The sequence below is a fragment of the Cyanistes caeruleus genome, chromosome 4 (genome assembly GCF_971803275.1).
Source record: "Cyanistes caeruleus chromosome 4, bCyaCae1.hap1.1, whole genome shotgun sequence".
In the NCBI taxonomy this organism is placed as follows: Eukaryota; Metazoa; Chordata; class Aves; order Passeriformes; family Paridae; genus Cyanistes; species Cyanistes caeruleus.
In genome coordinates this window covers 33884995-34156337 of record NC_141704.1, presented here as the reverse complement: position 1 = coordinate 34156337, position 271343 = coordinate 33884995, and the positions used below count along the sequence as shown (strand labels likewise).

At 44.6% G+C, this 271343-nt stretch overlaps 8 protein-coding genes, 3 long non-coding RNA genes and 1 other non-coding gene across 53 annotated transcripts; 7 read left to right on the top strand and 5 right to left on the bottom strand.

Annotated features, from left to right (window-relative positions):
* Nucleotides 1-4376: 4376 nt before the first annotated feature.
* LOC111934231 (heat shock 70 kDa protein 12B-like) lies at nt 4377-10000 on the bottom strand. Its single transcript, XM_023934215.2, has 4 exons — nt 9545-10000; nt 8137-8361; nt 7612-7783; nt 4377-6717 (listed from the first exon to the last, which is right to left on the bottom strand). Exons 1-4 carry the CDS (start codon nt 9824-9826, stop codon nt 5657-5659), a joined length of 1740 nt encoding a protein of 579 aa, XP_023789983.2. The 5' UTR covers nt 9827-10000; the 3' UTR covers nt 4377-5656.
* Nucleotides 9994-16462, top strand: LOC111934246 (uncharacterized). Of its 2 annotated transcripts, none has more exons than XM_023934240.2 (8): nt 9994-10434; nt 11624-11860; nt 12308-12376; nt 12662-12751; nt 13232-13412; nt 14046-14141; nt 14651-14725; nt 15858-16462. In XM_023934240.2, the coding sequence occupies exons 1-8, from the start codon at nt 10169-10171 to the stop codon at nt 16008-16010; spliced, it is 1167 nt and encodes a 388-aa protein (XP_023790008.1). In that variant the 5' UTR covers nt 9994-10168; the 3' UTR covers nt 16011-16462. The 2 variants fall into 2 exon arrangements, with proteins under 2 accessions (XP_023790008.1, XP_023790001.1); XM_023934233.2 differs by having other exon boundaries at nt 15774-16462.
* Nucleotides 16463-20107: 3645 nt separating this feature from the next.
* On the bottom strand, nt 20108-20256 carry LOC147653552 (U12 minor spliceosomal RNA). The gene has a single exon (XR_015286511.1). It is a non-coding gene; the product is annotated as a U12 minor spliceosomal RNA (small nuclear RNA).
* A 226-nt stretch (nt 20257-20482) lies between these two features.
* POLDIP3 (DNA polymerase delta interacting protein 3) lies at nt 20483-36089 on the top strand. 12 transcript variants are annotated; one of them, XM_086887534.1, is made up of 9 exons: nt 20492-20678; nt 23964-24360; nt 27482-27580; nt 29157-29252; nt 31058-31240; nt 32091-32168; nt 32742-32871; nt 33733-33799; nt 34136-36089. In XM_086887534.1, exons 1-9 carry the CDS (start codon nt 20620-20622, stop codon nt 34308-34310), a joined length of 1284 nt encoding a protein of 427 aa, XP_086743660.1. In that variant the 5' UTR covers nt 20492-20619; the 3' UTR covers nt 34311-36089. The 12 variants fall into 12 exon arrangements, with proteins under 12 accessions (XP_086743662.1, XP_086743665.1, XP_086743666.1 ...); XM_086887535.1 differs by having other exon boundaries at nt 20545-20678; nt 23964-24351; XM_023934259.2 differs by lacking the exon at nt 20492-20678 and adding an exon at nt 20882-21412 and having other exon boundaries at nt 23964-24351.
* A 1431-nt stretch (nt 36090-37520) lies between these two features.
* Nucleotides 37521-41051, top strand: RRP7A (ribosomal RNA processing 7 homolog A). Of its 4 annotated transcripts, none has more exons than XM_086887546.1 (7): nt 37521-37729; nt 37941-38083; nt 38258-38383; nt 38663-38786; nt 39403-39500; nt 39905-40103; nt 40572-41051. In XM_086887546.1, the coding sequence occupies exons 1-7, from the start codon at nt 37678-37680 to the stop codon at nt 40655-40657; spliced, it is 828 nt and encodes a 275-aa protein (XP_086743672.1). In that variant the 5' UTR covers nt 37521-37677; the 3' UTR covers nt 40658-41051. The 4 variants fall into 4 exon arrangements, with proteins under 4 accessions (XP_086743672.1, XP_086743670.1, XP_086743671.1 ...); XM_086887544.1 differs by having other exon boundaries at nt 37661-37729; nt 37941-38152; XM_086887545.1 differs by having other exon boundaries at nt 37662-37777.
* An 879-nt stretch (nt 41052-41930) lies between these two features.
* Nucleotides 41931-61264, bottom strand: SERHL2 (serine hydrolase like 2). 3 transcript variants are annotated; one of them, XM_086887547.1, is made up of 12 exons: nt 61182-61264; nt 59543-59767; nt 59358-59471; nt 58269-58310; nt 57512-57531; nt 57246-57320; nt 46181-46290; nt 45826-45905; nt 45457-45491; nt 44628-44704; nt 43075-43168; nt 41931-42734 (listed from the first exon to the last, which is right to left on the bottom strand). In XM_086887547.1, exons 2-12 carry the CDS (start codon nt 59688-59690, stop codon nt 42618-42620), a joined length of 912 nt encoding a protein of 303 aa, XP_086743673.1. In that variant the 5' UTR covers nt 59691-59767; nt 61182-61264; the 3' UTR covers nt 41931-42617. The 3 variants fall into 3 exon arrangements, with proteins under 3 accessions (XP_086743673.1, XP_086743674.1, XP_023790053.1); XM_086887548.1 differs by having other exon boundaries at nt 61150-61249; XM_023934285.2 differs by lacking the exon at nt 61182-61264 and adding an exon at nt 60571-60980.
* LOC147653551 (uncharacterized) lies at nt 42333-58195 on the top strand. The gene is made up of 3 exons (XR_015286422.1): nt 42333-45239; nt 45638-46536; nt 56775-58195. It is a non-coding gene; the product is annotated as an uncharacterized LOC147653551 (long non-coding RNA).
* LOC111934292 (suppressor of cytokine signaling 1-like) lies at nt 60984-86166 on the top strand. 6 transcript variants are annotated; one of them, XM_086887550.1, is made up of 7 exons: nt 76258-76831; nt 77414-77456; nt 78093-78232; nt 80744-80806; nt 81020-81153; nt 81354-81478; nt 84557-86166. In XM_086887550.1, the coding sequence occupies exon 7, from the start codon at nt 84623-84625 to the stop codon at nt 85304-85306; it is 684 nt and encodes a 227-aa protein (XP_086743676.1). In that variant the 5' UTR covers nt 76258-76831; nt 77414-77456; nt 78093-78232; nt 80744-80806; nt 81020-81153; nt 81354-81478; nt 84557-84622; the 3' UTR covers nt 85307-86166. The 6 variants fall into 6 exon arrangements, with proteins under 6 accessions (XP_023790067.2, XP_086743677.1, XP_086743679.1 ...); XM_086887551.1 differs by lacking the exons at nt 76258-76831; nt 77414-77456; nt 78093-78232; nt 80744-80806 and adding an exon at nt 71042-71454; XM_086887552.1 differs by lacking the exons at nt 76258-76831; nt 77414-77456; nt 78093-78232; nt 80744-80806 and adding an exon at nt 71104-71454 and having other exon boundaries at nt 81079-81153.
* Nucleotides 86167-95144: 8978 nt separating this feature from the next.
* NFAM1 (NFAT activating protein with ITAM motif 1) lies at nt 95145-115127 on the top strand. 5 transcript variants are annotated; one of them, XM_086887531.1, is made up of 8 exons: nt 95761-96103; nt 96262-96368; nt 97651-99608; nt 101663-102001; nt 103090-103199; nt 105657-105755; nt 110277-110363; nt 112981-115127. In XM_086887531.1, exons 3-8 carry the CDS (start codon nt 99554-99556, stop codon nt 113038-113040), a joined length of 750 nt encoding a protein of 249 aa, XP_086743657.1. In that variant the 5' UTR covers nt 95761-96103; nt 96262-96368; nt 97651-99553; the 3' UTR covers nt 113041-115127. The 5 variants fall into 5 exon arrangements, with proteins under 5 accessions (XP_086743659.1, XP_086743658.1, XP_023804159.2 ...); XM_086887532.1 differs by lacking the exons at nt 96262-96368; nt 97651-99608 and adding an exon at nt 95602-95650 and having other exon boundaries at nt 95975-96103; XM_086887530.1 differs by lacking the exon at nt 96262-96368 and having other exon boundaries at nt 95810-96103; nt 97042-99608.
* A 9253-nt stretch (nt 115128-124380) lies between these two features.
* Nucleotides 124381-254602, top strand: TCF20 (transcription factor 20). 15 transcript variants are annotated; one of them, XM_086887515.1, is made up of 10 exons: nt 161937-162125; nt 162308-162390; nt 162803-162910; nt 167721-168316; nt 169296-172925; nt 207589-213210; nt 239619-239712; nt 246338-246387; nt 249342-249469; nt 253288-254602. In XM_086887515.1, exons 6-9 carry the CDS (start codon nt 207625-207627, stop codon nt 249423-249425), a joined length of 5814 nt encoding a protein of 1937 aa, XP_086743641.1. In that variant the 5' UTR covers nt 161937-162125; nt 162308-162390; nt 162803-162910; nt 167721-168316; nt 169296-172925; nt 207589-207624; the 3' UTR covers nt 249426-249469; nt 253288-254602. The 15 variants fall into 15 exon arrangements, with proteins under 15 accessions (XP_086743652.1, XP_086743638.1, XP_086743643.1 ...); XM_086887523.1 differs by lacking the exons at nt 162803-162910; nt 167721-168316; nt 169296-172925 and adding an exon at nt 204698-204748 and having other exon boundaries at nt 207589-207808; nt 208085-213210; nt 249375-249469; XM_086887522.1 differs by lacking the exons at nt 161937-162125; nt 162308-162390; nt 162803-162910; nt 167721-168316; nt 169296-172925 and adding exons at nt 178229-178414; nt 180845-180875; nt 180955-181030 and having other exon boundaries at nt 207589-207808; nt 208085-213210; nt 249375-249469.
* LOC111934326 (uncharacterized) lies at nt 159178-161873 on the bottom strand. 2 transcript variants are annotated; one of them, XR_002867158.2, is made up of 5 exons: nt 161753-161873; nt 161372-161621; nt 161178-161234; nt 160669-160753; nt 159178-159415 (listed from the first exon to the last, which is right to left on the bottom strand). It is a non-coding gene; the product is annotated as an uncharacterized LOC111934326 (long non-coding RNA). The 2 variants fall into 2 exon arrangements; XR_015286421.1 differs by lacking the exons at nt 161372-161621; nt 161753-161873 and having other exon boundaries at nt 159179-159415; nt 161178-161361.
* A 4143-nt stretch (nt 254603-258745) lies between the features above and the next one.
* Nucleotides 258746-264718, bottom strand: LOC147653550 (uncharacterized). Its single transcript, XR_015286420.1, has 2 exons — nt 264569-264718; nt 258746-264018 (listed from the first exon to the last, which is right to left on the bottom strand). It is a non-coding gene; the product is annotated as an uncharacterized LOC147653550 (long non-coding RNA).
* Between the last annotated feature and the right edge of the window lie 6625 nt (nt 264719-271343).

Here is a 271343-nt window from a genome sequence, read left to right as displayed (position 1 = left end):
TTGCCAGATGAAAATGACAGCATTGCAGGGATGGTGGTGGTGGCACAGCATCCCTGGCCACGGTGCTCTGCAAAGCCACTTCATTTTAGCACTGGAGATAAACGGTGCAGCACAGTCAGGCCAGGCCATTTCACTTTTCTAACCCTCTTGGCTTGCAGCTGCCATCTCTGTCCTATCTCTGAGCCCTGACTGCCTGGGAGAGAGATAAGGGGCCAAAGAAGGGCCAGGGTGGAGCTGCAGACAGCATCTCTGGACTTGTTATAGTCACAGTCACTTGGAACTGGAGGCAAAAAGTTTTTGTGGATTATCCATGCAATGCCTGGGCTTAACCTCTGGCAGGAATGTTCTGCTTAAGTCCAGGGCACACAGGCTAAATAAGGGCTAAGGGGCTTGAGAAACTGCAGCTGGATGCTGAGGGCAGACAAAACCTCATATTGTTTGGGATGGTTTAGAGGAGGGAAGGAACAGGTGTGAGGGGAAAATATGCAGCATGTGTGTAAAAACGCTCGCTCGCGGTGAGAGGCTTCTCCTGGGTCAAGCTGTTCAAATATAAGCAATTTATTATAAGGGTAAAAAGGGTGAAGACCCGTGTCCGCCACCAGCCTCGGCGTCCACGTGCTCCGGGGGAGGGGAGAGAGCCGGCAGGGCAGGAGAGGTGAGATTGGAAAAGGGGAGGGGTAGGAGCAACAGAGGGAAAGAGGGAAAAACCAGAGGGAGAGAGCAGGGAAGACGAGAGGGGTAGAAGCAGGGAGAGGGAGCTGAGAGTTAAGAGTGGGGGAGAGGGGTAAAGGGGTTCAGAGGTAAGGGAGAGGGGTTCAGAGGTAAGAGAGAAAATCTAAGAGCTAAGAGCTAAGAGAGCGAAGCTCTTGTTACAATCCAATATATCTTTTTCTATAGGGAACAGTCTAATTCTTAGTAACCAATCACCATGAGACACACCCACTAAAGAATTTACATACAACCTATGAGCTTCCCTATATTAACATACAGTGTTGCATTTTATACTCTACACAGCTTTACAAGTTCTTTCCTTGCTTCTTTACCTTTGGACTCTTCTTATCAGCAGAAGGACATTGTTTTATCAACAGGGATTCTCCTCTAGCTGGCTAGGCTATTGTTCTTTGGTTAACCAGTACTCAGTATCCTAGGACTGAAAGCAGGCTTTCATTTCTACTTTGATTCTAGCCTTCATATTTTCAGAATCTAGTGCCAAACAATCACATTCATAAGGTTTCCCTGTTTCACCCTCCCCAACACATGTGGAGAAAAAGCAGCCCGATACCCCAGGGCGGAAGCAAAGTGCTGGCTGCAAACTCACAGAGATAGACCGGTCTTGGTGGGGTTGTGTCCCACTGCTGCTGAGGGAGGCCTCAGATGACTTCACTAAATCTGTGCCCACTTGCCTCCCTCTCCCTTTTTACCACACAGCAAAGAAAGAGCAGTCTGATAGAAACCTGCAAAGCAGATGTGGGTATCCCATGCCTGGAAGAGTTCAAGGCCAGGCTGGATGGGGCTTTGAGCTACTTGGTCTAGTGGAAGGTGTCCCTGCCCATGGCAGAGGGGTTGGAACTAAATGATCTTTAAAGCCCCTTCCAATCCTAAACATTCTAGGATTCCCTAGGAGACTTCTCCTCTGCTCTCCCCCATGCTCCTCTGGGGCATTGCACTATGAACGTGCTCCATCCCTTGATATACAGACAGACATCCTGTCATTGGACAGAAAATACCTATTTTGAGTTGAGAAATTTCAATTGAATTAATTTATTGCCAAGGAACAAACCAACTAACCAACACTTCAATGCCTCACTTCTCCCTGTCCTGTTTCCCCACCCCATGCTGCAGGTAGACCCTTTGGTGAGACCATGGGGGGTGCACAAGCTGGGGTTGGTGTGTGGGTGTCCCTTGCTCTTGCTCCGCCTTGTGCTCAACTGCTCTTGCTGCAGTCCCCATCCTGTTGGATACTGTACCTGCCCGGACTTGTCTCCCCCCTTTTCAGTGTTCCCTGCCCTTTTTTAAACACATTTCCATGGAGGCACCCTAATCTTACTTGGTTGGTCCAGTTCTGGGGTGCAATTGGGTCAGTTTTGTCTAGGACCAAGCCAAGTGTCAGCAGCACAGTGCAATCCTTGACCAGAGAAAGCAATGATATCTTCCCTCAAGCATGTCACTACGCTCTCTCTGTGATATGCTTTTCTATTCTTCCATCCTCTGGTGTTACTTTTACTGTTTGGAAAATTATCTTCTATTTTCCCCTGGCATGATTTGTCAAGTCCTTTTATGATGAACACAATAATCCCACATAAAGTTTTGACATCTCTAATATGTATCATATTAGAGACAGATTAGAGCGACAGACAGACTGACAGACAGACAGATAGATAAAAAGATAGATAGATAGATAGATAGATAGATAGATAGATAGATAGATAGATAGATAGATAGATAGAGTGAGCTCATATCTAATATACCCCTCAGGGTATATGCTACACATCTATGCTACATCTCAGCAATCTCTAGAAACTGAAACCAAAAAGCTCCAGAAACCTGTTTATTTTGGCCTGGAAATGCAAGAGCTATGAAAAATGAGCTGTTTAATGATGAAGTCATTACATCCCCACATGTGGGCAAGAGGATGAGTGCTTGGTTTATTTATTTTTCCTCTCCCATGGTTTGTTTTATTATGCCAAAGGAAGTGAATCCTCTCAATCATAATTTCTATTGTATGAAGAGACCTATTTTCTAATATGGGGAAAAGTTCCTCAGCATGTTAGGTTGTTATCCCTAAAGAAGGGAATCCTGGTGTGCAAAAGCAAATCAATTGAGTTGAGACATAATTTTATTACAAATCTGAAGAATAGGCTGAAGGCTAGGCCAAGCCTTTTCCAACCTTTTGGAAAACAAGCAGAATCCTTTTTACAAAAAAGTAACCAAAAAAGAATCAGGAGATTGGCCACTCACACTTGTGTAACAAAAATTTTAATGTGCATGTGCTGATCTCAGTCCAGTTCATTATCCTATCATTTCCACATACGAATTCCCCTGGGAATGTGTTCTTTAACATTATAATCATCTCAGGTAACTTGAAATTGTCTTTACATCCTGTCACCTGTTGCTAAGTTATTGTTAAATTTTATTTTGTTAAACCTCTGTTGCCATTTCTGCTTGAATCTATTTGAATCATTACTTGTCAAGGGCATAAGGATTTATAGCATTCTCTTCCTGGGGTTTCTTCATGGTTCCTTTACTCCAGCATCCCACTGTCTTGGTTTCAAGGCTTAGAGTTACTGTGAACTTTTTGTGAATCTTTATTTTCCTCTGACATCAAGCAGGCAGGGTGAGGCCAGGGAGCCAGATGGTGCTGGGAAATCTGGAGCAGAAAGCACAGCCACGGTGTTTGGGCTGTGGCCAAGATGTTCCCATCTCCATCCCAGCCAGGGGAGAGAGGATGTGCCTCCCACTTCGCTGCCAGGAAACGGTGTCACTACTGCTTTCTCTCAGTTTCCAAGAAATCACGTGCTTTAGGCAGAAGGCAGTCAGCAAGATCCAGCCACAGAAGTGGGTGGCACCTTCTACTCACCCAGCCATTTAGGATCCAGCAGCCATCACAGCCCTAGAGCTTATCGATGTCCTGGTTACAGGCACTGCAAATCACACTGCCTTCTCTTATCCTTGAAACTTGGGGATCTGTGATTTTTACCATAAACAACCCACACTATTTATTGTTCAGTGGGGTTAATCCCCAGCTCAGCAGATGCACCTGTTCTGTGCTGTGACTGAGATCTGTGATTTTTACCATAAACAACCCACACTATTTATTGTTCAGTGGGGTTAATCCCCAGCTCAGCAGATGCACCTGTTCCAGAGGATGGCTGCCAGGGGCTCAGCAGCTGTAACGTATTTTCCCACACCCCTGGTAGTGTCAGGCTGAGGGTAGAGCCCCCCATATTGACAGGTTTCAGGGGTGCTTAGCCCGAGACCCTGACACTCAGTGCTGCTTTCACACAAAGGACAAACACCCACATCTGCCTATGCTCAGTGTCTGAGGTTATCAACAAAACCAGCTCATCAAAACCAGCAGAACGAGGAGCTGCACTCACGACTGTCAGTGGCGATGTTTGAATCCTAGAGCCCACCTAGCACATGGGAGGGAAAGGCTTTCCCCGCTGCCACTTTCCCAGACCCTACTTCTCTCTCCCATTCCAGAGCATTGGTGGGCTTGGGTGGAGCTGTATTGGGCTTTCCACTGGTGAAAATACCAAATGCAAAGGGTAAGAAAAAAGCAGGACTACTCAGCTTCTTAGGACCTAACCCCCAGAATGGCCCTTACAAAGCGTAAGGCCCTTCTACACCTGTCATGGTAGAAATGCACACAGGTGTCTGCTGTGAATATTTTTATTGCATACATAACATTTTAAATGTGAAAGCAAAGGTAGTAACTTCAAAATCCTACTTTTACATATCATAGGACATAGCATATATGCAGATTAGTCCTCTGAATGCTGCTCTAGTGATTAACAACATTCAGTACCTGGCCAGCAGTGACTAATGCAATCATTCAACTAATAAGGATGACAGTGCTGAGCTTTCTTGCATGGTATACAGCTAACCAAGAATTTGCATTGGTGGAGGCTGGTGTTCAGCAGAGAAAATTTACATCCTTAGTGGAGGGGAAGAAAGCCAACTCCACAAACCCCAGCCCACCCCTCACAACCCCTGAACAATCAGTGTGTTGTCAGCATCATTCTGGACCCAAACCACACACCAAGATAAGGGTCACTATGAAGAAAGTTAACTCCACCTCAGCCAGACCCAGCACACTGTAGGACTGCATCCTTTTCTTGGACAAATTTAGGCCCAGGAAGCCTACACTGTGCTGAACTTTTGCACAGATGATGCAAGCAGGAGGAGGTGATGTAGAAAATAATCATGCCCAAATCAGAGATGCAGAGAGCACCCAGAGCTGGACAGAGTCATCAGGCAGCAACATATGCACTATTCATATCTGTAAAGTTACAATCTGGCATTCATATCTGCCCAATTAATGAGATCAAACCACCCAATAATTTAATGGAAACAACAGAACCACAGGTTTTGGACACAAGCCCCTAGACTGGTTCATTCAGCTCTCTTGTCTGAGACCCTGGAGCTTTAATTACACAGAGTTTATATAAATGATATTCTGAAGAAAAGAGAAATCCACTGAATGTCACCCCCAGCAGAATTAAAACTGGACTTCAGATAAAGTGACCTGATGTCAGAGAAAGAGAAGATGTAGCTGCAAGAAGACACCAGGCTAAAATAAACAGCTATGGGCTGCTTTATGTGGAAGTTAGACCCCAGTCCAGAGGCTTTGCATCAAACACAGGTAGGTCACAGATGATTGTATTGGTGGTATGGACTATTGTGTACAGAGATGCAAGCTAAAAGGACATGAGATAAAGCAGCAGACAAACACGTTATCAGATACAAGAGAAAATGAGGTGTTGGACTGAAAGGGTGGCGGGTGAGGAATGGAAGGAACCAGAGAATCAGACTTGTAGTTATCCTGTGTAAATAGAAAATTGCATGATGGACTTATTGGTCCAATTGTCTCCTCTACTGTAGAAGTCATAGAATTGTTAGAATCATAATGGCTGGAAAGACATCTAAGATCTGTTCAATATGAGGAGTAATTATAAGATAAAAAATCCATTATAACTGTCTGACTTTCTTGGGAAGTAACATCAGTACATGTGGCTTCAAACTCAGTGAGCCCAAATTTAATCGCCACCTTCAGCTTGCGATCTCTCCCCAGCCTCGTGTCTGGCGATGGCACTACACAGAAGCCAAGCTGTTCCATCCCTTCCTCATCTACATACTGAGCATTCTGTTTTTTTGTACAGTAGAAAGCAAAGGCTACCTTTGTTTGATCTGGTTCTGTCGGATAGAAATCATAGTGGGCAACTTCCTGTATATTCACTGATTCCCCAATTTCCACCAGTTTTAAGAAGAGACCTGTGCAATAAATATAGTCACCAGTTTTTGAGACCCTCCGTTTACGGGCATCATGGATAGCATCATCAAATTTCTGACATATTTCTAAGCCATATGTCCTACAGCTGATTCTTGAGGTAATGATACGGGGATTAATTCCAAATAAAACAGCCCCTTTTGCAATGGCCACCTGGGCCTCCAGGGGACAAAGGATGTGATACTTGCTGCTAAAGGCCTGCCTCACTGCATCTCGCAGGATGATGCTGGATGCAAAGCCTCCCACAAGTAAAATGTACTGGACTTTGTCCATCTCAGGTTTGCAAAGAATTTCCCTCAAAGTACAAATGATATTGTTGATACTATAGTCAAACAAGCTTTTCATTTTCTCATATGTAATCTTGATTGTCCCATCACACCACACAGCTCCTGCTGCTTTTTCAAAGAACTGGGAGATGTCCTTCTTGGACTCTGCCACTTTGGTCAAGTTGTAGTAGCAATGCATGTAGACTGCCTCCCTTCTATCAGAGCATTTCTGTAGGCTGAAGTTGTATATCATACTTTGTAATTCAGTAGGGTGCTTCTTTACATATTCATCCCATACACCATCATTGAATATTTCCTTGAGGAAATTGATGAAGTTTTCATCCACTCTGTTGCCTCCCCATCCACCTCCAGCTGCCCTGTGTAGCTCCTTTAGGTAATGGTCTTCTTGGATCTCATGTACTGTGATGTCTACTGTGCCACCTACACACACACATTCACACAAAGAGACTCAAATTAATTGCACTGGTTGCTTTAAAGTACATTAGTTTCCACAGAATTCAATCATCTTCTGAACTCACAATTCACAGATGTGCTTTTCTGCTGCTTTTTTTTTCCTCATCCTCACTCTTCTCCTATTGCCTGTACTTCTCTAGATTTCTTCAATTTAAAAATTTAAACTTCAATTGAAAATTTAAACTTTCGTTTAAAAGCCTGGTCTCACAAGGCTCCTACAGTTATTTCTGATAAAAGCTGGAAGCTCTGACTTGCTCACTGAAGCCAATCTCCTGTCTGATTACATAGGTGGCTGGCTCCTGAGCAGTGGTGAGAAGACTCCCAAGAACTTGTGGTCCTCTTGATGCCTTTTTTCTATTTGTTCACAACCACCAGACTGCTCTTGGCAGAAAATTCACATCACACCAAAAAATCTCAGGAAACTAGAGAAATTATTGAGCAGTGCTTCATTAAATATTCTTAATGATTTACTCTCCAGTGCCTGCTAGCTCATCTCTTTGGTCACTTCACTGGGCACTAACTACAGTTGCTTCTGGAGAGGAGGCTGTGAGCTCAGGCTACACAGGAGCACGTGGTGCGTGCTGGTGGCTGATGCTGGGACATGGTGCCAGCTGATCTGGTGCGAGGGCAGGACCTCGTGTTGTGACCATCTGGCTGAAGAGCACTGCAGCGTCAGACACACTCCTGCTTTCCTCCTATTTTTCTGCCTGCTTACAGGATCTCATTAGGTGAGAAATAAACATAAAAACCCATGATAGGCACACCAGTGGAGTCCAAGCTCTGGGAGCTTTGGCCATATTTTGAAATAGCCATGCACCACAGCCAGCAAAGATGGTACCTGCTAAACGGGGAAAATTTTACCTCCACAGTCAACGACAATGTACTGGATCCCAGGGGAGTCGTCAAACTTCCTCTTGTCACTGCTGTCTGCCATAAACCCTTCCTGTGGAAGCTGCTTGCACCACAGTGATGCAGCTTCTGGCTCCAAGGCAATGATCAGGTTCTTAGAGAGCATGTCAGAGATAATTCCTGCCTAAAATCACAAGAGAGAAGAGTCAGTTCAAGGGTGTGAGATTTCCGCTGCATGAACACCACCTGCTAAGGAGACTGTTCTCACCCCAGCAGCTCGTGCAGGAGTGCTGGTTCTAGCACTGCTGATCTCTGTGGGGCTCATTTCTACATGGCAGTGGTGGGAGAGAGCAGAGCTGTTGTTACTGCCGTTTGGGGATATCCTCTCCCTCATCACCCTCAACAGGGAAGATTTCTCTGCCCAATGGACTGAAATTTGAAATGCAGGTTGTTTACATATTGAGGAGTTCCTTTGCCTCAATGGGCAAAGAAATCTCCAAAGGTTATTTGAGGAAATGGAGTAACCCCTGCTTTTACCTCTTTTGCTGCCAGACGCATGAACTGCTTGGCACCAGCACTCCATATGGCTGGGACAGTAAGGACCCAGGTGATCTCCTCTGGATCGTAGACAGTTTGGAAAGAGGCCTCCTTAATGGTATTCAAAGCATGGTTCTTCAGGTAGCGCAGGCTTTCGGAAAAGACTGTCAGAGCAGGAAGCGTCTTTCCATTGGTGGCTTTCAGCTGCATGCCAGCTGTGACACTCTACAAAAGAAAAGGCCCAGGGTCACATGAGACCTGTCCCCTTCACACCAAGCGCTGCACAACGTAAGGCACCCAGACACCCTTGTCTCCAAACCTGAGTAAAATCCCAGCACTGGCTTTACTACTGTGGCTAAATGAGTCCAAGTGGGACAGGTCAGCTACCAAACTGCTTACCCACTGTGCCTGTGATGCAGCAGGCAAAATGTCAATATGGTTGACAATTCCCCTGTTTCTCCTAGGCTGAATTTTGTAAAGACCCTGTAGATCCGGTGGATTCCTGAAGATACAGCAGGGAGTGATTCTGTAATGAAATTTTTCTTCACCATTTGCTCCTCAGATGCAGAGAAATAATTCTGATCTAAAACCTCTCTCCAGCCCCTGCTGAAAGCAAATGAGAACCAACTGCTCCAGAGGTGACATTGTGACAGACCACATCATTCCCAGCTGTCCTGGGGAGGAAAATCCTCAAAGAAGCCTCCCATCCACCAAAGAGAGGACCTGGTGCTTTTCCTGGGATTGGCCTTGTGCTCTGGTTTATTCTAGGCTTGAGAGGCCCTGGGGGACCCTGGAGCACAGACAGGAAGGCCCTAAGGCAGCCTGGTGTTTGGCTGAGCAAGCAAACACAGAAAAGCTGTGAACTGTTCTGATCCAGCACAGAGCCTTCAGAGAGAAATCTGATAGAAGCCACTGCAGGCTTCAAAGACACCCTTACATTAGCTGCAGAGTAACATTTCAAGGGAGGGAGAGCTAGGGGGAGCTGTGTAACACGGGATGAGATTTGAGATAATCCCAAGACTGCCCATCTCCTCTGAATTACAGGAAATTTCACTTGACCCCTGTTTCTTGTTGAGCACTAAGGTCAGGAGTCCCAAAGGGAGACCAGTTTCTCTGTCAAGCTCGGGAACAGCGCAGCTTTTTGTTAGGAACAGGTAGTTGCCTTCACCCAGGGTATGCAGTCAGGATGTTATTGTCTTTAGACAAATAAAAAATATCATAAAGGAAGGACCCGTGAAGCTTTCAGCAATTCAAAAAATAAATAATTTCTTCTTTCGTGCATCAAAATACTCTCTGACTGGTGTTCACTCATACTCATCAACCAGATTTACTCAGCCCTCTTCATGGATTCTCTAAGCCCCATCCCTCAAGAGCCCCAACCCCCATTAGTGGTAACTCTCCCACCTACCGTGTTGTACAGCTGCATCTTGAAGTTCTCAAAGAAGTACCAGCTGTCAGCTTGGCTGGAGGGCAGGCTCTTGTACCTCATCACAGCATCATAGCCAAAACATTTGAATTCCTGCTTCTGGTTGAACAAAATGCACGTAGGCGTCTTTGGGGTCTTGAGCCCATGCTCTATTCCCCAGCTAACCTGCCGGATTTGGTCTGTACCTGAAGCAAGAGAAAAACAGTACCCACTGTAGGATGTGCCAAAATCTATAGCAACAACAAAGACCGACTGGCTGGCCATGGCCACTGCAGTGCAGAGGAGAGCAGCTCTGGGAGCAGAGAAAGGGTGAACCGGGATGGGACCGGACTGAAACTGAAAGCACTGATATTGCACAGGGAAGGGCAACCTCCCCTGCTTTTATTGGCTAGAGAGAGATGTGACTCTAGACATACTGTAAACGGTAACTTTTCCTGTAAAGAGGCAGGGCTTCCTTCTTGTTTTTATTTAACAGCAAAGTGCCTTTGTTAGGGAACTTTCTTATCAGTAGCTTTCTGCACTCCCAGCAGCATCAACAGTCCTCAGAGCTGCCCACTCATTTCAGCAAACATTTTCGGCTTCTGCTGCTGCTGCTGCTGTAAAGGCATGAATACTCCAAATGTTTCTGACTCCGGCAACGGAAACATGTGGAATATAGGCAACGATTTTGGCTGCAAAAGAACAGAAATGTATGATACACCTGATATTTCTGGCTTCACTCAAGGAGCAATGTGGAGTACCTACAACATTTCTGGCTCCAGAGGAATAGAATCACAGCACGCACACAATGTTTCTGGCAACAGAGGAACAGAAGTATTGGAAGGTCAGCTTGAGGACACTGATTCCAGCAAGATGACTGCACAAAGCAGCAGGTAGGTTACACAGGGGGTGTCTCTGGGTAAACTTCTTTAATTTCCCTAGGTCTGAAAATTTCTAGAAAGCTTCCTGAAGGGTTGCATGAGTACTGAATTGCAAACATTTTCTGACTGTGAAATCTTCAGTAAGAGCTCTGTTTTCCACTTCCTAACCTTTCCAGCCATCACAGAGATGGCTACTGTCCCCAAATTCAGCTCAAGAACAACTCCAAAGTGTGAGGCAGATCTTAAAGTGGTGCTAGAGGAAGAGAAACTAGAAAGAACAGTATAAAGAGTGTGACAAGATCTGAGATTTCATGGCTCTGACTCTGAGCTCATCAATTTTGCAGGGAAAAGCAGACTAAAATGTAAATTTTTTACTGGACTGTTGAGTTTAAAGAAAAAGATGGTGTCTTCAGTGAAAGACTGAAACTGAAATTGTTTAACCGGAAAGGAACCAATCCAAGTAAACAAAACCAAAATGTACTTCAGTGGGAGGGAGTGATGCTGAGCTGGAGGGGCAGCACAGTCCCTTGCAGCAGCAGTGCAGCCTTCTGTTGGCATAAAACAAAGGTAAAGCCTCATGCTGAGGCTTTCTCTGACATCTGGTTGCAGGGACAAGCTTGGTCTCTGTTCCACCTGGATCCAAGCTGCAGGAGCACTTTAATTTGGGACTGTCTCTGTACAGTTAATAGTTGACATTTGGGATCCTCATGAGGAAACAGGACACAGAGCAGTTGTACAAATAAAAAATTACCTTGAGAACACAGAGCTTTGTACTCCTCAATTAAAAAAACCCCACACTTGTAAATTGCAAAGTTGGTTTTAGCAGAACAGTTAAAGAACAGTTACCTGCATTTGCTGTTCCCCACTCTCTGCAGGTCTGGGTTGAGTTTGTTTTTCAGAAGCTGTCCTTGTATCTTGCCCACTTTATCCAGAACTAATGATTAGTCAAACTCTCCTGGTTCCGGCATGCCCTGGCCCGTGGAGTCCTGTGAGCTGTATCAGGCATTATCTGGGAGAGTGCTAACTCACTTGTGCCAAGCCTGCGCCCCTGCGCACCCTTTGTCCTCTCTCTGATCTGCTTGCGGGCAGGATGTAGCCATGAAGGCCCTGCACACAGGACTGGCTATTATAAAGTGCTTCTTTTGAGGATGTGTTCTTACCACCCTTCATTATAAGAGTTCCCTTTTCTTTTTTCCCTCAGACATACATCTGACACCTCACAGAAGCCATCAGCCTATGGAGACCAGACTTCCAACATGAAGGAAATGCCTGAAATAATGGACGAGTTCATCAATAAATACAAAAAGGAAATGTTGCAAATGATGGAAGAGGTGAACAATAAACAAAAAGAAGAAATATTTGAAATGATGAAAGAAATGGACAAGAAGAACACAAAGGAAAGAGATGAATTTCTGCAAGCAATGGACAACAAAATAATGTGAGAGTCCAGTGACCAGAAATGACACTGTTTAGTGTGGCCTTTGACAGTGAACTGCAGCTGGTGCACACTAGGGTGGCTGGGACAGAAAATTACACATCAGCCAGACACAGGGAGGGCTCTGCATTAGCAACAAATTTTGCCCAGGCTGTACTGGGAAGACAGGGCCACTTTACAGAAGCTGTTGGATTTGCACCATGTAACGTGCAGATCTTATACTTTGGGAGTATTTTATTTGTACTGTTGGTATTGACTCACAGAATCACAAACCACCCCTCTGGCAAAGAACAGCCTTGACAAGTTTTGGTCTCTATATTTCTTTTCCCCATGGGCTGATCATAAATTGGAGGGAGGAAGTTTAGCTTGTGCATTTTTTAAAGACTTTATTGCATACTTGCCCACTGATTGCATTGTGGTTTATTATTTCTTTCTTTCTTCCCCTTATAGATGGATGCGCGATGAGAACAGAAATGCCTTTGAAACTATTTATAGTCACCTTCTGAATAGTCACAACAGGTGGTGTGATTCTTTATATTAATAATCATTGTGAGAGGGGGAAATCATGATGATCCTCACAACCATACCTCTGTTTCTTCTGTTGTAGATAACTTCCCACTTGATTTGAGCATAAATTCTGGGTGGGAGCTTTTAGGGGAGGTGTTCAGTTCCCGTGGAGTTTTTCCTGGATGCTCTTGCACTTTCCCACCTCAGAGTTTTTTCCTTGAATTCAGATTATTCAATGGAGGCACTGTTGTGCCAGTGTCCAAGTGCAAATAAAGAGATCTCACAAATCTGTTTCAGAGCACTTCCTGGAAGGGCAATCCAAATACAGCCTGAGGAGAAAGAGGAAAATAAGATGCTGAAAGAGAAGATCAAAAAGCTAGAGGCAAGGTAAAGTATTTATTCATATTTCAGACGTAGTGTGTGTTTCTACACTGAAAAGCCACATACTTCTTGCTTCCTCCAGTCCCTGGGGACTCTGCTTCTGACCAGACAGCCTAGACACCTGCTCTCCAGACTTTCAACCTGCCAGCATCTCTTTGTAGCTGACTTCTGGAAGATGGCTTGGGTTGTTCTGCAAAGGGAAGAAGACATTCTCAGGGTAACCAGTTAAATAAAGAGTAAAAGCAACCAGTCTACAATGACATCATCAACATGCCACTCTGGTCAGATTCTACTGTGATCATGCAAAACTGAGCTGAGAAAGCACTATTTTCCACAGAAAAGCTGCTTTCCAGCTATATAATATAAATGAGAAGTGCATTGTAGAAAACATGGGATTCATGAAACAGTTTCATAAGTAAAATATTTACATTCACTCATTATTTCATCTTGACTTGGATACATTTTTTAATATTCTTCTTGACCTAGAATCCAAGAGCTCTTGGCTAAAGCAATAGTCATGCACCAACACTCTGAGGACATCAATGACCCTTCACGTTTGTCTGCTGTGCTGGATAGATATGAGCTGCTCAGGCTACGGGAATGGGAAAAAGTCAAGAGCTCCATGCCCCACCGTTGGACATATAAAGAAGGCAGCCGTGCCATTAAGGTTTGTTCACATCCGTTTTCTCCATCTGATTCTTATCAGATCAATATGATGTAGCCATATAGCAGCCTTTGAGCATTTGTATTTTTGTATCAGACAGGGCTGGGGCCTAAGTTTAGGTCTCTGATTTTCCAGCCCATCTAGGCCTGTGGAATGCTGTAGGGATCAAAGTGACAGTGACCTTCTTCCTCCTGCCTTTCAGAAGGGCACACACACTCAAATACCAGTCCCATCTCTTACACCTGTTAAGCACAAGTGGGAAAACAATATGCTTTGCTTATGTTAGTGCTTGAACTGATAGTTGGGAGTCCTCATTTTGATGTCTTACTCACTGCTGTGATGCTGGAGAGATCTGAAAGAAAATACCAAAGTGGTATTACCTTAAAGGACGAGTCTGAGATGAGGCCATTATTAGCATTGATTGTGATGGTAAGGCCCCACAGATGCTGAAGGATGGGCTCCAAAATGCAAGCAGCTGGATGAAACAGTTTGTTTCCCAGCTATTAAAGACATATTTTAATCAGCAGCCCTACAATTTACTCTAAAGCAGATGTTTTCTCAGCACATGCTTTGCACACTGCACTTCTGTTTTCACTGTGATTGATGTTGTAATCAGTTGTTGTTTTTGCACTGCAGAAGCTGTTTGATGCCTGTGAGAAAGACATACAACAGAGAACAGATGCCATAATTAAAGGTTTTGACATTCCACTTGGGAATAATACTTTGACCAAGGTATTTTATGTTTCTGTGTAAAAGAGCCATCAGCATCTACCATTCATTTAGAGGTTTGCTTCTACTAAGGGCACTGCTCAAAATCTGTCAGCAATGACACTGGATAACTTCTGAGCTGAGAGGGCTGGGAGTGTAGAAAGCCAAGCTCTAGCAACCCTAGGTATGAGAGCAGCACTGGACAAAAACCAGGTCTTTCTAAGAGTTAAGCTATTCCACAAAGAAGCAGGGAGCTGGACTTGAGGATCCTTGTGGGAGCCTTCCAAAATTAAATGGTTCTGTATCCCATGATACACAGCCACACGCTGCATATCTGAATTGTCCAGCTGGATGAGACACACACGAGTGCAGAAAGCATTTTCAAGCCCTGTGTTGCTTTTATGGGACCTTCCTCCAAAGCCTGAAATGAGTGACTTCTCTGTTACTGATTGACCCAATATGAGAAATAAAACTTCCCAGTGCTTGCCTTACCACATGATAACAGTCTGCTTTGTGCTCTGATTGTTCTGTAGGTGATGATGCAAGACATAATGAAGCTGCTCAGGCAACATTATCGCGAAAATTCAGCACTTTACAAGATTGTTCAAGTGAGTAAAGATACAGCCCAGGAAATGGGGCAATGGTTCAATTGTCTGTGCAGCTTGTTGTTTAAAAAATGAGAGGTCTCCCTTCTGCTTGAGGCTGTTTTCTACTTGTGGCCAGGTCCTTCCAGCCCATATACTCCCAAAATATTTTCAAGTACATGTAACCTTGTAAGGGAAGTACAACAGGGCAGGCAGGGTTGTGCCCCTACAAACAAAGGCACAGCCCTACTGGACCCAAGCAAGGAGCAAAGAGCAAAGGGCCAGTGGTGGTGGTCAGGGTCAGCCACAAACCAGTGACCACTGGGCAAGGTCCCAGTGACCAGCCAGGTCAAGACCAAGCTGAAGCTGGTCTGTGGGTCAGGACCAGCAAGGCTGGGCACAGGCATCCCACCACCATAGCTCAGTCAAGCACCTAGCCACCACTCAGCTGCTGGGTCAATTGGTGGGTGAAGATGAGGCTTCTCATAACTTCTTCTCACACCACCCTTTCTGCCAGCGTGGCTGCAGTTGCAGGAGTTGAATACAAGGTCATATGCTCGTGCTTAATCTGAGCTGACCTTGAACACAAGCAGCCAAACCCCTGGGAAGGAAGAAGAAAGCATACAGAGGCGGTTGATGTGCACAGAGTCCTGACACCTGCTATCCACATGGACTAGTCTCTAGTGGGCTTTTTTTGTGAAGATATGACATATCTATAGCACAGATATATGAAACTTCCAAAGAGGAGCTTCCTCCTTTTGCAGCTTGCTGGGCTTTTCCAAGAGCTTCATCTTACCAAACTCCTTGCAGATCTCTCTAGGAGGAAATAGAGAAAGGTGCTGGACACTTGGCACAATCCAGAAGTCAGGACTTAGTAAATAAAAGAACCTTTAAAGTGACACTGGGACCCCTGCATGTCCCACTCAAACAGTACCGACAGCTTTGGCAAGTGAAATTCTTGAGTGCTCAGTTCCTGTGGAGCAGCTGCACTGAATGAGAGCAGGGAGGTGGCATAACAACACATCAACATAACATTACAAAGCTTTGAAAGCTGTTCTCATTTGATTTTCAGGAAGCTGCCATTCACATAGGAAGTGGAAATGAAACACAGTTCTTGCTGCAGTGCTGCCAAATTTATTGTTTGCTGTTTCTTCAGGACCCACCAGTTAAAGCAGACTGGAAGATGGACATACAGTATTTAGAGCACGTGGACAAGAAAGATGCTGCGTATTGGAAAAAACCATCACTTCTGTGGCCCATAATGAAATGTGGGGAACAAATTCTTGTGAGAGGTGTAGTCTGGGATTAAGGGAGAATGACTTGACAGTCAGGCTAATTACTTGCTTAGACATAAGAAGATGAAACTTTTGCTGTGCAATACTCAGCTTTTCTTTCTCTCATGAATTGCCTGCTTTTCAGAGCTAGTAAGTTAGACATCCCCCATATGGGACACATAGGATAAATCATCATTAACAAACCTGTATTAAAAATTTAAGCTATTCCAATTGTCTCCTCACCACTCCTCACCAGTGCCACCTGCCTGTTACCACTCAGCTGCTTTCCCACATCTGTGCAATTTACCTCTCCCAAAGTCCTTCAGCTACATGTGTGCCACAGCTCTGGGCCAAAGAGCTCTAAAAGTTGTATTCCATGGCATAAGACGGATGCAGTGAGGCAAGTGCATGTTTATGTGATTTTGTGTGACACGGTATTCTGTAAGCAACTTGAGAATGACCAAATAAAAAGAGATTTTAAATTCTACTGTGTGCCTGCCAAGTCCTTTTCTCCAGTTTTTCTTTCTAGTCCTTCAGTTTCCTTGGCTGCCCAAACTCCCTGTGATTTTCTCGATGGGCCTCCAGAAAGAAAGGCAGATTTCTGTGCAGCTCTCTGCAAGCAAATTGCTTTGCTTCTCTCAGGAATTCAGTATTCCCTAAGCATATTGCAGGTCACAGACAACATGAGCTGGGATCCAGGTGTGTGCAAGAAAATTGGCTTTTAGAAAACCAGACTATTCTGGGAAACTGACTGTAAAAGACCTTTATTAGAAATATACATTATGGAATAGAACACGTGAAGTAAAAGTTACATATGTACCGTATTTCCTACAACTTTCACAAAAAGAAAGAACTACTTTCTCTTTTTTCATATCTTTTTTAATGTTGCAGATTCAGATGAGCATTGCATTAATATTTCATTTTTCCAGGCTGTAGAAGATAAATGACAGAGGTGTTGTCCAATACATGTAAGCAGAAGTTTCAGCATGACCCTGAGCCAAATGCCATGTGATTATGCAGGTATAATACTACACATATGGCAAACTGCCATGCTCTATTTGTTACCTGCTTAGAAAAATTTTAGTCTAAGTTTATTTTGTAGGTCCCTGGGTCTGCTGGTCCTATGCTGTGCATCAGTTTTATCTCTGAAGCTCATCACTTCTGCATCTCCTCATGTGTGTCCTTTCCTTTATTTTTTCTCCCCTTAGTATCATTTTTGCTAGGCTAAAATACTCATGTTGCAAGACCTTATATTTCAAACACTGATTTTAAAGTCTTCAGAAAACTAAAAGACCTAGGGTGCAGTAGTCCTGAAACAGTGAACAAACTGCTATAATCAGAGGATTTTTAACCTCTCACTACAAACCAGATACTTTCTCCATTAGCAACAAAGATCCACTGACTGCCACTGTGCAGTGTCTCTGTGCATCAAATTCCCCTACTGCCAGACTCTCGCATCTCCTGGTGCAAAGGACAGCATCTTGCCCATGGTCCAACACAACTTCTTTTCCCAGTTCTTGATGTTTGAGGTTGAGGCAATATTTTAAAGCAGATACTGTATCACATACCATCCCAAGGCTAATATGATGTCCAGATGCCCTTTGCATAATTTCCTAAGAAATATTTTAACAGGAAATTGGTGTGAGATGGGGAAATGGTCTCTTCTCCTCCAGCTCCTTCAGACTTCCCTGTCGTGGGGTCTCAGCAGATGGAGGAGCCACGCTCAAGGAATCTGCCTCTGGAAAAGCAAGAGCAGGCCTGAAAGTTTTGCAGTACACTGGGACAAGGAGCCCTTTGTAGAGACCCCTACACAGGGAGATCTCTGCTGCTGCTTACACCCTTCCCCCTCTCCCAGCCACAAAGAGGGAAGCAAAGGCCCAGGCCCTTCCTGGAAGAAATATTTGTCTTCTCATCCACAGCTCAGAGAAGGAACCATGAAGAACCTGTGAAAATTAAGCTACAGCTTGTGTCTAAGAGGAAGAGCAAAACAATCAGAAACCCAGAAAGAGGTAGATCCTGAGTTTAAACCCTTCCTTTCCCACAACAGCATGACTCATGCCCCCTAATCAGCCTCCCACAAAGATTTAACATGGGAAGGTGGGAGCCTGTAGAGGGAAGGGAGCTTCACTAAAGGAATGTTTGAGTAGGCCTGGAATTCTTTGCCTTGACTGAAGAGGAATTCAGGGATCACAGGTGAAAGAGAGGACGGATGGCAGCTACACAGGCACTCTCCAGCTTCAGTTTGTTGTGAATTCATGTTGTAAATATTGGCTTTTCACAATTATTCTGATAAATATATTATATGCTTTCACTATATTCTTTTCTCTCTTAGCAAGTTATAGGCTTAGATAGGAATTCTGAATGGTAAGGATATGTCTCATCTGGAGAAGGCAAGATAACTCCAACAGGCAAGACAATGGGAGGATCAAGCTGTGGAAAACAGGCTATTATCAGCAGCAGAAAATGGAGAGCAAACTGTTACCAAAAAGCCGGTACCAGGACGTTGGCAAGGGGGAAAGATATGAAGCCCATCTGCTCTCTGAGGAAGGATAAGGGGCCTGGACCCTTATCAACAAGTGACCATCTGCAGCAGAAAGGAAACCAAAAACTCCGAAATAATGCTGACCAGCTAGACCAGCAAAAATATGCTGACCAACAGAAAATAAAATTAAAAAAAAACATGATCCAAGAAGGTGGAACCAGGGAGGGGATATGCTTGAATATGCATTAACCTCTCGAAGCAAGGATGGGATAAAAAGGACATTCCTGAAATACCAGGTGTGCTCTTGGCAGCGCGCCAAGGCACCCGGCCGTATCTCTTTGCTTTACTTTATGTCTCTTATTGTCTTTATTAAACATTTTTAAAATTTTACAGGAGTGAACTTCGTTTTTCACAAGTTGCAAGAACTAGGCTGATGGAAGCAAAATGAACAGCAGGATGTGGCTCACCATGAAGCAGAGAGTGGAGGTACTGCCTGAAGATACCGTGGCTGCACAAATAGCACTAAGGTTGGTGGGGTGTCTGTAAGTGACCTCCACAGGGGTCCCTGCAGGTTGGAAACAGAATACTGGCTAGGTGGCCCTCTAGTCTGGAACCACTTAGGCTGCTCTTAAAAGTCAAATGAATTTGCTCAAATGTTGCCTGTTGGTTTTGCAACAGCAAAACAAATGTCACACATTACCCACCCCATCGCCTCAGTTTGATCAAGCTCAGCAGCTGCAGAAAGGCCGCACAAAAAGGGCTGTATTTTGTGTACCTTCATTTATACACCTCAGACATGTGCCACCCTGGAGCTGGAGCAAGCACCAGTGCACAACCAAGCAGGAACCTGGCATCACCGCTGGTATGACTTCAGGCTCACAAAGGCTTCTTGAGAGGAAATCAGTGCTGTGGGAGACTGAGCCTGTGTGGCTGTGAGAAGCCACCTCAGCTGCACAAGTCTCCTCTGCGTTCCTCGCCCTGCCTGGCAGCTCCCAAGCTGTTGAAAGCCAGGAGCTTTCCCTTGCATCTCACATGGAATGTGCTTGGGCCGCCAGCTCCACAGCAGCACGATGGGTGCTGCAGCTCGCGCGGCAATGCCTCAGGGCTACTGCAGGTCAGGATGCCGTGCTGGGGACACGGCAGAAGGGGAACAGCGGGGGTGCAAAGGGGTCACAAACGGACCTCGTCACAGAGCTGCGGGAGGGAGCAGAACTGCATTTTGGAGGAACTGTGGCTGTGATATGCTGCCAAAAAGTTTTTTTTGAGGGAGGCCCAACAGCACCGCAGCCCGCAGTGAGGCCCAGAGCCACAGCCGTGCAGGTCATGCTGCTGCTCGAGCTGCACAAGGCACCATTTCCCTTTCATTCTTAGCTCGATTTTAAACGCTGTAATTGCTCCCTCAGAAGAACAGAAAAGGAATTGCTTCCTGCAGACACGTGAAGCATTATCTTAGGCAGGTTTGGTGATTTATTTCTAAGCGTCGTGAAGACCCTTACGGCCACTCAGAAACACAGGCCGAAATATTCCCGGCCTTTGGAACGGCCGGAATTGCGGCGCGCGGCGCTGTCCCGCCCCCCCGCGGCTCAGCGGAGCAGCGCGCGGCCTCCCGGCGCCGCCACTTCTGTCCTTGGCACTGGCGGCACGGAGGGACGGGCAGATCACGGCACCCGGGCATCCCGCGAAGTAAGCGGGGCACCCAGGGGCGACCTGTACCCGCGCAAAAATTCCTCTCACATTCGGAGTGAGGACCCGGGCGTCACCCCGGGTCGTTATTTTCCTTACTCATAAGTTTAAGGCATGACGTACGGCTCGCCGCGCCGCTGAGAGATTGCTCTGCACTGACTCCATAGGTCAGGGCGAGCAGCGCCTCACGCCGCCTGACGCCGCTTCCAGCTGGCCTGCAGTGTCCCCACCACTGCCCACTGGCCCTGTCGCCTTCCGCGCCGCGGAACCGCTGCCGCGGGCCGAACCGGGCCGCGACGTGCCGCGCAGTATGCAAATGAGAGGTCCGGGGGCCGCGGGGAATTGTGGGGCGTCCCGTCGCAGCGGGCGGAGCCGGAGGCGGGGCCCGCCGTTCCTCTGGGGCGGGGCGAGGAGCGGAAGTCGTACGGTGTCACCTCCGGGGCTCGCTCGCTGCGTCTCATCGTCGGGACCGCGACAAGATGGCGGACCTGTCTCTGGACGAGCTCATACGGAAGCGCGGTGTGACGGTGAAGGGAAGGTGAGCGGTTGGGACGGCGAAGCAGCGCCTCGAGCCCGGCGGGCCCCGGCCGTTCTTCGTGTGTCCCCTCGGGTGGCTCCGCTCCGCGGGCTGCGGGCCGCGGCTGCCTTGGCGCGGCCCGGCCCTGCTCCCGCCCTCGCGTTCCCATTGGCTGAGCCGCGGGGCTGCGGGGCCGCGCTGCGATGCGATTGGCGGCGGCGGCCGTCACTCAGGGCCGGGGCGGGGGTCGGGCCCCCATCTCGGCCCCAGTGCCTGGCGGTGCCCCGGTGGGGCAGGAACGCTCGCCGGCCCATCCCATCTCGGTCTTTTCGGGATTCCCGGCGCCGTCTCTTGTCTCACTGAATCCTCCGAGTTGCCCTGTCCCCGCTGCCTCGTGCTTGTCCCCGCCGATTAACCCAGCCCTGCTCCCTGTAATGGGGTCGGCGGCCCTGAAGCCCGTCGGTAGCCGGGCTGCAGCTGATCTCCCGGCAGTGCCCCGGGGGGCCCGGTGCCGCCGCGCTCCCGGGAGCGGCTCGGTGCATTGTGGGAGAGCCGCGGGAGCGCTGGTGCTGCTCGAGGAGCCGTAACCGACCGGGGCCGCCGGGCACCCGCGCGGGTGAGGCTGTCGGGGCTTCGGCTGCAGCGCTGCCCGGGCTTCGCAAGGTGTCGACCCTCTGGCGTAGTTAGTGGTGCTCTGACAGATTGTTTGAAGTAGTTGAGAAGAAACGGAGCATGTTGCAGATAAGAGCTGTGAGGTCAGATTATTTCTTTGCATGGCAGATGTTTCCAGTGTAGGCTGGGCCATTTACTGCCACAGTTGGCAGTTCTTACCTGGATTCTCCTTCGGTAGCTTTTCGTTTTCCCTTTTGCCATAGTCTCTTAATGTTTCTGAATATCTATCTTGTGAATATCATCTGTGTTAGCTCAGTGTGCTCTTGCTTTGTTGGGGATTTGATGTTGTTGTTGTTGCTGGTTTTTTATTAATTTATTGGTTTTTGTTTTTAACTCTGAATGTGTATACACTTACACGTCTAGAGTAATATTCTGAAAGTTACCTGCTAATACATACTACCAAACATTCAAACATATTTAAATCCTAGTCTAGACAAGGCCTTGGTTTTTGCTTTCATTCATGTTATCCTGCATATTTGGAAGAGTCTTAGGCTGCTTACTATGCCCTAAGTACCTCCTTTATCCCTTTTCAAATCTTTCCTTAACTCTCATTTCTTTCAGAAATTCTTTTTGCTCTTTTTTTTTGCTGAGTAAAATGAACTGAATCCTTCTGTAGCACTGTAAGAATTGTTGTGCCCTGCACTCCTCTTGTATGTCGTGTTTACTTCAGTTCATAAATTCCTGAGGTAGCAAACTTGGCTTTGTGAAGGCTGGATAAACTGAATAAACTTAAATCGTTATATTCATGTAGTTCAGTAGTCTAGATGAAATAACAGGAAAATTTTCACCTATGTACTAATGTACTAAAATGTACTGCATAACACATTCAAGCCAGAGCTTGGAATCCTGGAAAGTGAATTAGATGTTTGAGCTTTTATTTCAGGTGCTGTGGCACAAATACCTAAGCAGTTAATGCTCTTGTAGGGTAAGCAATTGTCTGTGAAAGAGAGTTGCTTATTAGAATAAAGACAACTCTTCAGAAATGGTGTAGTCTTCAGTACAGTTTCTTAACCTATTACATTGGGATTTGTCATCAAAAGCCTTAACTAATCATAGTTTAAATGCTGGTACGTACATTGCTGGTTTTACTTTGACCTCTCTCATGAGCCTCTCATCCAGCCCTTTGCAGTGCTTCAGCTAAATGCTTTCAACATGGCTAAATAAATGCTTTTTAAAATTGCAGGGAAGGTCTTGCTCTGTGTCTGTTGCTTTATAGGTACTGTTAATCTTCTGTATTCTGGGTATATTTTCATAGATGGTCTTAATAATCCTCCTGTTTCTTCTAGCTGGCTTGCTTTTGCTGTATGAGAGAGCAGCCATAGGACTCTTAGGTAATAAAATGGGACTCAAGTCCCAGCTTTCCTGACATCTGGACACAAGAGTGAAAGAGACAGAAACAGAGGCTAAGTCTTTCCTCTCTTGCTTGGGGTTTTTTTTTAAAGATCTTTCCACTGAAAATACATGACTGTAAATAATGTGAAGGTTGTGGAGTTAGATCAGGAGATATTAATGTAAAGGTGTATGAAGACATCCTCATTTGATACTGTGATACTAATCTTTTGAGTATTACAACAAATTCTAGTTATCTACTCTTAGACTTTATAAAACTGGGCAACACATTTCTGAAAGCAGATGAACACTGTAGCCCTCTATTCTGACTTTTAAAAAGTCAACAGCAAGAATATTTTTTCTCGCTCTTTCTACTTTTCTTTTTCTTTTTTTTTTTTCTTTTTAATGCAAAGAAACCCAATGGGAAAAAAAAAAACTTTAAAAATACTTATCAAAGGAACTCCATTAAAAAATAGATAAACTGGTGATGTTCTCAGGGCAGTTTTTGAAAGTGTATCAGACCTGTAATAAGAAGGTCGTTCTAGCTTTCACCCTATATTATGCTGCTTTTTAGGAATACTTGTCTACAAGTACAAATACTGTAGTTTTAGAGGGCTGTTGTCTTTCCGTGCTCAGTATTGTGATAATGATGTGCTTAGAAAATAAAGGCCGTCAAGTGCAGTGGTTCTTTTAGTAGATTAAAGAAGAGGCACTCATGTTAAAAAGTAATTTGACCAATGACTGTTCTTGAATCTAATCAACCTGGAAACTGGTGGCTTTGAACTTGTATTGTTACTGGTGCTTGTACATCCTAAAATTCAAGTTGCTGTGCTCCCACAAATCTGAACTTGCTGCCCAAAATTCTTGAAATCATGTGTAGTTCCATGTTTCTTTCGTGTGAGGATGTATTACTGTATTACAGAAGATGCTTTAGCAGACCTGTTCAGTTGTAAAGCTAGAAAGTCTGTTCCTGTTCCTCTTCGTCTTCAAAGGTTTCCCCAAAGTATCTGAGTTGTTAAATTTTGTTTAAATGTACTTAGCACAGCTGAAATCAGACCCTTTAGTTTGTAAATGTGAGCTTAAGGATGGAGTTTGTAAAGTTCCTTAGCTGTTTATACAGAAAGTAAAATCCAGCATAAAACAGCTTAGGAGCTCTACTGTTGTATTTAGACATCCAACCAGAGTGGATTTTTGCACAGTAATAATGAACTTTTGTTTGCAGGAACACAAATACTTTTATTGACACTGTATCACATCTTATAATGCCTGAAACTTTTTTTCTTTTTCTTTTTTTTTTTCCCCCAGACTTAACACAAGGCCGGTGTTTGGGGGTGTAAGATCTCGCATTGGGATCCAGCAAAATCTTCTGAATAGATCATCACCAGCTGTGAGCTTCCAGCGGACATTTGATGCCCGACAGAAGATAGGACTCACTGATGCCCGGCACAAACTGGGGGTTAAAGATGCTCGAGAAAAACTGGTTCAAAAGGACGCTCGGTTCAAAATCAAAGGGAAGGTGCAGGATGCTCGAGAGATGTTGAATTCCCGTAAGCAGCAAAGTGTTGCTGCTGAAAAGGTGACCAAAGTGGTGGATGCCAGAGAGAAGATCAGCTTAAAAAGGAGCACTCCAGCTGTTATCAGCCCAGCTATGGGGACAGTAAATCCAGCCATGAAAATCACCAAAACTATCCAAGTAGGTGAAGTGAGTCACCTCTGAGCTTCTCAGTTACTCAACAGCAGTTCAGTAGACATGATAAGACAGTTCATAATATGTTCATATGGTTACAATAGAAGCAACAATGATACAGTTAATTCCAGCCTGTGGGGTAGGATTCTGATTCTTTTGTGTGTCCTTGCAGCTCTTTGGGACTTTCTGTAGAATCACACCTTGCATTTAAATTTTCATTTCAATTTTGGGCTCAAAAAGACTAAGGCAGAGCTCCCATCAGCATTAAAGGAGACGTCTTGAATGGTTAAGTAGTCTCTTTCCTACCTGAATGCAAACAAAATGATGCAGATTTTTTTTTGCCGTACTGCCCCTCTTTGCAAGTCTGATGCAGTGGATTGTCCTGTATAGATAACTGGTTTATCCTAGTGGTGGGATAACAGTTTAGAATATGCAGCTGTGTTTGTATCTAAGAAAATTTAAAATTCAATGAGCCATTCTACAGTTTTCTCTTTTTATACTTGTCTGGTTTTCAGGAAAGCCCTGACTTCCAGGGAGTTGCCTGATCACATGAAGCATTCCTGCTGAGGCTCAAGATTTATTTCAATTGTGTTATAATCACCCTGACCTGCTGATTTCCTGGGCCAGTTTTCTGCTTTCACTTTGCAGCACAGCAACTTGATTCTTAGCTTCTCTGAGAAATAACTCCTGTTGAACTGTGTCTGTTAAGTACAAAGGGTAGAATCAGAAGAGAAGATTGTTGTTTGAGTGGTTTTGCTCCTTATGTCTACAACCACGTAACTGAGGTTCCTAACCTACCTCTTCCATTTTCATCCTCCCAAAAATGAGCATTGTGCTTACACATACCAGTGTTCTATTGTCATCAGATTGAGAGCCTAGATGAGTCTGCTTTCTGTTCAGCTGTGGGTTTTGCTGAAGAACATCAAACATGTTTCTTCTGCAGATTAGCCTAGGAAGTTTCCCACTACTCTGCAGGTTTACTGCCAGGCTGATGTAAGAAAGAGAAAGGACTCCTGCGGCAGTAAGAGGGGCTAATCACAGAGCAGTAGAGCAGTCTGTTCAGCAGCCATTAATTAGGAGGGTGATTAATACTCTTTGCTGTCCTTCTAAGCCAAATCACCAGCATCAGCCATGAGGAACAGCCCATTTTCTACAAAGTTTCTAGGAATTCAAGTAGTTTCCAGAGACTAGGTGCAGTAGCTGTTTGTTCTAACCTGGTGTTTTGGGGGTTTTTTGTTACTTGGTTTGATCAATAGTATTTTCTGTTTGTTAGACAACAAAGTGCAAGTGTCCTGGTTTAGGGCAAATTTGGGAGAAAACTTCAGAATGGGAATTTTTTAGAAAGTAAATTTAAACAGCTCTTTTTGCAACTGGTTTGGGAAAAGATTTTAGTGGAGAAAAGTGAAAAAACTGTTTGTTTAACAAGCAAAGTATCTACAAGCATAAAAAAAAATGTACAGTATTAAACAATGAAACAGCTTGCTGTTTGAAGAGATGGCAAATTTAGAAAAGTCTTTTTTGTGGGGTGTAGCTTGGCTCACTCCGTCTCTTATCAGTCTTTCTAGTGCTGGAAAGTGCCAAAACCCAGGCTTTGGTGGGCCACAGGTATGAGCTCTGGATTTTCAGTCGAGAGTAGGTTTGAACAGATTTAAGAAAAAAGAAACAAAACACAGTCCAGGGAATTTTTCTGCCTCAGCTAGCTAAAAACTGACTAGAAACAAAGGAAAACTCTGTCTTGCTGTCTGTCTGCTGCAGGCAGCACAGTCCGGAGAAGCACGCAGGGGAGTGGGTGCTGTTTCTGAAAACAAGCTGTGTGCTTCTTCTTTCCTCCCCTTTGCTCTCAAAACTAGTTTTAAAGGTGCAGAACTTAATATGTAGCGTAAACAGAACAGATGATTTGGGATACAAGCATCATAAAGTCCCCCCAGCACATTCCACCCCTTATCCCCATATCGTCAACTTATTACCAAAACTAATACATATTCTAACTCTACAAACACATGCATTATGCATACATATATATGTACATATACACACACAAGGACAGTGACATTTAGCAAACAGTGATATTTATACATGGAAACATATATATTTATATATAGGATATTATGGCAATTCAGACTGTAGACAGAACCTTGCACATGAGCAATTCTCTAAAAATGTTTTAAAATACTTGTACTGAAATTCCAGATTGCCCCTGACCCTCCTATCTTCCCAAATGTGGAAGTAGAATCAAACTAGTATATCTTGATCCAAGGTTCAGCACACAGCTCTAAATGTGCTGTCCTGAAGTCTTGTTTCTTATAGAGAAGGAAATACCTTTGGAACCAAAAAATGACTGTAGGTCTGCTGCTGTTCCTGTAAGATAGGTGTCCTTCTTTCTGAATTGATTAGCAAATTGAAACGTGAGGTGCTATGGTCTAAGCAGCAGTCTAGAGAACATGCAAATCTGAAAATTTTACTACCTGTGTACACTATTTTTGTAAGAATATCTATTCTTTAGTGGACAGCTTCCAGCTTTTTCAGAAAGCAGAAGGACAACCTTATTAAGGGTGTTGTTGCATGATTTCAGTTATCAATTAGTACAGCTGCATTCCCTAGCTACTTCTGTGGTGGCTTCCCTGTTTCATGGTATAATGGACTGCAGAAGAGGCAGCTACACTACCCTGTGCATTATTTTATTCCAGCTCTAGTGCTAAGGGGCAGTATACACTTCTCCTTTTGTTTGATGGAGATACGTACGTTTAGTTACCTGTAGCATGAAGGAAGAGATACTTACCCCATTTCTGACTTAGTCCATTCGTGGTTTTGTATTGGCAGGAATGTAGAGCTAGTCGGTCCTGCCAGGACTGAATTTATCTTCCTTTCCCAATAATCTTGGACTGAACCCTAAGTAATTTGATTCCTTTTCTTCCTGTGGCCTTAGATTTTAATTTAAGTGAAGCTGTCTCATGCTGACCATATCACAGGAAATACAGGTGTTACCTAAGAGCATATTGTGGTAATATATTTCAAAGCAGGAAGGTGAGTTTCATTTAAGTGATCTTAGGGTATTCAACTAAAGCTTTGATTTTCTGAAATGAGGACCTGATGGACTGTAGCACTTAATGCGTTGGTTCTTTATCTCTAACTGTAGCAGAAGGCCATTCCTGGACAGTCTCATCCAGCAGTTCCTGGACACTCTCATCCAGCAGGAATGAGGATTAATGTGGTGAACAATCATACACATAAACAGGTGTGTACCTGCTCTGTACTTTGTTTGTTACCTTTGTCAGGGAAGAAAATCTGTCCATAAACATTGGCAGCTGCAAAGAAGACTCTTAAGTAGATTAGGAGAGTGGATGTGATTGTACATAGTCAAATGTGCTGCAGTGAGGTGGGAGAGGGTGATTTCCTGTGAAATCCCAGCTGTGGGCCACTGCTGGAATCCTGATAGGGAATGATGTTAATTAGCATTCTGATGTACTTCCAAAGTTCCCTTGGGCCTTAACAAGCAGATTTTGAGAAAGACCCTAGAGTACTGTCTTTCTGGAATCAGTTTTAAAGACCTTTGTCATTGCCCGCATCCATTCAGCCACCTTACTACTTTGGGTGCTTTCAGGGAAAACTGTAGGTTTTTATTAAATTATTTTGTGCATATACGTGTAAAGTAATGCATGAAATACTGGAAAACTGGCCTTCACAATATCATGTCAGGTGACTTTTTTGCCATGATTATTGTAACTTTAGCTATTTGTGTGTGTTACCTTTGTGCTGGCCTGCTACTCTGCTACCCTTACTTATCCCAGATGCTGTTGTTTAAGGAAGTGTCTTCATTATTCTGACCTCATCACTGTAAACGTGGAATCCATTTCATTTTGTCTCAAACTCAACTCCATTGTCCTGATGCCTAGTGTTTTTCCCAGCTCTTTTATTTTCTCCACAATTCTCCTCTGTTCTCTGTCCATTTTTGGTTTGGTTTTTTTTTTTTCCCTTTATAGCATTTCTGTGACTGGAACAACTTCCCTGTTTGTAAACCAGAATCTTGCTGACTATGACAACCCCCTGATTTTGCAAGCTCTTACTGCTAATCCCTCCATTTTTCTTTACCTTTTTACTGAATCAATGGGAAGCTGTTTGCAGTTGTGATTTCTTATGTTCTGGGCACTGCTATATATGTCTAGACGTTTTCTTCACGTTATTTAGAGTCAATGAAAAAACTGCTTGTGTAGTTGAGCAATACATGCTCAGTATTTTAAGGCAAGGCTGTGAGTGTTAAGTTGAACTGGAAAATTAATTATTCATTCAGTAATGCTCTTAGTGCAGTGTTTTCTAGGGCCAGATGGATATGTTCTGTACTAAGGAAAACAGGCTATTCAAAAGGAATGTTCAGTTTAGGTGTACTCAGGAGGAATTTGTTTAATTAAAAATAAAACCAAAAAAAACCCCAAACAAAAACAAATCCACCACACACTCCCAAACTAATTTTAAAAATCACATGCACAGGCTTCAGCTGCAAAGGTAGGAGGGTGCTAGAAGACATTGAGGCTTTATTCCATTAATGTAGCTTCAGCAGTCCTAGTGAGGTCCAGGAGAAGAAGAATCTGTATGTAATTTCAGTATATCTAGGGAAACACTTTTACTGTGGTGTTTTTGGAAAGAATGCTAGTTTTCATAGTGATGTTTTGACATGGACTTGTATATCTAGAACTAAAATCCAGTGTAATCATGTTCATTAGCTGAAGATGGTTGAAGGCAGGAGAAAACTACCTGTTTTTGAAATGTCTCAATGAAATCTACCTGCATGTAAACTATTACCTTCTTCACTTCAGGGTCTGTATGACACAGAAGATGATGATGAAAGCGTCACTCCCCTTCCTAGCAAACAGATGAAAATCACCACCACAAACAGTTTCCTGCACAACTCAGTAAGAGATCATCTGAGCAGTCCCCACCATGCCATGCTCACATTGCATGGACACAGAGGCTGTGTCTTTACAGGGCTTATGTTCTTTTAAAATCTGTAAATTATGCTTTCTCCTCAAATATTTGCTCTTCACCCCACCCTTCCTTTGTGCCAATGTTTCTACTGTTATTTTTGGAACAGAGTTCTTTTAGGGTAACTGGTTTTATGGGCTCTTAGCAGCCAGAATGTGTGCTTTCTGCCCTGCTGGCAGATTGCTGCATCCTGGCTCTTGACTTTCTTCTTGTTGAGGAAGGGCACTGAACCTGTCTTGTTACTGTTTGAGTAAACCAGCAAGGGAAGCTTTCTGCTGCTTCTGGAGACTGGAAATCAAAGCAGGAAATCTCTTGATATGCAAAAATCTTAGTAGGCATCTTGTTGGGGAGGACTGTTGCCCTGGAGTAGATGGAATTTCAGTACAGACAAATGTAAGATCCTGCTTTTGGCACGTGATGACCCTCTGCAGCTTAAACTGAGAACTGACTGGCTAGAAAGCAGCGTTCTGGGAAGGAGCCTGGGGGTCCTCCTGTGTGATCTGCTAAGAATGAGTGAGTCGTGCATCCTTCCAGCAACAAAGGCCAGCTGTACATGTAGTGAAAGCATAGCCAGCAAATCATGGAAGATAATTATTCCACTTTGACATTTTGAGAATGCATCTGGAATTCTTTGCCTATCTCAAGGCTCTGCAATACAAGAAAGACATGGATGGAACCAGTAAACAGGGTGGTCAGGGGGCTGCACCATGTTATGCATGAGGAGTGGCTGAGAAGTCCATAGTGAGATCCATCCACATTCACTGCTTGGAAAGGGCAAAGAGAGTGGACAGGACTGCCTGGAAAAACCAAAGCCCAGATCATTTTCAGGATAGACCATGGAGAAGACAAACTAATAAAAGTGCTGCAGCAAAATAAATTCTCGTTGGTGAGATTATCACAGTATTGATCAGCATCTGGCATAGCGACCCAAAGAGGTTGTGCAGTCATCATTCTTGAATATTCAGTGCTTAGCTGGATAAGACCCTTGCCAACCTAATGTGTCTTTGAAGTTAGCCCTGGCATAGGTTTAGGCTAAGTTATTCTCTGGTTTCAGAAAAGCAAATTCATGTGGTTTTACCATCAAGCAGGCACTGTAGTGCAGTGATTACCCCAGGAATTTATTTCCTCATGTAGGTATTCAGAATAGAGCTTCAGGCTATTTGTGATTCTCAAACAATCTTATGAGGGTTTTTTGAGGGGTTTTTTTGAGGAGTAAATTTGTTCTTTGCAGTGTTCACAGCAGCTTCCAAGCACAAGTTTTAGTCTGGCTTTAAACTCAGGTATTTCAGCCTGTTCAGTTCCATGTCTTTGTGTGCCTAACTTGGTGATTGTGAGGAATTACTGCTTTTTGTTCTGGGGCTTCTCAATCTTACTGTTAATGAGCAATCTTTGTGAACACTTTGTAAAGTACTTGAAAATCTTCAGATGAAAGGAGCTTTTCAAATTCAGATTACATTGTTAAAGTTTATTTAAGAAAAGTATGAAACCAAAAAGTGCCTATGAGAGAAGTGCTCTTTCTGGATAAACATACCTTTTTATGTTTATGCCCAGAAACTTTTCGCTTTTTTTTTTTCTCAGAGACTTTTGAAAGTCTCCAACACTGTAGTGGTTTTGACACTGGGAAGGGCATGCAGTTCTTAGTGCATACTAGTAATACTCTGGTGGTGGTGCTTGAAGAAATGTGATGGCTTTTGTAGGCTGCAGCTCTGAGATACTTCCTTTTTTCTTCCTGTAGACTGGTCTGAGCAGCAATAAATTCTCTCTGTCCAAGACTGTTCCCCTGACTAAAGTGGTCCAGAACGATACATACACAGCTCCACCTGCACCTCCCCCTCCTATGCGGACAAAGGCCTTGACAAACATGTCCCGGACCTTAGTGACAAAGGAAGAGCCTCCGAAAGAGCCAGCACCTGTTGAGGTGAGCTCAGGAAGGGGAAAATGCAGTTTATAGAAGTCTCTGAAACATCTGAAACTTGCTGTTCATTGGACATTTGAGCAGCCTATTTCAGCCTGCCTTGCACCATTTTTTCTGGGACATCATCAAGGTTATTCTGGTTACTGCAGTCCACATTCCAAGAATTTGAAACTAGTCTAAACATCCTTTCCCTGCACATGGTCCTGGAGGAATCTATATTATGGGGAGATGGCAGTTGTTTGGATGCTTCTTGGTGCCCTTCATGTCCCCAGGAGTAGTGTTTTAACACTATTTGATATGTTGTATGTTGACTGCAGCTAGCAAGGAGAAAAAAGTGTTCTTCCAAATGTACACATTCTCATGTACACATGAGGCCTCGCAGGCAAATTGTAGACAGCCTGCCTGGAATTGCTTTGCCAAACTGCCTGATGTTGGGTACAAGTAGCCCACTATGTGTTCCTAGGTGTGTTGAGTTTAGCATGCTCCTGAGAGGCTGGAGCTGTATTTTGGGGTTTTCTCGCTGGTGTAGAGTACAACAGAGACAGGCTGTTAAAAGTGTGGGCATGACCAGAGTACTGGGTATGCAGATTAAGTTAGTGTTATTCTTGGGAATAAGAGTGGAAAAGTTCCTTCAGAGAGAAACTAGCATGGAAAAGGAGCTCTTTTTTGCCATCAGATGAACTGGGCTTTAGTAAACATTGATACTTCCCATTACTAGCTGTAGCTCTCTCCTTTGTGTGTTTGTACAGAAATTTCCAGACATACCCTTAGTGACTTTTTATTGCTTTCTCTGCTGTGCTATATTGTGTGCTGTATTTCTGACCTTTTCCATGTGATGTATTTGTGTTGGCAGCTGGCATTCAGTCCTTTGGAAGGCACAAAGATGACCGTAAACAATCTGCATCCTCGAGTTACAGAAGAAGATATTGTTGTGAGTATTGCTTGCTGCCAGACTGTGCATGAGTGACACTTCTTTCCTTATTCTTCCTCTTTTGATAAATCACTTGATCTCTGGTGAATGCAGTGAAGAGGGGTGTGATGTGGGTCTACTGACTGTGCAAAAACTTCCAGGGTTCCTGATTGATTTGGGTTTGTTTACACTTTTTTTTTCAAAAAAAACCCACATACTTAAGAACATGGGACAAAATCCCACAGAGTATATTGAGATACCTGACACCACTTAGAAGAAGAGTTCATGCCAAGTGATTCTTCTACCCAAACTTATGCCCCCGTCCAGATTATCTAGGGGCTTCCATTCTCACTGGGCTGAGCATGAATCTGGTCTTCCCGTGTGAAAAACATTATTGGGTACTGGCCCTAAACTTCCCTGCTTTGTGTAGTCTCTGCTAATGGTGCCAAGTACTTATACCATAACAAACGCAGTAAGAAAAGTGTCCAGATCCTATCAGGTATTTAATAAGCAGGATGGGTGGTGTGATGAAGTGAGTAAACCCTTCTCATGCAGTGCCTTTGGTGTGACCATGGACTGACTCTCTGCCCTCAGGAGTTATTCTGTGTGTGTGGCGCTCTGAAGCGAGCCAGGCTGGTGCACCCTGGAGTGGCTGAGGTAGTATTTGTGAAGAAAGAAGATGCTATCACGGCATATAAGAAATACAACAACAGGTGCTTAGATGGTAAGTTTGATGCCAGAGTTGCATGTAGGATAAATAAATCAAGAATGACTTGATCACCTGACTGGAAGGTTTAAAAGCATCTTAGATGCTAATATGCTGGCAAGAGAGAAATACCAGAAAATCATTTCAAGAGCTAGATGAGATACTAATTGCTGTGTAACTAGCTGAATATATGCACAGATTATTTAAATGCAATAAAAAGCCCACCCGCATTTTCCTAGAAAATGAAGGTTCAGAGCTGGAGGCAAGGTCCTGATCAGTCTGAGTCTGGTCTAACTTTCAAATGAAATTTCTTGTGTTTCTAATTTGGTATTAAGAGCTGGGTAGTCCTTAGGAAGGCTTTACCTGCTTACAGAGCTGCTTGCAAAGTACAAGTAAAACTAGTATTTGCAATAGTTCCAGGGTGTACTCAGAGACCTTTTGAGCTGGATTTGCAAAACAATATCAGATTCTCCATAAACTTTCAGTAATGCAATTTTAATTTTTTTGACCATGTTAAACTGAAATTATTGTTGAACTGTTAATTTTTAGCTGGAAATAGGTGGTTTTTTCTTTCTTTAGATAAGTGACATGTTATGGAAGTCAGATGAGGAGCAGACAGCTAAGACTGGGAGATCTTGTGTCTCTGCTAAGAGCTTTATACTTCAGTGTAACTTGTTAATTAGTATGATTCTTCATTCAGTACTGAGTGTTTCAGTGGCTCTTCTCTTGCTCTGATTCTGCAACAAGAGATTTATCAGCTGTTCTTTCTCACGTTTCCCCAGCTTGTAGAACACTGTTGCTTGCACTGTTGTGTGATGTTTCAAGGATCTTGCCTTATGCCAATTCTGATAGAACGTTTTGTATTTTGGTTTTATTTAGGTCAACCAATGAAATGCAATCTTCATATGAATGGGAATGTCATCACCTCAGACCAGCCTATATTGCTGTAAGTGTCCTTCAGTGGGGAAAAGGTCCAAACGCTTTTGCAGGTTCTATTTTGAGAATTGTCCCATGAATTTTCTTTCTCTCCCCTTCTGTGGTACAATATGATGAGTGGAGTGCAACGTAGCTTGTCTACCTAGTGTTCTCAGCCCTGAGGCGCAAAAATAGTCTGAAATGAGGACGTTTTCTTGTGAGAAAAGCATATTTAGAACCTTTATCTCTGATATTGTTAAGGGGGAAATACTGGTAACAATAAATGCAGACACAGTGTTAAAAGTTATTTATCATAAGGAGAGGTTAAATACTGCCTTTTGTAGTAATTTTTTTTTTAATTCTCCAGCCGACTGAGTGATACCCCTTCAGTGAAGAAGGAAGGGGAACCACGCCGGTCAAGTGCAAGCGCCTCCTCAAATCCCCCAGCTGAAGTGGACCCTGAAACTATCTTGAAGGCACTCTTTAAATCCTCAGGGGTCTCTGCCTCTGTGCAGCCCACAGAATTCAAAATTAAACTCTGAGAGGGGGGAGCAAGCAGTGGACTGGAAAACTCATAGAAGTTGGGGGATGAGGAAAGTGCAGGAGTGCAGATGTTATTTGCATTTGCCTATCCTGAAATTTTTTGTTTTCTATGATCGCTACCTTACTGTACAATAGTGTTTTCTCTTGTGTGTGTACTTTCTGTTTTCATAGTTGGAGTTTTCTTCCATGATTTTTTTTCCCAAGAAAATAACCTCCCCCTTCTGCCAGTAATGTATTACCAAGCATATACCATGTAACTCCATCCTTTACTCCAAAGCCCCCGGTGGCCATTAAAAGTGCACATAGACTTCGAGGGAAGGAGTGGTGATCTCCTTCTCTTTTCTTCTGACTGACCTTTAACTAAAAGGTGCATCCCCTTGATTGTCCACGGGCAAGAGCACCACGTTGTTTCTGAAGTTGCTGCGCTGGGTGCACAGGCAGGTTGGGCTCCATCCAGAAAGGACTTGTATGCATTTGGTGACATAACTCTTCCTTCTGGCTGTTGGACACTTTCCTGCTCAGCAGCTGGGACACTGAGACAAAGCAGGAAAAGCTGAGCTGCCAGCAGTGTGTGCCAACAGAGGCATCAGGCAGAAAGGACATATGCACAAGTGCACCAGACATTGTGCTATGGGCAGGGGTGTTTCAACTCTGGTAGTGCTGGAGGGTTTTTCTGGCACTTTTATAAGGAATATATTTACTCTGGAGGGTCAGGCTCAGTTGCTCTCCTCTTTCTGGACTGAAAAATTGAGGACCAGTCATGCTCAGAGGTAGAAGAAATCCAGGTGTTTGACTCCCATTAGACTAAATTGCCTCCTGCTGCTGATGCATGGACATGAGTTTCTTTCTTGCCTTCTAACTCAGCCAGTCTCCTATAAAATGAATGGAAGGACCTGGGACCCTTTTCAGATCCTAATATACACAAAGTTTTGTGTCTGAGAACTCGTTTCTTTGAGAGATGCTATTTGGGCATTGTTTGGCTGCTGTGCAGTTATGCTGCTGGCATGCCTGGATTTGGAGGATGATTCCTGCAGCGTGTGGCTTCAGGGAGAGGTTTAGGAGCAGAGGGCAGTTAGCGCTGTGTAAGGAGCACGGGAGAAGAGCGTCAAGTCCGGTGCAGGGCGGCGAGGACGTGGCGTGGGCCAGCGAGTGTGTGTGACAGGCCACTAGGTGGCACTTCCAGTACTTCTCATTGTTTGTCCTGCATTGGCGCCTTGGATGTTGAAAGTCCCAGTGGGTCCACTCGTTTGTGTTTGTTCAAATCGTATTGGAAGAGACAAAAGCTGAGAGCGACTTCCAGAATCTGGTTGGGGTTTGAACTTGATCCTACTAGGTGGGAGACTAACCTAATCCGTTTTGTTCAGCTCGGCTGAGTAGCTTCTGTAAGTTCAGACTCCGTTTCTTGGACAACCCCATGTTTCTTTTGCTTTCTTGTTCTGTAAGAACTCTTTCTTCTATCTGGCTTGTGCAGACCATTCCTCTATCTCACTGTATCCCTTTTAGCCATGGAAATAATAAGGACTTGGCAGGACTTGTTTTTCTGGAGTACTCTTTGGTTTGAAGGCCAGTGACACCATGATTGGTAGGGTGCTTCATGTGAACAGCAGATGTTTGTAGGGGAGGGGACCTAAGACAGCTATTGTTCTCCTTTTTTAGATTGCCCACCAAATACCTGTGTTTTAATAAAAAAAAAGGGGGGAGGGGAGGAGGAGGAAACATATTAGGGGCTGGAGAAGATAATGTATTACCTGTTTCTGAATAAACGTTTGTTATACAGAGTGGATTCTAAGCCTTTTTAGATGATGTGAAGCAACTAAAATTAAGTGGTAATATTCCAATATTGAGTCAATCGTGCTTTCTAGGTGAACATAGAAATTTCAAAACTGATGATGTGATGAAGAGCAAGAGGAGCTTATGGGTGAGAGAACTGTTACTCCTCCACCTTTTAATCTGGATCATAGAAATTAGCAGCTGACTCTTGCTATTAAATTGAAGCCATTTGTGTCCATGTAATTCAAATTCTCTTTTTACAGGAAAAAAAAAAAAGCGGCCTTTGTTACTGACAACCTAGTAATTTAAAAACTAATTTTATAGCAAAAACGGCTCTGAAATCAGGGTACCTGTTCTAAGTGAAGTGGGATACTTTCATTACCAGCTAGACAGAAAGCTGTGTAAATGTGAAGACATGTATTGTGAGTGCATCTCTTGCCTCTTCTGAAAGAATGGGGAGACTCAAGGATCTTGTAAATTAATAGATTCATGTCCTTTGGAAAAGCCAAATAGCAAGATGCATTTTAACTTACTGTTAAATTCTGCATTATGTTTAGGTTATCTCATAGTTTTGATGGCATTGATGTACTTCCTTGGAAAAACTACTTTCTGCTCTGTTCCATAGCTCTGTTATCTATGGCAGCATATTCTTACTTTTTACAAATTGGTGAATGAAGTGGTTGTCCAAACACCACTCCATGGCTTGTCTTAGAGCAGTGTCTTGGTGTACACTGGTATTCTGGTCTTGGTCAGCTCTTTAATGCACCATTGCATGGCTTCTTAATCAAAAGTAACTGTTTATTGCCAGTCCTTTTCAGGTAGTTCACCTTGGCTCTCCAGTTTCTCAAGGACATCCTGCAATTGTCATGCTAATCATGATTTCGAATCTACCACCTTCTGTCTACATTTATCCTCATGCAACATGGTTATATTTTTGTGTTTGGGTTTTGTTTTTTTTTTTTCCTTCTGGTCTGATAGAAATTATGAACTTCCATATGAAATACTAATTGTCTGCACTCTGAATTAATGTGCATTAATTTAGACATTAAATTGCCTGGCCGGGACAGGTGGTAGGTAATTTGTAACGGTGTTTCTTTTGTTTGTTTTGGGTTTCTTTTATTTCAAAAATGTGAGGACTTCTGAAATGCTGCCACAATGTGCAAGTTTGGTATATTTTCATGGCTTTTGCATGTACCTTCCAATAATGTTCATTAACTTGATATTTGGTTGGATCAACTCCCCATATCATGTCATATTTTGTCACCTCCTACATTAATCTCGCTTCAGTTTTTTTGAAATGGTCCTGTCTTCCATTACAAATTCCTCTGTAAAGGTTTTTTTGGTTGTTTTTTTTTTTTTTTTTTAATTAACAACAGTCTTTAAAAGCAATTGCCTTTGAATGTTTCTACATCTCTTCAAGATTTACTTGCCTCTCTCAGATTAAGGACAGTGCCTGAGTTTTACACTGTTTTTACAAAAATATAAACTCAACCCCGGGGCTGCGGTGAGTCCCCCTGCTGCCGCCATTATCAGGGCCGCGCGGCGCCCGGGGAACTACAGTTCCCGGCAGCCCCCGCGCCGCCGCGCGCAGAGAAGATGGCGGCCGCCACGGGGCGTGCGGCGGGCGCGGTGCCGGCGGGATACACGGGTGAGGGGCAGCGCGGGGTACCGGGAGCGGCGCCGGCGGGATACACGGGTGAGGGGCAGCGCGGGGTACCGGGAGCGGCGCCGGCGGGATACACGGGTGAGGGGCAGCGCGGGGTACCGGGAGCGGCGCCGGCGGGATACACGGGTGAGGGGCAGCGCGGGGAACGGGGCCGGAGCGGCAGCGGCGTCTCAGAGCGGTGCGTCCCTCGCAGCTCTGGCGGTGAAGTTCGCGGAGCGGCAGCGCTCGCCGCACTGCCTGTTGGTGAAGGAGCACCAGGTGCGGGAAGGGGCCGACACTGCGCACCCGCCTCGCCGCACGCTCTTCGTCCTCAACGTGCCCCCGTACTGCGGCCCGGTGAGTGGGGGCGGCTGGGGACCGAGGACAGGGCCTTGCGGGCCCGGGAGCCGGCGTGCCTCGGAGCTGGTACGGGCGGAGGGCCGGGCTAGGGCCCGGGGGGCTGCCCGGAGGGCTCTGCAGGCTGTTTGAGGGAGGCACCGCTCCTGCTTTACTGTGTGTTTTCGTGTTAAGGACGCTCTGTCTAGGCTGTTCTCTCGCTGCGGGCATGTGCAGTCTGTGGACATGTGTGACAAGCCAGGTCCAGGAGAGAAAAAAGATAAACTGACGTCCAAATTCTTCGATCACAAAACTCCGAAGGTAAAGCTTGGACAGGGGAGTAGAATACTGATGCTTTAGTGGGAAAAGATGGCAAATACTGAATGGTTCTCTTCAGAACATGAGGCATGGGAAACCGTATGGGACGTTGGGTGACATGATTACTTACTTAAATTGACATTGTCTTTTTTTTTGCTATCCTACTGGCACTTGTGGTTTGACTTTTATTTTATTTTTTTAAGTTATTTGTACTGCAGTTGCTTGTTCCATCACCAGTGTCTCTAACATATCTGACTCACCTGGGTGTTTCTTTACTTCTAGGGATTTCAAGTAGCATACGTGGTGTTCAGGAAAGCAGCAGCTGTCCAGGCAGCCAAGGCTCTATCAAAGGAAGGTCCCTTGCTAATATCAACAAAGAGCCACCCTGTGAAAACCGGCATTAGCAGTATGTCAGCTCTAGCTATCTTTCCATGGGCTAATGCCAGGGAAGAACTATACTCGTTGTTGGCTGAATTCTACTGTGCATGTCCCATTTTGTCCTACGCTGGGGAATGTTCAGTGTTTTGTGTGCTTTTATTATTTACATGGTAGCAATTTTATTGAACCAGGTATTGAAGTCTGGACTGGTGACCCTATGGGAGAGTGGGGACACTTGGAAGGGTCTTTTTTCCTGACATCTTTTCAGTATTTCATAGATTCAGAGATACTGTCTGCATCTTGTCCTCAAAATGGAGACCAGACTCATGCAGCAGGCACTGGATGTCTGTCAAGTTGACAGCACTTGACATATAGCCCCTTGACAGAAGCACAGCCCTGAATGTTGTACCCCTGGGCTTATAAGGCTAGCCCACTTCTGCCTGGGCAAGTTGCAAACTCTTCCCATCGCGTATTGGTTGTGCTTGCAGCCAAGTTGGTTTGAGCTGTGGTGGAGGGAAGCTGAATATAAATGGGAACAACGTATCCTTCTCCCGCTCTAGAGTTCACTCTAGAGCTGCCCAAAAGCACCACACTAGCCTGCTTCTAACAGCAGCTGCTGCTGACTTGTGCCCTCTCTCTCCCAGAGTGGATCGCCAGCTATGAGGCCTCCATCGTGAATCCGAAGGAGCTGAAGGCTGAGGTGGATGCCTACATGCAAGACTATGATAAAAAGATGGCAGAGGTGAGGCCAGGCTAGGGAGGGAACCATGCTAAGCAGTTTTCTTGGGGCAGAGGGAAAGAAGAGAAATTTCTCAGTGCTCTGGCCATATTGGGAAGGGCTGAGGATCCCTCTCTTTGGCAGAGGTTTTTTACTCACAGTTTCTGGTGGTTTGGTCTGCAACACCTGACCCTTCCCCTAGGGCTTACAATGGATATCCCCAAATAAATTGGTTTGTGGCTGACATGCAATGTGACTGAGAGTTATGGATGACTGAGAATGCCTGTAGTTCTGATCCCATGGCTTCCTTTAGATCTCGCTTGGAAGCAGGAGCTGTAACTTTGCCTGTGTTTAAAGGAGGGCTGTGGGGGAGTTGTGCATTGGGCTGTACATCTGCACTGGGCTGCCTCACCCTCCTGACATTACAGGAAGAAGCCAAAGCAGCCAAGGAGGAGGGTGTTCCAGATGAGGAGGGCTGGGTGAAGGTGACCCGGAAGGGCCGGAAGCCTGGCCTGCCCCGGACAGAGGCTGCCAACCTGCGCGTGCTGGAGAAGGAGAAACAGAAAAGGGCCCGCAAAGAGCTGCTCAATTTCTATGCCTGGCAGCACCGCGAGACCAAGAGAGAGCGTGAGTGTGCAAGTCTCCTCCTACCCCTGCCTGTGTCTCTTGTGTCACACTGTGGCCCGAAGAGCGTCCTTCTGCCTTCAGGGGAGGCTATGTCCAGCTGCCAGTAAGCAATTGGCTGGCTGGATCTGAACGGCCTCTTGCCACCACCTGTCCTAGCAAGGGCTGATGGAATATTTTATGGGAGGGTGTGTAGGTTGTGATTTTCCAAGAGGTGCTTATTCAGTCTCCACAAAGGCTGTGATTGAAGGGGGAAACTAGCCAATTCCTCCCCAAGAGGGAGCTGCAGCACCGCCAGAGATGAACAGCTGGAGCCCCAGCTTGGCACTCAGCCGAGGTGTAAAAGGACTCCCTCTGGAAAGTGTGTGTTTGTGGCTGTTGGGACTGAGCCCCTCCAGTGTGTGGAAGTGAAGCTCCCAGTAGAGGGAGGTCTGCTGCTCTCGTGTGACCTGTTCTTTCTTTGTGTTTTAGACATTGCCCAGTTAAGGAAGAAATTTGAGGAGGACAAGCAGAGGATCGCACTGATGCGAGCCCAGCGCAAGTTTCGGCCATACTAGGTTGTGCTGAGCTGTTCTTCAGGTGCCTGCGCTGGGTAGGAGAGATCCCTACTGACTCCACTTGCCAAAGGATTTTGGGGAATTGAGGCAGCTTTGGATTGCCTTTGCCTTTACCTTTGGATCTGAAATGGGAGATCCCAGCAAATGCTGCTGGAGGAGAGTTCCCTTTATTTGCACCGGTATCCTCCTGCTCTTCTGTCATTCAGCTCCATGGCACTTCTCAGGGTGCTCAGGTCAAGGGGCTGAGGCACATCCTGTGACAACCTGTATCTCCCTGCCACCCAAAAACACGCCTCCTAAAGCTTGGTGAGAACTGGGATTGACCTAATGCATCTCTGCAGGGGCAGGGAATGGCTGAAGAACTGTAAATAAACTGCTGCTACTGTTTTCAGAACGTGGGAATGCTTCTCTCTCCCCCTGGTCTCCTGTGGGAAACGGCTTCTTGTGTGCTGGGGTGGTGGTAAAAATTATGGCTTGTAACCTAATGCTCCTTTGCACATTTTATTGAAGGAACGAGGAGGAAAGCAACTTTAGGAAAAAACTAACTTTGACCCGTTGTCACAAGGAAAGACCAGTGGTTTGGTACAGAGCTCTACCCCTTACCTTGCTGATTCCCTCCCTGGCCAACTATTGTGGTGCCCAGTCATCCAGCTGTGTGCATAGAGTTTGCAGCTATGTCTAGGCCATGGGAAATTCCTGATACCCAGAACTGTTGCAAGAACAAATGCCACTTTGAGCAGCCTGGTTTGGAAAGAGAAACTAGACTCCCCACGCCCTGTGTTCCACTTAACCTGTCCCCAGCCCACAGAAGGCAGGTAAGGATGGCAGCAGGCATGTTTAGGTGTGGGACAGTGCTTTTGTACTGCTCCTATAGCATTTGTGCACCTTTGGAAGTAAGTGGTAGCTCTGTGGTCAAAGTAACCCACCCAGCCCCAGGCTTTTAAACTTTTATTTTACTACCTATAACTTCATTAGAGATGTGACCATAAATCTAAGGTGGAAGTGGTGGTAAATTCCAGAGAGCTGAGATAAAATGGATTTACCCTCTCCTAAAAAACCAACTGCACATACAGTTTGCACTGCTTGCAGAGGTGACAGGCCTGGCTGCTTCAGTGAGCTGTTTGCATCAATGTAACTGGGAGGCAGATCCTTGGTAGGGCTTACCTAAGGCACACAGTGTGTAAAAATTGCTGCCTCCCAAGATGCATTTTAGCTGCTTGGGTGAATGGCCTGAAAGGAGGTTTGTTCTTCTGTAGTGTCAAGAAGACAATACTTAACATTAGAACATTAATCTTTATTTAGGACAGAAATCATCTCTGCCAACGTTTCCATAATTTGTAGTTCTCCCAGCTGCTTCAGCTAGAGGATAAGGACATTCTCTAGCATTCATTAAAATGGCCTTCTCTGCACAGGTGAGCTCTTATTTAAGCTGATTCTTAAAAAAGACAGTAGCTCTCACAGTGGAACAGAGACACCGAGGCCCTCTGAGCGCATGCATCTATGGAAGTAAGAAGAGAAGCAGAACACTTTCCTTGTTTTTCAGCAGGTTAAATCCTAGGAGCAGCCTGTCTGCACCATCCGCAGGGAGGAGGCAAGATGAGTCACCTCTCTTGCAGTGCCAAAGCTGCTGCTGCTGTCACAGAGGATGCCTCTGCCTGTGTTTGCTCCATTTCAGGGTGCAAGTTTGGAGTAAGCCAAGGGGAAGGCAACTCCAGGCCTCCATCCCTGTACTCACAGAGCTGGAAGCAGAGCAAGGATTCCTTCTCCCTTTGGCAAATGAGGTACTTTGTTCAGCTCTCCTTCAGAGAACCCCTGGCACACCTGCTTCCACCCTGCAGTGAGCTAAGCATAGGAAAGATTATCACAATCCGATGTTGGATGCGAGGTAGGAATGGTGATAAATCTGGAGCTTGCTTGTTAGCTCCCAATCCTCCTGGACTGCTGCAGTTGTGAGGGCTTCCTAAAGTCTGGCCCTGGTGTTCTGTGATGTCAGGAAGTTGCTGATGATCCCAGATACCATCTTGGGCTCGTTCAGGTGCACAAAATGACTTCCAGGCACTTCTGCTAACTGGATGTGCTGGAGGGAAAGGACACAACATGTGGACCAGGAAAGTGTTCCCTCAGGTACACACTGCTTGCTTTATAACACTCATAGGAAGGGACAGGGCAAGTGAGGCAGGACAGAGATGGGAAAACCAGGGAAGAGCTGGGTCCAGAGGGCAGTACTTACTTGGGACTTAGGCAGCAAGGACAAAGTTGTCTTTCTCCCCCCATTTCACCCCTCTCCACCCCATGCAAGGGCTGTGCTGTTCTAGACAAATCACCTAGTGGATGGTGCCCACCAAGGTCAGTTGCTTCCCAGCTGCTGTTCCCAGGCTGGTGGCAAATCAAGATGCAAGGATGAAGTTTGCTCTCACCTCTTTGAGGGTAGACTCAAATGCCTCCTGCAGAGCTTTCACAAAGTGATTTCTGCTGGGTAGGTTGTGTGGTACCAAGAGTCCATCTTGTGATCTGAAAAACAACAGTGAGGCTCAGTACAGCACCCAGTGTTGCCTCCATTTGTCTTTGTGGCTGTCCTGGGCAGAAGTGGTGTCTGCAAGACAGTAGGGTGACAGACCCAACTGCTCTTTCCAGGCTGCTGCTAAAAGGTGGGTGGCAGGGTCATACGTGGTAGTTAGAATGCACCACACAGCTTGGCTAAGCAGCTATTTTCTATCAGACTCTGTAAAACCTTGGGTGACTGCCTAGTGGTATCAGAGTGGAGACTGGCTAAATATTGTCCTGCCTGGGCTGGCTTTGTAACTGGTCTGAGAGTATCATTCCCTTCCTGTTCCGCTTAGTGCTCTTTACTTTTTCCTTCCTTAGAGTTTCCATATCTCCCTTCAGTCCCTTCTGCCTCTCTTTGCTGCTTATTTAACCAGGTTATGTCCTGCTTGGAGAGGGAGCTACCAGGGCAGTTGCCCTGAAGTCAGCATTAGATCTCCCGCAGAGCTGATGATGCTGTCTCCTGTGCTGGTGATGGGACAAGGGGACATCCCAGGCTCAAAGGCATTTCTATGGCCCAGAGGACTTGAGCTCGTCATGATGTTACATTTCTGGACAAGCAGGAATAACCTGAACCTCTTATGATACTAAAACAGGTCAGGGAAGCCAAAACTGCACCTCTTTTCTCTCCTAGAAACTTCCTAGAACTCCTAGCACTTCCTCCTGTTTTCTAGACAATCTTTTAACAGCACCCCACCAGCCAAGGCAGCCAAGAGCCCTGCACATCTTGCCCTCCAAGTAGATGGGAAAAGGCAGAGGACAACTCACAGAACAAGCTGTGCACCCAGACAGCTTAACAGCTTGTCGGACTCTGTGCAAGGCACTGGCCGTGTCCCCAAAGCTGCTTGCTCCAGGTGCCACACAAAAAAGCTTGCAGGAGCTCAGTCAGACCAGGGACTTCAAGAGCAGTTGGAAGAGATGGAGACTGCTGTAGTTTCACCTGTTTGCTCAGGCAAGAGGTTTTTGGGCCTGGAGAAGGGGGCAGGCTGGGTTGCTGACTTGAATAGTCAGGTCAGGAGGATAGCAAGTATGGGTGGTGCTGTGGAGGGTCATGTAGTTGCCAGGATGGTCCCTTGCTGTAGTGCCAAGGAATGGGAAGTTGTGAGGTGGAATTGTGAAGCATAGGGAAGATGGGGCAGGACTGTATCCTCAGTCAGCCTTCTACCAGGGAGTCCCAGACTGAAAGCAGAGTGCCAGGCTGGGTGGATGTTCCAGTTGCTCTCTGCCTTCTCCAGGAGCCTGCCCAACTCAGGGCAGTGGTGAGGAACTGGCAAATACTTCTCACATTTGAAGTTGTACTGTTACCCTAGCTGGCCAAAAGTCTGGATGACTGGTGCAGAGGAAGGGGTAGTGGAGGACTCCTTCCTAGCCTTCATTCCTTCCACTGAGAGACATCAAGGGTTGGTGTGGTTTGTGCCTCACTCACACGATGATGAGAACACGGTCCTGGATCTTCTGCAGGAGTTTCACACACTGCTCCACTGTGAAGAACTCTCGACTCTGCTGCAGGTGCAAAGAGAGGGAAAGTTTCAAAGGTCAGGGACAGCAGTTGGGGGCAGGGGCCTCTCCAAGCCCTCCTGCACAAGTGGTTCTGAAGGTAGAAGTAGCTGAAGCTTCCATGCTGGGACATGACAAGCATCCAGGCTGCACAAAGAAGTAGCTGGCTCTGCAAAGGCTCCTTCTGTCCAGCTGTGTTTCAGGGCTGCCAACAACATTGCCTGCTGAGCTGCAGCACATATGGGAATGATCTCATGGAGAAAAGCTTTAAAAATCCTTTTACTAAAAAGGAGAGAGTACATTACCCTGGCTTCCATATCCTGGCAGTAGCACAGGTAGACGAAGCCCTGTTTGCTCAAAAGTGGCACAAAACTATCAAAATACCAAACCTAAGGACTTTGCTCCACTCCCCTTCTTATTCAGGTCACCTGACAAAGAAGCTGACAGAAAGCACCCATCCATCTGCTGCCTGAAGAGTTATAACAGCAGGAAAATGTGGCCAGGAGGCCCTGGGGCAGAGGAACTTCTAAAAAAACAAATGGTAACATTTTCCAGTGACTCTGTAAGCTGAATCCATGATCAAGTGCAGACTCTTTTAAAAGCATAATTTAAAGGACACATGGGAATTAAGAAAGCAGAAAGTAAGTGGCTGGGTGGAGGCAGGGCCTAGCTCAGTGAGCAGGCATCCTCTCTTTAGATGTTCTGTAGGCTCAGGGCTCCAAAGTAGCAAGGGGGCACATCAGAAGAGCAGTGCTCACCGTACGGGCTCTCATGTCTCTGTTATACACCAGCCCTGGAAAGAAAAAACAAAATGTTTTCATGTTTCATAGGAGCAGGAGTTGTTCTGTTTTAATTTGCTTCTGGGGTCTGCCCAAGACTTTGAGATGTGAGGAATAGGACTGATACAGATTTCTCCTTTTTTAAATTTCTTTTGTTTAGCAGTTCTAGGATTTGAACACCAAACCCACTTGCTGGGAATGGAGAACTCTGCCTCCAGACTTAATTGATCCCATTCAGGCTGCGTAAATCTGTAGCTAGGGCACCCTGTACCCTGCAGAAGACAATGGCTTGTTGGCATCAGTCCATTCCCACACCCAGCAGTGGCCCAGCATCACACAGCCCCTTACCAGCGGGTGTCTCAGTTGCTCCTCGCTGCAGCAGGATTGCCCCACCCTCTGCTGTCAGATGGCTGTTTGCTTCTAAAAGCCTGAGGGAGACATGGCAGAGAGATTGTGATGCTGGGAAAAGGGAGGATGTGAAGCAAAAATGGCATGACAAGGCGACAGTGAGCTCTCAAGCTGCTTCAGAAAGAAGCGGGAAGAAGCATCAGCTTCTGGCAGCAGAAGCAAAAGGTCTTGCTGGGATTCCAGAAGAGGACTTGAAAGGTGAAATGCAGGGACAATTTTCCTTTCTCATTTGTGCAGCTGTAACTCTGTTGAGATGAGGGCAGGCAGTAAATAAAGAGGATGGATGGGAACCCACCTCTGCAGTGCTGCTTCGGGGCTCCGTGCTTTGGGAGTTTGCTGCTTTGCTTCCAGACTCAGTAGTCTGTCAATCACCTTCCGTTTTGATTTCAGCCATTCCTCAGTGTCCTGAAACACAGAGAGGTAGGGAAGAGGAGTAACCCTTTCTTCTGAATGCTTTTTCCCCTTATTGGAGAGTACAAGAGGGAATTTCACCCTTCAACATCCCTCAGAAGTGGTACCAGTTATGGGTATCTTACTAAAAATGTCCATTTCTGGGAGAAAGGGAACATCAATACTGCTGTAATGAACTTAATAATTTTTTATCCTTGCTATCTTTTCTAACCCTTCCTACCTCACTTCCAAGTTGAGGATGTTATAAATGCAACGGCAAATTAAAGATTAACAAAGATTAATTTATTATAAATTAATAAAGCAACAAACAGTGAGGAAAAAAACCACAATAAATGGACAGCGCAGCGCTGGGTGGACAGGGTCTATACGCAAGGTATAGGTGCTCCCAAATCCACGTCTGAGGGTCCCATGGCCTGGGTTTTTATAGGGATTTTATGTCCCCAGGCTAGAATTCCAACCAGTTTCCATTCACCAAATGTCCCTGATTGTCGGGTGAATGGATTTCCTGGCCTAGAACATTGAGTCAGTAAGTATCCGGGCAGAGTCTCCTCAAATGTAAAGTGAGTCTGTATGTATTTTAACATATTTCATCACAGCGGGATTGAGAGATCCGGGCTGGTGTCGATGGATATCCCAGAGGAGTAGTCTCTTCTTTGTCTTTCTTGATTGAGTTTCTGTAGTATGGGTTTGGCAGGTGTGGTGTTCGATTCTGGCAACGACCATCTTCCTGGGGCTCGTCCCCTTTTGTCTTGCTTGATGGTCTCCGGCCGAAATCGGCCGGGCGTTGCCTTTCTCTGGAGGTAGACTTTTAGGCTGGTTCTTTTGTTTCTGTGATGGCCTGTGTCCTGTCTTTTCCTCCGAGTTGATGAGTCTGCTGAAACCTGTTATCTGGGGGGGGTTCTTTTGCAATTCGTGGTTTTTGGAAAAGGAATTCTATCTCGACCGGGAGGAGAATTCCTTATTCCATACTTACATTTAGTTATAATTATACATACTTTATTTAAACTTCTTATTCCGAATTTTTATTTACCCAATTCTTTATTACAGTCCCCCACCTAATAATTTGAACACATTAAAAATTCGTGTTTTCATACTTTTTCAGAGGAATATCAGGTTAAATAATGTCGTTTTCCCCTTGGTCTAATTCTTCTATATTTTCTGTGGACAACATATGTTTATTTTCAAATTCCCTCAATGCCTTAACCGCATTTCTATTCTCTTTTTCTTCCTCTAACTTCATGATTTTTGAAAGAAGGGTAGTGTTTCCCTGTGCCTTTTCTGGGTCTATTGGGAGAGAGGCAATCTGCATTCCTTGAACGACAGAATGTATCAGTCTGATCAGACAAGGAATCAGGCAGGGTAGGAAGATGACTCCGGCAATAGAACATCCTATAAAGAATACTAGCTTTTTCCACCATGCCCCTTGCCCAAAAATTTGATCCCACCAAGAGGCTTGGAGAATCGAATTCCACTTCTGGACGGGTACATGGGCTACTTTCTTTATTTCAGCGGCTAGACCCTTTATAGTTTCTCCGAAGTCATCTATCTCCATGCAACACTCTGACTCGTTATATCTGCCACACACTCCTCCCTCCTCAGCTAGCAAATAGTCGAGAGCGAGTCTGTTTTGGTAGACAAAAGCTCTCATCTGAGATTGTTGTTTTGCTAGGAGTTCCAGGGCTTCTGAAGTGTGATTTGAAACAACTTCTACCACAGCCTGTAACCGAATGAGCCGATTAAGGAGGTAGATTGGGGTCCTGTATCCCCAGCTGCCATCATTTGCCCATGTTGCCGGTCCATAATATTGTATGATCCTTTCGGCGGGCCATTCCTCCCCCTTCCACTGGTGGTTACCTCCGGCTATTGGTAGTTCTCGTTTCAATTCCCTCTTTTGTCGGGCTAGGGTTTCAAAGAGGGGAGCACCTAAAGACCTGCTTTCATCTTTAGGTAGTGTAAAGAAGAAAGGCCGAATTATTCCGAGTGTGCATGACCCTTTCCAATTTCTGGGCAATTCACTGTATGCTTTTTTCCCGCATATCCAGTAAATCCCATCCGGTGCCTTCCAATCTCTGTTAAGTTTTGCCGGGTCCTCCCAATATTCCCTCAGGCCAAGAAAGGCATGGAAGGGATTTGCCCCGTCCTGTTTGTTCCAACATAGACCAATTAGATCTATCCATTCGCAATTATTTTCCCGAGATTGGCTCCAATAGCCCTCGGGTGATTCCGGCTGCCAAATTTTTGTCTTTTTATCTGAATTTACCGAGAGAGTTTTTACACACGGGGTGTAACCAACTAGCTCGGTGAATTCCCTTCCTTCCCGACTGACACAAAAAGTTCCAATGATCCTCTTGTCAATTACCCACCCCTCTGGTCGCCGGGTTGTTTTGGATAATTTTAATCCTGTCCACTTAAGTAATTGTTCTGGGGTTAATCCTTCTCCCTTCCATGGCCATCTTTCGGCTGATTTCAGGCCACCACATATCCAACAGTTAGTCAATCCCAATTCGGTAGCTATTTCCTGCATCAGATCTATGAATAGATTCTGATTAGGGCTAGGTAGCTTCCAATTATCGTATTGTTTTTCTAGTTGTTCGTATTGTTCACTGAGAGAGTTTAACCTCTCCTGTTCGAGTCTTTTTTTCTTATTTTCCATTTCCTGCCTTTTTAGTTCAAGAGTTAATTGTTTTATTTTATTTTCGGGGTCTGAACCATCCTCGTCTTTTGCGAAACAGATCACCTGATCAAACTGCAGACACACTCTATCATCGTCATTTTTCAGTAAATCTAAAACTATCGGTTCATTACTGAATGACACTTTTGTTTCATGTTTCAGGTTCTTCCCTTCCCAGTACAATTTCCCCCCCATGGCACAATATTTTAAGTTTGCTTTATTGTAACACAAGGGGTTGACTCTGTGGTACGCAATGAACGTTGACTGTTTCTTTCCTCCAATCCAGACAGTTTTATTACACTGCCCGCAGACCGAGATTGGGGAAACCCCTCCTATGTCTCTCTTATTTCGTAGGTGGGTCGCTTGGACCTCTTTTTCTCCTGTGTTATGGGGTTGCCTTTTTCCAGTACCTATCCCCGGGGTGGAGCACCAAATTTTTCCTTCCAGCTTACACAGGTCCATTTGGGTACCGTTTGCCCAACATTCTCCTGCGTGCAACTCCGGAGGGCAGGCAATCCATGGCTCGGTTCGCGAGACAGTTGGGCACTGCTCACACTTCCCCAGGGAGGTTGTCCCCGGAGGCGCCTCGGGGCCCGTTCTCTCGGTCCAGCACATGGCTAGGTTCAGGATCGTCAGGATTCCCCACAATCGCATCCCTCTGCCATTCCCTCCGCCCGTATAGGAACATACGGCGGGGATAACCATCTTCTCGGCAGCAAGGACTGTCTTCAGGGGCCCTTGACGTTCTGATGGCAAACCTCCTTTTAAAGGTTGCCCACCGAGATGCCTTGATCGTGCCGCTCCTGCACGGTACTTTTACGTTCCGGCGGCACTCTATTATTAGAGGTTCCGCCTTACAGTCCAAATGGCCTCGTAATCCTTTTTGAAAAAATCGGAACCACTCAGGAGAGTCGAGTTCCAAGATACCCACCCGGGTAGCAAGTGCTAGAAAAAGGTTGGTCTGTTCTAATTCCTCTTTGTAACACGCGGCACACAACCCTTTCGGTTTTTGCCCTCCCAAACAATGAGTCACCCACGTTTGTTTACAATATGCACACTTAAAATGTACAAAAGGAAAACAATAACATTCAAAATTGGTGCAACTTATCCTGTCTTCGTTGCTCATTGGTTGTTCCGCTGAAGCCTGATTTTCAAATCTCCCGGAGGGGTTACAATTTTCCACTCGGGGGAGTCGCGAACCGAAACTTTCTTCACTCGGGAAGAGTGTGTCCAGCCCTTTTCAGCTGTGCGAACCGCGGTGTCTGTAGTCAGGAGGACGAGGAATGGTCCTTCCCAGTGGGGACTGAGGGGTTGCTCTTTCCACACTTTGATCAGTACCTTGTCCCCTGGTTGAATTTGGTGGATCGGAAATCCCAACGTGCTGCTTTGAGGAATCAATCCTCTTCTCCTTAACTCCTGTAAGTTTTTATTTATAGAAATGAGATAAGGTTGGAGTTGAACATCCTCTGTTTGAGGATGTTCAACCGGCATACCATGCTTGTACGGCATTCCATACAACATTTCAAAGGGGGATAGTCCTGTTTCTGAGTTCGGCATGGTTCTTATATTCAACAATGCCAAGGGGAGACATTTGACCCAGGACATTTTTGTTTCAATTGTCAATTTGGATATTTGTGACTTCAATGTCTGATTCATTCTTTCCACTTGCCCCGAGCTCTGAGGGTGCCAAGGAGTATGATATTGCCATCTGATCCCTAACGCATCGGACAACTGTTTGATAATTTTCGAGGTGAAATGTGTACCCTGATCCGAATCAATATGGTCTACAATACCATACCTAGGAATTATTTCCTCCAGTAGAATTTTAGACACTGTTTGAGCCGTGGCCTTAGCTCTGGGAAAGGCCTCTACCCAATGTGTCAATTTATCTACTATAACCAATAAATATTTATTTCTGCCAATTTTCGGTAATTCCGTGAAATCCACTTGGATTCTTTCGAATGGTCGATATGAGATTGGCCGACCTCCCCAATTGGTTTGCCGAAAATTCGCTCTGTTTACCTTTTGGCATATCACACATCCCTGTACCTCTTGTTTTGCAAGCTCGAAGATTCCCTTACACCCGAAGAATTTTAAAAATTGTTCAGCCAATGCCCTGGTTCCCCAATGGGTTTGTGCATGTAGTCTTTTGAGTATCCCTTTTGCTATTCCCTTCGGGACCAACTCCCTCCCGTCAGGTAACCACCATTTACCCTCTTTGAAATGTCCCCCTACCTTTTTGAAGTCTTCCTGCTCCTTTTCTGAAGGAAGCACTGAAACCTCTGGGGGTTCCCTTGGGACTAGCTCAGAAATACTTACGGTTAACAATGCCGCTCTTTTCGCCTCTTTATCTGCTAAATTGTTTCCCCTTGTATGGAATTGTCGTCCGGTCTGGTGTCCTTTTACATGAACCACAGATATCTCCAGTGGCTCCCTGACTGCTTCTAAAATTTGTCTAATTATTTCTTCATGTACCAATCCTTTTCCTTTAGTGTTGATCAGACCCCTTTCTTCCCAAATTTTCCCGAAGGTATGTACTATCCCAAATGCATATCTTGAATCGGTATAGATGGTTCCCCTTTTTCCCTTCAAGCCTTTGAGGGCTTTTAGGAGAGCAAAAAGTTCACAAGCCTGTGCTGACCAATTTGCTTTTAGGGGACCCGATTCTACAGTCTGTCCTGTTATACCATTTATGATGGCATAACCCGATTTACGTTTTCCCTCCATCATTCTCGAGGAACCATCGATAAACCATTTTTCTCCTCCTTCCAATTCCTGATCCTCCAGATCGGGTCTTACTCTAGTTTGTAATTCCACTGTTTCAATACAATTATGTAGTAGCTTTCCCGTTGGTTCCCCGTACAAAAATTGCGCAGGGTTTTGTGCAGAGGTTGTCCTTAATTCCAATCCTGGCGAACTGATTAACATGGCTTCATATTTCAGAAGCCTTGAATCGGTCAACCATTTCTCCGCTTTTTGTTGTAAGATATTTCTTACATCATGTGGAGTATAAACTATCAGGGGAGCTCCAAACGTTACCTTTTTGGCTTCCCCAACCAACAGTGCTACTGCCACAATTGCTTGCAGACACGTGGGCCAGCCCCGACTGACTGGATCTAGGATTTTGGACAAAAACCCTATAGGTTTCTTCTTTTCTGCCCATTCCTGGGTTAAAACTCCTTGTGCTGTTTGTCCACTTATGTCGACAAACAGTTGAAACTCTTTTCTGATGTCTGGTAATGTTAAAACTGGAGCAGTGACAAGGGCATTCTTTAGTTCTTGAAATTTAATTTCGTCTTGCCCTGTCCATTTTAATCGATCTGTATTTAACCTTTCATACAGAAATTTCACCTTTTCACTGTATCCCTCAATCCACTGTCTGCAATATCCCATGAGCCCTAAAACTTGCCTAATTTGTCTCTTGGTTTGTGGGGCAGGAAGTTCAAGGATTCCCATCACCCTCTCGGGATCTAATTTCTTTTTCCCTTGTGATATCCAATGTCCGAGATATTTTACTTCGGGCTCAGTGAATTGCAGCTTGGATTTAGACACTTTCAACCCCTTTTGTCCCAGAAAATTCAGCAGGGAAATGGTACATTTCTTCACCTGCTCTTCCGTGATCCCGGCGATTAGCAAATCGTCTACATATTGTAACAGTTTTGTCCCTTCCTCTGGAGTGAATTGGGTGAGTAGCTGCTCTAAGGCTTGTCCGAACAAGTTCGGAGATTCAACGAATCCTTGTGGAAGGACCGTCCACCGCAATTGCTGATTTCGATTGGTATCTGGGTCCTCCCACTGGAAAGCGAAAAAATCCCTACTCCCTTCATCTAGAGGACATGTCCAGAAAGCATCTTTTAAATCAATTACACTATACCATACATCCTCTGGTGAGAGTCTGTTTAGTAAAGTGTAAGGATTTGCTACTACCGGAAACCTGGTTCGGGTTCTAGCATTTACAGCTCTCAAGTCCTGAACCAATCGGAAGTTCTCATCGGCTTTCTTTACTGCCAGGATGGGGGTGTTATGTGGGGACATGCAGGGCTCGAGCGTGCCTCCTTTAAGCAGCTCGTCAATTATTAATTTCAAACCCTTCCTCCCTTCGGCGGGGATGGGGTATTGTCGGATCCTTATCGGATTCTCTGGATTCTCAATTTCAATTTTGATGGGAGCAATATCTAATTTTCCCACTTCCCCCTTTGAGTGCCATACTCGGGGGTCAATTTCTTTTTCATCTTTTGAAGTTAAATGCAACACCTTCACTACTAATTCTGAATTTTTCACAATGATATTTATTCCTAAAGCTATAATCATATCTCTTCCCAATAGGTTGTAGTCGGCTTCTTCTACAAGCAACAAATTTCCTAAACATATCTTATTTTCTGACTCGATTTCCACCTCCTTGATTACCGAGACTTTGAATGGATCTCCTTTTGCGCCAATTACAATTACTTTTTCTTTACTCGTTTCACACCCTATAGGCAATTTCTGCAGGGTGCTTCTCTCAGCCCCGGTATCAACCAGGAAACTCATTTCCTGGCGGTGGGGACCTACCTTCAATTTTATCAAGGGCTCCTTTGCTGTTACTGTCCCCATTTGGAAGAGCCCAAGACCCCCCTAATCTTCTTTAAATATTTGTTCATCTTTTATTCGTTTCCTGCAATCCTTTTTTATGTGTCCTACTTTCTTACAGTAGAAGCACTCAGGAGGATCCTTTCGAGGAGGAGTTTCCTCCTTTTGGGATCCTTTTTGTTTTTTAGGTATCGGCTTTCCCTGTTTCTGTTCGTGTTTTTGAACTTCTTTTACTGCAGCCACTAATATTTTGGCTTGAAGTTTCTGTTTTTCGTCTTCTCTCCTCATATAAACCTTCTGAGCTTCCCTTAGAAGCTCTTGGAGACTCTTCTCCTGCCATCCATCAATTTTCTCCAATTTCTTCCTAATGTCCTCCCATGATTTAGCCACAAACTGCGTTTTCAGCAGGACCTCCCCCACCGGAGAACTGGGATCAGTCCCGGAATAAATTTGCAGACTTCTCCGCAGCCTTTCTACCCATTCGGTAGGGGATTCCTCTTTTCTCTGACATTCCCCAAATACTTTGCTAATGTTCTGTCCTCTGGGGACCGCCTCTCTTATTCCTTGCACGATGATATTCCTCAAATCCATCATGCTTCTTCTCCCTTCTTCGGTCTGGGCACTCCAACTCGGGCTTACGCTCGGCCACTTTTGGTCACCGGGTGTTCCCTGCGGGTGCCGCCTTTCCCAATCCCTGATGCCCGCCTGTTTAATCATCTCTCTCTCTTCCTGGCTAAACAGGGATCTCAGGATGGCCATGAGATCTTCGTAGGTGTAAATACTACTCCCTAGAAAATCGTCTAATCTTTCGGCCACTCCAAATGGGTCATCTAGCAGTCGCCCCATTTCTTTTTTGAACGCTCGTACATCCCCTGAGTTAAGGGGCACGTTTACAAATCCAATTACTCCGGGGGCGGTTGGCACTTCCCTGAGAGGGAACATTCGATGCCCATTTTCTGTCTCTCCCCATTCTCCATTCCCTATTTTTGATTTCCACCGAGTCCTGCTTGCAGGAGGGGAACTGGAGTTTGCGGGAGGGTTTCCCCTCATTGCTGGCGGGATGTCTGCCGCAGCTAAGTGACTCAGAGGGTTCCCTTCGGATACTTTCGGTGGTCCCAGCTGTGGTGGCCGGACCGGGATTTGTGGAGGGGGTAAGCCCCATCCTTGCGTCAACACCGACTCCAAAGAGGGTGCGGTGGCTGGGTTTTCTGCAGGTGGGGGGGTAGTGAGGGTTTCTGGCACTACTCCCGGTGGTTGAGGGGAGCGTGCCTCTGCTAGTTGCCCCATGGAACCCTCGGGTGCTGATGGTACTACTTGGTCCATCACCGGAGGCTCTACTGGCCCGCGGTACGGAGGGGGTAAGTGATCCAGGGGTTCCCAGGTCTCTGTCTTATGTTCATTTTTCTGTTTCACTGGAAACAGCCGCACTCTGGTATTTAACCAGAGTTTGGCATACTCTTTCTCCTCGCCGTCTGGCGAGACCTTTTTCTCTACGTGTGCGAGTAATTCCCTGCACGTCTATTTATCAAATGTTCCCAATACTGGCCAAGTGAGACATTTTCTCAATTCTTGTCCTCCCCAGATCTCGGCACAGTAGTAAATCATTTTTGCCTTTGATTTTTCTCGTCTCTCGGGACAAATTTCCCAATTTCTCAACATCCACCCTAAAGGACTCTCTGGTGGGATGTCTAGCATTTGCTTTGATTCTTCTGATGGACTTTTCTCGTTATCTAGTTTCTGCGTTTTACTTTTTCTCTGTCCCATTTTCTTACGATTCTTACCTGCTCTGCGTTGTGTTCGTCTTTTTCTTCGTCTGAAAGTCCTAGATCGCACCAATACTTACCTCTCGGTTAGCTGTACCGGGGTTTTCTCGATGTTCCGACTTTCTAAATCTTTTGGCTGAGAGAGTTTACCAGTTCCAGAGCTCGACTGGACGTCCCTTCCTCTCTCAGCCCCCTTTGATCGGTCCCCTGAGACTCCCTTTAGCCTCAGGCTTTACGAGTAAGGAAAGAGAGACACTTTCACACAGAATCGCTTCCTTCGCGGCCGGCCAATTCCCTCGCGGGAGGATGGAAACGCGGCCTTGAAGTCCACACTCGCTTCGTGACCAGGTCACGTCTCTCACAAACTCGCCCGATCACCCGCTCAACCTCACAGTACTTACAGCAATTTTCCTGCGAGGGCGTCTTCGTGCACGTATGACTTTTTATGAGCTACCAAGCCGCGGCTTTCCCGAAGGCTCCTGCCTTCCCGAGCTCTCTGGATCCGTTCCTCTTTATTATGGTTTTTCCTCAGCCTAAATTTGGTTCGGCAATCGGAGCGAACTGCGGAGGGTCTCTGCTCCCCAGGCCGCTGAAATCAGCGGGGGTACCCCCCTGGACAGCGAGATTCTCCCACAGTTTCTTCCGATCCGAGTCACGGCACCAATCTGTTATAAATGCAACGGCAAATTAAAGATTAACAAAGATTAATTTATTATAAATTAATAAAGCAACAAACAGTGAGGAAAAAAACCACAATAAATGGACAGCGCAGCGCTGGGTGGACAGGGTCTATACGCAAGGTATAGGTGCTCCCAAATCCACGTCTGAGGGTCCCATGGCCTGGGTTTTTATAGGGATTTTATGTCCCCAGGCTAGAATTCCAACCAGTTTCCATTCACCAAATGTCCCTGATTGTCGGGTGAATGGATTTCCTGGCCTAGAACATTGAGTCAGTAAGTATCCGGGCAGAGTCTCCTCAAATGTAAAGTGAGTCTGTATGTATTTTAACATATTTCATCACAGCGGGATTGAGAGATCCGGGCTGGTGTCGATGGATATCCCAGAGGAGTAGTCTCTTCTTTGTCTTTCTTGATTGAGTTTCTGTAGTATGGGTTTGGCAGGTGTGGTGTTCGATTCTGGCAACGACCATCTTCCTGGGGCTCGTCCCCTTTTGTCTTGCTTGATGGTCTCCGGCCGAAATCGGCCGGGCGTTGCCTTTCTCTGGAGGTAGACTTTTAGGCTGGTTCTTTTGTTTCTGTGATGGCCTGTGTCCTGTCTTTTCCTCCGAGTTGATGAGTCTGCTGAAACCTGTTATCTGGGGGGGGTTCTTTTGCAATTCGTGGTTTTTGGAAAAGGAATTCTATCTCGACCGGGAGGAGAATTCCTTATTCCATACTTACATTTAGTTATAATTATACATACTTTATTTAAACTTCTTATTCCGAATTTTTATTTACCCAATTCTTTATTACAAGGACAACTCTCCTCTGGTATTTTTTGTCTCTAACCTATGGCTTCTGTCCCACTACTGCCAACAAAAGCTCCAGTACCTGGTAGCAATGATGGCAAGTTGGAAATGTAGCTTTATGAGCTGCCAGGAACAGAAAAAGAAATCCACCAATCTTGTACCCAGGTCATCCAACAAGCTGTTGGCAAAAAGATAACCTCAGCTGGCAGTTGCCTGGACAGAGGTTCCAGTTTCCTTTGTACAAGGGCTTGGCACAGACAAGCAAATTTCAGTGCTAAGGGACTACAAGATGTGGATCTCTACCAAGTGTGCCCCAAGGGCCACCCTAAGGACAGACTTCAGTCTGTGCAACAAGGGACTTGGGTGACCTACCAGGAAGTGGTCACATCAGTGATTTCTCTGAACAAGTGAGGGAAAGAAAAAAAGCATCTATTTTTGTATTTTTAAAAAGTGAAGGGAAGGACACATGAGATCTAACCTCTGGAGCTAGAAGAAAGCCAAGACTTTCCAGCAGGATCAGCTTGTCCACCATCTCAGGATAAAGGAAACAGAACTGAGGAGAGATGAAACAATAACAGAACGAAAAGCTGAGCACCGAGTGATGTCTTTATCCTACTCTATAGGAGAGAGGTCAGGGAAGAGCCTCTCCTCCCCTGAGATCCAGGTCTGTCCCTTCATTCCTATCCCATTTGTTGTTGCAGCTGCAGAAACCACAACCCCATGAAGAAATTATGCTTTACTCACCATTCCTGCCACAGCCCCACCTGCAAAGGAGAAAAGGGTGCTCAGTAATGCACAGAACAGCCCCTGGTAACAGAAATTCACCTTCCCCACAGCGGGAGGTGCCTCAGAAATAAAAATGTGCATTGTATCATGGGATAAAACCCCAGCATAGAGGAGAGCTCTCCCAGCCTGCAACAGGCAGAGAGAGACCAGGGCTGCTGACCTGCTGTATTCCCCAACTTGAGCCATTCCCACATCCCACAAGCAGCAAAGGCCAAGGAGGAGTTACTGTTTAAAATGCCTTGGTGTGCAGGTCCTGTTAGCTGTGACCAGAGCAGCCCTGGGGAGCAAACTCCAAATTGTGGCAAAATCAAATCATACTCCAGACCTCAAAGAGATGGATCCTAGAGTCCAGTTCCCCTCAGCCAGCTTTATAGCCCACCAAATGGGCTGTCTGTTTCCAGGCTTTGTAGGGACCAGGGAGGAAGGCCTGCTGTGAATTCTCCCGTGTAGACCACGCCTTTTTGCTAATCTCTGTTCCCTCCCGTGAGTGGGGGAAATGCTCACAGCAAGAGTTACTTACCACTGTCTATACTACAGGATCTTGAAAACAGGCATTTCAAACATGGGCACAGATTTTTGAATCACTCATGCAGGAAACTCGGACTTGGCATAATGTAATAAATATTCCAACCCAGCTCCTAACAGCATGTCTTGGAAGTTAATTATCTACTGATTTCTGTTAGTCTCACCACTTGCAAGGACTGGAGACACTTACCCATACTGTGACCCATGAGAGTGAACCGTCTCCACTGCAAGGCTAAATGGCAACAGAGAAAAGCAGATAGTGCTACATTAGAAACCAGAGCAGCAACATCTTGCTGCTACTCCATCGACAGGGGCCCTTTCTCCCAGGAGGGCTTTCACACTGCTACATTCTCTTCTTAATCCAGAAACTAAGCAGCTAAGTAGGCCGGTTTTGAAGAAAAAGAGCATTCACCACCTCATTTCCGTGGTAGTTAAGTCATTCAGGTCTCAAGCTCTCTCTGTATGTCAAACAAACTCCAGCAAAGTCCCATTCACTGCCAGACCTGAGACTGGCAAGAAGCAGAAGAGCCTGACTGGGTAGCATCTGGTGGAAGAGAGAAACCTTGACAGAGCATCCTGCTGCAGGGCATTCTGCAAGATGTGTGAAGACACAGAGCCAGGTCTGCTACACTGAGGGAAGTATGATTCCAAGTGAAAGCTTTCTGCACCATTTAGCACATCAGGCTCTTCAGTCCATTTTTAGGGCACTCTGGGAGGTTTACAGGCAAATACAGCTTTATCAGTGCTGCCCATCTGAAATATACCTCACTGAAAGATGGGAACATCTGAGAGCTTCTAGATGCTCTTTTGTGTACTGAAGGGGGGATGTAAAACCACACATGCCAAGTATACAAATGGACAGTTACATCAGGGGTTGTTACAAGACACTGACTTTCAGATTTCTCAGTATGATACTAAAGCAAGTAGCAAACTGCCATCAGGGAGAACCAGAAGTTTCCAACTTCGTCCTAACACTGGTTAGGGGGTCACTGACTGCTTACAAAAAGCCAGTCTGGCAAAACTATCTCCCACTCCCACTGTACCACTACTGCTTTTTTTTTTTTAGTATAGAAACACTACAGAAACACCCAGGGCTTACAGCTTCTTCCTTTCCCAAAACAGTGAGAAAGGGGGATGCTTATTCAGTCACAAAGCACTGGTTTACATCAAACTGAGAAGCAGGGGGAACCGATTCCTTTCCTGGCAGTAAGTGCTGCTTGCTTGTTGGAAGGAGCAGGACCAATACAGCACCCCCTCAAGGGTTCCTTCAACTACCCACCTGCTGCTACCCGGCGCACATCCGTCACATAATCTAGGAAATGGTAGGGGCAGCCTGCAGGTCGGTGGGATGACAAACCATGGCCAGAAAAATCCATTGCCACATAATAACAACCTGAAAGGGAAAGAGTATCAGATGTGCAGCCCGGCCGCACAACACAAGCCATCTGGATGAGCCAGACCTACCTCTGGGGAGCAATGGAATGAGCTTGTCAAAGGTGTTGGCATTGTCCAACCAGCCATGCAGACACAGCACAGGGTGCCCCTCCGAGGGTCCCCAGGCCTTGGCTGCCACATGTCCCCAGGGCACAGGGAACTTCAGCTCTGAGAACATGCCCAAAACAGGGTGATGTCCTTGGAGAGTCACGTAGTTGGAGCAGGTCCCAGGGGTCTTGTTAATGGTCTAGAGCTCTGAAAAGAGTAATACAGGTCTTTAGTAACTCACCAGTCTCCTGTGGTCTTAATTAGCAGCTTGCTGATTTATAGCTCCCCATTCAACATCCCAAGCTGCCTGTTTGGGGAATCCTCCTCCCAGCACGTACTAGCTATGCTCCTAGGAAGAAATAAGGTTTCCCTATGCAGGAGGAGAAAGCCTTCTTTCTGTCTCTGCAGCAGCTGCAACTCAACCAGAAGGCGCAGGAGATCTGGCAAGAGGGAACCATGTAGAATTCCCCTAGCTAGCTGCAGTCAACCATGCACCTGTCCTGTACCAAAAAGACAGTTTGGGGAATAAGGATGCTGCCTCCAGCATTAGACTGTTACCACCTTGTCCCCTTTTACCTTGGTGCTTCTCTTTTGCACAATTGGTTGGCACATTTGCGAGAGCAGCTGGCTCTGTCCTGCACAGCACCCACCTGTGCACCTGCCACCCGCCTGTGCACCCCTCAGGGCCAGGGGTCTTGGCATGGGATACGGAGCCACACCTACCAGGCACTTGCTCGACCTCAAACCATTTCATCCACCTGGCAATCAGAAACCCTTGCTCAAGCGCCAGCTCCTGAGTGAACCCAGCCTCTGGCAACCCTCCAACGGTGGTTTAAACATTTCCCTTTTATCCCCAAGCCACGGGAAACCTGACTATCCCTATCTCCAAGTCTCTCATGTCATATATCCCCTTCCAAGTGACTTACCCTGCATATCTGCTCCCTTAAATAGCCCTCTAAGACCACACAGCAATTAAATCACAATACAGCAAGTCCCTCCTGAGCCCGTACCTCTCTAGGGAGTGAGGACACAAGGGGTAGGCTGCTGTCAGGGCCCTGATGGTCCCAATCAGCCAAGCCTGGGGTTCCCCCGAGTGTGTTTAAGCTCGGCCCAGGACCAGCCGCAGCAGGGCTGCCGGAGTGCCGGTCTCCATCAGCAGCGCCGTCGCCCCAGGAACCGTGGCCCTGCCTGCTGATCACGGGGCTGTGCCTGATCCCAGCTGCCCTCGCTGGGCCAGATCTTGCCAAACAACCGTGGGCTGACTTTCCATGGTGTGACCATGGACCTGCCCTATCCTGAGGGCCTGGGCTCCTGACATAGCCTGATGGGCCTCCCCAGTCAGTCCTTCCTGGGCCCAGCGGGGCTCCGGCCCTGGGGTCCCCCGGGCCTGGGGTGAGGCCTCCCCGGGCGGGCAGGAAGCGCCGCTACACCCGGGCCTTCGCCTCGGGGCGCCCTGAAGCGCCTGCTCCCGGTCCTGCTCCCGGTCCTGCTCCCGGCTCCAGGGAAGGGCTGTCCGGGGACCGACCCCCGCCCGACGCCGAGAGCAGCCCCCGGAGCGCCACGGCCGACCCAGCCCCGTCTCCCCTCACCTCCCTCCCGTAGCGCCCCGGCCCCCTCCTACCGCTCCGTGCGGCCGGGCCGGCTGAGCAGAGGCGGTGGCAGGGCGGGCCGGGCCGGCTGCACCGCCCCGCTGCCCGCCTCCCTGGGGCGCCCGGCCTCCGCCCCCGCCTCTGTCTGCTTCGGGCTCAGTAAGAAGAACGGGAACTTAGCGATGGGTATGGGGTCTGGAGCTGCGAACAAGCTCCTGGGCATGATGGGAATCTCTGAGGGGTCGAAATCAAGGAGGTATGGCTGCATCCTTGACTACCTCCACAAGACACATTACTGATGATGGAAACTGCCTGTACTGTGGTGACACAGTGTGACATGTTTTAACTGTGACCCAGGAGCTTCATATTGACATCAAACAGGCCCAGTGCTTGACACTAACACTGCACTTCTGTCACTCTTTGATAGAGAGACTCTTCTGAACTCCTAACACTTGCTGAAATCATGTTGCTTCAGGGACAAGAGTCGCCCTCCCATACTGTGACCCATCGCAGTGAACTGACTCTACTACAGGGCCATGCTGCCACAGATACACAGCAGACAGCACTCCCTCAGCCACTCCACTCCTCTTCTGCGAAAACAAACCCCTCTCCGATGGAGAGGTTTCTATACAGTTTGCCTCATGAATTGCCCAAAAAGGTGATGTCCGCACAGACCAAGTTTCAAGGAAGCAAATACCCGAGTATGGCTGCTTGCTGGTACCTCTCATTCTGTCCAGCAGTCAGTCTGCTAGGCCTAATGCGGACCACAGCCATTCCTCTTCAGTCAAGGACTCTGCGGTCAAAGGAGGCAAAGTCAAATCACACTGTGAGCAGGGGGACCCCTTGCTGGAACAGTTGAAGGAAGCAGAATGAATGTATGTTCTTAGGGAATCATTTTTATATTGGTAACTGAAAGCCCTATGCTCAGTTCAGCACATCAGTCTCCTAAATTACACAATATATTTTCAGAACAGCCTAAAAAGCTTGGAAGAAACCAGTGTAGAAGCTTAGAGGTCTATTTCTCTTGCCTAGCTCTGCCTCATCCTGGCAAAATGGGCTCTGCACCACGGCAGTTGAAACGTAACCTTGGACACCCATCACTGAGAAGAAACAGGAGAGCTGTGTAGCTTGCAGCCTCCTCTCCATGTGAGCCATTAGAAAGGAAATCAGAACATGAATTTTTACAGGTTTGCAAAGTGTCCAGAGCCTTGTTTTTTCTTCGGCGTCCATACTGGAGGAGCAGGAAAACAGACTACAAGGACTGAGGAGCCTTGCAGAAGGAGAGAGGCCACAGTAACTTCTACAGCTTCTCTCTTAAACTGTCAGAGGTGGGTGGCTGATTACAAAAGTCAAAAAGCAAGAGACAGCTTGGCAGAACAGATTTGTAAAATGCACTCCATAATAATGATCAATAATCAAATAGCTGCTGCTTCTAACTGAAGGAAGGGCCCTCTTGTGAATTCCTGGAATTACTCCTCAACAAGCCACCAGACGGCACTGTAATTGTTAGGCAGCCTGGCTGCTGCTAGGCTTGTGGTTCTTCAGTCTATGGTATGACTTTTGAGGAAGAGGACCCTGTGCCATGAGAAGTTATGTGGTCTGTTGGCACACACTCCAGTGGTTGGTGGGACAACAGGTCATGGCCAGAAAAATCCATTGCCACTCATGAGCCAGACCCACTTCTATGGAGCAGTGAAATGAGCCCACTGAAGGTGGGCTCATTGTCCAGCCAGCCATGAAAGCCCACCACAGATTATCCCCAGGCCTTGGCTACCACCTGTGCTTGGGGCATGGGGGACTTCACCTCCAGGAATTTGTACCCACCAGCAACATCCTCTGAGAGCTACATGCTGCAGCTGGTTCCACAGAGCTTGTTGCAAGGCAGAAGCTCTGGACACCTTGAAGGTAGGTGGTAGTTACCCAAATTGTTTACCTGTCAGCCCTGACTTCTACCTAGTACCAGTTATTGGGCACAAACCTTGTTTGGGATAATTCTGGGATCTGTAATTAGTCTGTAAATGTTTGCCCTGGTGGTATATGCATCACCATCCCGAGGTCTTGGACACCATACTGGGCTCTCTCCCCTATTCCAGCAGCCAGTAGGATCTGGGCTCTCGTTGCTTTGGGTCACAGAGATTATTCGTGGACTCAGGTGGAAATAATGCGTTCTCTAATGATGTTGGACTCCTATGACCTGCATCCTAAATATCTTCTGGTAAGAGGCTCCATCAGCAGCTGCCTGAAGAGAACAGAAAATTTCCTCACAGAAATGATTTGGAATAGGTGATTTCAGATAGTCCAAGTGGAGAAGATTGCACTGGGATGTGCTCTGTACCCTCCCCTCAGTGGCAGGACTGTCACCCTGTTAGCCAAAGCCAGATTGTTGAGCTCCTCCAGGTCCCTCATACCTTCTCTAGCAATGCTACTCACCCCTCTAAAAGAGCAGCACAACACTTTATAAGACTGCATATCTCCTCCAGCACAGCTTGGAAAACCCCCCAAGGGGAGGGCCCTATGCAGGATTCACAGCAGAATTCGGATGGCTCACAGAATTTATTTGGCCGCATCTACTTCTAGTAAGTGCCACAGGCCACTGCAGTGGGATTGCTGCTCATGGAGGAACAAACTAGACTCTGCCTGGAAAGGTGCTGAGGCCTTGGCTGGGCTGCACTGGAACTGGTGGTAAGAAAGGCTGGTTTTGAATAAAGAACTGTGAGTTACTGTGATATATCCCATGTGCTTAGTAAAAGGTTAATTTAATCACTGTGTCCTTGCAAAGTAGCAGGAGACCTGCAAGGGTGAACACTGGGACATGCAAACTTGTTATGCTCCGCTGACTTGGAACAGCATTGATCAGTTTGTGCTAGCTGCAGATCTGGTGAGGAAACTTTAAGTACAGCAGATTGATTGCTACCAGGGGACAAATTCCCCATAGCTGGTTGGATTCAAGCACTGAAGTACTGACATATTGATCTATTTATGTTGATTTATTAGTAATAATCCTGTACCCCAATTTCTTTTCTGCGGTTATACAAATAAAAATAAAAATAAAAAAGCATGCTATTGCTAGCTTAACTGATTTCTTTCAGAGGATATATAGAGGACACACCTCTATATAAAGCCCCATATTGTGAGCATATGCTGCAATCTATAGTAGACAGGAAAAGCGATCACAGGCAAGCATGTTATCATGCAAGCAGCTCCAACATGCTGGCTCACAGCAGTTAGTTTGAGCTCCGTCTACAAATCTTTCTTGCCTTGGAGATGGTCCCAGGTAGTCTCAAGAGTTTAAATGAGCTCCCCAGGTGGGAAGAGTTGGGGTGGGATATTATCCCATTATCTCTGTGCTCTGCTTAACAGCAACAGACTCATTCAGGTACCTTGTTTGGTGCACTTCTTCTTTGGTTTTCCCTAATTACTTGCTGAATTTAATTTATGTGAATATCTGATTGAAAAAATTGCTTACTTGTTAAGTGCAAAAAAAAATGCTGTGATGGCTTAAATTGGTTTCTCCCCCTTGCTCCAGACCTGTTATGCCCCTCGTTTATTGGCATCATGCTGTAACCAACTGAGCTAAACTCAGTTGTTCCAGAGCTCTCCAGCTGTGCTGAAGGTGGGAGAGACAAAGAGATGCTGGCTCTTTACCCATCACCGTCTGAGGCCAATATGATAATTTAAATGGAAATCTTTGTTTTAAGCCAAGCAATGAGTGGTTGAAAAAGTGGAGTGCATCTACTTCAGGGATTAACCTGCAGCATAATTTGGATAGTGGGGCTGCTGGGGTGTTAAATCATTCCCACATGAGTCGCCACCATTCAGCTGGAAGCAGCCCCAGGCACACACCATGCATCAGGTCCAAGTGGTGCACATTTGTATCACTTTATTTGAAACTAATGAAATAGCTAGAAACATTTATTGCATATAAATTATATATGAGCACCCATCATACAAATAAACTCTTTCCAGTCTCAGCTTTCCATTTCCTCCTCAATCAGAAAGTCTGTTATATTTGGGACAGATTCAGGAGTCTCTGCTGGTTCTCATCCCCTGGGCCTGTTTAGATTAACTTGCGAGGTGAGCTACTCTCTATCTCTCTACAAAACCCATACCCACCTTTACAGCATGAACCTATTTTAATGTATGAAGTGGCAGGGGAAGAAGTTTCTCTCCAGCTCTTGTCCAGACTTAACCATCTTTCACTTGGAAAATCTGGCAGATTCCCTATAGGCTGAAATGAAACAAAATAATAGTGAAAACCATAAGTAATGTGACACTTGTAATTACAGGCCAACCAGTTCCTTGTTGACCTCAGACAGAATAAGGAAATAGCACATACTAGGATCATTTAAAAACAAGGGAAAAGTTCTAGTTAACACTAAGTCTCATGTGTTTATGGAAAAGAATCTATAAAACTACTTGGGAACTTTTGGAGATATAAGTTATAGATTTGGGTTATGGATTTGGCTGACAAACATAAAAGCTGCTGAAGTAATAGCTCTCCAGCAAGGAAACTGATACAGTCTTACACTGTGTTTTGATTTTTAAAATACTGGAATGATACCAAATTAATGCATTTGGTAGTAATCAGACTGAGAATTGATTATATAGCAAGTGACAAAATAGTAAAGTTGACACGAGTGTGTAAGGGGGGTTTTAGAAACAGTCCAGTGGTGAGTTACTCAACCCAACCTACACATTTGATCGGGCAGCACTGTTTGTGGAAGAAGTGACTCTGGTAGAGGACTGACTCACAGCGGAGCAGCAGTTGAGTGTGAGCTCCCAGTGCAGTCAGAAAGGCTAATTCCATTTTCTGATGTATAAGCAGGGAATGAGGAACAGGTGTAATGAGATTATATTGCAGGAGATTATATTGTGTCTGCTAATTCCATGGAGGTGATTACTGGTGTGAAAGAATTCCCAGTTTTGACAGCTATGATTCAATGAGGAAGGGAACAAGTTAGAAAGGCTTCCTGGCAGAGCTTTAAGGCCTGTTAAGGAGTTGGAAGACATTTTATGAGAGAGAAGCATTTAGGACCAACATGATCAAAGCTTTAGTATACCTATGTAGCCTCGCAATTTTGTTCCTCCAATTGTCACACTGCCTAACAATGGCACAAAAAACCCCCAAAAAACAGTCTAGAGATTATAATTTGATAATGGAGAAAGGAGTTAAATACTTCAGTGGTTTACTTAGGGTGCTGGCAGCTTTCCAACCATTGGTAGTTTTTAAATGAAGATGGGATGTTTAACAAAACAACAATGATTAATGTGACAGAGTTCTTTGTCCTGTGATCATCTGGAAAGCAGAGTGGTCTGGAAATTAGTCTACTGCAATAGACACTGCTATCAGATGGTACCAGCCTGTAATGCTTTTGCTACAACCGCTCCCAAAATTATGGTCTGTAGCTATACTCCTTGCATTTTACATTGTTTTACTTCATCTGGAGGCTTGGTTTCCTCAGCTGAGGAAGCCCCTGTTTCTAGGTCCAACAATGACTTAGGACCTTTCTGCTATGGGATCTCTGTCTTGGATTGCTCCTGGCAAACAGCCTCTCCCGGCTGTTTTTGTCTGCTTTGGAAAAATGCCTGAAGTGAGTGAACTCGGTGCCTGTGTCCTGTGAGTGGGGTTCAGCATCACCACCCATCCCAGTGTGGGGGGGACAAATCTGGGAAAGCATGGGCAGGGCTGAGGCTACATGTTCCAGTTGAAGGATTCTGAGCAGGAGGATTTGGGGAAGATTCACCCATTGCAGCCTCCAGTAACATGTCCTGAAAATGTGGGATAACAAGGAGAGGCAACAGACCTCAAGGATACAATGAAATCCTTAACTGAGCTTCCACCTCCATGTCTTTTGGGCAGTAATGGTGGGAGAAGTTACCTGGGGTGATCATGGATTTATGTGGCCAGAGAGCCTCAAGGAGCTCACACCTGAGTCCAGTAATGCAGAAGGCTGGTACCTCATTTCCCCTGTCCCGGATTGTCCTGTACTGCTCCAGGGTGTTTGATTCAGATGTAAGGGAGTGGTTTGCTTTACAGTTATAAAAGACTGCAGCTGCTTAAATCTGACCTAAATACCTTCCAGATTATGCAGCCTGATGCTTTGTTCGAAAACCTAGAAGGTCGCTTTCTGCTGGGTCTTCTTCCGTCAAGTGAAGCAGGGGCATGGGCTGGCAATAAGTGAGAACTCGTGCTGTGCGGCGGCCGTGGGGGAAAGCCGCGGCAGCAGAGGGTGTTGCGAGCTGGCATGAAGGCTCAAAGCCCGCGGTGCGCGGCTGGCTCCGGCTCCCCTCGCTCCATCCATCCCCCGGGACACGCAGCACCTCCGGGCACGGCAGCGCGGCCGCTCCGTGCCGGGGCTGGCAGCCCGCAAGGCGCGGCAGCCGGCTCCCCGCAGCCGCGCTGGGTCACGGCGCTCTGGGCAGCCCCTGTACCTTCGCTTTCCTGGAAAGCAGCTTCTCTTCGTTACTGAGAAGAGCCCCGCTCTGGTAGAGGAAGGAGGGGCCTTGCCACCGCTCCATGCGAAGGGGCCGCTACTTGTGCTAATTTTTCTCATAAGAGTGGAACTAAAGCAAACTGTGCTCGCTCTAAACCACACTGGAGGTGTTTGTTCGGTTTTGTTTGTTTTTGGGTTGGTTTTTTTTGTTGTTGGTTTTTGTTTTTGTTTTTCCTAGAGGGAGCAGAGGAACAGGGCTGGGGGGTTTTTGTGTCTTGGTTTAGTCCTCCTGGCTTTCTCTTTTTGTGGTGTTGGGTTTTTTATCTTCTTCTTAATGCTTTGCTGTTAGCACCTCCTAAAAGGAGACTTTTAGCAAGTTAAGAGAGACCATCTCAAAGGGGCAGGAAAGATCTAAAGGGAAAAACTACCTAAGACTGAATGCAGTCAAACTTTGTATTATTTGCAGTTTGGACTTGCACATCAGGAGATGGTGGCAGTCATTTCCTACTCACCCCACAAGCATCCTTCCATCTGTACAAAATCTCATGCACTACCTGCATTACCTCTCATCCCAGGGTACCCAGTACTCCCCCTTGCTTTCTTCTCTCCCTTTCCTAGCCACTTAACCACCTGGCAGGAATCCCCCAGCTTATGTCTGGGCCACTTGGCCAGCTACACTGTCAGGGCGGTTTCATATCCTACTCACATCCCATCCAGAAAGTCAGTGTCCACACCAGTGGGCACAGCAGGTTTGGGTCTGGCTGGGGGCCCAGTAAGGCACTGAGATCTTGAGCAATAGATCACCTGTGATCTGGAATGGGTGTTCCAGCCCCAGCTGAGCTTCCACACACAGATCTACTAAGCTGAAGGGCAAGTCAGTAGTGGGAAATCTACTGTGTTCACTTATCTTTCCTCCTCTCTGCCTTCCATGTTCTTCTCCTTTGTTTTTTGGGGTTTTTTTTTGGTATCTTTTTTCCTTTCTTCTGCAGATTTTCAGTGTTTCATTATCTCCAGTTCTTTTCCCTCATCATGTTATCCTCTCCCTTCCTCTGAGGCAATGTTTACCTTTTGCTTTCCCAGAAAACTGTCTTTATTCAGTAGTTTGCAATGACCTGCCCCAAAACACCATGCTTCTTCCCTCCCAAACTGACAGGAGTAAATAGGCAGATTGTGGCTCCTTCTACCTTATGCAAGCTGTAAGGAATCTGCATGCTGAGGAGGACTGAAGCTGTTAGGGTGTTACTGGTTCTTGGGCTGCTGGATATCAACATCTTGGGATTTACCAAAGACTTGGAGGTTGCTGAAGAACAAGCAGAGAAATGCCACAAAGTAGAACTATGATCCAAAGGCAGAATGAACTCAGACCCACAGTTCTCAGCAACAGGATTTCAGACAAAACTCTCTGGAAATGGTTCATTCTGTCAGCAGCTCTATCAATTGATGTTTCACATTTAATGTGGTTTAAAGTTTTAGTATCAGGGATAGTGAGGGTATAAAATGAGGGGTAGGATAAAACTTGTAAATCCTAATAACAAATCCTGGCACTTTCTTGGGAGCTATTCCTTGTTATGCTGTCATCAGCATCCTGGGCATCTCAAAAACTGTCTTTAGGATGGATCCAGCTTTCTTCAGAGATGCAGCAGTGGGAGGTGTTAAAATTAGCCTGCCTATATTTTCACTGTCATTACACAAAGCCTTTCTGGTGGGTATCCTTGCACTGAAAGCAGTTGGACAGGGAAAAAAACTCTTCAATCCAGTGGTGAGAGCATGGGAAGTCTCTTGGTTCTAGGGAATTTGCTTGTATTCTTTTTTCCTCAAGAAAACTCACCTAAAGACAGGATTTGTTTTTCATGTTAAACATATCCAGACTTGGTTTCAGGCTCACAGGAAAGAAATGCAGCACTAGCTAAGCCTGTGCATGATGTGGTTGCCTTCTCCTCCTTCATGTCACAGGACACAAGCTATTTCAGCATCCTTGTGTTTTCCACCTATAATGAAGGTACCTCAGAGGTACCTTGATCCTGAACACGTTTTGGACCCTGTGGGTCAAAGCTGAGCTTTGGAAAACTGTGGTCAGTAGTGCCATTGTGACATGTCTCACTGGCTTTTATGGCTGAAGAGGATTGCTGCAATATGCTTCAGCTGTAACTGCTGTCAGGTCACAGTTTCAAGTGGATGAGAGAAATATGAGCAAGACCCAAAGACAATCTTGGAGCAGTGAGGCTGGATGGTAACTTTTCACAGGCAAAGATGAAAAAGAAGCAAAGGTAGAATTAGACCAGGCCATTTAACATTAAGGCAAGGTGGCTGGAAGAGTCTATGAAGTCACCCAATAAATGTTATAAATATCCACAGAGGGAAACAGACTCCCTACTAGGCGACTGTAAAGCAAACCACAGGATATTTTTGAAGCTGCCATCCAAAAGTACAAAGAAAAGTGTGACAAGCCTACTTAAAAACCAAAAATGGAACAGATGAGCACTTCATCCCTGCTGTGATTTAGAGTTCCAGCGGCAGGTCCTCCCACTGAAGCCTCTCTGAAAAAGAATGAAGTGCTTTGCCCAGATTCTTATGAAAGTTCAGAAATTCTTCTGTGGTCAGCAACATCTTCATGCTTGGTTGAAAGAAAAAACAAGAACTGATGTCTCAACATTCAGTGGAGCTTCTGGCAAGGCTGAGGATCAGATTCAGTGGTGTGTTTCTGACTGCTTTATGCTCCCTAGCAATGCCAAGCAGCTGTAAAACTTTCAGTCTGCTGCTCAAGCTGGAATTACGGCTGCTTTGCACTGGTACAGAGCAGCCAGAGCATGTCTGCGTTTGGGGTTTGTATAGAGCTTTTTCAACAGGGCAATCCACCTGGTATGCACACACCAGGTAATGTTCAAAGCATCTAGAGAAAGTATATAGATGAGTGAGAGCTCTGATAACATGATCAAATCACAGCTTCATTACAGGCTAGGCCTTTAAACTGTGAGGTTTGTACTGAATTCCAAAGTTTATTTTTTCTTCTAATACATCTATTCTCTCTGAGCAGTAATATGCTTACAGTATGCACCATGCAGTGCGCTATTTATATTTCATATCATAACGTTTCTCTACATTTGTAATTTTTTACATGATTTCCAGTATTTCCAATATTCCACCAAGGCAAGAGCGTGCGTTTTGGGGTACGATCCTTAAATGCGTATTACCCTGCCACACACGCTGTGCTTCCAGGGTGCCCGGTGTCCTTCTGAGAGCTCCTGCAGTGCCCGAGAGAGAATTCTGGCAGGGAAGGTCGGGGCAGGCTCTCTGATTTCCGCTGGTGTAAAGAGCCCCCTACGTCCCCCCCGTCTCGGCCCTGGACATCGCCCCTTCCCCGGCGCTTGCGAACCCCGACGCCCCAGCCCCGAAGCAGCTGAGGGTGCCTGGGAGGAGGGGCAGAGCCCCGGACCGGCCGCCCCCTCCCCGGGCGACACGTGGCTCCGGCGGGTCCCGGGGCTGGCGGATGCTGCGGTGCCGTCCCGGTGGAGTTCCCTCTGCCACTCCGCGGCGGAGGGGCTTTCACAGCATCTTTTTTTTTTTTTCCCCTTTTTTCCTCTCTCTCCCCGCTATCCGTCCAAGTTTGCTTTTTAAAAAACCCAAACTTTTTCTTCTTCTTTACTTTTTTGTTCCCCTTGCAAGAGCCACGCCGTGGAAAGACGGAGTAGTGGAGGAGGGAGAAACCCCTCCCCTTCCCCTCCTCCGTGGCTCCTTCCTCGGAAAAGAAACATTTGGGGGGTTTCCTCCCCTCCTACCCTTCCCCTCCCTTCTGTGCCGCTCCGCTCCCCGGAGCCGAAGCCGCCGCCGCGGCGCCCGAGGAGGGCCCGGCGGGGCAGCCGCGCCGCCCCCGGTAAGCCGCGCACCGGCCCCTTGGTGAGCGGAGGGGCCGGGGGGGGATGCGGGGAGCGGGGCCGCCTCCGTTTGGCTTCGGGGCGGGAGAGCGGCGGGGGCCGGGCCGGGCAGCGCCGCCGTCTCTCCGGCACTGAGCGCTCGCTCGCACCGGAGGCAGCGCCGCCCGCCCGTGGCCCCGGAGGTGCCGAGAGTAAGTTGTGCTGCGTTAACTGGAAACGGCCTTTCTGGGGGGCGGGCTGCGAGGAGTCTGTCTGTCCGTCTGCCTGTCTGCTCCGATCCCCCCTGGGCTTGCAAGTCTCCGCTGATTTGGCTCCTGGAGGGGTTGGGACCGTCGTTGGGTGGGAAGAAGGAGGGTGTTGGGGCTTGGGGGGCTTTTCCGAGGAGTCGGGGGAGATTTGGGGTGCTGGCATCTCACTGCCGGCCTTGAAGGGAGCCATGTGCTGTAATGGGTTGGTGGCGAGGTGCTGGGAGTAGCCTGGGAGGCTCCATGGGGACTGTCCTGCTGTCAAGGTGTTCTTCACAGCGTCAGGGCAGGGGATGCTTCTTTTAAAGTGAAACCTGCAAATTATGTAATGTCTTAGATGCATCTGTAAGGAAGCAGCCACACAGGTCTGGGTAACTTGGTCTTCCCTTTCACATAAAGCCCTGGAGAAGCGGTGCTCAGGGTGTTACACTTAGCTGGAAAAGGGAGCTGCCTGCCAGAAGTGGAGTTACAGGAAAGTGGGGTGACTGAACCCGGGGTGTACATGCCCGTTTGGGGTTGCCTTGAAAGGCGGAGAAACTCGCCATCCTCCAGACCTGGCACAGTCAGAACGCAGCCTCGCACCTGTCGTTTCTCAGAAGATAAATGCTGCACGCCCATGAAAAGCCTCATCGCAAAGGTTATCGCTAAATCCTCCTTTATGCAATCTGAGTCATGGTGCTCACGCAGGATCCGCTACTCACTTTTTCCCACAAATACACGCGCTGTTACTGAGAATTTTGGAATGGTTACCATGTAAAACCTCAGCTCATGCTACTCTTAGGTTTCGTTTTTTCCCTTTTTTAAAACTTTAGTTTAAATGTCTATTACTTCTTGCTTAGTAGAAGCTTGGAAACAGGATCTGGATGAATCCCAGAGGTATCTGAGAGGAACTCAAGAATGTTAAGTTAATGTCCCTGGCTTTTTTCTTCTCCTGCATGGTGAAGAAGGGGGATGTGGCTTGACCATTGTTCTGGAAAGTTGAGGGTAAAGAGTATTGTTAGCAAGCTGCTATTTAGGACTATGTGGTCCAGACAGTGCCATTTACTAGTTCTAGTCCTTGCAGCTCTCAGAGAATTTAAATTAAAAACCCAGTCACATGTTGACCACACTCAACTCTGTAAAATGGGGTGGAATCAGAAATAACCAGTTTCCTGATGTTTCATTCTCTATTTACTGTGTCCTTAAGAAGGTATACAAGCATATCTTCTTTCTCCAAACAATTGCAACTGCAATTCAGATGCTGTGTGAATGTCAAATGGCCCATTCAGTCACAGCAGGGCAATGGTCATGTGCTTTAAAATCACGTATATGCACAGAAGTTTGTGAGACTGAGGCTGTATTATCACATAATGTTGTTCAAGTTATGGCGACTAAATGTGGCCAGTCGCTGCAGATGAAGCCAAGCTTTGTTTCTGTGTTCATGAGTGATTCTGCTGGGTATGTGATTTAAAACATAGTTGTTGAAGTAAGGATTCTTGTTCCTTCCAGAGGGGAAGGCTCTTGGGCGCAAGCCCGCAGGATTACTGGGATGCCAACCTCCCACACAGGTTCCCATCTTTTCCTGAGTTAAACTGGGATCTGGGCCTTTGTTATTTCTGTACTCCTTGTTAACGTTCTTTATGTTGTATGTCCTTTAATAACCTGCCTTGCTTATTAGTACTTACTTAAATGTACTTACTTATTAGTGGCAACACAGGGATTTTCTGTAAGATTGTGTTGGAAGGCACAGGTAAACTGTCTAGGGTCCCCAAAAATGGACATGGAGGAGCACTGGGAGAGGCTGAGTTTCTTCAGATCTTCCCAGGTGTGTGCCTCTGTCCCACTGTGCCTGCTCAGAGAGGGCCAAATTCAGTTTCCAGATGACAGCTTCAAACATGCAAACAGTGCCTCTTACCCTCCTCAGTCCAGCTGGGATTTCTGTGAAGTTGGTGGTCGGTTTGCGCAAGGATAGAGCTGGGGTTGGGTGGTGTAAATTCTTAATTGCTGTCACCAATACTGTGGTTGCATTGCTGAGAAACAAAGGAGAAAATGTGCCTTCAGAGCTGTATTTTTTCCCTTGTTTCTCTTTTACTCTGTCCCCACTGGAAATGTTTTGCTCTTTTCTCCTAGTGTTTCCCTGTAGCTCCTTGCCACCCATCTGTCCCCATGCCACCTACAGGCTTTTCTGTCCTGGTTTCTCCAGCCTTGGTTTGGTCAGCAGTAAAGAGATAGTGCCAATACTTAAATATGACATCATTTGGGTCGGGTTGATACTGTGGTTAGATTAATAAAAGCTGTGGGGAGGTGGTGTGTTCCTGAGCTGTTATTCCAGGCCACTGCAGACCTCAGCTAGTGATGCTTGCCAAAAGCTCCTAAGAATGGAGAGGAGGGCACATGCATCTCTGTAACTTAAAATGTGGATGGTGTAAGAGCTGAGTAAGCCATACAGGGATGATATCTTTTTAGAGAGTGAAGGTGTTAAGCATGTATGTCATAAGGAGGCATATTTATTTAAAATAATGCAACTAAATGTTACATTAATTAGATCCTTGATTAAGTAGAGGCAGAAGGCAGTTATGATAGCAACCCTTTTTATCCTGTCAGTCTGTTTCATTACAGCCTCCTCTTCTGGTTTGCCTTTGTGCATATCCTGCATCCTGCCTCAGTAAGGTATTTCTTAGCTCACCATTTTGCTGAAATCAGTCTCAACCTTTAAAAAAAAAAAAAAAAAGTGCAGTACTGTTTCATGTAGCAGGATTTGGTAATTTTGTGTTAATGACTGATCAAAATGACGACTTGAATTCTTCTTCCCCCTTGCCCCTCACCAAATGCAAGGTTTCAAGTTAAGATTTAGAAGTGAGAGGTGTAGAAAATCCTACTTTTTAAACTTCTGGAAATCAATGTTTCTGTTCAATAGGTATTTAATAGTGTAAAAATGTAAATTCAGTTTTAGTAGAATGGCAAAATGGTGGTTTGTGTTGTCTTTGGAGACTTCAGAGCTGCCCCTTATTTTCATCCTCTTCAGTGGAGAAATGAAAAGGCCTGTGTGCACTTCACAGGAAATGAATGTCTGATACAGGCTTGCAGGCTGCACATTTCCAAGAACCACTCTCAAGGTATTTTGATAATGCACATTCTCTCTGCCTTCTCCCTTCCTGCTCCTCCTGCACTTTGTATGCTTCTGCTTGTTTGCAAACACATGCAAAGCTGAGGGGAAGAATCGAACCGTGCCACTATTAAGTTTGCAGATGGGCTTCTTTGCTTATAGCTTTATACTGGAGCAGTGGCTGACAAAATTGGGTTAAACTGGCAGCATTCAGTTGCCTTTGTTGCAGAAGGCTTTTGTCCTTTCCCTCACTCCCTGCAAATGCTGAAGAAAAAATTTGACTTCGGATTGTGACTTGTGCAACAAGGGAGTTTTTTGTGTGTATGTGATTCTGCAGTTCAGAAACAGTTTGGATATACTTTCATACTTCCTCAGTAGCAAAGTTTATTTGGAAACTTAGGCTAAAGCTAAGAAAATTTCTATGACTTTTAGCAGTTGGAAAATGCGAGAGATCTGCAGTCTGAACTTTGTAGCTAGGCTTCTGCACATCCTGCTGAAGATGCCTTGCTGAAGCTAAGGGGGTTCAGTGTAAGTTTGCCTCAGTTGGCACACTAGTGGTGATGAGCACAGGTTTGATTGTGCAGGAGTGGTTTGTTTATGCTTTTTGACAGACCAGCAGCGTTGTTCTTTATCCATATTTTAGTTCTTCCTTGTTTTCTGGTGAGATTTTGTGGTGTGGAAGGAGGGAAGTCAGAGCTGTAGAAACATTTACTGCTTTAGTAGTAAACACTTGAAACCTGCAGTTTGTGTACAGTGCACACTGATATTCAAGTCAGCACATCCAAAGAAAAGGTGCTGTTCTTTTTAGTCATTAAAGAATGAGAAAAACCTGGACAGAGCTATTTTAACTCTGCAGCAGGTCCATAGCTGATTCCTCATATTGACTTCTTATACCCTTTTTTACTACTTCAGTTTTGCACAAAGGGCATTTATGCCTTGTGCTGGGCTTCTCTTAGTGTTATGTCAGGTTTAAATGGTTAAGAGGTGTCTTAAAAAAGTGTTGATAAAAACCCCAGCCCTTTGCTGCTGGATTCCTCTGCCTAAGGTCTGCTAAAGCATGACATGACAGAAACAAAGCAAAGACATTTGAGAGAGAAGAGAAATGAGATTCCTCAGATCAGTTCTCTCACTTTCCCCCACTCTATATGATTGGAGTTTTTCCTTTTATGAGTTTTAAAATTACTTACTTTTCAATCTTGGTCACCTTTGAACTTCCTCTCATCTGGTTTTCTGAAAAAATACAAAAAGAATGTCCTCATTGTACTGTATCTTTCTCTGGCATCCTCTTGTGTATATACCTGCTCTCTAAACTGAGCGTGAAATTTCTCCAGTCTCTCTCTGTACAGTGATGTGTTGCTTCTTCTTACCCATCTTTAGGCCTATCCTCTTAGTCTCAGCTCTATTATGTTTTTATTTCAGGTGACTGGAACAGACTGTATTCTCTCAGATAGTGACATTAGTGGTATGTTCCCACCCATCCATTTTGCACCCTCCCACTCCCACTTGCTTCTTGGTTTTTAAATGACTGCTTTTGCATTCGGAACTGGAGCTTTCCTTAATGAACCCTCAGCACTGTTACTCGGCTCATTGGTCAGCTGCACCACTTAATTTATTGCTCTTGAAAATACAGACCCAGCTGGTTTTCCTACAGGCCTGTGTGCATTTGCATGTGTCAGGACAGAGTCTTGCCTGACCTCCTGCTGCTTTCCTGCTGATGAATTTTGAATGACCTCTGACTTTTCTGTCCTGCAGAGTGATTTTGTCACTGTTTACCCTGGGAAGGCGATGGAGAGGCCTTGCTACGTTTTGAGTTGGCTGCCTAGATTTAAGTAACATGAGGCTGTAAGCTGCCTGCTCGGGGGGCAAGGTTAGGCCCTGGGGGTTTGAGGTGTTGTGAGTAGTGAGAGCTTGAAGACAGGGAGAGGCAGTTCTAGGAAGATGCCTGGGTCAACATGTGAGTTTGCACAGTGAGGGGGAGGAGCTGCTTGCATAAGAGATTGGGGAGCCTTTGGGCTGCTTGTACCCACCGGCCTGTTGAGGAGTGAGGTAGGATGCTCTGCAAAGTGGGCTCAGTCGAACAAGGGGGAAGATGCAGTGGGTGGGAGGGTGGCAGAGAGGTGACTAGATGTGCAGGGGCTGAAATGCCTTGGTTTCTTCCAGCCACCCCTCTTCTACGTCCCATTCACCCTGTGGCATGACTGCTCCACATCTTCTGCCCATCTGCTGTACAGGTCCTGGCGTGCTGCTGGCTCTTTAGCTTGTGTACTGTGTCTCACTTTTTGACTTGCTTTGGGAAGCACAAAATGTGTCCTGTCATCTGTTGCTTCTTCAGGTGCCGTCTGCCTGGTGGGGAACTCTGTCTGGGGGTTGGCTCTCCCCCACACCAGGTAGCCTTGTGCTGCTCCTGCCCCGGCAGCATATGTCAAAAAAAGTTCCTTCCAATGCTTGCAGGCCTCTGGCAATTGCTAGTGCAGCTGATTTGATTGAGAGAACACCTCTCTTTGTATCTTGACCACTCATTTCCAATTCAAAATCTTTGGGTACAGTCCACCATACCCAACTGTCTTTCTGCTTTAATGTCACTTTTCCCCATCTCTTCTGATCAAGCACCCTCTTTTCTCCTTTCAGGTTAATCAGCATTAAATACTGGGGAATCTCCTCAACATCCCGTGTAAGAAAAAAGTAGTACCTGCTTGCTTGTGTCTCTTTTCTGCAGTGTCCCTGTCCCCACTAGCTGGTATCCCGCTCAACTAAATGATTCCCCAGAGGGTTTCTGTTTCTGATAAACTGAAAATGCCATATGTTTTCTGGGTTTTGTTTAGTTTATCTTGGCCACCTACTGTCCCAGTTTCATGACAGGCATCCTCATATAAATTTGTTCCCTACTGTCAATAATTTATATTCCTTTGTATTGGCTCCTCCAGGATTATTTTTTCATCTTCTGAAGGATTATTGAGGTTACAGAGAGATTTGAGTAGGGACTGTGGTTTTGTAGTGTGTGTGTTTGATGTCTATGATCCACAACAGAAGCCCTTGCAAGCTGTTGCGCCTACAGATGTTACCTGCAGTGTGACCTGTGTTGTCCCCCAAGCCTGTCCTCTGTGCTGTCATTTGTGGGAGGTCTGCATGCTCTGTCACTTTAGATTTCCTAAATAACCTTGCATGACTAAATTTTTTTATTATTTTATTCTTTTTACTTTGGACTCTCAGGACTAGTTTCTTTATTTTGTGTGTTGGAAATCCCCCACTATAAAACTTAGTGTTGTGGTGTGTCTGTGCTTTCTGACCCTTGCCCTTTCCTCTGAAGGCACAGTAACTGGTGCTGCGTAATGGCCCCTCACATCGTTTGAAGCTGGTCCTTCTGAAGAGTCAAGGCAGGGTGTTTCCCTTGTTCCCCTGTGCTCATGTTGGTTAATCATCTGGGACTCCTCTAGCAGCGTAGTTCTGGTAAGGATACTGAACCAGTTTTAGCTGCAGACACTGCTCATTTCTCAGAGTTAGCTGCTTCTTTGAATTCTTTTCCTGCTTAATGTGATGGTTTTGATAAAAAGCCATGGTCCTCACAGGGACCACTGATGGCCTTTGTGTCTCAGGATTTCCTCATTTCCTCTAACAGAGTTGTGGAACAAAGTCAGTTTAGTAGAGAGAGGCAGAGGAAATGTACCTGTGCTGCTGGTCTGGGGGTGAGGGGAGCTGGTAATGCTGAGGAGCCAATATGGGTTAGAGGCAGCCCTGGGCATTGCTGCCCCCTTCCCACTGGTCCCCCTCTCTGCAGAGAGGTGGAACAGAGCATTTCATGTAGGAAGACATGAGGGACTGCTGTTATCTTGGCTTCTTTCTTCTTCCTCCTTGTGCCCTCTGCCTGTCTCCTTGTATCTGCCCCCAAACTGGGGAGAGCTCCAGCCACCTTTCCGGAGGGGCTGCTTCCTGAGCCGGAGTGTGGTGTGGAGGATCGGCAAGGCAGCAGCACAGACTCTGTGTTCCCTGGCCAAGCACAGGGCTGAAGTTTTGTGTAGCTGTGCAGCACTGACACTCACAGGAATGGCTGCTTGCTGTGAAACTGCAAAGGTCAGGAGCAACACAACTGGGCTTCCCTCACTTACCAAAAATGCTGTTGGCCAGAGGCAAGCAACAACTCTCTTTGCTTAAGCCATAGCAGGATAGGCTCAGCTGCAGCTTTGGAACTTAGTAGTAACTCCTCCTGATTTTATTTTTTTTTTTCCTTCTTGTTTCCCCAGTTACAGAAGAAGGCAGAAATAATTCAGTCTCCAGTAGAAGATGTCTTTGGCAGAAGTTAGATGATAGTTTTGGTAGTTTTACTTGCTATGGAGTAAGTTGTAGTTGCTTGTGGCTACTGCAGAGCAGCCGCTGAGTTCAGGGAAGTGATGAGGCTTTTCTGTTATTCTGAAATGGCAGGATTACAGTTTCACACTAGGCTCTTTTATTTGAAAGTATTTCTGAAAGTGCATAGTATTTCCAAGGTTTGGGGAGGGGACCCTAAAAATGTATGTCTTCCTTCTAGCTTCTTTAATTAGCCCAGCAAAGTTTTTCCTTTAAACTGCCACCTTGTTGGGTTTTTCTTAACATGTGTCGGGGGAAAAACCGAAGTGCTTGCAGACCTCCCTGCCTTGATGAGTATTTGGCACACATTACACTGTCTTGTTGATTTTCTTGGAGTAAAAACCTTTTTGCCCCTGTCAGCAAAATGCCATATTAATTCAGAAAACACGCGTCATAGAAAAATATGTTAAGAAGTACCAAACATTAATATCAAATTCATGCAAAGTTATTTGTGGGTTTTGAGGTATGTTCTCCAGACCCAAAATGTTGGGAGGTGTTTGATAAGACAAGTCTTCTTGCAAGGTGTCCAGCTGCTGATTCCCAGAGCCTGCATGCAGGATCTTCCTGCCCTGTGTCTCTACAGGGCAAAGTAGGAACTGCCAGTTCCAGTAGGAACACACACGGTGTGTGTGCTGCCTCAGCTTACTTTATTAAATATTGCATCCTTGGATGCTGGTTGTATAGGGAAATGCAGTTCTGGTCTGGGGTATGTATGTGTGGTGTGGTTTGGGTTTTTTCCCACATATTCTCTCAAGTATCAGACCTAATGGCAGCCTCACATCAAACTGCCATGGCATAAAAGATAGAGGGAACTGCAATGTTTCCGAGGCGTGCTTTGTGCTGGAGAAATTGGCTGTGGTCAACATTGGTCCTCTTGGCTGAGCTGGGCCACATTCCTCCTCTAACCACAGCTCCTTCTGTTCTCTTTGGCTCGTCTGTCTGTGCATCTCCTTTCCCTTCCCTCTCTGTGATCCCTTTCTGGATCAGCCCAAGTCACCTTGGCTGTGGCAGCGTGCTCATAGCAAGGGTCTTCGGTGTGACCACGCATCGTGGCGGTGACGGCGCGATTCAAATCTATGCCAGTGTGTGGCAGGCGGTGGCAGCCTGGGAACCAGGCTGTCCTACCATTAAACCCCAGTGCTGCATGCTTGGCTTTTACCAGGGAGGTTTCTTCCAGCCCTTTGCTCAAGCTTTCCTTTGAAACATCCTTCCCAGCCACAAATCAGTAGGCAGTGCATTTCTGTGGGATGCAGACGTGCAAACAAGAGATGTCTGCTCCAGCTCTGCTGCCTGGAGTAGGGATGCTGTGGTGAGGGCTTGCAGGGTGCCTTAGGGAGAGCTTTTCCTAATTATCCCAGTCTCCATCTAACTGCTCTGGGAACTGCAGAGTTGATATCTGGGAGATGTCAAAGCCAAGTGGAGTGGTAATGGGAAAGTGTAATCATGGGATTGACTGTGATTTTTTTGCTGTCTGCAAGTCAGTGTAGCTTGTGGGCTGTGTGCCCAGTATGGACTGGGCTGGGAAAGATGCAGAGAAGTCATGTTACATGGGTACCAGTGAAGCTGTGCAGGGACTGCCTCTGAAAGGCATGCAGAAAGCTGGGATTGTTTTTTCAGCTTGCTGGATGGATCCACTGACAGACATATGATTCCACATGTGGTGGTCTGCTGCTCCACCAGGTCAGTGGGCTTACTTTTCCATCTGTGAGGTGAGAAGGAAAAGTCTTGAGAGCTGGGGAAGCAGGGCAGAAGAGTGTGGGCCAGAATGTTTTGGGTCACAATTAGGATAACTCAGCAGTGAATGGATACCTCCGTGGTGTCAAATTTAAGATACTCTAAATGTTGTGTTTTCTATTAAGCACAAGTTAGGACTTTGCTGTTCTGAATCCTTAGGTTTATTCCTGTTGCCATTTTCTCTTAACATTTGGTTTTATGGTTCCGGATTCCGGAAGACGATGGCTTTATGGTCTTTACATTTGTCCTTGGGCCACCTGTGAGCTGCCTGGACCTAATCAGCTCATGGCTTTGTAAGTAGCAATAGTAATAACAGCAATAATCTGCTGTCTCTGTTGCTATCTGAAGTGCTGTATATGTGTTTCTACAGTAACACAGATCAAAGAGATAAAGACAAATAACCTGTCCCCAGATTTGTTGTATTTTAGATCCACATTACAGCAAAGTAATGGGCTTAGTCACCTGCTTGATGGACGTCTCTTTCTTTTCAAAGGATGGATTTTCTCTTAAGTAAAGTCGTGCAAAAACTGGGAAGTGCAGCATCAGAACTTTTCAATTTGGACCACTTCCAGTCCTGACATCCAGAAACTCATCCCTATGGGTGGCAAAGACAAAGAGGTAAGCTTTTTCAAGTATCCTGGGAGAACAGAGCGAGGATGCATCATAGCTGAGTACTTGAGGCTGATGTTGAACATGCCAGATTTGTCAAGCCCCAGGGTGCAGGGTTGGCTTGGCTGACACCACACGCTGTGTACAGTCCCCTGGTTCACTGGAATTGTCTCCTTATATAAAATACGCTGCCTTGCCTGGGCTGTGAGTGTGGAGGAAAGCAGAATGCCCTGTGTCAAGAACACTTACTTTGAAAAGCTCTTGAACTTGCACTAAATCAGAAAGTCTGAGGAAACTTATCCAGCCTTTTAATTAGCAGGATCCCAGCTTTTTAGGGTATGTTGCTTTGGCTGCAAGCATTGTTCTGACTTGCAGTAGGGAGGTATTAACTTGTTCAGGCGTTGGGGTTTTTTGGGTTTTTTTGGAGGGGAGAAGAGGGAAAGCAAATCGTAGTGTGACAAGTCAGCAGAACTAATTATGCATGTGTGTTTTATTACACCCCTGGCTTGGTTTATTCCTAATCCTGGTTCTGCATGTCCTCCTTGATGTGGGAGGCCATGTATGCCTAGGACCTGTTGACCCATTAAAAGTGAACCTTAAAGGTGGTATTAAGAAGCACTTCTAGGGCTAATATTACTGTAACTAATGCTGTGCTGTAGGCCAGGCACTTATCTCTTGGAAATGGGTCACTGAAGCTAAACAAATTCCCCCCATCTGAGGTTCTGACCTACATGTAGATTTCAAACCAAGTGAACAAATTGTCAAGGTGCTATTTTTGCATTTACTTTGAATTTGAAATGACAGTCTCAGTTCTTAGTCAGTCAGATTTCTAGTAGCAGTGGATTTTTCTTAAAGGACTTGGGTGAGTGACTCAAGGTTGAAAACTGGGACAAACCGGTTTGGGGTTTTTTTTCTGTCAAATAGTATCTGCAGCCTTAAAGAAATTATATATTTGTTGTTATTTTTAAAACCAGCTTGGAAATGAAAGACAGCTGTCTGCTTCTGTTTTCATGCTTGAATTAAATTTCCAACCTTGACCTGTGAAATTGGCAAAGTTTCCATTTGGACCCAAGAGAAGTTGCTGTTTAGGAAAGTTATTTATCACTCCTTTTGAAGCTGTAGCCACAGCCCTGGAGGCACCTGGCATATAACCTTTGTTTCCTATAAGAGCTAATGTCAGAGTGCGTTATAGCCTCCTCACCCAGCAAAGAGGAGAGGGACAGAGATGCTGCAACTCCTTGTGGTGCCTTCTATGCTGAGTTTTTGGTGGTGATAGATGACCCTTGTTGCTGTAGTGGTAACTGTGTTTGTTTGCATCCTACTCATTAAATCACCCTCACCTAAGATTTCTTCTGACTTGCTGAATGGTCTGAGCAGCTTTCAAGTGCTGCCTTTTCTTTTTTTTTTCTTTTTCTTTTTTCTTTAATGGAAAAGAGAAAAACCCATCTTGATTAACTCCTTCCTACCCCTCCCACCTTTCTCTAAGCATGGAATTTCCCTCCTACTATGAAACTACCTAGAGGGCAGGATCAACAGCATTCAGAACTGTACCAGGGACATTAGCGACTTGTGGACTGCAAATCACAGGTCTATAAGCTGGATAAGCTTCCCAGGCTGCTCTTGGAAAGGATGCTTATGGCTCCATATATGGAACGTGCCTGGCAGCTACATGATTGGTATTACTGTTGTATATTGAGAGAGATGTTAGACTAGAAAATATGTCTGCAGTAAGGCATTGCCAGGCGCATGCCTGCTCTCCCTAACTACTGTGCCCGTGTGAAGGAAAGTTGTTTGTCCTCTCCCAGGGTGCAGAGTGTGCATGGCCACCCAGCTGGCACCAGCACCAAAAGGAATGTGAGGCTTTTGAATTGCTGGCAAAGGGTGTGAGATAGAGGACCTTTGCAAGGAGCTATGCTTAACATAAAGTTCTCCCTGCAGTGCAAGCCCAGCGCAGGTCCCTGCGCATTCCCTGTGGGGCTGTCTGCCTGATAAAAGCCCTGATGCTCTGGCAAGTCTGTGGTGGGGGGAGACTGCTGGAGATGAAGTGTGTCTCTTCCTCTGCTGCAGGCTGTGCCAGCACTCTGTTCTGCTCCAAGCATGGCTGTGCTGTGAGTGAGTATGACTGGGTTAATGGAGTATGTCAAGGGAGCGAGGGCAGCATTTGGCAGCGAGCTACTGACTTGTCAGGCCTGGGGAAGTGGTATGTTACAGATCAGCTTCTCACACAGAATGAGCCTCTGGCTTAGGGCTGTGGTTTTTTTTTTTGTGCTTATACAGACACACACATTTAGAATACGTATTTTTTTATATATATAATTGAAGTGACTTGGATGGCTGATGGCAACACTGGGTTCAGAAATTTGCATTTCTGAAAACAGCCTGGTGATAACATAAGGTGCAGGAGATGAGCAGGGTCATGACAGTACATTAGAGGATGGTGACTGGGAGAGGGCAGCATTGTCTGCAGGCAGAGGGTGTTGCCCTTCTGGAAGAAATGAAGAAGTTAAGAGTCTGGAAGGGCATCAGCAATGTCTGGTACCAGTGTTAAGTGAACTCATTCATGGTAGTCTTCTGCTTTTACCAAGTCCTGTTGTCAATGTTTTTGTTGAAGAAATGGTTGGAGAAGTGTGAGAAACCTTTCTACCTTTCACTTTCACAAAGTAAATTATACTTTCCTGCTTCTCCTGCTTTAGGAAATATTTCCCTTTTGATTTGTGGTGTCATTTCACCTTTCCAATCTCAAGGTCACTGTGAAGAGTCCCAAACATCCAATAGAGGGAAATCTTGAAATGCTGAGATCTGCTGGGTTCAAACTAGCCTGCTGGAGGGTGTGCAGGAGCCCCTGGCTGTGAATCACAGAAACCCAATGGATGCAGAGCTCTGTAAAGTGCCGTGTTGTGCCGGTGGGGACCCAGCTGGAGCCCCTGCCATAGACATATCCTTGGTTGTCCCCACAGTTGGGGTTGGTGACATGCAGTAGCTCTTTGGTACTCTCTTTGGTACTCTGCTGGTCTTTCTCCCTTGGGAAGTGTCTTGCCCAGGTTGAAGAAGGTATTGGGTTTGCCTCACTCTCCTTCTGTCCCGCAGGCTGGATGCAAAGGAGGAAGCATGGTAAAGGCAGCATCTTTCCAGGATTCATGGGCTCTTTGAGAGATGATCAGAGGGAGGCCAGATGATCTGCACAACACACACACCACTGTTTCTCGTCTGCAAAGGCAGCATCGCAGCGTTCTCCCCAGCCCAGCACCACCCGGCTTGCCCGATCGTTTCCGGATGTTTCGCAGCTGCGAGTGGGAAGTCCTGGAGCGATCCCTCAATATCCTCCAGGCCAGTGACTTCTACTGGGGCCCCCTGTCTGTGGGGGAGGCTCACGCCAAGCTCCAGCGGGAGCCTGTAGGCACCTACTTGGTGCGGGACAGCTCGCAGGGGAACTGCTTGTTCAGCCTGAGCGTGCGGATGCCCACGGGCCCCGTCAGCCTTCGAATCTCTTTTCAGGAGGGCTATTTCCGCCTCAAGAACTGGTTTTCAGACTGTGTGGTCCAGCTGCTGGAGCTGGTGGTGGCGGGGACCCGGAACAACCCCTTGCACTTTGATGAGATGGGGGGAACTCCCCTGGTCTTCTCTGAGCCCTTGTGCCGGAGCCGCCGGACAGTGCCCACGCTGCGAGAATTGTGCTGCCGGAGCCTCCCTGCTGGTGCCGTGACGGAGGGCAGAGCAGGGCTAGGGGGCTCCCTGGGGATGTGTCTGAGGGAAGAGGTGTTCTCACCCCTGGACAGAAGGGGAGGGTCAGAGGGGAGTGATGGCCCCAGCCCCTCTCTGTCCTGGGCTGGGAGATGATGCCATGCATATGGGAGATGAAGCGAGATGCCTCTTTTATGGCTGCGCTGGTGGGATATGTGCCACACCAGTGGGGCAGGACTGGCTGCTGGGAGAGAAAGGGGGAGGGCAGAGGGACTAGAGCTTGAACCCAGTGGCTGTGACAGATGAGTCCTCATACATACACAGTGAGCGTGACTTTCCCCAGACATGCCTGGGGTAAAGCCAGACTCGAAGAGCAGGCATTTCCACTGCCACCAAGTCTTGCTCTTTGCTCCATTTATAACTTAAAAGCTTCAGGAAAAGGTGAATTGCCTGTCCTCCCAGGTCAGCCCTATGTTCTCTTCAACCCCTAAGTGCTTGAGCTCATTTCTGCCTCAAAACTACCCTTGTGGAGTGCAGCTGAGTCCAGTCCCACAGCAGTGCAGCTTGGATATCGATGGGCATGACCCTTGTGCTGACCCACCGAGCTGTGGTGGAGCAAGAGCACATTTCACTTCTTGCAGCACAAATGTGATGCCTGTTACTTCAGAGGCCGGTGTCGGGCACAAAGTGAAACCATTGCAGCCGTGTACGATACATGCAGCTTCACTGGCTTTTGCATTGCTTCATTTGATTGGATTTTTGAGAGTGAAGATGGGTTATGCTGTACTTAAGGGCATGGCATTCCTGCAGAGATAACCCTGATCTGGAGAGTTGTATCTGCCCTGGGAGGGTGTGAAGAGATGATATCCTGCACCCTTTCTTAAGCTCATCTGATAGTGTGCTGCTGCCATCTGTCGAGCATCAGAAGATGTTTTGGTTTTGCCTCTGAAAAGGCAAGGAATGTTTTATATAAAACTTCTAAAATTTTAATAAAATTTTTATATTGATTTTTAAAAGTCAGTGAATATGTGGCAGTAATTTCATTCCCTTGTAATGTTGGAAGCCCAGTTAGTTTGGTGCCCAGGCTTGGTAATCAAACTGAAACTGAACAAGTGAATTTCTCATAAGGAACAAAAGCAGAGCATAAATGAGTGGTTCTAGGTGGGAACGTTAAACTTAAATTCATCTTGTAGTGTAATTAATTGAAGAATTCTCTAAACAGAGAATACTTCTGAAAATCTCAGCCCTACATTTTTAGAAAGTTTTTTTTTGTACCTTAAAATTTGTACTGAGTGAAAAAGACTGAGTAATTCAAGATCTTAGAACAGGACACAGCATTAGTGAACTTGAACTGGTGAGTATGAGTACACATGGGAGGAACAGAGTTGGCTTAAACAGGGTCATGGTTCATTTCAGGGATAGTCCGTATGATGTCTTCAAAATAAGTGATTGAAAACAGCTACATGAAAGAAGAAATTCAGATACTCTAAAATTCGAGCCAAACCATTTTCCATGCTGCTGAACATCCATAGCTGGGCAGGCAGCCTGCTTTGCTCATGCTGACTTTCCTCTTTAGACCTGTATGGAAGAAAAAAGTCAGACAGGGGAAGAGGACACTGAATTTGCTTGATTGTGATCAGCTGTTTTATCTGAGGAACTAAAGTGTGTGGTCAGCACAGAGAGAGATACAGGCTGTGATTCATCACAGGAGCCTAACTTAGACACTCTGAATTATTCTCTGGAGGGCTCTGTTGCTCTGCTGGCAGTGAGGTGCCTGTCTGCCTGTCTCAGGGCATTGGCTTATGAACAAAGGTAGTTAGGTAAGTGTCAGGGAAATGGTGATCTTGGCCTTGCTGCCTGCTCCTTCCAGATGCAGGGAGACCAGAGGCAGCTCGGTGGCCCTGCAGCTACTGCGTCTCAGCCCAGTGCAAAAGCAGGAGCTGGGATTATTCATTTCTGCAGGGTTTGTGTGCCCTGGGGTGGCTGACATGTGGGCATAGTGTTGCTTGCTGCCAGCATCTCAGGTGGCTCTGGGCACCTCTGGGACTGTTCTCAGGCTCTTGGGTGAAGGCCCTGCCTCAGCAGGGTCTGCTACACAGCTGACCTCCCCCTCTGCCATGGAGGAGTGGGACTGGATCTGCTGGCCCAGGCATCACGTTCACCCCTTGATCCTTTTCTTTCTTGAGGGTGACTGCTGAGGTGCCTTGGCTGCCTTCCTGCCTTCCTTTCAGAAAGCAGGGGGATGGAGGAGCAGTATAATTTCTTCCATGTTTAGAACCATGTTTAGAGTACAGGAATGCTTCTGTTTTCTGGCGAGGTTATACCTCACTAAGGGAAGAGCTTTCTAACAGTATTGCTCTGACCTGGCTGTGAACTGTTCTCATTTGGCCGCAAATGAGCATCTTGGGTTGTATAGCTGGGGGCTCAGAAGAGCCCTGTATGTGGCCCTATATAACAGCTTTAGGAAAATCACACCATGGGAGAAAGAAATAGTTTGGATTTTAATAAAGTCTATTTTGTTCCTTTTTATTTTTTTTTTAATTGCACAGCAAGCACTTGTCTCAGTCTTACAAGTAAGTAAATTCCATGCAGGGCTGCAGCGAATTGATTTGAGATCTGTGGATGAAAAGCAGTGAATTACTGCCAAGCATTGTTATATTGTGGAAGTTGAAAGCACATCATGTGTGAGTATCCTCATTATTCCCAAGGAGAGGTCACTCTGCGGATCAGGATTGGTGCAAGAAAGGAAATCAATGCAGAAAGAACAGGAAAGTGAAAAGTGCATTGGCTGAGACAAGCATTAGAGTCCTTCATTCTCAGCTTGGATGTTGGAAGAGAAACCTTTTTCTTTCAGCTCTTGAAAAAAAAGATATACAAAGCAAAACGGTAAGAATTTACTTCCATGGGGTAACACCGTCCTGCTGCTTTCATTAGAATGGGAGATGTTCACTTTAATGACCCTGCCTCTGAACCAGTCCCTCTGTCACGTAGGAGTAGCTCCTGGTGGTCTGTATCCAAATGTTTCTTTTGGTGGCTCCTAAGGGGACTTAAAAAGAAATTGCAAACTTCCTCACAACCTCTTGAGCACCATTTGGGGAATATAAGAAAATTGTTTGCATTTTTATATGGTATGTTATACATTTCTCCAGCTGACTCATTTCAGTTTGTCGAGGAAACTTACACAGGCTTTGCAGATGGTTTTTTTCAAGTGTTCTTCCTAACAGCAGAAGTTGAAAAGTTTAGTGCTTACGAGAGGGGCTTCCTCTACCATGCTGTGAAGGGTCTGGATTTCAGTCCCAATATGCTGCAGGCATCCAGCAGGAAACTGTTCTTTGTCTGCTCCCAACTAGCTGTCTTTTGGTAGTGCTCTGGGGCCCCAAGAGTTAATTTCCCAAAATTCTTCACTGGAACTTGCTAATAACTTCCATATGTACGCATGTGTGTGCTCAGGAGGGGCCCCACAGCCATCAGCTCTTGTAATAATACTTGATTACCTCTGACATAAGGGTCTGTATGTCGTTAGGGATCAGGATTCACCAAAAGACACAAGTTTGTGCAAAAACACTTTAAAAATGTATTAACATTTGGTCATCTTCAGTGATTGGGAAATGAACTCTTCTTAGGTAGTCAAGCTTCAAAATAAAGCCTGTGTACACACAGCTGGATCTCAGTTTTGACCCTTACCCTGATGTCCCTTTGAAAATGTGCATTTGTGTCATTAGTCTTTAAGCGTGCTAAACCCCTTAATTTACAACACACCTTGGTTAGGAGAATGTGGCGGCTTTGTATGATTGAGTCCGTTTTGCCTCAGTTCCTTAGATGTTTGGCATCTGTACAGTTAAAACTGCACGCACTGGAGATTTCTGCCTGCCCTGTGCCATTCCCTGGTGCAAAGGCCGGGCTACTGAGGGCAGCCTTCAAAGAGAAAGCAGGTGTCAGAGGGAGAGGGAGATGTGGCAGAGTCGCTGTGAAACTCCCGATGCCTCCCTGCAGAGCTGCCTGGGTCTTGGCAGGCTCCTGCTGCCTTCTGATCTCAGCTGGGGCTGGCGGAGCTGAGGTTTTGATTCAGGCAAAGCAAAGTACTTCCAAACGCTTCCCGTGCGAGGGCTGGCTCGATAGTAAGACTCTTCAGCCAGAAAAGAGATGGCTGAGGTCTGTGGCAGAGATCTGTAAAGCCTAAATGCCATGGAGTAGGTGACCATGTGTTTTCTTAAAAATCCAGGGAGGCATCTGATGAAATACTCAAGTTCAAGACTCAAAAAGAGACATTTCTTCAAGTGACGTATAGTAGCTTAAGCTGTTGAAATCTCTGCCACAGGCCACCAGCAAGGCTAACCTCTATATGGGTACAGAAAGGGATTAATGGTGATTGATGGAGCACCTCTGGAGGAGGAAAAGCAGAGTCGGGAAATAGGGGAGAGGCAGGATCCAGGTGGAGCTCTGAGTTCCATGTCTTGTAGGGAAGACCTCTGCTATGACAGGAGTGTGGGAACAAGCCAGCCTAGGCTCAGCCTGAGGCTCAGCAGCACAGGGGCAGCCCAGGCCAGCTAAGCCAGTGGCTCGGTGAGGGACAGCTGTGCTGAGCTCCCAGAACCTGTGCTGGGCCTCCTGAGACAGAGGGGTCTGCACCTGGCAGACCTGTACCCCACCCCTGCAGTGCAGTTGCATGCCCCAGCAGTTTGATGGCAGCCCCAAAGGGAGCAGCCCTCAGGCGATTCTTCCCAGCTTTCACAAGCAGAAAAATTGGGACACCCATCTGATGCCTGGAGGCTAGCGTCAGCACAGGCTGAGGATAAAAACATTGCCATCATTCAGAATGAGTGGAGGAGCCTGAATTGTCAGCTGAGGGCACTGGGGGAGGCTAGCATCAGCCCAAGGTGATGGCTGGTTGGGGCAGAGCTGGAGGCTCCCAGCCTGACTAACTGCATGTCAGAAAGGAGCTGCAGAGCTCTGAGAAACAAAGCACTGGCAGGCTCCTAGGTTCATCCATCCCAGAGCAAGTGACACGCATACTCTTTTAAATATTTTTGCCTCCTGGGCTACCTGCTTTCCCAAGACACCATCCTTGCCATCAGAGCTCTCAATCTTTGAGCTGGTCCCAGATACCACTGAAATCAATGACCAGATTATTGTTCCTCTCTGAAGATTTTGGATTAGGCTTCCCTGTTTTGTCAGGCTGATGCGAGCAAAATGTGGGTTTTCCGCACTAAACGTAATCAAAACAAACCCTGCTCCCACTGGCTCGTGCAACAAATCATGCTGGGGGAATTGCTGGCATTAGGCATGATTAGCCCAAGTGCAGATGCCTTCCAGCTTGTAAACAATAGCCTAAAGGATTGGAGAGGATCACAAACAAAGCACTTACAGAGAAGGCAGCATTTTCAAAAGGGACTTGAGAGCTTATGTCCATTGGGGGTTTGTCTTTTAAAAATAAACTAGAAGTAAACAAATTGACAGAGACAGCTCTGAAGAATCTAAGAGAATGCAAGTGAGGAGACGGGATATAATACTCCAAAAATTAAGTAGGAGAAAACTAGACAGGGCTAATGGGTCCTCTTAAACTCCTCCACAAGATGTCCCACAGCCTTAGGGATAGGCAGACATTGGAAACCTCATCTGTCCTTAAGAGCAAAGCCAGGTGGGATGCATAAGGAATGCAGGAGAAAACCCTTCTTCAGTTCACAAGAGAAAAAACAATCCCTAAAATGTGGTGAGAGGAACAAAAGGATCAGGAAACTTGAGCTTGTCTTATGGTGATTCAGTCTGAAAGGGACATTCCCTCCTTGAACTGCAAACTAGTAACAAATTGCTGTGAATTTCAGACTAAAAACTGTCCAACTCATGTAAAACATAGTTTTTTTAATTGTGCTTTTAATATTTTTTATTTTAAAATCTTGGTTTTATGTAAGGTTTTAAAGTATGGGCTGAGTTATTTTCCATTATGTCTCATTTCTCCTGGCCCTGGCAGAGTGAAGTAGCAAGTGCCCATCTTCACATTCACACGCTCCTGGAAGGGGACAAGGTTTGTGACACTGGTGGTTGCTCATTTAATGACATGGTGAATGGGATTTGCAGCCAGAGTTTATCAGCATTTCTGTAACTGAGATGTCATTGCAAGGAATGCTAAATCCAGAAAGACACGAGCACCCTTCATGCTTTCCCTGGGTCTGTCTGCTGGAAACACGCAGCTCATCCATTTGTTTAAAGAGTTCAGGTAGCAGCTATTCTGGTCACAGAGCATAAGGTATTTGTCAGGTCCTTGCTGCTAGACTTTCACTGCATCTTCAGTTGTTTTGGAATCCCTGGAATATCAAGCCTAGAATAACACAGGTGCAAATCCAGGTGTTCTTGGTATCCAGCCTCCATGTTCTAAGTGCTTCAGTACTGCAGTTGTACATTATGCACTACTGCGTTAGGAAGGACTGGTGGTTCCTTTTATCCTTGGTCTTCTGTAAGGAGCTCTCCATGGCATTGGGATGGGAGAATGGGATGGTGGCAGAGCTGCAGATCTTTTTCTGCTCTTCCAGACTGTGCAGGGAATCAACCAGATACAAAGGCAACTCTAATGTACGTGCTGAGATACCTAAAATAAGTCATGCAAACAAATCAGTCGTATGTTATCCAGATGGGACTGTTCAAATCCAATAATAGCAGTAAAGTGCTCCCGAACTCTGCACAGAGAGAGAGATTATAGAAGGATCAGGTATAATTATAGTGCCTTATTATTACCATTCTCATCATTCTTTCCAACAAAGCTTTTCAATAGGATGAAAAAACTTGCAGGAGATCCTAATGTGTTTGCTGGCATTTTTTCATTCTTCCTTCCAAGGCTCTTCAAGTCAGTCCCTGTAAATGGCATTACTAAATATCATAATGATCTTGGACTGTACTATCTTTCAGATGAAACCGTCTTCAGCATCTCTTTATGGCCTTGACTGCAGCAAACCCTTCTCCTGAAACACGTCACTGTTTCTACCTCTAACAGAGCACCAGCAAAAATACCCCTCTGCTGCTTTGATCCTTGCCTTGATACAAGCCCTTCCAAGCAGGGTTAATTAATACCCTTGAAATGAAATATTAGTGTCTGCAAGTGGCTTGTGTGTGTACTGCTCCATATATTCCATGTGGAATCTAGCTGGAATCACTCAGCAAAGATCCTGTACTTTGGAGAAAGTTGTAGAGCTGGAGGTATGTATCTGCAACGTGTTCTCTCCTGCCCAAGTCCCATCTCCTCTGAACACCATCAGTGCATGTGAGAAAAGCCCAGGGTTATCAGAATCAGACCACAGGCAAAATGAGTGCAGGAAACACACATCCTTGTCTGCAGGTTGGTCCTACGGGCTGGCACCACTCAAGGAAAGGAAAAAAAAACTCTGGCATTTATTCAGCAGTATCCCTTCCCAGATCACTGCAGATCCCTGGAAATACTGTTGTAAGAGGAGCCTGACAGTGCAAGTGAGCCATCTCACCTTGGAGGCACAGCCACACAGCAGCTCTGAAACCCAGTGTGAGTGTGAACTTCCCAGGGAGGGGATTTTTCACAGGAGGGAAGTCCCAGGCAGCACTTCCACTTCTGCAGCTCACCCAGCTTAGGGCAAGTTGCTATGGGGAGAAGCTGTCAGTGAGCATGTGGATGGTAAAAACTCTACCAACACTTCTTGTTCTTAATCTGCAGCACACTCTGCATTGCCATCATCATGGCCCTGATTTAGTGAATCCCTTGCACCTCTCTCAGCTTGGGGATGCGCCTGTGCCTGTGTCAAGTGTTGCAGTGCAGGACAGCATGTGTCCCAGGCTCCTGCTCACCTGCAAGTCCTGGGCAAACCAGGAGGGGAGGCGATGTGGTTGGAACAGATGCAGCAGGTTTGGAGGGGGATGTGTTAAGTTTGTTTTTTGGGCTGGGGGGGAAGGGGTGGTTTGCTGAAGTGGGTCTTTCTCTTCTCTTCTCCCTTGAGCACCTTGGCAGAGCCTTGCTCTGAACTCAATGAAAGTAGGGCACAGTCTAACCACATTTCAAGCTGTGTTTTTGGATTCTGGGTAACTGTGATCTTTATCTGTTCCTAGAAAAGATTCAAACAACTTATAAACCATGGCTGGGCAGAGATAATAAAGGAAGCAGTACTGGGGTGGGGAGGGATCTCCCCAGAGTGTACAGAGTGAGGAGAGAGTGGTCTGCAGGGGAAGCCATGGGTCCAGCTGGTGTATCCAGATGGGATATGCTTCTTCTTACACTCCAGGGTTTTTTGCATTTCTCATCCCTGTGGGACTCACATCTGTCATCATGCAGTTCTCCAGGGAGAGGAAACCTCCTTCCATTGAAGGGGCTGGAGTCGGTTCAGGCCCAGTGTCTAACCTCCAGGCCCTCAGGGAGGTTCACAAAACCCCTCCCAGGTCTCCCCATGGCCTACAGCAGCCTTGGATGCTCCCAGTGCTCTCAGTAGTGGTCTGTAAGGGTTTGAAAAACAAAACCCAGTGATGTTTCTCTTGCATTAGGTCAAAACTACAGATCCTTGTCCTGTAGTACTGTCAGCCAGGAATGTAGACAGCAGGTGGGAAATTCAGGGGTAGGGAGGAAAACAGAATGAAACACATTTCTGTATTGGCAAAAATCCTAGCAGAGATGTGGTTCTTCCAGCACATGTTTTTGCCAGGATCCTTTATTTAGTTTTCATAGCCAGAATAGGGCCTGGTGGCAAAATTATGTTTTTCCACCCTAGGAGGGTGTGCTATTACAGCTGTATCAGCCTGCATATTCTCCACAGTCCACAATCAAAGCAAAGTTGAGGAATTAATAGAAAGAAAAAAAACCAGTATATTCACTTGCCAATGAGATACTTAGCTACTTAATCCTTTCCCAGATTTCCTCCTGGGAGCTGGCAGAAGCCTGGAGCGCATGAGGAAAGCTGTGCCAATCTAAAGTGGGGTGTGACTGCACTCAAGTGTCCGCTGTGGGGGTCCATGTTGGTTCCCAGGGTCACTGCAGCTGTGCTGCCTGTTCTACTTCCAATAATCTGAGCTGAAAAGCTCCTGCAGGATGAAGAATGGGTCCCAAATTAAAAAAAGGGGAAGACTTTTAAACGGAAAAAGAAATAAAAAACAAAACCCAGAAAAAGGGAGAGAAAGAGCAGGCAAGGGAATGAGGTGGTTTGGGTGAAAGGGAGTGCAGGGGCTTCTTGAACAAGCTTAGGGGATGCTTAGATTGGGAGTCAGCTGTGGGGCAGGCTTGGGTAGCTGGGGGCAGTCACAAACTGTTGCCAGGCTGCAGGTAGCTGGGGTTGGCACAGCTGGCTGGCTTGGAGCAGGGCTGAGGCCCAAGCAGTTTTCCTGCACAGACAAGACCAGAAGGGCCATCTGGCGAAGCCATTGCTGGCAGGAACCAGTCCTGCAGCTCCCTTGCAACTGCTGCCATCTTGTCCAACATGATCCTCCCTGTGTGTGCTCTCCACAGGACCCAGCACCTGCCAGACTTGCCTGCCTCCCCCCTTCACCCCCAGCAGTGGATTGCACAGCCCTTCACTCAGGACAGTTTCAGAGCATGATGTGCACACCTCAAGGCATGCAGCTTGCTCAGGGGCTCCTGTTTCAGGACAGCACTGCTGGCAGTGCTCCTGCCCAGCATCCTACCCCCAGCATTTTTGCTGCTCATGTGAGAAAGTTTGGGCTGGCCTGGTCGTGGCTTTGAGGGGCTGGTGACACATCCTGTGACCGTGGGAGGGCTGTGTGCCTGTGACTCCTGCACTCATGCTCCTATGGGGGATGTTGAGGTGTGTGTGTGTGTGTGTGGCTGTTTGTGGGGACACTCCTTTGAGCCTGCCCCTGCTGAGGCCACCACAGCAAGCTGAACACCATTACCAGCACCTTGACTAGTGCAAGCATCACTGGTCAGTGGCATGAAATAGGTACCTGGGCTTTGCTTGTGGTGGGAAGCATCCGCGTGTGGTGCCAAGAGGCGTCTGCAAGCCGAGATTTGTCATTCATAATAAAACTGCTCCTCAGTAGCACTGGCAGGAGTTTACAGAACAACCTCGGCATAGAAGGGACGGCTTGTGAGTGTGGAGACGGTGCCAGGGCTGGAGGCAATACTGCCGGCAGCTCCCTGTGCTTTGCCCCCCGGCTGGGGGCTGCTGCCCCCCAGAAAGGCTCAGCAGAAGTGACTCGGCTGCCGCTGCCAGAGGGGGCTGTGAGGGGCAGGAGGCGTCTGGAGGACGAACTGGCCTGGGGGGGACAGTGACCTCTGGCGCAGAGAAGGGCGACAAGGGCCGGACGCAGCGGGGATGGGTGACACCCACGGCAGACAGGTTCATTTTCCTTTTCCACACCCCATCTTCTGCTGCTCCTGCCTGACGGGCGAACCGCGACTGCAGTATCTGCAGCTTGCCGAGTAAAAGTTGTTCCTCGAGCTGTTGATTACGGTTAATTAGCATTAATTTTGCCTTAAGTGGATCCTAGTTGCGCTCGTTTTCTCCAGGGTTGCGACTCCTCCGGTGCCCTGGGCCCGTGGTGGGTGGGCGGGCGGGCGCGGGCAGGAGGGAGGGGGCGGCCGGGGCGGCGGCGCCATCTTGTGGGCGAGGGCGCGGGTCGGCGGGAGCGGCCGCCGCCCCTCCCTGCCCGGCCCGCCGGGGCACGGCCGCACCGGGGCTCGGTGTCCGCGGCTCAGCCTCCCGCAGGGGCGGGGGGAGGGCTGCCCGCGGGGAGATTTAACCCCCTGGATCAGGCGGAGTTAACATGTCCCGCTGTGGCCTGGCCTAGCCTCAGCCCCGGGCCCGGCCAGGTAGATGTTCTTCTGGAAGGTGTCACCCTGAGTAGGCAAAGCTCTCCCGCCAGGCAAATTCCCGCTGGCCACAACTTGCCACACAAGGAGGAACGGGTGGGAGCACCGCGAGGCTGAGGCACGGCCATAAGAGTGTGCCAGACCTGTGGTGGTAACTTAGACCCTGGGAATCTTCCCACAAGGTGAGCAGAGAAAAAGCAGTAGGTGATTCCTGAGGGAGACTTGTTTTGCTGGTGAAAAGGAATTAGAGAACTGTCCCCTCCCTTCCCCACGGTGGTGTCAACACCTCTAATTTTCTGTATTCCCATCAAGTCACTGATCATTCTTTCCCCTAGAGCAGTTCAGTGGATAGAAACATAGCGAGGGCATTGGCAGCTTTTACCTCAGCATCATCCAGCCCTGCTGGAAGGCACTTGACACACAGCAGTGGTAAAAATGCTGGCAGAGGTACGGCCCTGCTCACACTGGCTCTGCTATCACTCCTGCCGCCAGACAGGGAAACTGTACGCCTTGGAGTCTGGGGTTAGAGGAGTCAAAGAGATTGTGAATCCTCAGAGGTGCACATGTTGCCGCTGGCTGGCTTTCCAGAGATGGGGGTTTGAGCTGGTCTCTGACAAGGCAGCAAACCCAGAGCTGCCGTGCTGGGGAATGCTCTGAAACGCTCTGTGCAATCAGGCTTGTTGAGTTGCTGCAGCTCTTCTGTGCGCCAAGTGGTGTTCCTCTTTTGGATGGTTGTGGTGTTAAACGCTTCAGCAATAAAGAGGCTTTGTTGTGGTCTCTGCAGCATTGCTTTTGCCTTGGCTAGCAGCAGCCTTTTTGTTTGAATTAATGCTTTCCCTGGAGTTGGCTGTGGGGGCATGTGTGGGCTCGTGTGTGAGCATGTGTGTGCCTGGACTTGTGGGTGTACATTGGACGCAGCTATGAACCGGCACTTCTGGTAGGTTCTGCACTTGCCCAAACTTGTTGGTGGTGCATGCCAGAACAACGTGCTTTTCCTCACCGTTGGGAATGCTGGCCACTATGGTGGGCTTTTTAAAGTGCTTGAGTGAAATTAATAGCCACTTTTCAGCTACAGGCAGAAACTGGCTTGAATCTACCCCAATCCTCTATTTAATTTCAGGAAGTGTCAGCATTTGCTGCATCAAAGGAAGGACCAAGCCATACAGATCCTGGCCAGTCAGTGCTGTGGTGGGATTACAACTGGCCAGGCAGTTCCCCCCTCACCATGCTGCAGGGACTGGCTCACATGCACCGATGATGTACTGTATAATGCATGAGTGAAGGCCATACAATGACCTATTCCTTTGGAGCTTCTTAATTTATGTCCTTTGGCACAGGTATCCTGGTTAGTTCCACCTAAGTTTTAGGGCGATCAGTTCAGTCCTGCTACAGGCTGGTAATAGCAACTCCCCAGCTTTTCCTCATCTTCCTCCCATTTATGTCTCCAGGGTTAAAACTCAGTTCAGAATCCCCAGACCAAATTGAATTAGAATTTAACATTCAAAGATTCAGGCTCCCTTTAGGCTCTAAGGAACAGAATGTCATCCTGTCTCGCAGTTAATAGCTGCTGGGTAGTCGTTTCAAAGCCATTTCTTTTCAGTGAGCTCTACCATAGCAAATCCCAGCAGTGAATGTATTTCTGGCCTGGCTGTGCCTTTAATCCCACAGCTGAGTCTTATGTGTGATCTCTTTTGAAATGCTAGATTTTTTATTTTTTTTTTAATTCCAGACAGTGATATTTCTAGGACTTGGCATTTCGAGTGGCAACAGGGTTGTTTATAGGAAGAGAACAGAAAGGACGGAAGGACGATGTTGACCTAGCAGCCCTACAAACCTACCGCACTTAATCCACTTATCACCCTGAATTCCTGAAGCAGATAAATGCCGATAACAGTTAAAACACATCACTGGCAGGAGCTTCATGTTCTGTCCTCTAGAAATACATCAATACTGGAAATTACAAAGCTGTGTGCTACCATGGGGATGAACATGATATAAGAGCTGAGGAAACCCTCACTATTCAGCAGAGTTCTTCCACAGGAAAGTAGTGAGCCTCTGCTTCCTTCTCCCTCCCTGCCCTGACTACCTTGAGATGCTGTTCAGGCCTGAGAAAGGCTGCAGAATACTGTTGTAACCCCAAAGCCACAGCTGCCTGATCTGTGCCTCCATATCTGAAATACCAAGTGGGCCCCAAGTGTCTTGTTACCGCTTTTGATTGTCCTTGCTGCTCAGCATTAAGACCTGTGAGGAGTGATTTCCAGCTGAGACCAGCCCCGTGCAGCTCACATCAGCATGTCTTGGGGAGAGGAGTTGGTTTTGGTTAATCTGAGCTAAACCTTCCCTGGAGGAGTGCAGCTGCTGCACCAGCCTTGCAAAGCCACACAAAGCCACTTTCTCCTATCCCCATCTGTCAGGGCTCTCAGCAAGGTACTGGGGCCATCTCTGGGCATCATGCAGCTGCTATGCCTCCCCCTGTGTCAAGACCCCTTCCTCCTGGGGACCTGTCCCAGGCTGAACAGGAGGAAAAATGCTGTAAACCAAAGGTTGTTTGGAGGAAACCTTGTTCCTACAAAATCTGGAGGGATAAAACAACTGATAGTGCTTTTGAATGCACCAAGCTTACAGGCTGATCTGCTGCCTTCAGTCTTTCCCTACATGGCCATCTACCACCAGTCTCTGTAGCACAGCGCCCCATGTGAGTGGGCACCCTTGAAGCTGCAGCAAAGTGCTTTCTTGTGGACAGTGCAATTGTCTCACAAGACGTGTGAAAGGAGGAAGCTGCCTAAAGAGAAGTGAAGACCTCTCAGCCACAGGAGTTTTTATGAGTCAGATGCTGCTCAGTTGTTGCATTGCAGATGTCTTAGCTAAAAACAAGCGTTCATTGAAAATCAAAGACTCTTTGTGAGTATAGGCGGCAGGAGCCTCCCACAAAACGTGGTTTTTCTTCATCAAAGGGCTCTCCTTAGATTTGCCTACAATAGGTTACTTAAAGCTTGCCTGCATTGCGAAGCTGATTCAGAGCCAGCACGGTGTGGATCTGAAATAGTCCAGCTGTTCAGAACGAATTTGCTGTCTGGTTTGTTGTCACTCTGTGAATGTGAGTGCCTTCCTCAGAAAGGACCTAGTGAGAAGTTGGCTGTGGAGGGCCATTTTGTGGAGTCAGGGGTACAGAAGAGCCATTGCTCTGTACTGACTACTCATGTGTGTACTGGTTTTCTGTGTTGGAGGCAAAACAGGTGATCCATCACTTGAGTTTTCATGTCAGTGTGGAAGGTGACAAAGTTTGTTTTAAATGCATGAGATATTTTACAGTCATCAGGGAGCAAAGATCTGCGTGTTAAACTGCTTGCAGTCTACCGTTTGGACACTCGCTGGTAGGTCTAACACCATCGCTGTAGTACAGAGAATGTACAAACCCTGGTGTGGGGAGGAGTCTGACCGAAAAGCAGAAGAGCTTGCATCTGCCAGGAACTGCTTGCCAAATGCAGTGTGTGTACATCCCGCCTGTCCCTTCACAAACAGGAGGGGATCAGCCAGCTGCCCTGGCGTGAAAATACCTGACAAACCCCCATCTCCTTTGCCTTTTGGATCTTTGTGTCTGGTTGTGTTCTTACAGCCTTTGACCCCCCGTCATGATCCCTAATCTAAAAATCATCTTCCTGTTTGTTTGGTTGCTTCAATGTGGAGGTAAACAAATATTTTGTTTTTAATTCCTTTTGTTTACTCTCATGTTTTTCATACTAGAGCATTTCCAGCTGCTATCTTTTGCTAATTTTCAGAGATCCCCTCTAGGAATTTGCACGCTGCTGCTATTTCTGTCTTTTAAGCATTTCAAAGCTGAGAGAGTGAATCCTTAAGAAAGGGGGAACATGGGAGAAGGGTTAGAGAACCTAAATAAAATGGCTTGACTTTTTCCTTGGTATGTTCTTTTCAACCTCGTGTCTTCTGGGATAATACAAGATGGATCTCTCCTCTCTTTTGTTACAGTAGTGCTTAGCTGTGTCTTACATAGAAACTATATTCATGTGTCTTCTGCTGTGTAGAGATGAGAGAAGGATGATGAATGATTTTGAAAAATATGGCCCAGAATAAACCACTTGGGTTATCACTCCCACAGTGTCTGCAGGATTTTGTTACCACGTTTCCAATAATACTGTAACTAGCGTACGCAGGACTGAGCATGTCCCTGAGGACTGTATCTCAGTTGCTTTTGCAGCCAAGAACCTTTCTTTTGGTGCTGTGACCTAAGCTCATCCTTACTGTCAGGCTGTTGTCCCTGGATATGTGATCTGTAGAGAATTTTCCTTAACATATGGTACTTCCCAACAGTCCTTTTCTGGGCAGTAACTGTGCCCCCTCTCCATTATTGTCCCCCACCACAAATCCTCAGTGCTCGGCATTCAGCAGTGCTAAGTCTGAGTTGCCTTTTCCAATGCCAGCTCCCACTGTGCCGATGTGATGCTGCTGTTGTGATGCAGCGTTAGCCCATAGTGACAGAGAAGCGAGCCTGACTGTGCTCTGGGACAGCTTTAATACCTTGTTATGAGCCTGTTCATAGATGCAGAACTCCAGGAAATCCCATCTAAAGCATAAATGGAAAAGCCTGTCCATCCCCTACTTTCTCTCTCTACCCTTTTTCCCTCTTCTCTTTTCACATGTCTTTAGAAAGAATCCTTAATTTTGTGAGAAGACTTGTAAGTTTCCAGTTCCCTTTCTCAAAGAGCCTCCTCTTAAGTTGCTTTATATGTGGTGTCATATCAGCTGACAAACAAACAGATCCAGAGACTGCCTGATATTGAACCCAGATTTGCCTGGGAACCAAAGGAGTCCTGTACCCCAGTCTCCTTATTTAGCCTGTGGCTCACTCTTAGGTTTTTTTTCCTTTTTCTTAAACTAAACAGGGAAAACTGCGGTGTGGCTATTTGTCCATCTTATTTGTCCTCTCTTTTAACTTCTGGCATCATTGTCTACTGAGTTACAGTGATAGATCACTTTAAACTGCCTTATATGTATTGGGACGAAGCGCATGAAGGGCATGCTCTCATCTCTGCCTAAGATACTGTCATGTATAAATAGTTAAGATCTGCAGTCATATGTAGGTAGTTCCTATGGCTAACATTGAGGCTTGTGCTTTGCTCCTGTTTTAGAGCAGCAAAGGTTTGGAGTGATTAAGCTGTGGCTTATTTCTGGTGGCCCTGGTGCTGGCCCCTTTACGGAATATGCAACTTCCTTCCTCACTTGCTTTTCAGAAACATACAATCCCACTGATAACACCTGCCTTCACTACCACAGAGCCATCACACGGCCACACGTAGATTCCCAAGTGAGGTTTATAGCTTGGGAGTTTCAGGAGATGTCCAGCTAGAATTTATCTCAGAAAATTGCTTTCTATTCACCTGCTGTAAATACGTTCATACACCACTGCAAAATCAGTTCACTTCCTGCTTCATTTCCTGTCTTTCTGCGTGCTGGCATTGTGTGGAGGAGCTCACAAGAGAAAAGGGGAAGCCTGTGAATGCAGCAGGCTATCATGGATCAGACAGCAATTACCCAAGAGATGTGGCAGATCACACAGAGCACGTGCTCTGAATCACTCAGCTTCTGACAAGGGCCAACACTGCATGCTACAGGCATGCTTCCTGGGGTATGGTTATTTTTAGAGTGATCCTGTCTTTGGGGAAGACATCCTCTCCTCACTGAAAGTGAGATTAGGTGACTGCTAACAATTATTACCCTTGCAGGGGGAAATGTTGATGTACAGCAGAAACCTCCAATCCAGGTTGCCCTGCTCAAGGAAGGAACATCCATCCCCTGCAAAGTCATCTTCCCTTACATGCCGAAATACACCAAATTTTCAATCTGCTACTACCGGATTAATTCACTGGATCAGAAGACATCTATCTCTACTAGGTTGGAAAACGTAGCCATTCCTTCTGGAGAAGAGAATAAGACTGCTGCCTTATCTTATGACCACAAAATCATGCCACTTGAAAACACCTCTTCAACTGGCACGTACTACTGCATGGTCAAATGGAATGATATCCAAAAAACGGGAAAGGGAGTGTTCATCCTTGTTAGAGGTAAGTGACCAACCAGAAAGGAAGGGCAGGAGGTTAAAAATCAGTTGGATCTGGCTATGAAAACCTGATCTTTGCTCTTCTTTTTGTCTATCCACACATGCTATGAAGTCAGGTATGAATAATGCTTAATGCCCAATACTAACTGCCATCAGGGTTGAATGCACTTGGCACAGGTGACCTCTGGGGCTGTTCCCAATGCAGAGATGGGGACATGAAGAGGCAGTAATTTATATCTGCCCTGCCACAGCTTCCTGGGAGTCAAAATCTGTCCAGGGAGCCTGGCAACTAGGTCAGATGGTGCTTTTAGGTGTCAGTGTTCTGGAGACAGTGTGGTTTGTCCTTCAGCAGTGTGACAGAGGCAGCTGATAAGGTCAGTCATCAGGGTGCCTGCTGTAATCGCCTGTACAGGTTCAGCATGCTCAGTTTTAGGGACTCATGAACAGGTTATGGCCTCACTGACATACCTCCCTCTTTTCCATTTGGTACAAGGAATTGGTTGGTCTGTTAATGAGCACTCTGGAAAGCAGTGGAAAGCTTGATGCAACATAAGAGGAATGTTAAAGAAATGTGATAAGGATGTGCATGCTGCTGACTGGTTGGATATGCATTACTGATAATCAATATTATCAGTAATATTGATATCCAATATCAATGGGTATGAAGAACTTGTTAATGTATATGCAAAGAGCTGTGACGAAGTAGCTTTGTTATACTGGTCAGAGTATGCCTACAGTGCTCATCCTCCCAGTTCATGTGGCCTGTGTGCATTCCACCACCTGTCTTTCTGCTTCTATCACGAAAGACCTTTGCCACAAAAGCCTCTATCTACCAAATTTCTTGTCTTTCATAATTATGTCACCTCCCTCTGTGAAGTGGAGCAGCTTATACCCTGCATCTTCTGTGTGATTTCTGCAGCTGCACCCTTGCTCTCTGTTCAGTCAGAGTATGTTTTGAAGGGTGTGTGCATTTCTGCCACCATATTCTGCACTCTGGTATTTTAGTTTTCTCAAGGGTCTTTCCAGGGTTAACAAAACAGCAGGGTTATAACTTCCACTCACACTGTGAACCTTTTGCATTCTTTCTTACAGATACAGGATACATAAATACCTCTTATGGGTGGGAAATCCTCATTACCCTTACTGTTCTTCTTGCTGTATTGAGCATCACTGCAACAGCTCTGCTTCTATGGAAAAGAAAGGCAAGTAATAACCAAATAAAAAGCAATGCCTGACCCATACTAGGAATTAATTCCATTTGTTTCTAGCTTCAATGAATTGGAAGTCCCCATGCTGAAATTTTCCATGCTGGGTGTCTGATCCAGTTTATAAGTTCACTTTTTCTGAGAAGAAAAGATTACAGGAAAGACAGAATGAGTAAGTGATTTGCCCATTAAATAAATTCTGGCAATTATTTTGACTACAGCATGCTCTGCTTTAGAGCAAGGATTTGACACAGGGCAAGAAGTCACACTAGCAGTGTGCTGGTCCTGAGAATATCCAAGAAGATGTAGCCTTGTGATGGGATTTTTGAAAATTGCAGTTTGTGCATACTCAGTCATGGCTTTTGTTGATTTACCAGTTCAGTTGTCTAAAACCCCTGTGAAAGGGCCAGTTAGACAAGTAATGTCCTGTACACCTGAGCAAATCTGTTACAATCCTGATGGCAGGACTTTCCCTATTTCTAATTTTCTTTCAAGATGGAGGAAACTGTTTCAAGGAGACTGCAGCTGCATTCCTGAGCTTGGGCACCATAGAAGAAAAACTCTGCACTGTAATGGGGATGGGGACCAAAGCCTTGGGCATCTGTTTGGCAGAGGAAGCATTAGGAGACAGAGTGAGAGGGGAAGGTCAGGACAAGGATCCCCATAGGAAGCCTGTGTGAAAATTACAATTAACTGGGGGGAAAAAAAGAAATGATAGAGAGACAAGGATCGGACTGTGCAATCTCCAGGGATGCCTTCCATCAGCAGTGATTCTATGAGGCTGGAAGAATGAGCCTCAGGATGGAAACTGGGACTGGAATCTGGAGTGAGGAAGCTCTAGAACGGTCTTAAGACTGGATTGACAGAGCCCCTTGGGTGAGCAAACTAGTGTCCCAGGTTGGGACCAGCTGGATAAGAAAATGGAATCTGGGATGCTGAGAGCCAAGGGGATACCAGGAGTGGGGGAGAAAGGATTTGGAGAGTGGGAGAAGAAAAGCCAAAAGCAGAGCTGGAAGATCTGGATGAGATGGACCCTGAGGAAAAACCTCTGGATTCATGATATTGCAATCCCTGTTGTTTGGGGAAAGCCTATTGCTTCTATTACTGCTGCCTCAGGTGTTCCAACAGCATAATTTGCATTCGGCCAGAGATCTCAAGGCTGGCTTAAAAATACCCTTACCTCTTTCAGAATGGAATTTGGCATTGTTATTTTCTAGGCAGAGTACACTCCATAACTCCTTGAAGCTGCTCTCTGCTACCACAACAGCAGACTCTCTGCATGCTTTTTTATGTGGAGGCTGTGCTGCATGTACAGTCCTTCAACTCCAAGGAGCATCAGGCTTCAGCACACACAGTCAGAGATCATGAGGTTGAAAACAGAATGGCAGCAGTTGGCAGCCCAGCTAATCTCGTGAGACTTACCTTGCAGGCAGTCTGACGTGGGGGAAGGAGTGTAAGAGGCAAAGGGAGTTGGCTGGAGACAGGCCCCCATCTCTGTGTGCCTAGACAGTGTCTCTGTGGGGATGAAGAGGGGAGGCACTGTCACGACTCACCAATTTGGCATCTCTGAGTTTTGAGGTGGGCCAGCAAATCTCAGACTTATGGCCTCTCCTTGGGGTCTGAAGAGATTGTGCAGTCATTACATTTGCCCTCCTGCAGAACACAACCCATATTTCTCACCACAGCTTGCTCAGACCTGCTGGTTTAAAAATGTTTATCTTTAAGAGAAGCTATTTAGCATCCTCCTTAGTTACTAATGGACTGGAAAGCAGTTTGTCGTTTTCATGTGATGTGAATATAATCATCCCACTTCTTTCTGAATTAGAACAGAGATACTTAGCAAAGCCTTCTGCCTTTTCTGCCTCTTCTCTTGCTGAGCAGGGCTAACCCTTTCTCTGTGTGTCAATGGAATGTGTTCAAGGAGAACTCATCTGATGCAAGAAACATTTCAGATGAAGTGTCTTCTTCCTTCAACTCCATGCTGGACTTGTGCATTAATGTATCACTTGGCTATATGTCACCATTAATGATTGCCTGGTGCTCTTCTGTAGACTCTGTGTATTAGGAAAAGCTTCCCTGCCAAATCCTGATAAAATTGCATTTTGCCTCTCTGAAATTCCTCTCTGCACTATGACCAGTGCCCTGCTTTACTCCCTGCTCTCTAGCATTGTTTTGTGCTGCTCAATACTTACACCCTTCAGCCAGCAAGGTTTCAGTGGTGAAAATGCTTTATATGTACACACAGAGCCCAGTTCTCCTTTCCACTGCTCCAGTGTAAGTCACTGGATTCTACACTTAACCATGCAGTGATGAAGTAACCAGCACATGTTGTGCAGACTCTTTCTTGTGGAAGCATTCAGGAGGTGTGCAAACAGCTGGTTTTGATATGACTGTGTCCATTTTAGCTTTGAGGACATTCTCCAAACGTGTCATTTGGTGTCTTGTCCTGAGCAGGTGTTGTGCCCTAGAAGGAGCCAGCCAAATATCCTGAAGGTGGAAACACAGCTCCCTTCGGCCAGCCCACCACCACCACCACCACCTCCTGTCTATGATGTGAGTACCAGAATCACCCTTCATCTCTTCTGTCCACATCATGGTACAACCCTTCCTTTCCCTGCCATGGTACAGACAATGCTAGTATCATGATGTGAACATAAGCAATATCTTCATACCAGCCAAGGTCTTGGTGACCTTTCCCTGCTTAGCTTCTCTCAGGACTGGGTATGTCTCCATCTCATCCCGATCCCAGTTGTGACCTCCCCGGTGCCCAAGCCTTGACCCATGCCCTGCTGAGCAGCACCTTTCCCTCTGCCAGCAGCACAGAGCAGCAAGTGTGGGGCTAAGGAGGGTTCCCGGTGGAAGAGGTAGAAGGGTCTCCAAAAGTTGGGAAGGAAGAGGGACTCTCAGCCCCACTTTGTACTGCAGAGTGTCACAAGGACATCCCTTCCCAGCTGGAGAATGACAGCTCAGGAAAGGGGCAAAGACATGATCCCCTGAACAGCCCCCAGCTATTTTGAGTTTCTGCTGTGGCACCTTCACTGGTGCCAGTGTCACAGACTGCAGCAGTCCTGAGCAGGCACACTAGCTAGCAGGGGGAAATGGGCAAGGAGAAAGTAAAAGGAGTTTCTTTTTTAAGCATTTCCCTTTCCATTGTATAGGATCTCCTTTCCATTTCCCACACTTAGGAATGTTAACTGCTCCCACCCCTTGAGCCCAATAGCCACAGTGTCATAGGTAGTAGGATTGAAGTGGCTCCCCTGAAATGTCAGGCCTAGACCTCAGCTACCTCAAGTAACTATGGCTCCTAATCCCATTTACAACCTGTCCAGCTCCATTTTAAATGGATTCCTTTTTCTCCTTTTACTCCCATGGGATAGCTGCTCCACTAAGAAAGGAAGGGTTTGTTTTTGTTTTTTCTTGTGATCTGTGGGACCAACAAGGAGGAATAAAATGAAAGTGAGTAGAGAAGGATGTTGCCTGAATATTAGGAAACCTTTCTTTCTGTGAGGTCTATAAGGGCTGGAAAAGTCTCTGAGGAAACCCTGTGAGCTCTGCTGCATTAATCATTTAAACTAAACAAAGCAAAGCTCTGGAGAATGTACTACAGAGAGGAGCAAAGCTGTGCCAGGGAGGCAGGAGACATGATCGGGGGCAGATACCTACAAGGGGATGGGTCTACCCCTTCTCATTCTCACTCTGTGGGTGGGTGGGGGGCACCATTTTGTGGCCCTTTAATTTTTGGAGTAGCAGTTTAAAAGAGAGCACTATGTTTTATATGTATATGATATGTTTATTCTGGGAAAAAGGCAATGCTTTGGGTAAAGGAGGTTGCAGGTTATAAACATTTTTATTTGTATCAAGTAATTTCTTTTTAATTCAGGCTTATAAAAATCCAAACGGGTAGTTTCCTGCTGAAGTGGATGATTTCTGCAAGGAGACAAAAAAAAATCAAATCCATTTCTCGCTCAGTCGGCCTCGTCATGCATCCTTAGCTCCATCTTAATTACATGTTTCATCATGTTATTCTGTTCAGGCTCCACTAAGGCTAATATAGCAAGCCAGCAGAGCCCGCCTTAGGCACAGGCAATCCCAGGAGCTGGCTGGGCCCCTGTGCTTGCACGAGCCCTATGGAGCTGGCCCAAGCAGCCTTTCTGTGCCGCCTGTTAACCACACACCAGCTGTGCAGGGCTCCTGGCCAGCCCGGTGTACAGGGCAGGTGGCTTGGCCCTCTTTGGCAGGGCTGCAAGCAGCCTGGGACTATCTCCTGCATGCTGGGGGTACAAGTCTGCCCACGGGAGTTTCCTCTGTTGTGGAGCAGTTTCTGCACTGGGGGCTCAAAGCAGCAACTCCCGCTCCAGACACAGGCTGAGAGCAGCGCTGTGATGTGGAGAGCAGTAAGCACAGCCCTGCAAAGCACAGTGAGCAGGGGAGGAGTGAGGGTGAGAGCCCTGGGATGGAAACTTGGATTGGATGGGCCCTCAGGAGAGATAAAGGGAATAGAAAGTTGACAAACCTGATTTCCTTTGAATGATAACTATGGTGCCCCACAGCTAAATTTTGTTGGGGCTCTGCATGGTGTAAACTCAGCCCTGCAAACTGTGTTTGAAACTAGGTGAGTTGTGAAATTCTATTAGTGGGTGTTGAACTCAGTGCTTAATTCATGGAGAGGGAAAAAAATCTGTGATCAGCATTGGGGTAATCTAAGGCAAGGAAAAAAAAGGGAAGACAAGTGAGAAGTAACTCCCAGTGATGAGGTAAAGAAGGAGGTCAGAGTTCAGGGACAGGACAAGAGGCCAGCACATGGCAGCTATGCTATCTGTGTGGGAAGCAAGATGTTGGAGTCTGGAGGAAAGTGAGGCCAAGAAAGCACAGTGTCCTTGCAGGTCTGAAGCTGGGAGCAGAAGCAAGAGGAGGCAGCACTGGACATCAAAATAACAGATGCTGTTACTGGCTGGTAACATTAAATGCTCTGTTTTATCCTACATGGTGTCAAGGCTCACCCCTGGTGTGGGAAGGGTCCTAACACACCTTCTGCAAAACTGTCCTGCTGAACATTCCTGGGAGCAAATACCTTCCCCAGTGGCTCTTCCAGCTGCCATTATTTACTTTGTTGTCCCTAAGGGCATCTGTATGCAGTGAAAAGCATCAACATAGCAAAAAGCTTGGTAATAAGGGAGCAGCTGGGAATCCACTTTGTTCTCTCTGTACTGCCTTCCTTGACCTCTCTGTCCTCCTGCAGCCATAGAGTAGCTCTACCTCACTGCCCTGCCTGGAACCAAACCTGTATGCCCTCTGACTTCCAGCTTAGCTGCTTGGTTAATGAGCAGCTTGGAAATAACAATCTGAGGGACTTGCTTCATCTGCTTTACACTTCAAACAAGGTTTTTTTGAGCAGCAAACAGAACTCCTGCTGTGCAGGTGCAGTCAGGTTCCAGAGCACAGGAGCTTTTCCCGGTGTGAGGAAGACAGGAGGCTGCTCAGGGATAGGAAGGCATCTGTCAGCAGGGAGGAGAGTGGCCTGTGTGCCTCCACTGTGACAGTAGCAGGTGATCAGTGACCAAGTAAAAGTAATTAATTTGCAAATGGTGGTTGGAGACACCAGCTCTCCAACTGACTGGAAAAGGACCAGCATTGTTAACAGCCTCGGTGGGAAGAAGGCATGTGGAAGGAAGGGAATCTTTTCTGGAGGTTAAACACCCTACTCACAAGTGGCTTCAGACTGGAGTAGGGAAAGAGGCTGCCAAGGGGACATGGAGCCAGGCTTCTGGAAGCTCAGCACACAAGTTGGCATCTCACAAAGAGAATTGAAAATAAGTGTGGAGAAATAGAATTTTCTGTGTGCACATGCAAGTGGTGGGGATGTTTGAGTAGACAAAACCAGTCTTTGGGAGCAGGAAGCAGACATGTGAAATAATTTGGCTGTTTCCAGAGTAGCAGTGAGAATGTGAGAGCCCTGTGGTGCCCCATTCACTGTGGCCAATTCATATCTAAGTGCCTGTTTATTCCAAGGCCCACTCCCCAGTGCTGCTTCTCTATCCTCTGGTCCTGTTCAAAGCACTGTCCTGCTGGCCATGATCTTTAGAGGTGCTGGGTGTTTGCGACTTCACATGAAATTATGAAGGTTCAAGTGATTGGCAGCCCCCAATGAAGCCTCCATGTTTTGCTCATCCTTCTCACTGCATTACAGGGCGCCTTGCTCTCTCCACTAATACCATCTGCCCCTCTTGCAGCCGGAGCTCCTCCCATCTTCCTGTTGCCAGAGAAACAGCCACCTTGGCAACCTGCTGTCATCCTTGAAACACACATGGAAAAGTCCTCATGATTGTTATGTTTGATCCTTCAGGCAGATCTGGAATATCACTCAAACTGACATGCATCTCCTGTGACACGATTACCTGGGGGACAACGGGTGTATATGCATGCAGGGTGTGTGTGTGTTTCTCTGTGTAGCTGAGTGGGACCATGGTAATGTTTGAGGGCCTGGGAGCATATGAATTTTTTTATAATTCTTTGCTCACTCAAAGAAGAAAGGAGAGTTCTGGCTTGGAAAAAAAAACAAGCCAAACAAACAATAAAGAGAAATAGTGTTCATTTTCAACAGCCTCTGTGCTTCAGGACCCCCAGCGTCTCCCATTTTCTCACCTTTGTGTCCCCAGAATAATCATGAACAAGAGCTTGTGGTTGTCAGGCACCCAAACAGTCTTGGGTGATGCAGAGCACGCCTCTTACCTGTGCTCCCCCCTGGTGCACCACTTTGCATTCTGGGACAATTTTGGAGCAAAGGGAGGCAGGGGCATTGGCATTCTTCTCCACTGCCTTACACAGGGTAGGTAACATCAAAGCCTGTCTCTGTAAGCCTGAAGAAAAGAAAATGATGCATCTGCACTGTGGGGATTTCAGGGGAAAAGGATTTTCTGTTTGCCAAGTTAAGGTCAGGAACTTCAAAATTTTGAAGATGGCAGGGGTTCCTAAAAAATGTCAGGCATGAGATGGGGAACAACCCAGTGTGTAATTAGTTATCTTAAACCTAAGTATTTTATTTGACCCCTACTTTCTTCTCTCTTCTTTGTGCAGAGCCTGGATGTGCAGCAAGTTGATGTCTATTCTAGCCTCGAGAACAAAACAAACAACCCATCACACAGAAAGAATCCTCCAGGGAAGGTAAGGGCCAGGGCCGTGTTCTTGGAAAGTTCCCATATGCCCTGGGCATCTGGGGAAAGAAACCCCACACAATCTCATGACCTAGCAGGCAGTAAATGTGTCTCCAGTCCCACCAAAGGGAGAAAACGAGATGTGGCATGCACTCACCAGCTGGACTGCACATGTAGCCTATCTTCTCTCTTCAGCAGAACCCTGGTTCCTGCAGCTCTGCCAGTTCTGGCACTCATGGCTGTGTGTAGATGCCTTGCTGTATGATGTATGTTGAAAGGCACTGAGGGGTTTGGCATCACCGCTCCCTCTGAACAAGACAGGCATTCATGAAGAGTTGGGCAGGTGCTGGTCCTGTTATTGCCCGTTCCAGATTATTTAGGCAGCTGAGACATCCTCTGGGCTGAAGAAATCTCTGCACCAGCAGCAGACCCTGAACACAACTTTCCCCTCACAGCATTAAGCACCTGAGAGCCATTTCATGGTAGCAGAAGCTAAGATGGTTTGAGCAGAGTCTGGGCTTATACAGTGTCTGCTGTCAGCTCTGGAGCCCAGAAAAAGGCAGTGTGGGTATGTTTTGGACTTGGATCTTCTTGTTGGGCTGAGAATTATGAGTGAGGGACAAGGAACTAAATACACTCAGTGAAAATAGAGGCAACTATGAATATGCAGGTATAAATTAATTGTGGAGGCCACATGAAGCAGATCAGAGGCCCACACAGCATTCTACCATGCCTTTGGCAGGCGCCAGCTGTTTCATATGGACAAAACTTGCATCAGGCACCCCAGGGAACATTTCCTTCCTGTCCTCAGAACCTAATTTTTCTTTTCTTCTTTGACCTCTTATCTGCTTAAAAAATATATCCCCTTCCAGTGCTAGAAAATGTTCCTTGAAAACATCTGCTGCTTTCTCCCATTAATGCTCTGTTGTGGAGAGTTTCCCTGGTTGCACCAGCCCTTTCTTTCATGAGGGACAGTATTTTCCAGTGTCTGGGACATTTTCACAACTCCCACCTTTTAGGAAAAGGTGGTCTAAAATCAAGCAGCCCCCTTTGTGTCAGAGCTACTTGTCATGTAGTCTGGGCCCATGGCCTCTGGTCTCCTGCAGTTACTGCTGTGACACCACCATGGAGTTGTTAGTAAAAGCAGTGGCAGGTTCCTGGTTATTGAGGGGAAGGATGGGTTGTTCTATATAGGCTGGCTTTATATGATGTCACCCCAGGACACACTGGAAAAGACAGCATCACTGATTTTGCGTTTTGCTGCATTTTGAATTACTTGGACAGGGTCCCTCTTTCTGATTCTGTTTATTCTCTGTATACCTTTACCAGCTGTCCCCTTTGAAATGATTCTGTCTGGATGGTAAGATGAAGTATGTGTGGGGTTTTTCTCTACCAGGGAGCTGTCTGGGCTGTGCTGAGTTGCTTGTGTGTGGTCCACACCATTCAACTGCTGTTTGGATGGTCAAAGAGTCTGTAAAACAGTGCAGCAACAAAGCAACAGCAGAGGAGCATCTGTGTGTAAGTGGGTCTGGTGCTGGCGGTCTCAACCAGGGTAGGGTAAAGGTCAAAGCAGAGATGGGAGAAAGAAAGGAGAAGAAAGCAGAGAGGGGATGAACTCTCACACTGAGAGCAGACAGCTCCAAGTGTCCTCAGTTCTTGTGCTGCTCTGGAGGAAGGAAAGTGTGAGTGGCAGGGTCCCATGAGCTCAGCACTGGAGAGTTTGCACTATCCCCTATGGTTGCAAGCACGTAGATCAGCTTCTCTCAGTCATCCTGGGCTGTGACCACTTGAGACACTTGTCCTCCAGCTGTCTTTGCCAGAGTATAAGAGAATGTTCTCCCTAAGAGTGAGACTTGTGGTTCAGTGGGTTTAGCCTGTGAGTGGGAGCTGAGATTGCTGAACAGTGGCTGACTGCTTCAGAGGGTCCCGCTCAACCCTTGCTGTGGGATGCTGCACAATTGAGGGAGAGCTGTAAAGGGAAGCAGACTAGAAAGGCTCTGAAAAGAGCATTTGCAAGCTGCCACTATGGATCGTCGGCCAGTTTGGATAGCAAGGGGTTAATCCTGCACGCTTTGGAAGTGCCTCCACTCAGCACTTTTGTAGTGTTTCCCTTTGCTGGTGGCAGCAGAGAAAATGCTAGTGTAGGTAGGGCTTAGTTCAGCCGGTGGCATTTTAGCTACTTGCTGTGTAACCTTGCTTACAGCAGGCCTGTGCCACACAGCACTTAAAATATCAGTCTGTCAGCGCCTTGTCTACACAAGGAACGGTCGTGAGGAATAGACTCAACTGTTGAAGAAACAGGATTGAGGAGGTCAGGGAATTCCTCCTTCACAGAATCCAAAGTGATTTATTTTTTTACCAAGTCCAATTTTCCCTCCCCTCCCTGTCTGACAGTTTTTTTGGGGAAGAGTGACTAGTAAAGGAGGCATCTTTATCCCTTGGGCTGGATTAGTCATGTTCATCTCTGGTGGAGCAGCATTTCTCACTGTAGTGGCTTCTGCTTCAGCAGATCACTTACAGCCATTTCTAACAGAACAAACGTCAGTGTCTGCTGATTAAGAATTAATTCATCATCTTTTGAATAATTTTCCTCCATTTCTTTTTTCTCCTTTTCCATCATTCTGCAGACACCTAAGAAGCAAGAAACTCTAGAAGAATCATCTGATACATTGTATGAGAATATCTAACAGGGAAGATACCTGACCCTATGTGGACCAGACATCTTTCTGTATGTATCTCTTACATCCCAGATGAGATGCAGGTACATGCAGAGATCCACAGTGACTTCAGAGCACAACCACGAGGGAACTGTGAACCCCTGGCCCCTTCTAAACTGCCCTTCATTAACAACAGAATGTGTCTGTAAAAATCCCTCGAGGCTCAGTCTGCATTGATGCAGCAAAGCTATTTTGCAGCAAAACTGTTTGAAGCAAAAGAAAAGCTGCTTTTGTCAAGCACTTATCTTGGGAATGGGCAATCTGTGAAGGTTTCTCTCACCTACCCCGTCTGAAATCCTCTGCAAGTGGTAGGACAATCCAGAGACTTACTTCCCTGCTTGCTGGCTTGATGTTCCGATCCTGACCTGCAGCCGTCCGTCTGATCTGTTCTTGTGGCTTTGCCGAAATGGCCATCAGGACTTCATGCATAGTTTAACCAGATCCAAGCATCCACCTGCCCATTTTCCCTTTCTCAGGAACCCCACAGCAAACACGATTTCTCCTAATCTGCTAATCCCATCAAGTAGTCACAGATGCCTGCTGCGACCTTACTGAGGCGACTCAAATCAGTGCCTCCAAGAAAATGCTTCCCCTTCAGCAATATCAGCAGTACACAGTGAGGACTGGATGCACTGACGGAGATAAAGGCGGAGAAAATGAACACAGAGAAAATACCCCTTCCTAACAACACGTGTCAGTGACAGTGCCCATTCTGCAAGAGAGAGGAACAAGGAGGTGGGAATGTGAGGAAACTCCTTTGCTGGAGCTGCATAAGCCATGCGGGTCTGGGGCCAGGTTCCAGCCTGCAGAAATCCAAGGGGAGCTCCCCAGTTTCCTTTTCATCTTGGCAATGGGCATTGTTATCATTGGGGATTTTGAGCCTCTGTGGGAGCAGGCATGGTACCTTTGCCCCACCAAGACCAATAGGTTTGCCTTTGTTTCAGCTGGCTGCTGTAAAGAGTGTAAAGCTCCTTTACTCCCCCATTATGTGTTATTGGCCAGGGACAGCAGTTCTGAAACTTAGAATGACTGGAGGAAGGAGGAAGGAGGCCTTAGAAGTGAATTTACTATCCAAATTCTTTCTCCCCTGTCATCTGGAACTTGCCTACCATTTGTGCTGATGCATATTCTGGTTCTGATAGGGAAGAAGTTACATTAAATATCCGTATAACATGATCAAACCAGCAGATCAAAAAGCTGAGGCTGTTTTATCTCATATTAAAAACAACAATGAAATAACAACCAAACAAAACCAACCCAAAATAAGAATATGCAGCATAACTTGAGAGGAATCGTAGAAACCTCTTTAAAGAAGAAGATCAAATTAAAATTGAGCTCCAGGGTCATAGGACCCTCTCTAGCTGAAGATAATGTTGCTATGTATCAGAGATAGAGGCTATGGAAAATGTCTCCGGGGCCTCCAACCTTCCTATACTATGTTTAAAGAGATAATCCGCTTATTGCTTTGCTCTTTTTATTAGAAAAGATTTCAAACATGCAATTTGGACTTTCTTTAACCACAGAAAAATGCTTTTTCTCTTCCCAGTGCTGAGGAATTCATTTCAGAAAAGGCAATGAATGAACAGCATGGCTTATTAGACTCATTTATAATTTGTTAAGTGATCACAACAATTATAAATATTTTTGAAGTAAAAAGTTTTATATTTTACTAATATGACCAGGAAATATTTGTGTTCACAGAAGAATTTTCAGAGGATTGTACAGGTATAACAATTCCTTTCCTTAACAAATTTGAAGAAATGATGAGATGAATTATAAATATGTTGCAGTATGGCAATAAAATATTCAGCAGATGCCAGTGGATTAGATGAAAAGTAAAAACTTTCAAAATAACGATGGTTAGGTTTTGTGTTTTGTTTTTTAAATTTTATAAATGCTAAAAATACTGGATGCTACTGGAAATTTCCTGGCAAGGATATCTCTTTGCAATGAGTTGATTTGTCTTGTGTTTCTGTTGTCTTTTTAAGTAGCATGTTTCTTACATTTATGCCTGAACAATTCTATATATTAAAAAGCTGAAGCTGTTTAAAATATAACATGAGAGAAAGAAGAGCATTTGGAACAGAAAATGCTATTCTAGAACAGTCAGTGCTAAAGTACTGGAAGAATCCCACCAGGTTCTGATCAATTAAGTGAAAAAGTAAAAATATTCTAAGAAACACTAGCAAATGTGGGGATTTGGGCTCTGTGCCAAACTATCAAAATCGGGATGGGGGTCACTGTGTTGATTTCAATGGCTTTTGAGTTGGCCCTGTGAGGAAGGCTAAAAGGCTGCTGCACAAGAAATAGGAAGTTTAAAATATGAAGCCACAATCTAAAATCACTTCTTTAGCATCATGCAGCATGGGCAGCTGTGGCAGCAACAGCGTGTGTGTGAGAGAGAAAAGCATAAAGCAGAAGGCTGTGAGAGCAGGGATGTTTTTAAATGGTATGGAGTTTTCCAGGGTGCTATGAGGAAATGCCTGAAGGCACAGGTAGGAAAGACTATGGAATATAATTTATATAATATTGGTATAGCTACTTTGTGGCAGAGATTTGTTCAGGGAAAAGGCAGTCATTTGATCTTGTTGTCATTTGGTCTTTTTGTCTTACCTGGCTCTGTGGCCCATGAGAATAGGTGCAAAAAATGAGTGTTGCTAGCAAGAGGAAACGTATTCATTTCTAAGTGTTAGGCAATTGGGAAAACAAAACAAAAAAAGAAATTATGGATCAGTTTCACCAGCTCCACAAATATGAGAAGCGGTGACTGGTTTATTGTGTTCACCCTATACATTTTGCTTTAAACTGAATGGTGAGAATGGATTCCTCTTAAAGACTGTGTCTCTAAGGGCCTCAGCTCCACTTGCTTCCCCCAGCATGGTGCTGTTATGCACAGAGAAGGCTCCCTGGTTATAGTGGTATAACCTTTGGTTCCCTGGTGTTGAATTATCCTTTTCTATTGCCAGGATTTCAGGGAAGCGGAGACCTGGTATCAAAGTAAGCAATGGTATGAGGTGGAAATGCACTGCCTGCCTTCCTCTAAAGGAGGTGCTGTGTTAGGACTAGGATCCTTTGCTCTCTTGACCGGACATGAGCCTTTGGTCCTGAGAGTGCATTGCTACAAAAGGCGTTGGTGACACTGAGGTCATCTATTCCCTTTAAATGGACTCCTTCATAAATCCTTTACAGCAAATCCTCATTTGATAAGGCAAAAACCAGGGTGCACTTGAGAGGTTTGTTGATTTGATCTTTTTCTGCAGAGGACAAGCTCTTGCATGGGTACAGTTTTGTCACACGAAGCAGGGCAAACTATATTTTGCCTTTATCTGCAGACAAGACCTTACAGTAGTGGATAACGCTAGTGAAACACATGTCCAAAGTGTTCACCTTCATCACTACTGTCTTCTCTTCCTTAGCCTTCTCAGGGGTGTCTCTACTGCGAATTATCTCTAAATACCCAGCTGGGGCTGGTTCTTTATCAAGGGAAGCGCTTGACTGAACAGCACCCAAGAAAAATGGTTACTATGGCTCTAGTTTGCACTGCTGTCCTACCCAGCAGTGCCCTACAGATGTGCGAGTCTGGGCCAAGGGCAGGGGTCTCTTGTTTCAGCTGGGCTGGCTCTTGGTAAGACTTGGTGTTCTTTCAGCCCTTGGCTATGCTATATTATGACCCCCTGAGACAAGGATTTAGGGAAGGCAGTGAGTGAAGCCACCAGATGGTGCCCTAGGTCCTCTCTGCTCTCTCTCCTGTCCCCTGCGTGCCCATATGCCCCCGCCAACTTCTTTGGTGACCCCCAGACCACAGACTCCCCAGAGGTGGGCAGCTACAGCCATGCAGAACATCCCTGGCTGTGACTGTCATCTACCCCTGGGGCTGGTGACTCTGACACACCTCAAAGGTCTGCACCATGGCCCAGGTGCCACCAGCACCTGTGAAGAGATGGGGACAGGACAGGCTCCCCTCGTTTGCATCCATGATGTCTGGAGCAATTGCTTCATCAGATACCAATGTCTTGGCCCACGCAAGGGACAAGAGAGCTGCTGCTGACACCATCACTGGGTCAGAGTGGCATCTGAAATGCAAAATTAGCCAGCTGTTTGGGGCTGCTTGAAATTGCCACCGCTTTCTTTCACCATTTGGAAATGGCATCTTATCTTGGGTTTGGGAAAATTTACTGTGTGTCTGTGGTGAAAAAAAAATCCTTTGCACCATATGCTGCTTCTCTTCTTTGTCAGGAAATTGATGAAGGCTCAGATATTGCTCTTCCTGTGGTTTGGGATTCTGTGGTGGTGAAGATTTGCAATGCACAGTGAATTACTGTTGAGAGTTTGTACAGGAAAAAGGAGCAGCTCAGACAGCACTAGTGATCTCCAAGAGAAGAGAAGAAAGTGAACCTTCAGTGCCTTCTCTTGCTTGATTCTCGGGCAAGCCAGGCTCTACTTACTGTGAGGGATGAAATGTTTTTCTTTCTTAACGATAGAGCAGAAATGCAGATTACTATTAGTAACTAGTATGTCACTAGGTCCTTCACTGTTAATAACTAGGCCTGTAAACTGCTGGAATGTGTTGCGAGCTGTGAATCTTCAATGTTCACAGCATCTGTGCATCACAGAGCTGCCACTACACAGCTGCCTGGGGACAAAGTGTGATGGTGCCCTGACAATAGCAGGCAGGCTCCTGTGGGAAGTGACACAGAGGAGAAGCTGCTTCTGAGGGGAGGACTGTTTCAGCAGGAGGGGAGGGCTCCGGTTCCAGGAGGAAATCTTTCTCACTAGCTGATGAGCATCTCCTAGAGCTCCTCTTTTTCTTCAGCTTTTTGAAATATGTGCATTGTATTGTATCGCTCTGGGCCACATGAAGATTTGGATATACAGCTGGTAGGGCCAGGTAGGTCAGCCACCCTGCTTTAAGGAGTTAGAATGTAATTATCCAAATTGGAACAGGGTGAACATGAAAAAGCTAACATATGGGCTTCTTCAAAACGTTATGTCTTTTAATAACCTGTCAGGGCCTCTGGTTTCTATCCCATCTGAAAGATTCATCTGCCTACAATTTTGTGCAATGATATCTGAGCACTTCCAGGGGTAATAATTGTAACCAAAATACCTGTGGCACAGTGAGCTTCCCTCTCTTGTGAGAGAATTAGTGCTGTAATGCCCATAATGGTGCTTTTGGCACTGACATGTGCTATTAAAATCAGAGGTTTCAGAAGTTCTTGCAAGGCTCAGTATGTCATTTCAGCCTCATGCATGGAAAAAATGGAGGCTTAGGAGCTTAAATAACTTTTCCAAGACTGATGCAGAGAATCAGAGGTGAAGCTAGGAACAGAATTCAGGTTTCTGTGCTCTTAATTCTATCAGGTTGTCCAGGAAGAAGCCAGTAGCAGGGTAAGTAAGAGCTGCTGAGCTACTTACAGTTTTGGGAAAAAGAAAGTTTCTTCCTGAGTCACCAGCACTGGGTTCTGGAGCACTTCGCTTTTCATTTTTGATTTCTCATGCAGGTATCAATAACACTTGCATCTGCCTAGCTGAGGTAGCAAAGCGGCAGAAGTTACTCCTCTCTTTTACAGAGGCATCCACCATTTTGGCAATAAGGAAAGCTGAGATTCAAATTACCATAGAGAGTCCAAATACATATGCCCCAATTCTCCAAATAAATGTTTACAGAGGGAATGTGCTGAGTTATTGCTCATCCGACCCATGAAGTCTTTCTGATTGCTAAAGAAGTTCCTGAGCTCATGGAGAGGAAAGCAAATGACTGCAGCTGAGTTGCAAAGGCTCTCTCCACTCCCAAGGAAGGGAGGCAGGGAAGTCCCTACCATAACAACAGTTAGATGCTGGAGGAGGAGGTGTGAGGAGAGGTGATAATGCTGATAATTATGTGAATGGAAATTCTTGCCATTCTTTTTAATGTCTAAAGGAAACCACAGTTTTGAAGTGATGTAATTCCAGCTCAGTTGGGTTGTTTATTCAAGCAGTGCAATGCTGTGCTGGCACATGGCGGAGAGAAAGCAAAACTTCATCTTGACTCCTGCTCTTAGGATTTCTGTACACTTTCAGACTCATTCATGTAAAGGCAGGGTGTGAATCTGAAATAAGCTGCTCTTCCAGCATGGCCCTCTATACAGACTGGCCTTTTGCTAAAGAATGTGCAGAAGGTAGATGGAGGTTCTGAAGGAACCACTTTAATAGAAGAAATTGTAACTGTTCTCCCCAAATATTTAAAATCTTGCTGTCCATAAAAATCAGGTTAGCTATTTTGGGTTCTTGCTGAGCAAAAATAAATCCAGCATCTCTCATTTCCAGTTATTATAAGTCACTAGATATCAATTCTTAATTGCTTGATTAATCTTGAATTTTCAGAGCTGACAGTGCCTGTCCGAGCACTTAGACGAGAGCTACATTTAAAAGAAAGGAGAAAATGCTTCATTTTTCTTATTTTTTTCCTTTTCTTTAGGCATGGTCTGCAAGGTAAGAGCATGAAATTACAGAGATTTGTAACATATGTTGTCCTGAGAAAGATGGACCATTAAGCAGAGTGCAAACAAAACAGTCACAGGTTTGTGATAAACTAGGGGGGGGTGATGAATTCATTTTAGCATATGCTTCAGCAATTCCTTACAAGATTATGTCAAATATTAGTACCACTTGCATTTGCTGTATATTTGTGTGTGTTAGACCATGTTTTTTAATTACATAAATAAGCAGAAAGGTTTTCTTCATGAAGATCATGACATTTCTATGTAGAGAAAGACAATTTAAGGTCAACACTTGAGGGGGACTATACCTTTGTGTGCTTTGTGTATGGATGAACTGATAATGATTGCAGCACATGCCTCCCTAAAGGGTGGTGTTAAAAAAATATAGACCAAATTAAAAAAAAAAAAACAAAAAAAACCATTCAGACTCCCTATAGAACATTTATAAAATTGTTTGGGCTTTCTTTTTTTTTTTTTTTTTCCTATTTTTATTTCCCCCCAGCAATGAGTGTGTGGCACATCTGGACTGAGCAGTGACATGGTGTATCAGCCCTTGCTTTGAAGTAACATATTATACTGTCGGGTGTCCTTTTCTGTATGACAGGCAGGGTAGAATATATGATGGCACAATGTGATGTAAAGGTGTTATGGGTGAAAGCTTTCCTGTGTTACATCTTATCTTGGTCTCATCCCTCTAATTATGGAATAGTAAAGATTTTTTTTTTTGTTCTAATTAACTGCTATATCTGCCACAGACCTCGGAAGAGGTTAGGGCTGTCCAAAACATCTATTCAAAGGTCTGTGTAATCCAAATGAATGTATATTAAAACATCACTGCTGGCTTTTTTTTTCCAGATGGTGAGACAGTGACATCTCAAGGAAATCATAGTGATAAAAAGGGGGAAATTCTGACAATAGACCTTCCCCCCTGCAGCCCCTCTGAATACAAGACTCCATCCATGGTTACCCATATGGTTATTTTGGTCTACAAGTGCCTCCAGCAATGGTGTGGAGGAGGGAGATTTCCATGTAGTGGGCTGAGATCTATTGCTCTTCAGATGTCCCAGTCAGTGAGCAGTTAAATGGTCCCAAAGGCATATTGTCCTCATGTAATCCTTTCCTGCAGTCAGGGTTTCTTTAGTGATTTCTTGTGTGCTTTGCTCCATAGTCTTGTGTGAATCAGGTGATGGTAGCTCCTGTGGGATGCTATCTTGCAGTCTTGCAGATTAATGTTTCCTTTACTTAATTTACTTTATATTTATACCGTTTATACTCACTCAGACAACCCTAAACAGTCTTTCTCACTCCCTGGTGCTTCTGCGCCCCTGAAGTTCTCATCTGCAATTCCCGTGATGCTCTTCACAGTTGTTATTTGGCCAACCTACACATGCTGTAATCCCTTCCAGCTTTTTATGTTCCTCTTTTTTTATTTCCCTCCAAGTTGTTGACATCTAGCTAGCACCGTGTTGTCCAGAACTAAACATGTCTTCGAACTGCGGTCTCACTACTATATTAAAAAATGGGACTATTGCCTGTATCTCTGAGAAGAGGTCTCTGCCTTTACAACCCCAAATTAAATTAACTGCATGATTTTTGCTGCCATATCACATTGCAAAAACATATTAAATCTGCTGTCTACTATCTCCCCGAGGTCTTCTGGCATTTCTGCTTTCAGTGCCTGAGCACAGATGATTCCTCTCTTCACCTCGGTTTCTGTTATTCAGTAGCTTGTATGTTGTACCTACTGCCTTTGTAGACATGTGGGATCATTCAGGGTTCCTCGTTGGGGAACAGCAGTGTGATTCCTTACACATAAGTAAATTCCCTTTATTTTTTAAGCATGAAATAGTCTGTCTCCGCCATTTCCCTTCCAAGCTGTCCTATGATAATCTGCCTCAGCAATTAAAAGGCGTGTTACTGTCTTTGGTTTCCAGATTTTCCTATTTTTAACTGTATAGAGTGCTGGCCTGTATGTTAATAATCTGCCACAATCTGTTTGAACGTCCCATACTGAGGATCACAGGTTGAAACTCTTTTTCTGGAAAAGGAAAATGCTGTTCTTTCCTTAGGAAGTTTCTGTCCCAAATGTCAAGAATATGGATTAGCTTTTCTTTGGTGGGGAATGACATAGTAAAATGTTGCTTTGTGCGGGAGACTGTTTCTGTGGGTGGTGCAACACTCTGAAATTAGCTTCCTTGGGAAATAAGGTCTATCTGTCACATAAACTGCCATTGTCCTCATTTTCTATGGTATAAACACAGAGCAACATAAATAGAGGAAAGGGGATGAAACCATCATGAAACCAAAACTTTGCTCTCTGCATCATTTAAAAAAAAAAAAAAAAAAAAAAAGGAAAAAAAAAAAGAAAGAAAGAAAACCAAATCCCTTTGTATGACAGATGGTAGTCAGATCAGCTAATGCAGTCTTGGAAGGTACTTGGATATTATGTTTATGAAAGCAGTGTAAGAACTGATACAGAAGGGAATACATTTTATCATATTCTACTTCATAGATAAGAGAATATGGAAGAATCGGTTAAGGCAAAACATTAAAATGGTATTGTAGCCATGACGGTCTAAAGATCCTAGGGAAGCAAGGTTTGTGGTGAAAGGTAATATCTTGTATTAGATCAACTGATAGAGCTAGAAAAAGCAAACAAGCTATTTGGCTCAGGGTCTTTTTATCAGATCTGACAGAAAGCAGCAATATTCAAGCTAACTACAGGTTAGATGCAATTGCTCTTAGCTTAATCTAATTATATTAATCAATTGGACCACTTGAGAAAAAAATAAAAGGAGCACCTATGAAGTGGAAAGGGGTGTAAACAGCAGTGACTGACAGGTGCTGGTTTTCTCATGGACCTCTAGCAAAAGAGGGCTGTTTGTGCAGTGACAAAGGAGAGGTCAGCAGGGAGGCCGTAACAGACTAGGCAGGCAACATCTCCCTTAAATCCATAGCTTTAGTATCAAGGGATTATAAGTTTTAATGCCAAGCTTTAGCTTTTGGGAAGGTTTTGGTCTCCTCTGGGGTAAGGATTGAGGTGTTCATGTCGTTGCTGTCTGACAAATACTCTCTTAATGTCCTTTACTATCTGACTATGTGCTTGTGAGACAGCAATTATTTAGTTTCATTCACATGGTTTCTGTAGGGGTATCTCATGTGCTGGATGAAATGATGAACTGTAGAGATTTGGGACAAGTACATGCAGAAACAAAGAATTTCAGCAGGTTTGCTATGGCAGGAAGGGCATTGATTATGCTGTCTGTGGAGTGGTACTGATGTATTTCATATTTGATGCTCTGGTGGTATCTGGTTCTATTTTTTATGTTTGCCTCTGTGGATTTGCTTCCTGTAATGAGTTGCAAAAGGGAGAGCCTGAAGGTTAGGAGGAGGGACATGGGGGAAAAAACACTCTTTCAGAGCCAGTAGTTTAAGATATTATTTTATGTGAATTTTAGCATGGAGTATTATCATCAGCAGGAGCACGTGGTTGCAGGGGAGAATGCTACAGCAGAGGCTAAAATAAAAAGCAGAAAAACAGATTGGCAGAAAGCTAATGTGGTTAGAAACTTTGCCAGGCCCTGTTAATTTTGGTAGCATTAGACAAACACCAAATAAACCTTCATTCCTTGAAAAGTTATTTTCCAAAATTGCTGGGTTTGCTGTCATATCTTTATTGTAGTAAATTTGTATATATTTTATAGAAGAGCGACCTTCGTGTATAAAGCAGATCACCGGTGTTCCCCTCAGAGCAGGAGTAACAGTGTCTGCAGGACTGGCTGAGTCTCACAGCCTTTTGTTGTGTTGTGAATGGCTGCTGGTATTAATGCATCTTCTTTATAGGGCAAGTTTGATGGGCTGTAGGTTCTCACATAGGTGCTGGCTTGTGGGGGGGGGAGGTATTTTTAATGTCGGCTGTGGTGTCTAGGAAGCTGATGCCCATGGAAGAGCAATGTTGGCATGGCAGGGAAGCTGCTCATTGGATTGGTGGTTGTATATGATGAGGAGTCTGAGCTTTTCTGAGCTGTCTGCATTTTTGATAGAAATGTCACCTGTGTTTCCTCTACAAGGCCCAGCTTGGTGGTGTTGTTTTTCATTCTTGGATTGTAAAGAAAAATGGCATATTGGGGTTTTAAAGATCTGCAGGAAGGTAATCTCTCTCTGCCCCCTACTTAGAGTTTGGCAAACAAAAGGAAATTACTAAATGCTATCTGAAGAAGAAAGCTGAATGCTTTCTGCATGCTGGAGCAGACACAAGAATTTCAAATGGTTCAAGACCAAAAATACCGAATGTATTAAAAAAAAATCCAAACCCTTTGGGAGCTGTTAAATACGAAGACCCTAGCTATTGGGAAGTGCCTGGCCTGATCACAGGATCATGGTCATGGGGGGAGTCTTCTGGGGCAGCGTCAGGGTCTGTTTCTTGTAGCCGACTACTAGGGTTTGTCTGTTCAGAACTCTCAAAGGCAGGATGCTGATTTGATCCACTACTGCTATTTCTCAGATCTCTTATCGAGAAAACGAGAGGTTTTCCGCTCTTTCATTGCGAGCCCCAACTAGAAAGCACATAATTACGTTTTTATTTACTTTCCTGGCTGCTGCGGCAGGCCCGGGCCTGTGCATCAGGGCCCCAAGCGCACCGGCAGCAGCCCCAGGAGGGGAACAAGCTCCCTGCTCGGGGCTCCGCGTTACCACTCCCAGAGCGGGGGTCTGGCGCGGCGGGCAGGACGGCCCTCCCAGCCCCGCCGCCTCCCGCTCCAGGCAGGCAGCGCTCCGCTGCCAGAGCCCTCCGAGCCCGGCCCCGCCGCCGAGCCCGCCCCGCCGCCGGCTCCTCCTTCCCCGCCGCCGCCGCTCTGCCAGCCGCCAGTCGGGCCTGAGACCCGCGCCCGGCTGCGGGGCCTGCGCTGAGCGCCGGCGGAGGGCGGGCAGGGGAGAGCAGCAAGGAGGGGCAGCGGAGACCGAGCCCGCCGCGTCACATGAGCTGACAGGACCCGCTCCCGTTCCCGTTCCCCTCCGCGCAACAAAGACTCGGGAGCTCCTATGCCCGCCGCGGGACGGGGCGGGGCGGGGCGGGACGGGGCTGCCATGGGACCCTGAGGGCCGCCGGCCCGCTCAGGTAAGCGGCGGCGGGGGTGGGGGTGTGTGTGTGTTGTGTGACCCCGCTGTGTGCGGCCTTTGCTGGGGGTGTTATTTGCTTTCCACACCCTCCCTCCCTCGGGTCCCTCCGCCGCTTCCCGCGTGTGAAGGGCGGGCGGGGGCTCGGGCAGTCCCCGCGCGTGGAGGTCTATCCCTCTCGTTAGTCTCCAGTTCCTTCATGTTATTTCATTTTTCACGGCAGTCAAACAGTTAAAACTGTGGGGGTTTGTGCGTTGCCACCCCCCTCCTTCCCCTCCCCTAACCCATCTCTTACCTATCTCCCTCCCCTCCCCCCTTATGGACCTCCACGTCCTGACCTTTCTGGCTGTTAAGGATAATATTAAGGTGATCTTTATTTTTGTTAAAGCATTGTCCTGCTTACGAGCGTCCTTTCCCAAGCCAGCTTGCTGCCAGGCTGGTAGGCAGCCCCCTGCCCCCCGTGTTTGCCCATTGGGACAGCGGCTGGAAGTTGTTGACAGCGGCGGGAGCGCACGTGCGCCACACGCTCCTCGAGCCGCCGAGGTTCGGGGCTGGAAATTCCCGCTGGGAGCCCGGGCAGCCACACCGCCGGGGGAAAATAGCCGGCAAGGCTGGCGGCTGAGACCTCCGCTTGTTTGGGAAGCCTTCTGTCCGGGTTGTGGGGCTTGCAGGGGTCCCGGGAGCATAGATGTCGGGCGAAGTTTGTGGGTGGGTGAAGGCGGTCCTGGGGATGTTTGCTGGGGGTGCGGGAGGGAATTGCAGGGAGCTGGCAGGGTGGCACGGGTGATGGGAATGAGCAGCTGTGGACAGCCTGGGCAGGCTGCTTGGCCCCTCTATTGTGTGTATGGTTCAGTGTGATGCTGCTGAAAGGAGCAGTGTGAGGGATGGTGTGGGGGTTTTTTGTTTGGTTTTGGTTGTTCTTTAAGTGGGGGTTTTTTGGTTGTTGTTGTGTGTGTTTTTGTTGTCATTGTTTTGTGGGTATTTTTATGTTGTCGGTTTTTTAAAATCTTATTTTTGGCTTGTGACCCAGTATACTGTGATATGAAAATAATTTCTCCTGAGCATGGTTAGCATCTTCCTTCATATGCCAAATGGCCACTGGCTTGAGTTTTAACGGAGGTGCCCCTAAACTCTGTCTCTGTCGGACTGGGAGTGTCCCTGGGCAGAAGTCTTCCTCTGCATGGTTATCTTGGCTTGTGTGGATGGAGAGGAAAATGCAGCTCCCTTTCAAAGGGAGATGCTTGGTCAGCCTTTATAATAGTCTTAAATCTCTTCAAGTCAAAATTAAACACAAGTAGAACTACGGGGTGAGGAGAAACAAGCTACCTGCAGCCCTCTGTGTGCCAGGTGCCTGTGAGGGCAGAAGCAGTTTCTGGCAAAGCCATTTGCATTTCAGTGGTATTGCAGGACTATGGTTCGAGCAGAAGGAAACTTTTGGCATGCCAGGAAAGGTACTGGGCAGTGAGGAAGCCAAGGGTGTGTAGAACCTTCCAGTGCAATTGATGTGTCCTGAGGTGTTTCACAGCTCCTCTCGCTGCAGGGTTTGGAAAGAAATGGGGTGCATGAGCGAAGAAGTTGGGCAGATACTGCTGTTGGCCTTGGCTGTTCAAAAACTAAAAATTAGCCCACATGTGCTGCCCCCACCCCAGCGTTTTTAAGGAATTGGTGTCCTTCAGGGTGAACCACATTTGCAAGTTTATGCTTATCTTCATGCAGACTTGGACTTGGAGTTTATTTTTAATGGAAGCCAAACATCTTAAGCAGTGTGACTTCAGCTACAGCAGCAAATGTTCCAAAGCTGGGAAAAACTGTGGAAACAGGGAATACTAATTTTAATTGTGCATTTTCCCACAACTCCTTCTTTTCTCAAGATTTCTGTCCAACTCTCCTCACTTTATGGGAGTTTCTTGGTCATGGTGGAAAACAGAAGGTAACTTGTCAATAGCCAGCTCAAGTTGTGCTGCTGTGGGCTGAGAATGTGACTGGTTTTTAATGTAACCAACTAGCTGTGTTACAAGGGTCTGATCTGAGACCCTGAGAGTTTGTTTCATGTGGGTCATTAACTGCTGTGGAAGGCCAAATAATTGTGGCTGACAACTTGTGTCTTCACGGAATAGGAGAAAAGGTTGGATTTTTCTCTGGAGTGGATGGGAGGTTTGAAGTGAAAGTTCATCTGTCCCTTCCCTTTAAAAGAATGTACAGCACATTTTTGAAACTGAGTCATCAGGTACAGTTTATTTCAAGTATTTTAAGCTGTTATGAATTTGATGCACTTTGGCCACATGCTCACTGGAAATTGTTAGACAGTCTTGCTCAGATTTGTCCTGGCTGGGCTCATCATCAAAAAGGTGATGAGCGAGTTTCCTTGCTGCAGCCCTTTTAAATATGAGCAGGCCTAAAGTATCTTAAAAGGGATGGAATATTTTGATGTCCTGTGCTCCAGACAAGCTGGGAAGGGAGCATGCAAGGCTCTTGTCCACCAGCCAAGTGTGGATGTGCTATCAGCCTCCCACTGATAAACCAGGGTTACCTTTTGACTCTCTCTGAGCTGTGCTTCTTCAGAGGTGTAGCACAGGATCGGGCACATGGTATGTGGAGGGCAAATTCCCTCCAAAGTCACTTTGTCATGGAAGTCATAACAAGGATGCACAGATTGAGGAATGATTATTAATGTCTGATGACCTGACCAGGATTGTGTGGTGATACTGAATAATAAATAAAAGGTTTTATGTCCCATAAGCTTGGTTCTAGCTTCAGGATAAACTGCAAGGCTTTTGAAAATACCTGAATTTGATGGCCCTCTGGTAACTGCAAATAGGTGCAAGCATTAATTGCTTGAAACAAGCCCTTGAAAATAAGAACAGACACAGATGCAGGCTGTAGGTAGGAAAAGTGAAAGAGCTAATTGCTATTATTCAGTGTATTTTTCAAATCACGTTTAATCCTGCATATATGATTCTGTGGGTGACCCAGCAGCTCCAGCAGTTTATTCATTTATTTAAAACAGCTTTGTAGTTCACCTTGAAAACCACTTCCTGCCATATGGTTATATTATTTCCCTATGCCACGTTTTTTGCTAATTATCAAGACCATTTGCTTTAAAATAGGTGTTTTTAATTTCACAGCCTTGTCTGCCTCTCCTGCTTGATCCTGCCCTGGAGTCAAGAGGCTGTGTCTGTTCATTCTCCATGGCAACAGGCTATGATTTACTTATTTCAATTTAATTAAAAAGCAGATATCAAATTCTAGGCATTTTATATGTTTCTTAAATTAGAAAAATATCAGTGGATCAGTCTCCACAGCAGATCTGCCAGTCTCAAAAGTAAAATTCTCGACCTAAGCCACTGGTTTCTTTCTCAGTCCACCCCTTGGAAGAGTTTAGGAGATGGGGGGAGTGCTGTAGCCTGTCCTCAGGTGAATTTGTATGCAGGCTAGAAATGAAGGTCTAAGTCCTAAATTGGTTTTTCAAGCTCTGTGATTGTACAAATACTAGTTTGTGTTAGTCAGGGATAAGGAGACATGGGCAATGACAGGTAGTTGCTGGCTAAAGAGGGGATTAGGGTCAAGAAAGGACCTTGGGGTTGGATGGAGGAGCGTGGTGAATTTACTAACCTATAGGTGTTAGGTTTGGTAGAAAATGGATGGAGTGGAAGCCGTGTAATTAACTGCCAAAATTAACACTCCTTTTTGCCTTCAATGCCAACACACCAATTCTTAATAGGATTATTTTCCCTTGAAGGGCCTGTTGAGATGACTCAGCCTTTGGAGTACCTGCATGCCAGTGGTGGTTGCTTCCTAGGAGAAGCTGTGCCTGCTGAGTTGTATAACTAGACTCAGGTGCTATTTCTGAGCTCTGATAACGTGTGGAAGAAGACAAGTTGGCTGTGCATTTTTATTAAGCCTTAAGGAGCAGTTATCATCAGAAGAGTGCCTGCACAAAACTACACCTTTGGATTTTTTTTTTCCCCTTTAGTGTTGCTACTCCCAGTGCTTTTTCACAGTCACGACTGGCAACTATAACAACAGGCACGGGTTCTTGCTTCTCCTAACCCTGCCAAAGCCCATGAGGGTATGTCAGAAAACAGGGGAACTCTTTCCTGTCTTGCTTATCTGTATCAATTAAAATTATATACAGAGTTTCTAGCCGCATGCACCAACTGGGAAGAGACCCTCTTTGAGTCGGTGAGGTAAGCAGTTAAGCTGTGTTTACTAGTAAAGCAAGCATGTTTGGTCTGTGAGCAGTATATCTGAAATCTCATAATGTTATTCCTAATAATAACAGAATAAACCCAAGCAAAACCTCAAAGCAAGCTTTTGTTTGTTACTGTGTTTAAGCAGATACATTCAAAGAATTTATATCCAACTGGCAACATTCTTAATCCTTTATTACTGGTTTTACTAGAGTACAGTCATGATCTGTATTCTTTAAGAGTGCATCTGTTCCTCTTGCTTATCCAGCTTTGAAGTAGACCTTGCTGATATTAATTTCTCTATAGCCTGTAACCTCATCTATAAAATGAAGGGAATACTTCATACAGGCAGCTGTGAAGTTACATTTATTGTCTGCAAATTGCTTCTAGTAATTGAGCAGAGGAGGAGGTGGAGAGAAATAAAGACAGTGGAGTTAATATGGGCTTGTTTTTTTTTTAATAAAAGAAAAGCATAATTTTTGTTCATATGATGATGTAGAAGCTAATGGGAAAAGAAAAATGCACCCTGAAACTAACTGTTAAGTTTGTAATGAAAACAGACATTTCTTTAATAGAGTGATGAAGGCAGCCATCTTGTTTGATAATAACAGAGTCCAATTTAGAAACAGGGGAGATTATTATTGGAAATCCTGCAGTACCTCTTGTATTTCTGTCTGGTTTGGGTCTGCTCAGTTTTAGTGTTGTTTTTTATCTGCATGACTGCCTTCATAAATGCTACTGGTATGGACACCTTAATAATAGGTAAAACTACCTGTTTTAAGATTATTAGCAAACACCTCTATTGCAGACTTTTCAGCTAGGCTGCTTGTTTTGTGCTGACCAGTATCCTTGTTGAATGAAACTGCAATTTCATGTGGGTTAGGATGGATTTTCTTGCTGTGGCTGACCCAATCTAACCACTTGCTCCTCCTAAGAGGGGTGATCATGCCTTGCTCCTGCCTCTGTGGCCATGTTCCTTGCCTTGTGGATACAGCTTGTTCAGCTTTTGGAAAGCTGACCTGTCCAAAACCGTAAGAAAGTGAATTGTTTTCTCCTGGGACAGAGAGCTGAACCTGTTCACCAGGTTCAGGCTCGTATCAGAGCTGCCACTAAGGAGGGGCGAGATTTGTTTTGCCAGCAGTGAAAGGTAAGGAATGAAAGAAAGGTGAAAATGGGGCCCCGTTTTTTGGCAGCAGTGACCTATTAGCCTGGTTCAGTTGTAATGTGAAGCCTCGCCTTCAGCTTTCCTTTTCAGATCCCTCCCTTCCCCCCTGCACCTCTTCTGTCCTTCAGATATACTCATGTGCCTCCAGATGCCAACTTCATTCTCAAGCAGTATTTTCAAAAGAGGGAAAAAAGGGGGAGAGGTTGAGTTTCACTGCCTCTACAAATGGAGACATACATTCATACAGTTCATGAGACCCCATTTCTGTGAGCCTAAGAATTATTATTATTGTTGTTATTATTAGGCTCATGTGTTATTATTAAGAAGCTCAAAAAACAGTAACTGTAATCATTCTTTATGAGAGGGCAAAAGGAAACTGCCTGGTGGGATTGCTGTAGGCCAAGTTTGTAAAAGAGCTTCCCCAAACCTGGTGATGGTGGCTGTTTGGACCGAGACCCTGGAGCTGGTAGGACAAGTAAATGACAAGGAGAGTAAAATGACAAGGAGAGGAAAAGTCTGGAGAATTTTCTGCATGCCATGATGAGCCAGGTCCAGAGCTGGCTATCATGGCACCAGGAGGAAGTCTGTCCTTCTCCGAACTGTGGCTTGCAGTTGTTCCAAGTGCTACTGTCTAGTTAATTTTCAGACACTAGCAGAAATTGGGAAGTTGTTGCAGGACATTGCTATGGTATTATAGAATGGTGCCATCTTGCTCCAGGGATGTGATGAAACCCAGGGTGAGATGAAGCTCAGGCTCCATGGGAGCTGGCCAAGGCAAACTTCACTTCTGCTGGCTGGCAGGGCTGGTGTTCCTGCCTTGGCTTTGCCACTGATGTTTTGGTTGTATCTGCATTAGCCTGTGCTGGCTGCAGGGAGGACGTGTCCCCAGTGAGACACGTGCCCAAGCATCAGTTTAGCAGGGGCACAGTGCAGCTTGGAGCGTACATTTGGAGATGAGATGGGGCATCTGTTGGCCCACAGTGGTTGCTTTATGGCCAAAGGAGCAGAAGCAGTGCCTGTCTGGTGAATTTTCTACAGCATGAAGGTGGAGATGATGTCAGTGAAGAGCAGTGTGCCAGAGGCAGCAGGATGCAGTCAGCCTGTGCATGTGTGGACTGACCCTGCAGCTGTACTTGGCGAGAGGGATAGGTTGCAATTGGTGTGGTGCACAAATTAGAAACGTTTGTGCAGCCATTTTCAAATAAGGAAAGTCATAGGAGGGATGAGGGAATTCGCTCCAGCTTTGAGAGTTAAGAGATTTGTTTCATGCTGTACTGTGATTGGGTTGGGTTTTTGAAGCATTTAAACCTAAATTCTTTCATTGGTAGCAGAAGATATGGGGAAAGAAAGGTTATTGTAGGGTTGTGTCGTGTGGCATAGTAAGATTATACACTGGGTAGCTCTTACAGTGGGATGTAAATTCTCACAAGGATGGAGTGAATAAAAGAAAGAATCAGTGCATTGATATTAAATAATGATGGCACTGAATATGATGAGTACAAAGTGGCTTTGTTTTCAAGGCTATGTTTGGGATTTTTTTAAACTGACACATTTATAAGCCAGCTGCAATATATTTTTAAAAGACACATTTGTAAGAGTGGGGGCAATGCAGAAAATGCTGGAAGTAATCTCATTGAGAGGTATGGGTTTTTTCCATTCCTTTGCACATGCATGCAGCCTCTGGGGAAGATGTTAGTGAAGGAGCTTGGATAATCGGGGTCTTCTCTGGAGCTGCCATTGTTTTGATTGATGTAGTGTGTATTAGCTGGGGAATGTGTAGAGATGCATGGGCTGATGGGCTGTCTGGGGTTTCATCTCTGCAGTCTCCCTTTTTTTCACTCCTCCTGGATAGAGATATATATCCTGGCAGATTTGTCTTCCACCTACATCTCTTTCTCTTCTCATGTAAATACTTGCTGATTTTTTTGGGGTTTTGTTTTGGTTTTGTTTTGTTATTGTTGTTCTTCTGGCAAATCTTTTACTGTGCTTGTCATGGGTGACTCTTCTCCTCATGATGGTGGGTGTTCCTGTACGCTGGTCTCTTCCTCGATCATTTTGCTGAATTTTTATGCAATCCGCCCTTTCTGGGGGCATCTTATCTGCTCTTGTGATGTTGCTCTAGTAAAGATCCAGGTGTTGTAGCTGACTCCAGCATTGCTCCAGCTGCCCTTTGGAGTGTGAATGAATGCAGTAAAAAAAGCAGCCGTTTTGGGCTCCTGTTTGTCCTCAGACCTGAAATGCTGAGAGCACGTTGGAGTTCCCATGTAGGACTGTAGTAATGAAATAGTACTGGAGGGAGAGGGAGTGGGAGAGCATGCGATGGTCATTTCAGATAGATTAACAAAGAGGGGCTGTTATACAGTGCTAGCAGAAGACATCCTAATCTGAAGGTTCCTAGCCAGCAAATATTTTAAAAAGCTATTCCAGAGAGTAAGAGGGAAGCCTGAGAGGTCTGTGCTATAATTAATTGCCCAGATACCACTGGAGGAGCAGTTTGAAGAAGGGAACTCATATGGGAGCCGGGTGTGGTGTAGAGGGGGAAATGGGAATTTCCTGACTTTTGGTTGCAAGGACCAAATGTAGAAGAAATTTTAGACAAAATAGGTGCAAAGAAGGACTAAAATTAATAGATAATTCGATTTTATTTTATTCTGCACTGCATGCTCCTGGCTAGTGTTACTTGAACATCAATTGAAGCAGTACAGAGCATGCTTGGGAACTGGAGACATTAAGTAGAAAGAGGGAGCGAATCTGATTAGCTTTGCTTTTTGAGCATTAAGCAGAAAGACAGCCTGAAATGTGATTGCAAACAGATAATAGCAGCAGGCTCCTGAGGCACCACCACAACCTGGCATATGGGGTGATGGATCTAACCATGCCATAGAACTGTTTCTTGTAATAGAAGCTGCTTGTTTTTATGTTGCGGTTGCTGTTGTACTTTCTAATTATCCTATTCATCGCTGTCTGCCATTTTGAGCCTGGCCACGTGGGATGGCTCAGCCCCCTGGAATGTGTGCCCTGTGGAGCACTTCTGTCCTGAATAGTAACAGGAGCTCTGGTAGCCAAAGGGTGAGAGGGAAGAGGTGCCAAGGCTCGAGGGTCCTAGCTATTTTCCCACTTATTTCCAAGAATAAGGGAAGTAGCAGCTGCTGCTTTTGTCAAGATGAAAAAGATGAGTGCTGATGTTGTGTGTAAATGTCCTAAATTCCCTCTGAATGTCCAGGTATTGGGGCTTGTTGGGAGAAGGTTTCTAGTGACCTGAAAAAAGGGGCATCTATAGGTTTTACTTACCATTAATAAATAGAAGCTGGCCTTGCTACAACAGTCACTTTTTTGGAGCAGTAGCAGAGATCCCGGTGCCACCTCCAGTCTGGGGCCTCTCTGCCACACAAAGCAAATGCAGCAGAGAAAGCAGGCAGAGGCTAAGCTGGTGCAAGCTGGAATTGGAGCTGCTGTTAGAGCATCCAACTCCCCTGCCTGCTGCTTGGGGTGTTTCTGTGTTGTGATCCTTTCCCCAAAGCTGCCCACTTTCCCTTCTTTCCAGACAAGGCTTTCACTGATGGAAAGTTTAAAAAAACGTTTCCAAAGCTGGTATGGATCAGGGGAATGTAGATAGAATGGGAAGAGCAGACCTCTCTTTAAAATGTCTGAACAAAGCACAGAAGCTCATATGTATATGTGTATATATATGTATTTTAAGGCTAGAAGGGGTGGGTCAGACTAGTGTTTCTGTGACCTTTTCTCAGCTGTGGCTTGCCTTTCATGAATGCTGCCTTTCCTTGCCTGTCAGGGGACTTCCACTTCCTTCCTGCTGGCCTGCAGGGCTGCAGGCAGCCTCCCTACCCTTGTGGCAGCTCCCAGCTCTGGCTCTGAGCCCAAGCTAATAATCCTGACATATTTTACTGCCTTGTGCTCTGCTCCGTGCCTCGCTGTAGGGGAGACGGTGTGTGAGGTTGTGGTTTGCATGACTTTAAGCATTGCACTGGCCCTGGGGAAACCCAAACCTCGTAATAAGCACCGGCTGAGCCTCTGGTAGAGCCTGGCTTTGCTCGGCGAGGCCCCTTGCTTCCCTGCTTGCAGGTGACCAGCTGGCACAGATGTCATCCAAACACACCTTCCAGTTGTCTCTGGCTGCCCGGATGATTACCAGCACTGTGGCATTCGGGTGGAAGTAGGAGGTGTTGATAGCCAGGAAAGGAAAAATTCATCAGGTACCAGAGAAGGGTAATGAAGATCTCCTCTCACCACTCTCCCCACGCATCAAAGCACTCTTAAAAAAAATAGAGCGCTCATCTTTGACCCCCATTAATGACTGCCTTGGTCTGTGTAAGAGTTTTATGAGTCTGTTGATGCTCCCACAGAGTTTAATTATTTAGAGCGTGAGGTGGAGGTTTGTGCTTTCAGTGCTGATGGTGCAGGGTTCAGGCCCTCCTGGCGGGCGGGGGGTTGGTTACAAAGGCAGGCTGGCTGGGAATGCAGCCGCTGGCTCTCAGGAGCCTAAGGGAGGCACGAGCTGCAGCTGTGTGGTCCTTGTCAAGGCTGGGCAAAGCAGCGTATCCTTCTCATTGTGTGAATTCCACGTGACCTGTCATGTGGAATTCAAGGTCTGTGTCCTTACCATCAGGGCACTTAATGGTCTGGACCTGAGATACCTTAAGTGACTACCTGAAGCTGTTGGGTGGATGTACTTGTGGCAGATCTTACTTGTTGCTGAGCCCACCCAGTCGGTGCTAGAGACTTTAGGGGCTGGTGTGAGACTGGCAGCAATATCTGATTTATCAGCCCGGGGCTACAGGCCTTTCCTGTAATTCTCTGTAGTATCGAGCCTTTGCCTGCCTCTTTTCTATGACCAGTCGCCTCCTGTTCCCCCCAGGTTCTGCTCTACACTCTAGCCACCAGTTTTCCTACTGTAAAATCCCATCTTGAGTCTGCTCCTTCCTTCCCTTTGCCGTACATCAGCTTGCTCTTGCCTTTCCTACTTTTCCTCACCCAGCACTTCAGTGCTGGTAACCCTCCTGAGACTCAGGAACACAGATCAGATATAAGAAACAACCGAGGAACAGTGGGGTGTCTGAACTTCTAGTGGGAAGGTACCAGACTCCAGGTCTGATTGAATGGGATGTGGGCTGGTCTGACATGTCAGCTGGCCAACTGGAAGGGTCAGATGCTCACCTTCTGGCTGCTTCTGGAATGGGCAAATTCCTTTAGAATTGTGCTGCCTCTTATATTTGTGGGTCCTTAGGGTGTGCAGTTCTCATCAGCGCTGAAATGAAACAGCAGCGTTTGTTGGAGGACTGTAAGTGGAAGCTTCTTTCAGAGCAAAAGTGCTTAGTAGTATTGGTGGATCTGGGTTTGGCTGGTAGCCAAATAAATTTATGGGCAGACTAGGAAGCCTTAGTTGATGTGGAAGGTTCACATGACATTGCTCATACCCCACAATATCAGTATTTATATACTGAAAATGCTTATGATTGCAAACACCAAGCCAGTGGATCACCTGGTGCTGTGGCTGAAGGCTGAGCTCATTGTGTGTGCTGGGGCTCACTGCTGTGCTCTGCTGCCATTTCCTACCCCCTGGGCCCAGGGACACTTGAACCCTCTTCTCACATCTGTTCTCCCGCTGTCTCTTCATACGTGCTTAATCTCCTATTTTCTGCTGTAGCAAGGGCCTGTGCAGGCTCTTGGTTGCATGCCAATGGGCTTTTCATGCTATCCCTATTTACCCTGGTTTATCTCTTCCCACTCCTTTCCCTCTTCCTATTTCATTTCCTTTGGTATGGGACTAATGTTCCAGGTTGTGTTGAGTCACTGGGTTGAGCTGAGAAAGAGGGTGGAAGGGAAAAAGGGACTTATGCTGGTAAATGTGAGTTTCTGTCATTAACTCAGTCTTCAATTTGTTGATTATTGTGGATCTAGCTAAATCAGCTGGATCTGCTAGACAAACGTGAGGTGTTCTGTGTCCTGTATCCATATTCTACTCTGTTTTTCTGTTTTTCTCTTTCTTACTTTTTCCCTGAAAATTAATAGGATTCTACCCATTGATGATTAGAACAACGTCTGAAGTTTTGGAATGGATCAGATGCGTCAATCAAATGTTACCACATTGCACCCGAAGAGAGGAATGCCATCCAGCTGGGGGTAGGGTCTGTTTTTTCTTTGTCCCCATCAGTGTCTAGAGCTACTGGAAACCTTTTTGGATTTTTAAATGTGAGAACTTTTAAAAGAAAGTACTAGTTTAAAAATTAATTGCTTCATTGTGTGAAAACTTGACTGCTTTTTTTTTTTGTTGGGATGGAGCAAGGTTGTGCCTCTTTATATTCAAAACGTTATTAATAATGTTGAGGCTTTGCAGGCTTTGGTAAAGAAAACATTTCAGTAACTACTTCAGATATTTTGGGAGGGAAATTTCATGTTTTAAATGAAAAGTAAATCTATTCTGATTACTAAGAAAGATGAAAATAATTTAACTTTTTTTCAGAAATGCCAAAGTTCAGGTCATTTGTCCTAGTTCTTGAAATTAATGTAAAACAGACTAATACCCCTGCACAAACTGTTCCCCTTGCAACAGCGGAGAGGGGACAAATATCTCAGGAGGAAGCTGTGTTTCTCTGTGTACTGCCTGTGGTCATGTGGCTACTGTGGCAGCAGGTACTGCATGAGACCTGGAATGAAGTAAAAGCTTGGTGGGAATGTGAATCTGAGGCTTTGCACGGGTGTAAAGCACAGGTTGCAATCCAAGAAGAAAACTGAAGTGGCTTTTTGGCTCCCTTCCAACTGGTAGAGTATGGCTCCCCATTATCTTCTTGCTGGTATGCCACTTAGCTGTTCCAGCAGAGAGGCTGAAGAAACAGAACACTTACCTGGCTCTCAGAAGTGGGATGGACTTTCCAGGTCAGGCATGAGAAGATCTGTGTGTTGGGATTTGTGTCCGGAAGTAATGCTGTTCCAGTTTTGCTCACTTGGAATCTGAAGCTTCTTATGCTTCACATCAATTTCCTGTTCTTGTTAAAATTGCTTTTGCTTTAAAAATGAAGGGTCTTACAGCTAGGGGTTTGACAGAGTGTGCTGCAGAGTGATTCTTTTCTCCTCTGTAAGTTTCCTGAATGAATGATTTTGAAGTAAAGTAGTATTTCCCTGCAGAGCCTGCCTCTGTTAAGTCTTTAGACTGTTGCAGCAACAGTGAGACTACCAGTGCAATGTTAATAATTTATGTGTGTTCCTCATTTTGGACCTTTGTCAGTCATTTCAGCCTTGGCAGGCTGGAAGAGATGAGAAAAGTATGTATAAGTTTTGATGCTGTTCTCTCTGCATGTGTTCTCAAGGTAGGCAGAGGATTTGGGTCTTCAGAGCACATCTATCTGGAACCTTTTAGCAGTGCTGAATTCACAGAAGTAATACCAGAAAAACAGCATAATGGTGTTTCATTTCAGTCATCTCTGCATAGGGTTGTACTGCTTTTGTTGGACAAGTGTGGCTGATAAGTTTGTGAGCTTTCCTTGGTTGCAGGAGGTGAGTGGAAGGTGAATTTTTTATGGGTTTCTCCTGTGGGATGAGCCCAGCCAGGGTTTTGCTGCATGTCCATAATCAACCCCAAACGCATCTGTGCTGATGAGGTTGTGTTTTACTTTCTTCAAAACTGGGCTTCATGTCCTTGATTCTCTCCCTTGCTCCCTTCTAAAGGGAGGGAGATGGTCAGCTAGTTTGTGTGTTTCCTGAGTAGGTCTTGCTTGAAGTGAGAAGCAGAAGACTGAGCCAAATGAATATGGGTCTTCAGAAACGAGGCTGATGAGAGGACGTCACCAAAGAACTCAACTGGTTTAAATACAAAGTATTTCTGAATTCTGTTCTGGAGTTTACTGTTGCAGGTTTGTGCTTGGCATTAGCAATTACCTGAACACCTTCCAGCTTGGCTGGAGATCAGATACTTCTTCAAATCTTGTTGGAAGCATGGCAGCATGTTTCAGGGAGCTTTGGAGGGCCAGTGGTGTATAATGCATGAACTAGTTGAGGTGTTTCAGCAAGCCTGTGTTCTTGCAGGCAGGTACTGAACAGTTTGAGTCAGATTGGTCTATTTAAGTGGTATTTAGCAAGGAGGTAAAGAGTTTGCAGGAAGTTGGAGAGTTAGCTCCCATTTGTTACTCATCGTCCAAAAAATGGTTGATTCACCTCAGACAGTGGGAGACCCACAGGTTTTGTACTGCTGGGTCATGGATGGATGGAACTGTCAAGGAGAAAAGAATGTTCTGCAAGAAATCAGTATTTTAAGCTTGAAATAGATTTCTAGACTTGTTTTTTGGGGAAAACTGATGTTTGTTTAAAACTGGATTACATTGTTTCAAATTTATTTTTTGACTGTCTTGGCTTGGAAGAAGGTTTGGCTCAAAAATGACTCTGTGCAGAAGGATCTGCAGAAAGATGAATGGATAAGAAGAAACTTGGTCTTGTTTTATGTTTCACTCACTAAAAACTTTCTGGAGTGAATTTTTCACTATGCTTTGTACCTTTGTATTTAAAACATACTCATTTCCTGGATTCTCTGTTCTGTCAAATCTTTCTAAGAGCTTGTATGTACAGCTTGAAGAAAACAGGATGTAAATGACTTAAGATTTCTTGATCTTAAATTTTAATACTTAAATTGCATAACAACGTGGGTTGGCTGCTGCAGGATGGTTATAGTTCAGGAAGAAACTATGATGCCTTGTTGGACTTCAGATGCATCGGTTGCAGCAATGAGAATTTTTTTTTTCCCCTTTTTCTCTTTTTTTGACTGATAAGCCAGGAGCCTTACTCCTGGCTCTGCACTTGTGTGCTTCATCTAGTGTACATAAGCATTTGTAACAAAAGACTGCAAAGCAGCACTGGTTTGTTCTGCAAAACAGAGGCAATTGGGAAGCTGAGTTGGAAGATTCTCTTTCCTCTTTCTCCTTTTTTTTTTTTTTTTGGCCCCCTCTCCCTCCTCTTTACAAGAAGTTACTTTAAATAGGAAGCTGTTCAGCAGGTTGCAACTAGAATTCTATAATAAGATCTCTGTTCGCTCTCCCTACTTTTTCACATGCAAAGTTGTGGCTGTAATTATATGACAGCTGCCCTCTTGGCTGACATGCAGCAGATTGAACTGGGGATCTCCAGAGCTAAAAGTGTGAGCTGCTACTCTCTGAGCTAAAGCTCTGTAGCTGGAGGCTGTAATGATCTATATCCTTCATGACTGAGTGTAGAAGGGAGCTGCAAAAAGCACTTGCTGAGTTATGGTGCATACAGGGTACTTACTGTGTACATGGTCACTTCCCAGGTGTACTGGAAGCTTTTTTTGAGTGGTTTGTGATAATTGTACAAACTGTTGTCAACTCATGGGTGCTTTAAAATGACAATCTGTTTTGAAGCCTTTCTACCTTAAAAAAACGTTACTAGCCTGTTAGTCAGGCACAGACATTTGTTGCTGTTATGTGTAAGTTGTGCTGAGCTTGAGGTGCCCTGATGTTACTGAAGTCCTTCAACTCTGCTGCAATGTAAGTAATTGTTACCAATACTGAATGCAGTGTGAGGAACTCTACACTACCAATGGTGTTCAGATAAATTTGCCTTTATACTTTGCCATTATAATAGGTTTTTCACAGATGGCACCATGGGAGCTTTGTAAAAGCAAAGGAAGGAGAAACTGGATTTACTGGAATCTCTCCTGTTTCCTCAGGACCGGGAAAATCTGAACAGTGCCAAAGTTTGTTAGGCTGAGAAAAACTGAGGAGAAGCAGAACCGTATGGAGCTTCATGAGTGGTGTCAGCCATGGGTAGCTTCTGCAACCAGGGTTGTGGGAGAGGGGAAGTGAGTTACAAGTTGAGATATTAATTTTGAACTTCGTGAAACATTAATTTTTGAACCCTTAACACCTTTTTCCCCCACATCCCCAAACAAACAAAACAAAAAAAACCCAAAAACAAACCCCCTCAAAAACCATAGTAACAATGACAACAAAACCCCAAACCATATAGGAGATAGGCATCTGCTAGCTTTAAATATGAAGTAAGCCTTCCTATAGATCTGCACGGTTCAAAACCAAGCTGATCTTTTTGCAATAAAAAATTAGGAAATATGTAAAGGGTAAAACTAAAAGTTAAATAAAGTATCAACTGAGACAGTCTTTCAGACCTCAAACTTAAGTTAGTGCCCATCCAGTATGTTAGAAACTTACTTGATACTGTATATATTAACAGGGATATTATCTGCTGGAAATTAAGATAGTCTCCGTATATGTTAGGCCATATCCTATTACACAAGTCTCACCATACTCAATCATAGTTTAGTAAACACCCTCCATCCTAGTTGCATCCTCCACTGACTTTCTTTGCATTATTTCATGCACACAGAGTTAATATTAAGATGCCTGTAGCATGGCCTAAGAAATTCTTATTTCCTCACCTCTCATTCCTGTCCTGTGCCACCATCATCCCATTGATTTTGGGGATGCAGCCATTGGCAGGACTGTGCTGTAACATACATTGGTTACCTGCTGTGGGTTAGAAGCCCCATTCCTCCAAACACATGAAATGACCCAGGCTACTTTGTCCATGATTTAGCGATTTAGTCCATGGTGCTGTCTTGCAAGCAGCAGTGTCGGCAGAACTGGGAGGAGATGTTTTGCAGGAGGGGCAGAGGAAATTTCTTAAGTTTGTGTTACTCCTGAGGCATCTTATGAGACTGTTCCTATCAGGCAATCTCACCAGTCTTAGGGCTTGATTCCCTACTGCCTGTCCCATCACTCCTTACAGAGGAGTGGGATGAGGATTCTTCCACTTCCCATGGGAGCCTGTTCCAAAGCCTAATAGACTTTTCTGTCAGGAAACATTTCTTGATTGGGCTTTCATCATGGCTGTCAGACTGCTGGTCCCTGGGATGACCTTAGCCTGCATCAATACCAGTGCCTTCCTTGCGCATTCTGCCTAGAGCCTGCTCCTCCTTCTCCTCTGGCATTCATTGTAGGCCTGTTTCAGCTGTAAGCAGCTGTACCTCTGCTCAGACTCCACTGTCCTTAGTGCTGCTGTTGGAGGCTGTTGCAGAAGTTGAGATCTGGGAGCCCTCATCAAGGGCCTGACTTGTGATCCGAGACGGACTCGTTATCTGAGTCCGTTTTCAAGAATCCTTACTGCTGGCAAGTAAGGAAATACACACTGAAGCAGCATTCATGTGTGTCTCTACTTTGGATAGAGCCAAGTCCAAGGAATCTGTTACAGTACAGCTATCCCATGACCTAATTATATTGCTGTCAAATTCAAAAGTGTGCATAAGACTCCAGTATATTCCTGCAATCAGTTTAAACCAGGGCTTTTGATTTCTTTTACATGACAGAGTTTGTGCTGTCTATGTTGAAGCAGCAAGGAAGAGCAACCCAGCCAAGCTGTTCGTCTGTGAGGCTGTGGAAATACCAACCATGAGGCTCAGCAATACTCTATATGCAGTGTATCCAATTTGGCAGGTGTGGATGAGGAGTCTGCCTTGCTAGCTCCTCAAGGAGTGACTCTTCCAAGGCTGGTGGCAGTTAGACCAGGTTGTGGTGGCTGGCTGTGAGCAGACAGACAGGTTTCGTGGGGAGAACAGCATGCACCCAGTGTCACAGCCCTGGTATGCAGTATAGGATAGAGGCACTAGAAGACTTTCCTCCGCAGCACATGGCTGTTGTTTTGCACATGTGGATTTCATGAAAACATTTCATACTTTTCAGCTGTCTTTGTTGCTGAACCTCTCCTCACTTTCTTGCATTCCTTTCCCAAGGTGAATCGAGTAGGGCACATTTCAGTGCTGTAGAGGCAAATGTATCTTTGACTTACATGGTGAAATTGACACTGTTTTCTAGTCGGTTTCTAGTACAGCCAAGTACTCTCCTATCTGCTTCTATAATTTTTGTAGACCTTGTAATGTGATGTCTTCTTAAGGAATGGATGTAATTACTCCAGAACTAGGGGGTGTATGAACTGTTTGGACGAAGACCCATTAAACCAGAATGGTTGTGACACCAGAAATGTGAAGTAGCTTTCTTACCATGTCTCCTGATCCCTTCCTCTGTGCCCAATGTGGACCCTCTATGTCCTCATCCTGTCTCTGTGTTCTGCAGTTCACATCCTGGCTCCCTTCTGCTCCTCACTGCTCTGACAGTGAGTTATTTCTCTGGTATTCCCACACAGTTCTTACTCCTCACCAGCTGTGGGTTCCTATCCTCCTTGATCCTCAGAGGTCTTTATCCACCTTTCATTGGTGCTTTGCCATTGTTGGTTCTTCTGCAAGCTCTTCCTTTCCTGACTGTACTGCCCACTTCAAAAGGGAGAGCTTTTTGCTTTTCTCCATTCCCGTGGGAGAAATAGAACTTCTGTCTTGTCTAGAGGTGCATAAGACACAGCCACCCAGTCACCAGAATTTTGGTTAGTTTGCATCCTCTTTGACTCAGCTCATCTCTTCCCTGTTAATCGTGTATGAAGTATCCTTCTTCCCTTTGTTTTCATGGAGTTTGCATGCAGTGTCTTGCTCCCCTGGGACTAGGTGTCATGCCTGTTGAATCCGAGGGTGTCGTTTTGTGAGGGTTGTTTTTAGCAGTTCCTGCTGCTGCTTCTGAGCTACTTGTTCAGCTGTGCCAGTGCAGCTGAACGTGCTGCTGCCCATTGAACTGGATCAGGGAATTGATCTGGATTAAACTAGCCAAGGTGAAGAGGAAAGCTGCTTAACCCAGAGATTTGCTCAAAGAAATACTTGAAAAACTACAGTTTAAGAGCACTTTGACTTGATAGCCCTTTGACTAACAACCCCCTGGTAATAGAAATCCCTTGTTTAAATGTGGAGTTGCTGCCTCCGCCCTTCAGACCCTCCTCTTGAGCTATTAAACACCAGGAGCCACCTGCTTCAGGCTTAGAGCAGCTGCTGCAGGTTAAGATGTGCTGTGCAGCCGCTCCAGGATGCATGGGACACGATACTGTTTGGAAGGGATGAGGACCCCCTGGAGTAAAAATCGACGTGTGTCGAAGCGTGCAAAATCATCCTTTCATGGAACATCACAGACTGAGACAAAGCTCTGTGCTTTTTTATCATGATTGCTGGTCTGGTTTCACCCTGAGCCTTATTAATGTTCCAGGATGTTGCTGTGTCACTAAGTGTGGGAAATACAGCATACCTTGATGCTGGCTCGAAACGTTGAAAATGCTTTCCTCCGCCCTTCTCTGTGGGACACATTTAACCTGCTCCATCCCTCCCGAGCTGCTTGAGTGGAGCCCTGTCTGGTGGCTCTGCTCCTGCTCTTCCCCTTGGCTTTCTCGTACCCTTCCCTGCCTGATCCGTTGATGTGCTCCCAACTTCATGCTGTCCAGGGTCTAATTTTTGTTTAAGATCTTCATTCCTTTAATGACAGCAGGAACTGAAGGCTGTTCTCTGTGGGGGCTGTGGTGCACGGCTGTGCTTGAGGTAATGAGACTTGATGAAAACCTCTTGTTACTGTGGCAAGATTTCTTCCTTCTCTGTGTTTAAGAAGGGGGGGGGGGGGGGGGGGAGGAGGAAGAGAAAAAGTGACAGACCCTGCTGGGTATGTTAATATATTTTTAATGGCTTCCATGTGGCTAGCTGAGGACTTATTTGTCCAGCCTGAGAGAAAAGGGTGGCAGCACGTTATTCTTGTGCACCCTTGAGCTTAGCTGGGAGTTGAAATGGGAGAGAGGGAGGATTGAGTGAAAATTTCACAGAAATCCTGTTGATAAAAATGAAAATCTCCTAGAGATGGAAGGGATTGGCAGAGAGAGAAAGATTGGATCCCAGATACCTCCTCCCCTCCCCCTCCCCAAATCTTCCTTTTTTTCTGGAATATTCCACTGTCTGCAATCATCAAGAGAGCTACTGTCTCAGACTATGGTATTTCTACCAGTGGTGAGGGGAGAGATTTTTCTGAAATAATTGCTGTATTTCTGCAGAGAAACATTTTTGAGAAACAAAAGGGTTTATGCTGTGGTAGCAAGCTGGGGAAGGGAGGGGGCTGGCAGGGATGCAGGGCTGGTGCTGGGCATTTTCCCCTTCCAGCCTTAATATGCCAGTTAAGCTGCAGGCAGGATGAGGCTGGTGGTCTGAGCCGGCTGCCCGGGGCGATGAGGGGTTTTACTGCTTTCCTGTTCCAAAGGCATGCAGAGCACTGCCGGGATTGAGGGGCAGCCAGGCTGGGGCTGCTGTGGGTTCTGGGGGTCAGGAGCCAGGGGCCTGGGGCAGTAGGTCAGAGCAGAGTTGTGCTTGATGGGGCTGTGAGGAGAGCGAGAGCTGCCGGTGAAACATTAATGCTGCATAGCCCTGGTGAGAGGGGGAGAGAGCAAACAGTGAGGAGCCCTGGCACTTGGTGTGTGCTGATTAGATGGAGCTGCCAGGAGAGAATTGTGACACGTTGGCAGATTGGCTGGAAGGGTTCTGGTATGGTCAGGTACAATGGGTTGAGTCCACACCCAGCTGACTCCTGGTGCAGGAGGGTTGGGGGAGCAGTGATATCTCTCTGCCCTTTTGTTCTCATTCTTACAAAATGTCAGTCAAGGCTGATGTAACCCTAGGGCAGGAAGGACTGAAAATTGGGTAGACACCAACCTAGGGTTTTCCCTGCTGTTATTAACTTGTTGTTCCTCAAGAAACAGCTAGTGTGCCAGCTCTATGTTTCCCCTGTATTCAGTGACAAGCTCATCTCTCAATGTCCACTTTTAGGAGATCTGTCCATCCAGTGTTGAACCCAGGTGCTTTGGTGAGCCCTCCTCCAAGTAAGGAAGCCAATGCATGTGAGGCATCTCTTGCCAAAGCCATAAAGGCATGCTAGCATCTCTTGAGGCAGGTGCATGGCTGGGGTCACTGCTGGGAGGATGTCAGGAAGTAATTTTCTTGAGTCACTGCCCAGTCCTGGAGTAGCGCGTGTGAATTGGCAACAGCCCTCCGCTGGCTTCTTGTTTCTGAGTGGCTGGAAAATGTCCCACAGCAGATATGTCTCTTCTTGGTGGCAACTTCTCTGGGTGTTCCCGAGGCAGCATCCCTACAGGGTCAAAGCTGTATTTTTGAGGGAAAATTAAGAATTTGATGTCTATTTAGTTTTGGAGCCAAAAAACAGTGCTAGACTGGCAACTCTTGGGATATCCTTTGTAGTCTGCCCCTGCCAATGTACCAGATTGCTGACTCCCAGCCAAACTGGCCCCTCTGATTTTTAAGTCTTATAAAAACAGTTTGTGGGAGATTTCTCTGAGGATACTGTAAGTTTCTTTGTGTTACAGAAGACTGGAAGCACATATGGTGAGTTACTGATATCTGTCTGAAAGGACAACAACTTGTTAGTCTGCCCTGACCCAATTGCTTGGCTGATCTGACCATACCCTTATTTATATTGAAATTAACTTTCAGCTGATTTAGTAAAAATAGGTTTAGTAGTGAACCAGGCAAATCAGGGATACATTTGCATTCTGTATAAATCTGTCCATTTGGGTGTTTTATGTCATTTTACCCACCCACTTAAAGTGCTTCAGCTTGTCTCTCCTGTGTGCCCCTCTGTAGGCAAGACCTAGTTTTTGATGACTGTCCACTGCTTTCTTAACCCACTTTTCCAGTGGCTGGACTGGAGCTGGCTGGGCTGAAGTTGCTGACGGCATCATCACTTACCCAGGAGCATGAGTGAATGCGAATTGGCACAAAATAAAAACCAGGGATCCACCAGGCTCCCAGCCCTGTAAATTCTGGGTTGTTGAAGTCCTACTTTGCTTGAGTAGGCAATAACAGTCAGCTAATACATTTATATATTATTATTTTTACTCAAACCTCTTCCACTGATAATATGCTTATAAAAAAAAAATGGAAGGATTTTGTTTCTCTCCTTGAGTGTGCTTTCTAGTGTTTGGTCTAGATTAGTTTTACAGATGACCCAAAGGGAATGTTTGTTCTAAACTAGGCTTGTACCAGTTTATCTGCCCTATTCACCCCATCACAATGGATTTAAAAAATGGTACTGTCATCAAGCCTGATACATCTAAGGCTGCAATAAAGAGTAATGTGTGCTCTGTGTTTTAATTTTTTTGAGGCCTTAGAGAACTGTTGTTGAGGTATAATGGATGTCTCTGTGAGCTCTAATACTTTAATTGTAGGTAAGAGAATTTTGCCTTTCTGAAGCTTCAAACAATTCAATAAATACAAGTCTTGGTATAGACAGTAGCAAAATCAAGTGAGAACCATCCAGAATTTGTTGAGAACTGAGTAAAATCCCATTCCCTTTTAATAACACAGCTTTCAGTTTCTTACTCTTCAGGAGATATAATTTTCTTGGCCCACTGATTCTCATAGTCTTTCAGTCTAGAAAAACCTTTCATTGCTGGATGGGCAAGATTGGTGAGGTAAAGGAAATGGCCAGAATTTTTATGCTTGACATTTTTATGCTGTATGTTTTAAAAAAATACAATTGTCAAACTGCAACAAAAACCAAATCACAAAGTCACATGCACATGTTTATTTTTAATTTTAAAGATTATTGTAAGGTTATCTCTACCTATCTCTGCCACAGGCCTCTAGCTGTACCATAATGTTAAGGGCTTCTGCCCTCCCTAGCAGACACTTGTCTTCTGAACAAAGACACGTACCCTCTTCTAAGATGCATTTCCATAGCCCTGATTTTCTGTAGGCACAAGGCTGTACGACATGGTCTTCCTGCTTTCTAGTTGTTTACTGGGGACACTGGCTGCCATGAAATGAGGCCATTGGGGAAGGTCTCAGAAGATCACAAGAGTATCTTGCTGATCTTGCATGCATGTAAAAAGTGGGCATGTTATTTCCTGAGGGGGAAGGAGGGGTGAAAGGAGTTTAATTCCCTTACGCAGGAAGGTGAGCACACAAGGCTGGGGGAAGGCAGCTGACGTAGGTGCCCCTCAGCCCAGTGAGGATGTCCCAGGGAAGTGGCAGTGAGGTTTGTTCAGTAATTCAGTAACACTTCACCCCAAGCTCACCCCCTTGCCTTTCCTCTCGTTTCCTTAGCCCTTCCCCCTCCTTGGGAATCTGCGTCAGGGGAATTGGGAATTGCAGCCTGTGAACTGCACCCAGCAGCTCGTGGTGGCAGTTGTGGCTGCTGCTAAATCAGCCAGCTGAGCACCTGCTGTCTCCTGCTAAGGGAACTGAGCAGCCAGCTATTTGTTGTTAAAGTGACATTGTCAAAATAAAAATCCTGTTTTAACCAGGCTCTTTCCTTGCATTCCTGAACAAAGCACAGGATTGCTAAATTAAATTAAATTAAATTTAAGAAATCACCTTCTCCCATTTTTAGCCAGAGGGCATGGCCTTGAGCATCAGGTATGAATTACCTACACACCCTGCAACCACAGCTTCACGTGCTGAGGTCAATAAATTGACTTCCATGCAGCTTATTAGGTGGGGCTCTTTCAGATGCGACCTTATTAAAACCTGGAGTCCTCTCTGGATGATGGCAATCCCACGACTCCTTCCTTAAGTATAGGGGAGGGTGTTGTTGCAGCGTCCTTGACAAAATATCTTTCTTCCCCAGACTATCTGCCAAGAGGGGCATGGGCCAGTCATTCACTGAGTTTTAGACATTACTGCAGCATGTTGCTGAGTGAACAGATTCTTCTGAGGGGTATCAAAGGCAGATATTTGCCTCATGCTAGTCAGGGCTAAGGCTCTTCCCTGAATGGGTAGTTGTGTACTACACTTGGTTACGTTGTTTTGTTGGTGCGATTCCTGTTTTTCACTAAAAAAAAACCAACCCAGCTTTCTCAAGCCAGCTGTTATATCATTTCATAACCTCAGACTGTTTCCTTCCCTGCTTCTGACCTATTAGTTCATTTTTATAGTGCTTCAGAGCTGCTTCCTTCTTTGTCTCCTCTTGAACTTCCTACCCCCATTCTTCATGTGCTTGGCCAGATACCAGCATTGAAATGCCTGTGTGCTCAGATGGGAGTTTAAAACTACTGTGAGATATTTAATATGTGGAAGATGAGACTGACTTGCCACAGGAAGGAGGAGTGACCCAGCATCCCAGGCTGAGGTGTGAGCTAGTGCCTGTTCTTCTCTCCCCTGCCTCTTAGCCTCCTGAGAACATTGAAGGTTTCTGCTAGAGTGTCAGGTCTCTGCTTCTGCTTATCTATCTTCCAGTGTTCTTTCCTGGCTCTTTTCATCCTTGCTTAGAGCATCTTGGGTGGCACAAAGTAGAGAGCAGGCCTTTGTTCCTGGTATGGGCTCTTTTGTCAGGAGGGCAAGAGGAGCAGTGTGGTTTGGGCACTGTCCCTGGCTCTGGTTCTCCTGTTCAGATGCTCTGCTGTCTGCAAAATGGGGCTGTTGCAGCCCACAGGGCTGGGGGATGTGCCTGCTTACAGACTGCAAAGCACTCGACAGCAGGAGAAGGGAAGACTGTGGATTGACAGCTGCAGAGCTGCCCCTGCCCTGCGGTAGCAAAGTGGAATTGGCACCTTGGGCTTCTCTGGGAAACAAGAGGGCGAGAGCTAATAAAAGATCAGTTTCTAATCTTCTGTTTTGGGGGAAACGCTGAGCAGCAGCAGTAGTGCTGGAGCTGCTGATCTGCAGATTGCTGTGGCTTGGCTTAGTCTAGTTTCACATTATAATGATTTTCTATGAGCTTGTGTGTGTGTGTTTGTGTTAATGAAGGCTTTAGTTCAGTACAAGCTGTTACCACTGGGCTACAATGTCTTGGTTTTTTTCACAAGTAAGTGAATTTTCCCAGTGTCCTGCCTCTCTGTATGCACACCCATGCACATGTGTGTGCGTTTGGGGATCATTCAGGATGGAAAGTGCAGTGGAAATGTAAAATACTATAATTATGTGCAGTGTTCGTTTCTATTTTTGCTCTGCAGTCAGCTTGGCAAGGGGAACTCTGTGTCTGGGCAGTCTCATATCTGATCCGATCTATTTGTCTGTGCTTTTTTGCATTGTGGTTTACAGCCCTGCAATTGAAACCTTCAAGATTACTTAAAGATGGAATGAGAGTGTGCTTCCACAGAGCTCTGTAAAGGCCATTTCTTCTAGTGCAAAATAATGGGCCTAAATGAGTTGACAGTGCTCCTTTTAAATCCACCACTTGGTTCCTGAGGGGGCGGGGGTGAGGATGTAATGTATAGGTCTTACAGGAATAAAGCCAGTGTTTTGTGCTCCCCTGCGGCTCTGCAGCAGTAGCTCACTGACTGACCCTATTAGCAGAGCGGTGCTGTCAGCGCGGGCCAGTCCGCTGTGTGCACGGGGAGCTGGGCTGAACAAATAGCACCGAGTTAGGGGTTCCGACAAGGCCACGCCAGAGACTGCCACATGGGGAAAGGAGGGGATGCTCCCTCATAGCTCACTCGTAAAAAAATACCCAAGTCTCTCCTTCTCTCTGGTTCATTTGAAGGTGCAGCTGTGGGAGTGACAGGTCTGAGGAGTTGCAGTACAGGCAGTGCCTTGCAGTGCTGTAGAAAAGCAGGTGGAGGTACCAGAGTGGGGTACATTTCTCTCTCAGCCACAGCTGGGCCCATGCACCAGCATTGCTCTTGAAGAAGCTGCAAGGAGTACTGGAAACTCTTACGGATGAGAGGTAGAGCCGAGGTCTTGATCAATCGATTGTTAAAGATCCCACTGCATTTCTCACTAGATGAGGGGACAGTAACCTCAGTGTCCTGGCCAAATTCCAGTTCATTACTTTCTGCCTGTCTAAAATTTCCCCTTTCCCCCACCCCCCACCGTTTATCCTGGAGAAGTTATCATTTGCTTCCTCTCCTAATGACTCACGGGTAATGCTGCTGGCACACAACTGATGCTTTATTTCATCCTGGTGATGAGGGAGTGATCCCTGTGGTTTGGGGTCTTTGGGCTGGAAGAGGCGCTATGGAAACACAAAGATGTTTGGAGTGTACACCTATATACAAAGACACTGTTGGCTACTGTTCCCTTCAGCTGCCGTTTCGGAACAGGTAAACAGGTTTTCCAGCTGCATCTTCCAGCTGAATCCAAATCACAAATGTGTGTGTGTGTGTGTGTGTGTCTTCAGTGTGTGTGTGTCTCTTTCCCCCCCTCCCCTTTCGTCTTGGAACAAGAAGAATGTGTCAAGCCCTCTGGCTGCAATCCAGGACTCTCCGTGGAACTATAAATCGACCCGTCAGGGAGGGGGAAAGAGATTAACGTTGGCCGTCTTCATTAGTGAGTCCCCAGAGGAAACCGGGTCTGCCATGAGCCGTGAATGAGACCAGCTGAGAGAGGAGGGGAGAGCTTGCGGTTTTTATCACTGCCTCCAGAGACCCTGGAGGAGTGGAGGAAAAGAGTGTGATAGGGATGGAGGATGTAAAATGAAGGAAGCTGGAGCTTTCCAGCACATCGCTCGCTCCCTCATTGGTGGGCAGGTAGCTGTTTGCTGCTCCTCCGCACCAATCCCTGACCTGTGAGCCCATGTGTGTGGCTGGAGTACTTGGCATGCTAATTGGGAGCAGAGAGGAGCGAGCCCAGTGGCAGTGCAATGCCCTGCCATGCTAAACAAGTGCCAGTAATTGCATTCAAGGTACTTTCATTATGTCAGATTTTTCACAGAACCAGAAAAGTGCATTTATCACGAGCAGCATAATTCTTCCTGGGCATTGCTTGGGGGGTGTGTATGCTTAATTCCCTGCCCCCTCTGCCTCACAGAAAGATGAAAGTAATCTTTGCCTTTTTTTATTCTCAGCTGCACACAGATTTTTACAAATAGCTTCTTTGAGCTTCAAACAACAATCTCTTTCTTCCTCGTACTGTTTATTGTGTATGTTTGCACCGCAGGCTCATGCAAACACATGCATGCACTAATGCACACATGTGCTAATTGTTGTTTTTTCCAGGCTGACAGAGGATATGGAGGCTGCAACTGCAGCTGGTGATGTTTCAGGATCCCTTGTAAAGTCCCTGAGAGCCTGGATTCTGGTGATGCTCCTACCAGTAAAATCTGGTTTAAGCTGGTAGTTGTCTTCCCCCCCCCGCTTCTTGCAGTGAGTGACGCAGGCTCAACAGCTCCAGATAGTGATGCTCTTTATTCACCGAGCAGGCATCACACATCGTGGCAACACCAGCTATGCAAACACACTGTTCTGCCAGGGTACCTAGCAGTGACCTGAGGGGACCAGGGAAAGGGAGGCCTCCTGTCTGTGCCCATGTGGTCTGTGTCACCTTTGCAGCATGACAAGAGAACCAATTAGTGTCAGTTGTGGTGGCAGTTCTTACTGATGGGGACACAGACCTGGCTAAGATGTGAACTGAGACATCATACATCTTCTCACTCTGCCTCCCTGTGGGTTTCTGTGGTGGGGAAGTCACACTTGGGAGCAAGGGAGCTCCTGGGAAATACAGCCAGTGCCTGCAGCCACTCTTGTTTCTGGAGGTGCTAGTGACCTTTGCAGGTGATTGGAGTTACCAATCTGCATGGCAGAAATCTCTGCTAAAACTTACTTCTCTCCCTGTTCTCTCAATGCTGTGGTTTTGTTCTCTTGCTGTTTTCCCCCTTAGACATCTGGCTGCCCTCAATACCAGCAAAGCTTCCAGTGTTTGCTTTACCTTGATATCCACAGTCTTTCATAAAATATGGTGCAAGGCTTAGCTTTTGCTTTCACACATGCCACCGGAGCTTAGACATATTTGGTGTGGAATTTGTCAGCTTCTTGAAATTGCTTTTTAACTAGCCTTTGCAACACAACTCTGACTTGTACTTCTAGGCAGTTAGCATTTACTAGGTGATCCTTTTTGGTAATAAGTAAAAGTAATACCATGTTTCTGATATTGATAGAGTTTTTAAAAAATATTTTGTTAGGACCAACCCATAGCCTGTAGTCCCTAGCTTCAGGTGTTCACAGGCAGAAGTGGACAAACAATGGTTCAAATAGAAGTGTGGACAGGAAGGAGAACAGAAAGCTGGAGCAGAGGAGCTGCTGTTTACATGAAAGGAGGGCACTCCTGGTACTAAAAAGAGGTATTTCAGGGCAGTGAGCCCTAGATTTTGTATAAATGCCAGTAATCCTGTTGCTTCCTAGTTCCCTTTTATGGCTCTCACTGTTCCTAGCTGAGGAGCACGCACTGATGTTTTGCCATACCATGGAAGAGAAGAAATAAATGATGATGAGTAGAAGGGTAACTGCACTATGGTGTGTCGTAACACACCACCAGCCACAGTGTCGCTAATGAACAAGCTGATGGATGAGTTATTTATTCCATGGTCTGGAGGGAAAAAACCACCTCTGCTGATGCCCACTTCTGAGCAGTGTGAGGGCTCTGCATCAAGAATAGTATGTTATCTGCAGGAGCAAATCCTGCTTTTCCTTGTGCAGCTGGATGCCCTTTGGAAAGCTCCAGTTCAAGCCTGATCCTCCTTAGCTTGTGGTATGGCTTGAGGTAGCTCAGTCTGTGAGGCATCCTGCTGCCAGCTGAGGTGGAGGTCTTTGCTCCTGTGGGACCTCTGTCCTGGTGGAAGAGTGGAGGAGGCACAAGGGGAATGCAGCCTGCTGTGGGGGAAAAGTGCTGCAGTTGATTAAAGCAGCTGCTGAGGGACTCCTCCAGTGAAGCCTGAAATCAGATTGTTTGATAGACATCGTGTTAGAAGCACCTGGCTGGTTCTGTTTGCCCCACAGCTCCCTACCTCAGAGAGAAAACAAGGATTTTCACTGCTCCAGAATTGCTTTACTCTTCCCTCTTCCTTTCCTTTGCTATGCCCTAGAGGGTAGATTGCCTGCCTGCAGTGAGCCACGGGTGTCTGCTGGAGGTGGAGAGCAGTAGAAGGATTTGGGAACCCCTCACCCCAATGGCATCCCCTTGTCTGAGAGATGGAGAGCTTATGGAGACATGGGTTGTTTTAGTGTGATTTTATTTTTTTTCCCAGCTCTGATTTTTGTTCTGCCTCATTTGCATATTGTGTTTTTTTTCCAAGCCTCTGCATCTCCTTTTTGCTTTTTTTTTTTTTTTTGAATTATCTTCTCTCTGCTAAAGATTGCTCCCTAACTCTCAAATGTCCCTCCCCCGCCTCACTCCCCCCCCATCCCCCCCTGCATTTTTCTTTCATCCTTTGTTCTTGATTGCTTGTGCCCGGGAGCAAAGAAAGGAAAAGGAAAGGATACCATCTTTCTGTGAAATACAGGAGAAATAGGCAGGCAAGCAAAGTTGTCAGCCTGGCAGAGTGAGATTGAATCCATCTCAGGAACACGTTGCACACCTTGAACATGAGATTCATCTTCTCCATTATGCTTGCCATGCCACGCTATGTGGCTCTGGTCCTGCCAGCCCTGGATGGGACTCCCCTGCAGAAATGTTGCTTTTGGCATCTGCTGCCCCAGAGGGGCAAAAACCCGCCTGCTGTGTCTGCACCGGTTGCTAACAGGGTCCCGTGCACGGTCCACTCCTGGTCCTGGTCCTGCTGTGAATCCACACAGGAGTGTAGGGGTAATCATCTGAAATGTGTGTGCACGCTGGCTGATGCATCACATCTCCCTCCTTCCATCTCCTCTCCCCCTGCATCAGCAGCACTGCCATAATCTCTCAAAATCAACAGGCCATTACAGTCTGATGTAACTCAATGAGTACTCTGAGACAGAAATCCTGCAGTGTACTTAAAAACCCTAATGCAGAAACACAGTGCTATCTTGCATTCTCCTTCCACCTCGTTTCCTGGTTTCTAATGTAAAATGAGCATTGTTTCTATGTCTGCACATAGGGTTTTTTAGCAGAGCTAGGCTTCAACCAGCTTTTTATTCCCTTTCAGCTCCCAGAATCTCAAATATAGAATCTGATCTTCCCCCCCTCCAAACATCTCAATTTTTTATTACTTTTAGGAGCAATGGCTTCCAGCTTGTGCCCTGGGAGAGGGGAGGTCACAGAGACTTCACAGAGGCCCTCTGTTTCATTTGCCTTTGCCTATCTGGCCTGTCCCTCAGCAGTGAAACGTGGCACTTTAAGTTGATCAGACCCCATGGATGGGCCATTCAGGTAAAGATGGGCCATGCTGGGTTTTGCACAGCAGAAACATCTTTCCCTAGAAGAACTATATGTTAAACGTAGCCTTATATTTCAATCCTCCTTCTTCGTCCCCTCCCTTGAGTTTTTGTTGTAAGCCACATTTCTGCCCCAGAGAACTCTCGATCTTTAATCCTTACTGGGGAGGGGCATCTATTTGCCCGATATTTTCAGGTTATTCCTGTTTCTCACAGGACTCTTCTGCAACTGAGACCTAGGTTGCAGGCTGATGCAGTGGGGTAGCACAAGCTTCAATGTCAAATACCACAGAACTGGATTTTTTGTTATTTTGGTTACACAAGATAAACATGAATGACGGATGAAATTGAGTGAGGTGTTGGCTGGGTAGACCATGTTTACTGTCAGTGGTTCTTCTAAGCCTCTTACTGTGGTGGCATCTTGCTGGATCATCAGTGTGTGGGGTGTCACGGTTCATGTGTTGCTGCATGGTTTGCTTTATGCCCATGGTAAAGTGCCAGAAACACTGCCCCACTGTTGGACCCACTGACCCATTCGGTCTGATACCCTGTCTTGGGCACTGGAGCTGCCTATGATGCCAGAGCTGACACCAGGTGTTCTTGGAAAGTGAAGAACTATTCCAGTGTGGATAATTTGCAGCAATGACCCTAAGAGAGAAGCTGCTTCTTTATATCTGTCAGTTGGCTTTCATACATTTCAAAATGTAAGGCTCTGCGCTAGTTTATAACTGATTTTGTGTCTGATACCACTGTGGATATTTTTGTTATCTTTGCAAAAGTCTAATTGAATTAAGATACTGGCCAGTCTGTCTTCTGGACTGTCAAAGGAACTCCATGTGCTTCTGTCCTGTGGCTGCAGAGACTGCAATTTGGCAGGACCTCCTCCTGGGTGGTGCCTGCATCTAAGAAATTTCACTTGTCCTCCATGTCCAAGTATCCAGGAAGCCTCCTGCCAGAACTGCAGGCACTGGATTCCTCTGTTCATACTTACCCCATCCATCCAGCTAATGTGTTTTATAGCTTATCATCTGCTGGTTCCAGTCAAAGCATTACAGCTGCTCGAGCAGCTTGAGCTTCCCTTTACTTTCTCTTCACATGCCATACCTTGCGCTCCTTTGGAGACAGCAGTTTATTTTCTGGCTTGCTATAAAATCACTTCTCTGGTACAAAAAGCTCCTGTACAGCTGTGTGACTTTGGAAGGCACTTGCTGACCATTTTGTCATTTCTCATGTCTCATTTAATCTGAAAATACTCCCTTTTCCCTGTCTTTGCGCCTCTTAGCATTTCTCTTCTCCCTGCATTATAGATACGAGCACTTGAGCCAGTTGGGACTATTGATTAAATGTGGGGTTTTTCTCTCTTTTGGAAAGTGTTAGTTTAAACACTAGTAAGTGTCTGTCTTAAGACTCAGCATTTCATACAAGTTTCACAGGGAAAGGAATGTGGTGTTGTCCAGCTGCCCAGAATATCCCCTAGCCTGCCAGCACGAAGGCTGTCCTCTGAGCTAGAGCAAAGCCTTTACTCCTGATGGGATAGTGCAGTGGGGCAGAGAGGTTTTTTCATGGCTGTCTTTTATGAAATAGATCCTGCTTCTCACTCACACCCGGAGATGGCAGGTGGGGAAATGGCTTTGGAAACTGGCTTTCTCACCAGCAGCCAGGATCCTGCTGTGCCTTCATATCATTCTGCGAGGAGTGGGAGGAGAAGCTTGTTTTGGTTTGTGTTTTGTTTCCTTAAAGCTTTGAAAAGGTGTGTCACCTGCTGCAGTGTAATTAAGGCATTCTTAAGTCTGTTTGGCTTTGGAAGCTGTTTTACTCTAAGTTGTTCCTGGAAAATGCCTTCAAAAGATGTTGGAAGTTGAAAGGGCAGGATTGGGCATCAAGTTATGAACCAGGTACTTGTTGATATGGTGCACTAAATAGTTGTTTCTCTAGCTGCAGGTTTGTATTAAGTGGTCCTGGCAGTGCTGTGGCTGCAGCCTCGTTTAGAACACGTGTTGTTCAGGGAAAGGGGAGAAGATAGGCCATCCCACTGGAGGGAACGTGCTGCATGAGGACTCGACTTGCTGCACTTGAAACCCAAGCCTGCCTCTGCTGATGACGTTGTTTAGCTTCTCTGCACCTCCAGAAGAGGATGTGCTGGAGGGCTTCCCTTTGTAAACTCTGGCTGTGGGCGTCTGATGAGGAAGGCAGGAATTAGGTTTGAACCCCTTCCGACTGAGCAGGGGGAAGGGAAGCAGATGGAAGGACCCGAATGAAAGGCTTGCACTTACTCGATGCCGTTCACCATTTGGAGTTGAAACCTACGGCCCGGAGATGGAGCGATAGTGGCATTTGGGTTGCAGGTGTCAGGTTGTTCTTAAGGGCATGGCTTTGTGATAGGCTGACGTAGATAGAGATCAGCACAGTTACCAAATGGAACGGACCCAGTTGTCTCCCACATTCCTTGTTACTGCTGCAAGTATGCTGTGGTGAACTAGCCAAGTACAGACGACGTTTTTCAGCCAGATCTAGTCAGGGAAATGTGCTGAGGGAAAAGAGGCAGGAGGGGCTTCTTTGCCCCCCTCAGCAGAAGTAAGGACTTGGATTGTCTTGACGTGTTATCTGACAACTTGTTTTCAGCTCATTTAGCTAGCTCGTCTGCTTCCTGCCGTTGCCCTCTCCTGTTATCCCCATTTAATAGTACTTCCCAGCTTTATGAGGGTGTGATAAGGCTATCGCGGGCTGAGAAGTGATCCGACGGAACGCGTGTTTGTGTATACATGTGCGAGAGGGAGAGAGACCTAAGAATAATTTGTGCTGTCAAAACCTCTGCGGGGCAAGAAATGGCATTGGCAAGGGCTGCTGACAGGCGGGGACGGGATGCCTTGGCTCGGCCAGGTCCGTGCAGAGCCTTCCAACCCTGCCGGCCCGTCGTGCTGTGCTGACTGTGCGTGACTCAGCCTCGGTGGCATTTCGCAGTTTGTCTGTAACACAATAGCACTGGAGCGCTGCCGCCCATCAATTCTGAAACTAAAGGGGGTGGCAGCAATGGGCAGAAACCTATTGATCGCGCTGTAAATCAGAAGGATAAAGGAAAAAGCCCGATTCCCCGGAAAATTGCGGGTCTCTCACCTGCCGCAGGCAGAAGAGTCTTTCTGGCACCTCTTCTGGGCATCTGCAATATTAGTACTTAATTCACTTGTGTACAGGGACCATTGGTACTATGGGGTCTAAGATCAGCGCTAGTTCTTTCCGTGTTTTGTGCAGGCAAGCGATGGGACTTCAGCAGGGCTGGATTAAGTCAGATAATGGTGCTAGAGGGTTCAGCCTTGCTTATAAAGGAATCCCAAAGACAAACGGGACAGGTCAACTATTGGAGCTCGTGTGAGCTGGTGTAGAAGAGGCAGAACTTGGTGCATCTGCTTTTTGGATTGATGCCTGTTTTTGCAGCAGAAAACAAAGATATGTGATATAGAATTATCCCTCTTCCTTTTGCCAGCAGTGGGTTCTGCCCCAGAAACACCTGGCTTTGGGAATGGTAAACGGGAGAACTTAATTGGTGTCGTGTCTGTGAAAGGAAACAACTTCAGGAAGGGCAAAGGTGTTGCTCAGAGATGGGATGTGACTGGGTTAATGTGGAACAGAGATAAATGTCAATGCTATGGCTGAAGAATGCGGTGGAGTTAGAGATTTGGGGGAGATGGTGAATTGCTGGGCAGAAGATGGACAGATGGAAAGAGATTTTGGAAGAAGTCCCAAAATTGCCCCATTTAGTACATTTGGGAGAGTCATCATTCTGCTCATCAGGCATATGTTTTGGGAATGGGCCAGGGGAGTTTTCAACAGAATCAAAATCACAATCTCAGCTTTCTTTTCTTAAAAAAAACCCCAAAACCTAAAACAAAAAAACAAATAAAAAACCAAACCAACAAAAAAAAAAAGGGGGGGGGGGAGAAAAGAAAAACAAAACAAAAAAAAAAATCAATTAAAAAAATCCCCAAACCAGACTCATTATTTTGGGGTCATTTTTATATTAATTGTGAAGCTTTTTAGAAATAAATAAAAAAAAATCTGTTAACTGTTAGTATGTCTTAGTTTTCTTACCAAGTATAAACAGGAGTTTCACATAGATTCAGGACAGATGTAGAGGCAACTTGGGAAAAGTGGAATGACAGGAAATTATGTTGGTCACAACTGAAATGTTCAGCACAACCAAGGCACTTGAGCTAGTGAACCTTTTTTACAGCACATATTGCCCCTGTGCCACAGACTGTTAATTTTCTCTTACCCACAGCAGATGGAGAAAACCCCTGGGGATGGGGTTTTTCTCTTGCAACTGGAGAAAAATCGCTGTGCACTCCGGAGAGAGAAGGGTCACACCTCTTGCTTTCCTGTGTCTGAGTTAGCAGGAAAGCTCCATGAGGATTGTGGCTATGCTGGATCCATGTTTGCCTAAGGTGCTGAGGGATGCTGAGGTCGGACAAGCTTCCCCTGCTGCAGTGAGGAACTGCTGTAATAACTGCTCTTTCTGCTGTTATGGGCCACACAAGGATGAGATATTTATTAGGCTAATGAGCAAATTATAATTCAAAGCTTTAGGAGGAACAAAAAAAGAAATGTATGTTAGCTCCCAGCTGGTAATGGTTGTAGAGTCAGAGTCACAGAATTCTTGAATTTCTAAGTTTTCCCAAGTGACCAGTGCTTGCATGAGATGCAGCTATATATGAGTATGTGGTTATATTCTTAAATGTAGAAATGTATGTATGCATTGTGGTCATAATACAGAAAATGAGGAAAAAAGTAACCTTATCTCATTTCCTGCCTTTTTCTACGTCAATTCCCACTCATAAAGCGCAGAGAAGGGGTAATTTTGTTTCTAAGGGAGATATTTTTTCTTCCCCCCCCACTAAAAGAAAATGCAGAAAGCTTTGGTCATGCATTTAAATGCAGCTGGATTTGGTTTGTGGTGCAGAGGTCTAAGTGTGCATTAGGACATGACCTGCCTGGTGTACCTGTTTTGTATCACCTCTGTATACAGAGAGGGGGTTTTGTGTAAATTGTATTGACCTGCTATCCAAAGGCAGTTTTGGATTACAGTTTATCTGGGCTGGATTCAAATCCTCAGGGAGAAATACTCTTTAATCATTCAAGCTGGATGCTGCCCGAGTTTTGGAATCTTGCAAATATGTTGGCATTTATGTAATAAACACAAACTTTAAGAGTGTTTCTTTTCCTTGAGGAACTCTTGACTTCGTAAGCTTTTATTGTGAGCTGGTTGTTAGGGCTGAGAATTTGCCACTGACTCCCTCTCCCCACCCCAAAACAAACAAATAAATAGAACCATATGTAGTTGACTTCATCCTCCAAACAGGCTCTTTGGCTACTTTTCTATGAAATCAGCAGGGTTGGTTTTTTTTTTTTTCCTTCAAGTTTTGAGACATGCCAGACCACTGAGGCTGTGGGGAAAAAGGAAGATGTTAGCCCTAGTGATGACTCTTAAGTCAGCCGTCAGCTCAGTCTGAAGTATCAGTCATTTTCCCATTGCTAAACTCACTGCAACATGTTTTTCTTGCCTTGTTCCCTGTGTGAAATGAGTTACTGTAGCAAAAGGGTTTTAAAGACATGCTTTGTTGTTTGGGTTGAGGTGGGGTTTTTTTTTTGGTGTTTTGTTGTTTTTTTTTCAAAAATAGAAACAGTTAATCATCTTTTTAATCACAGTTTCAATGTACAGCCAAACAACATTTTTTTTTTTTCAGTGGCTGTTTCTGGTTTAGACTTGAGATAAATCTCTTTCAATTGGTCAGTGCTGTGATCCACTTCAGACTACGAGGTGGCCCATGTACAGATCAGCCTGACTCTGCATTTTATTCCATATGATACTACTGACTTGCCATGTGACCTTTGCTCAGTCACTTGTAAATTTATCTTTTACTTGCATTATCTTTGAAATTGGGGTAGCTCCTGCTTGTTTAATATAGTTGATATTGGTAGGAGAATCTTAACATTAGAGAAGAGGGGACACACCTGCTACCTAGCAGAATTAGGATAAAGAGCATGAAGGGGCAGAAAGGGACTAGTGACAGAAAAAAAAAGGGGGAAGTTTATACTGAGAGGTACTGGCAGGAGGCTACTGTTGAGCTGCAAGAATGGAAAGAATTATTCAGAAAGTGAGGGGAAAGGAGATGCAGATCAAAGGAGGAAAGGAAGTGGAGCGCAAATGAAAGTGATTTGTAGAAAGGTGGGTTAAGTCAAGGAGTTGGAAGAAAGCAAAAGGATGGAATAAGGAAAAGGGTTTGTTCAATTCACTTAGCTTTGTAGATTTGTACTTTTGAGCCATTACCCTTATCTTTCTAAACTTAGGGCAAAATGAGGCTTCCTTTTTTTTTTTTTTTAAAGCATCTGAACACTTTAGATTATCACATTAAATAATTTGGAGTAGGAAGATCTCTAAAGTTTGTTCTTCGAGGTCATAATGGTGTCTGATAGCACCCTCCTTTCCCTAGAAAATAGTTCCTCAAACTGTTGTGTTAATGGCTTGGCATAGTCCCCTGCCAATTTGTCCTGCTAGCTTTCAAATTACTGTCCTGTGTTGTAGAGAACAAGTCCTAACATGTAAAGCATTTAAAACATTAACAAAAAGTAGCTACAGAAAGTTTGTTGCCTGTGGGTTTTTTGTCTTCCTGTCTTTAATGTTTAGAGAGTAATGTACCTGATTTAGAACTGTGCCCAATAACTCCTGTGGCCTTGTTTGGTTGTTCTCGGTGCTGGTTGTCCCCTTTTCCCTGCTGTCAAGTCTGTGTGTGAGGAAGGACAGGTGAGGAGAAGGGATGAGCAGGGATGGTTTGTGATGACTTGTTTCAGGAAATAAGAGTGGGATAGCCCATGCTGGGTTGAAACGAGGGGGCTGGGGAGAGCTGCTGTTCCTATTGTTCTGCCAGACTGTGTGATTCAGCCATAAAGCAGCTGGTTCTCAAAATTAATGGTTAAAACTTCCCATTTTAAAAAACACTGGTTTAAAATATAATGAAGCACAATAAGAAACATTAAGACTGATACTTTGAAACTACCTGAAGGCAGATGGATCACATGAAAATTCTCCCTGTAAAAATATTTCTATTTTCTCTCAATGAAAGCAGTATGCTAAAGTGTAACCTTGGGTCTCGAATAAGCTTCTGCAGTGACTAATTAGGCAGTGGAAAAGCAGAGAAATCACCTCACCTCTGACCGCAGCACTAGTTAAGAAAGTTGTGGAAAATATGGGCAACCACTGCAATCCTGAATTGTAAGAAGGGGTGGAGATGGAGCAGCTGCCTTCCCCAGGGCTCTGGTAGGTGTTGCATTGCTTAGCAGCACCCCTAAGCACTCCTGCTAACATTAATAAGGAGGAGAGACTTGTTCCTTAATGCACTCACGGGAGCCACGGGAGACTTGCTGAGTATGCTGGTGCTGCCCGTCACCACTGGCACAGAATGAGGCAGGCGCTGTGCCCTGTCAGTGGCATTGGAGGACACAGGGGACTCTGGTGTCCTGGGCAGGACGGACCAAAGGCGCTGCCAGATGTGGCAGCTCCTGTGCTAAGCTTTTATCTCCTCCTTCACTGTTGGCTCATCTCCTTCAGATGGTGACAGCACTGTGAAATCTCCCAGGAGCCACAACGTTTCCCTTGAAAGTTGGGACAGCAGGGGAAGAAGCAGGGAAAGGGTGGATTTTTTAAAATTTTGTTTAGGCTTTTGTTCGCTTGGGTTTTTCCCCCCTGGAGAGTGCCCAGCTCACTATTTCAGGCTGGTTTTCACCTTTGAGAAATTCCTATGAAACAATCAGATGATTTGAGGGTGTGTGAAATGCTTCTGTATTTTGAGTCCTAATCACTTAGGTGAAAAAGAATAAGTAAATTATATATTGAACTGCTAACTGGTGCTGAGGCCTGGTGGTTTCCATGGCAACAGGGCTGGAAATAGCTGCTTGTGACGTCACCAGCACGGCACAGGTAGATCCAAATCCTGTCGTTGCTGCTTCCCCCTGAAGAAGTGAGTGCGGCAGGCACAAACACCTTGACATTGCAATTAACATATGCAAATATCCCAGCCACTCCGGTGGTACCTGCCCATCACCAGGGTACATGGACTTCACTGCGGGCACAGCAGAAGTATTTGGGCCCTCTTGCAGGTACTGAGGGGTGCCAGATCCCCCCACCCCACCCCACGCCTCTCTGCATTGGCCACACTGGGGTGCAGAGCCACAGTGTGAGACTTTTCAGCCCCATGTCCAGGTTGAGGGGCTCAGGTCTTCTCTTCCAGTGGCTGGTGATGCCCCAGTTGCCCAAGCTACTCCTCTAACTCATCTTACAGGTGCTGTATTGCATGTGGGAGGTGAGATATTTCTAAACAGCTCGGACACCATTTCTTCTTTCTGGAGATGGATGGAAGACCCGGTAGGTTTAGGTTTGGTTTCGGTTTGGCTGGTTTGGTTTGGTTTGGGGTTTTTTTTTGGTGATTTGGTTGATGTAGGTTTTGATTTTGCTGTGTTCTGGAGGATTTGGTTTTATTTTCCCTTTCCCTTTTATTTTTGAGATGCCAGGAATGTAAACTCTGATCTTTTCTGGCATTGAAGGACAAGTGGGAGGTGTAAATGAATCCATGAACGTGGACGTTTAAAACATTAATTGAAGGGGTGAATGTGGTGAATCTTTAACAAAGACCTTTTCTACTTAAAATATTAATTACTTGTTGAAGTAAATAAATCATAAGTAAAACAAACAACCAGTCTGATTCAGCAGTTATTTGATAATCCTGGCAGAGTCAAGAATGGAGGTTCTGCCTAAAACCTCTTTCACTGCACTGTAGGTGCAGTCACAGTAGTCAGTGTGACACTGTAGGAGCGTCACAGTCCTGTGTGACAGGGACCGACCCCCACTGGAGCCTGGTTAGACACGAGCGAGGTGGCTGTGAAGAGTAAGTCACAGTTTAGCTGTGGAATTGAATATCCTTTAGCCAGCAACAGCAAACCCCCCACCGCACTGATCTGATTACCTAGCTCCACGCATGACCAAAATCCAGTAGATCTGATACTTCCTTCCATGTGTTTTCTGGTGTTTGCATTCAATTTAGTTTTACCTGTCCTGAGTGACTGCATTTCCAATGTTTTCCTGAGAAGACAAGACCATATGTCTCTTGTTAAGGTCTGTCCTCTTCTCCCCATGCAGCAACGGTGAGGTTGTGTTGAATACTCAGGTGGCACTGAAGGATCCTCTTTTTAGTTTGTGCCTCTCAGAGGTTTGTAGACAGTTCAGTTCCTAGCTCATTGGTCATTGTTTAGTGAGATCTCCTATTTAGTTTTTGTGTTTGTAAATTACTTCTGATTCTTGATAATGCACTTGTTGCTCTTCTGCAATCTTCTGTTTTGTCAGGGGTATTTTTTGAGCAGGTTTAGCCCACAGCTAAATACTGGCTTTCTGGTATGGTCGCAACCAAAATAATTTGAGGCTTGTCTGCTCTAGAGACTACTAATAATACTGTAAGTACATGCAGCAAGTGCAGCTATTTGCCTCCAGCAGTGCCCACCTGTACACAGAAGTAGCTGTCACAACAGTCTTCTCCAGGAAACTGCATCCTGCATCTCCTGAGCCTGTGTCACTGCAATGGCTCTGAGTACCAAACGCTGATGATTCAGGTGTGATGGCTGGTTCTCTCAGGAAGGGTCTCATACTGTCTCTTCCCCTTGGTCAAAACAGATGCACTCTGGACAATGGTTTATATGTAGATGTAAATGCTTATCTGTCATGCAAGCATAAAAACATGCAGAGTTTATAAGGAGAAAAATGACACGGGGCAATGGACAGGCAGTTTTACTGGCTGCTGTGGCTTGCAGGGTGTTGTCTGCAGATAGGGCACTGCACTGACTGTCTATTATGCTTCACAGGCCAGCAGTAACCTCTGGACCACAGTTTAGGTGATGCTGTTCTAGGGCCTTATCTATACTAGAAAAAGGAAGACAAATGATGCATAGTTTATCGTTTCGTTGTAAAGCTAAATGACATTGTGGAAGGGTTTGGGGTGTTTTTTAATGTCAGGAGCCAATTCCTGCCTTTGCTGTAGCTGTGTTTCTGCTGCCAGAGGTGAAATAACTGTCCTGATTTCATCAGTGTAGATACAGATAAATGTACTTGGAGCTACAGAAGACTCCTACCTTTATAATGTAATTCTTTTTGGAAGCATCTCCAAGTATTACTAACTCCTTTTTCCTGCTTTGAGGGGACCACTTTATGCCATTCATATTATGGCTTCCAAGGGGTTTTTTTCTTCCAACTTGTTGTGTACACAGTGCCCCAAGAAGTGAATAGATATGAGTATGAAAAATATGAAGATCTCCAAAACTTTAAGGGAAACCTTACAAGGCAGTGAACTGCTGCCGTCTTGAGTTAGCTGTGCTACCACTAGTGATGAGGCAGAGGGGCTTGAGATCATCTGTGGCTTGTTAGAGGCAATGTCAGAATTTACAACTGAACACCTACTGCTCAAGGCTTTTGAACAGTCATGAAAACCTGGTCTTTGTTTAGACACCTTAGTCTTAGCTGAGCGTTTAGAAGATGCTTTTTCTACTTGGACATGCAGTGATTATATATGGTATGCTTGAAGGACTACAATCAGTATTTCTGTCTTAAGTTACCTACCGCTATTAACACTTGCAGTGCTCTTCATGGTTTCTAACACCTTCTGTCTTTTATGCAGATGTCTTTCAGAATGTGAAACTTTGGGCCAAAAAATCAGTGCAGTTTTGTCATATAGCCATATTGATAGGACAAGAAAGAATGGCACTGCTCAGTGTTCCCATCAGATTAGTTGGCAAATGCATCTGTCAGGAGGAATTTAGTGATGGGTGTTAAGATAATGAGCCACAGGGAGGTGGACTATGACTTTTCACTCCTTGCCATCTCTACTTTTCTCCCAGTTCACAAGATCTTCAGAAAAGGAAAAGCTGTTACTATTGCTGATTGCTCAACTCCTGCGGAGTTCTTGATCTCTGCAGATGCTGTGTGTAATACCTGTGCAGTGGTATTGCTTGGGAAGGGTGAAAATCAAAAAGACAGGGGTTTATATTGTCTTTAAATCTGAGACTTGCTCAGGTTTTGGTGGCTGCAATCTCCAAAATTAGATGGTTTGTGTTTGGATTTAGGATATTCTCAGTTGGGCCTACTGGGGAGAAACCACGGTTTATGCACCCTGAAGTAACCACTTTGTCTTTCCTCTGCCACAGAGTGGATGTGAGGGGAAACAGGACCTCATGCAGGGCTCAGGAGTGAGAGGTGGGTGGGGGATGATCTTCAGGGAATCAGTCTGGCGGCTGGAAGGAGTTGGGCCCCATTTAAAATGGCTGCTGCCGCATTCAAGGGGCCATTTTAAGTGCCTGTTATCCTGCTTTCGCTTAGGGCTGTAATTTGAATGAATGTGAAGCCAAAAAAATGTTAGATTCCAATACAAATCTGTTCTGATTTGGGGATTCATCTGAGTCCCAACAATGCGTAAAGTACTGCGGAATGAGAGGTGATACATTGTGGAAATGTAAGATATGAATTTTATATTTATTACTGACTTGGCAGGGTGCTTTTCACATCACCATTCTGGTACAATTTTGATTAGATTTTTATGCTGAGCATCGGAGAAACACTGCTTGTGTGTACGTAATTCTCTTTCCCTATTGTGCATCCCTTCTCTGATAAGGAGAACTCTGTGCTGATGAGACAGGGTTTGACAGTCATTGCACTGTAATGATACAGTTCAGACAATGCCAGTAAGAACTTCCTCTGCCAGTGTGGAGGATGTGTGTTGACACGGAGCAGAGTGCCACTAGCAGTGGGAGAACAAGTAAGTTTCTGTGTCACCCAACTGACCTCTGCAAGAGTTTGTAAGGGTGATGGTAGTTTCTGTCATCTTGCTGTGTATGGGGGAACCTGTTCAATGGTCCTCAGTCCATGTATTGATCTCATTTGTCATAAATTGTTGTCTTGTAATGGATTTTGTTTGCTCCCAGCATGTTCTGGCTCTGAACTAGGATTGAAAGCAGGTAAAATTCATCTGCAGATGAAGTGCTGTCTGTTCTCTCACAGGTATTTGTTTGCTTTAGATGGGAAAGCATCAGGGTAATACCCTTCTCTGTAGACTACCGTACAGAGTCAGAGTTCTGGGGCAGATGTGAATCTGATGTGTATATTTATATTTAGTTATTTATGCAACCCTTGTCATTTGTATAGAGCTTTTTACAAAATAGAAGCACTGGTGCATGTATTTCACCTTGCTTTGTGTCAAAAGCAGTACCGTCCCCATTTTATAACTTCATAAAGAGCTGTGTTGTGCACAGTTTGAGATGGTGCAGAAAGTCTGCATTAAAACTGGGAACTAAACCTAGACTCCTCAGATTCTAGGTTCAGTGCCCAATACTCAGGAAGAATGAGGAAAAAAGGATGATTTTTGTGCTTATTTAAAGATACATTTACATATTTTTGTGTTGAATTGGCCTGTGGAGATGAACAGCTTCAATGTAGCATTTTTCATTAGGATAATTGTCTTGAGAAGGGGTTTAGAAGGAAAAAAATGTAGGGGTTTTTTTGCATCTTCACTGCAAACTGTGTTGCAGTTGTACTGCAGGAATGCACTTGGCTTGTGGCATTTGGTGGAATCAAAAGATTTGACTCAGTGTGATACTGGCAGAGCAAAACATTTGAACAGACGATCGCCAGCTAGTTTATTTACCACAGTAAGATTATAAATTATCATCTGGGCTATAGTAGCTTGACTGCGTTCTTCATTGCACTAAGTAGTAAAATGTTTGCCTAAACTATCAGGAGGTTGGTTGATTCAGTGTTTCTGTGAGTCAGCTGGCAAAAGGTAACTTGTTAGCTGTAGTAACTCAATTCCTTATTTCCGTGTTTGTAGCTCTTGAACTGGTTTTGGTGGGTGACCATTGTCAAAGGAAGGCAAGTAAAAGGAAAAGCCTGGGATTTGTCTGGATGTAATCACTGTTGTCTGGATAGAAGCAGATCTGCTTGTAGAGCTGATGGCAAAAAGAAATGGAAAAAGTTTTGTCTGTGTCTAAGTTGCTGGCCTACTGAAATAAATCTGTCATCCTCATCTGAGCTGTGAATTTTTATATTCAGAGTTTTGGCTGCAAATGGACAAAGCTGAAGGTGGTGTTATATAGGTTAGTGTTTTATTCCCTATCCTCCCACAGCTGGAAGACCAACTCTTGGTGGAAAAGGTGGAGAGCCTTTCCCTTGTTGAGAACCAAGCTGGGCTTTTGGGCAGCCACACATCAGTCCATAGCTTCACGTTACCCAACAGTGATGTGTGAAGTCAGGTGGTTCCAGCCTATGCGGAACAAACTTGTGGTCTGTGCCCAGCCCTTGGGCTGCAGATCTTCTACCCAAGGTCTAAAACTTTAAAATGGCTCACATTCAGGGTCTACCTCTCCAGAAGGAAACCTTGCTTTCAGTGTGAAACCACTGGGCACTTAGGCTCGTTGATGCAAGGAAGTTGGCATGCACTAAGCTGGGGTGTGAGTTTATGGCTCACCCGCTGTTCTTGACTCTTCTGTGTGGGCATTTTTCATATGCAGTTAAGAGCTGAGCTGCTTCCTCCGGCAGTGTTGAGTAAGAGTGGCTACAGTATGAGTCGGTGTGCAGTGCCCAGTGTGCCGTCCGCTCAGAGCCCAGCTTATCGCTCCCTTCGTAGGGCGAACAAACCCTTGGGAAATGTTTGGATTTTACAGGAGGCCATGCAGGATCAGAGCAGCAGAAAGGTGATGGGGTGGGACTGTGGAGCTGTGAGAACAGCAGGGATTCACCTGCCGTACCAGTCACAGCTGGGACGTGTCGGGCTTAAGTGTGCCCGGGTCAAGGCAGGAACATCGCTGGTGCCTGTGTGGGGATGGGGACGTCGTTCTGCAGAGCCAGAAGCCAGGGATGCCCCCGGATCACGCTGGGGGCAGGTCGTACGGTGAGACCTTGCCTCTCCCCTGCCTTTGCCCCTCACTGGCCTTGTCAGAGCCCACGGGGAGGCCGACCTTGCTCGGCGGAGGAAGGAGGGGAGCGAATGCTTCCCGCGGTGAGCAGGAGCTGGCATGTGAGCAGCCTCACCTGTGCCCCGCTGGCGCTCAGCGGCCGCGCCTGGCTGGCTGCCCTGCCGCCTCTCTCCAGCTGCCGGCAGGCACCGCATCCCCTGGCCGGGCCGCAGCGGGGAGCGCAGGGCTGGGCTGCCGGGAGGAGCGGCTCCCTCGGGCCCCTGATCCACCCCAGCAGAGCGGCGGGCTGCTCCCCGTGTCAAGCGCGTGTTTAAGCTTGTGCTAGTCTCCTGGACACCTTCCCGGTGAGTTTTCCAGAGAATGACTACAGATGAAATGCAATTAGACACAGATGGAGGGGGGGTGGGGGAGGGGTGGGAGATGAGCCGAGTTTGAAAATGGGGGGAAGGGAACGATTAATTGCGAGGCCGTGAGGCAGGACCGGCATGTGCGGGAGAGATGAGTGCGAGGATCAGAGGTCCCCGCTGGGAAACGCTCGCTGGGCTGGGGCCGGGAACCTGAGGAGGTCTCTGTGCTCTCAGCTGCTGCTGCCGCCGCTGTTGTGGTTGTTGGAGAGCCAGAGGGAAGCAGCAGGCGTGTCTCAGGGATGATTAATCATGTATGGCAGCAGTGAGGAGGGAGGACGCGGTGCGCACACGGAGACCAGCGCCTCCCCTAGCCCTGCGCGCCTTTGGCTCGCTGACAGCGATCTCTTCTGCTCGGAAAACCAGCCCCAGAGGAGGGCAGCCAGAGGGGGACCGTGTTTCGCCTGAGCCAAGAGACCGCTCCTTACCCACCCCGTCCTCCGGGAACTTTGAGACTTGAGAAACTTAAATCTCCTGAGTCTGGAGAAGAATGAAAAAAATGTGAAAGCGGGGAGTTGATCTAGTCCAGGTGGGAGGAGAGGCAGACCTGACTGAAGGTTTAATTAGTGGGGAGCATGGAAAAAATAAAAGTAGGTTTGGAAACAGTAGGCTGCAAGTGCCTCCCAGTTGGAGAGGTGGGGACAGGGCACAGACCGGTCCAGATTGTTGTTGCAGATCTCTCTTTGCCTCAGGACTTGTCAGCCGCCTCTCTCCCCACACCCCGGCAATACCTGAAGGGGAAAAAAGCCCCCAACAAATAGAAGCATAATTTAACTTTCTTTTGGGGAAAACGTTTGGGGAAAGCATTTGGTTTTAAATCTCCGGGATCTGACTTTTATTGCTGTAAAGGAAAGCTTAAGAAATAGGAACCTGCCTTTTTTAATGTGTGTGTGTATATGTGATTTTTTTGCGAGGTCAGAGCCCCACACGAGGTGAAAACCAGAAGGTGAGAATATCAAAAACTTCCAGAGAAGGAGACATGGTTAAACCAGGACCACTGGCAGGCCTGCAACTTTTTACCAGACTCCCCAGTCTAATGGCCATTACCTGCAGTGGTCTGCACACACATCTTCCTCTATTAATTTCTCCTGCAAGTAGTGGAAAGTGCCCCCTGTTCTCTACATCCCTCATCTAAGATAAGGCAGTATTCTTCCCACTATAATTTAAGTCCCTTTAATCTCAAAGACTCCCTTTTCACATCTGTAACTGTTCTTTTTGAGAGCTTTGCACTGAAGGAAGGTGCTTGTATTATCCTACCCCTATTTCCCTCTGCTCTAGATTTGCTTGAACACCTTTAACTACAGTGCTGTCTTCTGTCACTGAGCTGGGATCACTGAGCTAATTTTTGTGAGGCTGCTTGGACTCAATACCTTTTTATGTTTGCCCCTGCAAGATTGCTATAGAGTGTTATTTAATGCTTGTAAACAGCTCCACATTTTTCATGTGCCACTTCCTCATGCAGTGCAGAGCTGTGGCCAGAATCTGGAATGTACTAATTTCTTTATTTTCCTCCTTCTTTTTTTTTTCCTTAATTGTTCTAAATGTTGCTAAGTAGTATTTCACAAAGCTAAATATCACAAATAAGAGAGGAGTAGGGCACAGATTGTTCAGAGGTGGGACTGAAATGGGTCTCTCCAGGGAGAGTTAAGTTTGTTATGAAATGTGTACTGCAGAGCTATGGAAAGCTAGGCTACTGTTGGGGAGATTGGAGGTACCTTTGTATGGTTGTTTTGGGATCCCTGGATTAAAAATAAAAAAGCAATGCAGTTTTTCAAGCAGAATCGAAACACATTGGTGGCATCAGAAGCTGACAGAACCGAGAGCCGAAATAAATACTTAATGCTCTTCCCTGTGAGACCTCTGCTCACAGCCAGTAGTTGTGGAAAACAGGACAAAACAGATGTGGATGCCCAAGAAAGTGAATAGTACTGCTTCATTCGTTCTTGTTTTGAAGTGAGACGTTTTCCTCTCCTCACCAATTTTCTGAGCTTCCTTTGTGGTTTCGGTGTCCTGGAACTGTGGTGGGAAAAGGTGCTGGAAGCACCTACACCAGCCCCGCAGGTCTGATTTTTGAGATCTGGGCATAGCTCCTTTGCTGAGGACGTGTGGAGGGGTGTCTCTGCTTTAGCTGAAGGGCCCATCTACTTGTTTTGAGTGGATGGATTGAGAAGAGGTAGAAGAGCAGGAGGGCAGCCACAGGCTGGTACAACACAGCTCCATTTGGAACTTTCCCTGAAACAGCTTTCTCTAAGGGCTAGCAGCAAAGGGTGGGGCAGCTGGTGGTCTGTGGCGGCTTCTTCATCCACCAAGGGGCTGAGGGGAGTGGGGGGTCATGCTAAGGCTTTTACCCCAGTATATGTTGTTTAAGAGAGAGCAGCAAAACCAGGGATAAAAGGATGCAAACCAGGGACAAGAGGATATAATTTGCTCACTCAGCTGGTAGATGGGCAGCAAGAGGAATGTGTTGCTAATTAACGTGAACTATTGATCGCATTTGGACAGAGGTGATGCTGCGGAGGTGAGCAGTCTCCACCTTTGTGCTATTGGACCATCCAGGGGTTATTTAGTCCTCTTCCAGTTCGGGGACCATTTTGGTTAGCCCTCCAGCTTTGTGCCACCTTCTAGCAGCAGTGCTGGTGGCAGTGGCAGGGTCCTTGGCCCCCTGGGGACTGTAGCTTGCGAGAGTGGGGGTGGGCAGGACTCCCCCATCTCAGTTGGCACCTTGGGAGCCACCTGGTCCCCTCCCCTGCCAGGGGAAGCTTTCTGGCTGTGTAAGGGGAGCTTTTGGAGGAGCCAGGGGCTGGCTGCCAGGCTTCCTTTAATTCCCCCAGCTGGCAAACAGGAGGCCTGTGTCGGTTGCCGGGGCAATGGCGGGAAGCTGTGTTAGTTTAATGAAGCATTGGGAAGGCTGCTGTTTATTTCAGGGGAGCAGGGGCTCTCTCGTCTGCCAGGATGCTCTGCTGGGATGGAGGGGCGGCTGCCAAAGGACTCCAAGGCCACGACTGCCATGCTCTTCCCCTCGACTGCTGCCCTCAGTCCTTCCCTGGGTGCAGAGGCCAGCGTCAGGGCCATCCCTCAGTGCTGCATGTCTGTCTCCTCCCTTTCCACTCAAGCTCGGCATTTTCAGTGCCATGCTGTCAAACTTGTCCTCTTCCAAAAGCGCCTGCTGTTTCCCAGAGAAGACTCCCCAGTCCCACTCGTGTGTTGAGGACCCAGCCCTCACCTTAGGCAGGGGGCCTCCCTCCCTGGATGGCCCTTCCCGTTCATTGCCCACCTGGGGTACAGTGGTTACCTGATTGGGGTGTTGAACTTACTCCTTTATTGAAGCAAAAGAAGACTTGAAGCATCAATGTCTTCATAGTAAAGGTGACCTACAAAGGAGGGAGGAGAAGAATGAAGAGGGGGGAAGGGGGAAAGCGCCTTGCGTTGTGCCCCTTTTCTAGTGTCTCTTTTTGATTTAAAAGGGATCTAATGGGGGGCTTGGGCTTTTTTATCCTTCTTTGCTTCTTTTCTTCCCAGCGTGTTATTTCAAATACAAAAGGATTTCTGGTCTTGTTTAACCTCTAGGGGGGAGGGGGAATTCGATGCACAACTTGAGCACTAATAGGCTTATGACTATTCAGATAAAACTTCATTAACCGAGTGTTTAAAAAAATAAGCCTTATTCAGACCTGTTAAAAATCAAGAGAGTGTAAATGGGTGTGAACAAACAAATACTAGGTGGAGAGGTTGTCTGAAAGTTCAGTAAGCCGTGTCCATTTAATAAAGGGCTAAGAAAAAGCCTTGGGCCACAGACCGATGAATTTTCACACAAAAAAAGGTGAAATAAGGCTATTGTCTTGCAAAGGAAAAAATGAAGGCCTTTCATATGTGAAAAGAGAGACGTATTTGATGATACACGAACAGAAATGCACCTTTCTTTTTTCCCCCTGTTTTCTCCCCTCCCCCCCTTTTTTTCTGGTTTCCATTTAAAATACCGTATAAACAAACGCTGTCCTGGATGATGCTTCCTCAACTGGTGTAGCAGAGCATCTCCTTGTCCTGCTACAGGGAGCAGCTTTCCCCACCAGCCCTTGCAGGACCAAGTCCCCCTCTCTCCCCAGCACAGTGGCACATTTCGTGTGCCCGTGCCCAGCGTGGCAGTGTCCCGCGGGGGTTTGCAGGCTCCCTGTGCCAGCCCTGCCATGCAGATGGAGCACAAGGAGCCGTCTCTCGGCTGAAGCCCACATCAGCCCAAACTCTCCGACGCCCTGTTGCTAGCCCGCCTCTCTGGCCCGTTTCTCCCTGTTAAGTGCGAGTCTCGTGCCCTGTGGACGGCTGGTAATTAAAAATCCGTGGAGGGTGATATCACTGAGTTAACAGTAGTTATTTGTGAGGCTGCTGGAGGGGGGGCGAGAGAGATCTATCCCCAGGGAAAGCTGCACTGACGAGGGGTGGGGGGGAGCAGGAGGGAGGAGGAAGTGGGGGCGAGATTGGCAGGTGACTGCCAGCTCCGAGGAGATGACAGCGGCAGCAGCTCCGCCAGTCCCACTTGAACACTGCACTGCAGGTACTGGGTTAATGGGTGGGAAGTGGTGAAGAAGAATATCAGGGTGGGTGGCTGGAGGGGAGGGTGCTGGCATGGGGGAGTTGATTTCTGTTAAACGCCAAGATAGAGATGACACTCCACATACATGTAATCATTAGACTTCATTCCCAAGAATATTTTCCTTCGTATAATTTTTTTAAATGCAGAGAAAGCTTTCCCCAAACCTGACAGTATTCTACCTACAATCACTTTCCCCTTGCCAAATACTACCGTGCTCTACAAAAACGGTCTGAAATGCTGTACTATTTTTGACCATTTCATTTGGGTTATTTGTAGTGAAATTTTAATTTTTAAGGTGCTAGGAATAGGCTCCTCAGTCCCACATCGTCTCCATGTAGCAAGGCCTTTTTACTGAATGTGAGACTGCATTACAATCTAAACCTCACAATTTTCTTGTTTGATGACACTGACTATCCAACTAGAAAATTCATGTATCCTTCTTTTGCAGGACTGGCAGGTTAGACCTAGACTGAAGTCCTGATTGACATCTGCAGACAGCATTCTTGCTCATGCTCATACTGGTGCGCTCTCTCTCTCTCTCTCATTCCCCTATGCTCATGCTCTCTTTTCCCCCCCATCTATTCCCTTTCAGAGGGCAAAACATCTGTTTGCAAAGGGCTGAGGACACACTCTGCACAGGGAGATAAAAGCAAAGAGCCCTCATCCCATGTGAGAGTTCACAGATCTGTAACACAGGGGGCTGGTGACAGGGTTTGACAAGGGATGAAATCTTTCTGTCTTTCTCCCTTCTCGTATATTTGAGTTTGAAAAACAAAACCAACTGGGGTTATCTCAGATGTGCAATATTGAGGATTTAGATGTCAGCTTCTCTATAAGCTTCATTCTTTGTGCACAAAGAGAGAAAGAGGATCACAGATTTGCACCTAAGCCACACTGAGAGTGATGCCAGTGCCTTGGTTTATCACGGTGGAGGAAGCCCATGCCTCTCCCTGCCCACTTACAGCAGAGTTAAGCCCCAAGGGCCTTACACAGACGGTGCCTCAGTTGGAGTCCTGTCCTTTCCCTCCCTGCAGCAGAAGCCAAGTTTAAGCAATTGGCTGAGAGCTCAAGGCGCACATACGATTGTAGACCTGCACGGTACAGATAGCAAGCAGAAGCAGCTTCAAAAATGTTCCTATCCTTTTCTCTCCCAGCAACAACAGCCCCCCTGTAAAATATTTAGCCATAAAAATATGCCTTTACTTTTTTGACCTGCCATAATTATGGAGAGGGCCACCACCTATGCCTGCGCACCTGTGGTGTTACAGATTTTAGTCCAGAGACTAGGTAAGGTGTTCTCAGCTTTGAAAAACAGCTGATGGGCTGGTCTAAACAGCCAGTTTAACCTATGACTCAGGTGTCCTACTGGTTTGCTTATCACAAACACCTGCAACAAAAGGGGCAAACCTCTTTTGATTTTCCAGTACTGACATGAGTACACTGATTAACATTATGTGGAGCTACATATTTTGACTGCTTGACAAAGAAAATCATGCCCATGACAGCTTCTTGTCAGGCGAGTAATCCTACTAAATGGAAGCATGACCAGCACCATCCGTTTTTGAAGTCTCTTCTCTGTGGTAATTTCCAGAGTTCTTGTATGGCCAGTTTTAGAGAACTGTGTTTTAATCTGGTGACTACCTGCAGTCTTCACTGAACAGCACTAGAAGCATTGGGCATTTAGGAGCTTTGAAAATTACATCATAGGCATCTTAAATGTACTTCTCAAGCATGCATTGGTTTTGAAGCTTAGCAGCTGGCCTTTTGGCCATATACATAGCTCACACAAACACTCTGACTTGCTTATCAGGAATGGCAGTTAGTTGAAAGCAAGAAAAATGACATGTTTCCTGCCTTCATCTTTCCCTTTCCTGTTTTCTGTGTGGAATGAGGATCTTGGGGATGCCTTGAGCTGGACTGTGAACCCCCTGGCCTATCAGTTTTGTTAGGGGTAGAAGGGACTTGCTGTGTAAAGTGCTGCCTGCTCTTCGGGTGCTTGCACTACAATGTGCTATATTTTCACTGTTACTAGCGTGTGGCAGGAAGAGTTTTAGATGCACGAAGCCTTGCTTGGGGGTAAGGGGGAGGGGGGAAGACACCAGCAGAAGACACAAATGAAACTGCTAGTTCAGAGCTCACAATTAACAGGACTGAGATTTTGAGCAAGTCTCAGGGTAGTGGGAACGGGTAACACAAAGCCAGCACTGGGAGCTCATTTTAATTTCAACCATCTTGTGCGTGTGTAGTTGGCTGTCTTTGTTTAAAGAACTTGGCCTTCAGGTAGATTTTATTTGGACGGCTTGCTTATCCAAAGAACATTAATGACTTTCCTTGAGGAGTTGCAGCCAGTACCTTTGCACCTTGGTTCTCCTCTAGCCCTGTTTTCTCTTTTCCATAATCTCCCGGTGCCCGGCAGCAAGCCTTTAGGGTACATGCGCAAGCAAAAGGAGCTCGAGTTGGGGAATTAATATTCCTGGAACATAACACCAGCAGCATGCACACGCTGAGGAGAATATTAGAGCTATTAGCGGTGGGAGTTTGGAGTGCATGCAATATCTAGATGGAGAATTCAGTGTGATTAATCTGCCTCTAAGCAGCAGCCTCCGGGCTCTGGGAATTCTGTGGCACGTTTGAAATCAGAACTTTTTTTAATTACCTTTCCGCATCAACAAAACAATTGCAGTTGTGTGAAAATAAGCCCATTCAGTCCCTGCCCTGTCTCTGTTGGTTTTTTTTTTTTTCCTTTTTGGATGAGGCATGCTGCTGGAGCCCTGAGTATTCACAGTCCCGGCAGCTCTGACAGCATTTTGCACAAGTGCAGAGGGACTTAACCTGGGAGGCTTGGCCAGCCTCCAAGTCAGGTAATTGCGACGTGGGCCAAGCTGGAGCAAGCCCATGCTAGTCAGTGTGTATATGTTAGATTCCTTCCTCTTTCCCCCTTCTTTATTCCTCTTCCCAGCAAATGCCTGTGCCTCCCTTTCTCCCCCATTCACCTCCTCACCTTGCATCCTGGCATGTTGGCAGCCATGTTGCCTCCCCGCCACAGGCAGGTTGAGAGAGATTCCCCGAGAGAGAAGGAGTGGGATAAACATGGACGTTTCCTCTCATGCAGTCAGCAGGGTGGAAAAAAATAGATAAAAAAAATGCAAGGAGTCGATATAAAAATGGTAGTAAAGTTGTGGCCAAACAAGGAGCAAGACTTGCTGAAGGATATGAGATTGGATGGGGACCTCCCTGCTTGCAATTCATACCTTCTCCCTCCCTCTCACAAGCAGAGGCAGGAGAGTTCATTCCATCCATTGCAGACTGGTTTATTGCTGTACTGGCATGGAGACGCTGTAAAACAACAGGGGAAATCTTCCCTAACACTGTGGCTCTGCCAGGGCTGGGATGATGCCCCAAGGCACTGGGATTCAGAGTAGATGTGGGAACAGAGGCTTTGGCCATGGAGCAGCTTCAGCCTGGAAGACTATCTTCTGGATGCCTGGATTTTGTGCTGGAAGCACACAGAACTGCTGGGGTACAGAAGTTCCCGGCAAGTGTCTTGGGTTTCCAGTGCTGGTGCCAGCCCTCTGGGGCACTTCAGGCACTCCTGGGGTCCTCCCACAGTCCAGCAGCAGCAGCGAGCTGGGAATGTATGTGCCAGCTGGTTCATGGCAGGAATCTGGATTGCTTCCTCCTCGCTTCTCACTCACTCCACATACAGATTTCCCTCTTGCCTCACTGGCAGGTTGCGGAAAGGGCAGGCTACGATGGTAGTGCTGTTTTCTCCCTTCCAGGTCCACACGGCGATGGGAATTGCTTTGTAGGTCTTGATGAGGGCAGGGATGGAGGTCGGAGAGAGGAGTGGACACACTGTGAGGATCACAAGCTGTCTTCCTTTTTTGGCTCTGCAGTTCCAATAACTTCATAAATATAACATCTGCAATTAGCACAGTTTAATTTTTTTTTTTTTATTATTTTTTTATTTTCACTTGGCTGTGGCTGTGCCCTTGACTTATTCCTCTGAATTCCTGGCCTTCAGGCATGATTAGCACAGTGTAAGTGTTTGAGCTGCCTTGCTTCAAAAGGTGAAAAAAAAAAAAAATCCATTTTAAGCACAAATAACAAATTTTTATTTTTTTGGGCTTATTTACTGACATGTTTGAGGTGGTGTTAAATATAGAGAAAATGATGTTGAAAAAGATATACCAGCTGAATAAACAAAAAAAAGCCCCAAATCTTACAACTTTCCAGGTCACATTAAGCCAATAGCTACTTAATAAGCCTTTTTTTTTCTTCTAGGCTTCATTTCAGAAATGACTACAGAAGTCTTATATCATCAGCTTTTGCTCCCAGAGCAACATCCGAGCATTGCCTTGTATTGGGAGTACATCAAAGTCTCCTGGCCTTTCTTTCATCCACCCCAGTCTGTCTTCCCCTCCCCAGGGCACCTAAAAATACACTAAGGAATCAAAAACTCCACTCTTTTCCCTATTGCCTTGCTTAGGCCTTACATACAACTCTGTTACCTTTACTCTGACCACTTTTTCCCGAATTGTACTTCAGCTGTGTTTTCAGATCCTCAGGTCGGGGGAGAAAACCCCAAGTGCCCAGTGATGAGCCTTACCTCTGCCCGGCCCACAGCTCCCAAGACCTCTGGCACGGAGTTGTGTTCACTCTGCGTGGCCCTGCTTGCCCGGTGGCTCTCAGCGCTGCCTTCCCCGTGTGTCTCGGGCACAACCTGCAGCATCTGCCTGTTTCCATCCCTACCCTGCAATCCCCCCTGCTGTGCCCCCGCCCGAGCCTCTCCTGTGGCCACTGCCACCCCTTGATCTTCAGCCCAGCGCCTCATCCTGCTCCGGTCCCGGCAGGTCCAAAGGGGCCACGGCAGGTGGTTCTGTCCCAGAAGGGCTGCTGGTGCCTGTGCTGCGCTGGAGGATGGCGCCTGGACTGGCGCTTGCTGTCTGTCCTGCCCAGGCTACTTTTAAAAGGTATTTCCACCGTGGTCACAAAGTTTATTTGTGAACAAAAACCACAAAAAAAAACCCCCAAACGCCACAACAAAAAAGGGAGTATGATTTATTTAAAAAAAAAAAGCCAAAAAAGAAAAAAAAAAAAGCCATTTTCTTGGCCAGCCATTTCCTGAGTTCCCTTTGTTACTACTGCAGATATGTGTTTGAATAAGAGCCTTTTCCCCTCCCCTCTCCTATTCCTCCCTGTTCTACCCTGCAGTGAAGTCACAATCCGGCGTTTGTGGGCTCTGTGTGATGTCAGAGACTCGGTCTTGTGACTTCACCGGCGGGCTCAAGCAGAAGGTGCAGACGAGGCTGAGAGAAGAGAAAAAAAGCCCCCTCCTCTCCTCTTCCCTCCCCCCCCTCCACCCTCTCGGTTTATAAAACCAGTAGCTGAGATAAATCGGAAGGGGGTGGGGAGAAGCAGCAGGGAAAGCTGAGAAAGATGCCAGAAAGGTACAGTAAATGGGCTTTATCTCTCTCTCCCTCTCCCTGAAAGTTGAGAGTGGAAAATTGCCCTGCAGAGGCCAGCTCTCGCCGACCACGCGCGGCGGCGGCGGTGGCGGCCGTGTGTCTGCGGCGCCCTGTGCGTGTCACCCGCCCCCGCGCCGCCGCCGTGCCCGCCCGGGCTGCCCGCGGCGGGGTGGGGGGCTGCGGCCGGGCGGGGGGGGCTGCGGGCGCCGGGGGCAGCCGGAGCCCCTGGCTGGGCACGGCGAGCCGCTCGCCTTGTCCCTTTTCAAAGGCCCCAGCTGTTGGCTGCTCGCTGCAGTCTGGCTCCTGCGAGACCGACATGAATGGGTTATGGGGTTTATGCATATGCAGGGAGGGGGGTGCCCCCCCCCTTTTTTCTTTTCCCTGTATCTCTCGTTGATTTTTTTTTTTATTATTATTATTTATTTTGTTTTTGTTTTGGATGTGTTGTTTGTTTTTTTTTTCCTTGCTCTGCAGGCTCAGAGTAGCACGGGGGTGGATGGGGAGGGGGCCTGCCATTCCCCCGTGATATGTGGGTGCATCAGGAGGGAGAAGGGCAAGGCCTCAGGGTCACATTCTCAAGGGCTGTGAGATATGATTTCTTCTTCAGTATCTTCATTTTTAGGGGGGGGTTTGGTGATTGTTGTTTTTTTTTAACTGACAGCTGCACAATAGCAATGTGTGTGCATCAGCAAAGAGCAACCTAAAAAATATTTTTAAAAATAAAAATTAAAAAAAGGGGAGGAGGAAAACGGGGGGGGGGGGGGGGGCAAGTGGGGGGTTAGCTTGCCCCTCCCTTCTTTGGTAATTTTTTTTCCCTGTGTCAAATTTACTGTTCACTTGAGATTTTGGACAAAGATGGGGGCAGTGGGTGGGCTGCTTTGAGTTTTGTGATATAATATGACTGGAGCAAGAGAGTAAAGCGCAGACAATTAAGGATCAGTGCGAGGGCTTTGCTCATTCAGTCTGTTGAGGAAGCCATCATTTTGTGTTAGTGTGCGTGTCTGGAGGAGGAAGGATAGTGGAGAGTGACAGTGGAAGGATGCCTAATGTTGTGGTGTATTTGTACTTGCTAAATGCCTGCTCCAGGAAAGGAGGGCTTCAAAAGAAAGGGATGAGCAAAAGGGGGTCCTTCTGCATTTGCCCTTTGGTGAAGCCACTTCGGACTGGATTCTCACAGCTGGGAATGTGGTGTTTTTGTTGCCTCCATGAAAGGGGAGGGCTGAGAAACGAAAAGGGCAGGTGTCAGGCAGGCTCCTTGCTGCCACCGCTCTGCCTACGCATCTCACCCCGATCACCCCGATGACCGGCGGCTTCTCTGCTGCTCTGGTTCATGAAACTCCTGTGAAAAGCACCACGTCCCGACTGTGTGCAGGGCCAGGCTTCTCTCCACTCCGGGGTCACTCGGGTCCTGCTACTGCACTTCACTCCTAAGGACCCAGAGCACCTCCTGCTTTTGTAGTTATTTATTTCTTTATTTCAACTACTGGACCCTGGCTGTCCTCTGCCAATATGTTTCAAGGCTGATGAATAGCACCCCCTGCAGTTATAGAGCTGATCTTTTGTAGCACAGATGTATAATTAATTGTGCAGCACTTTTGCAGTCTGAACTAGCAAGTGGATTCTTGGAAGGCACCCATGTACTGCCACCTGCTTCTCAGAGCCCCAGCTCCATGGCCCTTGGGGAAGGGACCTGTTGGCCACAGCTTAAGAGCCTCTGTCCTACTGGAGTGATGTGAAACAGGATTCGAATCCAGGTCTTCGGTGTAAAAGCCAAAAAAGCCACAAACAACCCTAAATCCAAAGCACTGCTGCACCACAGGACTCCTCTCCGTTGCCTCTGCTTCAACATGAAAGAATTTTTAGGCATTTTTGCATCTCTGTTCCATCACAATGGTGATGTTTAGGGGGTTTTTTTTCCCTTCTTTTTTTCCCCTCAGAGGGAAAGTAAGAATTTTTAAGTTTGTAAAGCACTTTGAAGATAAAAATCGTTGTCTGTGCACAATACTGTCTGTTGGTTTGTCTGAGTCACTACCCAGCTTGCCTGGGAAGTGAAACCTAGAATCACCCCACAGGCCCCTTGGAGGATTAAGTCGAAAGAACCATTGAGGTCTTCTCCTGTGGACCTCTGGCCCTAGGGAGAGCAGGAGTGGGGGTGACCAAGTGGGACTGGACACTGCTTGTGAGTCTGGGAGGTGGGGAGTGGTGAGTTAAGTGCATCCTGCAAAACTGAGGGTAGAGGACATTTGGGATGTAATTTAGCTAAGAATAGATACAGAAGAGATTTTAAGCCTCATTATTTTGTTTGGCTATGGCAGGATTGTCCCCTGTGGGGCTTTCCTCTGTTCTTTATCTATCTGCTTTTAAAAGAGCAGAAAACAGTGGAGAGAACCCTTTCCTTTGATTTCTTTTCAGCTGGGGACGTCTGTTGCCCAGGACTGTAACCGTAGGTGTTCAGGTTGGGGGAAGATGTGCATCACTTCAGCCCCATGCTAGGATATGAAAGGATTAAATCTCTTTCCTAGAAAAAGTGGAAGGTCCCCAGGTGTCTTCTCTCAGGCTCAGAGATTGCAGTGGGAGAAGGAAGCAGGATCCAGCTGGGTAAGAGACCTCATCAAGAGGATAAAAGCATTTAGGGTAAAGGACAGTCTGTCTCCCTGAGTAGGGGAAGTAATCAGTGAGGATGTGCAAGGGTCTCTCAAAAAGCCCTAGGCAGGCAATGTGTGCATCAGAAAAGAATTTCCAGGCAGTGGTGAAGGGGAATGAGCTGAAAGCGTTAATTAGTTTCCCCCTGCCCCCCGCCCATTTCTTTTAAGATATTCCCTTTCTTGTAACCACAACTGCTTTTCCTCTTTCTTTTCTATGTGTTTTTGTTGTTTTGTTGTTTTTTAAACTTGTGTCCCAATGTTAAAAGTACTGTTAAGGAAGCCCCCTACTTATCACCTGAGGCTAGCTGCTGACTTCTTGTTTCTCAAGATGAGATAATGCTAGCTCATTACAAATAGGGTGACTGCCCTTTTTCATCAATATTAGAAGTAAGCCGACACCTTGATCTTTAGCCTCTGGAATGAATCACACTGTAAGAGTTGTTACTTTTGGAGAAGAGTAGTCTTCTTTCTTCTCTCACATTATGCTCCCTGCTATGAAAAGGCTTGGCCCTGATGAGGGGATCCTTGAGCTGGGGGCAGGTACCCCAGGGAATGTGGAACTTCACCCTGGTGAAGGGCTTTCTCTCCACCAGTGTAACCAGTGTCCCATCATTAAGCCTGCGTTCAGCTGGGGTTGTCAGGGGGATGATGTTGAGTACTGCAGCCCCCCCACAGCCAATGCTGTTGCTTCTCATTGAAAATGCCACTGTGAATAGCTTGTTTTATTATTTGGAAGTTTAGGCTATTTCCTAAACTTGCTAAAAGCAGTGGAGACTTACTGAGTTGGTAGGTTGACGTGAACTGTGCTTGCTGAGGTATCTGTTCTTGCTTCTGCCGTCTTAAGAAGTGCTGACCTTATTTTCAGAGCCCTAATGGAACTGACAGTATTTTGTTTAGGTCTAATTACTCACAGCACATTTACAGAAGTTAAATGGGAGACCTTCAGTCCTAATCATCTCTCAGGACAAATGTGAGTGCTAGCAGGATTCCCATCTGCAGAAGATAATCATTTAAAGAGGAATGATAAAATCCATGATATGTAATCAGAGGTTTTGTTAGTTTGAACCTGAACTTAAGTAGGCAACTGGAAGAATCCTTCAAATCTTGAAACAAAACCAAGTTAGTTAAGATTCTGCTATATGGCTTGGACTCTCTAAAGATAGATTTGTCCAGCCTTTAAAAATTAAAGTCTGATTTTCTTAACTGAGGACAGTTGTGTCTTTGTGTCTGTTATCTAATATCTTTTAAAGCATTTTTATCACTTTAGTTAGGTAATGTGAATGAAAATATGCTGCTTTCCCCCATCCCCAGATGTGTCAGTAGTGTTCATAAATAGCGGAGTATGTTGCATTCAAGGTTGTGAGTTCCGTATGTTCTCATGTGCCCTGTCCTGATTCGTATTTGAGTGCAACTTTAAAGTTATGCAGGGCACTAAAATAAGACACTACTATCTTTTGAAATGTAGAATTAGGAGTGTTTGAGCACTGAATAAACTTTAATGAGTCTCAAGATACAAAGTAATTAAAGTGGTTGTGTTTGAAGTAGGTATTTTTCCCTCATGTTTTGTTAGCAAGAGGAGATATATAAGTAAACTGTGGTGGAACTTTATAAATACTTTCAATAAACCAATCTCTCAGATGAATCAGGACCGGAGAATATCATTATATGTAACAAAAGAAAGCACAGAAGTTGATTTCTATGACAAGAAGTTAATGTGATCTCATGCAATGCCTCTCTATCTTTAGTGTACCCATAGGTTTCTACTACCCAGTATAAGTACAGACTTCTTACCAGATGAATATGGAAGACTTTCTTGGTTTTGGTCCAGTCTGATGCTTTCTGCATTGGCCCCTTGCTGCTGCAAGCTCTTCTTATGTGCTGTTTTATGTGCCTGGAATTCTGGAGCGTGGTAGCAGCAAGGTGACTGGAAGAACTAAAGCTGTTCCTTCAGGGACCTTTTTTTTCCTCTCCTGTTGGCACAGCTGAGATTCAACAGCTATTGCATACATCAGGGAGGAAGCCAACAGGGAGCAAAGTAAGAATCAAAATCTTAGTTGCCTCTAAAATTTGGAACTATATGTCATGGGGATTTGAGCTTGTTAAGCCCAGAAATTCCCACTTCCCCGTAGGCAGAAAAAGCCACCCCAGCAAATGAAACCTCTGTAAAGGGCTAGCAGAAGTAAGAGAGAGAAAAAAAATCCCTTTCTGTAAAACATGTTCAAGCAAGGCAGAGTTGGTTTTATGTAAGATCATTTAAAAAGACAAGTTCTAATATTTGAGTTTCTACTTTTATTTAGATATGCTTAGCAATTCAGATAATGAAGATTTATTGATGGTCTTTTCTGCCTTGTTGGAGACTGTCTTGCTGGAGAATCCTATTTGTATGGCTTTCTGTTTTAATTTCCACCTTTATGACTCTGGGCATCTGCATGGAAATGTGATTGGCTTTTCCTCAAAAGTTCAGCTTCTGTTGTTTTTTGCTTTTTCTGCTGGACTCAGATTCTTTTGTCTGCAGCATCACAATCACTTTCACAGCAACTAATTCTATTCTGCCAGAAGCAGCTTTTTGGCAGGAAGCAAAAGGAAGAAGCAGAAGAAGCAGAGGAGGTCTTAAGGTACAAAGATCTTATTTTCATGAATCAGCTCTTTGTAATGGGAAGATGAAAAGGCAGAAGTGTTGCAGTGTTTTAATTTTTTTCCTGCTATGATTCACACTACCTACCTTCAGCTGCTTTATCATTTTTTTTTCCTTTTTCCTTCCTTTGAGGTGCTCCAAAGTCTTTCTATCCAGTTGTTCGGTTGCAGGAAGAGGCTGTAGGATTTAATGCTATGGTTTATGGAGATCTCCCCAGTGCCTGGAGGAGAGCAGCTTCTAAGTGATGCACCCAAGATGTGACCATTAGTATGCTGAAAACTTCTGCCTGTCCAAAATATTTTCCAGCAAGCACAAATCCTTTGGTAGTCTTAAGGGGAAAAGTTAAATATCAATGAATTAATGAGAGGAGAGCCCTCTCTATCTTTGTTGCAGTTCCTTGGGAGACGTCTGATACCGCTTCTCCCTTGTGTAGGGTCAGATGTAACACTTTTTATCTGAAGTGTAAAAGAAATAGGAGGAAGGTATGGGAAATCCTAGGGATAGGTAGGAAGAGAAGTAGGAAATGTTAATGAATGTAGCCATGCTGATGTCTTTCTTGGAGAAAGAGAAACAGGTGAGCTGCCCTTGCTTTACAGTCACTTAAAGATGTAGCTGTCCCACCGTGAATATAAGTTTCAGTCCCCAGTTGCGTGACCTGTAGGTGCCCAATCTTGCTGTCATGTTTTGTATTATCTATCTTCAAGGTAGTCACTAATGCCCATTCCCATAGCATCTAAGAGCCTCTAGATGAAAGCTGTAAAAGTGCAGTGGTGAGCCTGTGCATGACACAAAATTGTGTAACAGGGGAAAAGATTACGATAAGAGTAATACTTAGAGGGGACGGGTGCCATGTCTGTGAGAAATCTATGTGCCTGAGTCTGCGGAGTCTTCACCTTCCTAGTGCTGCATCAGCAGCAAAACCTTTTATTTTGAAAAGAAGAAATCTGTCAGAGGACCCCACCAGCTGCATGCAGAAATCATGTTTCCTCTAACAAACACTGGTGTGCTCAGAGCCTTTCCAGCATATGTTACCTGCAAATTTGTTCTTGATTCCCCATCCTGCATCACTTACTGTCCTCCGCCCTTCCAGGCAGAGGGAGCTCAGGGGGTGTGTGAAGATGAGAGGTGGTTGAGGTCAGGAATGGTGTCATCCTTCTGTTCCCCCTCCAAGCTGCTAATGTATGCTTCTGGAGAGCCACACGAACTGAGTAATTACTGAATTACGGCTAGATCAGAAGTGCTGACCTCAAAGACAGAAGGAGACTCTCCATCTCCATTTGTCAGTCCTCTTGGGGTCAGAAGGACAATTTTTTGCTGGGATCTGTGAGAGAGGGGAAAGGGAAGTGCAAGGTAAGCCTTACATTAAGGCATAGCAGGCAAAAACGTTTGTTTTAGCCATTGTGAGTTCATGTGCAGAAAGATGCAGCATTGGTTGCATTTGTGTAATGACAGCAGCACTGGTGGGAGCAGTGACACTAACCCAGAAGGCTACTTAGGGGACTTCATTTTGCTCAGAATCTCCCATCCATCATTGAGGAGGGTGCCAAGTCTTGAGGCTATTTTCCTGCCTTATTTGTGCCTCTATCCTCAAAAGCATTTTGATTAGGAGATGGCAGGGAGGATTTCAGGGAGGAAATCGGTAGGATTTGGAAAATTTCTGTTCTGGTAGTCCACAGTGACTCTGTACAATTATGACTGAGCTGGTTTTCTTGCACTAAAAGCAGAGACTTCAATCTTTCTTAGGACTGTGGTGTAGCACATCTGCTGAATTTATAGCACTTACTCTTGGATGATGGAATGTATTTGCTGTAAATTTACATTCAAACCTGTTTAGTTTCTTATGTTGATTGTAAAATTGATCCTTTAAGATCCTTTTTGTTGGGGTTTTTTTATTTGTTTGTCTGTTTGTAACCATTTCTGGCCTTAAATCCCTGGGGTTTTTTCTTCTTTTCAGAATTGAAGGGTGAGAGCATATAGATGCAACTGAGGACTTTACCCTGAAGTAGAAAAGCTTGCATGGGTTTTAGATTCCCACCTTGATCATTTTTGTGGGATTGTAGCCCTAGTAGCATGATGGGGTTACTTTCTTCATTAGTCCTAGTAATGTTTTATTTATAACAATTTTTTTGTGTAACTGACCGTGGTCAAGTAGGTAGATGTCACTGAATGGCCAAGTCAGAAGGTTGAAATTCTTTCTTCTGGAAAGAAAATTAAATGTTCAGTGGCAAAGGAAAACTTGGCAATGTGAACAAGGTGTACTAATGACAGTGGTTTTTCATCTGGAGTCTGCAGACAGCCAAAAATTAGTTTCTGAGAGAATTAAATTATCCATTAAGCTCAGTGGGGTTGTATGTTGAAGCCTGATATATCACTTGGAAAGCTGCAAAGGATATGGCGTCTTTACTTGCATGATAATATAGTTTTGATAACTTTGTTTACATTCTGCACTTATATTGACCCTGTGTATTACCAGTAATGCCTACTGTAATGCCACAGTTGACGATGGTGTGACAATTGCCTGTATTTTATAGCATGAGCTCTTTTAAAACTTCAGTTCATCCTTCAAAATCAGCCATATAGTTTTCAAGGTTTTAAATATTTTAAAAAGCAACTCCTGTTGTATTTCCGTTGTAACACCTATAAAGTAGTCGTAATGGAGATGGGAAATGCTGCTCTGCAGCAGAGTAGAGATTCAGATATTTAACTCTGTGAATTCACTTATTTTTGGTCCTTTGAGAAATGTTTGACTTGGGAAGAGTTGCTGTCCTTGGATTTTTATATGTGTTTTTGAGCATTTTACAGAACTTCTGCTTTTTATGCTGCAACTTCATTTTAGACATTAGGTAAACAAACCCTTGATATAACAAGCTTATCAAGATAAGCCATGCTCTCATGTATTTATATATACCAAAGGGTTTTACCATAAGGTAAGTTTAAGTTTAGCTTAAATTAGAGTGCTCTAAGCACTCTTACCTTATAAATCTACATAAAGGATTGACCTCAATTGATGCTTCACTTCAAAATCAGAAAACATAATGGAAAACCAAATTATAAAAATCTTACTGAGTCCCCCCCACCCCATTACAGCTTTTATCACAGTCCTGGATCCCCAGGGGGAAATGCTGCTCTAACCAAGCTCTTAGCTTGCCATGGCAGTCAACAAGATTAAGGCTGTTTCTGACGAGAGCAACCTCGTGGGTTTGTCACGGTGAATGTGCTGTCAGAGCCTCTTCTCCAGGCGAAGGAAGCGATGATCTCCACCTCCTGTGAGCAAAGCACAGTGCCTGAAACACTACCTGTGCCTGAAACACTAGCTGTGAATGGGCAGCCAGTGCCGAGGAGAGCAGGGTGTACTATGAAAGCACTTGGTAATGCAGCGCCCGTGTGCTCCAGCTGCAATTTCCAGGGAGCTGACGCAGAGCGCATCGCAGTATTCTCATCTGAAGGAGATAAGGCATAGATCACAGCAGTAGACTTGTCTCAGAAAGGAGCCAGTGCCTCTCATGTCCCAAGACAAGCGAGCAGAGGAGCAGGCAAGTCTTTCCTAGATGCTCCAGCTGCATGATTGCCTGACCAGCGGCTGGGGAGTCCCTAACACCCACAAATTGTTAACTTGAAAGACAAATGGTAGAAGCACATGTAATTATTGTCTGCTCCAGTTGTTTTCCCCAGACTACTGGCATCATTTTAGGCTTATCTAGATGGAATTTCAGCCAGCCTCCAAATTATCTTTGACAGATAATGCATGGTATGAGATGTGGTGGTTGGTATTCATTTTTCATAAAAAGCAAGTCACCTGTGGAGGAGCCATTAGTGAAGTTGTCAACTGTCTGTGCTTACAACACAGTCCTTCTCAGCAGTTCATTGCCTTTTGGATGAGCTCTGAGCAGAGGCCTTCTCCTGGAATACAGCTTGCTGAGGATCTGGGAAACAAAGCTTGGGAAACAGGGCAGTTATTGAAAGTGTCATATCTGCTCAGTAAAGTTCCTGGCAAAGCAAGTTTTAAATGATGCTTGAGCTTTCTCTGCCCAGCATTTAAGAGCTTCACAGACTGCCAGCCCTACTGCGTTTTCACGTGAAATGTTCTGAGTGGCAGATGGAGGAAACTGTAATGTCATATAGAGCTTCCTTTGCTGCCATACAGGCTTAAATGAAGGAGGTGATGATTTGACAGGCACTGCATCCTTGCTCTACAGCTGCCCCAATCCACCAGTCTCCTTGCCCCCTTGCTCTCAAACCCAAAAACTAGCGAAAAATCTGAAAAATGCGTAATTGTCTCTCCAGCACGGAAGTGCAGCTAGACACACCGGACTCTAAAAGGCCAGTGGGGACTCGGAGGGCTGGCAGTGCCGCTTCCCGTGATCCGGGCGGCCCTGGGCGGGCTGCGGGGCAGGGGAGCCCGGGCACGGCCGGTGCTGCTCCCGCCGGGCGGGGGCTGCGGGGCAGGGGAGCCCGGGCACCGCCGCCTCCATGTTGTTTCCTGAGATCCTGCGGCTCCGCTGAGGCACCTCCGATTCGGGGCCCGCCCAGCCCCGGCGTACGGCCCGACTGCCGCCTCGAGGTGTGCTCCAGGGCTCCGGGCCGGTGGAGAGGCGTCCGGGCCCCGTGAGGGGTTCAGCCGCTGCTGTCCGCTCCGTGCCTGCTGGGGAGGCCGGGCGGACACAAATGAGCAAACGGAGCAAAGACGGTTCTTAAAATGACTTGGGGCAGGGTGAGGGGGGCAGGGTGAGGGGGGGGCGGTGGAGGAGAAGGGCGGTATTGATTTATGAAGAGAGGGCAATGTGAGTTGGCCCGGTGCCGGCGGAGAGGGGCCCGGAGCCCCGGTGCCCTCCGCAGGGGCGCGGTGGCGTGGCACGCGCACCGGGCGCGCCTCGCCCACGTGCTCCGAGCGCGCGGGACGGCCCGCGGGGGGTGGGCGGCGGCGCGCGGCTCCTTTAAGTGGGCGCGTGGTGGTGGGAGGGGAAGTGGCTCCCTCACGCGCGCCCCCCCCACCCCCTCCGCGCGCGCGCGCGCGGAGGCACGTCCCTGCCTGCGGGGGCGCGCACGCACGCGCCGCTCCCCCTCCCCTCCATCCCTCCCTCGCCCGGCCGGGACTCGCCGCCTCGCGCCGCCGTTCCCGCTGGCGCGCGCGCTGGCTCCACCGCCGGCCGCCGCCATTGGCTGCCGGGGGTCAGGTGACCCCGTGTTATTTCCTGTGTGTGTGTATGTGTGTGTGTGTATGTGTGAGGTGTGAGTGAGGGGAGGAGGATGGAACCGGATTCCCCCGCGCCCCCGCCTGCCCCCCGGCCCCGCCGTCCCCGCTGCTGAGCCGCCCCCGCCCCGCCCGCCCCGCCCTCCGCGGCGGAGGGTGCCGGGCACGGCGGCGGGGGTGGGGGGGTGTCTCAGGTAAGGGGTGGCCGCGCTCGCCCGGGCTGTGTCGGTGTGTGTGGGAGGCCTGGGGAGGGAGCGCGAGCTCCTGGCGGGGAAAGCCGAGGTCGCCTGGGCGTGTGGGAGGGGATGTGAGGGTCTCATCAGTGAGTTGGAGGACGAGCGCTGCGTACGAGGGGGTCTTGTGAAAGGGCTCCTGGGTAGTTTAATCTTCTCTCGGCCACCCACCCCCCCCTTTTTTTTTTTTCGTGGTGTGTTTTGTTGGTTTTTTTAAAGAAAAAAATGTTTGTTTACGTGTGTTCGTAGAGGCCCTCGTGCTGCCTGGTGAGGTGTTCACCTGTTTTCCTGTCCCGGAAGAATGGGGTTTTTTTGCAACAATTGTGAAGTTGTTGTGGGGATTGGTGTTTTCGTTGACGAGATAAGCGATTAAAACTGTTGGAGAAGATGGATGCACAGTGCTCATATTGTAGTAGGTGAACAGGCTGTGTTGGTAATGCCTGAGGTTTGTAGTGCCTCTCTGCTTTTTGGAGGCTCAACGTAGCCGTTGCTTATCTGCAGAGATAATCAGGATATAATGTGTTTGGGCTGCTGTGAGGATCAGCTTGTCTTCTGTTAATGGTGCTTACCTTGCTGGAAGTTGTGTTTTGGGCTGCAGTTGGAAGTTATTTTTCCTACCTTGAGGGGAGGAATAAGAGAAAGTTATGTAACATAAGTGTTTTAACCTAAGTATCAGAGCTGCATAATGCTACTGGGGCTCTGTTATTAACCTGAAAATAAGATGTTTGTGTGTGAATCAACAAGTGACTGTCTCTGTGGGTAGATTTTGCTCCACCAGAATCCTTTATTTCTTGTATATTGCCTTTTCCTTCATTAAAAGGGTAAGCACTTTGATTAAATTGCAGCATTGTTTTCCGTACCATTCAATTTTTTTAAGTTCTGCTTTGGAAACAAAAGGAAAATAAGAGATACACCTGCGAGGGGATTGAGTTTCAGAGCTTTCTGTGTTTAGGTTAGCATTTTGAAAGCTATTCATGTCTGTGTCGCTTGTTGCCATCTGTTGCTGCATGCACGGATAATTCTTTGGAGAGTATGATTTTTTCCATGCCTCCTGACCAATAGATGTGCATGGAGCAGTTGGACCACCTCTGCTCAGATTTTATAGAACAATAAGTGACTGGATGATGGAGATGCAGCAACTTCTGGGTTAGATTTGTAGCCCATTGGCTGAACTCAATTCAAGAAGAGCTGATATCTTTTACACATTTTCTAGATTTTTTTTTGTCAGATAAGCTTGTTTTTTGAGACTTATTGATAGGTATTATTACATAGCTTAACCAACTGCGTTTGGTTAAGTGTATTTGTATGTGGTAAATAATTTTTGGTACTGTTATTTGAGTTTTCACTTGTTTGAAATGGTTTCTTTTTATTTTTTTTCTTTAAATCCCTATCTTTAAATAGGGTTCCATGTTAGTTCACTTTGAGTTGTTTGAAGGTGTGTTATTTGATCTTAGTATTAGGTTCTATTGGCATTTTAAAAGGCATCTGCATTAGTATACTGCAGAGAGAATTACTATTAAAAAAAGTAAAAAGATTTGTTCATTTAGTCATCTGTCTCTTAAACTTCGTTAATGCTACAGGGAGGATAGTCATTCCTCATTTCTGCAAATTGCTGGTACATGAAATGAGTATTGTATATTCTGGTTAAAATAGCAAGCAAGTTACTATGCTATTTGAGTGAAAATATGACAATTCCTTCTATATAAAAAATGCTATTTTCCTGTTTACTCTTTTAAATCTTGTAGTTTTGGGATAGCTTTTAAGCTTTGTATTGTTAGGTTTAAATGTCTAGGGGGACGTTCTTGGACTTTTTTGCTGGTTTGGTATTCTTCAGACTACTTAGCTTTAAGTCTGTTAGCATCCATTCTAGTAGAATTGTGTGTGTTTTGACATAATTTGGGTTTTGACCTATAAATCAGTTTTCAGAGGTTTTGGGGTTGATGAAACATATACTTTCATATACCTTTGCAGCTTGGGGCAGGTTAATCATGGTTCCCAATGTGAAACCTGTAGGAACCACTTCATTGTTAGTGACTTTGATAGGAGATCAGGTGACCTTTTTGTTTTTGTTCCTTTTCTTTGTTACTAATGCTTCATAAAAGTACCCTGAAGTGATTTTTTTTATTAAAGAGTAAATCTGTTTCTATAACACGTAAGAAAGATGTAAAGGTTATTTAAATGAAAGAGAACTTATTCGTGTATTAGTTATAAAGGAGACCGCTTTTTATTGTCAAAAGAAGCTTCCTTAATCTTCAGCTGAAGAAATAGACTCTTACTAACCTGTTTGCTACGTTTTAAAGGACACTCAGATTGTAAGTAAAAGCATTTGTAATGCTTCTGTATCAATCTAGGATTGATACATGTATATATGTCCTACAAGCGTCAAGTTTGTAGGATGGAGTGAAATGTGTAGGATTTTGGGTTTTTTTCCTCCCTCTTGCTTCCTGTTGTGGAAATGTGTGCAAAGACAACCCTTTGGGCTCTTAGGACATGTTAAAAAGAAAATCATTGCATACCCCCTTTCTCCCTTTTTAGGCCACGTTTAACTAAACCACCAGTGAGGCACAGCAAAACAGCAATAACACTGCTCTTGGAAGGTCCCTTCGAAAGAGTTGCAGTGCATATGTCCAGTTGCACCAGCTTGGCAAGTTGCTATCTGGAGTGAAGGCATAATATGTAATAAACTTGAATAATTTCATGCTGCTTCCTTGGCGTCTCTATAATTTGATATAAAAGTATGTAAGCATTTGTAGCTGGCTTTTGCATATCTTGCCTTTTGGCACAGGGCATGCCAGATCTCCATTTGGGTGAGATAGCTTTTTAATTAAAGCATGTGTTTATTTTTTCATACCTTCAGTTTCATAACCTTCAGTTATATTTTATACTTACGAAGGGTATTACACTCATGTATTGGGAACCAGAGTTTTTATCTGTTACAAAGATTTAGTAACATTTTTGGCAGTGCTGGCTTGTCAGGCTTCAGAGTGTACCTTAACTGGCTGTGTGAGACTTTTTGTTACTTGTTCCCATGGTTGGCCTCTGAAATGGGAAAGACCATGGATGACAGTTTCTGAAGAGCCAACTAACTGATTTGTTGATGGGGACTGGACTAAGACAAATCAACTCTTCCCATTCAAGAAATTAAAGCTGCAGTTTGATAGCAAAAGATGGTTTTTATTGACTGTTTTTGGTGAGATCTCTTTCAAAATAAACTTTTAATTTCTGGTTTAGCTTTTGGACTTCTTAAATCAAAAATAAAGTATTTATACCCACTTCTAATAGTGTTGATATGCTATGTAGAATTTTCTTTATTGTAGAAAAGTGTTCAGTGTTACTGATAGAGAACACAAACATAATGTAAGCAGAGGTGTATACTTCTCTAAAATCATGCAGGAGAGGCTACTGCTTTCCTGGGAATAGCCTCCCTGTAGTGGGAGCTGATGTTCAATTCTGTTCCTATCAAACTTTTCATACTTACTGAAAAAAAAAGAAAAAGGTGGTTCAGTTATTCTTATGACCCAGATCCAGTTCTTGACTAGACTTCAGTCTTGGCTGAACTGGAAAAATGGAAGATGTCTTAGAGCCATGTACAGCACTGCTGGTACAGCTGTGTCACACTGGTGTCTGGCCACACCACTCCTTGATTGCTTCAGCTGAGCTTTTCTGCTGATGCTTACCACTGAGATACATATTGATTTGTTTGGGGTCACTTAGAGAAGCACGTGACGTTCTTCGTTATGCATATACATGGGTTTCCTTTCATTTTAATAACAGAAAAGGTCAAAAATAAAAGGCCAGATCTGAACACTCAAAAGTCAAGACTGATATTTAATCAGAAGTGGATTCTGTTTAGCCCTGTTGGAGGATAAGATCTGCTCTGGGTGTTCTAGAGTCTGTGATTTGCTGCCTATTTGCTTTTGAAGAAAAAAAAAATGCAGAACTGTGTTTTACCAGCTCTTGAAAGTTTTCTTGCTGCCTTCATGAACAACAGCACAAGCAGTCAAACTTCCAGTTTTGGATACAACAGAGCAGTGATCTTGCAGTAAGATTCCTGTTTCTTTTTGCCACTTACCTCAAGAATGGAGCTAAGCAGTGGTAGCTAAAAATGCAAGCATCCTCTTGTCACCTGGTGACAGTGAATATGCTTGTTTTTTCCGGTGCTTTTTGTGCTCCTCTGTTACCACAGTGTTTGTAACCTGTGATGATTTTGGAAGAGTGGAAAAAGTGTTACCAGGCTCTTTGTCAGGGAGCCCTGGCTTGAGTCCCTTGAGATTTGACCTGTTTTCTGTTTGGGAAGGCCATTATTTCTTGCATGAATTGTGATGCAACAAATTGAAAAAATCTAGGAAAATTGCTTTCATTCCCCCTACCTCTTCATTACAAGCACACAGCATGCCTATGTTCATACCAATAACTGTGTATGGAATTAATTGCATATTCTGTGCTGGAATACGATGATTTATTTTGTAGTATTTTACTAGTATGAACTCAGTCATCTAATTGCTAGTAAATTGGAAATCCTAAACAGAACCCTCTGATGAGCTCTGCTAAGAGCTCAGTACTTAGCTAGAAATTGTATAGGGAGCTACTATGCTGGAATCTTTAGTACAGTTTATTGGAAGTATTGTTCATATCACTTTCCTTGTAAAATTAGATGCTGCAAAGTGTCTTGTTAATAGCTTTTAACTGATCTAAAGTATTATTTGTATTAGCAGAGCTGATGGAATGGTTTGTGTCCATGTACAGCAACCTCTAATGACTAGGAAAAAACATACCTAAAACTTACTAGCTGAAAGAAAAATATGTGCTGTAATACTTGCCAGAATAGGGATAAACTTTCATACACCATAATGAAATGTTGTTAATCAGCCTTCAATTCAGTATCTGCAGTTTGCTGTTAACTTTGGTTAGATGCCTGGATACACTTGAATTTCCATGAGGTTTGATTAGTTCAACAGTGTTTTCTGTAAGTAGTTGTTCTGGAATAGTGAAAATGCTATGTGTGATTTAAAAAAAATTAATATAAATGGTTATATGATAAGTGTAGTGAATACTCTGTGATTAACATTATGTTTTCTGCTGGAAATACAAAACATCAGGGCAGAAACAGTCTAGGAGGTTCCTGGAGTGTGTGTCCCCTGACACAAATGATGAGGTAAAAAACTAGGGAAGGCACCTGCTGGACCTGTGGTTTGTGAACAGAGAAGGACTGGTGGGTGATGTGATAGTCAGAGGCCATCCTGGGCAAAGCGATGACGCAAGGATAGTTTTCAGTTCTTCAGGAGGTAAGGAGGGAAGTCAGCAGAACTGCCACCTCAGGCTTCTAGAGAGCAGAGACTCTGGCCTGTTGAGGAGCCTGGCTGATAGAGTCCCTTGGAAGGCATTCCTGAAGGGCAGAGGAGTCAAGAAAGGTTGGACATTCTTCAAGAAGGAAATCTTAAAAGTGCAGGAGCAGGCTGTCACCATGTGCTGAAAGATAAGCCAGCAGGGAAGACTGGTCTGTCTGAACAGAGAGCTTTGGCTGGAACTTGGGGAAAATAAAAAGAGATGACCATTGAAACAAGGGCATGATTACAAGGATGTTGTTAGGTTACACAAAAAGAAAATTAGAAGTCTAAAACCCAGTGAGAACTTAATCTGGCTGTTATCATGAAAGACAATAAAAATGTTTCTATAACATACATTAGCAACAGAAGGAGGGCCAAAGAGAATCCTTTATAGGATGTGCGGGGAAGCAAAGTGACAAAGAACGAGGACTAGGCTGAGATGGTTAATGCCTTTTTTGCCTTGGTCTGTAATAGTAAGACCAATTGTTCTCTGGGTATCCAGTCCCCAGAGCTGGAAGACGAGGATGGGGAGAAGATAAAAGCTCCTGTAATCCAAGGGAAAATGGCCAGTGATCCTGCTACACCACTTGCGGGCACTCGGGTACTGATGGACTTGGCAGAAGTACTCCCTGAGCTGTTCGCTGTCAGCAGTCCCAGCTACCTGGGGAGGTCCCAGATGATTAGAAGTTGACAAATGTGATGGCTGTTTACAGTAGGGGCTGGAAGAGATCTGGGCACTACAGGCCTGTCAGCCTGACCTCTGTGCCAAGGAATGTCATGGAACAGGTCTTAAGTGTCCTCGTGTGGCATGTATGGGACAACCAGGCCTTGTCAGGGTATGTCTTTAGGAAAGTCAAGTCCTGCTTTACCAACCTCATCTCCTTCTGCAACAAGGTAACCTGTTCAGTGAATGAGGGAAAGGCTGTGGATGTTGCCTAGCTAGACTTTAGTAAAGCTTTTGGTAGTGTTTCCACCGGCATGCTTCTGGAGAAACTGGCTGTTCATGGCCTGCATGGGTGCCCTGTTTGCTGGGTGAAAAACTGGCTGAATGGCCAGTCTCAGAGCAGTGGGGAATGGAGTTGCATCCAGCTGGTGGCTGGTCACAAGTGGTGTTCCCGAGGGCTCTGTGCTGGAGCCAGTCCTGTTTAATGTGTCTATCGATGATTTGGGTGAGGAGGTTGAGTGCACCCTCAGTCAGTTTGCAGATGACACCAAGCTGGGCAGTGTTGATCTGGTGGAATGTAGGAAGGCTCTGCAGAGGGATCTGATCAGACTTGGTTGATGGGCCAAAGCCAATAGTAGGAGGTTCAACAAGGCCAAGTGCCAGGTCCTGCACTCGGGTCGCAACAGTACCATGCAGTGCTGCAGCTGGGGGCAGAGTGGCTGGAAAGCGACCCAGTGGATTGACAGCAGCTAAACATGAGCCTGTGTGTGTGCCTAGGTGGCCAAGGCCAGTGGTACCCTGACTCCTATCAGATATAGTGTGGCCAGCCCCTCACACTTGTGAGACACCTTGAATCCTGTGCCCAGTTTTGAGCTCCTCACTACAGGAAGGACACTGAGGGGCTGGAGTACAACCAGAAAAGGGCAGTGAAGCTGGTGAAGGGTCTGGAGCACAAATCTTAGGAGGAACATCTGGGGGAGCTGGGATTGTTTAACCTGAAGAAAGGGAGACTCAGGGAAGACCTTCTTGTTCTCTACACTACCTGAAAAGAGGCTGTAGCCAGGTAGAGTTCAGTCTCTTCTCCCAAGTCACAAGCAATAGGAGAGGAGGAGATGCCCTCAAGTTGTGCCAGGGGAGGTTTAGATTCCATACTAAGAAATACTTTTTACCTGGAGAAGTCGAACATTTGAACAGGTTCCCCAGCAAAGTGGTGGAGTCACTAAACCTGGAGGTGTTTAAAAAGATGTACAGACATTGTGGTAAAGGACATGGTTTTGTGGTGGCTTTGACAGTTCTATGTGGGGGGTTGGATTTGATCATCTTAAAAGTCTTTTACAAGCGAATGGATTCCATGACACTAAACCATGTCTTTCCCTTTTGTCTCTCATCTCGTATTTAAGGGAAAAAGAATTAATTCAACAGCATTCTGTCACGTTGTGTAAGTTGGTTTGGCCACTGTCAGCTTCACCTATTTCACTTCTTGTGTGGAGGTTGGGAGGTTTCTCTCCCTTTTCCAGCATTTTTGCATGAAATGTGTACATCTGATTTTCTGATGTTCTTGATCCTGACCATAACTTGTGTGTATTGCTACATAAAATTGGTCTTTTAGATAGGTCTTGGTAAGTTTAATAATAATAGAAACTAAGCAGGCAGTAAATTACATGGATTGGGTAAAATTGTTACAGAAGGAAGTAGCAGATTGTCTTTGTATTGCAGGGCATTGCTGAGTGAGTGGCAGATTCTCTTCTGTAGTGTTGGAGAGCGGAAGTAGCAGGAGCATAATCGAGAATTACTCTGAAGTGATGCTTTTTATTTTGCATGAGAACTGAATTGTGCTGTCCTTACCTCCCTTCTATCTAGATCACTGCATTTTAATGGAGAAGCATTTTATCCCACGTTACTCTGAGAGTGTGTAAAGAGAACTCTGCTGAAGATTTGTTTGTTTGCCAGCTATGGTAGGGCACTGGTTTCGGTGATAAGCTGGGGCTCCATTGCAGTGTGGTATTCTATGTCTTTACAGTTCTGACTTCATCTAATACCATATTTTCTTTGGAGAGCAGGGATTCTTGCATTCTGGCATTTTTTCCTTTTGCTCTGTGTACTTTGCTACATTTGGTGTCTTTCACCTTTTCTGCATTAGGTATATGTAATATTGTTGTTATCAGAGACAAAAATGTTCTTGCTTGCGAATTGCTTGGTTGAGTACATTTTTATTTCAATGATGGTAGTATCCTGCAGTTAGGATATAGAAATTTGACTTGTCATGTGTTCATTTTGTTTGTTTCCTTGTCTTTTTGCATTGCAGGAATACAGCTTATTTTATGTTTGAAAGGTGGAATTTGTGGAAAACCAAAAGGGGGTGTATATATAATAGAGCTGCTGAAAATAGCAAGGGGAGGAGAAGAGGTTAATTATACGTATACTCCGCAGCATAGTCAAAACCCTGTCAAACCTGGTGGAAAAAGAAAACTTCAGTAAACCTGGGTCAAACTCATCGACAAAAGCACATCTCTTAGCTCAATGAGAAACAGCATTAGGGAGTTTCTGAAAGTGGAAGGGAGGAGGATTTAGGAAATAAACTTCTTTGCTTATCCACAGAACTGTAATGTTTATAAAGATGTTATTGGTCTGTGCTTCCTCATGGAATTTTGTCTCTGTGTGCATTGCCTTTCTGGAATGAGCTAAGGAGTAAGGTCCTTTTGCTTAGTCGGTTAACAGGACTTGAAGAATTAAATCAAGAACAATTCTCAAGGTGAAAGTCATTTAGTTGCCATCTTTCTAGCTGAAACAAGGTAGCAAACTTCATTTTTTCATTGAAAGTTGGGATGTTTTCGAGCAGGGGCGAAAAGAGATCTGTTCCTTTACTTGGAATAGAAGACTTGGACTACATTAGCATTATAAAATGGTTGTATGTAATTCATCGTGTATGGTTTATGTTAATTGTACCTCTTTATTTGGCCTCTTCATGAGGGGAGATAGGTGGAGACAGAAACAGTAGACAAAACTTCCGGTGTTGTTTTTTCTCTCCTCCCTGGTGTACAAAACAAATGACTGTAGGAGTGTGGGAACTTAAGAGAATGGTGGGACTGGTTCTGAGAGTAGTGGACTATCTCAGCTCCCTCTGTCTTTCTTTAAAACGTTAACTCTAGCATTCCCAAAAATTATGCTCTGAGTGCAGTATCTTTGTTATCCTCCACTAATCAGTATTTACAGAGGCTTTTTTTCTTCTCTGGTTTTGGATTCATACCTCCTCTTTCCCTTCAACAACTGCCTTCCTTAAGGGTATATCCTCTAGGATATGACATGGAATGCATGCAGTGGAAGCTTTGTCCATCAGCTTTCCAGCTTCAAACACTCCTGACGTTATCACTGTGGTGATACAGAAATCATCTGGGGAAGGGGAAAGCTTTAAACCCTGGTTGTGAGAAGATCTCTAATTGTAGGTCATTAATTTCTGTGAGCTGCTTATGCTCTTTAGAGTTAATTTTGTGCCTGTGGTCTGGTCTGACTACTGTTGACATTCCCTGCCTTTGGCTGTGGCAACAAAACTTGGAAGTGTGGAGTGTCGTTTTTGGTGGCTTGAGTTTAAAACCTAGCTTTTTCAGACTTCAAACTGAGATGTGTTAGAAGTTTAATCACTTTATGCTCCAGCATTGTGTTGTGCTGCCTCCTCTCTCTCCTGTGTGCATTGGTTATGCCAGTGGAGCTGCAGTGGGGATGCATGATGAGGGGGTGCAAGAAACTGGTCCAATCTGAAAATTTTAGAGAAAGCCTGCAGGGGTGGGGATGGGTAGATAGGAAGGGGGAGGACTTCCTTAAAATAGTACTACCTCTGAAGCAGTCTCTTTGTAGAATTATTTAAGTGTATAAAATTATTTTGTATTAATGTGAACTGTTTCTCCTGTCTCCATGTAAGTGTGGCTGTAGTCTTAGTCACTCCCTTTTAGTCTCAGAAGACAAAGCTTACTGTAAGAATGGGTCTGCTTCAGTTTGTGGCTTCAACATGAGGCAGATGCTATGGAATCTGAAGTGTGGAGAAATGAGCAAAGTGATATTTAGAGGACATAGGTTGTAGGAGACAAGGAGAAACGTTAGGCAAAGAAAAGTTGTTGTTCTTCTAGCGTGAAAATCTTACAAATGCTTTGAATTATTTTTTTTTCATATTTTTTTTAGAGAAGTTCAAACAATTCTTATGTTTGGGAAAAATAAGATTCTGTCCAGTTTTTTTTATCAGTAAACATTATATGGCCTTGACTGTATTTTCTTTTAAAGTGTGCCATAGCAATAGTATTCTCAGACATTCCACACTCAAAGTCCTCTTAAATCTGCATTGATTTGAAGGTGTGAAGTGCTGAATTAATAGAAAGAATAACCTTAGCTAGTGAAAATTTAAAGTGCTAAAGCTAAATTTTTTGTCTTATTTTAAAGGAACAAGAGCTATCTATAAAAGGATTGGAAGGTATAAATTTGAGTACAGCTTTTCTGCAATTGAAGAGTAATTCTTTAATTTGTTAGTTTAGGTAGATCAAGCTTATATTTCTACCTGATTTTAATGTTACTGCCTATAATGTAAATAGGTGGTATTGTCTTCAACGTTGGTTTTATCCTGGATCAGTGGATATCATTCTTGTGTACAGTGCATAGCCTCTATTGTAATAATACTTGCACATAACTGATACAGATTTTATGTCAATTTATTTCATTTGCTTTGAGGAGTTCCCAGGGGTCTTAGTTACAGGCTCATTACACCAGATGTGATAAAAAAGAATAAAGGGATTTAATTGTATGGACTGTGTTGAATAGAAAAAACAGACATATTACAGGTACTATTAAATATGACCCTTATAAGTATGCATCTTAGCAACTTGTCATCAAGCTGGGGCTACTGCTTAGTATGAAAAATTACAAAAGCTAATTAAAAATAATGTGTTAGGATGGTGGGCTTTTTTTTTCCCCCCCCCCACTGTATATTTCTGAGTGTTTTAGATACTGGATAAATAGACAGAAGGTGGGAGCATGGGCAGATAGAACACTGCTTGCACTTTACTGCCTTCCTCTTGCAATTAATAATTGACTTATCCTTTTCATTGTTTTGCAACTGAAAGGTGAAGGTTTAGTGAAAGCTGCAGTGCCTTTGCTGAGCCTCCTGTCTTGCATGTCTCAGGAGGAGCAGATCAGAAGTGGTTCTTGAAGTGGATGTTCAGATTTTGCTGTGTTGGCAGAGCAGATATCATGTTTGACTGTTTGAGGACATAGGGGGTATGGATCAGGTCAATTTGCAATAAGAGGCATGTAATGAATTGATGAATTGCCAAAATTTTTGGAGGATGAGTGGGGCGGATTAAGATGTGCAGTCAGCTGATCTGGAGGCTTGGGGTGGGGGGGGAAAGATGAGCTGAGGGTTCAGTATAATTTTCATTTTGGTGTTAGGAAGGGTAGTTCAACTCTTGTGTAAAGATGAAGAGCCTTTTAAATATGAGTTCCTGATTTCAAGTGCCCTTCAGTAGCCACACCACTTAAAACAGTTCCTGCTGTGTCTGTTTTGCTGGTACAGATGTTTGTGTAATGATACAGTGAATGGATCTGTCAGGTCAGAAATGGCTTTTCTCCCTCACCAAATTTTCTGGACCGTATCAGTTCCCTGATCTGACTTGTTTGTGAATGGCTATGTTAATACCATAGAGAGGGATGGACCTCTTCAACTGGGCTAGAGAAGATTGACCCTACATGTGAAACTAAAATTGTTGTCTTAATCTTTGACATAAAATGGAATCTGACTGATTTGCATAGATTCTTATTAAAATAGCAGTGTCTGTCAGAAATTTGGATGGATAACTTTCAACAAGAGGTTGGTGGATTTTTTGAAAGCTTTTTAAGTGCATCTGTGCTGTTGATTGAGACTGAGAACCAATGGCATAGTAATAAAATCAGATGTATACAATCAGCCAAAATTCTGCTGAACTTTGATCATTTGTTATATTTCTAGAAATACATGTTTTCATAGTACTGCAACTTAAATACTGGCTTACAACAGAAGTTGTTCTTGTCAAATGTCTTTCCTCATGTTTAGGGGTATGAATTTAACAGTACATTTCACTAAAAGTGCAAAGCTAAACTGGAGATGGTATTTGAGTTTTGTTCACTTAGTGAGTAAGGAAAACTTGCAGATGCAAAAATGTCTATATTTCTGATTTGGTGTTATACAAGTGGTTTTTTAAAAAAATACTTTGGATGTAAAGGAAGAAAGCAGCAGCCAAGTAATAGCCACATGCAAATTTGATTATTTTTTGTTGTCATTTGTTTGCATGATGCTTTTTATTATAGCAGTTGAATGCTCTGGATATGTACACTCACTCAGGCTTACTGTGGTTGGGCTTTTTCTGTGGTCACTTAAGGAAATAAATGGAAAAATAAGTGAATGTGGATTTTATCTAGCACAATAATCTCCAGATCATTCCCCTCTTTCAACTGACAAAGCTCACTATGCTCCTTCTGCCACGCTCATCTGTTCCTCACCCATTCTGTGAGAACCATTTCCTTAATTGTTTGGATTTAAGCTGATACATACTGACTTTCTACAAAGCTGTACAGACATTTTGGTAAAGAAGCCACAGCGTCTCTGTGAGATGATGTAAGCTAGTTACAATCCACTTCACCAAGCTGTAGCTCATTTGAGGAACTTTTATCAAAAAGTTTTCACTAGGAGGGACAAAATTAAGTTTTGGTGTCCTGTTTTTTTTTTTGTCAAGACCAATATTTCCACTGATTTGCAGGATGTGTTGCTAATATGTGTTATTGATAGGTACTTAAGCATGTGTAACCATTACATATGGTTTCTAAGATATGCTGTGATTTTTTAGAATTATAAAATTTGGTTTCCATTAATGCAGTATTCTGGGTTTAATTTAATTTTTATATACAAGATACTTCAGTTTAGCTACTTCCATAGGGTCTGTCACTCTCTGTGATAATTAACTGTATCCTGTTTCAGCTTTGAGTGTTGTAGTAAGGTTTGTTTGACAGAATATATCATGATGGCTTAGTAAGAGCCAGATCTGACTGCAGTTTTCTCTAGAAGTGTGGTAGTGAATAATATCAGAAAAACAACTTTCTGAAAGAAGTGAGCAGTGTATGTTAGTGCTTGGACAAACTGGTGACTGACTGAAGGGCTGTCTCAGTTTACTTTGACAGCACACCTAATGTTGGAAACAAGTCTCAATTATTCTCCCTTTTCTTTTTAAAAGGCATCAAATGTAGAAGAAATAAATTGTATCTGTTACTTGGTTAAATGACTTAGGCTTGATCTTTAAATTCATCTTCTTGTTTCACTGGTGGCTGATTTGCCTTCTCTTAAAAGCAGCAGCGTTCCTCCAAAACTGAAACAAGGTCAGTCTATTCCCAGCCATTGATCAGGTGTGCAAGTAATAACTCTGTACCTGCAGAAATGAGGGTTAGCAACTTGGCCTTGACAATAGAAATGATACTTAGTACATGGAAATCCTTTTTTCTCTATTTCTGGCTGAATTTGGAGTATACTCATACTCAGGTTCTGACTTTTGAGACTGTTTTGGTTATGTGTGTTCTCTGCTAGTTTAAAAAGATACAATGAGGAAGGACAAAAATAGTAATTTTTGCATTTTGTATGAGTTGTGGCAAGAAATGGCTGCAAACTTACATACATCTCTGTCACTTGCACAGCATTTAGCAGGTGAGTCCATTTTAATCAGAACCCTGGACACTCTATAACCCTCCCAACTTCTTTGTGTACATTGGCCTATGGGAAATACTGTCTTACTGTTTGTCGCCTGCCTGCAACTGCATTTTCTTTCCTGATAAGCATTCTAGGAAGTGAGAGGCTTTTGACAGAGCACTAGAGATAGATTGCATTTGACTGCTGCCTGAGACTTCTCTGCACAGATGGATCGTGGTAGTCAACCCAAATCTAAAGAAAATGTAACGAAGCAGAAAGACCTCACTTATGTCCTACTGGATGAGCTGGTGGTGGTTTCATTTGCTCCTTTATAGACTTATGGTCAAGAATTAGGCGTGTCCCTACAGTATTTTGGTTTCTAGCTGACTTGTTATGAGCTGTCTGTAGAGATGCATTACTGTGTTGGCATCAGTGTTGCATGGGGAGATCTGGGCAGCTGTCCTGTTATTTGTTTGGTCTTTGATAATCAGGACGAAAAGAGTTTTAAAGATTTATGTGGTTGTAAAAGAAAGCATAGCATGGTATATTGCAGAAGATGGTCTGACAGAGTAATCTTGGTATGGGAGTATTGATGAATTCTGTTAATCAGCACTGGTCAGGTGTACTCTGATACACTCTGATACTCTGATACTGATGCAATCTGATGGAGGAACCATTGAAAGATGCTTACATGCTGTTGACTAACATTGGATAATCTTGTGCACAGTGAGGTCACAATGCAGTAGCTTCATATTTTGAGGAGCTCCTATGTTAACAAAGTTCTATGAGGCTGTTTTGAAGGATTAAGCAAGATAGAAAATCTGCATTATTGCTTGAAATAACTCCATGTTTCACAAATAAGTCTGAGATTTGGGTAAAAGAACCTATTGCTTCTTTCTATTCAAGACTTCTGTTCAGTGATTCTGTAAGTGAGGCTGTTTTTTATCAGCCACACAAGCTTGTAATGTGCTTCCTTTGTTCCTGCCAGGTTGAAGGCAAATTTTGATTACTGGGCTGTTGGGGAAGAAATGACTGTGTTGAAGCAGAGTGAAACTGCTTAGCCCAGTGAGTGTAGTCTGCAGTGTCTAGATGAATATGCTTAGATGGCTCTACAGCTACAGGCTATAAATACTTTAAAGTCATGCAGCTTTACTGTGAGAGCTGCATGCACGTGTAGCAACAGTGTAGGTGTGACACTGGAGTAGTGAAAGCTGTGCCAGACTCTTACCTTCCCTTTGAATAAACGAAGATGTTGCATATTATGTGTGTTGGAAAGTACTGTAAATGTGTGTAATTTGTGGCTGTTAATAGAGCACTTGTTTGGAGGCAGGACTTTGTCCCTTCTGCTGGGGATGGCATTATGGATGTGTACCACCATTATGGAGTTTCATATGATGGTGTTGTAGTCTCGAGTTGGCAGGTGGTACATTGTCCTCTTGAGATTGTGCATAAGGAGGAGTATGTACCAACTGAAAATGTTTTCTTTAAAGGCTTCCAGTAGATACTACTGGAAATAGATAAAAAATAGATAAATAGATAAAATAGATAAATAGATTAAAAAAATAGATACTTTTTTCATGTGGATGGGGGTAGACTTTGAAGGCTTTATTTGTTTGAATGTATTTTTTTAACGAGACTTGTCCAGGGGATTATTCTCAGTGGTTTTGCTGAGAGCATAGCACTTCTATCTAAGCACTTTACAGGGCTGTTACTATTAAGAAAGGCTATTGCAGTAGTAATTGTAATAGTTCTGTATTTATAGCACATTAATGACAGGAAATGTGCTATATGTCTTAAGTTATCAGTGATGTAATGGGTCAGAGCACGTCCATCTTTTTTTACTCCTGTTATTAATGAAATGCCTTTTTTCTTTTTGGCAGCTATTCTACTGGTTATGTTACTCAAGTTAGGATCCTTGTGAGATACTCAAAGCAAGTATTGTCCTTATGAAAACTTCTTATCTGTTTGTCAGGGTAAATTCCAAGTTTGAAAAAAAATAATAAATTGAAGGAGAAAAATATGTTCTCCCTGTTTTGAGTTAGCATATATAATGTCTGGACTAAATAAATGTTACATGATTGCATGAGATTATGGAGGATAAGAATTTGTGCCTTGGTTGACCTTTACTGTGTCTCTGTTCTTAAGGGCATTTTACAGCATCTTGTGCGGTTTCTATTCATTATATAATTAAAGTTACTATTTTTTTAATAATGAAGAAGTCTTAAGAATGTTTGCTAGTATTGTTAACATACATTAACTTGAAAACATAGCAGTTTTCAAGACTGTTGGTAGAGTTACAGAGGATGAATATCATTCAGAGATTAAAGGTTTTCTATGATGTAATGCAGAAGAGACTTCCTGAGATCTTGTCCAGACTATGCAAAGTAAGCTTTGGTAAAGTCATGTTTAAAAATTGAGTCTGAGATTCTGTGGGAGACTGAGCCTGTGAGAGGATGGAGATGTTGTTTTCATTAAAAGAGGATGGATGCCAAGCATGTGATAGCCAGGGCGTGCACGCAGTCTCCATGGCACGTGAATGTTGCTGATTGCAGAGCCCCAAACTGCTTATCTAGAAAAGCTGCTTTTAACATCTGCCAGTTTCAGTAGATATTCTCTTACCTTTAGCTTGATAACTTTCTTCTAAATATGGGGGTTTTTTTCCTTTTTTCCTTTTTTCCCCCCTCCTCTTTTTGTTTTTTTTTTTGCCTTTACAGCAAGTCACACAAAAAAAGAAAGAAGCTTGCCTTAGATATCCCAATTTTAGTCCTACCCCAATAGGGATGGAACTTCAAACTGATGAAACATCAAAAGCAGTGATTCAGAAGAAGGAGGAGGAGCTTATCCATAATAAGCCTGAACTGGACATATTGGCACAGTGTGGCATTCATGGAAGTGTTATTCATGTGATATATGTAGTCTTTAAAATGCTAAAAAAGTGGAAGTTCAGCAGAACAGCAGATCTCTCTTATGACACTTAAAATATAAGATTAAAACAGCAGTAAAGTTGACTTCCTAGAAGAAAGAGACAGAATTTGAAGTATTAACAATTTGACAGTTCTCTTTTGATTCCAGTAATATTATTATGTACATCAAGCTGCATGAACCAAGGCTGCAACACAAAGAGGTCTTTGAATTAGAGGAGAGGGGCTGCAGAGACATGCAGTGCTGTGAGGTGGTTTTGTGCCTGTGTGTTCTGTAGCCTACACACACAGATAGTAGAAGATGAAAGGCTCCAGTGGTAGAGTTAGAGTCTTCTGTAGATAACATACATGTTAATAAAAAAAAATCCTTGGGAGGCAGATGGGAAAAGAACTGGATGCCAGATCTTGCCTGCATCTGATTTGTGTGCCTGGTTTTTTTTTTTTGTGAGTTTGGTGATCTACTTGAACAAAATTTAAGTGCAAAGTTAGAATTTAATTCTCAGTGGGTTCAGCTGAATGTGGCGCACACAAAACATGGCTAAATATGAAAACATAATGCAGGCAAGCCTTCCAGGAAGTCTCCAATCTGAGGAGTTGGGGTTCTGTTTCCCGGAAAAGTGTTGAGCATTGTCTTAACATTCTTTTAAAGGAAGGAGTCTCTCCAGGTGGCTTTATCCATATTTTTTTTCAGGAAGAGAACACCACAAGGTGTTTCAGACATAAAAAGCTTTTGTCATCTGTTATTTGGGGGTTTTGTTTTGTTTGGTTGGTTTTGATTTCTTGCTTTGTTTGGCTTTGGTTTTTAAAAGCAGTGTACTTGCACATACTTGTTCATTATTGTGCTTTTCTTAATGCATCTAGTAATGTGACAGGCTTTTATAGAGGGACTAGCCAGAGTCCCCAAACAATTCTGCTGTTGTGGTCCAGTCCTTGAGGTTGAGTTATAATTCCAGATATTGAATAATATGTTGAAATACAGAGGAGAGCCTTCCTGGAGTTTGTTTACTTATGTGTTGATTATGTAAATGTAGATGATCCTACATGGTATTCCAAAATCTATATTATGACTGGCAAATGTTTTCAGTTATGTTTCATTCAAGGTAATAGAAAAGTCCTGAGCAATGAAGTTGTAGACTGTTTTGCTCAAAGAGAGTGAACTTGTTTCAACTTTCCATCCTGTAAAGCAAAGCAGATGGCTGGGGGGACAAAATGCCATGTGTTGGTTTTCACCTAGGAGTGTCACAGGAATTACTCAGGAGCTGAGCACTGAGTATGCTGGTGCCAGTTCTTTCACACATGCTTATGTAGATCCTTCATTGGGTTATCTTGGTTTGAGCTGTGGTCAGTAGTATCTTGAGTATTTGCTTATAGAGATCTTTCCCTGTGTGAAACATAGGCCTTGGATATCATTCATGTGGTAAATCCAAGTGTGGTTTGAAAGCATTGCAGGATTCTTGTCACATCTTTAAGTATGGTAGCAAAATACTTGGATTATTCCCAGTATTAGCCATAGGGAATAGCTGGAGGGTGAGGATTGCTCTCCTTTGCTTTGCAAATATTGTTGGAAGTTTCTCTCTTCAGGGGCACATAAACACAGCCAGTTAGTACATGATGATGGGGATATATTAATGCTGAAATGCACTCCAGCTGGTAGTAGGCTGCTGGCCTGCATTGCCTAGAAGGTTGGCAGGTTGCAATAAGAGGGTTTAAAGATTGATGTACCAGGAAGTAGAAGAGAAATACTAAATTTTAATTGCTGTTAAAACAATTGGGAAATTGAGTGGGGTACCAGTGTGACTGGAAAACATATTATACCTTTTTTTTTCCCCTCTCTTTTTCTCCATATTTAGGAGGGCTTTTGAGCTACCGCTCTGCTGCTGAACAGCATGCAGTCCTTTCGGGAGCAAAGTAGTTATCACGGAAACCAGCAGAGCTACCCGCAGGAAGTGCATACTTCATCCCGACTGGAAGAGTTCAGCCCCCGCCAGCAGGCCCAGATGTTCCAGAGCTTTGGAGGAGGTGCTGGCAGTGGACGTCGTGGAGCAGCAGGAGCCTCTACAGCAATGCCTGGTGAGAGCTCTGGCCATCAGAGCTACCAAGGTTTCAGAAAAGAAGCAGGAGAGTTTTACTATATGGCTGCCAACAAAGATCCAGTGGTGTCAGGAGGGCAGCAGCCGCCTCAGCGCAGGCCTTCTGGACCAGTACAGAGCTATGGGCCCCCTCAAGGGAGTAGCTTTGGGAGTCAGTATGGGAGTGAGGGACATGTGGGCCAGTTCCAAACACAGCACTCAACCCTTGGGGGTGTATCCCACTATCAACAGGATTACACTGGTCCTTTTTCTCCAGGGAGTGCCCAGTATCAGCAGCAGGCTTCTAGCCAGCAGCAGCAGGTGCAGCAGCTGAGACAGCAGATCTATCAATCTCATCAGCCTTTACCCCAGGCTTCCAGCCAATCTGCTTCTAGCACCTCACACTTGCAGCCAATGCAGCGTCCATCCACCTTGCCTTCCTCTGCTTCAGGCTACCAGTTACGAGTGGGTCAGTTCAGCCAACACTATCAGCCACCTTCGTCATCCTCTTCCTCCTCTTTCCCTTCCCCACAGCGTTTTGGCCAGTCAGGACAGAATTATGATGGAAGCTACAATGTGAATTCTGGGTCGCAGTACGAAGGCCATGCTGTGGGTTCCAATGCACAGGCCTATGGTACCCAGTCAAACTACAGCTTTCAGACTCAACCGATGAAAAGCTTTGAGCAGTCTAAGCTGCCCCAAAGTGGGCAGCAGGGGCAGCAGCAACAGCACCCACCTCAGCACGTAATGCAGTATTCAAATGCTGCCACCAAACTCTCTCTTCAAAGTCAAGTGGGACAGTACAGCCAGACTGAAGTTCCTGTAAGGTCACCGATGCAATTCCATCAAAACTTCAGTCCAATCTCTAATCCATCCCCTGCTGCGTCTGTGGTTCAGTCTCCAAGCTGCAGCTCTACGCCTTCTCCACTCATGCCAGGTGGAGAAAATCTCCAGTGTGGGCAAGGGAACATGTCTATGGGTTCTAGAAACCGAATCCTGCAGATGATGCCTCAACTTAGTCCTACACCATCTATGATGCCAAGCCCAAATGCTCATGCGGGTGGATTCAAGGGGTTTGGACTGGAAGGACTGCAGGAAAAAAGGCTCACAGATCCAGGACTGAGCAGCCTGAGTGCCCTAAGTTCTCAAGTTGCCAATCTGCCCAACACAGTCCAACACATGTTGCTCTCAGATGCCTTGGCACCTCAGAAAAAAAGTTCCAAAAGATCATCCTCTTCCAAGAAGGCTGACAGCTGTACCAACTCAGAAGGCTCCTCCCAGGCAGAGGAGCAACTCAAGTCTCCCATGGCAGAGTCCCTGGATGGTGGCTGTTCCAGTAGTTCAGAGGATCATGGGGAAAGGGTGAGACAGCTGAGTGGCCAGAGCACCAGCTCAGATACCACTTACAAAGGGGGTAATTTAGAGAGGCCCAACTCCTCACCAGCACAAGGCTCTCAGAATGAGCCATCAAAACTCAGCAGCAGTCCTGCAGCTAGGGAAGATGTGGCCTCCCCTGATGGGAAGGAAGCTGTGGTGGCTGTGGAAAATGCCCCAAAAGTGAATGAAAAGGCAGTTGGGGTGATTGTCTCCCGGGAAGCCATGACAGGAAGAGTAGAAAAGTCAGGTGCACAAGATAAACCTGCACAAGATGATGTTCCCACAGCTCCTCAGGCACCAGCTAGCACTAGTGGAGCAAAAGAAGCTGGGCATGCAGGGACACAGCAAGAAACTCAAGGAGGAGGTAAAGGGAGCAAAAGTGGTGATAACACTAACCATAATGGGGAGGGGAACAGCCAGCCTGGTCATGCAGTTGTTGGGACAAATTTTCCTGCAAGAACAGAATCTTCCAAGTCTCCTGGCAGTTTAAGATACAGCTACAAGGATAATATAGCTCCTGGTATACAGAGAAATATTGGTGGCTTTCCACAGTATCCGTCTGGTCAAGAAAAGGGGGATTTTCCAGGGCATAGTGAGCGCAAAGGCCGCAATGAGAAGTTTCCTAGTCTCCTGCAAGAGGTTTTACAGGGGTACCACCATCATCCAGACAGAAGGTATTCTAGGAATGCACAGGAGCATTCTGGGATGGCTGGGAGTTTGGAGGGAGCCATGAGGCCCAATGTTTTAATTAGTCAAACCAATGAATTGACCAATAGAGGCCTCTTAAACAAAAGCATGGGGTCCCTCCTGGAGGGCCCTCACTGGGGTCCCTGGGATAGGAAGTCTAGCAGTGCAGCTCCAGACATGAAGCAAATAAATTTAGCTGATTACCCTATTGCTAGAAAGTTTGATGTGGAGTCTCAGTCTGCTGCCCATGAGGCAGGAGCACTCTCAGAGAGGAGATCAGTGATCTGTGACATTTCTCCATTAAGGCAACTTGTAAGAGACCCTGGCCCTCACCCCATGGGGCACATGGGTCCTGAGGCCAGAAGCGGAAGGAGTGAACGCCTTGCCCCTGGCTTGAGCCAGTCAGTAATACTCCCTGGTGGTTTAGTATCCATGGAAACAAAGATGAAAGCTCACAGTGGGCAAATAAAGGAAGAAGATTTTGAACAGTCAAAGAGCTCAGCTAGTCTCAATAATAAAAAAACAGGAGACCATTGTCATCCCGCTGGCATCAAGCATGAATCTTTTCGAGGCAATGCCAGCCCTGGAGCTGCAGTCTCTGATGCTGCTCCAGACTACATGCCCCAGCAGGACAGCAGATCAACACAGATGAGACGAGGACCTGGCAGAACTGGAAGGGGTAAATCACCCTCTCAGTATCAGGATCTTGCTGATAAGCTGAAAATGTCACCAGGCAGAAGCAGAGGCCCAGGGGTAGATCTGCATCACATGAACCCACACATGACACTATCTGAAAGAGTTAGCAGGGGTTCCTTGCATTCTGTCTACCCTCAGAATTCAGAAGGCCCATCTCTGGCTTCAGCATATCACACAAATGCTCGGCCTCATGCTTTTGGTGACCCCAACCAGAGTCTGAATTCCCAGTATCATTACAAGAGACAGATATACCAGCAACAGCAAGAAGAATACAAAGATTGGGCAAGCAGTGCTGCTCAGGGTGTGATTGCTGCAGCTCAGCACAGACAGGAAGGAGCAAGGAAGAGCCCAAGACAACAGCAGTTTTTAGAAAGAGTAAGGAGTCCCTTAAAAAATGACAAGGATGGAATGATGTACCTTCAAGGTAGCTCTTACCATGATACTGGAAGCCAGGAAGTTGGGCGCTGTGTCGTGGGGAGTGACAGTACTCAGAGCAAATGCACTGAACTGAAACACGGCAACCAGAAGTTGCAGCATCACGAATCTGGTTGGGACCTCTCTCGGCAAACTTCTCCTGCCAAAAGCAGTGGCCCTCTTGGAGCAGCCAACCAAAAAAGATTTTGCCCTCAAGAAAGCGATGGGCATCGGCGAGAGGAATCTACAGATTTGCCCAAGCCCAGTAATGCTATGCTCAGGCTCCCTGGCCAAGAAGACCAGTCTCCTCAAAACCCATTAATTATGAGGAGGAGGGTCCGTTCTTTCATCTCTCCTATCCCTACCAAAAGACAGCCACATGATATGAAGAACAGTGGCAGTGAAGATAAAGGGCGACTGATGACTTCAGCAAAAGAAGGAACCGATAAAACATACAACTCCTATGCCCATTCATCTCAAAGCCAAGATGCTGGCAAGTCAGTTGCAAAGGGAGATTCCTTCAAGGACCTGCCAAGTCCTGATAATAGGAATTGTCCTGCTGTTTCCCTCACAAGCCCAGCAAAGACCAAAATACTACCCCCAAGAAAGGGGCGAGGATTAAAACTGGAAGCTATTGTTCAAAAAATTACATCTCCCAATATTAGGAGAAGTGTTTCTACCAACAGTGCTGAAAGTGGTCCAGATACTGTCACTCTTGATGACATCCTGTCCCTCAAAAGTGGACCTGAAGGAGGAACTGTGGCTGGACATGGACCAGAGGCTGAGAAGAGAAAAGGAGAGATGTCAGATCAAGTGGGGCCAGCAAGCCAGGAAACAACTGGTGAAAAAACTGTTCCAAGATCTTCAGAAGACTGGCAAAGCAGTGAGGATGATAAAAACAAAAAAGAGGTCCCTGAAACTGCCAGTATTGGTAAAGAAGGAGCAGGATCCAGTGCAGCACCACCATCTTCTCAGAAGTCAGGTGGTCAGGGAAGGTCTGATGGATCTGTAAGTGGAGCTGGAACTCTGACCTTTTCTGACTCAAAAACAATTTCCCCTTCCAGTGTGTTCATTTCTGAACCAAATCCAAAGTCTGAGGAAAAAGATGGAGATGTGACAAATATTTCCCCCAAGCCAGATGGTTTCCCTCCAAAGGGATATTTCCCCTCTGGAAAGAAAAAAGGGAGGCCAATTGGGAGTGTGAACAAGCAGAAGAAGCAGCAGCAACAGCAGCAGCTGCCCGTGCCCCTGCCTCCCCCACCAGCACCATCACAGCCTGCAGAAGGGGTGGGTGCTGGTGAGCCAAAGCCCAAGAGACAAAGGAGGGAGAGGCGAAAACCTGCAGCACAGCCACGCAAACGGAAGCCTAGACGGGCTGCTCCAATCGTGGAGCCTCAAGAACCAGAGATCAAGCTTAAATATGCTACCCAGTCTGTAGATAAAACTGACTCCAAGAATAAGTCCTTTTTCCCTTATATTCATGTGGTAAACAAGTGTGAATTAGGCGCTGTGTGCACAATCATAAATGCGGAGGAAGAGGAGCAGAACAAATTGGTGAGGGGTCGGAAAGGACAGAGGTCTTCAACACCCCCTCCTAGCAATGCGGAGAGCAAAGTGCTGCCCACCTCAACTTTCATGCTGCAAGGCCCTGTAGTAACGGAGTCTTCTGTCTTGGGACATCTGGTTTGCTGCCTGTGTGGCAAATGGGCCAGCTATCGTAACATGGGTGACCTCTTTGGTCCTTTCTACCCCCAGGATTATGCAGCTACCTTGCCCAAGAATCCACCTCCAAAGAGGGCCACAGAAATGCAGAGCAAGGTCAAGGTACGGCACAAAAGTGCTTCTAATGGTTCCAAGACAGATACTGAAGAGGAGGAGGAACAGCAACAACAGAAGGAACAAAGAAGCCTGGCTGCTCATCCCCGCTTTAAGAGGCGGCACCGCTCTGAGGACTGTAGCGGAGCCTCTCGGTCACTTTCAAGGGGAGCTTCTTGTAAAAAAGCAACCACTGATGGTGGCAGTGCTGGTGAAAAGACTCCTTTGGACTCAAAACCGTCTATGCCCACTTCAGAAGGTGGCACTGAGCTGGAGTTACAAATTCCTGAACTACCTCTTGACAGCAATGAATTTTGGGTCCATGAGGGTTGTATTCTCTGGGCCAATGGGATCTACCTGGTCTGTGGCAGGCTCTATGGGCTGCAGGAAGCTGTGGAGATTGCAAGAGAGATGGTGAGTACCTAACCTTGCTATACAAAATTATTTTGTTTCAGTAGCAAGTATATGCCATTTGGAATACTGTTTTTCTTTGTTCTTCTCTCATGTCTTAAACAACAATCTTTTATCTTTAATAAATCTTTAGTTAAGTCCTTTTGAGGGCCTCATTTGGATCTCTGCCACATCTGGACAGTTAAGATTTTTTGGACATCAAAAAGCTGGGTGTTTATTACGTAGTAAAAGTTCTGGATGTCCATAGGCTTTTTTGTGACTACATTGATCTCTTTGCCCTTCCTTCTTCTATTAGATATTTAATGTTCTCTAGGGCTCTTCTTCGAGTCATAGAGTGAAAGGACAAGTGGTAGCAGACACAATTGCAGCAAAGAAAATTCCAGTTCAACTAGGCAAAAAATTCCAGTGAGGACGGTCAAACGTTGGGTTGAGGGAGGGGAATTGACAGAAAAGCAGTAGAATGCCCTGGTTTTGGAGATGCAAAATTTGGTTCTGGACAAAGCCTTTACATCTGAAGTTGGATCTGCCTTCAAAGTTGTCTCTGCTTTCAGCAGGGACTCCTTCCAGTGTGAGTTACTCTGCACTGTAATAAATGACTACATAACTAGGAGAATTTGCAGTCCTTACAAAATAAGGTTGATGGAGCAGAATTGCACAGAGGTTTGTAAGCATTGATTGAAATGTGTGGGTTCAGTATTGATGAATTCGCAAACGATACTGATAGTTGACTTTCTCCAGGGTGAGAGTATATGATGAGTAAGAAGAAATAGGTAAAATTAAAGCAGAGACAAAGGAAAAACTTGATTCACAACTGCCTGGTTCTGGATAGACACACTCTTCTTGATTTCCTGAGGCAGAAGCCGATGCTTTTAAGCCACTGTTACAGGCCTTTCTTTGCCATCATCAGTATCCTGCATCCCTTTTTTTATGGTTATCTTTTTTTGTATTGTTCTCTGTCTGGGTCAGACCATGGAAGGGGCATAGAACTACTTTTTCCTGTTGTCTTCAGGTTCTTCCTTTTCTAAACAGTATTGGGATCCAGTTTTTATCTTATTTCCTCTATATTGTTACATATAGTATGCTTGTTTCCTCCCCATGAGCTTTTTCTCTTCAACTTTGATTCCTGGTTTGTTCTAAATTTTCACTCAACTGTTCTTTGACAGTAATTACATGCTTCTTTGCCCTAACTTGATTTGGCTTGCATTCTTGTTTCTAGTCTCTCATTAAACATAGTCAGTTAATTTCATTTGGTTTTCATTGAGCCATGCCTGCGTGCTTTCTCTGATGCAACTGCTGAATTTCTTATCTCTGATAATTGCAATGTTCCTTTCAGGTTCTCCACCACGATTTGGATTCTACTCGCAATGTGGCTATGCTTTCATTTGTCTGGTAGCTCACCAGTACTTTGAATTTGTCTCTATCCAGCCTGGTTTTCCCCTTTTACTGTGTATAGGGTGTGTCTTTCACTTGGGATTCTGGTTTTCCCAATAGCAAATGCCTTCTTTACAAGTTCTTAAACCACTTGAGTTATCCTCCAGTGATCCTTTTTGTGTCCCCATTTGTGCAGAGGACATAAGCCCAGCTGTGCTAAAACGTGCTGAGAGGCTCTAATCAAACTCGTTAAATAATAGCAAGGCATTATCCACATTCTTATATGGGTTTTGCATGTTGTTTGACATCTAGTTCTTTCTCTGCATGGAATCTTCATGACTTTCTGATTGAATATGCTTTGGCTTACCCTTCATCACTTTCTTCCAACTGTTACAATTGTCTCCTCCTTACAAATAAAACTTTTTTTTTTCCTCTTATTAACTGTTTCATCTGTCCTTACAGCACCTTACATAAATATCTCCTTATCTCCCTTGAACTTTGTGTTCTTTTCCTCTACCCTTCACCTCTTTCCCTTAATCAGTTGCTCAACTCCTCTGTCTTTTCCCTCATAATGCCAGTAGACATAAGTGTTTCTCATTTAAAAAAAAAAAAAAAATGTACACAATGCTTGTGGCCTGTCTTGCCTTTGCAACTACTTCTTGATTCCCTTTTTCTTTTTTCATCTCAGAGTTCTTTGAGTGCATTGTCTGGGGCTCTTGTCCTCTACTGTGGCTTCAGTTGTGCTCTACTGCAGTTGTAATCAGTGTTTATGGTGATCTTTTCCCAATTAAGGTTCAGAACGGTGCCTGATTTTCCATTTTTCTGTTGACTACATGGTCACAATCAGCTGTGCTGCTTTTGAAGTGTTTTCCCACTTTTGTTTTCTGCCTGTGTCTTCTGATTCTCTCCTTGCTTTCCATTGTATTCTTCAGAGAATGTTGTTCATTACTGCATGCTTTTTCTGTGGGGCTTACTGAAGTTTGCTTGTGCTTTTCTTCCCTTTATCCTGGAATACCTTGCTTTTGAGTAGCTTTTGGTAATTCAGTCACTTTCTTCCAGAGTTTGTACAGCTTCCTTTTTTCCCCAGATTCGTGTTCTTCTGGCATAAACTGAAAAATGGTTCTTGAATTCATAGTGAGTTTTCAAAATCTCACTTTAAAACATGGCGTTTAGTCTACATAATCCTTAATCCATTGTCTGTCATTTTGTTCTGATTTTCCTGTCACTCAGATTCACAATCTCATTTGATTTTAAAATTATTTCTTTCTAATTCTTCATATTTAAGGCTGCAAGAAATACTCTTACTTTTTTTATATGGTAAGTAATATGTAGTCTTTCAGTCCTTTCCAGTGTTCTGTCTAGGTATGCTTTTAATCTGTTTAGAAGACGGATCTTTCAGAGTCAGGGACCATTGTCTTGTATGTACATTTTGTTTTGTTATCGAATCATAGAATGACTTGAATTGGAAGCGACCTTAAAGATTGAACCCCCTGCTGTGGGTAGGGACACCTCCCACTAGACCAGGCTCCTTAGAGCTGCATCCAGTCTGGCCTTGAACACTTCAAAGAATGGGCTATCAACAACTGCTCCAGATAACTTGTTCCAGTGCCTCACCACCCTCACAGTAAAGAATTTCTGCCTAATATCTAAGTTAAACCTATTCTCAGTTTGAAACCATTCAGCCTTGTCCTGTCACTACATGTTCTTGTAAATAGCCTCTCTCTTGTATGTTCTTTCCAGGTACTGGAAGGCCACAATTAAATCACCCTGAGGCCTTCTCTTCTCCAGGCTGAACAATCCCAGTTCTCTCAGCCTTTCCTTGTAAGGAGAGGTGCTCCATCCCTTTAATCATTTTGATGGCCTCATTGGAACTTGCTCCAACAGGTCTTTTTGTGCAGAGGACCCCAGAGCTGGATGCAGCACTGCAGGTGGGGTTTCACCAGAGCGGAGCAGAGGGGCAGAATCCCCTCCTTCATCCTGCTGCCCACGCTGCTTTGGATGCAGCCCAGGATACAATTGGTTTTCTGGGCTGTGAGTGCACATTGCTGGGTCATATCCAGCCTCTTGTCCACCTGCACTCCCAAGTCCTTCTCAGTAGGACTGCTCTTGATCCCTTAATCCCCCAGCTTGTGTTGATACTGGGGATTGCCCCAACTCAGGTGCAGCACCTTGCGCTTGGTCTTGTTAAGCCTCATGAAATTCCCATGTGCCCACTTTTGAGTCTGTTCAGATCCCTGTGGATGGCATCCCATCCTTCAGGTGAGTCAAGAGCAGCACTCAGCTTGGTGTTACCTGCAAACTCGCTGAGGGTGCACTTGGTCCCTTCATCTGTGACATTAATGAAGACATTAAATAACACAGTTGGTCCCAGTGCAGACCCATGAGGGACACCACTGGTTACTGATGCCCCTTGGGACTCTGAGCTGTTGATCTCTAGCCTCTGAAGCTGACAATCCAACCAATTCCTAACCCATCAAATCCATCACTCTCCAGTTTGGAGAGAAGGGTGTTGTGTGGGACTGTCAGAAGCCTTACATCTCAAAAGCATTACATATGAATTACATCTTCAGCCTTTCCCAGGAAGGAAGGAGTCACTCCATCATAAAAAGCCACTAGGTTAGCCAGACAGGACTTGCCCTTTGGTGAAACCATGCTGGCTGTCCTGAATCACCTCCTTGCCCTCTGTGTGCCTCAGCATAGCTTCTAGGAGGATCCTAGAATCTTCCATGATCTTCCCAGGCACGGAGGTGAGGCTGACATGTTGGTAGTTCCCAGGGTTCTCCTCACAGCTGTTTTAAAAGACATATACAGTGTTTCCCTTTTTCCACTCACCTGCGATTTCACCTGACTACCAACTTTCCAAATACCATTTCCAAATAATGCAGCGCGGTTTAGGAATTACAACAGCAAACTCTCAGGAATCTGGGATGCATCTTTTCAGATCCCATAGACTTGTGTACATTCAGGTTCCTCAGGTGTTCATGAATCTGATCTTTGCATAAAGTGGGAGGGACACTTGTCTGTCCCAGTCCCCCTCCTGTCATCTGTCCACTTGAGAGGTGTGGGAAGAGAGGTTGCCATTGAAGACTGAGGGAAAAAAGTTGCTGAGTTACCTCAGCCTTCTCCTCATCCATTGTTAGCTGTTTGCCAGCATTGTTTATGGTGGGGGGTACACCTTCTTTGTCCTCTCTTTTCTGTCCTTCCTTTTCTGGTTAACCTACCTGTAGAAGCCCTTCCTGTTGTTCCTTGCGTTCCTTTTCAGGTTCAGTTCCAGCTTTGCCTTGGCCTTCCTCAAACCATCCCTGCACAACTGAATTTTGTCCCTCTACTCTTCCCACATTACCTGTCCTTGTTTCTACTGCCTGCATCTTTGTTTCTTCCCTTTAGTTTGACCAGGAATTCTCTACTCAGCCATCCAGTCTCTTGCCTTCCTTGCTCATTTTCTTGCTTGTGGGAATTGCTAGCTCTTGAGCTGTATGGAAGATACCTGTAAAAACTTGCCAGCTCAGTTCTCCTCCTGTGTCCCTGAGGGCAGTCTCCCAGGCTACCCTGTTGACTATCTCCTTTAAGAGTTGGAAGTTTGCTTTCCTGAAGTTCAGGGGCCTGACTTTACTCCTTACCTGACCCATATCCCTCAGGGCTGGAAAATCCACTGGTGCATGATTGCTTCAACCCAGGCTGTGCCTCCCATCTTGACATCCACAATTATTATACTGGTGATCATGAAATCCAGTATTGGCTTCCCTCTAGTAGGCTATTGCCTGGCTCAAGAAGCTGACCTCCATGCATTGCAGGAGTCTCCTGGACTGCCTGCAGCTTGCCTTGGTACTTTCCCAATAGATGTCAAGGTGGCTGAAGTCCCCCAACAGGACTGGAGCGTGTGAGCACAATGTCTCCTGTAGCTGGGGCAAGAAGGCTTTGTCAATTGGCTCCCCTTTGTCCGGCAGCTGTAGGAGACCCCAGCTGCAAGGTTCCTTTTGTTGCCTCAGTGTCTGATTTTTACCCACAGTCTTTCAACCTGCTCATGCTGTTCTTCAGAGACAGCTCTTCACACTCAGTGCACCTCTAGATGTAGAGAGCAACCCCTCCACCTCTCCCTCCTTTCTGTCTCTTCTGAACAACTCATGGGCATTGATAGTCACACTCCAGTCACACAATTTGTCCCACCAAGTTTCAGTAATGGCATCAGGATCATAACTTTCCAGCATCATGGTGGCTTCTAGCTCCTGCCCATGCTGCATGCTTTGGTGTATAAAGGCACCTTGGTCAGATTGCTGGCTGTGTCATCTTCCTGGAGAAACATCCCTTACCTTAATTCCTTTGAGATATTTCCCTGCTGTATCCCTGTTGGCTTCTGTTACTGCAGGAGTCCCTGGCTCACCTCTGTAAGACTCCAAGTGTGGCCAGCACATTTCAGAGTCAAGGGCAGAGTGCCCTCACTAGCACCCTGTCCTCTAACCTTTGCTTCTCATCCCACAGCTTGCCGAGGACAAGCCTAATACTGTCCCTCTCCTGAATCAGACTTTAAAGCTCTGTATTGTGTCTCAAACGCCGTATCCTAACGCGATGCTGGGCTCCTCTGTATAGCATCCATAAGAATAATCCATTTATCACCCCTGTGACAAGCAATGGAAAAGGTTTTCTTCTAGCATTTTTCTTTTCCTATTGTAGCAAGCTGTTGTGCTGGGTTCTCCTCTGGAAGCAGTGTATCCTCATCCCTTCAGCTCACAGAGAGTTACGTGCAGCGCTAAGACGGCCATGGGGTATTCAGAGGTGTGCCTGCCAGAAGCCATCCCCAGGCAGTGGAAAGGCTCTGTTGAGCTCAACTCTCCTGCCCTGCTGCCTGAGGAAAGCCTTCTGGCTCACACAGCTGATTTCCTATGCTTGTTGCATATGCTTTTTCTTTACCTCCTCTGTGCTTTGCAAGTGCATTTTCTCTTTTTTCCTCTGACATGCAGTTCGTTGGTGTTGCTGTCATGGAAAAGCAGATGTGCAAATCAAGTAGCTGCTTCCTACCAGGAACAAGTAGAGAGATATGTGCACAGGCACACAGGAGTGTAGCTCTTGGATTTTGTCTTTGGGTAAGGAAGGACATTACCATATGGTGTATAAAGGGTCATGATCCTGGAAGTGAATAATTCATGTATGTAACTCATTCTGTGCAAATTAAGTACTCCCATAACTAAAAATTACATGAACGGTCTGTGGTACAGACCGTGGACAGGATAAATGTGCACCAATTTAAACTGAATCCATACCATTAAGTGAGTTGAAATATTTTCTTTAGACATCTGGCTCAGTTGCTGGGTGGCTAGTGGCTAAACTCTAGTTTAGAAATAGGAAACTTAAACCTCTAGTTAAAGGCCATTGATGTAGAGGTAGTGATATAAGTAACACGTTCTGAGTTTCTTCTTCTCACATGAGCTCTCCTATTTTTCATCATGTGAAAGCTTATTATAGATTTTTTCCCCCTGAACGCATTTCTCTCATTGCTTTCCAGAATCAGAAAATAATTTTTTTGCTAAATTGTTTCTTATATGAATAAATGTCTGTCTTACTGCAGTTTTTTTGACAACTGCCCCATAGTCAATGTAAAGAAAGGATTTTTATGTATGTGAAGGTGCTCAAAGATCATATTGTACCAGGTGCTCTAGAAGAATTCCTGTGAAGGTGTTATCTTGAAAAGGTTTATCAAACTGTGAAGTGACTCTCCCGAGCTTTGAGCTTTCCTTAAAGTCTATTTTCACCCTGGACTGAAAATGGTGTGTGTTATCTGCTAAGCAGCAATCCAGATGGTTTCCAAAGTGCTAGAAATCTGCCTTTCTTGAAGGCAAAAAGGTGTTCCTTTTACTCTGGTCATTCTTCTATGCTTTTTGATTCTGAGAATGTAATGCAATTAATTGGGCTGCTTCAGATGCAGAGTGACTTAATCCTTCTCCTTATTTTGAGGCTCAAATTAGATACCCCAGCAGATGAACCTAACTGCCAAGGAGTCTCTCATAAACTGTTAATGCATAGTGATGGTGCTAAGTGGCTTTCTTGCAGTTACTTTTCTTGTTCCAATGCTGATGAAATCTTAAACTGAAAAATGTCATCTTCTTAGTGCTAGATGATCCTGTTGCTTATAAAATGAATAAAATTTGAATTTCTTTCAAATACTGAAGGTGGCCAGAAAGTTTCCTGTCTTCTCTATTATTTCACCATTTTTCTAAATGAGAAGTTCATTTCCATGCAAGATGAAGTATTGGTTACCTTTGAAACTGGAAGAATTATGGAATCACTTTGGTAGTTGTCAGCAGTTTTAATGTTCAGAAGAATCGATGATCTTTATTCTCAGTATTAAATATATGAAGCTGTAAATGAAGAGAAGAACAATGCAGAGAACATTCTTTGTGTTAAGTTGAATCCAAGATAGTTCAGCCATTGTTTTCTAAAAAGCTATTCACTAGGAGGTGGTATGCTGTTTCTTACAGGGCTTTTTTATAAGACATGTTTTTTCCCAAGGCAGAGGCTCTGGCCTAGCACATGCATTACTTCTGGTTGGGATGGGGTTTTCTGTTTGTTTGTATTTTTTTTTCTACTTCTACCCCTGCTCTTATCAGAATTGACCTTACTGAAGGTAAATGTAGCTTGTGTTCCTGCTGAGAGTGTTCTGTGAGAGGAAAGCTTGTTTATCCCCCTTTTAAAGATCTCTTTTAAAAGGTCTAAAAGAATGTAATGCTTTTCTCATCAATCTCTGCATCTCTCCCAGCTTGAGAAATCTTTTAATCCTTACACATGGAAAGAAGTCCTTGGAACCTGTTTCCTTTGTTGCTCCTTATTGAAAATATCGTCTTGGGTTTCAGTCAAGTGAACTTTGGAGTAACAAATGGTAAAGGGTGAAACCTGCCCATAATCTGCAGTGTAGTAGAAGATTCTGTGTTTTCTCTCATCAGTCTGGAATTTTGTCTGTCCAGCTCTCCACGGATTCTCTTTCAAAGTCTGCTCTTTACCCAAAGTGGAGAAATCTACCTGCTTTAAGACTGTTAACAAGCCTGTTTTGAAGGTCTGATAGACTTTAGTAATGAGAAGTTTAGAATCTAAATTCCTGAAGTCTCTTTCTCTTCAGCTTGATGCTAGACATTTGAATTTTTCATGACTGTTGTGCAGTGGCAGTGTTGTGCCTCATGTTGAGTGTGTCTTTGTTAGTTGCAGTGTTGGAGGTAGGTTTATGTGTTACCCATATTTCACAGAGAACAGCTCCTGGTTTTGCACAGGTAAGTTGTTCTTAAGATTCCTGATAGTTAATCTTCCACTATCTTATTTGGAGGAAATTGCCTTTCTATAATACTTGGTTTACTCTGATGCTTTCATAGAACCATTTTCGTTTGTTTACCTATACCATTCTGGACCCTAGCTGTAAATTGGGTGAAGAAAGGTACCTGGAGGGATCACTTGGATTTAAGCTATTTATATTCTCAAATTTGGGAAAGCAAAGCCTAACAAAAAAGATCCCACATTCTGTAAGTAATTGCTTATAAAAGGTTCCTGGCTGCATAGCTAATCAAGTGGCTAAGCCAGGGAATTGGTATGAACTGGGAAAATTGTGGAAGGTTAGCTACCTTTGGCAAAACAGTTTCTAGCCCCGGAAACCTGACTACTGTAGTACCATACAGTATCAGTTGCTTCTGAATGTCTCATTTGGCACAGGTGGGCTCTCTTACCCCTAAGCCAGACCAGGAGGGAGTTGCTGTCATGAGGAGTGATCCTGCTTTATCCTCTTTGCAAGCTGCTTGCTTCCACTATTCCACTTGCGCTAGATCTACCACCTGCGTATTTGCACAGTGGGTTGATTTTTAGCCAGCTAATCCATCAGAAGACTAGCTTGGGGTGGGGATTCTTTATGCCAGATCAGCCATCTGACTCTGCTTACCCTCTGAACCACGCTTGCTGTATCTGGGAGGGAGTGTCCTTTCCACTGGTAATGATAACCATTAGATCAACTTAGCTGTAACATAAAATTGTGCCCAGGTGCTACCAGCACTTGAAAGGGTTTTACATCTACGGTACTACTATTTTATAGTGTTGGGAGAAGAATGTTAACCTTTTGTTCATAATCTATCTTCACAGAGAGGAAAAACATGCAGAACCTAGTAATTTTTTTCTCACAACCCCACCCTCACAATGCCCTCGCCTTCCCCCAAAACCAAAGCACAAAACCAAAAAAAACCCTCAAGTGAAGTTCTGTATTAGGTCAGGGTTCCACAGAAATAATTATCTGCTGTTTCAAAAATAACATGCCTGACAACACACAGGAACAATTGTATTTCTATACCTAGATCTGTATTAGTAAGGACTCATTTTGAGGGTAGGAAGAAGTGACACTGGAGCTTCTTAATTTTTCACTGTGGGGAAAGGGAAATGAATGGTGGATTTAAAATCACTGCTAGAGGTGGTTGGAAAAGGGGTGTATTGAGAACACTGCTTGTTTTTATCTCTGTAAACAGCTTTTAGTATGCCTTAACCCTTCAAATGAGGATTGCTGCAGAACCTCGAGGCACTTTCTACAGTTATCCTTAAAGTGTCTGAATTCCTGGTTTTCAGTGACAAACTGTGCCCAAATACCTAGTTGTCTGAGCTGGAAATGTGCACACTCTAGTGTAATACTTGTTTTCATTCCTCAGGAAATGGCAGCATCTTTAATATTCTTCTGCAGTGTTACAAAAATAAGAAAGCATGAAATTTTGGGTGGAGGAGAAATTCTGAAAGACAGCTGAATGATGAAGTTCAGATTTGGTTTTCTCAGAAAGGCATTGCCATCTGCTGTGCTACTGAAACTCTGTGCTGTCATGACTCCTGGTCTGTAACAGTGTTCCTCCACAGAGAGGAGAGCCTGAGAGGAGCCCCTGTTGTATCCCAGTTCACTGCCTTCCTCTCCTGGGGACCAAGAAGTGTGAATCCCTACTGCTGCAGCACTTGGTAGTTCACAGCAGCTCTGTGCATTGGTGCCACAAGCCTTAAATGCTAAAGAGCTGAGCAGATAATATCCACATGTACATGTCTGGTGAAAATGTTTCAGTATCTTAAATTATCAGAAGCCAGTAATTACATTTGTGAAATGAAGTTGGTTTTCTTTGGCTTTGTTGTGAGTAGAAGTGTAATAAATTTGGTGCAGCCTATTGGTGATTATGGACTGAAGGTGATAGGAAGCACATTTTAGCACATTTTAGTTGAGGTCTCAAGCATAAAGATCCCCTCTGTAATGGGGAAGAGAGAAGATGCAGGGAAGTACTTTATGTGCATCTTTACTAGCAGACTCTTTGTCATTAGTTTATCCCAAAGTACAGGCATTATGTCTGTGCTTGCATGTGGTTTTATATTTTACTGTTTGTCTTGCATGTGGAGTGAGGAAAGTGGAAAATAGATTTACTGACAATGGAGTGTTGGGAAAGAATAGGATGTTTACCCACTTACATTAGTTGTAGCCAAGAGCACTGGAAACTTGTATGCAAAAAGCAGCTTGTTCATTCCACAGTTGCCATTCTGTAAAGCATCAGGGATCCTCATAATCTGTGTACAGTTTTAATTTAAAAATACATTTAAGTAACTTAATTTTGAGGAATCTCTTCCAAATGTGAATGGCGCCTTCTCTGTGCAGGAGATTCCTAGACAAAGCTTTTAGAGCTTTTTGTCTGGCTTACCCACAAGCTCACACAGTCTTTTTTTTTTTTTTTTTTTTGTAAGATTTCAATTGCCTGTTACCATAAGGGTGCCAAACTCTTACTAAATTTTCAATAGTTGAGTGAACGCAATCCATTTATGTGTCATTTTAGCTTAAATCTTTTTAAGCTGTACTGGTAAAAAGCTTGTTAAGATTCCCCAAAATTTTGGAGGAGGGTTGTTGTGTTGTTGGTGTTTTGTTAACTTAAAATGAACCAATTTTTTAAACTTAGACTAATTCCAGATGGTTGTCACTTCAGCTGTATTCCTTTAGCTTTGTTAGAAGAACACTACTAGAAAATAAGCTTATTCTCCTCCATGCCCCTGCATTTAAAATGGTGTATATTTGATTACAGTTGGGCAAAAATGCAGACTTAAAAAGTATTTTTCCTGATTTTTTGGGAAAAAAAAGATTTCTTCTTTCATCTGTCCTACTCTGTTTGAAAGGTCAATTTCTGAAGGTAAGAATTCATTATTTTACATAATATTTAATGGATTATTAGAACTGTGTCCTATATTTTGTAAGATCTTTTTAAGTAAAAAAAATCTACAATTTTTCCATTTTATTTTTAAAATAAGCATTATATTGAATTCCTTGGTCACTGAATAAGCAAGAATAATACTTCAATTATACTAGTGTTCTACCATTCATAATAAGGGAAAGCTCTCCAAGCATGGCAATGCAAATCAAGCTAATAAAAAGTTATCTACGCATAAGGCTTTCTGCAGTAGCCAGATTGGAGTAGGAATTCTGCAGGAAAAACTGGGATATTTTTTGGTGGTGGTGTGAAATTACTTTAAAATCATGAATTCAAAGGATGGTTTGGTTTGGAAGAGACCTTACAGGAGCACCTTCCATTAGACCAGATTGCTCAAAGCCACATCCGGCCTGGCCTTGAAGGCTTCCAGGGATGTGGGGCATCCACAGCTTCTCTGTACAGCATTCCAATGCTACACCCTCACAGTAAAGAATTTCCTCACAATACCTAATTTAAACCTCTCCTCTTAGTTTAAAACCATTCCCCATTGTTCTGTCGCTATCTGCCCATGTTGAAAGTTGCTCTCCATCATTTTTGTGAGCCCCTTTAGGTACTGGAAGGGTCTATAAGGTCTCCCTGAAGCCTTTCCTACAGGCTGAACAACCCCAGCTCTCTCTGTAGCAGAAGTGCTCCTGCCCTCTCATCATCTTTGTGGCTTTGTAGAAAGCAGGTTTTAAACTTTCTTCTTTTCAAAAGTAAATTTTCGTCTGTCCATTATAAACCTAGTTATATAACCTCAATATATTTTTTAATTAGAGAAATATGTTCTGAAAGAGGTTAGATTAATTTCCCTAGATTTAGAAAGATGAGTAAAAATAAAACTGAAGTATGATGAGTATTCATGTAATAATTTTAGAAACTACAGCAAAATTATAACTAGTTTTTTTGCCTTAAAGAATGTTACTCTGCAGAGACAAGAACTGGAGAAAAGAAGATCTTTCTGTGCAACACATTATGCCTGAGGTTATGGAAGGAGCCAGAAAAGTAGTTTGGGTTCCCTGAATCTTAAACCCATCCTTCTTAGCTAATTTATGCTATGCTGCTCTTATGCTGTTGTGCTCTGGCTAGTTTGTCGGCAGAGGAAATATTTTTCAAACAATTTCATACGCTTAGCTGGACTCTTGTGTATAGGATTGTCTTCATGGACAGAGCACTTTGGCAAAAAGTTATTAATGAGCCTTCATTGTTATGGATTGGATCCCAGCCAGCTGCTTAGTGATTAAAGTTTAATTGCATGATGATTAGTTTTCATTAGTAAGCAATTAGCATTTAACAGCAGTCTTGTATTGCTAAAGCTATGGGCGAACATAAGTGGCTAGAGCCACATTGAGGGAGAAGGTCTGTAGCTGGAGATGTGGGCACAGAGCTGTTTGGAATATGGGAATAAGAATTCTGAGGTTAGTTGACCTCATCAGCTTGTTCCTACTGCAGCATTAAGCCAGGAGGGTGGATGGGAGTGGGAAATGGAGCTAATGTCCAGAAGAGCACAACCTGCACATCAGACACAGAGACTGGCTGTGGATTAGCGCATGAGTTAACAAAAATGATCATCACCCTGAAAAGGCCCTTTGAAGTTCTGAGTTGCTCTCACAGTAACATTGGTTTTCGTAGACTTGTCCCTCTCTTTGCCACAACTACAACTCCTTTTTCAGAATTCTCCTCTGAATTGGTGAAATTCCTGTTTTTGATAAGAGAGCCCATGATTGCTTTGTGCCACTGTGGGGTAAATTAGAATGAGTGCAGGGCAAGGGCTGGGAGAAGTGAAATGGATGAGGGCAGAGGGAGGTAGGAGTGTAGCAAAACGTCAAGGGTTCTTCACTGTTAGAGGTACAGAAGAGTGAAGAGTATCCCATGTAAACGATTTCTGCTTCGCTTGAGGAATCTGTTGTGAAGATGAAATATGATGGTGATTTCATCCAGGCTAAATTAAGATTGTTAGAAGCCATTCTTTTTGTCCACACCCCCCCTTCTGCCAGCAGCAGTGCTCTGTGACTGAACTGAGTTAGGTAGCTGATCTAGCCAGAAAATCCCTCCCTCACCCCATTTCCATTTTAATCAGGCTAATTTTTTGGCTAGACTAGCTTTCTTGACTTGCAGTCAAGAATGTGTGAATACTGATAGAGAGAAATGCTAGGCATAGGAGGGGGCTGCAGGCTGTGCAAGAACAAACTTGAGTCTTAAAATGGTTTGGAAGTCTGGTCAAGATCATGACCTCAGATGGAAATTTCTTCCAGAATGCTATTATTAATTACACAAAGTAGTAAATAATGAAAAAGAACAACCAACCAAACAAAAAGCCAACAACCAAAAAAACCCAGTTTAAAGTTTGTCTAAGGTGGCTCTCAAATGTATATATTTATTACTGGTGTCAAGTACATCCATCTCATTGCCTAGACATAGGAAAAAATAAGGGTATTTCTTTAGTATGATGATCTCATGATGCAGAAGCACTAAGGACTGGATGCTCCCTCCCCTCTCCTGGCCTAACTTGCCAGCTGGAGCAGCCTAAACCAGACATTTTCTTCCAGTTAAAAGTTCTCAAGTAGCTACAGTTTCTTCTGAGAAATTCTGACACTGCTCAGTGTGACTTAAATGGTGTAGATCTACTTAAGTTGTCTTCAGACTTGCCATAGGAGGAGAAATATCAGTGTAGGGCCTGGTCTGTAATTCCAGCCCAAGGCACAAGACAGTGGTGAGTGGCAAAGCCTTCCCAGGGCTCTGGGTGTTGCAGCTGCACTGTTTGTCAGCCAACACCTGAGCTACTGCTGGCAAAAATAAGATTGCATATGCCTTCCTGAGGTCTGGCTGCACAAGTGATTGTAGCATAAGCCAGATCTTACTTCAGCCAGCTGATTGTTGTCTGGGTCATAAGCTTTACTTTTGTTAGAGAAAATATTTAAAGTTGATGTTAAAATCTGGTTGTGCAGTCTTCATTTACTAGTGATTCCCCCCCCCCCCCCCCCCCCCCCCCCCCCCCCTATTTCTAGCTTCTTGCATGTTTTCTTTTGATTTATGCTTAGAACTAGGAGACTTAACTCAGCTGTATTTCTTTTTCTCATGGCTACTCATTTCACAGCATGGTTTTGTTGTTACTTTGCCCTAGACTGCTGTTAATTACAGCTTTTCTTGTGCCTCCAACTCCTTTATTCTTACAGAGAACTCACACTTGCTAAGTTTCACAAAGTTATTGATGATTAAAGGCGACTGACCAGCTTCATAAAAGACTTACTGTTAGGGGAGGAGAAGGAGGAGGAGGGTATCCTAGCATGAATCTCTGAAATGGGGACTTTCACTGAGGGCTACGGCTGCTCAATGTGAAGCTTAAAAGGAAAATAAAAAAGTGGGTGGGGATGGGAGGGAAAAGCAAGTTCATGTACTTGAGTTCAGGTATGAGAGCTGTGAACTTTTCTGACTTGGTGTCTTTGCTGCCAGAAATTGCCTGCATGGCCTTTGACAAGTCATCTAATTATTCTGTAAAGTAGGCTTTAAGACCATTTATTTTGTGACCATTAAGACAAATTTGTAGGGTGCTTTCAAAGTACACTATGTGTTTAAGTTGTCAGATGTTCTCTATTAAATTGGAAGATTAGGGAGTTGATACAAGATTTTATGGTTTAGTTGCATAGATGTAATGGCAGGAGGATAAATTTAAAGATTGCTCATGTATCATTTTGAGTCAGGTCCAAAAAGATAACAAAAATGTTCTGTAATGTGTTCATTTGCTGTTAGCTTTCTCTTTTCTTGTAAAAAGTTAAAATGCTGAAAATACTAGTAGCAATGTACTTGTCCCATATGTAAATTCATTGTTATATTTAATTGTTAAGATTTTTCTTGGGGAATAACTCTCCAAGTTTAATTCAATCACTAAAATTTCAGAGTTGACATGGTTCATAACTTTCCAGAAAACCAACATTATTATTTTGTTTAATGTCAACTTCAGGAAATTGTTTAGAAAATTCCAATACTTATGTTATAGGTACATAAAACTCTTTTACAAGGTTTTTATGAAGTCTTAAGTCCTATACTTAAATTTAATTATTCTCCCTTTGAAGTGCTACAGTTTATCATTGGAAGGTATAAGGATTCTTTAGTGATTATATGGTACCGCTCTTCTAAGCAGAACTTTCAGAGGCAGTTCCTAGGGAGCAGGAGTTATGAATAGTTACCAATAAATTCAGTCTCCTGGACAAATAGCTACAAGGGTAATGCCAAAAGAAGAATTGTCTATTCTGAAGCTGTCTTAACAAAGAAGACTTTCATGTTGACTTACTCTTCTGCTTTTGGGCTAGAGTCTTCAGAAGATGAAGGAATAAGTAAGAAGAGGGTGTGTTTATGTAAAATAGAAAAAAAAACCAAAACAAAATTGCCTGTATCCTTTGATTTCTACCTCAGGTGAAAAAAACCCATTAATATTTCTCTTTGATCTTGTCCAATGATTTATTTCTAGTAATCTATGGCTCATCCCAACCCTTTTTTCATAGCATAGATTGATCCAGATTTACAAAACTGAAGGTGTGGCTTGCAAATAATATTATTGCCTTTACCATGATTCAGCAGTGTTCTGAGTCCAGAAGATCTTCATTAGTCCTTTCCCTTCAGCTCTCAGGAGAACCCCATCTAATCCTTAGATGGAGGAAGCTCTTCTGTCAGGAGAACCACATTATTATGTCTGTCCTTTAAAGAAACGACTGACACTACCTCAGCTGCTGTGTAATATCCAGCTGGAATGCCGTCCAGGCTTGGACTGCTGCTATTTATATTTTCTGCCTCTTCTAAGCTGCTGCTAGCTCATACCATGTTTTCCTGTGTCCTGTCTGTGACAAGCCTACAGCCACTACATGTTCTTGTATAAATTCAGTTTGGAATTCATAAACAGTGTCTATTATTGCAATGTGCAGTTTAAGCAGCACATTTATTATTATGGTTTGTAGGGTTGTTTTTTCCTGATGGTTGTTGAAAAATGAAATAACGTATTCCTCTCTAAACCCATTCACATTTTTGGCCAGCGACTATTACTTTACATAGAGCACTTTCTGTGTATCTGAGGACATTTCATCAATATGTGCTAATTATCTACTTTTCCTCAGCTGTGATTGATGATTTATTGCTATGGTTCATAAGACTGTAAATTTTTTTTTGATGCTGATATGTTACTTGACAGCTTATCACTAAAGAGAGATCCAATGGCTTGCAAGCATTTTTCTTTCTGCAAGCATTGCACCTTTACTTCTCTTGGATTCATCTTCTGCTGCTTTTCCTCAGTGGTAGCAACAGCTACCAGGGACCTCGGGAATACTGGTGTGCACTTTATTACTCCTTATTGGAGCTCTGCTGCCAACCACTGCTTTTGCAGCTTTCTGGGGGAACTGTTTTCTTTCTTTAATGGTTTTCAGTAGTTTTCTTTGCTATCTTTTTTCCAGAGACAAGTTATTTATTTTCCAGTAAGATAAACATTGTACTTTTTTCACCTATCCTTGCAGCTAAATGTATTTTGACTGTTCAGGAGTGGTTCTTCAGACCTCAGTTTAAGAATTGGTATTCTTAGTAAAGTGCAATTTGGATGGAATGCTGTCACAAACGTTTGTTGTTCTAAATGGTCATTTTCACATTCCTGCTTCTTTCACATTCATCTCCCCACCTCCTATTTTCTTACGATTCAAACATAAGGTGCTCGTCATTATTTCAATTTGCCTTTTTCCTGCTGCTTTTTCTTCTTTCAGTTTCAAGAACTTAAGATTTGCTTCCAATCAGTACACCCTGGCTAATTTTATAATTTCCTAAATTAAGTGCTTCACTTTGAAAACTCTGCACATTTACCTTTGTTTTTTTTTCATTTGAAGAAACTGCATTTCTTCAAAGCCCTTCTTGTCTGGGATTTGTGCTGAATAATTGGATATGCTTAGCCTGCTGCTGAGATGGACTCTGCCCAACGCTGCTGGCTCAGTCTCCCCGTTCCTATTTCATCCCTTTGCATCCACCAACGCTTTGTTCTCTTTTACCGAAGTGTCTCGCACAGTGGGGCTCAGTTTATGATGAAGGCTTGCATGGATTATTACAAGTAATGACAAATGGTGTATTTCTGTCCAGTGTTACAAGTCTTTGAGTCATTGACGGGTGGGTTTGTGCTGCACCCATTTTCCTGTCAGGTTGCATAGATATGTAATATCTTGTCAAAATATTTTCCATTTAGAGTTTGCTTTTATCAAACATATTTCCTCATTTTTAAGCCTTTATGAAGATTTTGTTTCTGTTGTATCTACTGTTCCTAATAACATAGTGACTGTGTCTTTAATGAACCAATCTTTTTTTCTTTTTTTTTTTTTTCTTGAGCCTTTTAGTAAATACTCAGCATCATCTCTTCTTTCATTAGACAAAAGCTGGTTCTGTTATGCAGTTTGCCTCTTGAAAACCTTGAATTTATTGTGTTTTGTAGTTTATGTCAGGTTTTTTCTTTTTTTATATCACTCCAGACATTGATACTCAAAGCTGTTGCTTTTTTGCTAATTAATTTATCCAAAATCTCTTCAATTATGATGGCAATGTTGCTTTATTTTAAGGTGACTGCATTTTGTTATTTTATACTGTACTTGGTAGGTCTTGCACTAAATAGAAATTCACAATATATTTGGATATTTCCTGTAATCATTATCCAAGATGGCTGGGAAATAAATCTAGTACTGGTAGAAAAATCCAACTGGAGTAAATGCTCTCTTGCTGATTGTGCTGTTCCCACAACTCTGTGTGTCCTTATCACATAATCACTGCTTGAAAATTTGAATTCCTTTTTCCTCTTTAAAGTCTGCTTTTCTATCTTTCAAACCTTTTTGTAACTAAATTGCACTTATTGTTGCATATTTAATTCCCCAAATGAACAGTCAAGATAATATAAACTATAAATTTTTCTGCTAGACATGCATACTTCGGCAAATTCAAATCCCTATACTTACAAGTGGTTTTCTGAAATGTTTCTCTCATTCAGGGTGGCTGTTTGCATCAAAGGAAACATGATTTACGAATTTCTTGGCTTCTTGGACTTGGTAGTCTATGTATTATTTTAATATTCCTTTTAAAATATAAAATGGCTACGTAGGTATATACTTAGCCTGTTTAACTGAAATTAAATTTGCTTTTGTAGCACCATTTAAAATTTTGTTAATTTTGCTGATTCTGTTTTAGTTTACCCTGGTTGACTCTTGAAGGACCTAATCTCTATTCTGGTTCAGTTACACTGGGTCTTTATTTCATTTGGGTTTTTTCTCCTTCCATTGTGTGGAAGAGGCGGGAAGGGTTCATTCCCCTCCAAGTCTTGGCTCTTCAGCAGTCTCATGTATTCATGCACGTGTAAGCCTTTGATCACTCCACCAAGTGAATGAAACAGGCTTGTAAGGAGTAGTGAACATGAATTTATCACTTAGGTTGAATTTCAGTCTTTTATAAAATGTTACAGTAGCTCAACCTTTCTGTTTGGGAGGTAAAACTGAAGAGTCTTAAAAACTTGTAACCATACAGTATTTATTTGGTGCCTGTGTTCTTGTTGATAGTCATGAGGGGGGGGGGGTTGTTGTTCATTGTGGAATTTCACAATCACATCTCTTGGTCTTCACAAGAACTGCCTTTCCAGACAGGTGCAAAAGTACCTTTTGTTGTGGTGTCCTTTCTTCAGCAGTGGCCGTATATTTACCACTTCACTGCATGTCTTCAGAGATTTGTAGTAAATGAGGCATGTGCAGAATGATAGTTGCATATTTTCTCCCTCCCTTCAGCAACCACAGCTTTTGAGTTGTAGCTTTGGTATCCCTGTGTTTGCCAGGCAGAGGCATACCTATTCTTGATGAACTTGTCTAATCTGTTTTTGAACTTGCTTATCTTTTTGTCAGTGCAGCATTCTTTGGCAATGATTTTTAGTTACTTGAGTGAAGAAAAAAAAAAAAAGCAGGTTTAAGTTGCATTTAAACCTGCTCTTCCTTCTTGGAAATGGCTAAGAGTCATTCTCTTATGTGCATCATACTGGATTTTGTAGGGTTCAATCACCCTTCAGTTCCCTCTTTTTTGGAAAATACTTAGACTTCTCTTATATACAAGTTCTTTACATTCCTAGTTATATCTGTGGTCTGTCCATTTTTGTTTCTGATCAGTCCTCCTTTCTTAAGAGGATCATCAGAACCACACACAATATTACGATGTCAGGCTACTACAGGAGTAACAGACAGACATAATGAACATTTGAGTTTCATTACGGATTTCTTTTCTTGAAACAAAACAAAACTGCTTATGTTTGGGCTGTCCTTTTTTGCCCTTTGCAGGGACTGTATGATGTTTCTGTCTAGGATGACTACTAATACCTTCCTATGAGTAGTAAAAGCTAATTTACAATCTGTCACCATGTATATGCATAGGTGAAAATATTTTTACCACATACATCACTTTGCACTTAACAGTAGTAATTTTCATCTCCATTTTATCATAGTTATCCACGGTTGTGAGATGGTTTTGCAGCTTTTTACTATCAGTTTGAGGTCTGGCTGCCCTGGATAATTTTACAAACTTCACAATATTTTGCATCTTATTGTTCACCCCCCTTTTTGAGAGTCTCTGTAAGTGCAGTTGAATAGCTTAAGTGTGTATAGGACTTTAAAATTATTTCTGGCAAACCATTCTTTGTTAAAACTAAATATTTATTTCTGGTTTTGTTGTTTTCTATTTTTCCTTCTAGTTGAGTGTAATAAAATGCTCTGCTCTTAATTTCAAGTGCTTCTGTTCTAGTGTAATCAATTTCATATGTATTGAATAGGATTTTCCATTTTTAAGACATTTTCCAGCTCTTGGATTTCTTGTGGTTTTTTTTTCTATGCCATCCATTTTGAGCTGCAGCTTCCCTTTGTGCTTCAGCAGCCTGTGCAGCACTGCAGTTCTAACTTTTCATTATGTTTCCCAATGCAGCTTTATTAGTATGGCATCCTTCAGATCATTGATTTGTCTGTTTGCTGAAATCTTGGAATCTAAATTTGTCCATAGTTTCTTAACTTGGAGACAACTGTCCAGTTTTACTTCTGGACTGTTATCCTTTATTATTTATTTGATTTGCTTGCTACAGGCGTATATCATCATTGGCAAGAGATGGCTTTTCATAATGCAAGTTTTAAAGATTTTTATCTTTTTAATTGTGGAGCTCATTTTACTGATATACTGTGCCTGGTTTTTTTGATAATTTAAAATTGTTTGTCAGGAAATGTAAACTGATAGTTCTGTGTCCTTCAGTACTGGTGGTTATCTCTAGCCCCAGTCACATAAACAATTTTTTTCATTAACCAGTATCTGCACATCAGAGTGGAAGTACTCTTTTCCTCTCCTGTTTCCTAAAAATGTCTCCCCACCTTGCTTTTTTCATCTTGGTCCCTTTTTGCAGAAGTCTTTCAAAATCACTTATATCTTTCTCCTGTAGTAAGCAGTATATATATATGTATATATACACACACAGAAACACTCTTATTTATTTTTATTTTTTCTTGTAGCTTTTTGGAATAAGTTGACTCTCTACATCCCACTTTCCAGGAAAGAGAATGTGGCTGCCTGCTGTTTCTGTTGCCCTTTCGCCTGGATATTAAATCCGAGCCTGTGCCGAGCCTGCCAACTGTTTAATCAGAAATAGTCAGAAGGCCCTCCTTCCTAATATTGCAGCTGACTGTGAAGTCTTCATTATCTTACATCTGCATTTGTGCAGTGCAATTATACAGAAGCAATTATTTTCCTAAAAAGCTTATAATTTAAACAGGAGAAGGAGAGAGTATGAGAAATGCATATAGCATCTAAAGCAAAGACTTGTACCTGTATAATTAATGCCACATATATTTCAGTTTTTACTTGCTTTGCTTTGTTAGTAACCTTCAGCTGTTGCTTTCAGTTTTACTCCTTTTATACATTCCTGACACTGGTATGTGAGAAGGGACAAAACAAGCAGATGCCTAGAAAGCAAAGCAAAGGAAAAAGAAAACAGACCAAAGGAAAAACTGGTCATTGGAAGAGGGGAAGTCAAGAGGTCTGAGTATAGGGTATGTAACCGTTCATCAAAAAAAGATGCTTTGTGTTACAGACAGCAGATCCTGTTGTGAATGTCCTTGTGTAAACTGGTTTGGTAATTGTTCAGCAAGGAAGATAGCGGAGGAGTCATCTGAAAACACCTTATATTAGTGTTAGAAGCAGTTAATTTCCACCTCTAAGCAACTGTTCCTGCTCCTGCCGGGAATATTTTGGAAGGGCTAGTCGACAGCTTCCATCCTCCCACCAGTGAAGCAATGTCCACTGTAGGATTCCAGTACAAAGGAGTACTTTGTCTACGGACAAAGATATTATCTGTCAGTGCAGAGCCAAAGTGAGTAGGTGAGTGCTTTACTTGAGCAGCTTGGGGCACTGGTTTTCACAAGGCTAAGAGCTTTGTCTTGTTCAGAGGACCAAGATAGGTAGCTCAGGACATCTTTGTTACAGCACTTATTGGAGTTCGGTACAAATCTGAGGAAAGCAAAAAAAGATACTCAAAAACATACTCTTGTTTATTGCATACAGCAGTGTGGTCTCAGAAGAGTGAAAGAATACAGATTTCAAGGGGGGAAAAAAGCCAAGCGTAAAGCAAAAGGAATATAGCTGGTAGGTGCTGTAGCATTTTAAATGAATCAGAGCCATTCTGCTGCTGATGTGGTAGCTGTCCCCCAACTGCTCACACTTCCAGGCTGGCTGTTACTTCATTTTGGTAGACACAGAATGATGAGCTGTAGCAAGGAAGAAATGGGCAGCTAATAGTGTAGAGAGGTAGAGACAATGTATCTGGCTTTAATACTATTGATAATTTAGTTCATGGGATGGAGTGTCTCTTCTAAATGGCACTTTTCAGTCTCTCCAGCCTATTCTAAGTGAGATATATGTGCCTTGTGGCCAGAGATGAATTGTGGAGATAGGACCTATGAATCAATCTTTGCTGTGTGGTCTCTTTTTTCCTTCTTTTTCTTTTTTTTTTTTTTTTTCCCTTTTTTTTTTTTTTAAATTTAAGCCAAGAGTTGATTAGATGCTTGGCAATGATTACTATCCATTGGCACCTCCCATTGGGAGCACACTCCAAGTACCAGCCTTCAGCTCTTTCAAGCAGGGGAGGTTAAGCAGGCTGCTTACTGAGCAAAAGGAATTTCTCCTCCCAGGAGAGCTGGAGTGCTGTTTCCCTGGCTAAGAATGCTATAATTCCTTTACAAGTGACAAGCAGGCTGCTACCATCTGCTGGCGAATGGCAGCAGGATGGTGGAGTTTGGGTGAAAATTTTCTCGCGGACTAAGAGAACAATTAGTTTTCATTATGCTGAATTCACACATTTCCTTGTAAGAAGTTTATGTGATTTTATTTTGGTGTTAGAATGTTTCCTCGTTGTAGTGTATGTATTTTTTGTTTTGAAGGATAAATATGTGAGATGGGGTTCTAATCAAAGCCACAGAAAGTACCAGCAGGAACAGGACATCTTTTTACCTTTTAAGGCACAGCAGCAATGTCTTGCAAAAGAAGACTGAGAGCATTCAGATATTTCTTAAGCACTTTTTTTTTTGTCTTCATGGGAACACCTGGATGTATTTGGAAACCATGTGGTGATAGTCTCTTTCAAAGATGAGGTGATAGACTTGGAAGTTGTTTTAGAACCACACAGCTTTGTAGGGTGTCTTGCTTTGTTCAGTCACTCAGGTGTGTCAAGAAGGAAGAACTTGAAAAAAAAGAGTAGTTATTGTGTATGTGGTTCCCTCAGCTTCCCCTGAAAGCAGCAGATGGTTGGGGGTCCCGGGAGGTAGAAGGAATGGGGCCATTAGGCTGTCAGTGGCTTGTGAAAAGCAGAAGCATCTGCCAGAATGGAGACTTGTTCAGCAGCAGGGGAGCCAGCAGCAGCAGATGATCTCTGCCTTGAGCCGTCAGTGGCAGAGTCATCCGCTGGGGAATTGGTGTTGTGGGCGTAGCACAGGTAACCTTGGTAAAATCTCATTGGTCTGCCAGACTGAAAAAGAGGGGCTGTGAAGGCTTGATGCACATGCGCTGGCATCTTAACTGCCCACTTTTACTGTCTGGTAAATTCTAAAATCACAAACTATTTTAAAGCATTCCTTACCTATTCTCAGCTGAAAATTTGTCAAAATGTCGTGTTTCAGGATGTGATTTTCAGAATAGCAGCATGAGCCATACTAGATGCAGCAAAGAATAAGTTTAAAAATGTGGCTTTTGGAAAAAGTCAAAAAATTTTGCTAGGGATCTTGTTTTCTCTTGTATCACACAGCATACTCTTCTAAGACATGCCTTTTTAGTATTAAGAAATATTTTATACAGCTGCAGTTCAATCTCTGCTGCAGTAGTTCTTATGCTCTTATTGACTGCTCTGCACGGGAAACAGTGTTCCAGGGGAGAATGACCTTCTGTTGCAGCAGTGTGATGGTACGTAAAAGATGAGATAAAGTGGGGAGGGCAGAATGCCTCTGAGGAACAAGACTAGAAATTCATATCTGCATTCAAAAAGAATAGTCAATTTGGGTTCTGTCCTGTTAAAATAATTAATCCCAGTCAGCCACATCTGAAAGCGAGAATAAAGTACTCAGGTACTCATGACATCAGGTACAGAGCTCTGTTTCAGAACTCCTCAAGCTGCACTTTGTGAGTACTTGGCATAGGTGAATCTGGGACTATTGCCAGTACATAATATCCTTCTAGAGCTGACTTCAGAGCCAGGAAAAGACATTTTCTGTGGATGAAGTTTGGTTTTACTCCCATGAGAGAGTGAGTTACATCGCAGTTTGGCTAGTGGTCGGTATATTTTGGTGCGCATTTCAATATCGGTTTAGCCTTTTTTTTTAATCTTTGGAAACCTGCATTCATGTTCTGACAGGCAATAATAAACTGCTTGTGTGTCTCTTTCTAGGCCTCAGGGACACTTCCCTTGCATCATAAATACCGCAGTAGTTTGTTGTGCTTAGAAGATAGACACTATTTAGTAGGAAGCACCGAAGATCAGGCTCAGGATTCTTTGGCATACCTGTAAAGAGAAGGTGTTACTCAAAACTGCAGTTGTAGATGTCACGAGAACTGACATCTCACAAGCTTTTCTGCTAGTTGCATCTGCTTTGATTTGAAGAGGCCCCCCCTAGTTTATGGCTGGAGCTAGTTTTGCTTTCATCTTCCTTCAGGCATTTAAATACAAACTATAGTCATCTCTGCATAGCACAGAATAGCAGGAAGAGCAATAACTGTCAGATATTCTCAGAGGGTTTGGAAATACTGTAATCAAGCCCTTGTTTACTATGCAGAGTGAGGAACTTTGCTGTGGCTGTTAGCTTTGGCCACGTCTGTTGTGCAGATCTCCGCTGCAGCATGTGTGCTGATCAGGGATGGAAGATGTGTGGTCTGGGGATGTGGCCGTGTTAGCAAACGAGCGTCCCCGTATGGTGGGAAAGCCGTGCTCGTGTCCAATGCCAGGTGCGCCTCTGGCTTGAGCACAGCTGTTCCTGTGTGGTACAGGTGGAGCTCGCTGGGAATGGCAATAGAGCAGTGTAGTTTGACACCGGCTTTCCCAGTAGCAGCCGTGATTTTAGATCATGTCATCATCCCTATGTGCAGGCAGGGACCAAAGGCAACTTCTCACAGCCCAAATTCAAGGTGAATTGTACCAATTATACAAGGCCTTATTATGGTGTTGGTTGTATTTAGCTGAATAAACAAAATTCCTGTTTTTTAAAGTATGACTTAAAAATTATGGTAGTTCCTATCTTCGTTTTCTGCCAGTAGTCAATTCACTTTTTCATTTTTAAACAGTTGCAGTCTTGCATTTGGTGAATTCTACCAGGTATGGCTATATCTTATTTTTTAAGGGAAAAATGTCAACCAGTCAGAAATCAGCTTTCATCAGAATCAGATTAATTAGCAAAAATCACTTAGTGTATACATTCAAGAAATAAAATGGCTGTCTGAATGAGATGTGCTTTAGAACTCTTCTTTAGGTCATTTCTTAAGTCATTTAGGATGAAGTAAAGGTGAGAGATTTCCTTTCAGATTTCACTGAAAGGAAATACCATGTCTGGTGTTATGGTCAAATACATCATTGACTAGTTGAGCTAATAGGGTTTAACTAATGAAAATTGAACATGGTCATCAGATGAGTCTGAACTACTTTGACAATAGTTGTATGAGCATCCTTGTTGTACTGCAAGTGCTTTTTTTTGGACATGTGCCATTTCTGTGATGATGAGGTATTTTGCCATGCTGGCATCTTCTCCTGCTCCAGATAAACCCTTTTTGATCACCTGTGATAAAATATTCAACTTGTGCATGATCTTTTTCAATTGCTAGTGATAAGAATGGTGTAACCAAATTACTTTTATGGTGGTGTCCTCTAAGTCGTTATTTGTCATGCTGATTCTCGTTTTAAAGTTGCTGTAGACTCAAAGACACTCTTTTTCCTCCTATTTTAATAGTGATGTCATTGTCAGGTAATGAAACATGGGCCAGTAAAACAGATTTAAGAAGGATTTCAAATTATTTCTGAATGGCTGAACATTTCTATCTCTTGCTTGATTAGCACAGCTGTAAATTTCGTAGTTTAAAAGAGCTTATGTTTTTACCTGTTTGAAAGGCAAACAAAAAAAATTTGTGTGGTGTAGAAAGATGGAGTTTAACATGATTTGTCAAATTTTTTTTTTTTTTTGCTGGAATGGTGTTGATAAATTTACCAGGAAAAGACAGGTATTCAGAAAAATGACTGCAATCTTCATTACTGTTTTTTGGTTTTCCTTTCAGAAATGTTCCCATTGCCAGGAACCAGGAGCCACCTTAGGCTGCTACAACAAAGGCTGCTCCTTCCGATACCATTACCCATGTGCCATCGATGCAGGTAGGAACAAATGACATCTTTACTGTATTCCATAATTACTCACATCACACAACACTAAATAATTCTGAGGTACTTTACAAATTATTCCCTCTCAGTTTTTCTCCTACTGCAAAGATAAAGTAATAAAAATGGTGAGAAATGGCATGAGATAAACAGTATACAATAACATGTTGGGACAAGATGGAGCTTGTAATGAAAAGGAATCTGCCTGAAAGAGCAGAAAAAGCCTGGTTTGGGGGAGTGCAGCTACAGTGATTGAGTCTGGCTGCAGTGTGAGAACTGATCACTCCTTGCCAAAAATAGAAGCCCTTTGTTAAAAGGATGTGTAGCAAGGGATTTCTTCTTTCAGGGTTACACTCCTATGGGTGATCCTAGTAAGGACTTCAAGTGTTTGTGTCTGTAGAATCATCATTACCATTTGCAACACAACCTTCTTTCTCCCTCCTAAGAAGCAGTTCAGCCAGTCTCTTGAGTAGGTCAAATTTTCACTGTTAGATAAGCTAATTGTTTGATGATACTATTTCCATCTGTGAGCCTGGACTTGTGAGTTTGGTGGATTCTGTGCAATAATGACAGATTTTCATGGAGATAAGCTTTGTTATTGGGTAAAAAAATATCCAACCTCAGAGTAAATGATCCCCCACTTTTCCAGTCCCCTGTAACTCACTTCTCCTGTCATACAAAACTTTGTCTGATAAAAAGCAGGAAAGGATTCAAGATTATAACTCTAGACTGGAAAATAATTGCAAGCTTCCTGTTTGTATTCCGATTCCACAGCAACTCATTTGTTCACCACCCATTTTATGCTGTTTTTGAAATGTTAGAGTATTTGAAGTAGGAATGCTCATTTCTGAATGACTACATTGCACATCTCACTGTGAAATCCCACCCTATTGGAGATACGCATTTTATTCCAATAGGAATGTTATTATTAAATTAATATTGCAGTGGAATATTCTAGTACCACAGTACTACTACTACTAGTAGAGAGAATATTTGACTTCACATGAAAGAAAGATTATTCAGGTTGCAAAAATCACATACTCAAAAAATACCAGAAATAAGGGTGTCCATGTAAGTGCAATTTTGGTCTTTCATGAATCTGTCTTATAGTAATCACCTAATTAAATGCTGATATCTCTTTTCATAAGGCCTTACCTCAGCCTGTAGGATGGAAGGGTACTCATTCATGAGCATATGTTGTCCTTGCTGGATCTGTGTCATACTTACTGCAGATGATTCCTTCTCAGTTCTGAAAGTAGAACTGGGAAATTTCCTGTGATGTTCATCTCCGTCACGCCTGAGTGTTTCATGAACATTAATAAACTTGGTTTTGTACAGTGTGTTTGAGACACACAATCTCCAATCAGATTCACATTCATATTGTGTTTAGTATGTATTTGTTTCTGGTTTGTGACCTGCCCTTTTCAATAGCATGAAAAAACAAATATATAGTGAATGTTCCCAAAAATTTGAGGGCTTAAATTCATATTTTACTAGACACAGTATGTAGCATTTTCTGGGTTCTAAATTCAGATATCAAAATTCATATACTGTCCTTTTTCTTCAGATATATTAACTCTACTCCACTTCAGCAAATGTATGATCCTCCAAAATGAGAAATATACTGAACAATCACGATTGAATCGCAAGAGCAGTTTGTGTCATGCATAGAAGATACAGTGTGTCATGTACAAAACCCAGTATATAATCATAGTATTTAGTCCATTTTAAATGTAACATGTCTGCTGTATAATATCTAGACCTGGGTTAGATTAAATTTGGCTTTTTTTCACTTTTGTCTTGACTTTGCAACCTGTGAGATTTTTTTAGAGTAGCTTTTTGTGCTCAAGTTCCAAGGCTACACTTACTTCATTTTCTTTTAATTTTGTTATGAGACATCATGTTGTCATGTGGCCATCTGTCGGAGTGCACAATTCCAAGCTAATTTCCCTCCTTTAAGTAATACGGCAGTAATAAATTGCAAGAGCTGCATGGAGATGGGATACTTGGACTGTGAGTTTCACAAACATATTTTAAAAATAGCGGAGGAGTTGGTGAAACTGGTGAGTCTCTGGTTTCACTCCCAGAAGAGTATGGTTTAGTGAGAACAAAAGACTTCATTGGTGCTTTTTTAAATACATTTTCCTATCTGTATGTCTGATATGTTCTCCTCTCTGGTTTCTCATACCACCCACAGGCCTTTTATCTAGTTATCTGGCTCCTCTTTACAAATTTCTTACTCCAGTCTCTTTGTGAGACCCAATTCCTCCTAATTATTTCTGACTTTTCCTTTGTCTAGTTTTCCAGCTCTCACTCTGGCTTCCACTTCTCTGCTCTTTCTTCACTTTCTTCTCTCCTTTCTTGTTTTCTCCTTTTTTTTTTTTTCCTCTCTGCCATTTGGCTCTCCTAACTCAGCTCCATGTCACATCTCACCCTGCTAGTCCTGGTTGGTTCTCGTCTATTGTCCTTTATATTCTCTGTTCCACCTTTCCTTGTTCCAATCAGTTCTTTGTCTTAGCCTGCTGCTGGCACTTGTCCTTAATTCCCTGCTCCTGACTTCTAGTAGCACTGGTCTCCCTCCTGCTAGCCTCCATTCTTTCTGTATCTTGATTGCCTTTCTCAGTACTGTTTTCACTTCTGCCTACTGGACCAGTGCTTCCCATTTTGCAGTTTTGAAATGGTCACTTTGTTCTTTTGGGTCGCTTGAGTCTTAGAAATGTCCCCTGACAGCTTCACTGCTTTTGGGTCTGGTGCCTGAATCTGAGGGCAGAGGTTCATTTACAGGAAAGCCCTGATCACCCCCAGACAGAAGTAGCTTTGGTGGAATTTTTAAAAGGACCTAGCTATTAAAATCTAACAAGCTTCTTCTGAAGTGCACATGAAAATCCCCGTGTCACCTTTCAAGGAGTTCTATTTGCTGGTTTTGTGGTAGCTGGCAAGGGTATGCCTTAGCTAAAATCCAGGTCCTACTGAAAATCAGGATATTGTAGAGCTCTTCAGAGAAAATAATCCTGGGATGTTTAACATGGGCAGAATAACTTTTTTCCAAGAAAGAGTTTTAAGGAAACCATTGGGCTGCTTCAGCTGAAGTTTTCAACCAAAACAAATAAAAGAGCTCCATCTTGAAGTAGATTCTCAGCATTCAAAATTTCAGCCTGATGGTGTGACAGTAAAAGACCTTGTTTGCAGTTGGTTTTATCTGTGGGTGTAATCAAGCTGTCTTAATCTACAGACACTCTTCCAATAAATCTGTGTAAAAGAAATAAGCAAGCTATGTGGCATAAGACCTGATTTTCATTTATGCCGAAGCAGAAAATGTAGGCTTCCTTGAGAAACAAATCAACATTATTTTCTCTTTGCTCAGCCTGCTGTCTGCCTGTAAACCCTTTTTATTGGTTTTGCAGTTCTATCTTTCTGTAGTGAAACTGTAGAGGTGCTTCTCAGTTTCCTTGAGCTCAGTGGTAGTGCCATTTTGAAGTCAACCACCCTGCTTTGAAGGATGGTGCCACCTTGCTGTATTTAGGATCTGTCACAGATCTGTTCTGAATCCTCAGAAGTGTGTGTTAACATTTGCAAGGGCTCTCAGGCTTTTGGAATATGTATGACTGGTTTTGTATCTAAAAGAAATAAAGCCAAACAGAAAACACTTGCTAGAGTGTTTTTTAGGGTATGTTGAGTCATACACACTTGGTTTGTCTGAATTCCTGGAAGTGGCTGTGCCTTAGTTGAGATGAAGTAGCCATGTTGCATTCTGAAGCAGTTGCAGTGTGAGCTGAAGGGTTTCTGCCTTTGCATCCGTGTTGGTCCCTGTCAGTTCCTGCACCTTGTGAAAGGCAGTACATTTTTGGGAAAAGGCTGGAGTCTGGAATATGTCAAACGGCTTCAATTCCTTGCAGCACTGAAGGCAGTCCTGGGGTGGGACCTGGGCTCTGGCTTCTGTGCCAATGGTCTGCGTCCAATCCCACCCCAGTGAGGAGCCAGGCTTTGCCCCGCTGTTGCTAATTGAGTGCTGTGCAAGGCACGTGGCTTTGTAAGTTGCCAGTTTGTACATATGGATGCTTTTATATAGCCTAATTCAGGCTGTCTTTTAATCTCCTTTCATAGAAAATAGTCTTTGGCAAAATAGGGTGTAAGAGAGCTGAACATTTCTTATCCATTTACATAAAAATCAAGATCAGTAGTGCCACTTAAGTCATTTTTGTATGGAAATGACTGTGGTTAACATTGTCTGTGTTTGGCTTTCGTCTGTCCAAATTTATGAAGAGCCTCTGATGTCTCAAGATAACTTAGTCCTAGGGATGTCTCCATGGAAACAGGATCTTTGTTTTCTGAAATTTTATATCCTCTCCCTCTGCTTGTTCCTCCCCACCTGGAGTCAGATTCTGATGGTTGCAGCACACTTGTCCCTACAACGTATATCGCAGGCAGTTCCACTTACAGATTTTTGACTGTAAATTAGGAAAAGATTAACAGCAAAATAAAATGAATTTTCGGAGAACAGAAATCCTGTGTCTTCACAAGTATCATTAAAGATGAGTAACAGGCAGAACACAGAGGGTGAGACAAAAGTATGAAGCTTACAGAAGAATAATTGCTTCTATTAAAAGTGTTTTAGGTTTTTCCTGACTACTTTATGGAGAAAAATCTGTGGAAACAAGGACAAGTCTCAGTTCTTTTCCCTTTCTGCCACAATGAGCTGATCATAGCTCCGTGTCTGCTGACTTCATGACAAATTGTAATCTGTTATATAAAATACTTGGAACTGCTAACCAAAATCCAGGCCAGCTTTGTAATGATGAACAATTTCTGCCTTATTGGTATTCAGCTGATTTTCTACACTGTGCTGATGACATTTTTCATAGTAGTCCTTTAACAGAAATGAAAAAAATTGCTATTAATTAGATCTGCTATTAGTATTTGCAACAAAAATGCTGACCTTAGTAAGAAATCGAGCCCCATACACAGATCAGGCATTAGGTACAAGGTTTCTGGCACTTCTTCCTGATCCTTGTACAGTCTTCCTTTCTGATGTACTAGCTAAAGAACTGCATTCATTACCAATGTTGGGTTTCCAACAAAGAAGAAAACTCCATTCTGTTCTAACATACTGTGTATGTTTTTGATGATTGCTCTGTATATTTTTGATGATTGCTGTATTATGCAGTGATAATTCATGCTGTAGTCTAAATGTATGATTCCTGCCCTTATAATGAGAAGACATTTTGTTTATTTCCTGTGATTTGCTAATGCTGCATTTGAAATTATCTGTGACAGGATTAAGGCTTTTACTCCCCTTTCCTAAAATCTCTCAAGTAACTTAGCCTCTTGCATGCTGTTTCCCTTTGATTGAGGCCAGAGGCATTCATGTTGAAACATTAAGCATTCCGTAGCAGAGGGATGCTCTGCCAAAGCTTGGGTATCTAGAAAGCTTTTCCCTCAAGCTTTAGTTCCAGTCTCCTGCTGTCTGCTAAACTCTTCCAGCAGATTGAAACAGCAGGTAGCACTGGTTATGCTACATACTTAAGAGCGTTTTAAATTAGCACATTTTAGTTACCATTGCACTTGTCTACTTGTGAGCTCTTGGGGTGTGTTGGAGCAGGCAGGAGATCCTAAGCACCTTGCTGAATTCTCCAGGGCAGCGTTGGTCAGTCGTGCTGGGGTGGGGATGGGTGCTTGCTCCTCCTCAGGAGGTGACAGCCTTGGGTCAGCCTCCAATGCAAGAGGCAATTGGAACAGAGCGGTATCGGGCGTTCGGGCAGGTTGAGAGGTGACCCTGCAGTTCAGGGTGCCCAGGGGAGGCAGCTGAGTGCTCTGAGGGGAGCACTGCTTTTTCCCGTGGCTGAAGTTCCAGGAGCTGCCAACTTGCATCACTTAGAGGCATAGTCTGGGAGGGGGGATGTGAGGAGAAGCAATCCGTACTCTGGCAGTGCTGCCAAATAAGTGCTCTTCAAATGGCAGTATTGCTTACTTTGTTCCTAAATAAGCAGTTCCACACAGGTGCCTCACTTTACGTAATAGGTTTAAATAATTAACTACACCATTTTTTAGATCATAGAAGCTTCACATATATGATTCATGGAAGCAGATCTAAGAGCAGCATGGGGGACCAGACTACCAGAAATAGTGTCACAGTGTAAATTTATCACCAGGATTTGGGATTGCAGATAAACTGTATGCACCCGTACCTAGAGATACACACCCCTTCTCCCCCTGATACTGGCAGGGCCTTGGGGTAAGGGTGGAATGCAACATTTGTACTATGAAATGCAGAGATTGTCTGTTCAGATTGGATGAATGTGTCCATCTTCCTTGTGGTAAAGCGAAGAAGGCTCGAAGAGCTGAAGGGGGTTGGGAGACTTGCTGTTGTCATTCTTGCTGCTTACAGATCGTTGGGAAAACCGGGGCTGCGTGGTAATCCAAGCAGCATTGTCACTTGGGGTGTTGAGTTATTTTGTTTGCTAAAACTTCGGGGGCAGAAGGAATGAAACTGCTGACAAAGTATTCCTATAAGAGATTTTTGAATAAAAAGTGTATCCTATGAGGCAAGATTAACACTTGTGATGTATTATTTAAATTGGTTTTCATTAAAAAAGTAATCCATTGCTGTCTTCTCCTCCTTTAGATTGTTTACTAAACGAAGAGAATTTCTCAGTGAGGTGCCCCAAGCACAAGGTAAGAATCCTCTCCTGGATTAGACCTGGGTTTTTTGCTGCCCTCTTCTGGTTTCTAAATTTGGATTAGTAATTTTATTACCTGGATAATGTCTGTAGTCAGAGATGCTTTTAGTTCAATTATTCTGTGATATATGCTTGTGGTGTATTCTGGGGGAAAACATCAATTTAAGAAGAATACCAAGATTAAGAAGATAAAATTTTTGTTCCATCTGCTCAGTGTTTCTTTAGATTCTTGATGACTCTTCAGAAAGCTCAGCTTCATTTCCTGAATTCTGTGATAGAATCAATATGTTGCTCGCTATTCCTGTTTGGATGTTGCATTGAGCTGTTGGGTTTTCTCCTTGGATTTACTGAGGATGCAAAGAAGATGAAAAATGACTTTATGAAAAAGTTCTCCTGGTTTTTGGAAACATCTTGTTCTAGTTCACCAGTAGTAACTGGACTGAGTGCAACCACTCAGCCTTCAGTGGCTGTGTGGGGTTGTTCTATAAATCTTTGGTTCATCAGAAGACTCCCACGCTGCTTCTGCCCAGAGTCTGGGCATCCTTAATTGTCCCCGGAACCTACAAACACAGTGGTGCAAAGAGCTGTCTGTATGGAAAGAGGAGACAAGGTAGACAATACATACTCTCTTATAGCCCTAAGTAATGGGATACACTGCTGGGAACACCCCTCCCAGCCCTTAAGGGAGGCTGTGTCCCTGGGAGGTTGTGGATACCAGTCTTCCAGTTTTAAATGGTCAGAAAATATCCAGAAAAACAACTGTTCTCATTGCCAGTTGAATACAACAGGAATTGTGCAAGAGTTTGGATGGCTTGTGCTGAAAAGGAATTGATAATAGGAAAGAATTGTTTTGCTTTCTAGCAGGGATTAGTCTCCATCTAGTTCTTGTCTGCAGATCCCTGCCTAGAATTAGACTGACATCTGGTGGTCTTTTGTTTTCAAAGATTATTCTTAATCTGTCTTTTGTAAACATACAGGAATTAGCCTCATGTTCCTTTCTGGATGCTCTACCACAAAATGATGTATTTATACACACGTATTTAAAATGCGCTGGAAGATTCAGTGCACATTCAGGCTCTTATCCAGAATTGGCCTACTTTTCATTATATAAAAGAAAATAAATTATTCTGTACAACTGTGGAATAATGTTGACAATGTACAGCAAGCTTAAATTAATGCCTTAATGCTACAAGAATCTGCAGATCTTGCCAAACAAAAATGGGAAGGATGAGCTCCCCATACTGCGTAACGTAACTGCCGAAGTGCCAACCTCTGCTCAACTTTGGGTACTTGACTAAAGATAATTGGAGTGTGTCTTGGTTTTGGATGGGATAGTTATTTTCTTCTTGGTACTTAGTTACCAGCTGGGGTAAAACCATGACAGAGGGTTGTATATTTGAAGGCTGTTTTATTTTACTGCCTGTTGCCTGAAGTATTCCAGAAAAATAGTGTTACATAGATGGCTTGGGTCACTGCTGCTGTATGTGAGCACTTGGCAGTGATGGTGCTCAAACCATGAAAGGAAAAGAGCTGGTTTAGAATCAGGCATAGAATCCAGCTCTCCCCAAAAAAATCTGAGAGGGCACATGGATTTCTAAAGCAATCTTGCGGGATGGGAGAGGGACAACTACCAGTTAAGTTCATAATGGTACTTCATGAGGCAATAAAATTTTGAATTCTATTCAGAGCTGTCTTACTGCAGATCACTTTCTTCATTGTATCAAAAACAGAAGTTCAACACCAGCAGCCCTTCTTTGACACTGAAGTTTGTTGACTTTTGCTTAGTAAAGACACAAATAATTTGTTTGAAGCCAAGTAGAGTTTTCTTTGCTTTCTTTCTCTGCCCTCACATGTTTCACTAATCTTTACTGGTTTGTTCCCAGCCCTTCTGCAGGGCAGAATATGAACTCACTCTGCTCCTTCATTGTAGTGGCTGGAAAGGGGAATTCCAGACAGTGACAATGCAGGAACAGGAAGGTTGAAAACCATTGCTCTAGAATGATTGGAGAACAAATTGCATCAATTTTTTGCATGATATGAGTGTGAGCAATTGAGAGGAAGAAAGACTTTCAATTAGTCTGTTGAAAGTGATGCTTTTAGGTAACACCAGCTTAGTATTATTAGCAAATTAGTAACTGTCTCATAGCTCACTCTGCCATTCTGTAGCTAATGGGTGGAAGACCTAACTTTATAAATCTCCAGCATTAAGTCCTCCTGTACAGGGCCTCTTACCCTTTGGCAGTCTGTGCCTCACACCAGTAAATACACTTCATCACAGTAAGAGGCTCCTGGAGAGCAAAGGTGTTTCTTGCCTCATTAACTGTGCTTGACACTTAAGGCATAAGCAAGCTAAGTCCAAAGGGACTGGTCCTGCCTTTCTGTGTGCTCCCCAGTGAGCTTTTCCATTGCCTTCTGTCAGGATTGATGCTTCAACCATCCATGTCCTGAATATGCTACTTATGCAAAATATCAGCTTTTATCACAAGGAAAATGCTGCCTGAAAACTCATCTTTTGAAGCATTCCTCTCACAGATTCTCTGTCTGCATCACAGCAAGTGAGGTTGCAACAGACCTGATGAGGATGCTGAGCCATGGAGAGGCCATAAAGGGGATGGGGTATCTTACCTTTTGGTGGCTCAGCCATCTTAGATTGTCTTAAACCATCTGTTTGGGCAATTTTAAAGTGATGCTTCTGAGCTTGTTCTACCTTTTTGTGTTAAATTCTGTGTTTCTTAAAATTAACCAATCTTTCCTATCTCAGACTCTACTTTTGTGGAATTACCTGCCTTTGTCTCGGGAAAAACTCTGTCTGAAAAGTCTATTTCTGGCTCCAATACTGACTTCTCTTTCTCTCTCTCTCACTTTCTGTATGTTCCCTTTCCCTACCCCTGTCTTCCGTTTATCCCTCATTTTTGTTTTCCTCCTCTGTTTGGCTTGCTGGTTTGTCAGCCCCTCCTTCCTTGCTCTCTTCCCTCCTTGCAGAACAAGATGGTGAAAGGCAGCCTCAGCACAGAGCAGTCGGAGCGGGGGTGAGGGGGGAAGTGTACTCCTGGGAATGGATATAAAAGCAAGCACAGGTGAGTGGGAGAGAGCTTCCAGTTCCACCTGCTGCCTTACATCCAGCGCCTTCCCCATTTCTGTGAGAAATCAAGGTGCTTTTGTGTATATTCAGAACATTTGTAGTATTTTTTTTCTCTGCTACCATCCTGCTCAGTTTTTGTATTTCTGCAGCACTTTCTTCTGTTAAACAGTGAAAGGCAAAGCTTGTTAGCTGTTATAACTGCCTGATTACTCTCCCAGCTAAACCACTGGCAGAAATGTCCTTTTGTATCACATCCGTAAGGATCTGAAGGGTTTTTTCTGTGAATCTCAGAGTAGTTAATATTAAGCTTCTGTATAAATAAAGTCATCAAAGTATATTAAATTCTGTATGTAAGGAATAAATAATATTGAGGAGTTCAGGATTGTTGTAATCTAGGATTCCTATTTTCTGGAAATGTAGAAAGATCCAAGAATAAGTAAATCAGTGTTAGCAGGAGCCCACTGTGTTTCTTTTAGCCCAGATTTTTTCTCTGTTTTGCAAGGAGACATGGGGCATAGAAGGTAGAATTGTATCCAGAAGTGGTCACAATTCCATAATTTTGTAATGTGCCCCAAGTTCCTCACTGCACTTCCTTCCTGCCTCCTCCTTTGTCTAGGCCCACTGTTCATACAGCCAGGTGTGAGCTTGATGGAGAATTCAATTTGTCTGAAACAGCTTTTTGCCATGTTATCATCAGAGCTGGGTCATTTTCCTAATCTGGTTCACTGTGTGATTCTGTAAAATCTGGGAAAATACACTTGCACAAGGAGGAAGTAGCACTGAGGTGGGAGGAAATGGGACGAGGTTGGGATTTTTTATTCAATTGCAGGTGCATTGCAGTTGAAAGGCAGCAGGATGGATTAAAATTAAATAAGTGCTTGGTTTCAGATTAATACTTGTTGGCACCCTTTCCTCGAAACTGCAGCCCAAGAAGGTCTCTTGCCTTCATTTCACTACTCAGTTGCATTTCTTACTCAAGCTCTATTTGCTTCTCTGTCTCTTTCTTGCAGTCATGCAGGGGAAGTTGCTCTTTCATGTCAGTTCTTGGAACTGCTGATGGTAATCCCCTTCCCTCATTGCCGTTCCCTTGCTTCCCAGGCACCTCCCTAAATTAAAATCTTTCCTGTTTTTCAAGTTAAGTAATTGTGAAGTACTTCCAATGGTGTTTTGTGTGAAGGATGAGAGATTAATTGGAAGATTGTGGGGTTTTGGTGCAGTAGCAGAAGACAGGTAGTGTCCCATATAAACACTTCCTGTAAACTGACTGCTGACTTGGTTTAGCTCAGCTGTGCTCTGTGACTTTTCATTTTTAATAGCATTGGAGTGTTGTTTTAACAGTTACCATGTAAACAGTATTTAACAGTATTCAGTGTTTGAGTAGCTTTCTCCTTCCATGGTAAAGGTCACTGGGATTCCTTTAAGCTTTTCTCTTTTCCTTTAAGTGTAACAAGCAATGTAATTCGTAAAATTAAAGCAGGACGAGAGTCCCACAGCCAAGGTGCCTCTTCTGGCTGTTTAACACTAGGGAAGTCTGGTGATTTTTGGGCCATTTCTGTAATGTACTGGTGAACATTACTGTGTCCCAGGGACCTTTACACAGCTTTCTTCCCTGCATTATTTTCCAGTGCTAGCTCTTTTTTTATATATCATAGGAATGTCTTGACTTAAGACCTTGCAGGCTGTGGAATCTCTGCACTGTATTCACTGTATGCCCTAGAGACCTCTCTAAGGGATCATTTCTTTCCAAATCCATTTTTGCCTCAAGTAGTTCTTACCAGAAGGCCCTGTTTAACCACCCCCTTTCAATGTTCAGAATGTCTTAAAAATTAGGTTCTCCAATTCTAACCTGATCTTGCATTCCAAAATAAAAGCCATGCAAATCTAAAAGATCCAATTATAACCAAAAAAAATAAAATATATGTATATATATATTGTTTTACTGTGGTAATTAAAGAACTTTAGGGGAATACTGTAGCAGTCCAGGTAGTACTGGAAGTGCCCTTCTGCTGGCCTTAGTGTAAGATACAATGGATACTCAGTTGTGAGATTATTGGGCTGTTTTAGTCCTGGTTCACTCCCAGGCCTAGCAAGTTAAGAAAAATCCTGCATATTGGATAATATCCAGGCAAGTCAGTGTATTCTGTCTTTGTTGCTTCTCTCTCCCTGAGCCAGTTGCCTCTAGAACATTTGGATCAAGTCCAGATCTGGAGAGTGACTGTGAGAGTGAGTCTGGTGCTCTGGATCTTGTCCAGGAACGAGGCAGGACTCTCTCTCTCTCTCTGTGTTGAGCCTGTTTCTTCCCTGAGCCGGTGCCTAATGCTCTGGACCAATTCCAGGCATGGGCAAGCTGCAGTTGTACAGGAGCCAGAGACAGCAACACGGCCTTGACACTCCTTCAGTGAGGGCTCACAGTTGCGCAGTAATGAAACCACAAAGGGCAGCTGCCTGAACTTTCTAGGAACCTCCCCTTTCCTCTTCAGCTGGTGCTGTGCAACATTGCCCGTCTGGTTTTTGTATGTACTTGCCTGACTCTTTACTCGCTCTCTGCCTGGCACCCCTGGATGGGGGATATTTGCAGCCAAGAGTTAGGCTTGCTGGGATGTAATCTAATTGGTGTGCTGATGATCAGAGCAGCGTTGACTTCTGCATCACACTTAGTCAGGGTTCCTGGAGTTTAATTGCCAGCTATGAACGAACATGGGTGTTACTTGCTCCCAGGCACACCTCTAATTCCATTAACTGCTTTCCATGTGCATCACTTATGGTGCAAGTGTTTTTCCTTTTCCCAAGCTCATTATGTGGTAGGAAGGGAATCATCTAAGTTATATCCAAGTAAAATAAGTAACCTTACTAGATAAATAAATAAATTGCTGGGCTCACTTGTGTTATGGAGTAAGGGAAGAAAGGATTACATTATTTCAAGCTTTGCTTTCTCTTTGTGTAGATTAAGAATGAGAACCGTAACTTAGAGAAATTAAATTTTAACTTTGTAGTTTCTCTTTTGAACTCAGCCTCCAGCAATTTAGCAAACTCCTGAAGTTCATTTTGTCACCTTAGAGAATTTCTGGACAGGGAGAGCATGTGCCAAGCACTTGGACATTTCCACATTTGTCTTGGAAAGATATCACAAGTTTAGTCCTTCCATGAACTGTCTCCATAATATGAAAATCAGATTAAAAAAGCAGCAGAAAGAAATATCACCTGCCCTTCAATTAGTTAAACCGCACACGGCTTCAGCTTTAACTAGTGAATTCTGGCCACGTTCCAGGTTTGGCTTCTGGACTTCTGTAATTTTGATACTAGTTTCACTATCTGCTGCATATTCACTGGAAACCACCACTGGATGGTAGCAGCATGACCTATAGGGAAACATTTGGGTGTGGTCCCTCATGGCATCCCAGGAGCTGTCACTGCCTTGGGACATGCTTTTGGCCCCTCTGTTTCCCATTCTCACGATTGATGTGAGGAGTGGACATGCGGTGAGTGAGCTCCTGCCTGGCTGCTGAAGGTAGAGGTTCTGTGAGAGTGCCAGGCCATTGTGGCACAGATCATCCTGCCACCCCAGACCTCCTTCAGAACTGGGCTTCTTTAATTTTTTTTTGCTGGTTGTTAAACTAAGACTTTTTATCACATGGATTAGCTTTTATAAACTACTTGCCATTGTGTATATCTGTTCTCGGTCCACAAAACTGAAAAGCTCTTGGTGTTGCTGCTGTGGTAGGCTGCAGAGTGGGTTTTTCCAAAGCCTGAGGGGCCTGTTTGCAAATGGAGGGAAAGGAGCCATTCCAATATTATTTTGACTTTGTTTTTCAGGTTAGGCTGTTGAGATAAAAAGCGGTGGACATTCGTGACTGAATGGAATCTCTCCCACTGTGCAGCCATGCCCCCTCTCGACGTGCCTGCCAATGCCAGCACTTCCTTCATAAATTCTTACATCACACTCAAGACTGATGACATCACAGAATCTGACCAAGGAGTCTGAACCAGCTGTTTCCATGGACACAATCTCCATAGTGACAGTGGGGAGGGGAGGGGGAAAAAGGAAACAGGTGGGGGGAATTAAAGAGGGAGGGATAAATATATATATATATAAAGATCTATTTTTTAGTCTTGAAAGACTTTGTTTTAAATGAAAGGTGCGCTATATCCCTTTTGATGCTTTTGATTAAAATTTTTAAAACCCCATATAAATTAAAAAAGAAACCTATAGCTAAAGTAAATATTAAATCAGAAGTTAAAGCAAGGTATGTGGAGCTTAACACTTTGTGGGAAAGAATAGAAAAACTGGGAGTGGTCCAAACAGGACTTGTCTCTGTTCCTCTTGATTTCTTTCTCACAACATCTGATGAAATTCAATTTTGAAAGGCAAATAAAATACTGATAAATTGTTTGTAGGGTGTGAGAGGAAGGCTTGGATGGTTGCAGGTAATTTGGTGTCAGTAGCTGTGTCTGAGGGGTAGGGAGGTTTCCATTTTTGAGAAACACTATTAACAATGTAAGCTTGAACAACATCTGCAGACTCTTGGGTCCTGAGACTCATGAAGAGGTGGCTGCCGCTTACTAGGTCCCATACACCTCATTGGTGAGGGAACACCTGTACCACGCAGGGGCAGGGAGTGTCTGTCCTGTGTGGCCACAATGTGACCCCCAGATTCCAAGAAGCTGCCTTCAGTTTGGGAGGCAGGTGAGAGGAAGACATGGTTTACCTGCCAGATTGGGGAATGAAAGGAAGTCTGAATGTTGGTGGAGTCAATGTATCTTTAAACTGATTGGGGTAAATCCACTTGGCCCTTTATAAATTTTATGTTTTTTCTTTTCCTAAGGAAGGAAGAGGCAATGTCAGTGTAAAAGCCTACACTGTATGGTTATTTGGGGTCAGTTTTTTTCTTTTTTTTTCTTTTTTTTTCTTTTTCTTTTTTTGTAAATTATATAATTCTAAAACATTTGGGTTTTAGGAACAAAAACAACAAAAAAAATCATTTTTTTCTTGTTAAGGCCTTAAGAAAGGGGTTAGTGCATCTTTCAGGGGTCACTCTGCCATGGGAATAAAAATAGCTGTTTCACAAACAGTTTTATATAAAAAAAGCTTAAAAAACCAAAAAAACTAATAAACTTCATTTTAACCTTGTCTCCTTTTGTTTTGTGCGAACTTGATTTGTTTAAAAGGACAGAGACAGTACTATCTGCTGCTTTTTGGTTTCTTTGCCTTCATCGGTTCTGCCTTCAGTGATGACCTTCTGAACTGGCCCAGCAAGAGGAAGACCACAAAGGCTTTGAAAAACTAAAGCTTAGGATTTGTTTGATGTTCAGAGTTAACAAGCCAATGACTGGATGAATTTTCTGTTTGTGTGAGTTGGTGGTGTTTCACCAGGTCACTGACTTCTTTCACTCACAGGATGGTAGCCTATCCTAGCGATATCAAACAGCGTGGTGTTTTCTGGGAAGTCAACTAGAGATAGGGATCTAACCAGCATGACATGGATAAAAAAATTGGGGTTGATATTGTGGGGAGGGAAGAACTATTTTAAAAGTTATGTACTGGATGCTTGCTCAACTACTCACATTTTGGAGTATTCAGCACATAAAAATAAAATCTATGATAGCTCATATTAAGATATCTATTTTAACTCTATTTTTAAAAGATCGATTTAAAGATTTGGGAGATAATTTGGAAGTTATTTATTTCTAGAAGTTGCTACTCTCACTCATAAATATTTGGAAAGAACGGGCAGCCTTCTGCTTACTCCTTTCCCAGTAGCAGCTACTGAAGTTAGTATGTCCTTTACATTAAGAAATAGACCTGTTGTGATAAATGTCACTAATGTGTCATGAATTGGTGCTGAAAATATTTAACTGCTGGTGTAGTCAGAAAAAAGTCATTTTTAGCATAGTTAATGTGATTGAGTAAATGACTTCTTTTCAACTGAATAAAAATAGTTTTTTTTTTCATAGTGTCTGTTCTATTCTACATATTCAAAAAAAAAAATCCTGTTATTGCATTGATTTTATGTTGGTGAAGAGTCAACTCTGTAGCACTGTGACAGCAGAACAGTGTGTGCTGGAACTGCTGAATTTGACACTTTCACTTTGGCTCTTCAGGGTGGTATCACAGCAGAGGCAGAAGGTTTTTGGGTAGCTGGGAGGAGGGAGCCTTGGAGGTTTTCCATGTGGGAGCTTGTGGCAAGTATGGAGATTCAGTATTTCCTCATGCACTGTGGTTGAAAAGTAGTGGGAGTTGTGTAGAGCAAATAAAGAAATGGTACCACAGTCGGCTCCATGGGAAGTATTTCTCAGTGGGAAGTGCTTAAAATCCTTCAACTCAGCTGTGGCTTAACCCCCCCAGTACTGTGGTGAGAGGTGCTCTCCAGTAGAGCAGGATTGTGCTTGGTGGTCCAAGTCTACAGAAACCAGAGCTGTCGTGATTCTAAAACCGAGCCAGGAGGAACTTAAACAATGTGTAATGGTTTCCTGGGAGAACTTGGAAATGATTTAGAAGAGTCATAAAATCCTGTTGGAAATAAAAATTTCTTTTGGCTGAGAAAATACAAAGTACTGGGTGGATTTTGAAAGCTGTTGTGCAAAACGTTTACCTGCTCCATCCTGCAAAAGCAATTAACACCTTGACATCGTGGTTACCCCAAACCGGAAAGAAAGGTTTGGAAGTCGTGGCTAATTTAGAATTTGTGGAGCAGAAATGACCTGCAGCAGAGCCTTAAAACCTTGAAAGAGATGTTGTATAGATGAGAATGGGTGGCCTGGCATCTGCTTGGGAATTACCTGTTTGGACGAGGAATGAACTAACGAGAGCTTGGATAAGGCAGCTCATTTTCCAAGTGTTCCTCTCTGCCGACTCCCATCAGGATCTCTTGAAAGAGACTTACACCAATGTGCTGGAGTTGAATGTGATGGTTTAGCAGCATTTCCAAGCTAATCAGAGTGAGTCAGCGCTGCTGCGCACGGTCGAAGAAAAAGATGTTCTCCCATCAAGAACGTGGAATGGATTTAACATGCAAAGGATGCTTGTTGATATGACAAGGATGAAGGGAGTGCTGCAGGAGCTGGTGGAGGCCCTGGGATGTGTGCAGAGCAGATCTCAATACCAGGAGCTGCCCATTGGTAGATTTGTCACATGTATTTACTGCACGTGAGATCCATGCTTGGAAATCTGAGGCACAGACCACTATGGATGGTGCAGCACAGGAGAAAGGCACCTCAGCTGCCACTGCAGAAAGCAGCAGCCAGCCTCGCTAATCTATACCACAGAGGTATGAGAGGGAATTTTACTTGGGGTTGTGACATTCTTGAACCTTTTGAATTGCTTAGAACAAGGCAAACTTGGATGGTGTTTCATAGTATTGAAATAATATTCAGGGGTGCAGTATCTGCTAAAGAATGGTGCACATCTAGTTCATGGAGTCCAGCTAATGGCTAGCTAAAGAAATACATTTTTGGTGGGACATGCATTCAAAAAAACAAAAGTTTGTTGAGATATGGGCAGTTGAATGAGAGGTCTGGTATTTTGACTATTTAATGTGCAGTAATATATATAAAAATACATTTTAGGAAAGCTAATACCTTAAACTGGTACAGTTACAGAGGGAACATTTGGGGGCTGACTTGGATAGAAACTTTAAATTATCATGCCTATTAACCGAGTTATTACATCAGGAATTACCTGTGCTGTCCTGGGTGCAGTGGTTGTCCTGGATGTGATAGAAACATTTGGTAGAGGGACATAGCAGAGGTTTGTCTGATCCAGCCCATGACTTAACAGAATGACTGAAAAAAGCAGTCCTCTATTTCAAAATGTAGAAAATTAAGTGTAAATACCATACATTTGGAAGTGGAACAGGATATCTAGATGGTTGAGGATGAATAATTCACCATTACTCTGGATTTTTTTTTTAAATATTAAAAGCTACGTGAAAAAGAGCAGAGTGCAGGTAATCCTGGTTGAGTTACTGATCTAGAAAATACAAGGATGTGGTTTTACTGACTTTGCTATGAGATGCTGAAAGAGTAGTTGCCATCTTAGCTTTTGGTTAGAAATCCCTGTTGTGAAACAAGACAAGATTCTTGTCTGGCTGTGAAATATTTCAAACAAGTTTAGGGTTGGGTTTTTGTTTCTTTCAGGTTTTTTTTTTAAGATGGAACTCTGGCAGCATATTATGAGTCAGAGAATTTAGTCAATAAAGGTAGAGGACAAAAGGAATTACTAGAAAATTGTGGGAGACGGTAGCACTCTGGTACTTTCTCCTGGCATTGCTGCAGGCCAATGAGAGCTTGGCTAATGCACATCACTGAAAATTGGCTCCATATGGACACCATGCACCATGAGCTCCCCACTTGACCTGTGCTATTCAGCCAGAAATTACTATGTAAAGCTCTGGAGGAGAGAATGAGGTTTTTCCTTAGAGTGCAAAGGTCAGTGAAATAATTGCTGTCATTGTCCCTTCATAGGATTGTTTAATTGTTTGCTCTGTCTGTACTTCTGCTGGAATCCAAAAGATTTACTCTGTCATCCAGCTGGAAAGTGAAGAGGGTGCTGCTTACAGAATCTTTGTGTAGGATTTAATTTCCTAAGTGGATCCCTCTTCCTATTTAGTGTGTTTAGCCTGAACTGGAAGGAAGCATTGCTTGTTTGCAGGCTTCTTCCACAGGGCAATAGCGAGAGCTGAGATTGCTTCTCTTCCCTCTTCATCCTCCAGAGGTTTCTTGCTATTTATTGCTTAACTCAGTTTTAACGCTGTGGTTTCAAGCTTTTGACCTTACCTGGCCAGCTTTAGAAATGCTGATACTTCTTAGCAGCCCCAGAGAGACTTAACTCCCATCCAAATAATTTGAAAAAGAAAAACAGCTCATAGCAAAGCCCCTGGGAAAGAAATGTTCCGTTCTAGCTGGAGTTCAGAATTCAGACCGACGTGATAAAACCCGCTTGCATGTGCTACTGAACATAAGCATGGCCAGGTTAACTGCAAATACCACCTGTATTGCATTAGGGGCTTTTGGGTCATAGCTACCCCTGCTGACAGCCAAATTTGGAGTTCACAGTAGATTTGGAGATTGGTGCTCCCTGACTTTGAGACACAGCATGGCAATGCTTTTCTGAGTTTTATTGAAATTGCTCATTTTTCAGTGCTACATCTTCCAGAGGGGAGCAGCACAGAATGGCAGAGAAATTGTTGGGGAAAGAGCTGGGAGGTGTTTACACTAAATATAAAAATGGTGGTGAAAGGATAAATTTGCATTATATAGCGAGAGTCCTCTGAGCTGAAGGCAGTTCATCAGAGAAATGTCACCACTTCTCATGGTTTTATTAAAAAATTAAAGTCTGTACACTTCACAGCATTTGCATGACAAAAACTTAGTTGGACTTTCACCCAAGTTCTTGCCCACCTGAACTGGGTTCCCTCTCAGAAAAGAAATGGAATTACTAGATTCTTACAAATTGTAGATTATTTTGAGGACCTTGCTCTGAAGGCTGTTGGAATTACAATAATCTGGATTATGGGACGTAACAATATCTATTTCTTCTTGTGCACTTTTTCATCACCTTGGAGTTGAAGTAACTTGCACATAAGACAGATCTCACAGTTCACATTTGTAGTCAGAAGAAATACAGAAAAGTGGACAAACTACTGTTTAGTGTTCTAATGTGAAATTCAGAATTGGCAGGTGGCAATGGATTTCAGAGAGGCAAGAAAGCACCGTGTTACAAGCAGAACAAGGACCAATTTAATGTCACACTCCTGGGTTTTGTAATATTTTGCTGCTTTGGAAACCAATGTGAGAAAGTCACTGTATAAAGTGGATGTTGCACTCTCTGTTCACCTGGTATCCTGCTGTAGCTGAAACTTCTGAGGAGGAATCACTACCACTATAGGTGATAGATGGCAAAAATACAAGTGCCCATTTGGGAATGCAGCCAAAGAGTTACACTCTGCAAGAAAACAAGCCAAGCTTCTGTAATACTGCTGATGGAGACTTTTCCAGCAACCAGAAGCAGGGGCCATACAGAATGGCCTGGTTTTGTAGCGTCTGAGCAGATTTCCAGGGTTGTGTTTGATTCTGCTCCAAGTGGGAATCATTCTTGGCTTTACATGACAGGAAAATGTGCCAGGAGAAGAAACAGTTTCCAGAGCTGTGAGATGGAAGTGGGCATTTGCAGTCTTAAAGAGGACATCAAGGGTTGCAGTCCTCATGGCTGACTCCAGCTGTACCACTTATTTTTGCTAAAACCAGCAGCATCTTGTTGCCACAGGAACACAAAAGACTTGGAAAAGATGCTTGTTACAGCAAAAGTGCAAACATCCCTTATGACAAATGTGAAAGAGAGACTTAGCAAACATCAAGTTTGTGGTCTGCTGCTTCAGAAGAGGGAAAGAAGGTGCATCTTTTTAACTGTGCAGAGTTGTTGCTGTCTAAAAGATTAATGGATCAGAAGATGTACAAATTATCATTAGGAACACTACTAAACAGCAACAGCGGCTGTAAGATTGCCAGTAACTGGGAAAAATTCTGTTTTGGAGCATGGCCCATTAGCCTCAACCACTGCCCACCACCCATGTTGGATGGATTCACCCCTGAGCTGAGCATGGCAGTTTTGTGATCCAAAGTTCCTCTTAAAAATAAGGAGAGGTGAGAAAACCTTTTACAAGTGGCCCAGTCATGTGAAAAAGTTATGGAGAAATAACCTGTCAGTAGAAGTTGGGGAAGATTTTTTCCTGAGGTTTTTTCTAGGGAATGCTATGCCTTGTCCTGAGACCAGTGGAAAGACACTTGAGGGCCTCACTGGTGGACGTGGCTGTTGCTGATGACATTTTCTGTGGGAAGTTCTGTGTGTATGTATGTGTTTTGGAAGAAAGTCCAGGTAGGTACCATACCAAATCCATTCTGTAACTTTTATTAGACTACACAGCAACAGGCCCTGAAATCCTCTCTTTAATGTAGAAAACCCTTTTTGCATCCAAATGGTCATTCCAAATAGGAGATAGTCTTTGTTGTGCTTCGAGGAATGTTGGCCAGCTCACCAGGGCTGGGTGGTCCCTCTTCATAAATGCCTCATCTTGGTTTTCTACCTCCAGTCAGTGGGATGCCACAGAAACTGGAACACAACAAAACTGGAACAAAGCTGATGTCCATTTTCTAGGGTTTCATTTGACCTCTTTGAAAGAGCTGCTTGAGACAGACACCAGAAGCCTGTCCAATCTGTATTTACGGTTTTTGCCAAGAGAGGAGAATGAGATTTTCCCCTTGTTTTTAGTATTAACTGGAGTTACTTGGACTTTAGGAGGAGCTGATCAAAAACTTAACCTTTCCCAGTCTGCACCTAAGTGTGCAATGTAGGGCCTGGTGGACTTCTTGTTCCTTATAATCCAAGAGGAAGAACAAGTCAGGGGCTTGCCTGAGCAGCCTTTTCATGACTGTTAGCCACAACTCTCTACAAAAAAGCCACAGCATTTTTTTTTGCCTACCCTTTTCACTAGGTTTATTAAGGATATTCCAATTTGTAGTTTCTAAGAATGTACGTCCTGACCTTTTTTATTTGTAAGCCTGTCCATAAGTCTGGAAATACATAAGGGTTCAATAGTGGAGAAAGTACGTTCAATGACCCGCTTGTATGGCCTTGGGTGGGAGTGGTAAAAACCGCAGCTAAGGTCTGTCAGGAGTTCAGGGGGCACTTCAGCAGCTACAGTGTCACAATTCGAAGTGTCCCTACCACAGGGCACTTTGCCTCTGTCTGGCAAACAGCGTACATGGAACAAAAAAAACCCTTTCCATGGAGTAAGCAGGCTTTTTACCTTCAGGCCACAGCTTCCAAAGTGCTCATCCTTGAGATGAGCTTCTCACAGCCACACAACACAGCAACTTCTGTATTTCCACTTTGTTTTCACTTCTCCCTCAACTGACAGCAAGTATATGAGCTTGATTTCTACTGCAGCCTGTTAAAATTGCCAGAGCAGACAACTGTCTCCAGTCACTCTGAAAAGCCTTGTGGCACCCTGATCAAAGAGCCCACGAGGGTTCATAACAGGCATGAACAGGTGGAGACACTTCCATTCTCGTTTCCACTGATTGTGGGTATCTCTCAGACTGTCATTGAATTTATCCATCTTTCACATTGCTTACAGGAAATCTGTGTGTTGCATGTCTGTGTTGCTCACAAGTAACTCAACCTGTTTGTTATCATTTGTCATGGTTGGGTTCTATTTGTCGTGTCAAGGGTTCTATTTTGACATTGTAGCGCAAGCAGGAGCCCTTCCTCTCATCCTGACATGGGATCAGGGGTGTCTGTAGCTGGTCTCTGTCCCTCAGGCAGCACAGAATGCCCAGGTACCCCCAGACACATGCAGAGGTTACTGCCTTGGTATCAGGTGTCCATTGCAGTGCTGTTACTCTTCACCAGCTTCTCCAGTTGGATATTTGGCCTATCACATGTCCTCATCATCAGGCAGGTCTGAAGTCCTGAAATTCTGCCTCTGTCTCTCTTTCTCCCTTCTTTCTTGTTCTTTTATAGAATCAGAACATTTATTTCAGACTCTTAAAACTTTGGCTTTTTCTCTTCTAAAACTGAAGAAATTTTCTGCAGTGTTTGCAAAGGTATACCTGCTCTAGATAAAAAAAATTTAGTAAGAATTCAAACAGTGTCTGTGATCAGGAATCCTATCCAGCAGCTATTACAAACAGGACACACATGAAATTTTTACTTGTCATCCACATTCATGTTTTAAAGCTCTCTAGAAATCTTGTTACAGAGCAGGCTGGAAGGCACTTCTCAAGGTCTCTGGTCCAACCTGGTGGCTTTGTGAAGGTCAGACTCAGAATTACACCAGGCTGTTCAAGGCTTTGGATAGTCAAGTTTTGAAAACCTTCAGGGTAGAGACTGCACACCATCTCTGGGCCCCTGTTCCTGTGCTGAGCTGTCCTCTTGGAGGAGCAATTCTTCTTTGTGTCTGGTCACAGTTCTGATTGTTGCAGCTTGTGACTTGCCTCTTGCCATGTCGCTGTGCCATTTGGAGGAGAATCTGACTCCACCCTGCCATATAAAATCAGCGGTTCATGGTGGTATGACAGGTTCGGATAGTCAGGCCGCATGAATCGCTGGAAATATTTAGCAGTGGTTTTAATCCCCAAATCCAGCACGCCTGCAGGGCTTTGGTGGAACCGTCCAGAGCAGCTGGGGGAATTGGGGCAGCAGCGGGCGTTTACTCTGGATCCGGTTCCCGCAGGGAGCTGTGCCTCAATCCTCGCTCCACAGCCAGGTCAGGGGAGTGTAGATCACTGCCTGCATTCTGAAACCTTTGGGAAAGAGCTACCAGAGCCTCAAAGACTAGAGTGTTCAAAACTTTACTTCTTCTAAGTGGAATTCCCTGCTAGTTCCCTGCTTGCTTTTTCCTGCTTTCCTGCAAACCTGATGTTCAGGTGAAGATCAGAGGTGTACATCCTGACTCCAGCCAGGCCTAGCCTGCTTGAGGGAAGCAGGACAGAAACCCCTTTCCTTCTTACAGCCCCGAGCTTTTCGCACCCTCCTCTGCCTCCCTGCTCACCTGCCCGCTCCTCAATCGCTGTCGGTGGTTCTGTCCTTGTCCTCCTCCTGGTCGCTGCTGAGCTGCGGACGCGGCCTTGAGGGCTGGCTGGTGCTGCCACCTTAAGGCTCTAAATTCGTACTCCAGCAAAACCCGAGCACTCCTTCCCTGGGGACAGAGGCTGGGGAGCTGGGGACTGGCCAGAAGCCGTCTGCAGCTGCTGGAGGATGGCACAAAGCCGTTACCCTGCTCTGGCTGAGCCCACTGCCTCCTCCACCAGCTCTCATGGGAAAGTACAGCGGGGTTTCACGAAAGTTTTTGCGTGCACCTCCTGATTTTGTGGTTTATGAGAAACCATTCTTTGGAATCTGACGGGCAGAGTCAGAGGAGATGAGGCAGGAGATGAAAGTTTCTCTCAGAGGTTTTTACAGCCCACCTTTCTGGGTGCTGCTGCCTGCCTGCTGCCCCTGCGGAGAGAAAGGGCTTGTTTTCATCAGCTCTCAGCAACAAATGAGAGGTGTGGATGCATTTGCACTCTGAATGCTTTTTGGTGGTAAATTTCGTTGTTATTTGGCTTATTCTGCAGTCTTTGGTGATGTGAAGCCTTTCCATTCCCATTGTACTTCTGGCTGAAATTCCTGTGCTGTGTGACACTGAAAGGGAGCACCTCTGACCTGAGGGTCTGTCTGAAGCCGCTTTCCCAGAGCAACCAGGCAGGAGAAGACAGTGAGATCAGTGTCAGCTCTCACAGCAGAGACCGTGGAAGTCAGCTTGGCTGGGGTTGGCAGCTTTTCCTTGTACTGCTGTTCCCTCCAGCAGCACAAGCAGCAAGGCTTGTAGGCACCATCGTGGATTCTGTTTCCACAGGTGCATGCAGGTGGTGAGATCCATCTGCCACAAAGTTGTCAGCACAGGAGGTGCCCTTCACTATCAAAAGGCTTGCACAGGAAAACAGATAGCAGTAGAAATAGTTGCTGCTTTTTAATTCTGTGTGCAAAGGTTATCCCAGGAATTAGGCCTTAGGTCAAAACAAAGTGAACACAAATCAAAAAGGTTTTGATTTTGAAACAGGCAATAAAGCATAATAAGGTAAATAAAGTAATAGAGGATTTTTATTAGACCTTTCCCTCTTATTGGATATGAGCCAATATGTTTTATGCTGAGTAACACAAATGAGAAAGGAGCTGCAGAAAGGCTTTAACTCACTTAAGTGCCTGCGTTCAGGAGAACTAGGGTTTGTCATCTCCACCTGTGGCATGGCTTTCAAAAGTTTTTGTGGTTTTTTTTAAGCAACCCAACATAAAGTTTTAAAGTGTTATTACCTCAAAAGCATTCATTTTTCGTGGCTTGCTCAGCCCTGCATGTTGCTGGTGCTCAGAGACACCTCATTCTGAGCTGCAGGTGCGGAGCCACACAGCCATTCCCAGGGAAACTGGGATTCAGCAAGTTTAGGAAGCTGCTGCTTCTGTACAGGTGGGGAAGCTGGTTGTGTCAAGGAGCTTGCTGTTTTCCTTCAGAAGGAAAGGAGCAGGCCCCAACCCCTTCCAGGGCACTTCCCTACCACTCACCAGCTGCATGGCATTGTGATGTCTTTCAGCATCCATCCTGTCTTTTGGTCAGCCTAAAAATCACAAAAATCCTTTCCTTTTCCGTTCCCCTTGCAGCCGCCACCTTTGAGCCTTCCTCCTTGCCGTGGATATCTCCTCTATGGATGCCTCCTGAGTAAAAGAGTGTATTTTTGTTGACACAAAAACACAATTACAAATGAGCACAGAAAAATAAGCTTGTTACTTATGGTTGATATGAGAGTGTAGCAGGTACTATTGGCAAAAGTAACCTGCAGATCATTTGGTATGGAGCTCCAAAGGTAACTGAGAAACTGAAAGCCCAGTAGTAAGGTCTTGCATGCACTTCCATAATTTCTAATTTCTATTTCACTTCGTATGTCCCACTGTTATTAATTCATCTGTGAGCACAACTGTGCCAATATTTCAAATCAAAAGTTATTTGAGGGTTTTCTATTTCTACAAAAATATGAAATACACATTCTGAGTTCCAATGCACATTCGGATTTGTGAAGCATAAACTATCATTGGGAGCATCACACAAAAATCAAATATAAACAACCCCCATTTCACTGTCATAATAACACAGCAATCTTCTATTTCTAGCACACTGAGAAAAACTTCTAAATGCTGACTTGTATTCAAGTCATTGTTTATCCTGACAGAAAAAGTACAGATAAAACCATGAAAAATTGTTAATGAGGACTTGACGCTGCATTATTTATGAAATTAGGAAAATAATAAACTCTGTACTCTAGCAAGCATACTATTCTCTCAGAAATGATTAACAGAGGGTTTAAATTATCAAAATTCTATGTTTGAGTATTTTCCGTTTAGTGCATTAATATAATTTGCATAAAAAGCGCTGGGACATAAGCACATTTTATTTTTGATGTTACAGTTTTACTTTATTTTTTGATAATAAAGTCTTAATAGAATCACTTTAACTTCATCTTCTCATGGAAGATGAAGCTCATCATCTTCTGCCTTCATGGACTGCAGAGCAGAGGGCAGAATTCAGGAGATCACGGCTCGCTTGACAAAACAATTGTCAATTTGTGCCCTGTGAGCAGCAGCCCCTTCCTCTTCTGCAGTTAAGGCTGGCCTGTCACCACATGTGCCTTTGCCAGTGACAGTCTGCTGTCCAGACCACGTTGTCTTTCCCACTGCTTTCCTCTCCCCTTGCATTTCTCTACCAGTCACTACTTTGTCTTATTAATTTCTATCCCTAAAAGCACCTCGGGTGCCTGTGAGTAAGACAGGAGCATTGATATTGTTGGGATTTGTGCTGATTTTTTAGTGAACAAAGCCAGGGGTGTCTTTTGTTTTCCAGAGATTGCCAGGAGAATCTGGCAATGGTCAGTAGTGGTTGGAGAAGCATCGGCTGGCACGTGTCCGGCGAGGCATGTGCTCGGCCACGCGGCATCGAATGCCTGACCGTGGGGCTATGCAAGGTTACTAATTAGCTACAGCAAACATCCAAGCTCATGCAAGTGCACTGAACCTGTGTTCATTGTCTTTATAAACTAAGGAAAAATTGCACTGTCACTTATGCCTGCAAGGTTTTTGCTACCCCTTGGCACAAAAGGTGGGTTGCTCCCTTCACATTGGCAGTCTGAGCCAAGGTGGGCAAAAGTGAGGTCTCGGTTTGCTCGGGTGGTTACTCGTGTCTGAAGTCCTGTGCTTTAGTTCCTCTACAGTTCAGTCTCAAACGTATGGGGAGCAGATACCTGCTACCCTTCCTCTGGAGAGACTGGCACAGAAACAGCTCTGCTGTTTGTGTAGGATCTGCTGCATCTGCCAGCCCTGGCCTAAGGCAAACACACAAAGACGGTGTTTGGGAGGCACTTGTCTGCACACCTTGTCACACGGTGTCACACAGGGACAGGCCGCCTAGCACGAGTCATCCTGCACAAACCAGCCGTGCAAATGTGGCAGCGTGAGGGGAGAAAAGGGCTCCTGAGCCGAGTGACAGCACCTGCTCACAGTGCTGAGAACACGTGTGTAACTTGAATGAGGCAGGAGCTAACAGCGTGCACTGAAAGAACCGCTGCGACACCACCGAGCACATGCTTAAACAACGAAGCAGATAATGTGCCACTTTCCCAAAACACGAATATTTTTACTCTTACCATTGGAGCAATCACAGCCACCAAGCCAGCAGGAAGGTGATGCAAACAGAGATAGTCACTTTTACATTATTGACTGTAAGGAAATGGTAACAGCAAGTGTACTTCAGAAGTAATGCCTCTCTTCATCTCCTCCTTTCTGAGATACGCTGAGCACATGCTGCTCTGAATTCTTTCCTGGGAAGCCAGGAATGTTCAGCAGCCGTCAGAAACAGGCTAATGAGCTTGGAGTGAAAAGATAGAGAATTATTGCTGAAACCTGAAATCTGACTTTCCTATGAGGAGACAGAATCACCCAAGGTTATTTTCACCTGCTCCTGAGAGCCATAAGCACAGGAGAAAATTGTAGTTTTCTTTTTAGCCAGATTATCTTCCTTTGTTTTTTTTATTCATAAATAATTGAATTGAGAACCTAACTATGAAAAAGCAGCACCCCTGACTATCCTTCCAAGGCATGGAAACAGCAGCAAAATTCCTGTGAAAAACTGCCTCTGCCAGAAGGAAAAGATCATAGCTAGACACTTCCTGGCACAAAAGAGTCTTCAGATTAGCTCTTTATCTCTTTTAATCTCTGGTTGAGATTGTTGGCAATGTATATCTTTGCCTTGTAATAACTATAGTATCAGTGCTCATTAATGCCCTTTGCACCAAGATTTGTAGATCCTTTATCACAACTGTGTAAATAGCTCCATTAAACACATTATATAAGCAAGGAAGTGGAGCCAGCTGAGTACTGCCCTCTCAGGGTTTAGGTTTAGGCTTATGTTCAGGTTAGGTTTATGAAAACCACAAAGCCTAGATCTTCAGGGATGTTGCAACTCCAAAATGCATGCAAAGTGGAGTATTTCTTGTCATCTGATTCCATTTGATTACAATAATTTAATTTCAAAATTTTATTTCTTTAAACTGAATTTCATTTCATTGTAAGTCTACCATACACAGATTGTTCCACTTTCTTCTCTGATTTCAAGATTTCAATGAGTAGCAATTTAGCAAGGTTTGGTCCATTTCCATGCATTTTGTGTCACCCCAGACAATTTAATTATTTTCATTTTGTTTCAGAATCCTCTCTTTCAATTTTAGCTTTTCATTTTGTCCCATTCTTCTCCTATACATTTGTTTCACTTCATTCCCTGATTTAGAGATTTCATTGAGTATAGGATTGGTAAGTTTCAGGCCTTTACACTACATTTGGTTGTATCACTCCATTGTATCCCCTGTCTCCTTCTTTACCTTTCTTCCCTGATTTCAGGACTTCAGTGGGAATCATTTTGTCACGTTTTGGTGACAAAAATTTCACTTTTCACTGCACCTCATTTAATCTCAGTCCATTTGGTTGCAGTCACTCCATTTCCAAATTTCTGGGTTTTTTCAATTGCATTGTTTTAATCATATGTCCTTTCCAGAGCATTTGTTAGACTTTGTTCTCTGATTTCAAGATTTCATTCCCTTTCCTGAAAGAAAATTCTTACAGTGAGATTCATTTGGGCAAAAGATTCCAGTGAGTATCATTTGGGTTGGTTTCAGTTAATTTCATTCAGAAAAAAGAACACCCCTCAACCCAAATATTTCTCCCTCCATAGCTTTCTTCTTGTCACAATTCACACTCTGGACACCTAGACAAAGTGCTGCTTTTACTGCTTTTCTTAGGATTAAGCAGATGTTGTAGTTTTTGGCTGGGAAAACCACAAAGCCCAGAGCTCCAAGGATACTGCATCTACAAAAGGCCAAGGAGAGCACAGTACTGACCACACTGCTCCTTCCACAGCTTTCTGCTTGGCACCACCCATGTGCTTGGCACCTCAGCAAAAGGTTGCTTTTACTGCTCTGCTTATGTTTAGACTTGGCTTGAGGTTAGGGTCTTGAAAACCACAAAGCCAAGACCTCCAAGGAAGTTGCAACTCCAGAAGGCATGCAAAGGGGAGCACTTCATATCATCTCATTACCTCTGATTACCATCACTTCATTTCTGAATTTTATTTCTTTAAATTGAACTGAATTTCATTTTAAGTCTACCACAGCCAATTTATTTCACTTTCTTCTCTGATTTCAAGATTTCATTGAAACCTTGCGACTTCAATGAGTAGCAGTTCAGCGAGGTTTGGCCCATTTCCCTGCACTTCATACCATCCCAGTCCATTTCATTATATTTACTTTGTTTCAGAATTTTTTCTTTTATTTTTTTTCTTTTATTTCATTTAATCCCTTTCTTCTCTTGTCCATTTTTGTCATTCCCTGATTTCAGGATTTCAAGGAGTATATTTTTCAATGAGTATAATTTTGGTGCACCTCATTTCCCAAAATAAGAAGAAAGGGAAACAAAGAAACAGGAGAGGAAGTAGAAGAAATTAAATGCTAAAAAAATAAAAGAGAAAATTCTCAAATAAAATGAAAACTACAAAAGTGAATGGGATGACTTGTCCATTCAGCAGCATGTTCACGTTTCTCCTACTCTCGCTTTTGCTATTTTTGTACACAAGAACTTTATCTTGCTGCTTTTGACATAATTTCTCAGGTTCAATCGATGCCTAAGAGGTGATCTGGAACAGAGGCTAGACAGTGTTAAAGGAATAAAGGAGGTATTTATTAAAAGGCTTTCAAAGGATACACCTTGGGCACTACAAGAGCCTGGCTGGGGCTCCACCCAAGATGGACCCAAGATGGACCCCAAGTCACAAGTTTTCACACTTCTATAAGTTTTGTTCCATTTACATATTGGGGTTAATTGTCCAATTACAGCTTCAGGTTATGAAATCCCATCCTCCCAGACTGCTCTCCTCAATTCCCTGTAGTTTGTACTCACTGGGCCTGAAGCTGTAGCAGTGTCCTTGGTTCTCAGGCTGGAAAAGGATTGTTTTGTCTAACTCCCCTGTGAAGAGAACTTGCTAACACTTTATATGGAGTTCAGAGTTGCACACTAAGGCAGCACAGAATCTGAAAAATATGAAAGCTAAAACTTAAGGCATCACAATTACAAGTGGACTTTGGCTTTCATAGACATATCTTTGCATGCCGAGAAGTGGCTCAGTATTCCTCAGGTTACCATCCCTGCTTCCACCTTGTATTAACTCCCTTTCTATGTTTGAATTTTGCCAGAAGCTCCTTGTTCATCAATGAATGAAACATTTATGGAAACTTACTATACAATAAGCTTTACAAAGAACAAGAAGTGCATCTGTGGTTTTACTTAGTGTTTTTCTGATACCATACATTTAATTCCTTATAATTTATAATACATTTTGAGTAAGTGTTTGAGAAGGTGTTGAGTAGGGTTTTTGCCCAAGTAAATTTACCTATATTAGAGATTTAATAATGAAGGAACTTCCTTCAGGTTGTAACTACCGATGTTGTGACTGGGACAGAAAACCAGAGATGAAATAAAGAATTAGTTTCCTTTTTAAGTACATAATTTCTGAGTTATATCCAATAATTGATTTAGAAACCTAAAAGTTACACGTTTACTTTCTATGCTAGGGGACTTAAGGCACAAAGAGTTCATGGAGCAGTCCCATTATTTAGAACGGATTTCAAGCCATGAAGCATACTGAGCAAAAAAGAAATGATAGTCAGCCAACAGCTGTTTTCCAGCTTAGCTGAATCCCTCATACATGATAGAAAATACCTCTGCCTGTTGGGAAACAGAGGCTCCTTCTATCCCAGTTCTTTCAAAGAATAGAGCACAGCTTATTCTTTCCTTTTAGAAGAGGTTTTTCTTTTATTGTCCTCTCCGCTTCTCTTTGTACCCCTAAAACTGTCAAACAAAGTGGAATATACAGGTTCAGGTCAAGTTCCTCTCCTGATTAAGGAAGCTTTGATTTTCCCAGAAGGTGCCATAATCATGAAGGTACAGCACATTTTTCTACCATTTTGCTTTGCCACTCTTTCAAGAACTGAAAAGTCACAGGGACAGTCAGGAAAAACAAGACAGAACATCTCTGTAGCCTGTGTTAAGGGTTCTTTAGATAACAGGCTCTCATTTGTAAAACTAAATTTACCCAATATCTGGCCAAGGTAGGCCTTGGGGACTGCAGGACCACGCAGACAGGTCTGTCACTGTTTCAGTGGAGCACTTCTTTTCTTCTGTATGGTGGTACTATTTCAAAAGCATAGTTAATATATCTTGTTAAACTATGCAGCAAAAGTCTGGTAGCTAGGCCACAGTCCTAATAGATGGAAGCTCTAGTTTGATTCCCCATCATGCTGAGGAATTATTACAATTTTGTATTCTGACTTGGGGGGAGGTTCACTGCCTACTTAGGATTTTTAGAAAAAGTGGGGCAGAGCCTCTTCTTACTGTATTCTTTTGAAAAAGCAATAGCTGTTACCAAGCTTTACAAGGTTCTTAAATCAGCCTCCATTTTACACATGGTCTGAAACTTCCTAACACAATAATAATAATAATAATAATAATAATAATAATAATAATAATAATAATAATAATAATAATAATAATAATAATAATAATAAGCCTCTCTGAAGAGTGAAATACAGCAAAATCTATTCTCTAGGTATTGGACAGACCAAGCATGAAATAATTGTCAAAAATTACTGTGTCAATATTAACATTCACAGTATCTGGAACCTGAGACAGTAAAAAGCAAAAGAATTACAGTACATTGGAGAATGAAGTTTGTGCTTACCTGGTAGGC

Excerpts from the sequence above, each read along its gene's own strand:
- TCF20 (XM_086887512.1), top strand. The coding sequence starts at position 207,625 with ATGCAGTCCTTTCGGGAGCAAAGTAGTTATCACGGAAACCAGCAGAGC. Across the intron at positions 213,211-239,618 it reads TGGAGATTGCAAGAGAGATG|AAATGTTCCCATTGCCAGGA; the intron begins GTGAGTACCTAA and ends TTTTCCTTTCAG. Across the intron at positions 246,388-249,341 it reads TGAGGTGCCCCAAGCACAAG|CCCCTCCTTCCTTGCTCTCT; the intron begins GTAAGAATCCTC and ends CTGGTTTGTCAG.
- LOC111934246 (XM_023934233.2), top strand. The coding sequence starts at position 10,169 with ATGAATACTCCAAATGTTTCTGACTCCGGCAACGGAAACATGTGGAAT. Across the intron at positions 10,435-11,623 it reads ATGACTGCACAAAGCAGCAG|ACATACATCTGACACCTCAC; the intron begins GTAGGTTACACA and ends TTTTTCCCTCAG. Across the intron at positions 12,752-13,231 it reads ATCAAAAAGCTAGAGGCAAG|AATCCAAGAGCTCTTGGCTA; the intron begins GTAAAGTATTTA and ends TTCTTGACCTAG.
- NFAM1 (XM_086887531.1), top strand. The coding sequence starts at position 99,554 with ATGATCCCTAATCTAAAAATCATCTTCCTGTTTGTTTGGTTGCTTCAA. Across the intron at positions 99,609-101,662 it reads TTGGTTGCTTCAATGTGGAG|GGGGAAATGTTGATGTACAG; the intron begins GTAAACAAATAT and ends TTACCCTTGCAG. Across the intron at positions 110,364-112,980 it reads GAAAGAATCCTCCAGGGAAG|ACACCTAAGAAGCAAGAAAC; the intron begins GTAAGGGCCAGG and ends ATCATTCTGCAG.
- RRP7A (XM_086887543.1), top strand. The coding sequence starts at position 37,678 with ATGGCGGCCGCCACGGGGCGTGCGGCGGGCGCGGTGCCGGCGGGATAC. Across the intron at positions 38,153-38,257 it reads GCCGGCGTGCCTCGGAGCTG|GACGCTCTGTCTAGGCTGTT; the intron begins GTACGGGCGGAG and ends TTTCGTGTTAAG. Across the intron at positions 40,104-40,571 it reads CCGCGAGACCAAGAGAGAGC|ACATTGCCCAGTTAAGGAAG; the intron begins GTGAGTGTGCAA and ends TTTGTGTTTTAG.
- SERHL2 (XM_086887547.1), bottom strand. The coding sequence starts at position 59,690 with ATGTTCTCAGAGCTGAAGTTCCCTGTGCCCTGGGGACATGTGGCAGCC. Across the intron at positions 43,169-44,627 it reads GACCGTGTTCTCATCATCGT|ATCACAAGATGGACTCTTGG; the intron begins GTGAGTGAGGCA and ends GTTGTTTTTCAG. Across the intron at positions 42,735-43,074 it reads TTGAGTCTACCCTCAAAGAG|CACATCCAGTTAGCAGAAGT; the intron begins GTGAGAGCAAAC and ends CTTTCCCTCCAG.
- LOC111934292 (XM_023934299.2), top strand. The coding sequence starts at position 84,623 with ATGATCAGAGGGAGGCCAGATGATCTGCACAACACACACACCACTGTT.
- POLDIP3 (XM_086887534.1), top strand. The coding sequence starts at position 20,620 with ATGGCGGACCTGTCTCTGGACGAGCTCATACGGAAGCGCGGTGTGACG. Across the intron at positions 27,581-29,156 it reads ACAATCATACACATAAACAG|GGTCTGTATGACACAGAAGA; the intron begins GTGTGTACCTGC and ends TCTTCACTTCAG. Across the intron at positions 31,241-32,090 it reads AAGAGCCAGCACCTGTTGAG|CTGGCATTCAGTCCTTTGGA; the intron begins GTGAGCTCAGGA and ends TTGTGTTGGCAG.
- LOC111934231 (XM_023934215.2), bottom strand. The coding sequence starts at position 9,826 with ATGGCCAGCCAGTCGGTCTTTGTTGTTGCTATAGATTTTGGCACATCC. Across the intron at positions 7,784-8,136 it reads TGCGTCTGGCAGCAAAAGAG|GCAGGAATTATCTCTGACAT; the intron begins GTAAAAGCAGGG and ends TTGTGATTTTAG. Across the intron at positions 6,718-7,611 it reads CATTGTCGTTGACTGTGGAG|GTGGCACAGTAGACATCACA; the intron begins GTAAAATTTTCC and ends GTGTGTGTGTAG.